General features: G+C 48.4%; 14 protein-coding genes and 1 non-coding gene across 29 annotated transcripts; 7 read left to right on the top strand and 8 right to left on the bottom strand.

The window, feature by feature from the left end:
* Positions 1 to 20,578: 20,578 nt before the first annotated feature.
* On the top strand, positions 20,579 to 41,722 carry GRIPAP1 (GRIP1 associated protein 1). Of its 4 annotated transcripts, none has more exons than XM_061178553.1 (26): positions 20,579 to 20,645; positions 22,705 to 22,771; positions 22,913 to 22,974; positions 23,960 to 23,986; positions 24,881 to 24,988; positions 27,568 to 27,718; positions 28,550 to 28,734; positions 28,930 to 28,977; positions 29,682 to 29,713; positions 29,817 to 29,864; positions 30,004 to 30,103; positions 31,402 to 31,479; positions 31,691 to 31,783; positions 32,524 to 32,658; positions 33,064 to 33,159; positions 33,390 to 33,602; positions 33,734 to 33,847; positions 34,643 to 34,720; positions 34,804 to 34,899; positions 35,032 to 35,088; positions 35,195 to 35,294; positions 37,489 to 37,619; positions 38,752 to 38,874; positions 39,032 to 39,125; positions 39,960 to 40,114; positions 41,182 to 41,722. In XM_061178553.1, exons 1-26 carry the CDS (start codon positions 20,604 to 20,606, stop codon positions 41,272 to 41,274), a joined length of 2,526 nt encoding a protein of 841 aa, XP_061034536.1. In that variant the 5' UTR covers positions 20,579 to 20,603; the 3' UTR covers positions 41,275 to 41,722. The 4 variants fall into 4 exon arrangements, with proteins under 4 accessions (XP_061034536.1, XP_061034535.1, XP_061034537.1 ...); XM_061178552.1 differs by having other exon boundaries at positions 35,168 to 35,294; XM_061178554.1 differs by lacking the exon at positions 31,402 to 31,479 and having other exon boundaries at positions 35,168 to 35,294.
* Positions 41,723 to 45,058: 3,336 nt separating this feature from the next.
* On the top strand, positions 45,059 to 50,264 carry KCND1 (potassium voltage-gated channel subfamily D member 1). The gene is made up of 6 exons (XM_061178592.1): positions 45,059 to 46,179; positions 47,895 to 48,057; positions 48,160 to 48,243; positions 48,332 to 48,430; positions 48,702 to 48,952; positions 50,036 to 50,264. Exons 1-6 carry the CDS (start codon positions 45,059 to 45,061, stop codon positions 50,262 to 50,264), a joined length of 1,947 nt encoding a protein of 648 aa, XP_061034575.1.
* A 3,742-nt stretch (positions 50,265 to 54,006) lies between these two features.
* Positions 54,007 to 80,842, top strand: OTUD5 (OTU deubiquitinase 5). Of its 3 annotated transcripts, none has more exons than XM_061177950.1 (9): positions 54,007 to 55,361; positions 65,555 to 65,645; positions 73,639 to 73,703; positions 73,791 to 73,947; positions 74,044 to 74,192; positions 77,789 to 77,992; positions 79,476 to 79,677; positions 79,766 to 79,879; positions 80,191 to 80,842. In XM_061177950.1, exons 1-9 carry the CDS (start codon positions 54,762 to 54,764, stop codon positions 80,313 to 80,315), a joined length of 1,707 nt encoding a protein of 568 aa, XP_061033933.1. In that variant the 5' UTR covers positions 54,007 to 54,761; the 3' UTR covers positions 80,316 to 80,842. The 3 variants fall into 3 exon arrangements, with proteins under 3 accessions (XP_061033933.1, XP_061033932.1, XP_061033931.1); XM_061177949.1 differs by having other exon boundaries at positions 65,552 to 65,645; positions 80,194 to 80,842; XM_061177948.1 differs by having other exon boundaries at positions 65,552 to 65,645.
* A 3,426-nt stretch (positions 80,843 to 84,268) lies between these two features.
* PIM2 (Pim-2 proto-oncogene, serine/threonine kinase) lies at positions 84,269 to 89,318 on the top strand. The gene is made up of 6 exons (XM_061178346.1): positions 84,269 to 84,520; positions 84,656 to 84,765; positions 85,475 to 85,525; positions 87,425 to 87,797; positions 88,235 to 88,411; positions 88,509 to 89,318. Exons 1-6 carry the CDS (start codon positions 84,460 to 84,462, stop codon positions 88,670 to 88,672), a joined length of 936 nt encoding a protein of 311 aa, XP_061034329.1. The 5' UTR covers positions 84,269 to 84,459; the 3' UTR covers positions 88,673 to 89,318.
* Positions 89,319 to 90,715: 1,397 nt separating this feature from the next.
* Positions 90,716 to 98,839, top strand: SLC35A2 (solute carrier family 35 member A2). Of its 3 annotated transcripts, XM_061177851.1 has the most exons (6): positions 90,723 to 91,110; positions 92,622 to 92,804; positions 95,374 to 95,525; positions 96,448 to 96,670; positions 97,007 to 97,184; positions 98,552 to 98,672. In XM_061177851.1, the coding sequence occupies exons 1-6, from the start codon at positions 91,020 to 91,022 to the stop codon at positions 98,577 to 98,579; spliced, it is 855 nt and encodes a 284-aa protein (XP_061033834.1). In that variant the 5' UTR covers positions 90,723 to 91,019; the 3' UTR covers positions 98,580 to 98,672. The 3 variants fall into 3 exon arrangements, with proteins under 3 accessions (XP_061033836.1, XP_061033833.1, XP_061033834.1); XM_061177853.1 differs by lacking the exon at positions 96,448 to 96,670 and having other exon boundaries at positions 90,716 to 91,110; positions 97,038 to 97,184; positions 98,552 to 98,839; XM_061177850.1 differs by having other exon boundaries at positions 90,720 to 91,110; positions 96,448 to 97,184.
* A 71-nt stretch (positions 98,840 to 98,910) lies between these two features.
* PQBP1 (polyglutamine binding protein 1) lies at positions 98,911 to 102,609 on the bottom strand. The gene is made up of 7 exons (XM_061178683.1): positions 102,458 to 102,609; positions 101,963 to 102,047; positions 100,320 to 100,431; positions 100,014 to 100,126; positions 99,548 to 99,832; positions 99,292 to 99,355; positions 98,911 to 99,125 (listed from the first exon to the last, which is right to left on the bottom strand). The coding sequence occupies exons 2-7, from the start codon at positions 102,027 to 102,029 to the stop codon at positions 98,969 to 98,971; spliced, it is 798 nt and encodes a 265-aa protein (XP_061034666.1). The 5' UTR covers positions 102,030 to 102,047; positions 102,458 to 102,609; the 3' UTR covers positions 98,911 to 98,968.
* A 133-nt stretch (positions 102,610 to 102,742) lies between these two features.
* TIMM17B (translocase of inner mitochondrial membrane 17B) lies at positions 102,743 to 106,536 on the top strand. The gene is made up of 6 exons (XM_061178685.1): positions 102,743 to 102,817; positions 103,610 to 103,709; positions 104,764 to 104,827; positions 105,748 to 105,876; positions 105,963 to 106,073; positions 106,164 to 106,536. Exons 1-6 carry the CDS (start codon positions 102,792 to 102,794, stop codon positions 106,250 to 106,252), a joined length of 519 nt encoding a protein of 172 aa, XP_061034668.1. The 5' UTR covers positions 102,743 to 102,791; the 3' UTR covers positions 106,253 to 106,536.
* An 18,271-nt stretch (positions 106,537 to 124,807) lies between these two features.
* Positions 124,808 to 129,696, top strand: PCSK1N (proprotein convertase subtilisin/kexin type 1 inhibitor). The gene is made up of 3 exons (XM_061178865.1): positions 124,808 to 124,983; positions 128,492 to 128,964; positions 129,358 to 129,696. Exons 1-3 carry the CDS (start codon positions 124,870 to 124,872, stop codon positions 129,548 to 129,550), a joined length of 780 nt encoding a protein of 259 aa, XP_061034848.1. The 5' UTR covers positions 124,808 to 124,869; the 3' UTR covers positions 129,551 to 129,696.
* Positions 129,697 to 130,663: 967 nt separating this feature from the next.
* On the bottom strand, positions 130,664 to 134,870 carry ERAS (ES cell expressed Ras). Its single transcript, XM_061178557.1, has 2 exons — positions 134,289 to 134,870; positions 130,664 to 131,659 (listed from the first exon to the last, which is right to left on the bottom strand). The coding sequence occupies exon 2, from the start codon at positions 131,613 to 131,615 to the stop codon at positions 130,914 to 130,916; it is 702 nt and encodes a 233-aa protein (XP_061034540.1). The 5' UTR covers positions 131,616 to 131,659; positions 134,289 to 134,870; the 3' UTR covers positions 130,664 to 130,913.
* Positions 134,871 to 135,266: 396 nt separating this feature from the next.
* Positions 135,267 to 153,707, bottom strand: HDAC6 (histone deacetylase 6). Of its 7 annotated transcripts, none has more exons than XM_061179528.1 (29): positions 153,628 to 153,707; positions 152,413 to 152,553; positions 152,196 to 152,324; positions 151,972 to 152,060; positions 149,944 to 150,028; positions 149,815 to 149,855; positions 148,987 to 149,083; positions 148,742 to 148,839; positions 147,650 to 147,754; positions 147,457 to 147,525; positions 143,724 to 143,850; positions 143,562 to 143,627; positions 143,410 to 143,469; positions 143,242 to 143,331; positions 142,835 to 142,941; positions 142,678 to 142,745; positions 142,261 to 142,432; positions 142,021 to 142,149; positions 141,682 to 141,850; positions 141,239 to 141,372; positions 140,637 to 140,705; positions 140,335 to 140,527; positions 138,688 to 138,837; positions 137,188 to 137,362; positions 136,611 to 137,077; positions 136,422 to 136,526; positions 136,142 to 136,288; positions 135,916 to 136,044; positions 135,267 to 135,693 (listed from the first exon to the last, which is right to left on the bottom strand). In XM_061179528.1, exons 2-29 carry the CDS (start codon positions 152,521 to 152,523, stop codon positions 135,625 to 135,627), a joined length of 3,450 nt encoding a protein of 1,149 aa, XP_061035511.1. In that variant the 5' UTR covers positions 152,524 to 152,553; positions 153,628 to 153,707; the 3' UTR covers positions 135,267 to 135,624. The 7 variants fall into 7 exon arrangements, with proteins under 7 accessions (XP_061035511.1, XP_061035509.1, XP_061035514.1 ...); XM_061179526.1 differs by having other exon boundaries at positions 153,427 to 153,698; XM_061179531.1 differs by having other exon boundaries at positions 152,196 to 152,321; positions 153,427 to 153,698.
* A 6,965-nt stretch (positions 153,708 to 160,672) lies between these two features.
* GATA1 (GATA binding protein 1) lies at positions 160,673 to 163,507 on the bottom strand. Its single transcript, XM_061178967.1, has 5 exons — positions 163,288 to 163,507; positions 162,404 to 162,781; positions 162,148 to 162,293; positions 161,490 to 161,615; positions 160,673 to 161,044 (listed from the first exon to the last, which is right to left on the bottom strand). The coding sequence occupies exons 1-5, from the start codon at positions 163,505 to 163,507 to the stop codon at positions 160,673 to 160,675; spliced, it is 1,242 nt and encodes a 413-aa protein (XP_061034950.1).
* A 9,790-nt stretch (positions 163,508 to 173,297) lies between these two features.
* On the bottom strand, positions 173,298 to 182,702 carry GLOD5 (glyoxalase domain containing 5). The gene is given in 6 exon segments (XM_061178835.1): positions 173,298 to 173,575; positions 174,867 to 174,897; positions 174,899 to 175,017; positions 178,337 to 178,391; positions 178,393 to 178,472; positions 182,640 to 182,702. Coding segments are annotated over 6 exon segments (477 nt in total). The 3' UTR covers positions 173,298 to 173,446.
* Positions 182,703 to 226,425: 43,723 nt separating this feature from the next.
* On the bottom strand, positions 226,426 to 237,098 carry SUV39H1 (SUV39H1 histone lysine methyltransferase). 2 transcript variants are annotated; one of them, XM_061178322.1, is made up of 6 exons: positions 237,072 to 237,098; positions 234,804 to 234,949; positions 232,852 to 233,514; positions 227,591 to 227,737; positions 227,378 to 227,507; positions 226,426 to 226,643 (listed from the first exon to the last, which is right to left on the bottom strand). In XM_061178322.1, exons 1-6 carry the CDS (start codon positions 237,088 to 237,090, stop codon positions 226,510 to 226,512), a joined length of 1,239 nt encoding a protein of 412 aa, XP_061034305.1. In that variant the 5' UTR covers positions 237,091 to 237,098; the 3' UTR covers positions 226,426 to 226,509. The 2 variants fall into 2 exon arrangements, with proteins under 2 accessions (XP_061034305.1, XP_061034306.1); XM_061178323.1 differs by lacking the exon at positions 226,426 to 226,643 and having other exon boundaries at positions 227,402 to 227,507; positions 232,865 to 233,514.
* A 5,171-nt stretch (positions 237,099 to 242,269) lies between these two features.
* On the bottom strand, positions 242,270 to 249,026 carry WAS (WASP actin nucleation promoting factor). Its single transcript, XM_061178690.1, has 12 exons — positions 248,865 to 249,026; positions 248,353 to 248,493; positions 247,295 to 247,381; positions 247,091 to 247,193; positions 246,937 to 246,978; positions 246,790 to 246,843; positions 245,955 to 246,129; positions 244,902 to 244,944; positions 244,546 to 244,699; positions 243,930 to 244,336; positions 243,574 to 243,688; positions 242,270 to 242,530 (listed from the first exon to the last, which is right to left on the bottom strand). Exons 1-12 carry the CDS (start codon positions 248,994 to 248,996, stop codon positions 242,475 to 242,477), a joined length of 1,509 nt encoding a protein of 502 aa, XP_061034673.1. The 5' UTR covers positions 248,997 to 249,026; the 3' UTR covers positions 242,270 to 242,474.
* Positions 249,027 to 272,468: 23,442 nt separating this feature from the next.
* On the bottom strand, positions 272,469 to 272,575 carry LOC133082852 (U6 spliceosomal RNA). Its single transcript, XR_009699068.1, has one exon. It is a non-coding gene; the product is annotated as a U6 spliceosomal RNA (small nuclear RNA).
* Positions 272,576 to 278,970: the final 6,395 nt, after the last annotated feature.

Here is a 278,970-nt window from a genome sequence, read left to right as displayed (position 1 = left end):
ATCCATTTTGAGTTTATTTTTGTGTATGGTGTTAGGGAGTGTTCTAATTTCATTCTTTTACATGTAGCTGTCCAGTTTTCCCAACACCACTTATTGAAGAGACTGTCTTTTCTCCACTGTATATCTTTGCCTCCTTTGTCATAGATTAGTTGACCATAGGTGCGTGGGTTTATCTCTGGGCTTTCTATCTTGTTCCATTGATCTATGTTTCTGTTTTTGTGCCAGTACCATATTGTCTTGATTACTGTAGCTTTGTAGTATAGTCTGAAGTCAGGGAGTCTGATTCCTCCAGCTCCGTTTTTTTCCCTCAAGACTGCTTTGGCTATTCGGGGTCTTTTGTGTCTCCATACAAATTTTAAGATGATTTGTTCTAGTTCTGTAAAAAATGCCATTGGTAATTTGATAGGGATTGCATTGAATCTGTAGATTGCTTTGGGTAGTATAGTCATTTTCACAATATTGATTCTTCCAATCCAAGAACATGGTATATCTCTCCATCTGTTGGTATCATCTTTAATTTCTTTCATCAGTGTCTTATAGTTTTCTGCATACAGGTCTTTTGTCTCCCTAGGTAGGTTTATTCCTAGGTATTTTATTCTTTTTGTTGCAATGGTAAATGGGAGTGTTTCCACAATTTCTCTTTCAGATTTTTCATCATTAGTGTATAGGAATGCAAGAGATTTCTGTGCATTAATTTTGTATCCTGAAACTTTACCAAATTCATTAATTAGCTCTAGTAGTTTTCTGGTGGCAGTTTTAGGATTCTCTATGTATAGTATCATGTCATCTGCAAACAGTGACAGTTTTACTTCTTCTTTTCCAATTTGTATTCCTTTTATTTCTTTTTCTTCTCTGATTGCCATGGCTAGGACTTCCAAAACTATGTTGAATAATACTGGTGAGAGTGGACATCCTTGTCTCGTTCCTGATCTTAGAGGAAATGCTTTCAGTTTTTCACTATTGAGAATGATGTTTGCTGTGGGTTTGTCGTATATGGCCTTTATTATGTTGAGGTAGGTTCCCTCTATGCCCACTTTCTGGAGAGTTTTTATCATAAATGGGTGTTGAATTTTGTCAAAAGCTTTTTCTGCATCTATTGAGATGATCATATGGTTTTTATTCTTCAATTTGTTAATATGGTGTATCACATTGATTGATTTGCGTATATTGATGAATCCTTGCATCCCTGGGATAAATCCCACTTGATCGTGGTGTATGATCCTTTTAATGTGTTGTTGGATTCTGTTTGCTAGTATTTTGTTGAGGATTTTTGCATCTATATTCATCAGTGATATTGGTCTGTAATTTTCTTTTTTTGTAGTATCTTTGTCTGGTTTTGGTATCAGGGTAATGGTGGCCTCATAGAATGAGTTTGGGAGTGTTCCTTCCTCTGCAATTTTTTGGAAGAGTTTGAGAAGGATGGGTTTTAGCTCTTCTCTAAATGTTTGATAGAATTCACCTGTGAAGCCGTCTGGTCCTGGACTTTTGTTTGTTGGAAGATTTTTAATCACAGTTTCAATTTCATTACTTGTGATTGGTCTGTTCATATTTTCTATTTCTTCCTGGTTCAGTCTTGGAAGGTTATACCTTTCTAAGAATTTGTCCATTTCTTCCAGGTTGTACATTTTATTGGCATAGAGTTGCTTGTAGTAGTCTCTTAGGATGCTTTGTATTTCTGCGGTGTCTGTTGTAACTTCTCCTTTTTCATTTCTGATTTTATTGATTTGAGTCCTCTCCCTCTTTTTCTTGATGAGTCTGGCTAATGGCTTATCAATTTTGTTTATCTTCTCGAAGAACCAGCTTTTAGTTTTATTGATCTTTGCTATTGTTTCCTTCATTTCTTTTTCATTTATTTCTGCTCTGATCTTTATGATTTCTTTCCTTCTGCTAACTTTGGGTTTTGTTTGTTCTTCTTTCTCTAGTTGCTTTAGGTGTAAGGTTAGATTGTTTACTTGAGATTTTTCTTGTTTCTTTAGGTAGGCTTGTATAGCTATAAACTTCCCTCTTAGAACTGATTTTGCTGCATCCCATAGGTTTTGGGTCGTCGTGTTTTCATTGTCATTTGTCTCTAGGTATTTTTTGATTTCCTCTTTGATTTCTTCAGTGATCTCTTGGTTATTTAGTAACGTATTGTTTAGCCTCCATGTGTTTGTGTTTTTTACATTTTTTCCCTGTAATTGATTTCTAATCCTATAGCGTTGTGGTCAGAAAAGATGCTTGATATGTTTTCAATTTTCTTAAATTTACTGAGGCTTGATTTGTGACCCAAGATGTGATCTATCCTGGAGAATGTTCCGTGCGCACTTGAGAAGAAAGTGTAATCTGCTGTTTTTAGATGGAATGTCCTATAAATATCAATTAAATCTATCTGGTCTATTGTGTCATTTAAAGCTTCTGTTTCCTTATTTATTTTCATTTTGGATGATCTGTCCACTGGTGTAAGTGAGGTGTTAAAGTCCCCCACTATTATTGTGTTACTGTCGATTTCCTCTTTTGTAGCTGTTAACAGTTGCCTTATGTAATGAGGTGCTCCTATGTTGGGTGCATATATATTTATAATTGTTATATCTTCTTCTTGGATTGATCCCTTGATCATTATGTAGTGTCCTTCCTTGTCTCTTGTAACATTCTTTATTTTAAAGTCTATTTTATCTGATATGAGTATAGCTACTCCAGCTTTCTTCTGATTTCCATTTGCATGGAATATCTTTTTCCATCCCCTCACTTTCAGTCTGTATGTGTCCCTAGGTCTGAAGTGGGTCTCTTGTAGACAGCATATATATGGGTCTTGTTTTTGTATCCATTCAGCAAGCCTGTGTCTTTTGGTTGGAGCCTTTAATCCATTCACGTTTAAGGTAATTATCGATATGTATGTTCCTATGACCATTTTCTTAATTGTTTTGGGTTTGTTTTTGTAGGTCCTTTTCTTCTCTTGTGTTTCCCACTTAGAGAAGTTCCTTTAGCATTTGTTGTAGAGCTGGTTTGGTGGTGCTGAATTCTCTTAGCTTTTGCTTGTCTGTAAAACTTTTGATTTCTCCATCAAATCTAAATGAGATCCTTGCCGGGTAGAGTAATCTTGGTTGTAGGTTCTTCCCTTTCATCACTTGAAGTATATCATGCCACTCCCTTCTGGCTTGTAGAGTTTCTGCTGAGAAATCAGCTGTTAACCTTATGGGAGTTCCCTTGTATGTTATTTGTCGTTTTTCCCTTGCTGCTTTCGATAATTTTTCTTTGTCTTTAATTTTTGCTAATTTGATTACTGTGTGTCTCGGCATGTTTCTCCTTGGGTTTATCCTGTATGGGACTCTCTGTGCTTCCTGGACTTGGGTGGCTATTTCCTTTCCCATGTTAGGGAAGTTTTCGACTATAATCTCTTCAAATATTTTCTCTGGTCCTTTCTCTTTCTCTTCTCCTTCTGGGACCCCTATAATGTGAATGTTGTTGCGTTTAATGTTGTCCCAGAAGTCTGTTAGGCTGTCTTCATTTCTTTTCATTCTTTTTTCTTTAGTCTGTTCCGCAGCAGTGAATTCCGCCATTCTGTCTTCCAGGTCACTTATCCGTTCTTCTGCCTCAGTTATTCTGCTATTGATTCCTTCTAGTGTAGTTTTCATTTCAGTTATTGTACTGTTCATCTCCGTTTGTTTGTTCTTTAATTCTTCTAGGTCTTTGTTAATAATTTCTTGCATCTTCTCGATCTTTGCCTCCATTCTTATTCCGAGGTCCTGGATCATCTTCACTATCATTATTCTGAATTCTTTTTCTGGAAGGTTGCCTATCTCCACTTCATTTAGTTGTTTTTCTGGGGTTTTTTCTTGTTCCTTCGTCTGGTATATAGCCCTCTTCCTTTTCATCTTGTCTATCTTTCTGTGAATGTGGTTTTTGTTCCACAGGCTGCAGGATTGTAGTTTTTCTTGCTTCTGCTGTCTGCCCTCTGGTGGTTGAGGCTATCTAAGAGGCTTGATGGGAGGCTCTGCCTAAACGCTAAATGTTAAAATTAGTGGGCAGAAGAGATAAACCCACGCACATATGGTCACCTTATTTTTGATAAAGGAGGCAAGAATATACAATGTAGAAAAGACAGCCTCTTCAATAATTAGTGCTGGGAAAACTGGACAGCTACATGTGAAAGAATGAAATTGGAACACTCCCTAACACCATACACAAAAATAAACTCAAAATGGATTAAAGACCTAAGTGTAAGGCCAGACACTATAAACGTCTTAGAGGAAAACATAGGCAGAACACTCTATGACATAAATCACAGCAAGATCCTTTTTGACCTGCCTCCTAGAGAAATGGGAATAAAAACAAAAATAAACAAATGGGACCTAATGACACTTAAAAGCTTTTGCACAGCAAAGGAAACCATAAACAGGACAAAAAGACAACCCTCAGAATGGGAGAAAATATTTGCAAATGAAGCAACTGACAAAGGATTCATCTCCAAAATTTACAAGCAGCTCACGCAGCTCAATATCCAAAAAACAAACAACCCAATCCAAAAATGGGCAGAAGACCTAAATAGATATTTCTCCAAAGATGATATACAGATGGCCAACAAACACATGAAAGGATGCACAACATCACTAATCATTAGAGGAATGCAAATCAAAACTACAATGAGGTATCACCTCACAGCAGTCAGAATGGCCATCATCAAAAAATCTACAAACAATAAATGCTGGAGAGGGTGTGGAGAAAAGGGAACCCTCTTGCACTGTTGGTGGGAATGTAAATTGATACAGCCACTATAGGGAACAGTATGGTGGTTCCTTAAAAAACTAAAAATAGAACTACCATATGACCCACCAATCCCACTACTGGGCATATACCCTGAGAAAACCATAATTCAAAAAGAGTCATGTACCACAATGTTCATTGCAGCTCTATTTACAATAGCCAGGACATGGAAGCAACCTAAGTGCCCATCATCAGATGAATGGATAAAGAGGATGTGGCACATTTATACAATGGAATATTACTCAGCCATAAAAAGAAACGAAACTGAGTTATTTGTAGTGAGGTGGATGGACCTAGAGTCTGTCATACAGAGTGAAGTAAGTCAGAAAGAGAAAAACAAATACCGTCTGCTAACACATATATATGGAATCTAAAAAAAAAAAAAAGGTCATGAAGAACCTAGGGGCAGGATGGGCATAAAGACGCAGACCTACTAGAGAGTGGACTTGAGGACACGGGGTGGGGGAAGGGTAAGCTGGGACAAAGTGAGAGAGTGGCATGGACATATATACACTACCAAATGTAAAACCGATAGCTAGTGGGAAGCAGCCGCATAGCACAGGGAGATCAGCTCAGTGCTTTGTGACCACCTAGAGGGGTGGGATAGGGAGGGTGGGAGGGAGACCAAGAGGGAGGAGATATGGCGATATATGTATATGTATAGCTGATTCACTTTGCTATAAAGCAGAAACTAACACACCATTGTAAAGCAATTATACTCCAATAAAAATGTTAAAATAAAAATAAAAATAAAAGTTAGTGGGCAAAACTTTAAGGTGAGCACGCAGTAAGCCTAGACTGTACCTTCTTTCTGCCTGGGTCAGTTTCAGGAGCCCCTTGGAGGGAAGTGGAGCCTAGGAAGAGAATAGCAATATAGCTGAGCCGGGTGGGAGAGATCAGATTTCGGGACTTCGGTCTAGCAGGCATGGTATTGGAGAAAAAAGAGCTTTGTAGAGGCAGACTTCCAGAAGTCACTGAAGACATTGCTTTAGGTCTTTGTTCAAATACTAGGCTGTGCAGGCTTAGAATGAGACACTGCGAGGCCAAGCAGATATCAGTCCTGGGCTTATGTGAACTGAATCGATGCTTGCACAATTCTGGGAGACACGGATTTTGACCAGCCTGAGTGCAGAATCTTCACCCAATACCCCACTGAGAAACAGACGCCCCAGAAAGACCATGCCTTAAGAGTAGGCTACTTCAGCCCTAGAGTAAGGGTTACTGTAGATCTTCTCCAAAATATCCTAAAAACATGCTTCAAATGGATCAAGCTGAATTGTAACATTTAACATGTATGTAGCTATAGCATACATAACCATAACACAAAGGACAGGATTTGGGAAATGAAACTATACTTTAGCAAGGTTTTACCATCTCATATGAGATGGTAAAATATTAACTTTGAGTCGACTGGGATAAATTAAGGATGCATTTTGTAATCACCAGGGCAACTGCTAAAGAAAATAATGAAAACAGTTACAGATGAAAAGCCAATAGAAGAATAACAATTGAATATTAAAATATATTTGGTTAACTCAAAAGAAAATGGGAAAGGAGGAACAGAGGATCAGAAACCAGAAGGAACAAATAGAAAACATATTATAACCAGATAGAGCCTAATCTGACCATATCAATAATTCCATAATATGTAAATGGACTAAAAGCTCCCATTAAAGGCAAGGATTTTTTAAATTAATTAATTAATTTATTTTTGGCTGTGCTGTACAGCTTGTGGGATCTTAGTTCCCCAACCGAGGATTGAACCCGTGCCCTCAGCAGTGAAAGCACAGAGTCCTAACCACTGGACTGCCAGGGAATTCCCTAAAGGCAAGGATTTTAAGGCCAGAAAAATAAAAAACAGGACTTAACCAGAGCTAGGATTAGGGGCAGGCAAGTGAGGCACTTGTCTTGAGTGCAAAATGTGAAGGGGGGCTTCCGTGGTGGCACAGTGCTTAAGAATCCGCCTGCCAATGCAGGGGACATGGGTTCAAGCCCTGGTCCAGGGAGATCCCACACGCTGCAGAGCAACTAAGCCCTTGCACCACAACTACTGAAGCCCACGTGCCTACAGCCCATGCTCTGCAGCAAGAGGAGCCACCACAGTGAGAAGCCTGTGCACTGCAACAAAGACGCAAAACAGCCAAAAATGAAATAAATGAAATAAATAAAATAAATAAATTTATTTAAAAAAAGAAAAGAAATAAAATGTATGGCAACAATAGCACAAATATTGGGAAGGGAGAAATGGAAATACACTGTTATAAGTTTCGTATACTATACATGAAATAGTACACTATCATTGGACAGCATATTGTAAGAAAAAGTTAAAGATGAATAAATAAGTTAAAAATAAGTTAAACCCTAAAACCATTACTAAAATAAGACAAAGAGTTATAACTAATAAATCAACATAGGAGCTAAAATGGTATTATAGAAAACACTCAATAAATCCATGAGAAGGCCAAAAAAGAGGAAACAAAGAACAGATAGGACAAATAGAAAGCAAATAGTAAGATGGTAGATTTAAACCCAACTATGTCAATAATCTAATAACAGAGATTCAAAATAAATGAAGCAGAAACTGATAGGATTGCAAGGAGAAGTGGACAAATCCATGAATAAAGTCAGAGATTTCAGCACTCCTCTCTCAATAAATGATAGAACAATCAGACAGAAAATCAAGTAAGCAGAAAATCAGTAACGATGTAGGAGACTGAATCAGAACCAATTTGACCTGACTGATATTTATAGAAGATTCCATCAGCAAATGCAGAATACACATTCTTTTCAGGTGTACATAGAATATTTACCAAGATAGACCATATTCTGAGCCATAAAACAAGTTTTAAGAAATAAATTTAAAAGGATTCAAGTCATACTGTGTTCTCTGACCACAATGGATTTTATTTTATTTTATTTTATTTTATTATTATTTTTTATTATTTTTATTTTTTGGCTGCGTTGGGTCTTTGTTGCTGCACGTGGGCTTTTCTCTAGTTGCGGCGAGTGGGGGCTACTCTTCATTGCAGTGCACAGGCTCCTCATTGGGTGGCTTCTCTTGTTGCAGAGCACGGTCTCTAGGCGCGCAGGCTTCAGTAGTTGTGGCGCACGGGCTTAGTTGCTCCGCGGCATGTGGGATCTTCCTGGACCAGGGATCAAACCCGTGTCCCCTGCATTGGCAGGCAGATTCTTAACCACTGCACCACGAGGGAAGCCCACACAATGGATTTTAATTAGAAACTAATAAGAAAAGTAGACCTACAAAGTCCCCAAATATTTGGAAACTAAATAATACATTTCTAAATAACCCATGCGTCAAAGAGGAAATCAAAAGGGAAATTATAAAGAGAATTTTAAGAAGAAATTATAAAATGAACTGAAAAAAATGAAAACATATCAGAATTTATGTGATGCAGCTAAAGCAATACTTAGAGGAAAATTTATAGTACCAAAATGCTTATATTAAACAAGAAAGGTCTAAAATCAAATACCCCAACTTCCACCTTAAGGAAAAAGAAAAATAAGAGAAAAATAAGCAAAAGAAACAAAATAATAAGGATGAGAGTGGAAATCAATGACATAGAAGACAGAAAAACAATAAAGAAAACTAATGAAACCAATATTACTGAGAAGATCAGTAAAATTCATAAACTTCTAGCCAGATTGATCAGGATAGAAAGAGAGAAGATACAAATGATCAGTATCAGGAGTGAGAAAGGTGACATCATCACAGGTTCTACATATATTAAAAGGATAATAGGGAATACTTGTACACCAACATTCATAGCAGCATTATTCACAATAGCTGAAAAGTGGAAACAACCCAAGTGTCCATCAACAGATGAATGAATAAATAAAATGTGGTATATACATATAATGGATTATTATTCAGCCATAAAAACGAATGAAATTCTGACACATGCTGCAACATGGGTGAACCTTGGGGACACTCTGCTAAGCAAAATAAGCCAGACATAAAAGAACAAATATTGTATGATTCCATTTTCATGAAGTATCTAGAATAGGCAAATTCCCAGAGACAGAAAGTAGAATAGAGGTTACTAGGGGTTGGGGGTTGGGGGAGAATGGGGAGTTCATGCTTAATAGGTACAGAGTTTCTGTTTGGGATGATGAAAAACTTCTGGAAATACACAGTGGTGATGGTTACATAACATTGTGAATGTATTCGGTGCTACTGAATTGTACACTTAAAAACGGTTAAAATGGTAAATTCTGTTATGCATATTTTACCACAATTTAAAAAAGAGAATAATAGAATATTATGAGCATATTTATGACAATAATTCTGGCAACAAATTTCATGAAAGACACAAAATACCAATGCCTACTCAGGAAGAAACAGAAAACTTGAATAACCTTGTATCTATTAAAGAAATTGAATCTGTAATAAAACATCTTCCCACAAGGAAAAGTCCAGGCCCAGATGGCTTCCTTGGGGAATTCTACCAAATACTTGAGGAAGAAATAATATCAGTTCTACACAAACTCTCCCAGAAGATTTAAGAGGAGGGGATACTTCCCAACTCATTCTATGATACTGGCATTACACTGATACTAAATCAAAGAACATTGTATAAGAAAACCATATGGAACTATTCTTCACAAATAGAGATGCAAAAGCTTTAAACATTTTAGTAGATCTAATCCAACTGTATATACAAAAGATAATACATCGAAACAAAGTTGAATTTACCCCATGCAAGAAAAAACATGTGATTATCTCAAAGGTGCAGAAAAAACATTTGACAAAATCCACCATCCATTCCTGGCTTAAAAAAAAAAAGAAAAGAAAGAAACAACAAAAAAAGAAACTCTCAGAAAACTAGAAGTAAAAGGTAATATCTCCTCAACATGATGAAGAGCATTTATGAAAAAACTTACAGTAACATCAAACTTAATGGTGAAAGACTGAATGCCTTTCCCCCTAAGATCAGGAAAAAAGCAAGGATGTCTACTCTCAGCCCTTCAGTTCAACATTGTACTGGAGGTTCTATCCAGTGCAACAAGGCAAGAAAGAAATAAAAGGCATGAAGATTGGCAAGAAAGAAATGAAGCTGTCTTTATTCGGAGATGACATGATCATCTGTGTAGAAAATCGTATGAAATCTACAAAAAAGCTACTAGAGCTAATAAGTGACTTTAGCAAGATTGCAGGATACAAGATCAATATACTACATTTAATTGTATTTCTAGATACTAGTATTTCTAGATACTAGCAATGACCCATAGAAAATTGAAATTTTAAAATACCATTCATAATAGTGTCAAAAATATGAAAGTACATGCACAAGACTTGTACGCACAGTACAGGTCTCAGCAGTACAAAACTTTGCTGAGAGAAATTAAAGATCTAAATAAATGGAGAGATACACATGTTCCCGGATCAAAAGACTCAATATTATTAAGACATCAATTCTCCCAAGATTGATATATAGATTCAATACAATCCCAGCAAGGTTTTTTTCCTTTTTTCTCCCTTCCTTTCTTCCTTCCTTCCTTCCTTCCTTTCTTTCTCTCTCTCCCTCTCTTCCTTTCTTTCTTTCTTTCTTTTTTTCTTTTTCTTTCTTTCTTTCTTTCTTTCCTTCCTTCTTTCTTTCTTTCTTTCTTTCCTTCTTTCTTTTCTCTCTCTCTCTTTTCCTTCCTTCCTTCTTTCCTTCCTCCCTCCATCCCTTCTTTCCTTCCTTCCTTCCTTTCTTTCTTTCTAGACTTGACAAGTAGATTCTAAAATTCATATGGAAATGCAAAGGACCAAAACAACTTTGAAAACCAAGAACAAATTTGGAGGACTTGCACTTCCTGACTTCAAGACTTACTGTAAAGCTATAATAATTAGGATATTGTGGCATTGGTATCACGACAACCAAATGGGGGGGAGGAATTGGATGAAGGTGGTCAAAAGGCACAAGCTTTCAGTTATAAGATAAATAAGTACTAAGATAAATAAGTACTAGGGATGTAACATACAACATGATGACCATAGTTAACACAGCTGTATGATATACTTGAAAATTGTTAAGAGAGTAGATTCCTTTTTTTTTTAATTTAATTTATTTATTTATTTATTTTTGGCTGCATTGTGTCTTCATTGCTGCGCAGGGGCTTTCTCTAGTTGCGGCGAGCAGGGGCTACTCTTCGTTGCGGTGTGCGGGCTTCTCATTGCGGTGGCTTCTCTTGTTGTGGAGCACGGGCTCTAGGCACGTGGGCTTCAGTAGTTGTGGCACGTGGGCTCAGTAGTTGTGGCTCGCAGGCTCTAGAGGTCAGGTTCAGCAGTTGTGGTGCCTGGGCTTAGTTGCTCTGCGGCGTGTGGGATCTCCCTGGACCAGGGCTCGAACCCGTGTCCCCTGCATTGGTAGGCGGATTCTTAACCACTGCGCCACCAGGGAAGTCCCGAAGAGAGTAGATTCTAAGTGTTCTCATCACAGGGAAAAAAATCATTTCTTTTGTATCTATATGAGATGTGGGTGTTAACTAAACTCATTGTGGTAATCATTCCATGATGTATGTAAGTCAAATCATTAAGCTGTATACCTTAAAATTATACAGTGCTGTATGTCAATTATATCTCAATAAAACTGGGGGCGGGGGAGACAACCAAATATGTCAATGAAGGAGAATAGAAACTCCAGAAATAGACCCACACATATATGGTCAATTGATTTTTGAAAAAGGTGCAAAGGCAATGCAGAATGGAGAATCTTTTCAACAAATGATGTTGGAACAACTGGATATCCAAATGCCAAAAAGAAAAAATAGAACAGGAATTGCTCCATGGGGGAGGAGATTTACTGGGAAGGGGTAGGAGGGGACGTTCTGGGGGTGATGTATATTTTGATAAATGTATGGGCTACTTGAGTATATTTATCATTTATCAGGATGCTGTGAATTTTGATTTGTGAATTTTACTGTATGTGAATTTTATCTTTAAAATGCCTGTAAACAAATATTGAACTCTAGTAAGTAGATTTGCTTTTGCAGAGGTACGGGTTAACAATTCTGGAATTCTGAAACAATTAAGGGATTCTGAAAATCCCTTTTGTGTAGTCTATGCCTGAAAAAAACAATATATTAGGAATAATGGGAGACAGGCTACTTACTAAAGGAGTTGCGAATATAAGAAGTTACAAATATGGATGGAGGAAGACAAGAATGTACCCTGAAGTGTTGAACTTGAAGTGGAGGTATCAAGATGATCTCATGGTTTTAGATAAAACAGTCAAAGAGAGCTGTGTGTGTGTGTGTGTGTGTGTGTGTGTGTGTGTGTGTGTGTGTATTCTCCATGTCTGTTCACTGAGAGGTCCTGGAAGTAGATGTACCTCTAGCAATGAGCAATGGGCCCAGTTGGGGTACATATTTGATTTCATTTTCCATTTTTTACTTTTTATTTTGAAATAATTTCAGATTTATAGAAAAGTTACAAAACAATCCCTATATCCCCTTCATTCAGATGTTCCTATGTTAACATTTTGCCACCTTTCCTTTATCAGTCTCTGTCTCTTTCTTTTTCTTTCTCTATCTCCCTTTCTCTCTCTCTCTCCCTCTCTCTCTGTTCTTCCCTCCCTCTCAGTGTGTGCATGTGTGTGCGTGTGTGTGCGTGCGCATATTTGTGTCAGGGGTCCCCAACACCATCCCCAGCTTTGGTGATTCCATAGTTGGACTCACAGATTTCAGCATATAATTGAACTCATAGCTAAGATTTATTACAGTGAAAGGATAAATACATGATAGGATCAACAAGAAAAAGAAGAAACAGGTGGAATCCAGAGAAATCCTTGCACAGGCTTCCTTATGCTCTCTACCTCCCGTGAGCAAAGGGAAAAGCACTTGGGGCAAAGTCCAGAAGAAACCAGGCACAAGCTTCCAAGAGTCTTCTCCCAGTGGAGTCACATAGGACATATGTAATTCCTCCAGTATAGAGTTGGTATATCACGCGTGATGTGTTGCCTACCAGGGAAGTCATTAGAGACTCAGCGCCCGAGGTTTTCACTGGGGGCTGGTCACTAGTCACCCTCTACTTAGCATGTGCCCAAACTCCAGACTTCCTGAGGGAATGCAGGTGCTCAGCATAAATCACATTGTCTGTACAAACAGTTTGGCACAGTGAACCATTCTTATTATTTAGAAAAGGTTTTATATCACTGTAGGAAATTGTTTACCAGCTAAGTTTCCAGATGCCAGTCAAGGGCCAACATTGCAATCAGGTCTTTCTAAGAATAGGCAGTCTCAGGCCTACTATGCTAACTCCTTCCTGTACAAAGACGTATAAGAGAAAGACATTCCCTCATCTTATCACAGCATGATTATCAAAATCAGGAAATTAATACTGATACAGTCCTATTATCTATTTTACAGACATTATTCAAAGTTTTCCAATTGTCTCACTGACATCCTTTATAGTAAGATAGAAACCTTTATCCTGGTATAGGATTCAATCCAGGATCACATGTTGCATTTAGTTGTCGTGTTCCTTTAGTCTCCTTAAACCTGGATCACTTCCTCAGTTTTTCTTAGTCTTTGTAGGACCTTGATGTTTTTGAAGAATACAAACCTGTTATTTTGTAGAATGTCCCTCAGTTGGGATTTGTCTCATATTTCTCATGATTAGATTCGGGTTATGAATTTGGGGCAGAAATACCACAGAACTGATGGTGTGTCTTTCATGGTGCGTCACATCAGGAGTCACAAAACACCAGTTTGTCCCCATATTGGTGATGTTAATATTGTCCAATTGGTTAAGGTGGTGTCCACCAAGTTTCTCCACTGTAAAGTTACACTTTTTCTCATTATAATTAAGAAGTAATTTGGGGGGAGATCCTTTGATACTATGTAAACATAGTGTTCCTCATCACACTTTTTCCCACTAGTTTTAGCACCCATGCTGACACTTGTCTGAAGCAATTATTACAGTGGTGGTTGCCAAATAGTGATTTTTCTAATTCCATCATTTCTTCTACATTTATTAGTTGGTGTTCCTCTGTAAGGAAGAGTTTCCCCTGTGCTCCATGTATTTCTTTAGATCAGTTTGGAGTCATGGATTCTTTTTAAATTCAAATTCATTCAATGGATGGTAAAACAAGATGCTCCAGGCTCATCTTGTACTTTCCCTGCCCTAGCCCTGGAACCAGCCATTTCAACAAGGAGCCCTGGTTGCTCTTAGTGGAATGTGGTAGTGAGACAGGAAGGAAGGGGGCAGGGCACAACCTTTAAAAGAATGACATAGCCACTGAGGATAGGACATAAACTGGTTAGAACCGGTTAAGCCCAAGATGGTGGAAGATTCGACTTCCAGTAGACCTTGAGCCTCATTATATGCTCATTGTAATACATCAGCGTACACTAACTGACACACCCACCAGCGCCATAACAGTTCCAAGGCCAACCATAAAAGGCCAAAAAGTGGGCGGTGGCCCAATTCCTGGAAACCCCCACCCCCTTCTCCAAAATAGCTGGAATAATCCTCCCACTTGTTAGCCTATGAAATTACCCAGCCCATAAAAACTAACCACCCCAGAGGCTTCCCTGGTGGCGCAGTGGTTAAGAATCTGCCTGCCAATGCTGGGGACTCGGGTTCGACCCCTGCTCTGGGAAGATCCCACATGCCACAGAGTAACTAAGCCCGTGTGCCACAACTACTGAGCCCACGAGCCACAACTACTGAGCCCACGAGCCACAACTACTGAAGCCCGTGCGCCTAGAGCCCGTGCTCTGCAACAAGAGAAGCCACCGCAATGAGAAGCCCGCGCACTGCAACAAAGAGTAATCCCCTCTCGCCGCAACCAGAGAAAGCCTGTGCGCAGCAACGAAGACCCAACGCAGCCAAAAATAAATAAATTTATAAAAATATATATATTAAAAAAAAAAAAAACTAACCACCACATATTTCTGGGCTGCTCTCACTTTCCGAGACTACCCCATGCCCTGGGGCCACTCTTGCCTACTGAGACAGATCGCATTCTGTCTATGGAGTGTGTATCTCTCTAAATAAACCTGCTTTCACTTTACTACTGCTCACTCTTGAATTCTTTCCTGTGCAAATCCAAGCACCCTCACTTGGAGGCCCGTCCCAGGGACTCACCTGAGACCTGGGACATGACCATCCTCTTGTGTCCCATTCTCCTGCCACATCAGCTAGACAAGAGAAACCAATTAAAGGCACATGAAATGGAAAAGAAGAAATAAAGATATTTCTATTTTCAGGTGATATGATTTTGTACCTGGCAAACCTTAGAGAATCAATGATAAAACTAACTCTCATGATAAAAGTATTCAGGGGACTTCCTGGTGGTCCAGTGGGTAAGACTCCACGCTCCCAATGCAGGGGGCCTGGGGTTCGATCCCTGGTCAGGGAACTAGATCCCGCATGCATGCCGCAACTAAGAGTGTGCATGCCAAAACTAAAAGCCCACATGCCGCAACTAAGACCCGGCACAGCCAAAATAAATAAATAAATATTTTTTAAAAATTAAAAAAAAAGTATTCAGCAAAGTGGAATGATATAAAATTAACATACACGAATCAATGGCCTTCATATATACAAATAATAACCAGTTAGAGAAAACCCCATTTATAATAGCAGCAAAGAAGGTAATATACCTTAAGAAGGAACCTAACAAGAAATGTGAAAAAAAAATCTATGTGAGGAAAACTTTAAAATTTGTCAAAACCCATAGATCTTTACAGCACACACACACAAAAATGCATCTTAATGTATGAAAAAATTTAAAAATCAACCAGGAGGTCAGGGAATCCCAGTATGGAATGGAGGCTGTGAGAATATAATCTAACTTTATTATAAACGTATGACATAATGTCGCTGAAGAGCATGGGGAGAAGATATGCTGATCTAAGTAACCTTGGAAAATGGTATTTTGACTGGAAACTCCAAGGCTAAAGACAAAGGGAACCATAGAAAAGCACTTAACTCAACTTTGGTAAAGTTGTTTCCCACAGGAGTACAGGTTAACAATTCTGATATTGCTATACATATACACTGGGATCAAACAATTAAGTAAATGGGTGGTGGATGGCTGGAGCTGGGTTTCTCACTGTTGGAATGGAAGGCTACAGGTGAGCAAGAAGGAAAGGCTAGAATGAACTATGTGGTACTGGAATATCAGTATGAATTTGTGTTTATCTTAAAATATATAGATGGGGGCTGCCCTAGTGGCACAGTGGTTGAGAATCTGCCTGCCAATGCAAGGGACACGGGTCCGAGCCCTGGCCCAGGAAGATCCCACATGCTGCGGAGCAGCTAAGCCTGTGTGCCACAACTACTGAGCCTGCGCTCTAGAGCCTGTAGGCCACAACTACTGAGCCCACGTGCCACAACTACTGAAGCCTGCGTGCCTAGAGCCTGTGCTCCGCGACAAGAGAAGCCACGACAATGAGAAGCCCACGCACCGCAACAAAGAGTAGTCCCTGCTCGCAGCAACTAGAGAGAGCCCGTGCGCAGCAATGAAGACCCAACCCAGCCAAAAATAAAAACAAACAAATAAATAAATAAATTATTTTTAAAAATATATAGAGAGATATGAATAGATACAGAAATACTTATAGATATGTGTGTATACATGGGTTAGCATGCATACATCTATTTTCTAGCTCCTAAGATCATAAACATGGTCAAAAGACAACTGAAAAACTGGGACAATATATATGCAACATATATTGCAATATAGTGTTAATATCTCCAATATACAAAGAACTCTTGAAAATTAAGGGGGAAAAGGTCCAAAAAGCCACTAGAAAAAATAGGCAAAAGATGTGGGCGATTCACAGATTAAAAAAGGATATTAAAATGGCCTTAAATTATATGAAAAGAGTAATTTCACTCATAATTAGAGAAAAACAAATTAAAACTACACCAAGAGAATGGATAAACAAATTGTGGTATATCCACAGTATGGAATTCTACTTATCAATAAAAAGGAAAAAATACTGGTACACACAACTTGGATGAATCTCAGAAGCATTATGCTGAGTGAAAGATGCCAGACACAAAAGAGTATATATTGTCTAATTCCATTTGTATGAAACCCTACAAAAACACATATAATCTACAGTGACAGAAAGCCAATCAGTGGTTGCCTAAGATGGAGTGGAGGGTTGGGATGGGTCACTAAGGAACCTTTTGGGGGTAATGGAAATTTTCCATATATTGATTGTGGTGGTGGTTACAACTTTGTATGTGTTTGTCAAAACTCATTGAATTGTACCCTCAAAATAGGTAGAGGGGTATACAGATAGACAATATATCTCAGTAAAGTTCATACGTTGAAAAAGGAAAAAAAAAAAAAAAGAGCCCTGGCTGAAACCATTTTCCCACAGCAGGCAGATCATTTAGTCTGATGAAAATGAGAGGGGAAAAAAAACTACAATGAGATACCATTTCTTTGTTCTGAGATTGGAGAAAATTTAAAAATACAACAACACAGGCTATTGGCTAGTCTGTGGGGAAACAGGCACTCAAACACGTCGATAGTGGGAATGAACTTGGAACAGCCCTTTTGGGAGGGAATTTGGGAGTATCAACTAAATCCAGATATTCACTTTTTGATGCAGCAATCCCAGTTCTATGAATTTACCCTGACGATACACCTCAGATAATAAAAAAAATACATATATGTACAAGGTTATTCTTTTTGGCATTGTTTATAATTGCAAAATATTGGAAACCACCTACATGGGCAAACATAGAAGAGTTGTTAAATTTTGATACATCTACAAAATGGGGTACTATGTACCTGAGACCGAGAGAGAGAGAAAGAAGATACTATCAAATGAAAAATGCAAAGTGTAAAAGAATAGTTATAGGATGCTACCCTTAATGTAGGATAAATAAGATAATATACATGTATGTGTCAGGGCAGAAAAAATTTTCCTTCTACCCTTCTAGGTTCTTTGCTGGTTTAATAATTAAATTGACATAAGACAGATTAACAGGAGAAAAACTAATCTCGTATGTACAGGATACCCATAAAAATATGCGACCCAAAGGTAGTTAGGCAATTGAAGCTTATATGCCATCCTGAGCTAAGGAATGGAATAGGGGCTTCAAAGGGGTTTCAAATTGGAGGAGGGCAATTCGCAGGATGATAAGAAGAGCAGATGTTTGGTAGTCAATGTTTGCCCTGCCATGTGGGTAAGTCTTTCAGATAAAAAGTTATCTCTGATATAGCTCTCTTTCTGGGCCAAACCCCTATCTAAATTCTTCTAAGCAGTTAAAAGAGAGGTAAAAGTTTTTCTTGAGTGTGCTGGGTCTTGATTGTTTTCAGCTTAAAATAAGCCACACGCCAAAGTGGAACATTTTGTAGACATTTCTCCAAAGAAGACATACAGATGGCCAACAGGTACATGAAAAGATGCTCAATATAGCTAATCATTAGAGAAATGCAAATCAAAGTGGCACGTTTTGGGGTGGCATTTCTGCTCCCCTTCATATGTGTTCATCTGTGTGAAAAGAAACAGAAAAGATAAACCAGAAATTAAATAGATTAGTTACCTCAACAAGGGAGTGGAGGGGAGGGCAAAATGGAATTCAAACGAAAACAAAGGAACCTAACAATATTTCAAATGAATCGTGCAGCCTCATGGGGGGGGGCGGTGGGAAGAGGGAGAACTAACCCAAGTAATATTTTTAAATTAATTAATTAATTAATTTATTTATTTTTGGCTGCGTTGGGTCTTCGTTGCTGCGCACGGGCTTTCTCTTGTTGCGGCGAGCAGGGGCTACTCTTCGTTGCGGTGCGCGGGCTTCTCATTGCAGTGGCTTCTCTTATTGCGGAGCACGGGCTCTAGGCACGCGGGCTTTAGTAGCTGTGGCACTCAAACTCAGTAGTTGTGGCTCTCGGGGTCTAGAGCTCAGGCTCAGTAGTTGTGGCTCTCAGGGTCTAGAGCTCAGGCTCAGTAGTTGCTTAGTTGCTCCGTGGCATGTGGGATCTTCCCAGAGCAGGGGTCGAACCCATGTCCCCTGCATTGGCAGGCAGATTCTTAACCACTGGGACACCAGGGAAGTTCCCCAAGTAATTTCTGAACACAGTATTTTGACTACCATCAGATTAAAAACAAAAAGGAACTGCATCAAATATTGAAGCTACAATAGGCTTGTTAAACACAGTATTCTGACTACAGACTACCAGGAACCTGAAGACAAAAGAAGCTGTAAAAAAGTATTGACCTGTAGTTGGTAGATTTGTTTTTCACAGTCTTATGGGTTAGCAATTCTGGAGTTAATGTGTATTATATGATTACACAAATAAGTAAATTTACTGTGGATATTGGGAACTAGGTTTCTTTCTGTTGGAGAAGGGATTTACAAACATGAAAAGTGAGGAAACTAGAATGAATCTTGTGTTGTTGTGTTGAAATGGAAGGTATTAGTAGTGTACTTTTGTTTTTAAAGTATATATACCTATAGCAAAATATATAAATATAGATGTGTGTTTACACGGATTAGACTATATACATGTATTTTCTAGCTCTGTACACTGAGAGGGCCTAGAAACAATTACACCCTAGTAGAAATGAATACTTTCTCAACTGGGGCTGAAAAGGAACAATGTTGAGTCTGGAGCATCTTGTAATGCCAGAAAGGAAGTGCGTTAAAAAAAATGATGGGGGCATGTCAAAGGGACACAAAAGTCAACTTGAAGGAGCTCCCACTGGCCAAATCTGGGACAATTTGAGCGTCAAAGGAAATAATGATAGTGATTGATTGTAATTTATTGAATAAAATAAGAACACGAGTCTGTACAGACATAAACACATAAATGGGGAAGAAGACAAAGCTCTTCCTTACAGTAGAAGAGTAACTAACAAGTATCAAAGGAATGTTGGTGTTAGAAAATAATCGATGGATGCTGAAGCCAATGGTTCAAAATTTTTATATTTAGAGACAGAGAGAGAGAATGATAAAGCAAAGGTGGCAAAATGTGAACAATTGATGAATCTGGCAAAAGGGTACAGGGAATTTCCTTGTACCGTTCTTGTTTTTCTGTACGTTGAAAATGGCATCAAAATTAAGTTTCTCCCCCCTCCCCCCCCAAAAATAAAGAAAATAGAGCGTATCCTAGTACAGATATGTTGCTGCTAAACATGCTTTCTAGTTTTTTTCTTTCCCACATAAAAACTACTGTTTGGGTGGCAAGGTTTGCAGAGGTGGCCAGTAAGCACAAGAGAGGCTTATAATGCATTTTAATACTTATTTGAATGTTCCCGGTGTTTCGTCATCCTATTTTTGTTTTTTAAATGCAGCTTTCCCGTTTGAGTCACTGCCATTCTTTCCTCACAGGTATTTTACATTTATTGGTGGCTAGGCCCTTTACCTAACAACAGCATCATGTTAAGAAAATCAGCGTCAAATCTTTAAAAACAAAACAAAACAAAAAAACGCCAAAGGCTTCACCAGAAGCGGAATTCCCTTCTGGGGTCACCCGGAGGAGGGCGGGAACAAGACGTGCGCAAAGCTTCCGCTTTCTTTTCTACGGTAAAGCCAACCATTCTCCTTAAAGGAGTACCACGGAAGCGTGATTTTCGGTCGGCAAACGCATCCCTAGCGACGAGTCCACCCATGACACAGGGATGCCATAGTGTCGCATCACAATGAGTAGTCTATGAGAGCTCAAAAGCCAGAACAAATGACCTTGATTCTGGTAAAAATATTACATTGCAATTCACCTAACCTGTCAGTTTCCTTCTCTTCTCTCGTTTTCCAAAATGCTGAACTTCCGGAGTAGACTCCTCCCCTTCTATTCCTGCCCAGTGGTTTGGTCCGACCTTAATACTACTGACAGGAGGGACAAACTGCGTCTGCGCAGAAAGCTCTTTGGGGGGTGGGGGGGAGGAACATGGCGCAAGCTCTGTCTGAGGAGGAGTTTCAGCGGATGCAGGTGCCGCTCGCCGGGGAAAAGACCACCGGGCTAGGCGACGGGGGGGCGGGGAAGAGAAAGATCGTGCCACCGGCTTTGAGCAGGGGTTGGTTGGGATGGACCTTGAGCCTAAGGGGTTGGTCTGGAGAAGGGAAACTGAGGCTCCGAGTGGTGAGACTACTGGATTCCGAGATACTGTTGGGTTCTGAGGGGATGGATTCTGTCAGCCTTGTGGGCGGAAGAGAGAGTCCTAGCGTGGGCGATACCTTACTCACACCTGGAGGGGACGAGACCTTTGGGCCCGTGTGGGGGACACCTTGGGTGGGCGACGGTAATGCTGGGCTTTGAGAGGAGGAGATCCTGAGAGGGCGAAACCATTTTGCCTGGAGAGGAAGGAAGCGGGCGTTGGGCTGTTTGCTTCATGGTGGGGGGAGCCCTGGAGAGGGCAATACCATTACCGGTGGGAGGTGGACGTTTTTGTGGGAGATACCACTATGTCAGGGGACTGGGGAAAGACCCCACATGTCATTGTTCCTGGGAGGTGGAGCTCCTGTGCGAGGGGTGGTAGCGGATCCCAAGAGAGGGCAGTACCATTGGATGATTACGGGTGATCCCATTAGACGTGGGGTGAAGAAGGCCCTGAATGGGTAATACGATTAATCCTTGTTGGAGAGAGGACCTGAGGAGGTGAAAGAGTGATACCTTGGACCGCGTGGAGGGGAAATCACCGGTCTATGGAGAGGTACCCTGACTGAGTACTGTGACCACTTGATTCTTTTTGGGGGGACTCTGAGATGGATGAAAGGCCAGAGTGAGCCCTTGTTGAGAGAATTCCTTACTGGGGAAGACCATTGGATTTTGTGTGGAGACTCTGAAAGGGGGAAACCCAGCGTAGGGTCCTGTGGGAGGACAGGAGGAACTCCGAGTGAGGGCAGGTAATCCATTCATCCTTGAATGAAGGAAACCAGTTGTTGCTATGTGAGGGACCCTGAGGGTGGAAGAGTGAGATAATTGGACCAAAAAAGGGGAAGGCCCCTGTAACTTGTGCAAAGTATTCCATGTGAGTAAGAGTAATCCAACTGGCCCACCCAAGGCCTTGTGGGGGAAAAAGCCTGAAGGGTATAGCGTCATCCCATTGGATTATGACTGGGGAGATCTTGAGGGGTATAGGGGATCCTTGAATGAGGAAGATTGATTCTGTTGGTCATGAGTGAAGGGAAAACCATTGGGCTCTGATGGATAGGGACTCTAAGTGAGTGCCAGGGGTGTTCCAACTGGATCAGGACTGGGGGAGACAGATCACTGGGTCTGGGAGAGGACAGGGGCAGGAAAGATTCTATAGAGGCCAAGCCCTCTCACCTTTAGCAGACCACCCAGGGATGGAGGCTGGTGCCATGGGAGAGAGGGAAAGGTCCTGGTGGGGTAAGGGATGGTGGTCTGGGAAGAATTGGCCTCAGCACCCTACAGGGCTGGTAGGTAGGGATATGCTGTTTGGAATGGCCCATACTTCACTTTCCCTCAATTCTTGAAAGGGGTCTGGACATATTTTGAGAGCTTTGGGGGTGGGGACCCTGGGCAGCCCCCTTTTACTCAGTGAAATTGGTCATAATACCAGGCCCTCTTCCCTTGGGAAAGAGGGAGGAAGGCAATCCCCTGCCCCCTACTCTGGCCAAGAGGATAGACAACACCTCTGACAGGAGACAGAAGAGTGTTTAGCGTGTGACGAGCCCAGTCCAGATGAAGAGGCAGACTTTATCCTTTGGGCATGGAACACACATGAGCAAGAGACTGACTGGGTCAGCACTCTGTCATGGCCTGGGGGCATAGTTGGATTGGAAGGGGAGAGATGGAGGCAGCAGGGAGACAGGTGAGGCTGGCTGTGTTTATATAAGTAGAACTGGAGAAGGTGGGACAGGCTGAGCGGCTGGACTCATTTGGGATGCAGCAGGCACGGGTCTTAGGAGTGACTAAAGAGGCGCATGGAGGGCAGCAGGGTCTGTAGGGCTCAGAGGATTGGTTCTCTCATGAGGGTAGGGGGCACATTCCTGCCAAGTCATTTCCTTCCCTGCTTCCCCCTAAGGCTCAGCTCCTAGAACTCCGGACAAACAACTACCAGCTTTCAGATGAACTACGCAAGAATGGTGTTGGTGAGCCAAGAGGGTCTCATTAGATGGGGGTGGCTTTGGAGGACAGAGGCCAAGGGGAAAAAATCTCAGAGGCCTGGCAGGAGGACCTTTCAGCTCCTTACCACTGACTGAGGCTGAGACTCCCTGCTTTCCCCACACCAGAACTTACCAGTCTTCGACAGAAGGTCGCCTACCTGGATAAGGAGTTCAACAAAGCTCAGAAGGTAGCTCCTTCCACCTACTCACCCACCCATGTGTTCCCTGTAGTCATCTGACTCATTCATCTGTCCAGTGAGCACCTACAGTGAACCAGACCTAATGTTACATGCTGTCACTAGTCATTCAAAAATTTCTCATGGAAGTCTCCTTTGTTTGGTAATTTTATCTAGGTCTGCTTAATTTATTAATTAATTTTCATTTACTCTTAATTCATTTTTAATTTCAATTACTCATTCTCATTCACTGATTTCTAACTAAATAATCAAATCTCTCAGTAAATCTGCCTTGAATCTGCCTCCTGTCCTCCACTCATACTCCTGCCTTGTGCTCCTACTCCCCACCCCTGTCCTGGTCCTGTTGGTAAAGTGAGACTAAACCTACCTCTCAAATCCTTTGAAGATGAGATGGCATATAACCTATCATGGCCCCTCAAGGCATTCAAGGCCCTCCTTTGTCTCTCTCTTCACTGCTCTGTCCCCATGCATAGTACAATGTTATACGCAGTATGTTCTCCATATATATTTGTTAGATGAAGGAATACAGAATGCAGAAAGTCTGGCAGTCAGAAAGCTAGGCTTCCCTTTGGTAGGGTGCTGATTTCCCAACCTGGCAATGCCCTCAGCTGCCCAGCAGGGGAACAGCAGTTTCCACAGTGCATGGGAGGGATCCACATAGATGTGTTTGGACAGATGGAACAGTGAAGCCATAATTTCTGAGCCTGGAGATCCAGCCTATGAAGGGTTAAATACTAAGACCCGTGAAAAGCCTCAAGAGCTTAGAGGAGAGGATGTAAGCAGGGTGCTCCTCACTCACCCACTCACTCACTCCATCATTCCTGTGGGCTACAAATTGTCGTGGTTAAAGACACCCCCATCCCTCACCCCCTGTTATCATTGTCCCCCCTTGACACTTGCCACAATATCTCCATACCCTAGTGAGGGAGTCCATCTCTGGTCACCTTATCTCTCTTCTCACCTCCCTCACCTTTAGGCACTGAGCAAGAGCAAGAAAGCTCAGGTAAGGGGACCCCTGGCGGGTAAATGTGTCTGGGAGACTGTCTTAGAGGGGATATTTCTGTATGCTGGGATCTCCTGGTACTGGCCTTTTTTTCTCTGTGTGTGCGCTTGCATCTGTGACTACCTCCCTGCCATGTGTTTTTGTGTCTATCTTTGTTCTCCTGTTTTGTCTCTCACTCTGCACCTCTCTCTGTATGTCTTTCCTTCTCCCTTTCTTTCTCTGTGTCCTCCTCTCTGAGTCTCTCTCTGTCTCTGTCTTTCTGTTCCTCTCGGATTCTTGTTTCTCTCCCCACCCTTCTCTTTTTCTTTCCCCCACCTGTTCCTATCTCTGCCATTGTTTCTCTCTTTTCTTCTTTCCCTTTCTTTCTCTCTCTTGACTCCTTGTTTCTCTCTTCCCTGTTCCTCTCTCCCCGTTCCTCTCTCTCCTGTTCCTTTTTCTCTTCCTGATTCATTTCTTTCCCTGACCCCCTCTCTCTGTTCTCCCTCTGTTGATCTCTCTGTTCCTATCTCTCTGTCGTCCTGCCTTTTCTTTTTTTCTCTCTCCCCCATCCTATCCTTCTCTCCTTCCCTATCTAACCCCCTTTCCCCATCTTTCTCTGCTTCCTTTCTTCCCTATTTCTATATACCCCTCTCTTTCCTCCCACTGTCTCCCCTCATCCCTTTCTCCTTCCGCATCTTCCCTTCTCTCTACCCCATGTCTCTCTCTCCCTCCTTATCTCCTCTTTTATCCCTCCTATGTCTGTCTTTCCCCCTGTATCTCCTGATTTCACCCATCTCATTCTCTGTACCCTATGTTCTCCCCCCAATGTCATTTTCTCCCTCTCTCTGTTTCTTTGCCCTACTGCCCCATCCTTTCTACCCCTGTTGGAGACCTGGCCCACATCTGCCACTGCAGGAAGTCGAGGGGCTGCTGAGTGAAAATGAGATGCTGCAGGCAAAGCTGCACAGCCAGGAGGAGGACTTCCGTTTGCAGAACAGCACGCTTATGGCCGAGTTCAGCAAGGTGCTGGTGCCCTGGATAGTTGAGGGGGGTCCAAGGGGTAGGGGCCACCTGGGCTGAAGCCGGAGGGCAGCTGAGGGTGGTTGGACAGAGGCTGGCCCTGGGTCACTGTCCATGGTGCTGAAACAGGGCCTCGATCTCTGTTGGGGGGCAGTGATTTGACAGATGGGACCACCCACTGTCCTGGGATTAGAAGGCTGCAAGCCATGAGGTCAGCTGACCAAGTCACTCCTTTCCTTTGAGCGTCAAGTCTCCTTGTGTGTATTTTGGGGCTGATGCTATGGAGCCCCAGGTTGTTGGGAGGTCTTAGGTAAAATTCTTATGCTTAGTATGGGATGGAAAGATGTTCGAGCTGCTTCCCTTTTCTAAGTTTTTCATGTGTTTTAAGGGAAAAAGTCTCACAGCAACAAAAAAGGTATTTCCAAGGCTCTACCTGAGAATGTAGGGCTCAAAACCTTAAAAAAGAAAACAAACCAAAAACACAACCTTTGTGTAGGTGCAATACCAGAGGCAATTTAGTAAGTAGTAGTTAAGAGCCAGAGGCCTAGATTAAACTCTTGGCTCTGCCATTTACTAACTGTAACCTCGAGCAAGTCACTTAAGCTTCCTGTTTCTTGGTTCCCAAATATTTAAAATGGAAAAGATGATAATGACAGTACCTGCCTGGCAGGGCTTTTGTGAGGATTGAATGGGTTAATGTCTATAAACCACTTAGAACAGAGCCTTGCACACAGTATCAGCTATGTAGGTGTTAGCTACTGATAGTATCCTTTTATTAATTCATTTTCCCTCTAAAATATTTCTTGACTATTTAAAAGTTTTATATCCATCCTATGACCTTGCCCTGCCTCAGCCCTTACCACCTCTATTCCCACAGTCTCCTCGCTGGTCTCCTCACTTCTAGCTTCTTTTACCAGACCAAGCCATAACGGTTGTCCTGACCCGCAGGTCTTACCACATTGCTTCTTTAGACAACACCTCCCAGTGGGTCCTCGTCCCCAAAATTTCAGAACCCCTGGTGCTCACATAACAGCTGACCTCATTGCCTCACTTCTCACTGCTTCCTGCCTCTGGCCTCAGTGGTATCATGGTTCTTGCCGGGCGAGGCAGGGGCAGTTATTCCTCTATAAACCCAGCTCGTGTTTCTCAGCACCTGCCCTGGGCTAGGCACTGAGCCAAGTATAGAACCTCCTTCGCACTACCCCTCCTCCTGGAAGCTAGAGATGCTCACAGGGAGACCTGAGTTCCAGGCCCGCCTCCACCACTTATTTGCCAAGATATTTCAGCTCAATTGTTCCTTCAACAAATAGTTATTGAGCCCCCACTCTGTGCTCTGTGTTCTGGAAATAGTCGTGAGCAGTACAAAATAGTCCTCCCTCTTGGGTAGCTTATATTCTGGGGGTGGGATGGGGAAAAAGATGATAACATAGTAAACAAATAATAATAATAGCACTGATAGCTGACAGTTACATAGTGTTTACTGTGTGCCAGGTCCTGTTTGATGTGCTTTACGTTATTCACTCATTTAATTCTCACAGCAAACCAATGAGATATCATTACTATCCCTATTCGACAGATGGGGAAAACTGAGCCCCCTAGAGATGAAGTAATTTGTGCCAAGGTGAAATGGCAGAGTAGAAATTCACATCCAAGCAGTCTGGCTTCCGAATCTGTGCTTGTGACCTATGTTACAAAATAAAATTTAATTGTGAATCACAATTTATGATCCAAACATTTTCAGAGATTTAAGAAACTAAGAACATATTAGGTAAATTTAATTGCGATTCATGCTAGGTAAGAAAGAAGCAAACAGAATGCTGTGCTAGAGAGTACTGGAATTTCTGTGTTGGGGGATACTACTTGAAAGGTAACATTTGAGCAGAGCGCTGAAGGATGCAAAAAAGTCAGTCATGTGAAGAACTGGATGAAAGGAATGGTGTTCTGGGTAGAAAATATCCCAGGCAATAAAATAAAAATTCTCTGTGGGCCTCAGTCTTCTCATCTGAAAATGGGGACAAAGGATCTTGTCAGGTCTGCTGTGTGAACTGTGTTTTCTCCAGGAGTTGAGCAGGGGGCTGGCTTAGTTTTATTTGTGTTGTACTCCTCTCCACGGGCTCTCCAAGGGCTAAGGAGAGGGAGCCATGGGCAGCGCTAACCCTGGAAATGCTCTGAAAGCTGTCTGTGGTGCCTCGGCTCCCAGACGCAGACCCCTCCACAGAAGAAGGCTGGCAGTGGGGCTATCCATGATGCTGACATCTTGGACCAGCAACTTCCAGAGGAGCCTGAGGTCTTGGATTGCGACTGTGAGGTTGAAAGCGGGCAAGCGGAAAATTGTTCTCAGTATTCTCCATTTTCCATGTCTCTGTCACTTAACAGGTGTTTGAGTTTGAGGTTGTTTAACATCTGTGCCTCAGTGTCCTTATCTGTGAAGTGGGGATAATGAGTAATGAGAGCCTCTACATCACAGGGGCGTTATGGGAATTAAATGAATTGTAAAGTACATGGGCCAAATGCTATGTATATTTCAGCAAATGTTGTTCTGATTCTTTGCTTTTCTGCTACCTCACTTGTCCCCTGCTCAGCTCTGTAGCCAGATGGAACAGCTGGAGCGGGAGAACCAGCAACTGAAGGATGGGGCTGCCAGGGCAGGGGCTGCCCAAGCTGGGAGCCTTGTGGATGGGGAGCTGCTGAGGCTGCAGGCAGAGAACACAGCCTTGCAGAAGAACGTGGCAGGTGCATGGAGACCCTCCTGGGGATGTGGGGACCTTGGGGCTTGAGTAAGGTGTTGTCTTCCCTGGGGGAAGAAAAAGGCTTCAGAATCAGGCTTGGCCCTGCCGTGAACCAGTGTATGATTTTGGACAAGCCATTTCACCTCTCTGAGCCAAAGCTTCGTCATCTACGAAGTGCATGTAGTGATGTCCACCACCTGGAAAATTGTAGTAGAGATAAGAGGTGATATATTTCTGAGTTTAGTTCAGCACCTGGTACCTAGCAAATGTTACTGATAAGCAGATTGAACATCAGAAAGGAGGTGTTTGCTAAATGGAGAAAGTGAATGAAGGAGTGTTAGGAAGATTCTGAGCCCAAGTTGTCAGTGGGGTCTGGGATGAAAGCTGAAAGAAAGCTTGATGAAGTGTGGGAGTGAGTGTCCTGATGTGTGGACTTGTGGAGAGCAGCTGGGCTTGTGGGGTGGTGGGTGGTAGTTTGGTGATCAGGAAGGAGACTTCGTAGAATGTGGCTGGGGATTAGAGGTTATAGGAGGATTCAGTTGTAAATGGAGGATGGTGGGCATCACCTTGGAGGGCTGTGGGTGGGGCTTGGGGATGGGGGTGGGGCTTGGGAAATTATCTTGGGCTGATTTGATGGTAGACAGGATTTCCGTGGTTGGTGGGGCTAAAAGATTTGTGAGAGGTGGGGGTGAACCTTTGTTTTGTAGGCTTATGGCCACTGAGGCAGGGTTTCTGCTACCTAAGGGGTTGGAGGCCAGTTCTCCTTCTATCTGAGGTGTGTCAGGGGTCTTCTGAGACTACCTCATCCATCATATGTCTCTGTTCTACCCACCAGCCCTGCAGGAGCGCTACGGGAAAGAGGCTGGGAGGTCCCCAGCTGCCAATGAGGATCAAGGGGATCCCCTGGGGGGCCCAGCTTCCCCTGTCCTGGCCCCCATGCCATTGGCAGAAGTGGAGCTGAAATGGGAGATGGAGAAGGAGGAAAAGAGACTGCTCTGGGAGCAACTGCAAGGCTTGGAGGTGAATCTGGGTCTGTTGGGGCTGGGGTGCCAGGAGGCAGGCAGGTGCCCTAGCTCTGCCTGTGGTCCCACGGAGATATCTGTGACATCACCATCTTGTGGGCTGATGGATTAGGAAGGCAGGAGGGCAGGGAAAGGCACAGGCCTTACCTCCCCCCTTGCTGATAACAACTCCCTCCCTCATCCTTCCCAGCAGACCTTGAAGCAGGCTGAAACATCCAGGCTGCAGGAAGAACTTGCTAAGGTGGGGCTGCCGAGCTTTCCCTGGACTTTGCCCCACCCACTCCCCACCTGCCATGCTTCCCCTGGTAGGGTAGAGGGGCAGAGTATCTCCTCAAAGCCTCAGTTTTGTCATCTGTGAAATGGAGAGACTCACATTTATGTCTCAGATTTGCTTTCAATATGAAATGGGCTAATGTGGTCCTTCTATGTCTTGTGCATGGCAGGCCCCATCCCATCCTTCTGGGTCCTCCGATCTCTGCTTTTTCATTCATCTATCCTTCCATCCATCCGTCCATCCATCCAAGTGTTTATAGACCGCTGGCTCTTACCTTAGGAACTTGAGACCCAGTGGTGAGGCAGCCGATCATGATCCTGTTTTCCAGGCCTCCCAGCCTAGCTATTCTATGACATGGCCATCGGTCGATAGGTCGGAGGCATATATGTTGGGCTTTGGAGCCTGAGGAGCTGGGTAGAGGTCATGCTTTTGCTGCCGGCCAGCTGCGCAACCAAATTATTTAACCCTTCTGAGACTCAGTTTCCCATTTGTAAAGCCAGTGGTGCTCACTTCTCAGGACTGTTTTGAGGATTCCACGAGGTAACAAAAGTAAATTCCAGTTTCTATAAAGGACTTAGTAGGAAGTGTCTGTAAACATGAAGTTAATTTTTGTCTTTATTAATATTATTCTCATTCTTATCACTTGTCTGTACCCTCCTCCCCCACCCCAGCTCGCCGAGAAACTGAAAAAGAAACAAGAAAGGTAAATTTCTTTCTTCCAGAGCTGGGGGGAAGGGGTTTGGGGGGACTAGGGAGGGGATTGACTTGTGGAACGGACCCATATATGTCTGTCTTCCTGTGCCCAGTTTTTGCCGTCTGCAGACAGAAAAGGAGACGCTATTCAATGACAGCCGGTAACTACCAGGGTTGGGGATATTGGTGGACAATGGGGCAGTGCCCAGCAGGATTAACCAAAGATCACAGGGGCAGAGCTGGGAGACTGGGCCTCAGTCTGTCGTCAATGTGCCCCTCCCTCCCACCAATCACCCCCAGGAACAAGATTGAGGAGTTACAACAGCGGAAGGAAGCTGATCTCAAAGCCCAGTTGGCTCGAACTCAGAAGCTGCAGCAGGAACTTGAGGCTGCCAATCAGGTGAGGGGTTGGGTTCTGAGATCACTGGGATAGGGACAGGGCTGGGAGTCCGGGGAGCTGTAAGGTCTACGGAGGCTAGTTGGGGAGCCTGATATTTCCTGTGTTGGAAATATAGGGACTGGATGGGTCCTGGGCCCCCTAGGAGCTAGGAAAATGGGAACTAGGGAACCCCGAGAGCCCTAGGAGTTGGGCTGCATGGATCAAAGATCTCAGCAGGGCTGAGGACTAGGGGCCTATGTGCCACAAGTTTGGATGCATCTGAAACTCCAGGGGATTAGAGACAGGAATCTGGAGAAATCTGTGGTCACTGGATTGGGACCAGGAGTTTGGAGTGAGTCTGAACTCCCTGGAGGTTGGGTAACTTTGAGACCTATGGGGGCTGGGTGGATATAAGACTTTCAAGGGTAAGACAGTTGGGCCTGGAGGCTGAGTGCATTTGAGACCCTCAGAGCTTGGGGGCTGGTTTGGGTCTTAAGACACCTAGGAAGTTGGATCATGTGAGTTGGTGGTCCCTGGGGGCTGTGAATAAAGAACTGGTGAGTCTGAGACATCCAGCGACCGGAGCAAAAGTCTAGGTAGGTCTGAGGCTCCTAAGGGTTGGCGGCTGGGTGACTTTAAAGCCTCCAGCCTTCCCCTTAGAGTGAGTGAGTCTCAGGTCCCTTGGATTGGGGGATATGATGGCTTGTGGGTCTAACTAAAGCCCCTAGGAGCTGGGGACAGAAGTCTGGGTAAAGCTGGGTGTGAAGATCCCCAGAGACTGGGGACAGGAGCGGCAGGTGAGGTATCAGTCTGAGACCTCACCAGGGGCTGGAAACTACACAGTTGTATCAGTTTGAAACCTATAGGATCTGGGGTGGTGAGTTTGGGTGGGTCTGAGACTCTTGGGAACTAGAGACATGGGGGTTGCATGTGTCTAAAACCCCTGGGGGTTGGGGTCAGGAATCTGGGTGAAGCTGTAGTCCCTGGGGGTTGAGTGTGTCTGAGAATCCTGGGGCCTCTGAGCTGGAATCTGGGTGAGTGTGAGACCATCTTATGGATGGGGGCTGAGTGAATTTGAAATCCCCAGGAGCCTAGGTGGTTTCTGAGGTGCTTAGAACTGGGATACAGGGGTGTGTGAGGCCCCTGGGGATAATGACCAAGAGTCTGGGTGAGCCTGAGATCTCTGATGGCTGGGTAGTCCAAGACCCTCAAGTACTGGCAGCATGCTGCCAGGTGGTCAAAGAGGGAGTCTGTGTGGTCATATGCACCCCAGGGGAGGCTGAGGTCTGGAATGGGCTCCCCTGACGTGGTCCCCACAGAGCTTGGCAGAGCTGAGAGATCAGCGGCAGGGGGAGCTCCTGGAGCATGCGGCAGCTCTGCGAGCCCTACAAGATCAGGTACATTGTACTGAGCGGGCTCAGGGAGGTGGGGGTGAGGGTGGGGGCAGCCTCAGTGGGTATTATACAGGCAGGCAAGACCCCAGGGTCCTGCTTCCCCTGGTCGTCGTTCTCGTGGGTGTGTGTATGTGTGTCCTTTCTTTCTTGGCTGCGGGTAGGTCCTGTCCTCCTGTTCTGGACCCACTCTCACTCGTTGTGGGGGTGGGGCCAGGTGTCCATCCAGAGTGCGGACGCGCAGGAACAAGTGGAAGGACTTTTGGCTGAGAACAATGCCTTGAGGACTAGCCTGGCTGCCCTGGAGCAGGTACAGGACACGTGGGAGCCTACGCCGATCCCTCCCCAGCTCCCCGTCTCCCTGTCTCCCTCTGCTTTTGATCCACATTGGGGCAACGTTGTCTGGACCTCATGCTGTTCTCCTGCCTCTGTTTCTGTTTCATTCTCAGCTTCTCCTTTCTGTTGGCTTCCACCCCTCTTCTCTCTGGTCATCCATCCCTGCTTTTTTTGCATTCTAGTTTCTCTCCAGTAAAGTGCAAGAAGTGTACTAATCTTAAGCGTACACTCAGTGAATTATCCCTGTCTGTATATTTATCTGTCTCCATGTAGCCACCACCCAGATGAAGATATAGAGCATTTTCAGCACCCCAGAAGGTCCCTTTTACCCCTTCTCAATCAATACTTCCCTAGAAGTAACCACTCCTCTGACCTTTAGCAACATAGATTAGTTTTGCTTGCTCTTCAACTTCATGTAAATGGAATCAGACACCCAATCTATGTCTGGCTTCTTTCCTGAAGCGTTATATCTGTGAGGTTTATCCATATGTAGCACTGATCTGTTCTACTTTCTCTGTGTACTATTTCATTGTATGAATATACCACACTTACCAATCCCCTGTTGATCTCTTTCTCTCACTGCTTTTCTCTTTGAAATACTCTCTCTCTACTCCTGGCTCTCCTTTCACCTCTCTCCCTGTCTCCCTGGAACACCCCGTGACTGGCCCCTGGGGCCCCTTTCACTCCACTTTCCATCACCACCACTCTCTCCAGATCCAAACAGCAAAGACCCAAGAACTGAATATGCTCCGGGAACAGACTGCTGGGCTGACAGCTGAGTTGCAGCAGCGGCAGACTGAGTATGAGGACCTCATGGGACAGAAAGATGACCTCAACTCCCAGCTCCAGGTGACACCTCTGGCTTTGACCTCTCTCCTCCTAGTTCCCTAGTCCTGGCTCAGTGGAGTTTCCCATGAGGTGCTGTGGGAAGACCATGGAGTCAGGTGGGCCTGGGTTCCAGTCTGACTCCTGAACTTATTAGCACCTGTGTGTCCTAGACCAAGTCATTTCACTTGAGACTGAGCCTCTTCAGTTAGTTAGGATAGCCATTCTGATTCCACAGTAAAAACCGGAATAATAGCGGGAGAATGAATGCTGGGGAGCAGCTAGCAGCCTCTGTCATGTTTCTCATCTAGAAACAGAACATCACCCACTTTACCAGGGTTAAGGGAGATGTTCCACCAGAAATGTCCTGGGTGAGCAGCACCTCCTGGGGGCTCTTTATCAAACTCACCCTTTTTGTCCCCACATTAGGAGTCATTGCGAGCCAATAGTCGGCTGCTGGAACAACTTCAGGAACTCGGGCAGGAGAAGGAGCAATTGACCCAGGAACTACAGGAGGCTCGTAAGGTGGGCAACACCACAGGGGGAGGCCCAGTCTGCAGGGGGACAGGTGATGTGGGCAAGCCCACGGGAATGGGAGGGGACAGAAAGTGACCAGTTCCATGAGGATGGGTGAGTGACTTAGCCGTTCAATCGGGATGGGGAGGAGGTGGACTTTGGCTTGTTCCTTGGGCCGTGTTTGGCGTTGGGGGAGGAGGTTGACTGACATCCTCCTGCCCCCCTCTCCTGGGTGCCAGAGTGCTGAGAAGCGGAAGGCCATGCTGGATGAGCTAGCCATGGAGACGCTGCAGGAGAAGTCCCAGCACAAGGAGGAGCTGGGAGCAGTCCGACTACGGCACGAGAAGGAGGTGCTGGGGGTGCGCGCCCGCTATGAGCGTGAGCTCCGTGAGCTACATGAAGACAAGAAGCGGCAGGAGGAGGAGCTGCGTGGGCAGATCCGCGAGGAGAAGGTGGGTGGGCAGATGATGATGCCTTTCTGCCTCTAAAACCTGGGGAGCGTAGCATTGCTGATGGGCCAGGGGATGGCGTGGGTGAGGCGCCCGCTCCTCCACCTGGCCCTTGCTGGTCTGCCCTCTTGCAGGCCCGAACGCGGGAGCTGGAGACTCTCCAGCAGACGGTGGAAGAACTTCAAGCTCAGGTACACTCCATGGATGGGGCCAAGGGCTGGTTTGAACGGCGCTTGAAGGAGGCTGAGGTGAGTTGGTGCAGAGGCTGGTTGGGGGGTACGCATGTCAAAGCAGGGGACTGGAAGTGGTCAGGCCCTGGAACTTTCTGAGGCTCTGGACTTGGGCATCCCTGCAGCGCCCCCTGGCTCAACAGCAGCCCTCTGGAGGGGATCAGGCCATGGCCATCAATCAGTAGGGCAGAATGTCAGATGTGCAAATTTGAAAAGGCACCTCTTCCTTCTGAAATTGTACTTCTGTCGGAAAATTATTATAATATAATAATTCTAATTTTGATGCAACCAGAACTTTTACTACCATTTTCTGGAAAACTCATGGTAATACACAAGAGGCAGTGTCACGTAGCAGTGAAGAGCACACATGCTGGAGCCAGTTGTTTGCCTGGGTTTGAATCCTGTCTGGGCTGCTTTCTCGCCCAGACAGGGCAAGTAAATAACTTGCCTTGGGCAAGTTATTTACTTCTCTGTGGCCCATTTTCGACATCCGTTAAAAAAGGGATAACAATAATACCGGCTGTCTAGGTGTTATGGGAGGGTTATATAAAGTGAGTTAATATATATAAAATCCCTACAACATTCCTGGTGTGCAGTAAGTGCTACGTTATGTTTTATTAAATAAAGTAAGATGTAAATGCAGATGTTGGTCTTCGATGTGAATGGCGCAGCCCTCGACGTGACACTCTGTTTCTTCTCTGCATACGCAGGGGCCCTGCTGCAATCCCTCACACCACTCACTGGGTGTGATGTCCTCTGGGGGGTGTGACGTCCTCTGGGGGGCTGTGGCCAGACCTGGGACTTGTCTTGTAGGAATCTCTGCAGCAGCAGCAGCAGGAACAAGAGGAAGCCCTCAAGCAGTGTCGGGAGCAGCACGCCGGCGAGCTGAAGGTGCCCATTGCATGATGGCATTCCTCTCTGGTGGGAGGACTGAGGTTTCCCAAGCTGGGCCTGAGCTGCCCTCTGCTTTGCAGAGCAAGGAAGAGGAGCTGCAGGGTGTGCGGGATCAGCTCCAACAGGCCCAGGAGGAGCGGGACTGCCACCTGAAGACCATCAGCAGCCTGAAGCAGGTCACCCACTGGTCCCTCCTGGTCCCTCGACACACCCCGGGCCTCAGCATGCAGTAATGGGGCAGGGAGGGAGCACACTGCATGCAGCCAGCCATTCTGGCACCCACCAGCTGTGCTTTCTCTATCCCACAGGAGGTGAAGGACACGGTGGATGGGCAGCGAATCCTGGAGAAGAAGGGCAGTGCTGCGGTACGATGGGGAAAGGTGTCCAAGCATGGCCCACTCCTGCCCTGTGGCCACCCCCACCTATGGACCCACCGGGCCTCAGCCCCTGTCTTTCCCCCGTTCCCCACAGCTCAAGGACCTCAAACGGCAGCTGCACCTGGAGCGGAAACGGGCGGATAAACTGCAGGAGCGGTTGCAGGACATCCTCACCAATAGCAAGAGCCGCTCAGGTAAGGGGCCCGGACGGCAGGGGAGGCTGAGGTGTGGGGAGGCAGAGCTTGGGTCTGAAGGCTGGGGCTGCTTCCTGTACTTCACTCTGCAGGGCTCTCCTGCGTCTTCACTTTGTCTTTTACCCTTTCTCTGCATCTGTCCCACCTCTCTTTCTTTCTTTCTTTCTTTTTTTTAAAAATATATTTATTTATTTATTTATTTTTGGCTGCGTTGGGTCTTCGTTGCTACGCGTGGGCTTTCTCTAGTTGTGGCGAGCGGCGGCTACTCTTTGTTGCGGTCCATGGGCTTCTCATTGCAGTGGCTTCTTTTGTTGCGGAGCATGGGCTCTAGGCACGCGGGCTTCAGTAGTTGTGGCACGTGGGCTCAGTAGTTGTGGCTCACGGGCTTAGTTGCCCCGCGGCATGTGGAATCTTCCCGGACCAGGGCTCGAACCCGTGTCCCCTGCATTGGCAGGCGGATTCTTTTTTTTTTACTTTTGGGTTTATTTATTTATTTATTTATTTATGGCTGTGTTGGGTCTTCGTTTCTGTGCGAGGGCTTTCTCTAGTTGCGGCAGGTGGGGGCCACTCTTCATCGCGGTGCGCGGGCCTCTCATTATCGCGGCCTCTCTTGCTGCGGAGCACGGGCTCCAGACGCGCAGGCTCAGTAATTGTGGCTCACGGGCCTAGTTGCTGTGCGGCATGTGGGATCTTCCCAGACCAGGGCTCGAACCCATGTCCCCTGCATTGGCAGGCAGATTCTCAAGCACTGTGCCACCAGGGAAGCCCGGCAGGCGGATTCTTAACCACTGCGCCACCAGGGAAGTCCCTCCTTCCTCTGTCTCTCTCTGCATTATCTCTCTGTGTGTCTCTCCTTTTTGCTGTGTCTCTTCTCTGTTTCTGTCTCTCCCTGCCTCCTCATGTCATCTCTGTATCTGCCTTTCTCGCCTGGCTTTCTCTTTCTATTTCTCTCCTTTTCTCCTCCTGCCTTTTTCTTCTCTCTGTTCCTTTATCTCTGTCTCTCTTCTCTCTCTCTCTCGTCTGTGTCTCTGTTTGTCTCCCCACTATCCCTCATACACTCCCACACCTCACCCAGAGTCTCTAAGTCTCTTGTATCCATCCTCTCATTCTATAAATATGGACTGAGCCCTCACGCTCACATCCAGGGTCCCTGGTAGGAGGCCCCCCCAAGTCTCAGTCCCTTAGGAGCTCCCTGTTGAGCTGGGGAGACAGACTTACAATCAGGCAGCAACACTACCGTGTGATCATTATGCAGCTAAAATCCATGTTATTTTTGCCACTTAAGGCAGAAGACACAACAGAAAAATTTGAGTTGCCTTGGACTTTTTTTAGAAAGAAATGGCCTATAAATATGTTTAAATAAATAAGATGCAGTGATGGCTCTGGTGGATCTCCCATATCACAAGCGAGAGAAAACGTGCTCCCTGTCCCTCCACAGCCATCCTGCTCTTTCTGGAGATCCTTGGCTTGTGGTGTCAGCCCCCCTCCCTGACACCCAGAAGCAGCTGCAAGAACAGAGACACAAGCTTAGTGGCTGTGTTTCAAGTGACATGGCAAAAACGGGTGTATCTCTCACCAAATCAGTGTCTCGCTGAGGCACTCAGTCTCCTGAAGTTACCTCTCTTTATAAGGGAGGACTTTTATTTCTGTTCTGTTACAGATTGGTGTACAGATCAACAAACAGATTCAAATTGTGTGCCGTACATTCTATCCGTCCATTAGGTGAAATTCAGATTTAGGTGCATGGCTACGAGTCTGCCGCCATCTTTTCTCTCTGTCTCTGCTCTGACTAGTGTCCTTAGCCAGGGTCTCTGTTTGCCTCTATCATCAGCTCTGGCTTGCTTTCTCTCTGGGGTCTTCTCTCTGCACATAGGGGTGCCCCTCTGCGCTCTCCAGCTGTCTTTACCCTGAGTCTGAGTGCATTCGCCACTTTATGCCCATGTGTGTCCACATCATCATCTTTCTCCCCATCTTCACCTTTGTTTCACTTCTGGTGTGTGTTTGCCTAGAGAGGCAGCTCCTTTTTCTATTTCTGCCTTTCCCTACCCTACTGTCTGCTTCCACTGTTACCCATGCCTGAGTGTCTCTTTGCCTCTCTCCACCTCTGTCAAATCTGTTTCTGCCTCTTCTTGCCAGTCGGTGCCCCGGGACCCTGGGGGATTGGGGCTCAGATTTCTCTTCCCTCTCTGCCCAGGGCTCGAGGAGCTGGTTCTATCAGAGATGAATTCACCAAGCCGGACCCAGACTGGGGACAGCAGTAGCATCTCCTCCTTCAGCTACCGCGAGATCTTGCGGGAGAAGGAGAGCTCGACCGTTCCAGCCAGGGTAAGGGGCAGGGAAGAGCCCACAGCCCCAGCTTCTACCCAAATTCTGTGCCCTCCTTTTTCCCTCCCCTGCAGCCATCTCCTACTCTGGGCCCAGCACACACATTTTCTTGTCAACTTTTCCTCAAGCTCACCAACTTGGATTCAGATTGCTAAATGGGAGATGGACAAATTATTCTCTCTGACCCTCTGTTTCATCATCTGTGGGCTAATTCCACCTTTCCTGGTGCTATAAAATATGTGGCTCATAGTAGGTGCATTATCCATGTGGGAGATCCTTTTTTCCAACTCATAATTATCACTTATTATTATTGTTGTCTGTGTCAGCTTCCTTGCCAGACACTTTTATTTGGAAATAACCTTCTTATCATTCTGTAAGTAGTATGTATACATTGTAGAAAAGTTTAAAAAACACAAGCAAAGATTTTTTTTAAAAATCCAAAGAAATCACATCTTCACCGTCCAGAGATCACCACTATAAATCCTTAGTTCATACCCTTCTAGACCTCTCTCTCTCTTTTTTTTAAACCTAAATAAGATTATAAGTAACCTATTGATCTCTACCCTCCCAATTTGGTAAATTTTCATCTTTTTGAATACTTTGACCTTAGTCAGATTTCTCTAGTTGGTCCCAAAATGTGCTTTATTGCTGGTTTTATGAAAACCAGCATTCAATTTCAGAGCACATTTGCTGCATCTGGTTGCTTTATGTCCCTTAAGTCTCTTGAATATAGTGTGATCCCTTTTTTTCATGACATCAACCTGTAGAAGAGACCAGCCCAGTTGACCTGAAGAAAGTGTCCCACCTTTGGGATTTTCCTGCTGGCTTCCTAGTGGTGTCATTCAGCTCGTTTCTCTCTCCCCTAGTTTTCCTGTCAATTGGAAGTGAGAGCTCATTTGTTATAGGCTCTCCCTTCATGGTCTCAATAAGGCTATGGTGTGGTGGTTCCTGTCTCCCCCTTTAAAAGGCAAAGGGGGATCCAGAGTCTCTGAGGGTGCCGAGACTTGTCTGCAGTTTGTCTGCAGCCCCAGTTGCAAAGCCCACCCCGGCTTGGTTCTCCTTCTCAGCCCCTGATCCTATCTGGGGTGTCGGCACTGAGCCTGGGCTGGCCTCTCTCCCTTCTTCCCCGCAGTCCTTATCCAGCAGCCCTCAGGCCCAGCCCCCGCGGCCAGCAGAGCTGTCAGATGAGGAAGTGGCTGAGCTCTTTCAGCGCCTGGCAGAGACGCAGCAGGAGAAATGGATGCTGGAGGAGAAGGTGCTGTCTGCCTGCTCGTCCCCTCTTGGCCTGCCCTTGGAGAGGAGGCCGGGGTGGCAGGAGTGGGGGGTGGGGGTGGGGCGATATCTGGCCAGGCCCCTCCTCATGGGTGAACATGCGCAGTTGAGGGCCTGAGGTGGGCTGGGCCACCCTGCAGGTGAAGCACCTGGAGGTGAGCAGCGCGTCCATGGCAGAGGATCTCTGCCGGAAGAGCGCCATCATCGAGACCTATGTCATGGACAGCCGGATTGGTCAGTGCCCCCTCCCCAGCCCTCACCCCTCGTCCAGCCCCTCACCTACCCCCTCCTTCCCCACTGTCCAGAGCTGCGGCTTCTCTCCTCTCCTTACGGAACTCACCAAAGTTACTGCCGAGACCACAGGTGCCAGAGGGAAGAGCCAGGCAGGCCAGGATCTGTGTGTCTTCCTCTGTATTTCATCTCTTGTCTCGGCTCCTCCCTCCTGTCTGAGTCTCTGTCGTCTCTCCACTCTCATTTCTCTAGTGTCTCTCTGTCATTCCCATTGTCCTTTCTCCTCCCTGTGTCTCTTCCTTTGCTTTCTCTCCCTTCTCTTCTTTCTGCCCCATCCCCCCTTCATCTTGTCTCACTGTTCCTACTGCCTGTCTAAATGGTTCCACCTCTGGAAATTTTCATTCTCTGGATGCATATCCCTTTTAGGGTCCTTCTCTCCACTCTTCCTCCCCTCTCCTCCTTTCTCCTCTTCCTTCCTCCATCCCCCATTTTTATTTCTTTTGTTCCCTTCTTTCAAATCTTCTCCTCTCCCTGTTTTTTCCTTATTAATCAGAATAATACCAGTTGACGCATGCTGAGAGCTGACTGTGTGCTCTGTGCTTTGCATACAGTCATATGTGTTTTTCCAGCTCCATGAGTTAGTTCCTAACCCCATTTCTCAGGGCCGCACAGCTAGTAAGTGAAGTCAGGTCTCACATGGCAAAGCCTCTGCTCCCTCCATTAGATGGCTTCTCCCCCCATTTTTCTCCCCCACTCTCTGTTTCCCTTTTTCCTGCTCTGTCTCTGTCTCTCCTTCGGCTCGACCAAGGGGGTGATTCTCAGCCTGGGCCCTTGCAGATGTGTCTGTGGCAGCAGGCCACACAGACCGTAGCGGGCTGGGCAGCGTCCTGAGAGACCTAGTGAAGCCAGGCGACGAGAACCTTCGGGAGATGAACAAGAAGTTACAGAACATGCTGGAGGAACAGCTCACCAAGAATATGCACTTGCACAAGGCAAGTGTGGCCTACCAGCCTACCCCTTTGTCTCTCCAGCCACATAGCCCCTGGGTCATCTGTCAGTCCCCTCTCCACACACCCCATTCACCAAGCACTCCTTCCCCCTCATCTGCCCATCCTCCAAGCACTCCTTCCCCCTCATCTGCCCATCCTCCAGTCAACCTACTCATTATCAGTTTAGTCTTTCACTCTTCCCTCTGTCCTTGCACCCACCCACTCATCCATTCATACACACATTCAGCCACTCTCCCATCAACCCACCTACTATTTGCCCATCTGCCCTGCTACCCGTCTAATCATCTGCCCATGCCTTTGCACCCATCTCCTTTTTTTTTTTTTAATATTTGGCTGCGCCGGGTCTTTGTGGCACGTGGGATCTTTAGTTGCAGCATGCAGGATCTAGTTCCCTGACCAGGGATCGAACCCGGGCCCCATGCATTGGGAGCGTGGAGTCTTAACCACTGGACCACCAGGGAAGTCCCCTGCACCCATTTCCTGATGTATCACTCTCTCTTACCTACTCATCAGTCACCCCTTGTCTTACCTTTTACCCACCTGCCCAACGACCTGCTTGCCTACCTGTTGTCCTCCATCTGTCCTCTGAACAGTTCATTTTTCCACCTATTTGCCTACCATGGATCTCCCATGCATCCACCCACGTGTCCACTCACCCATCCTGCCACCCAAGTATTTCCCCATCTCTGGGGGAAGTCAGAAAGGATGCAAGTCCGGCCCCTGCCTCTGAGAAGCAAGCTCACCATTTAGAGACAAGAAGGTGGCAGGGGTAGGGGTCATGTCCTCCAGCCTCACCACACAGAGCAGATGATCCACTCCCATGTCCATATCCCTAGCTCCAGGCACTCCTCACCCCCTCACACACACCACACACACCTTTTCCGAGCCCAGCCCACTGCTGGGAGCTCTGGGAGCTGCTCCAGATCCCTTCCTGTCTCAGGCTAGACATAGCTGGGCATTGATCGGATGAGAAGGATGACACCCAGGCTTGCCGAGGGTGCCATCGCCTGCCACCTTCGCTGACTCCTGATGGCTCATTTGTTTCTTAGGACATGGAAGTTCTGTCCCAGGAAATTGTGCGGCTCAGCAAGGAGTGCGTGGGGTCCCCCGACCCAGACCTAGAACCGGGAGAAGCCAGCTAAAGACCTGCAGGCTGCACCCACTCCCTCCCTTCCCCACCCCCCATTCCCTTGGGCTGTGGTGGGAAAATGGGGGCCAGCGCCAAAATCAGATAGGTTGGGAGACTGGACATTAAAGGGGTTGGAGGCCTGATGGCTGGTGTTAGTGACCCTGTCTTAGGGCCGAGGCCCCTGGGGAGTGGGGAATCCTGAGGGGAGGGGCAGGGATTCTCCTCCTTCTTAGCCCTGGCTCCCAGGGGCCTTTGCCTTCATCTCTGCATGAGCTCTCCCTCCCAGAGACCAACTCTTTTTTTATTTTATTTTATTTTTTAATTTATGTCTGGAAGCCTGGCTACTCTGCATTTGGGATTGGGGATGCTGGGTGGGGCATGGTCCATGTTCAGCATTCTAGCAACATGTGTGTGTGTGTGTAAAAGCTGTGCAGCCAAAATACCATCTGGCCAGACTGGCCCACCCACTGACTGTCTGCTCTGATTCTTTCCAACCATGAGGGATGCGCTGGGGGTGGGGAGGTTATACCATTGGAACGGGGAGGGTGGTCTCTGGCTGCAACGTTACTCTCGTCCCCCACCCTCACCCAGCCTGTCTCCAGTTACTGTTGACCAACCTCTCAAACTGAATGGAGCAGAAATATCTGCAGATATGTATGTGGGTGGATGTGTATGGGGTGTGGGTATGGATGAGTAGATAGATGGGAGGATGGATAAGTGGTTGGATGGACTGATGGATAAATAAGTAGAAGGTTGCATGGATTGATGATGGATAGGTTGGGAAATAAATGGATGGATAGGTGATTGGATGAATAAATGGACAAATGGATTGCTAGGTGGATAGGTAGAGGATGGATAGGTGGGGGTATAAATGGACAGATGGATGGCTAGGGGAATGTGTGGATGGATGAGTGGGCAGATAGATGGATGAGCTAATGGGAAGAGTAAAGAGTAGGTGAATAAATGATAGAACAATGGATAGATGGACAGATAGTTGGGTGGTGGGGGATCCATATGGGTAGGGGTAGATGGGGTGAATATACAAATGGATGAGTGAATAGGTAGGTGGATTAATGACTAAATGGACAGATGGGTGGGTAGAGGGAAGGACAGAGTAATTGGCTGTGTGAGGGGGAGAATGGATGGATAAGTGGGTGGTGGGTGGGAGGAGGGATGGACAAATGGACAAATCAGGAGTGTGATGAGCAAATGGGGGATTACATGGATGGATAAATCCATTGAAAGGCAAAAATTGGCCCTGCATTACTGCTCCCCCATTTCCACACACCTTTAACTGCTAAAGGTAAGGCATCCTCTGTGTGCCATGCCCCTTTCACATCACTCCATTTACTGCTCCCAACGACACTATCAAGCTGGGCTAACTCTGCATCCGACAAAGAAAAAAACAATGCAAGTCACTTGCTCAAGGACATAAGTCAGTGGCACAGCTGGGGCTTGAACCCACCCGTGCCTGAGGCACTTGGTACCCAGTGCTCTTGCTACCCAGGAGCAGAGCCCTCTAGCGGAGGAGGCATGATTTGAGGCTCCTGGATGTGGACAGATGACGGAGACTGCACCTCAGAGTGGGGCCTGCCTGGGGGAGAACCTGCTGTGGAGGTGGGACCTGGCTTGTCCCCATCTGTACTCCCCTTACCCACCCCCGCCCCCTGACGTTTCACATCCGCAAACAGGACAGTGCTCCAGTCCCACGGCAGCAATCTTGGTTAGAGCAGAACTCTAACCCCTCTAGCACCACTGGGGAGCAGCTTTGGGGGCCTGGCCTCTAGAGAAACACCCCCCACCAGTTTCCCCCCACCCCCCCTTCTCCAGCCTAGGGGGCAGGGAGGGGACACAGCGCTGCATCATTCTCCGTGGCACTCCCCGCTCTGGGGCCATTAACAGACGCCTCCCCATCGATCGGATCTGCTAAGTGCTGCTGATTCAGACGGGTGGGGGTGGGGGCCCCTGGGGGCAGAGGGGGTAGGATCTGGGCAGGAAGAGGGGGGAGTCCAGGAAGGAGGTGGGGAGAATTGGCAAAGCTCCCTGCCACCCCCATTTTCCAGATGACGCGACTGAGGCCCAACCAGCTTTGTAGGAGGCGGAGTCTCCCCAGGGTCCCTCTCAGGCAGTCCTAGGGGAGGGGGCTCTGGGAGCCACGAGGCCCCTCCCTGCCTCTCTCTCCATCTCCCAGCAAGCTCAGAGGGGCGGGGAGAGAGAGCCAGAGGAGGTGGAGAACTTGGGCAGCTCTGCAGAGTGGGGCAGGAGCTCCGGTGTTTGGTACCCCCAGCCCCACCGCTGTTGCCGCTGCTGCAGCGGGGACACAGGTGAGGACGGCCCTATGGGGAGGGGGAGGGGGCCACCAACAGTGCTGTCCTTGTCCTTCCCTGGTCCAGCCCCCAGGCCCTAGCCCATCCTGGGACAGTCCCCACGCGTCCTACTGGACCTTGTCCTTCCAGAGCCTCCTTCCAGGGACCCAGCCCCCTCCTCCTGCCTGTGCTGCCTACTCCTCTCCCAGGCCTGGCTGTGGCTGCTTCTCCTCTTCCTCCTCTCGTCCTGCTGCCGCTGCTGCTTCTGCCGCTGCCCAGCACATACCACCAGCCCCTCGGGGTGTGGTTTCCCCAGACCAGCCCCCAACGGTGGGACGCACGCAGCCTGATCCCGGCCTTCCTGGGCTCCTGTAAGGCCCAGGAGCCCCCCTCCCTGCAGACACACCCTTTCAACACCCCACCCTGCTCTCCAACCCATTTTGAGGGGGACCCCATCTTCCTCTTATCTTAGTCTTTTTTGATTCTCTGGGTGCTCTGGGGCTGTGCCCAACTTCCTTCCAGTTGAGTCCCAGCCCTGAGGGGTTCTCCAGGTCCCTTCCCTACCCCCTGAACTCTTGAGAGGGTGGACCAGGCTTTCTCAGCCCCCCTGGATACCCTTCTCTACCAGACACCTCTCAGCCTCTGAAAAATAACCTGGCCCCATATCTAACCCTTTAGATACCCCACCCCCTTCTCCAGCCCCGCTAGGGGGCCCCACCTCTCCTTCTTTCCCCAGAACTCCTGTAGAGTGTGGACACCCCACCCCCAGGCTATTCTTGGCAGCTCTAGGCACTCCCAAGACACCTCTCAGCCTCTTTACAAACTCCTGGCTCTGTAGCCACCCCTTAGATGCACCAACCCCTTTCCTAGATCCACGAAGGGGCTCCAACCCCCTTATCTTCTCCCCAGAAGTCTTGAGAGTTTGGACAACCCTCCTCACCTCTCTCAGTTCCTTCAGAATCCCCCTCCAGACACTCTCAGCCTCTTGCAAACACCTCTGGTTCCATTTCTACCCCTCCGGATGCCCCGATCCCCTCTCCAACCCCACTAAGCGGTTCCAGTCCCTTCTTCCTTCCCTCAGAACTCTTGAGAGTGTGGACAACTCCCCAGTGTTTCTTGCTTCATCCTAGACAGCCCCAGATACCTCTCAGGCAGTGCTGACCCCTCTAGAATCATCTCAGTCTCTCTAAACACTCCCTCAGATCCTTTTTGGCACCTCTAGACGCCCCTCTTCTGCTCCTCTCCATGTCCCCTAGCCCCTTCTCACTCCCTCAAGACATCGCCCTGGTCCCTCTAAGACCCTCTACATGTCCCCCAAGCCCTTGCCCATCTCTCTAGTTCCTCCTCCCGGTTCCTCTTGGCCTCTCTAGACACCCCCAGTTTCCTTGTGCGAGTGGCCCAGGGCCTCTCCAAGCCTCCACCATCCTGGAGACAGCCACATTCTCCTAAAGGCCACCCCCCCAAGTCTCCGTGGGCCTGGGGCGTGGCAGGATGGCAGCAGGCGTGGCCACATGGCTGCCTTTTGCACGGGCGGCCGCGGTGGGCTGGCTGCCCCTGGCCCAGCAGCCCCTGCCCCCCGCGCCGGGGGTGAAGGCATCTCGAGGGGATGAGGTTCTGGTGGTGAACGTGAGCGGACGGCGCTTTGAGACCTGGAAGAACACGCTGGACCGCTACCCAGACACTCTGCTGGGCAGTTCTGAAAAGGAATTCTTCTATGACGCCGACTCAGGCGAGTACTTCTTTGATCGCGACCCAGACATGTTCCGGCACGTGCTCAACTTCTACCGCACGGGCCGACTGCACTGCCCACGGCAGGAGTGCATCCAGGCCTTTGACGAAGAGCTGGCCTTCTATGGCCTGGTGCCTGAGCTTGTGGGCGACTGCTGCCTTGAAGAGTACCGGGACCGCAAGAAGGAGAACGCCGAGCGCCTGGCAGAGGACGAGGAGGCCGAGCAGGCCGGGGACGGCCCATCCCTGCCGGCTGGCAGCTCCCTGCGGCAGCGGCTCTGGCGGGCCTTCGAGAACCCACACACGAGCACCGCGGCCCTCGTTTTCTACTACGTTACCGGCTTTTTCATCGCCGTGTCGGTCATCGCCAACGTGGTTGAGACCATTCCGTGCCGCGGCCCTGCACGGCGGCCCCCGAGGGAGCAGCCCTGCGGCGAGCGCTTCCCGGTGGCCTTTTTCTGCATGGACACGGCCTGTGTACTCATATTCACAGGTGAATACCTTCTGCGGCTGTTCGCGGCCCCTAGCCGTTGCCGCTTCCTGCGGAGTGTAATGAGCCTCATCGACGTGGTGGCCATCCTGCCCTACTACATCGGGCTCCTTGTGCCCAAGAACGAGGATGTCTCGGGCGCCTTTGTCACCCTGCGGGTGTTCCGGGTATTCCGTATCTTCAAGTTCTCCAGGCACTCACAGGGCTTGCGGATTCTGGGCTACACACTCAAGAGCTGTGCCTCTGAGCTGGGCTTTCTCCTCTTTTCCCTTACCATGGCCATCATCATCTTCGCCACTGTTATGTTTTATGCCGAGAAGGGCACAAACAAGACCAACTTTACTAGCATCCCCGCGGCCTTCTGGTATACCATTGTCACCATGACCACACTTGGGTGAGTGCAGACCCTGTGTGGGGAGCTGCCCGATCAGTCAATTACACTCACCTTTTCTGTAAAATTAAAAAGGTTAGATAAATGATCTCTCTCTCTCTATTTGAACTTCAATTTGGTCATCTGTAAAAAGTGAGGGAGTTGGATTAATCTCCAAATCCCTCCCAGCTCTGACAATGCCTTAATTTTCAGGTCAGGAGACTTGGGTTCAACGATGGTCTTAGCTGCACTCTTTCTGTTGACCTTGTTTTCTCTGGGCTAGTTTTCCCCTCTGCAAAATGAGAAATGATGATCCCTTCAACATCCAGAGGGGATTCAGTGACATCATGGTTATGAAAGTTATCTGAATGTTTCTGGTGCAGGATAAATAGATATTCGCTTTCTATCACCCCTTTTTCCATCTTGAGGACCCATGTCTCCCAACCCTTTAGATTCATCTGCTGTGTGGGGCACTACCTCTGTGGCTCGGTGATTCCTTGATGTTTCCCCAGAACAAGATATTTTCAGCATCATTTTTTTTTTTTTTTACTGCCAGTCCTTGAGAGGAAATGGGATAAACGCATCAAATGAAATCACCAAACTCATGTTGTTCTTAAAGACATTGTCTAGGGCAGATACTGTGGTCCTTTTCTAAATTCCTATCACTGGGATTAGGTATGCAGTTGCTGCTCAGTATCTGTTGAACGGATACATTGGGATTACTCAGTACCTCAGTAGTAGAACAGAAAAATTGATTTGAGGTTTCTAAGAAGTAGAAATTAACTCTGGTTGGAGTTTCAGGATTGTATTGACAAATACTGAGCACTGAGAACAGGTTGGAACTGGGTATTTTGATGTCTTTTTATCCTATTCAGTCCTCACAACAACCCTGGGAGGATGTCTCATAGTTGAGGACACAGTCAGAGATGACACATCACAGAGCCAGAAATGGCCAAGTTGGAGAGACTTTCAAATGAGTCAAAGTAAAGAAATAAGGAAGAGGCATCCTGGGGGAGGGGGTTGGGGGCAAAGGCCTAGAGGCTGAAGACTGCAGAGGCTGCGTTTCTGTGGAGGGGATCTGATTGGTCCTGTGGTTAGAACACGAGTATGCTGTGTGATTTTGAGCAAATCAGTTATGGAACCTTGCTGAGCTTCACTCCCCCCACCCCCAACCAAACAAGTTGGTAAGATTGGCTCTGCTCCATCTCCATGGGAGGAGGGGTGGTATGGAGAAAGGGAGGGAGGAGTTTCAAGGCTCCCCCTCTATTTTTTAATATGAGGACAGTTTCAAGGCTTCCCCTGGGGGAATAAGACGGGGTGCTACCTAGAGAAGGTAAGACAGACACAAGCAAAACCAACAGAGCACTGCTCCCAGGACTCAGAGCCCCTTAGCTGGCTTGTGGTGGTGGGACTCTCTCTCCGGGAGGCTATATTTACTGCCTGTGACTTCCTCCTTCCCCCCTATGCTTGGTATTAATAGATTTCCAGCTGACTCAGATGCCCGGTGCACGGCTTGGATGGGGGCAGCAGACAGTAGGGGCTGAGGGCCCATTTCTCATTTGACCCCCACTGGTGGCCAGAGAGGTCATTCCCCAATTTTTGCAGAGCAAGAAACTGAGACCAGAGAGTTTGAGTGCCTGGCCAGGGTCGCAGAGTGAGTCAAGTTGGATGGGATGCAGTGGGGGACTGAGGGGTGGGTGGGTATTTTTCTTGACCTTGGCTTACCTCCCCGGCCCCAGCTACGGAGACATGGTGCCCAGCACCATTGCTGGCAAGATTTTCGGATCCATCTGCTCACTCAGTGGCGTCTTGGTCATTGCTCTGCCTGTGCCAGTCATTGTGTCCAACTTTAGCCGCATCTACCACCAGAACCAGCGTGCTGACAAGCGCCGAGCACAGCAGGTAACTGCACCTTCCATCTGAGTACCTCCTATTCCCCACACCCCAAGCCGGTCTACTCTTATGTTTGCCCACCTGACCTTCTATCTCCTCCTCTCTCTGTAGAAGGTGCGCTTGGCAAGGATCCGGTTGGCAAAGAGTGGTACCACCAACGCCTTCCTGCAGTACAAGCAGAACGGGGGTCTTGAGGTGGATAGGGGCCTGGATTGGGGTGGGAGGTGAGCAGTGATGGGAGGAGGAAGGTGCTGACCTCATCCTTCTGCTCTGTCCGCTCCAGGACAGCAGCAGTGGGGAAGAACAGGCGCTGTGTGTCAGGAACCGTTCTGCCTTTGAGCAGCAACATCACCACTTGCTGCATTGTCTAGAGAAGACAACGGTGAGGCCTAATGAGAGGTGATGTGGCAGAATGAAGGGGATCCCTTTGCCACCAAGCCAGCTCCCTCCTGGGATGGGAGGCTCACTACTAATTGTGGAAATCACACAGGGCTTCCTGGAAGAGGCCCCAGTAGAGCTGAGCCTTGAAGGGTGGGCAAGGGAAGGGAAGAGAGAGCGACTTACAGAAAGGAAGGAATGGCCTAAGCAAAGGCCTGGGGGTGAGGTCAGCTTCCTTGTGGTGCCCTGTGACCATGCCTCCCTTCTGCCCACAGTGCCATGAGTTCACGGATGAGCTAACCTTCAGTGAGGCCCTGGGCGCTGTCTCGCTGGGTGGCCGCACCAGCCGCAGCACCTCCGTGTCCTCCCAGCCAGTGGGGCCTGGCAGCCTGCTATCCTCTTGCTGCCCCCGCAGAGCCAAGCGCCGTGCCATCCGCCTTGCCAACTCCACTGCCTCGGTCAGCCGTGGCAGCATGCAGGAGCTGGACACGCTGGCAGGGCTGCGGAGGAGCCCTGCCCCTCAGAGGTAAGCACGCTGACCTGCTGTGCAACCCCTCTCCCGGGGAAGCTCAGAGCTTGGACCAAGGGGTCTGAGATTTCATGACTCCAGGCCTCCGAGCAAGTCAAGCTCAAACCCAAACTCCTCCATGCTGGAAGCTTGGGCTTATCTTGTCTGGAACTCCTCATTTTTCATTTGTACTTTCAATAAACATTTATTGAGCATCTACTGTATGCTAGGCACAATTTGGGGCATTTTGGAATTCACTTTAGTTTAGGAGTTTAGTTCAATTTTGGCAGTGAATAGAACAGACGGAAATCCTGAGCTTATGGAACTTCTATTCTAGTGAGATGAGACAGTTAAAAAACAAATACACAGATGATGCAGTGTGTTAAGTGCCAAGGAGAAAAATAAATCAGGGATGGGGGATAGAGAGTGTAGAACAGGGTGTGATGCAGTTTTAACAGTGTGGTCAGGGAAGGTCTTGCTGAGGTGACATCTGAGCTGAGATGTGACGGAGGAGAGGGAATGAGCCATGTGGATACCTAGAGGGAGAGCTTTCCAGGCAGAGCAAACAGCCTGTGCAAAGGCCCTGAGGCAGGAATGGGTCTGCATGTTAGAGACACAGCCAGGAAGCTTCTGTGAGTAGAGTGGAGTGAGTGAGAGGGAGAGTGGTAGGAGGTAAAATCAGAAAGGAACAGGGACCAGATTGTGTAGATCTTACAGTAGACTGTTGTGAGGACTCTGGCACTGCGAGGAGTAACCACAATAGATAACACTTTTATGTGTGTGCTCATTATGTTGCAGACACTACTCTGAGCACTTTGTATCATTTATTATCTTATTTAATCTCCACAACATCTCTGTGAGGTAGAAAACATTGTTATTCCCATGCTACAGATGAGAGAAGAGAGGTTTAGCGTGGTTGAGGTGGGATCAGGACTATTTGACTCCAGAGCCCTCACTCTGCACCACCATAATTGAGGGTGCAGGGGAAGCATTTAGCACAGTGCCAGGGACCCAGTAGGCACTCAATAAATGTCATGATTGCCGTGGCAAGTATTAAGATGACTTTTTAAGAACCTTCCATCTTCCCACCCTTATCCACAGCCGCTCAAGCCTCAATGCCAAGCCCCATGACAGCCTTGACTTGAACTGCGACAGCCGGGACTTCGTGGCTGCCATCATCAGTATCCCCACCCCTCCTGCCAACACCCCAGATGAGAGCCAACCTTCCTCCCCTGGCGGTGGTGGCAGTGGGGCCAGCAGCACTCTCAGGAACTCCAGCCTGGGTACCCCTTGCCTCCTTCCCGAGACTGTCAAGATCTCTTCCCTATGAGGGACGGGCCTGCCCATCCAGAGCGCTCTCCCAATTCTTGGAGGCTCCCTTCCAAAGCCATATTTTGGGGACCCAGAGAAGGGCAGCCTGGGGACCCCTTCTGCCCCCCACTGAGAACTATGCAATGGAGTTCCATGGAATGGCCCACCTGGTGGGGAAATAGCCAGGGAAAGGGAAACTTCCCCTACCCCAGACAGTTTTCCTTGTGGGAGCTGAAGCACTGGACTTCCTCAGGCCCCCAGCCTCCTTGCCCCAGCACACTGGGACTGGCCCCTCTACCCAAGCGGGCCTCCTGCATGCTCCTCCCCTCAGGAGTTCTGGCCCAAGAAGAAGAGGTGAAACTTCCTCTTCTCTCTGGCTGAGCTGTGGACGTTTGGGGGTTCAGAGAAGAGAACCCTCACTTCTGATCTGGCCTCTAGAAGAAGTCCCCACCCTCCACCGGGCCCAACAACTCTCAAATTCCGAAGCTTGGAATGCAACCACAGGCTTCATGGGCTGTGGCCTCAGCAGTGACCTTGGTTCAGGGGTCAGGCTGCCTTTCCCAACATACACAGATAGCACAAACACCACCCCCCTTCCCTGGCTGCTGGAAACGGGTCCCCGCAACCCCGTCCTCCACTGGGCCCCCAGCAAACTCTAGCAATAGCAGCTGCTGCCGTGACATTATGCAAAGCCTCTGCCCAGTTTGCTGCAGTATTTACATCTGCCCTAATCATAGGGGCCACCTCTAACTACTCCTCCTTCTCTCTTCTCTGTCTTGCTTCCTTCCTGGGTTGGGCTGGAGTCTGGACTGGCTGAGATAAAAGCCTGGCAGCTGGCAAGAGCTGGGCTGTGTTTGGAGATCATGGGCTGATTCCATGTTCTTGGGCAGGAGTCCAGAAGTGGCAGGGGCTGAGGCCTGGGTTGTTCCTGAGCTCTGGGAGTTGTAGGAGGCAGGAGGAACTTCTTGATCTCCTCCTCCTCCCCGACAATGCCTGTTCACATATCCCTCTCTCTTCTCCCTCTTCGGTCACCTTCCGGAACTCTCTGTCTGCTCTCAGGCTGAAATCTGGTATCATCTCAGGTTCCCTGTCCCCAGCACTGTCCCTGTGGAGCTGGTGGCTGACAAAGATGTAGTTTCCATCAGTCAATAAAACCTGAGAGGAGAGATGAGGATGAGCACCTCCTGGCTCTGTGGGTTTGGGGCTGGGTTGGGCTGGAGGGGTTGAAAATACTCCAATTTCAATTCCTTTTAACTAGTAGAAGGGCTGTTATGGGGAAAGGTATGGGAGGTCGATGGTTGCTGGTGTGTTGTGGAAGATGGGGATCTAGGAGAAATGAAAGAGGGTGCTCGAAGAGGTGAATCTGCAGCCAGTGAGGTAGGCTAGGAGGTCCTGAGACGTGCCCCATGGACATAATCTGCTCTAGCCCCCTCACTCACAGATGGGGAAACTGAGACCCAAAGCAGCACACGCTTGGTTAGAGGAGACTTGAACCCAGGCTTCCTGACAGCAAACAGCTCTGAACTGAACGCTGATGAAAACCATCTCTCAGTTTGGCGAATTCCCCTTCCTTGTGGATGTCCCCTACCTGTATTCTCTCTTCTGGACTACTGGATATACTAGACTAGTGTAACTGAGCTCTGTGGAGCACAGAGAAGACAGACCTTGGATTCAGGTTGACCTGGATTCCAGTCCCTGGGTAAGAGAATCACTTATCTTCTCTTGCCTCAGTTTGCTAATCTGTGAAATAATCATTCATTCATTCACCAAATATTTATTAACTGCATATCATGTGCCATCCCTAGGGGTACAAAAATGGGCAAAGTAGACATCATCTCTGATCTACAGAGGTGAGCATGGAAGGCAATTAAGCAATTACAATATAGTGTAGTAGAACCAAGATTAGTGGATTACAGAAGCATATAGATGGCAAGAGAACCTAACCTGGCCGAACAATGAGTCAAAGTTAGCCAGGCAAAAGACAAAAGAGTGAAAATGTTTTAGGCAGAGGGAACAGCATGTGCAATGACCTGGAGGTTAGAGCGCCAGCTCAGGGCCTTGGGAAACTGAAGTGGTTCCGCACAGCTGATGAGGAGAGTGTGAGACTGTGATGAGGGTGAGGATGTAGAGGTAGGCCAAATCACAAAAGGCCTTTGAAGCTATGATACAGATGTGGGCTTCATCCTAAGGATGATGGATGGGGACCTCTGAAGGCTTATAAACAGGAAAGTCATCACGAGTTTTGCGTTTCAGAAGGATTATTCTGGCTGTGGGGAGTGGGTTATAGAGAACCAGTCCTGGAGGGAGGAAGAACAGTGAGGAGGCTTTTGCAGTTGCCGAGTTGGCAGGTGACAGTGGCTTAGACGGGATCGTGGCAGTAAGAGTTGGAAAGTCAAGAGATTTCAGAGATAGGATTGGCAAGATTTAGGATTGACAGGTACGTAGGAGTTGAGGAAGAGGGAGCAGTCAGGGTTGACTCCCAGGTTTCTGCCTTGGGCAAAGGCTGGAGGGGGTGCCATTCATTCACTGTCAAAGGGAACATCAAAGCTGTTGAGCACACAGTGACAGGCACATAGTAAGTACTTGGTGAAGGTTAACTACAATTATTATCATAAGTTCAGTTTTAGGTGTGTAGTGCTGGACAAATATTGAGTAGGGAGTGGGATACACGTATCAAGTAAGACGGTCCTGAGAAGATTCAATGTGATAATGTGCACAGGCATTTGGCACAGTGTCCTAAACACAATAAGCCCAGTAAACGTGAGTCTTCTCCTCCCATTAAGTCTCATGAGCAGAAAACACCACCATAGTCTGTTTATTACTAACACCCTACAGGGAAGAACTTCAACTAGGGTTGGCATCTGAAGGGAGAAGGTTAGGTGGCACTCAGAAGAGCTTTCTGATGGCCTGTATATGGCTTGGCTCCTAAGACTGGCAGGGAGCCCTCACCTCTCACAACAACTTCTTGGTTCATGAGCTCATCTCAACTCCATAACTACTCCCTGAGGTAGTCTGGGCAGGCATTATCATTCCCGTTTTACACATGGGTAACCTCAAATTTGAGACACAATGACCTCCTCAAGGTCATACAGTTGGTAATGGTCCACCGTGCCTGGGACTGAGGTCTTCCTGACTCCAAAGCCTGGGATTCTTTCCACTGCACTGCAGTGCAGACTAATTTACTGAGCACTTACTAGATGCCAGGCACAGCACCAGACCCTTTGCAAGCATTAACCGCTGATCCTTAAATTGGGATTATCATTGCCATTTTACAGAGAAGTAGAAATTGAGGATGGGGTGGCTGTTAAATGACTTGCCAGAGATCACTCAGGAGGGGCACAGCTAGGATTAGCTTATAGCTCTCCATCCGTTCAGTAGCAGAAATTTTACCAACCTTATTGCGAGACGCTGGTTGCTGACAGAGCTGGTTTATAAACTTTGCTCGATTCAGGTAAACACAGTTGGGGGGAGTTGTTGAGGGGAGGAAAGGCTGTGCCGCGCCTGCGCGCTAGCCACAGGGGCGGGGAGGTCAACGCGAGGGCAACGGTGCGCCGGTGCCAGAGTGGGCGTGTCTGCTTCCCAAACACCCACTGTCCCAATGGTGCACGTCTGTCCCAAGGTTGGCCCGTTCGACTTGAGTGGTGGCACGTCTTAACCAATCACCGCAGAACTCGGCCTGTTGCCAGGGTGAAGCCGTGCCCGCCTCTCTACTGGATGCGGATTTCTGGTGGGTGGAAACGGAAGTGACGCTTCAGGGGCTAGCTAAGCTCTGGGAGTGTTGATATTTTCCAGTCAGTCCGGCTGACTGGGGCCAAGTTGGAAGCCCGGAAGGGAGGCGATTTAAAAACTGTCGTGCGCGGGGCAGGCCACGCTGTCCTGTTGCAGTGCCCCCGCCTGCGAGTCAGAGCCTCGGGGAGACAACAGTACAACGGGACCGAGAGGAAAGGCAAGGAACAAGGGTGCCGACTTTGACTGAAATCTGAGACAGAGGGCAGGGGAGGGCGATCGTTCGCTTCTGATTGGCTCGTGGGCATCATCGAGGACCCACGCAACCGCTTCGATTGGTTGGTGCCCTCAATTGTTGTGGCGGCGGCGAAGATTTTGCCCACGTACTTCCGAGCGAGAGGCGGGGCTGTGCCCCGGCGCGCCTGCGCAACGCCCCGGGCCCCACCCGGTAGTTCAAGAACCTGCGAGGGGGCGGGGCGAAGAGGTGCTTGTTTTGGTTCTGTTTCCTTTGAAGCCGAAGGCCGGAACGAGCGTAGCAATAAACTTGCTGGACTTGGAGAGAAGGCTACGACAAGCTCGCCGCGGTGCCTTCATCTTGGACTTCACATCCGGGTTCACCGGCCGCGTGACCCGCGCGCCGCCGACGGTTCGAGAACCGGTGCCTCGATCTCTTTATCCGGGTCCCGGCGATCCCGTCGTGCTTCGCGCACCACTGTAGCCCCCCCTTATCCGGGTCCTCTCCCGGCGTGCCCCGCGCCGAGTTTGGTGGGGGGTACTCGGCGGTGCCGCCATGACTATTCTCCCCAAAAAGAAACCGCCGCCTCCCGACGCCGACCCCACCAACGAGCCGCCGCCGCCCGGGCCGCTGCCCCCGGCGCCTCGCCGCGGCGGGGGTGTAGGCGTGGGCGGCGGCGGCACGGGTGTGGGCGGCGGCGATCGCGACCGTGACTCGGGCGTCGTTGGCGCCCGTCCTCGAGCCTCGCCACCGCCTCAGGGCCCGCTCCCGGGGCCACCGGGTGCCCTCCATCGCTGGGCGCTGGCCGTGCCGCCTGGCGCCGTGGCAGGCCCCCGGCCACAGCAGGCCTCTCCTCCTCCTTGCGGGGGCCCCGGCGGTCCCGGCGGCGGTCCCGGTGACGCGTTGGGTGCCACGGCAACGGGCGTGGGCGTGGGCGCGGCGGGCGTGGTGGTGGGCGTGGGCAGTGCCGTGGGCGTGGGCGGCTGCTGCTCTGGGCCGGGTCACAGCAAGCGGCGGCGTCAAGCCCCTGGGGTTGGCGCGGTTGGCGGGGCAAGTCCTGAGCGTGAGGAAGTCGGCGCAGGTTACAACAGTGAGGATGAGTATGAAGCGGCTGCAGCGCGCATCGAGGCCATGGACCCCGCCACCGTCGAGCAGGTATGGGGGGGGGGGGTGACGGGTGACTGGGTGTGGTGGACGGGATGCCCAGACTGGGTAGGGACCCAAGGAAGGCTATTTGAGATCGCTCCAAGGGGCCTTTGTCTTCTCTCTGAGCCTGGCACTCTTTGGTAGTGGGGGTGTGAGAGATCCTCTTTCCCCCGCCAAGGACTTGGGGTTAGAGGCCCCAGATAAGATGGAGGACTTAAAAGCGGGGTCTGTGGTGTCTTCTAGCGCCCGTAGTTGTCATTCTGGGCCCAGGGACCTCATCGTGTAGGGCCAATAGGTAGGGACTCCCCAGGAGAGACAGGCAAGATGGAATGCCTCCTGAGAGGGGAGTCTCATGACTCTCCAAAGGACCTTGGTCTGTGTTCAGTGACTTGAGATTTCTTTTTCTCTGGGATAAGAGTCTAAGACTTCTTCTCCAGGGAATACAAGTAAGGTGGAGATCTCAGAGATATGAGTGTCCCCAAGATACCAAAACCATTTCAGGGGTCTGAGACACTCTATATAGGACAACCCACTTCTCTTTCTCAGGGGGATACAGCACAGGACCATGCAGCAGTGGGGTCTGAGACTCCCTCTTCTAGAAGCCAAGGGCCTGACACACACACATACATACCCCCCTAAGATCCCCTTCCCTATGGGAACAAGGGTCAAAACCAACGCCCTGGGACCAGAAAATCTCCTAGGGTACATGAGATTCATCCCCTTCTAAGTGACAAGGGTCTGTGCTTTTTCTAAGAGGTCTGAGACCTCTTTGGAGGCAAGAGTCTGAATTTCTCTCTAGGAGCTTAAGCTTTTTTTAAGGTCTAGACACCCCCGCCCCCCAGCACCAGGCCTGAACCTTTCTTCAAGAAAATGGGACTCACTGTTTCGGATACTGGAACCTAGGCTGCCCCCTGCTTATGGACTGGGGCTTTCAGAGACTGGGTCTGAAGCCTCTTCAGGAAACTGATACCCCTCCACAGAGGTCTTTAGGGGACTTTTCTCCTCAGGGAGTGGTCTGAGTATTCTCTTTGGCCATCTGAGACTCACTGTGCCAAGGACTCTTGAGCTTTCCCTCAAGGACAAGAGATGCATACATACCCCAGTGACCAGTGTGTCTCTAGAGGTGAGGTCCAAGCTTCCCCCTCAAGCAACTTAAGGTACTCCTCAGGAACAGGAGGTCTCCCCTGCAGATTTGAGCCCTGAGACCCTTCCATTGGGGCATGGGTAGAGTCCCTGGGGAATAGGGTTCCACATCTCCCCTCATGAGTTTGAACTTTCTCTCAGCATACGTGTACCCCAGTCTTAGAGGCCTTTTGGGGGCATAAGATTTCATGCCTTGGGGACTTGAGCCTAAGCCCCCCTTCCGCTTTGAACTAAGTCCTGCGGGCTGCTCATTACTCTTGGGGACATGGGTAAGGTGGGATTCTGGGGGAAAGCGTCTGAGCCTCCTCGCAGGGGCCTGAGCTTCCCCTCTGGGACAAGAGATCCTTCACCTTAGGGAGGGGCTTGAGCTCCCCCCTTGGGTATGAGGCTCCTCCTCCCCTCCCTTCCCCCCCAACCAGGCAATCCTTTCTCACCAGGGAGAGGGATGGGAAGTCCTCCCCAATGTGGTCTGAGGCCTCCCCCATCGGACAGAAGGACCTGGATGCTTTTCACAGTCATGAGAACTTCCTACCTGAGCCTGCTCAGGCTAGGAAGTTCTCCTTACTTTCTGTGAGAAAGTTGTCAGGTACTGGGGATGTGAGGACTGAGGCCTGCCCTCAAGAACTAGGAGATGTGTTGAGTCTCTCCCTGACCCAGCTATGCTTCTAATTTCCTGGATCAGGGAAATATTCTGAGCTTCCTGAATTGGTTTCAATAAGCTTTTTTCTTCCCAGAGACAGGGAAGGGGTTTGGGACATCCCCACTGCAGGAAATTCTCCACCCACATTCCTCTCCCTCTTGGTTCAGGTAAATCTTTGTGTACTTCACGGGGGCCAGGGCCTGGTTTTGAGCCCCCGTCCTTGTTCCCTTTCCATACATTACTACTTCTCCAGGCAGGATAAATCATCTGCCAGGGTGAGGACCAGGAGTTGTTTCTTCTCCCTGGTTGCAGTAAAGTGTGCCTTTCCTTCTCCACAGAAATGAGGAATCCCAGGAACAGAGAGAAAGTCATGTGCTGCCATCGTGACTAGAAAGACACCTCCTTACATCCCCTTTGCATCTCCTGGGCTAGGAGTCCCTCCCTTGTAATTGTTCCCATAAGAACATGGAAGTAAAGCTCTGTGGTTGCATGATACCTTCCCTTCCCAATGACGGAGGAGAGGCTTCCTGTCCTCCCACTTCTTGGGACAAAGGGAGGAAGAAGATGCTTCTTTTTGCTTTACCTGGTTGAACTTGGGGATGAAAAGAGGGGAGATTCTTCCTGCTGCCCTAGGCTTGGTCCTGAACCGTCACTGGGGGCATTTGTAACCCAGAGGCCAGTTAGATCCTTGGGAAAGAGGGGAGTTGTTGAGAGGGAGCCCAGATGGTGAATCTGGTCCTTGTGACTACTCAGACTTCTTGTCTGTCCTGATGCTGTTACTGTATCTACTGCTTTTAGGAGCCCTTTTGACACCCTGGGGGTCCCAGTGCTAGAAAGGTGGTGTCGTCAGGGGTTTCCTTTCCCAGGTATGGCTGCCTTGCCGAGAGTCTCCCCTATGAAAAGAATGGCTTGAGAGCGTCCTGAGCTTGAGGACCCCACAGGGCATTTTGTGAAGGGGGCCCGTGTGCTGAAGTGGTGGGAGAAGGTGGACCTGGCACTGAAGCCAGGATGCCTGGGTTCCCACCCTGGCTCTGATGGGGCTTTTCTGGATGAACCAGAATAGTTCTGCCTGTGCTCTCTGGGCCACAGTTTTCTCTTTGGTCAGGTAAGGAGCTGGTTAGGTATTGTTTAGCTTTGGGATTTTAGGGAGCTCACACCAAAGCCCTTTGGGCCTGGAGGTGACAGGGAAGGGTAGGTGTCTTTCGAGGCATAACTGGGTTCCTCTCCTCTCTCCCCTGCCCCTGTGTTCCCTCTCAACCATCCAAGCTTGGTGGTCAGGACAAGTGGCCTGGTCAGTGTGAGGTTCAGGGTTGGCAGACAGTGATTTTTGTGGCCAGCTCTGCTGTGGTGAATAAACTCGGGGGTTGCTTGTTGGGAGACCTCTTGGATGGTTTGGAGGTAGGGTTGTGTGTAGAAAAAGTTTAGGCTTTGGAGCTGGCAGGCCTGAGTTCAAATCCCAGGATCTCCTGCTTAGCTGCCAAAAGTCCACCCATGCCCAAGGTTATTGAGTGTCTGAATACCTGACCTGGCCCACCTTGGACCTTGGCTGATTCTTCTCTTGAAGTTTCCCCAGGATCATCTGGGTTCTTCCTAGGAGCCTTTGCAACAACTGATCTTTGTTGGCAAAGACCCTTCATTTGGCTTCTAGGAACCTGCTGATTCCTCTGGTGAGGAGGCAGAGTGGTATAGCAGGAAGTGGTCTCTGCCTGGGTGGTCTGGGTTTGAGTCCTGTATCTTCTGGCAGTTCCTTTTTCTGGGCCTCAGTTTCTCCATCCATAAAATGGGTAGTGGTGAGGAGGGAGATTGTACTCATTGCTCTGAAGCTAGTTGTAATCTCTTTAATTCTCTGCTCCCTACTCCCCCCATCCATTGTGAAAGTTTTGAGTGGGGCCCCTTAGCTTTTGGGAGTATGCTATGAAGTTTCAAGCAGTTACCAGCTTCCCTCTCCCCAGCCAGTGCTGTAGGCCTTTGTGTGTGTGTTTTTTGTTTTCTTTTGTTGTTGTTTTTACTTTTTGGCTTCACCGCTCGGGATATGGGATCTTAGTTCCCTGACCAGGGGTTGAACCTGCACCCCCTGCAGTGTAAGCATGGAGTCTTAACCGCTGGACCGCCAGGGAAGTCCCTGTGTGTGTTTTTTTTTATTTAATTTTATTTATTTATTTATTTATTTTTGGCTGCGTTGGGTCTTTGTTGCTGCGTGCGGGCTTTCTCTAGTTGCAGTGAGCGGGGGTACTCTTCGTTGCGGTGCACGGGCTTCTCATTGCAGTGGCTTCTCTTGTTGCGGAGCACGGGCTCTAGGCGTGCAGGCTTCAGTAGTTGTGGCACGCAGGCTCAGTAGTTGTGGCTTGCGGGCTCTAGAGCGCAGGCTCAGTAGTTGTGGTGCACGGGCTTAGTTGCTCTGCGGCATGTGGGATCTTTCCGGACCAGGGCTCGAACCCGTGTCCCCTGCATTGTCAGGCGGATTCTTAACCACTGCGCCACCAGGGAAGCCCCCTGTGTGTGTGTTTTTAACAGCTTTCTTGAGATATAATTCACACATCATGCAGTTCACCAGTTCAAAGTGTACAATTCAGTGACTTTTAGTGTATTCACAGAGTTGTACATCCATCACCACAATCAGTCAATTTTAGAACATTTTTTTCACCTCAGAAAGAAACCCTGCATCATCATCATCCCCCATCCCCTCATCCCCTCTCGGCCTCTGACAACCACTAATCTACTTTTTTTTTTTTTTAAGGAATTCCTTTATTTTTTATTTTATTTATTTATTTATTTATTTATTTATTTTTGGCTGTGTTGGGTCTTCGTTTCTGTGCAAGGGCTTTCTCTAGTTGTGGCAAGCGGGGGCCACCCTTCATCGCAGTGCGCGGGCCTCTCACTATCGCGGCCTCTCTTGTTGCGGAGCACAAGCTCCAGATGCGCAGGCTCAGTAGTTGTGGCTCACGGGCCTAGTTGCTCCGTGGCATGTGAGCTCTTCCCAGACCAGGGCTCGAACCCATGTCCCCTGCATTGGCAGGCAGATTCTCAACCACTGCACCACCAGGGAAGCCCTAATCTACTTTTTGTCTTGATTGATTTGTCTTTTCTGGATATTTCATATAAATGGAATCATACAACATGCAGTCCTTTGTGACTTCGTTCTTTCACTTAGCATAATGTTTTCAAGGTTCATCCATGTTGTAGCATGCATCAGGACTTTTCTTTTTGTTGCAGAATAATAGAATCTTCATTTTTTATTGTTTCTTTTTGTTGCAGAATAATAGAATCTTCGTTTTTTAATCCCCCCCGCCCCCCACCCCAGTGGCCTGGCAGTAGGTTTGGAGCCTTTTGCTCTTTTCCGATTCCTCTGCCCTGGAGAGCTTGTGTTAGTCCTTAGCAGTGTGTCTGTCTGTTTCTCATTGGATGGGTTGCCTATGTTTAGCCCGTGGAGCAGAGCCAGTGTTCCTGGGTATTTTGGGGGAGAGAGGGGTGGTCTTGGCACCAGGCTTGCTGGGACAGAGCTGTGTAGCCCAGAATACTAAAAACCTCTTGGCCGTGGGTTCTGGGAAGACATCTGTCCATGAGCTGCCACTGCTGCTGCCATCTCCCCCTGCCTCCTCCCCGTTTCAGTGGCAACTCATTCATCAATAGACAGAGTCAGCAGCTTCCCAGGCTGGGAGGGGGGATTCCCGGCCCCTGCAGCCTTAATTCTAACCCTTTCCCTGGAGGGATGCAAACAGGGTGGATCCTGTGGGATGTGAGCATTGCCACGTTGCCTCACAGCTCACACAAGGGAGTGCTACAAGGAGGTTGTATTTGTTTCCTGTGGTTGCTGTGACAAATTACCACAAACTGGGTGGTTTAAAACAACAGAAATTTATTCTCTCACAGCTCTGGAGGCCAGAAGTCCGAAATCAGTTTCACTGGGCCCAAATCAAGGTGTTGGCAGGGCCACACTCACTCCACAGGCTCTATGGGAGAATCCAGTCCTCTTCCAGCTTCTGGTGGCTGCTCCCATTCCTTGGTTTTTGACCACATCACTCTGACCTCTGCCTGCTTCTCCTCTGTGTATGGGTGGTCTCCTCTTCTGTCTGTATTAGGTCTTCCTCTGCTGTTCTAAGGACACTCGTGATTGCATTTAGGTCCTACCCTGATACTCCAAGATAATCTCCCCATCGCAAGATTCTTAACCACATTTGCAAAGATCCTCTTCCTGTAACATTTACAGGTTCCAGGGATTAGGGCCTGATGTCTTTGGGTGGTCATTATTCAGCCTACTACAGGGGTGTTCTTGTTTCCCTTCCAGGGCAAGGAAGGGAACTCATTAAGTGCTCTCATACTGGGCGAAGTCCTATAATATTTGAGTCTTCCCAGTATCCCTATTATTGGGAGGCTTGTTATCCCATTTCGCAGATTGGACAACTGTGGCTCAGAGCAGTTCATCACATGGCTAATTAGTGGAGTTGGATTGAAACCTAAGTCAGTTGGGTCCCACAGCCTGCTTCAACTTCTGTTGTGCCTTTGGACCAGTAGGTTGCAGTCTTGCACCTTGGATCCCCTGATGTCAGAGAGCTTTGCCCAGCCCCTTTGTGGAGGCTCAGAGATGTGGAGGGAGTCACCCACAGGTTCAGCAGTGGGCTTGGAAGATTCAGGGTCTGGACTTTTTGTATTTTTATTTTATTTTATTTATTTATTTTTTATTTAATTTTTTGACTGTGCTGCATGGCATGTGGGATCTTAGTTCCCCAACCAGGGATCGAACCCTGCAGTGGAAGCACAGAATCTTAATCACTGGACCGCCAGGGAAGTCCCAGGGTCTGGATTTGACTTTCTTAGGCCTGGACATTGATGTAGCTTATGGCTGGGCCAGCTCCCACCTTTCACTCCCGCCATCCCCTCCTTCCTGGGCCATTTTCCTAAACGACTCTCAAGTTGGCGCCTTCCTTGGAGGCTCCTGTCCAGCTGGGGAGAGGAAAAGACTGTGCTCTGAGCTCTTGGGACTCTAAGCGCTTTTTGGAGCCCAGGACCATGACCTCCCTGTTTTCTCCCCGCAGAGGGAGAGAGAGAAGGGGTTTCAGCCAGAGCCTGCTTTAAAGGCTGCTGGTGCCAAAGGCAGTGGGTGGCTAGTGGTCTGGCCTCCAGATCCAGGCCCAGATGCCAGTCTGGCTGCCCCAGTACCGAAGCCTTGCTTGTGCAAGGGGAATGCTCAGGCGTTCTTAATTTTTAAGGACAAATCAGGATTTTCCCAAATGGGCTGCCAGGTACATCTCCATGCTGTGACTCATGAGGCTTCTCTTGTTGCCTTTACACTAGGCTTTGCTGGTGCCCAAACCCCAGTTCCTTTCTGCCTTTTTAAAATGAAGATAATGCTTCCTGCCACCTGAGCTGTGGTAAGGACAGTTAAATGAGGTCACCTTTTGCATCTGGCACCTGGCATGGGCAGGCATTCGGCTAATATGAACTCATCTTTTTTCTTGGCCCTGCCCTGCTTACTTGCCTAGTCCTATCCAGGACTTTAGCTCTGCTGAACTCATTGCTGGGCCTCTGGCATCCCTGGAGTGACAGAAGTGATCTCTTATCCAATTAACAAGCGTTTCTGGAGGTCTTGGTGTTTTACTCCTTTACTCAGGTGGCACCTCCTCTCAAGTGCCAGCCTTAATGACTGGCCAGGTCCCTTCTTCTGTTTCACAGCACCCCTGTGTTCACCTCTTTCAAAGCCCTTGCTCACACTTCAGTGTGGACATTGCCTGTTTCCCCACCCCTCTAGCAGTTTATGAATTTATCGAGGTTGAGGCCAAATTTGATTCATTTTTCTGTCCTCATTGCCAGCCCAGGGTCTGACTTAGTAGCTGCCTGGTAAACCTTTGTTGGATGAATAAGTAGGAGCCACTCTCATCCTCTTTGATCCCCTGTCCCCTCTCAATCTCTTTTCCCCCCATACTTGAGGGCAGGAGGTTGCTGTGTGCCCTGCTTTTTTAGAACTACTTCTTCTGTCCAGTCTGGGGTTGTAGTCATAGTTGCAGCTTCCCTGCTGAAGACCCCTGGCTAGGGCAGGCGCCATGGTGCTGGGAGATGGCTGACCCTGCAGGTCAGGGATAGGGGAACTGGCTGGAGTAGGCCAGTCCAGTGTGACAGCCTCAGGGCAGGAGGGACACCTGGACTGCTGGAATGTTGTACACAAACAAGAGTTTGTGCTGTGGAAGCCCATTAAGAGCTTCCAGGTGCCTTTGTCATCTCTGGAAAGCCAGCCACACCTTCCTGGTGTGCGGGCCCTGATGGTGGGGCTACTGGCTGTTCCCTTGTCACCCTCTCTTCATCCCCTGCTGTGTAGCCACTCACCTGGGACTTTCTGAGGGCCTCTCAGTTGTACGTCATCTCTGTCTGTGCTAGTCTTGCCCCTTCTTCTGTTACTGATGACCACCTCACCAGTGCATGGTATGTTGTTTAGAAAGCCTTTTCAGGTCCTGAAGCTCCTCTGAACCTCTTGACAGCTGTCGGGCAGATCACATATCCCCCGTTTGATAGGCTGAGGCTTGGAGAGTTCAGGTAGCTTACCTGAACTCATGCAACAAGTGAGTGACAGAGCTGGGGTTGGAACCCAGAGCTTTTTAGCCTCTAAACCTTGTGCTTCCTACTTTGCCAGGAATTTCTCTCACCTGAGCTGGGTAAAAATGGCCTGCAGAGAGGTGACCTCCTCTGTCTGATTGGCATTAGCCCAGATCCTGTAAATCCCTAGGCTGGGTCGTGTCCCCAAGGAGCAGCCTTGGGATTTCTGGTCCCTAGGCCTGATGCGGGCTCAGGCTGGCTTCTTCTGGTGGCCAGCAGATGGCGCGAGGAGGCTGGGAAAGATCTCCTGCTTCTGGTTTGTTTTGTTTTGTTTTGAGATGGAAAACATGTTTTAAGTGACACTTGGACATTATTTTTTAATAGATTTATTTTTTAGAGCAGTTTTAGGTTCACAGCAAAATTGAGCAGGGGGTACAGGGAGTTCCCATACACCCCTTGCCCCCCCACACATTCAGAGCCTCCCCCATAATCAGTGTCCCCCACCAAAGTGGTACATTTGTTACAATCATTGGACCTACATGGACACATCATAATCACCCAAAGTCCACCCAAAGTTTACATTAGGGTTTGCTCTTAGTGTTGTACATTCTATGGGTTTGGATAAATGTATAATGATGTAACCACCGTTACAGTATGTAGCATAGTTTCACTGCCCTAAACATCCTATATGTTCCGCCTGTTCATCTCTCCTTTATTTATTTATTTATTTATTTATTCATTCTTTCATTCATTCATTCATTCATATTTGGCCACGCCAGGCGGCATGCGGGATCTTAGTTCCCTGACCAGGGATTGAACCCGTGCCCCCTGCAGTGGAAGCGTGGAATCTCAACTGCTGGATCACCAGGGAAGTCCCTCTCCATTATTTTTTTTAAAAACATCTGAAAATACACACTTGCACAGATTCACTTAACCCCACACCTTTAGGGCCAACTGTACTTTGGAATTCAGAAAAATTTCAGAACTTAGGAAAGTCACCTGGTATGTGTACTGTGTATTATGTAACACCTCCCGTGGGGTCTATAGCCGCACCTCATAGTCAAACACCTGAATGTTTCTGCATAGAAATGTTTGAATATTCGCCTCTAAGTGGAATAAATGGGTTCTTGTCAACTCAGGTCGGATTGTGATGCTAAATAAGTTAGATAAAGACTTGGTTTTAAAAGCTTTTAGAAGTTTGGAATTTTGGGTAAGGTATTGTATACCTCTTATAAAGGAAGTGGTGAAGTAAAATCACCTGTAATACCAACATTTAGGGATAATATTTTGTTGTGTAAAGTCTTTCCAACTTTGTGTGCATGTGTGTATACATATGCATATATATATGTTAAATGTGTTCTATCACAAGTGAGATCATACTTTGCATATGTTTTGCCTTATACAGTATATCTTGGAATTCCCTAGCTGTATGTGGAGCTCAGGAACTGGACTCCCGCCAGTCACTCCCTCCTAAACATCTCCCCTACCCTAAGTGACTAGAGGGTCCCCAGGTGAAACTCCTTGAGGTAGAGCCAGGTTCTCCCCCCAGGCACTTGCTGGGTCTGGGCCTCTGGCTGCCTAGGGGAAGGCCCAGCACTGGATTCCCAGCATGGTCAGCAGTGGTCAGAATACAGATGGGGCTTCTGCTCTCAGGACAGCTGAGACCCCTCTGGGAGCAAGTCTTCTGCTCACACAGTGACTGATTCCCTAAAAGAAAGGGTCTCCTCCTGCTTCACATGCACATGCACAGAGTTGTCAAGCAGGGCAGAGAACTGGACCCTGCCCATTGTCCTCTCAGCCAATCATCTGGGCCCCTTGAGAGCTCAGGGGCAGGGCCCTGGGGCGAGGGTACAGGCCTTTCCTGTTGCTGACCCCCACCTCTTCCCTCCAGCAGGAGCACTGGTTTGAAAAGGCCCTGCGAGACAAGAAGGGCTTCATCATCAAGCAGATGAAGGAGGACGGCGCCTGTCTCTTCCGGGCTGTAGGTGAGTCTCTGCCTCAGCCTTCAAGGGCCTAGGGCTGCCCCTGAGCTGTGTCCCAGTTGTCAGGAGTAACCCGTGTGACAGGGTTGGGGGCAGAGTTAGCTGGTCTTTTAGGGACTCCAGGCCCCAGCCTCAAGTTAGTATCTGGCCTCTAGCCCTCAGTCATGGGGCAGTATGGTGGTATGAGAGTAATAACAGCAATAATAGTGATAAAGAAAATAACATTACTTAGGGACAGATTGCTCTGTCAGACACTACAGGAAGCCCTTTTAATTCTCCTCCAAGCTAGGTAAGTGTAGAACTATTGCTTCCAGTTGTTAGATGAGAAAAGTATCTCAGAAATAGGGAATGACTTACCTAGGGTCAGAGAGTACATAGAACAGTCAGGAGTCGGAGTCTGGTGTAGGTTAGTCTGAGGCCTCTTAACTGCAGCACACAGCTGTCACCCTGGAATCATAGAACTTTTTTTAAACTTACACGAAAGAAGAATAGTGAACCCTCATGTACCCATCATTCATCTTCAAAATAATCGTTAACATATTGCCAGCCTTGTTTCATCACTACCCCACCCACTCTTTTTTACTCTTCTGAAACGAGTATTTTTAAAGCAAAACCCCATCATGGATCATCTCATTCGTAAATATTTCTGTATGTTTCTCTGACAGATAAGGGCCCTCTCTTTCTCTTTCAGCATAACAAAAATGCCATTATCATACATAACAAAATAATTCCTTAATACCATCTACTATCCAGTCTGAGCTAGATCTTTGACGCTTCTCTGGCTCTGAATCTCTGACTCAACGAGCAATTGTGAGGTCCTGTGCTGGTGTCCAAGGGAAGCTGGGAGTGTGATCTGATCCTCCCTTTGGAGCTCTGATATCTCCCAAGGAAAAGTGCCCTCCAATAGGAGCTTTGAGCTGGGAGTCAGAAGCCCTTTCTTCTAGTTCTCCCCCTGACTCATAACTTCCATTTTCCCATCTGTGAATGGTGTTGATTCTGAAGGGCTCATTGAATCCCTTCTGGGTCTGCTATTCTCTCAGTCTGTGCAGACCCTTCATGTCTGTTGGTGGGCTGGACTGACTCAGGCTCCACTTCTGGCTCTACCACTGATTCGTGGTGTGCCCCTGGGCAAGCACCTCTTTTTCCCCTGAGCCTGTTTTCTGTATCTCAGGTACCTGTGTACCATGAGGCTAAAAGATGTCGTGTTATAATGGTTAAATGAGATTGCTTTAGTAAATCCCTTTAGTGCCTGACTTGGTAGACTCTCAAGGAACAATAGCATTGATAAAGCTTGAATGCTATTATTAGTGGTGCCTCAGAGCCACAAATGTTTGAGTAGGTGAAAGAAAGTTAGGTGGGGTGAGTGGTTGCCTCCCTATTCTACCAAGCAGAAGAGGTTCAGGCAATGGAATCTGCTGGGCTGGGAAAACTCCAACCTTCCTATCCCTGTGGCTCAATTCCATGTTCTCCCTGGGATGTCTCCTAGAGAAAGAGCTAGGTTTGGGGGCATCTTGACCAAAGGAAGGCAAAGAAAGAAGAGGTGGGGGCCCATTAGGTGTTAGGCCTGTGCCGAGACCTTAGGTTGAATGTGGGGTAAGCAAGGCTGCTGGTGGAGTGAGGGTCAGAGAATGCAGCTGGGCATCTGGGTCTTGGGTGGTCTTTGAGGCAGACCTTGGGCCTGGTGAGGACCTGGCTTGGCAGTAACCCATGTCAAGAACAAAATTTAAGTGTGTGTCCATCTAGCTGTTCTCCCCAAACACCTTCTGACCCTTCCCCCTCATTGGGGCCTTCCAGTAAGGGACCTAAGCTTACAGGAAGAGCTGACCATGACAGGTTGAAGGCCTTTCCCTATCAGCACTATGGCTACACATTTCCTCTGACTGGGCTGCCCTTGGGTTTTCTTCGTAAAACCTCAGAAGCCCCACGGCCTCTCCCTGAGAAGTACATGACCCCCGGGCCTCTAGGCCTCACCTGGAGGTTTCCCTGGGGCAGAGTGCACAGGACATGTGCCTGGGAAGGGGACTTTATCTTCAAGCTTTCTGCTGCTGCCCCTCTGCTTCCAGCCTAGCTTGGGACAGGGACAGGTGGTAGTTACCCTAGGCTCTGGTGAGAAGGGCTACAGGCCGCCACGTATTGAATAGTAGAAGGACCACGTAACTGAGGGCTGGAGTTGGAGGGGGGACCAAAATAGAGACCACTCTGTCGTTCCTTGACCCCGACTGATTGCTAGGCATTCCTCAGGGTGCTTCAGGTTCACCTGCAAAATTGCGATCATTATCCCATGAGACAGGTGAGAAGATTGAGGCTCAGGAAAGGGAAGTGACATGCTCAGGGTCATTAGTGGCAGAACTGCATGGGAACCGAGAGGTGTCCAAAGGACACATTCTTTCTATGACCTTAGGGAAGCCCTGGCTTCTTAGCTTAGCTGTCAACTGGCTGGGTGACCTTGGCTTTTTTCCTTGACCTCTCTGGGTCTTACTTCTTCCAACTAGGATCCTGTGGTCCTCTACTCTTAGGAATCCTGAGGCAGGTGGGTTTCTACCGTCTGTTTTACCTCTGAGGTCTGGGTGTCCCCAGTGTGAACCAATATCCACTGCTTGTGCCCAGTTCTCTTTTCCACCACCACCTGTTGGGAACTCGTGAGCGTTGGCACAGGCTTGGGTGGAGTGGAATTGGCAGCCTGGGTCCCAGAGGTATCCTGTGGTCCACCCTGCCCCTGCTGTGCTCAGATAACCTCCTCCTGGAAGCGTGAGTCTGCATCTCTCTTCCCTCCCTCTCTCTGTATGGCTTTGACTCAGCAAAAACCTCTGGCCCTGGCCCTGGTATTGGCCTTGGCCTCGGCCTCGGCCTCTGTGGGCAGAGTGGCAGCCACATGTGCGTGTGTCTGCGTGGGCCATGGGGATATAGCTGGGACTGTGCATGTTACAGTGATGGGGCCCAGAAACATTAGCGAGGCCCACTGCTCTGGACCTTTTGGTCTTGGAACATGGACTATCAGCATTGGAGGAATGGATCTTAGATCAATTTTGACTCTTCTATAAAAGGGAAATAGGCCTTAAGAGATAGTCAGGGCCTTATTTTCTAGGTCACACAGCCAGTATCAGAACATTGGTGTTTGAGGTTGAACCAGGCCAGGAGGAGAAGAATCCCATGGGCCACCATGTACACCAGCTTCTGTTGACCTCTCTCTGCCCTGCCTCCTTCAGTGTTCCCATCTTTGCAATGGGCATTTTATTTATCTATCTATCTATCTATTTATTTATGGCTGCGTCGGGTCTTAGTTGCAGCGCACGGGATCTTTCGTTGCGGTGCACGGGCTCTCTAGTTGTGGCATGCAGGCTGCCCTGCGGCATTTGGGATCCTAGTTCCCCTACCAGGGATCGAACCCACATCCCTTGCATTGTAAGGCGGATTCTTAACCACTGGACCACCAGGGAAGTCCCGCAATGGGCATTCTTGAGTAGAGGAGCAGCCATCTCAGAGACCAGGCTATTGAGAGGGCTGAGTTCTGCTGTCTCCCCCGCTGAGGGTGTGCCAGTTGAGGTAGCTGGGGCCACAGGCCAGGTATGCACCACAGCTGCTTGACAGGCAGATGAGGCCTTTTTTTGGGTTCATCTCCTCAGTGGGGCCAGGGTTCCCACTGGGCCAGGAGAGAAGCAGGGAATAAAGCAGGTCCTGTCTCCCCCTACTGCTTTGTACACACATTTGTGTGGTTTGTTTTTAGATTTCCCTGCACACACCAAGCTTCCTTTTCTGTCCTCAGTGGAGCTCGCTGTGGCTCTTCCAGCAGGCAGGTAGGCAGGCAGGCAGGCAGCAGCCTGGTAGGGAGGTAATCCCCAGGTGCCTCTAAAACAAATTGTAGGGCCTTGTACTTAAACTCTTTATTTATTTTTAAAAGAATTTTTATTACTATTTTTTTTGGCTGCACCATGCAGTATGTGGGATCTTAGTTCCCCGACCAGGGATTGAACCCATGACCCCTGCAGTGGCAGCATGGAGTCTTACCACTGGACCTGCAAGGAAGTTCCCCTTAAGCTCTTTAGAGAGTCCAGGCTCTCCTGTCTTGCTCTTCTACATAATTCCTCAACAAATAGTGACTACATTTTGGGGGACCTTCCCCCAGGCAGCAGGGGAGGGAGGTTGAGACAAGTCTGTTAGAGCCATTGGCTATTCCCCCCTCCCATCAGGCCCCCTGGCAAAGGCTAGGAAGGAGGTGTGGAGGGGTCCTCAGTTTGTACAGCCTCGTATCTTGTCCAGCCTTCAGTCTTTCCTGGTTGGTGGCAAGGGCATCTACTTGTTGGATGCGATAGTTCTCTGCAGTTGTGAGGGTTGTTGTGTGGGTATTTGGCCTCAGGGAACATCTTTGGCGGGATCTGCTGGCTGTGTGCATGCACATATGCATTTCTATGCTGGTGTCTCTGTATGCTCAGAGAAAGGACAGAAGTAGGGTGTGGGGAGGGAAAGTTCATGCTGACCTCTGTGGCCCTAGTGAGGGGTACAGCCCCTGATATCTGTAATCTCTGCCCACTTTCAGGCCTTTCCTGCGTTCCAGCTGATTTCTGCTTGTGCTGGTGGGGAAACTGAGGCAGTCAGGATCAGGCCTGGCCTAGGGAGTCAGGTGGCTAAGGTGATAGCTGGATTGGGAGTGGTGGTAATGTCACCTGGGGCATCAGTGCTTGAAGTTACCAGTTACTCCTTGAAAGCCTGGCCTCTCCTTCAACCTCCCAAATGTGTGACCTTGGGCCAACTATGCCACATTTCTGTACCTCAGTATCTGTCCTGTGTAAAGTAGGGTTTTTTGGGGTAAGAATGGAATGAGTTAGAATGTGAAAAGGCCTTGGTGGAACCAATTGTAGTATTGTACTGAGGATTTCTGAGCCCTATTTGGGTTGGGGACAGAGGTGAGGTAGTGGGGACCCCCTTCCAGCTGGACTCTGGGAGGGGAGAGCAGGTGCAGATTGCCCACAAGTGCAGTGTCAGCAAGAGGAGGAGTTTCGGTTTCTATCAAAACAAGTGCTGTGAATTCCCCTACCTCTGCAGGACCATTGGGCCCTTTCCCTCCACCTTGGACCCCACAGGGAAATCCAACTCAGCCCCTGGTTCCATGTGCCACCTTCTCAGGAGGAGGGCTTTCTGCAGGACAGAGGTAGGGCTGGCAAAATCAGACAAGCATCTCCTGAGTGAGGATTTCTGTGTTCTTAGCCCTGCACTGGGTGTTTTTCCTGCCTTATGTCATTCAAAAGATCCTTCTACTCTCCCTCATTGGCAAGGTACTGTTGCTCTGTTTCCTTGGTTCAGAGATGCACATTTTCTTCCACGTTGATGATCCCCAAACTAGGGTACGTCTTATAACCAGTGAGGTGGGTTCCCCCCTCCCAAAAGCTGTGATTAAATACACGTACCGTAGAGAAGGTGATATTTTACATTTTATAGATAAGTAGAGAAGGTCATACTTTGCCCATACGTAAGGAACCCATTTTGTGAGGCCTATTTGGTTGCTAAAGATTTGAACTACAGGCACAGAATGTAGGCTTGTGGACCTCTGGATTCAGCAAAGGTAGAGAACCAGTTCTGCCTTCATGAGAAGGGACAACCTAGACTTCGAGTTTGGGGCTTTCCTCTGGCTGATGAAGTGCAACAGAAATGAGGAAGGGCTTAATAAGTGGTTCCGATGACATTCTAGCTGACTTGTGGGTGGCTAGCTATCTGAAGGAGTCATCGTCCTCCTTATGACAAACGGAGCCCTGTCTCTTGAACACCTAGTATGCTTTAGGTGTTCGCAGACCATCCCCTGTAGTCTTAACAACGCCCCATGAGAGGAAGAGGAGTTACTCTCCCCCACTTTATGGATAAGGACATTGCAGCCCAGAGTGGTTAAAGGCCTTTTCCAGTGCCACATAGCTAGGAGGCAGAAGAGCCTTTCTGTCAGGCAAAGGAGTCAGTGACAGGGCAATGGGGGGACCCTCATGGGAAGGTTCTCCCCCAACTCCCTTCCGTGTCCACAGTCTCCCCTCTTTCCCCCAACGTCTTGCATCTGGCATCTAGGTCGGGTAGATCTACCTCCCAGGCCTGGAAATGCCTGTTGACCCTTCCCTAGGAACATCTCAGCCACCTCCCTGAGCCTGACAGACCAACCCCTATTTTTTAACCCCTTCACTCCTATCTCAGTTCCTGTTTACTGCAGCTGCTGACAGCACTGCCTCTTTGGCACCCCAAGTTTATTCTACAGAAATAGCTCCACGGGCAGCTCCGGCAGCCACAGCGGGTTCTGTGGTCCTGGCTTCTAAGAAAGGCAGCGGCAGGGGGCCCCCAGCTTGTGCACAGGGCATGTGACTTGCTGGAAGTGCCGCTGGGGGGTGGGGCGGGGGAGAGTGTGGCCGCAGAACCCACATCCTTGTTTACATCGGTGAAGGGGCTACCCCTTCCCGCCTTCACAGCCCCCACTCCCCATCCCTCAGGTCTCTGCACCTCCAGGAGGACGTGAGACAGGCATGGGTCCCGTTTTCTATCTCAGAGTGGCCTTTTTCTCCTTATCTCACATAACCCTCCAGGGAAGGAAGGGGAGGGCAGCGAAGGCGTTCTTCTGGCGATTCTTCACAGAGGTAGACTGGCTGTCATGGAAGAACTCTGCAGTGTTCCCTGCGGGACCTGCCTCTGCCCCTGCCCCAGTGCCCCAGGGAGATCCCGTCAGAGCAACGGTCCTCCGGGGAGACAAAGGGAAATTCCCTCTTCGTCCTAGCCAGTGGACATAAGGCGTGCCTCATCTTCAAGCCCACTTTAATTTCTCAGGGAGAAGGCTCCCCGGCTCCCCCAGCCTTCCCATCCACTCAGCAAACTGTTGCCAATTTCTTGCACTGCATCAGGCTCTGAGCTGGGGGTGGACTTGGATGTGAACTGCCCTCTGCCCTCAGTGGGAACCCAGTGTGATCAGGCAGATGAAGTCTGTACGCACCTTTGATAAATCTGGTGATAGAGGTGCTCTGGAGGGTGGGGAACTGTTTTAAGAATACATTGCTGTTTGACAAGTAGGCAGACAAGGAGGATGGAAATGATGTCTTGAAAAGGGAATGGCATGTGTGAACATCCTTAAGTGAGGCAGAGGGAGCCTAGTTCTTATTGTGACCAAAACCCTATAATGCCTGGACCATTTGGGCCACAGGCTGCCTTTTCTGAATTAAGCTTAAGTTAGGTGCATATGTGTCTTATCTCTCTTATAGACTACATGCTTCTTGCGGATAGGGGCAGGATTTTACTCACCTCTATCACCTTCACAGTACTGCACGTTCAGGCCCCACTACAGGAAAGGGGGCTCTGAGTGACTGCTCTGTCCCAAACCCAGTGCTCGTCACTTCACACCTATTATCTCATTAATCCCACTAGAGGCCTGCCAGGAAGTCATCCAGCTCCATCCCATTTTACACGTGAGGCATATGAAGGTCAGAACACTTGGGTCATTTGCCTCTGGTCATTTTGCTCACTAGTACCTAGCAGAATTGGGCTTAGAGCCCAGTTGTTTTTCTTTTCCTTTCCTTTCCTTTTTTTTTTTTTTAACCTTATAAAGGCCATACTGACTCCTGAGAGTCAGGAAACTGAATTCTAGAATTGAATCTGTCACAGACTTGACTTCTATGTGACCTTGGTCAAGCCACAAACTCCCCGAGCCTCCGTTTCCTCATGTGAAAAGTGAAGGGGGTGTATGTGGAATTGATGGTGCTTAAGGCCACTTAGGGATTTAAAATGTTTGTTGACAAAGTCATCTGCCCAAGAGGCCTGTGGTTGTGTCCCTCTTACCTGTACTCTTGTTCTTAAAGACTGTCCCTGCCTGCCTCTTTTTTCATGACCCTATTCCAGCCCACAAGGCCAAGAACTCTCCATGCCTTAGGGTAGGAAAGGGCATTTCCCTGGCCCCCAGCCCTCCACCCGCAAGGATGTTCTGTGACTCAGAACTCTTCTTTGGTGGCAGCTCTGACCCCAGCCTCTTCTTCTGTCCCCACAGCTGACCAGGTGTATGGAGACCAGGACATGCATGAGGTTGTGCGAAAGCACTGCATGGACTATCTGGTGAGACCTTGCAGAGACCTTGGGGCGGGGGCAGAGTGGGAGGATCTCTTCTCCACATAGAGCTTGCTCCTCTGATCTATTCTGCAGATGAAGAATGCCGACTACTTCTCTAACTATGTCACAGAGGACTTTACCACCTACATCAACCGGAAGCGGAAAAACAACTGCCATGGCAACCACATTGAGATGCAGGCCATGGCAGAGATGTACAACCGGCCCGTGGAGGTGTACCAATACAGCACAGGTACTTCTGTGGTGTTGGTGAGCGACTGATCACGCCTGGTCCGAGCCTGCCCCACCCAGCCCATTGTGGATGCTCCCTCCTTCTCTTTCTCTGCAGAACCCATCAACACATTCCATGGGATCCATCAAAATGAGGATGAACCCATCCGTGTCAGCTACCATCGGAATATCCACTACAATTCGGTGGTGAATCCTAACAAGGCCACCATTGGCGTGGGGCTGGGCCTGCCATCATTCAAACCGGGGGTAAGCAGGTCCCCGTGCCCAGAATGGATGCTGGCTATAGAGACCAGGAATCTCTGTTGGAGTTTCAGTTTTGCCCCTAGCCCACAAAAATATCCTGTCCCCTCTCTGAGTCGCCCGTAAGGTCTCACCTCTACCCAAGGTGATCTCTCAGGGCTCATTCTGTGGTCTTGGTTTGCCTGTCTGAGCTGGCTCACCCATCTTTTGTGCCTGTTAAGGGTTGGCATTTTGGGATATGGAGTCACACTTGGGAACTGTGAGCCAGGGCTTGGTCTGGGTGTCTTGGCACCCACATGGATCCTCCTCCGAACCTCAGCAGGTACAGACAGCTATGGTCACAGAGACTTGGAGTGTAGGCCTGGGCCCACCACTTACTGGCTTGGGACCTAAGGCAGATTGTACAAGTAATTTGACTGGCAGCTTGGCCGATACAGAAAGTGCCTAACACTGGGCCTGGTGCCTAGTAGGTGCTCAGAAGGTGGCAGTACATTTTCTCAGCACACACTGACAGATTCTGATTCTCTGTCTCATAAACAGTTGTCTGCTGGGGATTTTGGTATCTTCTATTCAGGTTTCACTTCCTACAAACAAAAAGTGCTCCTGCCTCATTTTAGGAAACACACCCTAACACCAGCACACCCTCTAATGTAAAGGTTTTTTGGTTTTGTTTTTTAAATTTTTAATCTCAGAACAGTTTTAGATTTATGTAATTATTGTGATTATAGAATTCCCATATACTCCCTATGATTAACGTATTAGCATAGTGTATTTGTCACACTTAATGAACCAATATTGATATATTAACTAAAGACCATATTTCTGTGACAGTTTCTCTGAATTTCCTTGTTTTTGATCTGTTTACAGACTCTATAGTTTTGCCTTTTCTAGAATGTCATATAATTGGAATCATACAGTATGTAGTTTTTTCAATGGCTTCTTTCAAGTAACACTGTACACTTAAGATTCATCTGTGACTTTCTGTGGTTTGATCACGTGTATCTTTTCTTTTTCCTTTTGTTAAAAATGTGAGTGCCCTAAGTTTTTTTTTTAGTAGACTTGTTTAGAATAGTTTTAGATTTACAGAAAAATTGAGAAGATAGTACAGAGTTCCCATATACCCTCCTCCCCCTTGCACACATTTTTGCTATTATTCACATATCAGATGACTGTGATACATTTGTTACAATATATGAACCAATATTCACACATCATTATTAACTAAAGTCGTAATATCTCCTTAGGCTCCCTTGTCTGTGATGGTTTCTCACACTTTCATGTTTTTGGTGACCTTGACAGTTTTGAGGAGTACTGGTCAGCTATATTGTAGGATGTTTCTCTTTTGGAATTTGTCTGATGTTTTTCTCATGATTAGACTGGGGCTGTGGGTTTCAGGGAGGAGGATCACAGTGGTAAAGTGCCGTTCTCATCACATCATATCAACAGTGTATACTGTGAACGTGATTTATAACTGTTGATGTCGACCTTGATCATCTGGCAGAAGTAATGTTTATCAAGTTTTCTCCACTGTGAAAATTACTCTTCCCCCACACCACCCCCTTTTCCATGCTGTACTGTTTGGAAGGAAGTCATTTACAGCCCACACTTAAGAAGTGGGGTTAGGGAATTCCCTGGCAGTCCATTGGTTAGGACTCTGTGCTTTAACTGCCGAGGGCCCGGCTTCAATCCCTGGTTGGGGAACTAAGATCCCACAAGCCGCACAGCACAGCCCCCAAAAAAAAAAAAGGGGGGGTTATACTCCATCCCCTTGAGAGCAGAGTATCTACATAAATTATTTGGAATTCTTCTGCAAGGGAGATTTGTCTCTTATCCTCCATTGTTAATTTATTCAATCATTTATATCATTGTGGACTGATGGGTATATCTTTAATACTTTTACACTTTGAGTTATAATCCAATACTATTTTTATTTTGATGCTCAAATTGTTCCAGTTTTGGCTATTGGGAGCTCTTTTTGTTGGTTCCTGCGTCTCTGACATAACCCCATCATTGTGGTGGTGTGTTTTGGGAGCGGGGGGTGTTTCTTGGTTTGTTCGTTTTTGTCTTATTTATTTATTTATTTAAAATTAATTAATTTATTTTTGGCTGTGTTGGGTCTTCGTTGCTGCGTGTGGGCTTTCTCTAGTTGCGGCGAGCGGGAGCTCCTCTTCGTTGCGGTGCACGGGCTTCTCATTGCAGTGGCTTCTCTTGTGGAGCACGGGCTCTAGGTACACGGGCTTCAGTAGTTGTGGCACGCGAGCTCAGTAGTTGTGGCTCGCAGGCTCAGTAGTTGTGGCACACGGGCTTAGTTGCTCAGCGGCGTGTGGGATCTTCCCAGACCAGGGCTTGAACCCGTGTCCCCTGCATTGGCAGGCGATTCTTAACCACTGCGCCACCGGGGAAGTCCCTGTTTTATTTTGTTTTGAATACTTACTTTCTGGCACTACAAGGTGCTCCAGGCTCACCTTGTATATTTCCTGCCCCATTCCTAGAACCAGCCATTTCTCCAAGGGGTCCTAGTTCCTTTTATTGGAGAATGTTATTAGAAACCAGCATCTGGGTGCTGAGTTTGCTCCTTGCTATTGGGGTATCCTTGTTTCTAGGCCCTTTCAGCTGACAAAGCAAGGAAGTATATGTGTATATACTAACCTGTGTGTATACACATATCTAGAAATATTTCTACATGTAACCAACTGTATCTACATGAAGCTATAGTTCTTACTGATATCTTTAACTGATGGGTACCTTGTTATTTTTAATTTGCAGTTCCTAATGACAAATGGTGTTGAGCATCTTTTCACGTGCTTATTTGCCATCTGTATATCTTCTTTGAAGTTGTGTGTTTAGATTTTTTTGCCCATTTTTTAATTGGCTTATTCTAACAGAGTTTTACATTCTTTTTGGACTGTTATCCATGGGTAAAAAATTACATTTTACATCATTACTTAGTGCACGCACACATTGGTGTGTGGTGTGTATATGTGCATTAAAAGAAGTTTCACTGAACGATACTTCACATTTATTCCCTGGGATATGCACTGATACTTTTCATTATTCCGTTTTTAAAGATCTGTTATGTCTCACAGCCTGACAAAGAACACTCTCACACAGTGTTCCACAACTCACAGCACCCCACACCATGCTGACGCTGTTCTCTTGTCCAGTTAAATGCCCCAGTACTCCCTCTACCCTGTGTACACAGAGCTCGCTTCTTGGGTGATCTTTTCTCCTTGTCCCATCTGGGCATAGGTGAGGAGGGCCTCAACAACGGAGTCGTCACTGGGTAAGGCTTCTTTAAATTCTAGCCCTGGCTGGAGAGCACCCGACTGCCCCAGACTTAGTACTTCAGTTGAGGTGTCTTAGGGTTGGGAGCAGAGCTTCTGAGTATAGGAGTTTGGAATGACGTGTCCCACAACCCAAGCCTGCCTTCCCCCAGTCCCTGATGAATAGGCAGCCTGCCCAGGGGGTTGCTTAGTAAGAGTACCTGCCTTTGTGCCTCCTGTCTTCTGGGCCTGTGGGCCCACCTCCCTGAGCCAGTTCCGGCTCTTGGCCAGAGTTCAGAGTGTCAGCCCACATCACTGTTCCTCCCCCACTCCTTGCAGTTTGCAGAGCAGTCCCTGATGAAGAATGCCATAAAAACATCGGAGGAGTCGTGGATTGAACAGCAGATGCTGGAAGACAAGAAGCGGGCCACAGACTGGGAGGCCACAAATGAGGCCATTGAGGAGCAGGTGGCTCGGGAGTCCTACCTGCAGTGGCTGAGGGATCAGGAGAAACAGGCTCGCCAAGTCCGTGGCCCCAGCCAGGTGGGTCCTGGGGTCTGTCACTAGCCTGGCTAAGAACCTGTTAATTCCCACATTCTGCCCACAAACAGGCAGAAAAAAACTAAGCAATTTTGGCATCTGGGAGAGAAGGAAGCTCCCAGCCCCGTCTGTACCTCATCTTGGCCTTAGTCTTGGCATTGTGCCTTAGAACTCTCAACGCCTGTGCAGAACTAGCTCTTTTAAGGAGTGAGGGAGGGCAGCCACTGGTGGTGACATGCAGGGTTCATGGATAGTTTCAGAGGGACAGGCTTTTGCTGAATGTTCTTGTGTGGGAGGCTCTGTGCTGAGGATGTAAAATCAGGTCTGGCCCGCTCCACCCTCAGTGATTCTGTCTGTTAAGGGAAACACATGCGTCAGTGGGACCCTTGACCCTGGCTGGGAGACCAGTGAAGGTGAGGGCTCTGGTCAGTCTCCACACAGAAAGGTTGAATTTTTAGGGCAGGGAGTGGGGCATGACAGTGGAGCCAGGCATTTGAGGAATCACAAGGAGTTTAGAGTGATTAATAGGCATTGGCAAGAGCTGAGTAATTCGTTGAACAAATATTCATTGCAGGTCTATGCCAGGCACTGTTCTCAGTGTATAGGGGTACATTGGTGAGCCGGGCAGTCCCAGATCCCTGTCCTTGTGGTACTTACATTTATGCAGAGTGGAACAAAATAAACATAATGAATAAATTAATTGAGAGGTGGTATGGATGAAAGATGTAGAGCAGGATAAAGGGGATGAGTAGGACTGAGTGGGGCTGGGAGTTCACAGTATTAAATAGCATGGTCAGGGTTGGCCTCAGAGCAGGTGAGATTTGAGCAAAAGCTTGCAGAGGTGAGGGGATTAAGTGCCTATGCCAGGGAAGGCAGAGGGCCAGCTAGAGCAAAGGCCCTGAAGTAAGTGCACACCTGGTGTGATTCAGAAGCAGCCTGGAGGCCATTGTGGCAGAACAGAATGTAGTAGTAGATGGAGTCGGAAGGCGGTGGGGCCAGATCGGAAGGGGCTTGTGGGCTGTGGTGAGAACTTTGGCTTTTTTTCTGAATGAGGCAGAAGCCATGAGAGGGTTGTGAGCAGAGAAAGAGTGGGATCTGACTTAGGATTTAACAGGATCCTCCTGACTGCTGAGTGTAGAACGGAGTCTAGGGGGCAAGGGTGACCAACAAGGAGAAGGCTACTATAGCAGTTCTGGTGACTGACGACAGTGCTGGCAAGGGAGGGGGTGAGAAAGGGATAGATTCTGGATCTATTTTGAAGGTGGAGGTAACAGGTTTCCTGTCAGATTGGCTATAAGGGTGTGAGAGGGGCTTTAAAAGAGCTTACCTTCATCCTGTGGTCCACTGTGTGACCAGGAATGGTGGTGGCCTATGTAGAAGCTATATCATAGCCAGGATCCTGGGAGGGAGCGAGCCCTTTGGGGATGGGGCAGAGGAGGGTTGCGACTGGTATTGGTCCTTACCTCCTCCTCCTTCCTCACTGCAGCCCCGGAAAGCCAGCGCCACGTGCAGCTCTGCCACAGCAGCAGCCTCCAGTGGTCTGGAGGAGTGGACCAGCCGGTCCCCAAGGCAGCGGAGTTCAGCCTCGTCACCCGAGCACCCTGAGCTGCATGCCGAGCTGGGCATCAAGCCCCCTTCCCCAGGCACTGTCTTAGCTCTTGCCAAACCTCCTTCACCCTGTGCACCAGGTCAGTGACTTGCTGATAGGGAGCATGCAGGGGTCAGGAGGTCCTGCCTAGGTCCTGAGCCCTGCCTCTGACTGTCCATCTGCCCCAGGTACAAGCAGCCAGTTCTCGACAGGGGCCGACCGGGCTACTTCTCCCCTCGTGTCCCTCTACCCTGCTCTGGAGTGCCGGGCCCTCATTCAGCAGATGTCCCCCTCTGCCTTTGGTAAGCCTCCTCTGTCTAGGGTCCAGGGGCCAGCTGGGAGTTGGGGAGAGATGGAAGAACCAGCTAGTCCTGCAAAGGGGGCTTCTTGGGCCTCTGGCCATCTCCCCAGGAAAAGAGAATTTTTCAGGTCCAAGAGTCTGTCCCAGAGGCAGATCTGAGTGGGGTTTTGTAGGCCCAGAGGAGTCTTCTCCTTAGAGAAAAGAATGATGGGGGCCTGAATGGGATCTCTCCAGAGCCAGGGATCAGCAAAGGGCAAGGAGAAGGCAGGCTTTAAAGTGCTCTGTCATCCTTTTTCCCTTCCTCTTGCCCAGCAGGCCTGAACGACTGGGATGATGATGAGATCCTAGCGTCGGTGCTGGCAGTGTCCCAACAGGAATACCTAGACAGTATGAAGAAAAACAAAGTGCACAGAGACCCACCCCCAGACAAGAGTTGATGGAGACCCAGAGACTGGAGACCATCTCCCAACCCCCACACTCCTGCCCTCTGGTGCCACCCCACCTTCTTTGGCTTTCTTCCCTCTTGCCTTCTTCCTTCTTCCCTCTCTCCCCTCCTTTCACTCCTCCCTACTTCCCTCTGGCTAGCCCACCCCTGCGCGCCCTCTCATCGCTGCCACCACCATCATCACCTGTCTCTTCGCCAGCTGACGTGCCCTGTTGCCCCCTGCACAGCACCATCCCTGCATTCCACAGGGGACTCGGGCAAGGGTGCTGAAGGTAGGCGAGAGGCACACAGAGACAAACCAACTGGCAGCCAGGCAGCCCCTGAGGAGAGACATTCAGACAGAGGAAAGTCTCCCTGTCCCCGATTCCTTCCAAGATCAGAAACTTGTCACCCCACCACAAATGATGCCGGGGAGGTGGGAGGAAGAAGTGGGAAAATCCCCTTCCCAGTACCCCAAGAATGTCTGAGCCTTCAATGTTGAACTTTTTCTTTATTAAAATGTACTTTTATCTTATAAAATCAACCAATCAAAAAGTGATGTAGACAACAGCACTGGCTCTATGAAAGTGGCATCTCTCTGGTTTCGGGGCAGGCAGGCCACGGGGCACGAAGATGTGATTGATGTCCCTGGCCTCCAGCTCTGTGGAGGTGGGCAGGGTCTAGTGTGAGCCAGGGTGGGGTGGGAGGGCGAGGGGGGGGGCAGGTGTCAAGTGGGCTTTGGACAATGAGACTCTGACCTTGCTGCATTCCTTATGCTTCCACCACCACCACCAGTCTTTTTGGAATCTTGGGGTGGGGGGCACCTTTGAGGATCATGGCCGCCGCCCAGGATTTGAGTGTGGGGGGTGGGAGCAGCCTTGGCAGATGGGGCACCCATGCCCTGCAGGTGTCAGCAAGATCCGCCATCTGTAATGTCCTTGGCACAATAAAACCAAATGTCAGTTTCCCCTGAGCGCCTCTGTTCTGTGTGGGACAGGGGGTGGGTGAGCCTCTCATCAGAGGCGGTGATGGCCCAGACCTTGGCTTGACCTCTAAGGCCCGTATGCTCTCCATTGGGGTCTTTCTGGGGGCCCAGAGTTTGTTCATATTTGATTCACTGGTTACTAAACCAGCTTTTGGACCTGTTACCACCAAGAAAGCTCTGTCTTTGCCCATCGCCCTTGCCTCAGTATTGGCACAGGATGTAGCCTGCCCACTCTATTTCCTGGGGTGTGATGGGAGCAGAGAACTGTGAGCTTAAAGGCAGGGACTGAACTTCCAACTTCTCTGCCTGCCTCTCGCCCCAATATGTTTGCTCTTTCCTTGTGATTGTTTGATTAGGAAATGCTTTGGTCAGCCACAACGGTTGCTTCATAGCAACATGAGTTTAGTGGAAGTGACCAGAGGGGACCCCACCACACTTGGTTTTAGAAACCGAGGAATAGCTAAACCTTTTTTTGTTCATATTCCCCAGTTCTCTTGACACTTCTGTCCTTGCCCTTCCTAGACTAGGTAAAGCCAAGGCAGAGAAGGATGGCTGGCCCTCAGGTTTTGTCAGTTGTCTTTGATGTCCCTCAATAATGGGGCCCTTGTGGAAGGATGTGTGTCCAGTTCTGCAGGTGAGGGTGTGGCTGTCTGCAGGGTGTCTCTGTGGAATCCACTGGTTAAGCACATGTGTTGGAGAGTTGGTTTGAAACCTCGGCTTTTTCTAACTATGTGGCCTTGGTCAAATCACAGGCTCTCTGAGTTTCAAGTGTCCCATGTGTAGGACAGGGGTGATTAATGTCTACTACCTCGTGCTCTCTCTGGTTGTGAGCATTGAGAGAGTGTATATGGTCAACATAATGTATGACGGCGCAGTGCCTGCCGCATTCTGAGAGCTCAAATGTTAGCAGGTATTATTTATTATCCTAATGTTGAAGTTTCTGCACCATTTGGCCCCTGCCTACTTCATCTTGCTGCTCTGTCCGGTTTTCCTTGGCCTCTGCCTGGAATTTGCCCTTCCTCTGTCCCAAGCCTCCAACCTTGTCTTTCAAGATGGGTAGAGGGTCTCCTGAGAAGTCCTGTGTGACCCCGTCCACATTCTCACCTCTATCTACAAATATGTCTTTACTCCTTTCCCAGTAACTGTACTATCAACTTCCTGGGCAAGGGCTATGATGCCTGACTTATCTGTGTATCTCTTAATATCTGCACCCCCTCTAGGGCCTTGCAGGCTTACAGTAGACCCCTAATAAATGTTGGATGAATAAGGGAGAGTACATGTGTGTATTTGCTTTTTGGGTGTTTGTGTGTGTGTGTGAGACTGTGGTGAGTCCAAGTCTCTATGTGCATCTCACAGTGTCTTTCTCTAGTTGTGTGTGTGACAAGGGCTTGTTTCCAGGTGTGTCAGATGGTGACTGAGTGTGGGACTCTTATCTCTGACAGTTTGTGTCTGTTTCTGAGACAAGTGCATGTCTGTGTGGGTCTGTCTGTGACAGTGCATCTGTGGTTTCTTTCTGATAGGGTGGATGTCCGTTTGTATTCCTGTGACAGATTCTGGGTAGCTATTTCTGGACAGTTTCAGTGACAACACTACATGTCTGCTGGTGTGTGTGTGTGTGTCTGTGACTGGGTCAATCCATGTCTGTTTTTGTGACACTGCCTATCTGTGGCTCTATCACATAAGTGTATGTCTGCCTTTGGAGCAGTGCATGTGTGTCTTGAGCATCTGTGTGTCTTCCTGTGACAGACTCTGGGTCTCATTTCTGGGACAGTACAAGTCTTTCTGTGACACTGCATGTCTGATGGTGCCAGTATCTTTGTGACAAGTTCTGGCGGTATGTCTGACAGGACATTTCTGTGTCCTTGTCACATGGCAGTGTAGGTCTATGTGAATCTATCTGGAGTGCCTTTCTGTAACAGTGCATCTCTGGTGTCATTCTGGGACATAATTTTCTGGCAGCATGCCTGCCTGACAGTAGATTTCAGCCTGTGTGTGACAGTACAGATGTACATGTGTGTCTAGGACAAGTTCATGTGAATGTGTCTGGCCGTATGTGTTTGTGTATTTCTCACATGGTGCTTCTGTGTGTGTGTCTTTGGAGTGCATGTCTGTCTGCTTGCAGCATGAGGCCTATTTTTCCCAAATTTGTGACTGAGGGTATTTTACCACCTCCCCGAGCCCTCGTAGCCCCTGTCTCTCTCATCCAGAAGCACACCCCAAGCCACCACCACTCTGGCTTGCTCCCACCCCCAAGAACCCCTCCCCCGCCGCCATTCCAGATTCTAGACCTGCTGACTGGGTTCATGGCTGGGTCTGGCCAGGTCTGTCTACGTTAAGGGTTCCACAAACACCCCACAGGCCGTGGCCTCCGGGCGTGGGAACTGTGCCTTGGACCAGCGCTTCCCTGAGGTGGTTGTCAGGGAGGTTAGCCCTCCCTGACGGCTGAACAGGTTCCTCCAGGATCCCCGGCTTCAGTTTTCGGGCGGGAGGCGGGCGCCTAGAGGGCTCTGGTCCTGGTTTGAGGAGCACCCTTCCGGAGACAGGGTCCTGGATAACCACAGGCCAGGATTCTTAGAACCCTTAGAAGGCCTGGCGTTATCTCCGCGCTAATCTCGAGGCAGCGGCGGCCAACCAACTTCCTAGGAAAGGAGGCGGTGCAGTTTTTTTTTAAGTTTATATATACACATACAGACACATATATAAAAACAACTCCGCGCAACAACCAAAACAAACGCGCTTGCTGCAAAAGGGATTCCCAAAACCAGTTTCCTCTTCGCACGCGCCCCCTCATTTGCATGCAGACCCCGCCCCCGCGGAAGATCCGGGCATGTATTTGCATAAGGGGGTGCTTGAAACGTTGAGGGTGGCATGCAAATAAGAGCTGGCTCCGATTGGCTGGGGTACAGCAGGTGCTGCGTCCGGATTGATCAAAGCCAAGTGGGCGGGGCCGTCGCCCGGGGCGACTCTCTCGGGAGGCTCGTGCCCTGTCTCAGTAGCGTCGGGGCTGGCGCGCGCGGCTAATCTTAACGTTGCGCTGTTTGCCGGCTCTTCTGGGCCACCAGTTTCCTTACCTTCCACCCTGGCGCCCCCCAGTCCTGGTTCCCCGGCCTCGCTGCCCCGGGCGTCCACGCCTTGCGGGCTCAGCGGGCTCAATCTGCGCAGCTCCTCCTCCATGTTGACTAAGCCTCTGCAGGGGCTCCCGGTGGCCCCCATGACCCCCACGCCGCCGCCAGGTGAGAGAGGCTCCCCTACCGCGCTACCAGGCCGGGCGGGCTGAAGTGGTTGAGGGCGGCGCGGGGGGAGGGGGAGAGGGTCGCGGCCGGCCTCAGCACGCCGCCACCCTGACTTCCTCGCCTCCGCCTGCGTAGGAGGCAAGGATCGGGAAGCGTTCGAGGCCGAGTACCGACTCGGCCCCCTCCTGGGTAAGGGGGGTTTTGGCACCGTCTTCGCAGGACATCGCGTCACAGACCGACTCCAGGTATCCACCACGAGGGTCTTGGGAGGGCCAGGTGTGTGTGTGGCGGAGGCGGGAGCCCTGGGGCTGGGATGCTAATTGACCAGGGAATGAGCCTACAGTGTGCGAGTGGTAGGGTCATGAGGGCCGGGATCCGGGTTGCTGAGGGTGTCTGAGTGCGCGCGCGCGCGCCTGTGTGTGTGTGTGTGTGTGTGGCGGTCCAGGTGGGTATGTGGGGGAAGGGGGGGTTTCAGGGCAAGGATTCTGGAAGTCCAGGGAGTGAGACTGGGGAGTGGGGGGTCGTGAGGACTCTAGACCTTGCGATCCAGGAGAGGTGGTATATATGTGGGAAGATGGGGACCTAGAGTTGAGATTTTTGGGATTTTGGAGGCAGGTGTCCAGGGTGGAGCCGTGAGGACCAGGACCCCCCCTACAGGGTTGGGGTGTCCTGGGGCTGGATGGGAAGATCGAGGGCTTGGGGTGTTAGGAAATTCAGAACTCGTCACGTGGAGTGAGGGGTCCTGAAGCCTTGAGAAGGAAGAGCCCAGGGCCAAAGATGGTGGGAGAGGTGTACTTGGTTTTGGAGACTTGGAGGGCAGGGGAGAAGCTCCAGCTCATTTGGGGTTGTGGTGTGGAGTGGTTGGTTGGGACCAGAAAGACTAGGGTGAGGGTCCAGACCGGGAGAGGTCTGAGGGTCATCTGCTGGTCCCCTCACCTCAGCCCGCTTCTTCAGGTGGCCATCAAAGTGATCCCCCGGAATCGCGTGCTGGGCTGGTCCCCCTGGGTGAGTATCCTTGAAGTCCTTTTTGACCTGGCGACGCCATCTCTGACGATGGATTTCGCCTTTCTATGGTTTGTATGACTCCTTGGGCCCTGTAACGGTGAGAAGAACACTCCTACCAGCCCATGTTTACTCCCCTGTGGTGATACCCACACCTCCATACAGTTCTGACTCACCCCAGTTCCCCTAGAGCCCTGGATTCTCCCCTCCCACCCTCCTTTCTCGCCTCCAAACATTGCCTCAGGGTCTGCCCGCAGGGCATGCTGGTGAGGAAAGAGGGGCAGAGGTCATTGGTTGCCATGGTGACGGTGGCTGCTTCTCTTCTGCCGTTAGAGCGCTAACGGACAACAGGGCGGGTCTGGGCAAGTTGTAGGGGCGGGAGCGCCCCCTGGCGGGCTCTGGGGAAACTGCGCCTGAGCAGGCTGTGGGACCCAGAGGGAGAAGGTGCGCCTGCGCAGTAGCGGAATTTTCATCACCGTGAGAAAACCTGTCTGCGGCTGTGCAAGTCAGTGCACTGGCCGGCAGAGGGCCCCAGCTCAGGCAGGAAGGCTGCTTCTGGCAATCCGTGTGCCCGCGCAGGGCTTCGAGAGTGGGGCGGGTTTTCTGACCAGTAACACGTGTGCCTTTTATTGAGCACCGACTGTATGCCTCAGACTTTGCTTCATCATAAAAGCTTACTGTGTTCCAAGTTCCACTAAGTACTTTCATTCAACACGGTTCTAGATGCTTGGTTACAGTGACAAAATATCACATAATGAAATGACACTATTGAGTTCTCACTTTGTGCCAGTTCCTTTGCAGTTAATCACTTTTAGCTATTTAACAACTGTATATTAGCACCTAGAACGTGCCAGGTACAATTCTAGGCACTTGGCAAAATATTACATTTATTGAGAGCTCTTTTTGTGCTAGTCCTTTTCTACTAATTGCTTTCACCTATTTAACAACTATGTATTGAGCTCTGCTCTGTTACCAAGCATTGTTCTAGTGTTTGAGCTATGGCAGTGAACAAAGCAGACAAACCATCACACAATAATAGTATTTATTGAGTGCTAACTGTGTCAGATTCTATGCTATAAAGTGCTTTTATCTATTTAACAAACATTTATCAAGCAACACTGTGTGTAAGGTACTATTCTAGTCTCTTTACAGATGTCAGTGGACAAAACATAAATTACTACATAATAGTGTTTATCAGTTGCTTCTGCTGAAGGCCTTTTGTTAAGAACCACCTTCATTTATTCCTCAAACATTTCCTGAGGGAATTCCCTGGTGGTCCAGTGGTTGAGATTCGGCACTTTCATTGCTGTGGCCCAGGTTCAGTCCCTGGTTGGGGAAATAGGATCCTGCAAGCGGCACAGCCAAAAAACAAAAAACAAAAAAAATGAACTGAGCTCCTATTACATGCCAGATGTGCAAAGGCTTTGGCTTTTTTAAAATTAATTTTTATTGGAATATAGTTGATTCACAATGTTGTGTGTTAGTTTCTGCTGTACAGCAAAGTGAATCAGTTACAAATATACATATATACACTTTTACTTTTTTTAGATTCTTTCCCAATATAGGTCATTACAGAGTATTGGGTAGAGTTCCATGTGCTATACAATAGGTCCTTATTAGTTATCTATTTTATATACAGTAGTGTTAACATGTCAATCCCAATTTCCCAATTTATCCCTCCCCACCCCATAGCCTTAAGCTTGAATCACCTTCCCAATGGCTATGTGAGTTTAAGCCCTTAAGATGAGAGAACTGAGGCCCAGGGAAGGAAGTGGGTTGCTCAAGGCCACACAGTCAGGAGGCTGAGGAGCTATGATTTAAGTTCAGGCGAGAAGTCAGCCTCAAAGCTGCTAGCCTGACATCTGTATTCTCTTTTCTCTCCCTGCTTCCCCCCCACCCCAGTCAGACTCAGTCACATGCCCACTGGAAGTGGCACTGCTATGGAAGGTGGGTGCAGGTGGTGGACACCCTGGTGTGATCCGCCTGCTTGACTGGTTCGAGACACCAGAGGGCTTCATGCTGGTCCTTGAGCGGCCTCTGCCTGCCCAGGATCTCTTTGACTACATCACAGAGCAGGGCCCGTTGGGTGAAGGCCGAAGCCGCTGTCTCTTTGCCCAGGTAGTGGCAGCTGTTCGGCACTGCCATGCCCGTGGAGTTGTCCATCGTGACATCAAGGATGAGAACATCCTGATGGACCTCCGCCGGGGCTGTGCCAAACTCATTGATTTTGGTTCTGGCGCCCTGCTTCATGATGAACCCTACACTGACTTTGATGGTAAGGCTTCCCTAAATCTCTGTGGGGGGAGTTTTCACCTTTTATCTTTTTGGCCTCTTGACATTTGACCTCCAGTGCTGGGGTATCCTGTAACCCTTGATCTATAGTACACCTTTATAAGGTTCTTGAATTTTCATATTAGGGGCTTTCAAGCCTTGCCCTCTAATAAGTCCATCTTCTGACAGTGCCCTGATCTTGTTCTGGGCTCTTATTCTGATGAGGGGATCCTGCTATTATCCTGAGTCTTCTTTTTCTGGTAAGGAGGTCCTACTGTACCTTTTAAGTGCTTTTATTCCATTGAGCTTCTATTCTGGTGAGGGGACCCTGCTCATACAGTGAGTTCTCTTAATTCTAGTGAAGCAACCATACTTCCTGGGGAGGGTGGGATGGGAGAAGGGCATTATCAGAGAATGGTCTAACCTGTGGCTTGTGTGCAGGGACAAGGGTGTACAGCCCCCCGGAGTGGATCTCTCGTCACCAGTACCACGCACTCCCAGCCACTGTCTGGTCACTGGGTATCCTCCTCTATGACATGGTATGTGGGGACATTCCCTTTGAGAGAGACCAGGAGATTCTGGAGGCTGAGCTCCACTTCCCTGCCCACGTCTCCCCAGGTGAGGCCCCACCCGCCCTAGCCCACCAAACTTCATCCCTCCCAGGGACTGGTGCCCCCAACTCACTGCTAATCTCCTGTGTGCTTCTGATCTGCAGACTGTTGTGCCCTAATCCGCCGGTGCCTGGCCCCCAAACCCTCTGCCCGACCCACACTGGAGGAGATCCTGCTGGACCCCTGGATGCAGACACCAGCCGAGGATGCATCCCTCAACACTCCCAAAGGGAGTTCCACCCCTTTGGCCTGGTCCCTACTGCCCTAGTCCTGGCCAGGGCCCCCATTAGTTAGAATAGCCATCCCATGGCCACACCACAGGGATAGATGGACATCTGTTGATCTGGTTTTACAGGTCATTAAAAATCCAGTGTTACTAGGGTCAGAGATTGGGGATCAGGGGTCAGAAGACATAAGCCAAGTTTACCTAGTCCCCATCCCAATCCTGCTAAGGAGCCTTCCTCCCAGAACGTACGCTCTCTTATTCTGGAGGGGGTCCTTCTTTGCTTCTTGTTTTGCTAAGGGTGTTTATTTGGTTGAAATTACTTACATTCTGAGCCTGCAGGGCTCTTATTCTGATGAGCAGTAACCCCTACACTGGCACCTCCTGCTACCACCACACAAACTTAGTTTAAATGCTCTGACTTGGGCAAGGGTGCTTTCCTTCCAAATACCCCAGCGGCTCTTATTTTAGCAAAGGGACCCTTTCCCCTAGCCTAGGGTCCCATATTCAGTCAAGCTGCTTGCCTACCTCAGCCCAGGGTTGTTTATTCTGGGGGAGGTAAGCCCTATTGTTGTCCCAGGGCTTTTGTGTGTGTGTATGAGGGGACCCTACTCTGTTATCCCAAGTGCTCTTATTCTGGTGAGGAGAAACCCCACTTTCATGATTTGGGAGGGGATGGGAGATGGACACTACTAGAGTCCACTAGGATGGGGTGGATGGTTTTTGGGGGGATGGGGTGGGGGAAATAAGTCTTGTTGTTTGTTCTCCTAGAGCCCTACCCTCCACCTTTTTTGGATTCTTGCTGCCTCCTTCTGAGCCAGGGTTGTCCAGTTGCTGAAATGTAAATACTTATGTATTGGGGAAGGAGAGCTCCAACTGTATCTTCCTCTTCCTTCTCCCCCGCCTGGATTATTTAAAAAGCCATGTGTGGAAACCCACTATTTAATAAACGTAATAGAATCAGAAGCGACTGGCCATTTGTAGATGTGGTGAGGCATTCGTGGAGCATCTACTGAATGCTGAGCCAAGAGGGAGATGGATTGGACCTCTCTGCCCACGGGAAGCCTCAGTCTTGTGGTGCCATCCTGAAGATCTTTTATGGGTTCATTTAAGGTGAAAGAAAAACTTGATTTTCCCCTCAGCTCTTATGTAGCACCCTGTATGTGCAGAAGGGCTGCTTTGGAGATACCGTAGACATTGAAGATGTCTGGGACACACTCCCAAATCAAAGATGGCCAGCTCAGAGGCAGAAAAAACTCCTTTCCCCCAACCCCAGGGGAGGAAATACCTTCCCCATGGGAGAAGAAAAGCCCTTTCTGGGGCTTGGTGAGGGCAGGGTGGGGGTTGAGCGCTGACAGGAATCTTCCTAGCCCTTCCTTGTTTTCTAATAACGTCCAAGGTGGAGTCACCTGTTTTGCCCCTACCTTTTCACCTCTTCCTTGTCTTCTTACCTGTTCATCCGCTCACTTCAACTTCCTCAACTCTTGACTTACCTGCCCTGCCCTATTCTGTCATAGTTTCACTTGTCCCGACCTCAGCTGTACCTTCTCTTGCCCTGCTTTCAACAGCTAACCTAGGGAATTTCCTGGCGGTCCAGTGGTTAGGACTAGGCGCTTTCACTGCGGTGGCCCGGGTTCAATCCCTGGTCGGGGAACTAAGATCATGCAAGCCAGGCAGCGTGGCAAAAAACAAAAACAAAAAACTAACCTGTAAACCTCTCACCTGCTGGCTTACCTACCCCCTTCTCACTTTTCCATTCTTAATGGTGACTCACTTGTCCTCCCTTCTCAGTCTTAACTCTCCTGTGCCATTTCACTAGTATATCCTCAACTGCCCTGCCTTTGTCTGCTCGCTTACCTGCCTGACCCTCACCTGCCCTGCTCCCTCAAAGTCTCACTTCCCTCCCAGATGCCCGCTGTCTCTCCAGGGGGCGGGGGTTGGCCTCGCCGACAGAAGGGAAAAGAACTTCAGTCCAACCCGGAAGGACCCAGGAGTTTTGATGCAGAAAGGGCGGTGCCATCAGAAGGTGGCAATAAAGAGCCGAGATAGGAGACGGACAGCGGAACCAAAGAGACGAGGAGACAGAATGGGCGGGCGATATGGAAAGCGAGATCAAAGAAGACGAGGGCGGGTTTAGTAACGGGAGTGGGCTAAAGAGGCTCTGTGAAGACGGCGGGAGACTGAGCCGGCTGCGTGCCCTGTCTCCGGATCCCGACGGAATTTGGAAATCCTGAGGCCGCTCTTAAAGTAGCGTTCAGGAGCGAACGAGGAGAGCCACTGCTCTGGGCAGCTTCTCGCTCGCCCCATCCCCACCCCGGGGTCCCGGAAGCGGAAGTAACGGACACGGAAGTGGCCTACTGTTGCCGAGGGGACGGGCCAGGCAGATGCCAACATGGCAGCGGTGGGGTCCGGCGGTTCACCCGCGGCGGCCGGGCCAGGGGCGGTCTCCGCAGGGGCGTTGGAGCCTGGGACCGCGACTGCGGGTGAGACAGGCTGTGGCTGAGCAGTCGGCGGCAGGCCGGGGGGCGGGATCGCTGGGGGGTCAGAAAGGTTCCTCACTGAGGCGAGAGGGAGCATCCCGTACGGACCAACCTATGTGTGGGCAGTGGGGGGTGGGAGGAGGACGTGTGTTTTGGGGGCGGGGAAGAGACCATTCTGAGGGTGATGGGGAGGTTCCTTCTGCAAATAGGGAGTAGAGACCATTCTGAGTTGGAGGCGGGTATTTCCTTTTGGGGAGGCTAAGACCACTAAGACCATTCTGAGTGTGCGTGGGGGTCCGTCCTTATACAAGGGAGAGACCATTCTGAGAGCGGGAGAGTTCTTCCTTATAGAAGGGAGGGGCTGTTCTGAGGGTAGTGGTTTCTTCCTTGTAAAGGGACAGGGGTATTGTGAGTTAGGGTGGGGCGGGTTCTTCCTTATGTGACTTAGAATATTTTGAGGATAGGGATGTCCATTATATGGGGAGAAGACCATTCTGGGGGTCCCTTCCTGATGGAGATAGTTCATTGTATGTTGCAGTGGGAGGGGCCTTCCTTATATGGCGGAGAAAGGACGTTCTGAGGGCGCCAGGCCATTCCTTATAACGGGGAGAGTTCATTGTGAGTGTGAGCAGGACAAGGGAAAATTCCTTAGCTGGAGGTGGGGGTATGCGGTGGTGGGAGGATGATTGGTGTATAGGGAAATATTTCCTTATATCGTTAAGGGACCCAGACCATTCTTAGTGGAGTAACCATTTATTACATGGGGTTCAATCCTTTGGACAGTGAGGGAATCATTTCTTATATTTGTTAGACCATTCTGGGGTTAGGGAGGAATCAGTCATCTTAGGCGGGAGGGGTTGGAGAGACCATTCTGAGTGTAAGGGAATGGAATAATTTAGATGAGAGAAAGTTCCTTAGGGGATGGACATGCCTTATACAGTGGTCTCATTCCTTGTATTAGGGTATCATTTTTCACATGAGACAATCCTTCACTAAATAGAACCATCATTTCATATAAATCTTTGGTTGTTCATCCATAAAATGGGAACACTGATAGTTTCTTCAGAGATCAGAGCCATGTAGGGGTCTGTTGAGGTGATCCATATAAATCCCTTATCCCAGTGATAGGCACGCAGTAAGCACTCAATAAATGTCGAGGATGCAGTTGGTATTCTGCCCAGGGCAGGGTTGCTTCTCAGGGGAGGGAGAGAGAGGGCTGAGGTGGGTGTCCAGGACCTGCCCCACCCATTTCCTGACACCTCAGCAAGGATTCCAGGTATGGGCTGGACAGGGAGAGGCCCACTTCTCCCTTTCTGGCTCTTCCTGCCTGTGGCTGAGGCAGTGGAAGCTGGCAGGGATCAGACTCACGTTGGGTCAGGATAGGCAGGCAGAAGGAGGAAGTAGTGGTGGCTAGGAGGATCCTGGTCGAGAAAGGAGAGGGGAGGGTGGTAGTGTGGTTATGCCACAGCAGCTTTTGACCCCTTCTTCCCCCTTACTCCTTCCATTCCCCACAGCTCACCGGCGCCTCAAATACATATCCCTAGCTGTGCTGGTGGTCCAGAATGCCTCCCTCATCCTCAGCATCCGCTATGCCCGCACATTGCCTGGGGACCGCTTCTTTGCCACCACTGCTGTGGTCATGGCTGAAGTGCTCAAAGGTCTCACTTGCCTGCTGCTGCTCTTCGCACAGAAGAGGGGTATGAGCCAGGGAGGGGGGCTGCAGGGAGGGGGGCTGCATTGGAGTCGGTGGGTGGCAGTGTGTGTATGTGTGTGTGTGTGTGTCTGTGTGTCTGTGTGTCTGTGTGTCTGTGTATGTACCCGCACCCACGTGGAGGGTTTGGTTGGGGGAGTATCTCTGTGTCTATGAAAATGCCTGGGGACTGTGTAAGTGCGGCTTGGCCGCCTTGTACCTCCAGCTATGAGTAGCTGCATCCACATGTTTATACCCCTAACTCCCCAGGAGCTGGCCAGTAAACACTGAAGGAGTGAGACAGTCTGTGCCCATAAGGTAGCAGGTGACCCTTACATGATGATTTATTGATTTCTCTCTAACTTTTCATTATGGAGAATTTCAAACACAAAATCAGATAAAATAATAAAATGGTAAAATATCCATGTCCCATCACCGAGATTCAACAATGATCAACTCATGGCCACTCTGCCATTAAACAGCATCAGTGATTATCCACTCACTACCAATCTATGTGTCTGTTTACCTACTCCTGCACCTTGTTATATTGAAGTATGTCCCACATGAAGTATGATTTTGAAGTAAATTCCCTCTTATTATCTTGAGTAAATATTTCGGTACATTTAAAATAATGACTTCAATCAGTCATGACTGCTGGAAATCATACATCAAAAAATTAACAATAATTTTTTAAGTTAATAAAATAATCAAATATCCAGTCAGTGTTCAAATTCGTAATGATTTCTCAAATGTCATAAAAGTTTTAAAAATTTTGTTTGAATCAGGTTTATATAAAGTCAGTGCTTTGTAATTGGTTGGTGTCTTCTAGGTCGGCTAGCCTCTAGGTTCCCCTCCAACTGTTTTTTTTTTCTCTCTGCAGTTAATTTCTCGAAGACATAAGGTTGTTTGTCTTGTAGACTTTGGGTAGCCTGGATTTTGCTGAGTGCCTCCCAGTGGTCTCATTTAACATGTTCTTCTATCCTCTATATTTCCTATAAGTTGAATTTATTTACTAATTTAAACACCTCCCCCAAAGGCCTTCTTCTTTAAAATGTTGCCCAGTCATTTCTCTATAAAGGCCTCGCATGCGGCTCTGCCCTAGGTATTTACACTGAAGAAAACATTCTCACCCACTCATTAGCTCCAGGGCCCTGGGAGGCAGCAGTTTAGGAACTCATCTGCTCTGTTCTAGATTGATTCTGAGACGGTTCGAGTGAACACTGTGTGGCAGGCCGTGTTCTGGCTGTGGAGGTGGACATGTTAGCGATGCAGATGTGCATCTTGCCCTCAGGGGGCTGATATTTTAGATGGGGAGAGACAAACAGCTACAGGTTAATCACAGCTTTCATCTCTTATCTACAATTTCAGCAACACCCCTGTTTTATTTTTTTAGTTTTCTCATTTGGTGTGAATGTGTCCACGAGTCACTGCAGAAGTATGAATGTGCTTGATTACGGTGTGCAGCCCCATATACGTGATGTGTGTTATGTGAAATATATAGCATATATGCCGTGTTACCTTTCTAACACCTGGACATTTTTGAACACCCAAACCCCTGGGCCCAGGGAATTTGGGTAAAGGGTTAGAGATTGATAATTACTCCTGGGATTAATGCCATGAAGGGCAAGGGCAGGGTTTTGTGAATGAGCATCAGCAGGAGTTCCTGCAGTAACCTTGTGCAGTGGTTGTGGGCTTTTCCCTGAGGAGGGACACTCAGATGAGTCTTAAAAGATGAACTGCAAAAAAGTGGGGTGAGATTTGCAAAGGTCTTATTATATACGAAAGTATTCTCATTTATTGATTGGAGCAGGTCCCAACCAGACTTTCTGCTTTAGAGTCAAGCCTGCATTCTTCCATGTGACAGGGGCAAATGCTTGGTGTGTGTGGGGCTGACAGAAGGAGGCGGCCAAGTGGAAGATGGCCCCTGCCCTCAGGCAGCTCTCAGGCTAGGAGGGAACTAGGAAAAGTCTAAAAGTTGAGTCTAAGGGACTTCCCTGGCAGTCCAGTAGTTAAGACTTCGCCTTCCAATGCAGGGGGTGTGGGTTCGTTCGATCCCTGGTCAGGGAGCTAAGATCCCACGTGCCTCGCGGCCAAAAAACCAAAACGTAAAACAGAAGCAATATTGTAACAAATTCAATAAAGACTTTAAAAATGGTCCACATCAAAAAAATCTTTAAAAAAAATAAAATAAAAAAATAAAAGCTGAGTCTAAAACTTTCCCTCTGCTTGGTAAACAGCCTTCCACCCACACTCCTAGAGTTTCTACTTCACAAGCTCCTAGTTAGTGCTGATTATTTCATTGCACAAACTGTACTGAGTGCTTGCCCTGGGACTTTGTGCCAGAGAGGTGGGCTCTAAGATGAGTGAAATGTGGTCTGTGATTCTCAGACTGAGTATCCGAAAGGCTTGCTGGAGACATGGTTGTACTGTAGAGAAACCGAGAGCGCAGACCTCATTCTAGCCCTCAGGGAGTTGAAGTGTGGTGGGGAGACACAGGACCAGGCCCAGTCCTGTCCTTTAGAGGATCCCCATCTTTGGAAGTCAGTGCTAAACAGGGCTCTCCTCCCTCCACCTAGGTAACGTGAAGCACCTGGTTCTTTTCCTCCACGAGGCTGTCCTGGTGCAGTATGTGGACACACTAAAGCTCGCAGTGCCCTCTCTCATCTACACCTTGCAGAATAACCTCCAGTATGTTGCCATCTCCAACCTGCCAGCTGCCACTTTCCAGGTGAGCCCCAAGCCCAGGAACTGGCTGGGGTGGGGGATATAGGATGTTGGGGAGGGAGGGCTGCAGAGAGCAGGGGCTGTGTTTCCTCCAGAATGTCCTTGGATCTTCCTCAACCTCGGTTTCCTCATCTGTGAGAACTGGGAATGGAAATGGTAATAGTAGCTACTCACTGAGATGATTAAAAGAAGTAATATCTGGGAAGAGCCCTTGGTTGGTGATGGATAAGCTTTAGGCTATTTACAAGCAACCTTTAAGATGGTTAAAGAGCCTGGATTCTGGGGCCAGGCTGCCTGGGTTCAAATCCCAGCTCTGCTACTTTCCAGCTGTGTGATATTGGGCAAGTCACGTAACCTCTCCATCTCATCTTTAAATTGGACATTACAATAACACACTTCATATGTGAGGATTAAATGAATTCATGTGAAGTGCTTAGACCCACACCTGGCACACAGTAAGCTCTATGTAAATGTTTACTGACATCATTTCATGGCTGATTCATTTGTATCAACACATCCTTATCAAGACCTCCCTCATCAGGATGTTTACCATTCATTCATTACCTGCTGTGTGAGGTGCTTCACATACATCAGTTGTATTTACAGATGGTATGTCAGGGCTCAGACAGGGCAAGTGCTTTGTCCCTCATCACACAGCTAGGACATGGGGTTGGGATGTGGACTTGGGTGTGGCCCAGGACATCCTTGCACAGCCATCCTCCTGTGTACTTTCTGGGAGGCACCTCAGAGCTATTTAGCCGCATCTCAGTCAGTGGCCAGTGGCTGGATATTTTTGCTGTTTTTATGGTTATCTACCCCACCCTGTCCCTCCATTGTGCCTGGGGGCCCACAGTGGGTGCTGTCCCCCACATGTGCATGTTGGGGGTCGGGAGCAGCCCTCAGTGTCTTCCACATACCACTCGCAGGTGACGTACCAGCTGAAGATCCTGACCACGGCACTGTTCTCCGTGCTTATGCTGAACCGCAGCCTTTCCCGGCTGCAGTGGGCCTCCCTGCTGCTCCTCTTCACCGGAGTCGCCATTGTCCAGGCACAGCAAGCCGGCGGTGGGGGCCCGCGGCCACTGGATCAGAACCCTGGGGCGGGCCTAGCAGCTGTCGTGGCGTCCTGTCTGTCCTCGGGCTTTGCAGGTGTCTACTTCGAGAAGATCCTCAAAGGCAGCTCAGGCTCCGTGTGGCTGCGCAACCTGCAGCTGGGCCTCTTTGGCACAGCCCTGGGCCTGGTGGGGCTCTGGTGGGCCGAGGGCACTGCTGTAGCCCACCGTGGCTTCTTTTTCGGGTACACGCCTGCTGTCTGGGGCGTGGTGCTCAACCAGGCCTTCGGCGGGCTACTGGTGGCTGTTGTCGTCAAGTATGCCGACAATATCCTCAAGGGCTTTGCCACCTCCTTGTCCATTGTGCTGTCCACTGTTGCCTCCATCCGCCTCTTTGGCTTCCACGTGGACCCTTTGTTTGCCCTTGGCGCAGGGCTGGTCATCGGTGCCGTCTACCTCTACAGCCTGCCCCGAGGTGCAGCCAAAGCCATAGCTTCCGCCTCTGCCTCCACCTCTGGGCCCTGCACTCGCCAGCAGCCTCCGGGGCAGCCGCCGCCATCGCAGCTGTCTTCCCACAGTGGAGACGTCAGCACGGAGCCCTTTCTGCCAAAGTCAGTGCTGGTGAAGTGAGGGCTGGCGGTGGCGGTGGGGGGAGACAGGGAGGGACACTGGTTGGAGGGTGTTGGGCATCTGCAGGACCCAAGTTGCCACCGGGGCCTGGCTCCCCTGGGGTTGGGTCTTTTCTTCCAAGTTGTCGAGACTTCCGGAAGCTTGTGGGACTAGGGCAGGGCATCACGTGAACCCTTCCTTGTAGCCAGGGGTTTTTAGAGCTGCCTCCTCTGTCTCAGTCTAACCCCTTCGGGGACCGGGTTGGAGGTGTTATCATTCAAGGCTTTTTTTGTCTGCCCCCCTCAGCCAGAGGCGTCCTGTCTCTCATGCCTGGGAGAGTCCCTCCCAGCAATCCCTCCACCTTTGTAGGGACAAATTGGACAAAAATCCTACAGCTCTTTAGTAATGACTGATGCCTACGGGTGGGTTTCCGACTCTGATAGCTTGAGGCCTTCTCTCCTCCCTGACAACCACACTGGATCATATTAGTAGCTCTTTTTGTGGCCTTGGGGCAGCTTCCCTAACACAGGGACTTGAAAATGGGCCTCTTGTGAGCACCCAGGGAGAGAGGAAGGGGGGCGACAGCTGAGATTTTTGCATCAGCCCATTCAGGGGAAGGGTGCAGTAGGGGCCATTTGTTTGTGATTTGGGGGTTTGTGGTGTAATCAGATGAATGATCCAGGGTGTGGGAAAAATGGAGAAGGGAGGTCCTTGAAGTGGCCTAATCTCATGGAATCTAAGACACCGTCAGTTGCTGGATGCAGGGTTATTTTCTAAGATATCCTGAGAGGAAAAATAAAGCTGCCAGCCACACTCGTGATACCCAACTGGCTGTACGAGGCACCCTTACTTCATGGGGAGGGGTGTCTTTAAATTGCTGAAATGTGGAACCTGCCCCCTGCACTCCCCAAAGCTTATTGACCCCTTAACTGTCTCCCAGGGTGTATATGGGTGTGTGTGTGTGTGTGTGTGTGTGTGTGTGTGTGTGTGTGTGTGTGTGTGTGTGTGTGTGTGTGCGTGTGTGTGTGCGCGCGCGCGCGCGCGCGCGCGCGATGCCTGGGCTATCTTTGCTATATGTACATAGGGCCGTTGGATCTTTATTTTTGATTAATTTGTTCTGATTTTTTGGTTTGTTTTTTAAGGAACTGTAATGAACAAATGTCAGGATACCCAATGCCAAATAAAGATATTGTATTTATTTAGTCCACGTGTAGCTTTCTGACCCAGGGGACCCGCTCTCTCCACGTGGGCTCTGTTACTAACCCTGGGGACTACCAGCCTCACTAGTCATCCTCGCTTGCTCAGGACGTCCACCTGCCAGCCCACCCCAGCTTTCTGTGTTTTTCTTTCCTCCCCGTTCCCACCACAGGTTGCTCACCAAGGTGAAGGGTTCCTAGCCGCTGGGATTGAAGACGCTGGCCTGGCCTCGCTCTCCCTTCTTGCCCTGGTCCAGCCAGGACCAAACGCTCTGATCAGTATTGGGGGGGGTAGACACCGAACCCCCTGTCCCCACACCCCCTCTCCCACGCAGGGCTGACATGACTAAACTCTGGCCCAGACAGGACCCAACCACCTCAGCCTCCAGCCCCTGCCACCCCCATGTCCCTGCTACCCCTACAGTATTATTTCTTAGGTGAGTTTTTGTAAATAAAACGTGTTTTGCATCTTGCTGGCTTGGGTTGGGAAGTCTCAAAAGTGTGAGAAAAGGAAGCACTCAGGTCTCATGGGCATGATCCACCGAAAAGCTTTTATTAAAAACCCCAGAGCGGGTGGGGGTGGGGAAGGTTCAGTCCTGCTGCTTGGTTCGGGAGGCCTCGGCATTGGCCCGGAGCACAGCCCCCGGGGATGGGTAAGGGCGCTGCTGGAAGAGGGGCCCGGCTGCTGTCGTGTCTGCACCCGTCTTGGCCTCATTCCGCTTGGGGAGTCCTGTTGACCACGTGCCCCTGGGGGTGACAAGGGGTGGGGGCAGGAATGTATAATATGTGTACTGTGGCAGGCACCTCCCACACACAACTGACAAAGGGGGAAAGGAGACAGGAAGAAAGGAACGGTCAGCGGTGCAGTGAGTCAAGAGGAAAAAGGAAGGGCTCTTGAGGGGTGGTCAATTACCGGGGTGCATCTGAGTACGAGCTGGGGTCCATGGGGTCTAATTCTTCATCCTTCCGGCTTGCCACTGCGGAAGTAGGTGGCAGAGTGGGGTCTTCGACGGGGGCACAAGGAGTCCCGGATCACCGAGCTCTCCCATCCCCGGAAGAAATGGAGCCTGAGGCTGCCAGGCCCCAGGCTCAGGCACTCGCGTGAAGCCAAGCGAGGGCTTCCTTACACTGTGCACCCCTGGTGCCCCCCTTGCCTTACCCCAGCTTACCCTTCTTGCTCTTGGGATAGGGAGCCAGCTCCTCCCGGCGATGGTGGCGCCGTTCTTTGCCCTCTTCCCGGTCCACCTTGTCATACCCGCGGTCCCGGTCCCGATCCCTGTCCCGCTCTCGCTCTCTGTCCACCTTGTCATAACCACGCTCCCGGTCTCTGTCAGACTTCTCGTGGCTCCGTTCTGACTTCTCATGGCTGCGTTCTGACTTCTCGTGACCTCGGTCCGATTTCTCGTGGCCCCGGTCTGATTTCTCATGGCTCCGGTCCAACTTCTCCTCAGTATCTGGGGACACGAAAGCCTTGTGACCTTCCTGCTCCCACCTCAGGACCCAGCAGCCTCTGCCTTCAACAGCCTCCTTTGCCTGGGGCTGGGCCTGCCTGGTCTTACCTGCCCCAGTCTTTTACCTGACCCCTCTCGGAGAACTGCTAGAACACTCGAGGCACCCTTGTATCTGCCAACTCACCTGCATTACTGCTCCTGAGCTTCTTGGCAGATTTGGAAACAACGGAGTTGGGATCATGTGGGGACAGCCAGGACACGAGGTCTGTGTCCGCATTCCAGTAGTAAGGGAGCCCGCTGCAGGGCAGTGGGAGGGAGGGAGGGAAGGAATGTCAGCACGGATATCCTCTCCTTGTAGCCTCAACTCTTGTCTCCCCAATCTCTGCCTGTACCTGCCCCATGCCAGGACCCTACAGGGAGGGCCCCCAGATCTCTTCCCTTGTGGCCCCCATTTACCCCCAGCCCGCCCCCCCCGCGTCCCCAGACTCACCAGGAAGGGTCAAACACCTTGTACCAGCTTGGTGGCAGGCCCTCCAACCGGGTCGCCTCATAGTCCACAGGATCATCATCATAGTCCTCGGCAATGATCTCTTCCTCCGGTTCTGGCAGGACAAGGAGGGAAGGAGGACAGCAGTAAGGACCATAGGGATCCCCATCCTGCAGTCAGGGCCTGGGGAGACACACTCACATTCACGTGGACCACGTGTGTGTGCCAGGTCTCAAGTGCCCTAAAAAATATTGCTCACATTCCAAATCCAAGTATCTGAGTATCAGGATTTACCAAAACATTTACCCAAATCTGTTCTGTTTCTGGGTTCAGATATGACATACTGCTACCTGAACTTATCTGGTTTCAGACTTTAGACAGGGATTCATTAAAAAACATGTATCCATATTTATTCAGTTCCTGAGTTCAGATAGTATGTGACACCATACTATCCAAATTTATTTGGATAAAATTAGTTTCAACAAGGGGTTTATCTAAAAATATGTCCAAATCTGTTCAGCTCCCAAGCTTGGCAAATATGAGGTTTCTGACTCCGGTATACTGAGTAGCAAGTTTGGATAGCAAGGGATTTATCCAAACGCTTCTCTGAATCTATTCAGTTCCTGAGGCCTACAACTGTTGTCAGTTACTATCAACAGAATAAAAAAGGTGTATGAGTACCTGGACCTCCGTAGGTCTATCACAGATTTCACCTATGGATATAGCTAACAATGAAATGTATATGTCAGCAACAGCAGAGTGCCTGTCACACAATAGGCCCAAAATAGATGTCAGCTATAATCATCAGTATTGTTAGTAAGATATATACAATCAGCACAGGGCCTGGTACCAACAGCCTTAAAGTAAATATCATATCAATGATCATTATCAGTATTATTAACCAAAGATCTATGCTTGGCACACAACAGGCTTGTAATAGTTGTCACTTATCAATAAAGTGAAAATAAGATGAGTTTTCCAGTACCTGGAACACCTTAGCCCAAACTAGATGCCAGCTTTTACTATTACTTACAATAAGGTAGAAATACTAGCAACAGCAGCACTATCATTTAGGCCTAAATGATAGATCCTATCATTATTTTATATACTGTTCATCATAATGTGTATGACAGACACTTAAGAAGACCCAAAATACATGTCAGCTATTGATACGGTGAACAATAAGGTATATATCACCAGCACAGTGCCTGGCTCCACAGTAGGTCTAAAATAATGTTATCTACTAGTATGGTAAAGAACAAAGTATTAGCATCCTGCCACTGTGCTTGGCCCACAGGAGGCTGCAGTAGATTTCAGCTTCTGTCAACTGTTACTATCCTTACTATTAGATACTTTGTAACCACCTCCAGGGACTGATGGATGGATTAAACTTGGGATATAGAAGACCCAAAAATACACGTCAGCTGTCAGTATTATTAAGGATGAAATGTCTATTTCCTGTCCCCACCCGCCTCCTCATACGGTAGGAATGGGTGTCAGGAATACGCATTGTTAACAGTGAAATGCCTGCCACCCCACTGCTTGGTGCGAAGTAGGTCCATGCTAGGTATCAAGTGGCAGTATCAACAACAAAGTGCCTGTCAAGCCTGGCACATGGTAGGCCTATCTGCTCTTAGCTCTCTCACCGGGCTCCAGATGTTTGAGAATGCCTCTCTTGGCCAAGCGGGTCTGCAGCGCAACGGGCAGCGGCATAGCGGATAGCAGACAGACCTAGGGAAGAACAGACAGACCAAAAAACAGCTCAGATGAGGACTGAATCTGGATCTTGTAACCAAGCGCCTCCCCCCAGCAAGTACTCATCTGGACCCCCACCTACCCACCTACACTAGGAGCTGGGCGACAGACCCTACGCTAAAAGGTGGAAGGGATAAATGGCAATATCACCAAAACTCTCACCAACCCTCCTCTCCCGGGCCGGGTGCTCCAGGACCGGCTTCCTCTCCCAGGCCCAGGCTCCGCCCATTGCCAAAGGGTCCAAACGCGGCTGCCCCTCGCCCCAGAAATGGGCTCACCCAACTTCCCCCAAAGACTACCGGGTGGAAGGAACCAAAGCGCTGGGATGGGGGAGCAGAGTGCAACACCTCCTCCAGCTCCAAAAAATGCGCCCACCCCGACATTACCAATACAGTCACGCGGGTAGTGGAAAGCTGATAGACTGGCCGTCTCTCTCTCGTCGCTTCTATGATTGCCAGGACTACACGATTCTCTTCTCCCAAAGCCCAGAACGAAGTCCTCTCTCTCCGAGCCTGGAGGAAACTGGGCTACGCTCAGGCTGCGGCGAACAGATGACACAAACCTGGCTGGCCAATGAGAGTGCGCCTTGGTCTGACTTCTGGCGAAACGACCCAATCGTTGCCCTGAAATAGGCAGAAAGCTCGGGCGCCTGTGTGCGTTAACGGTGGGGGCGTGGCCCGGCCGGGGTTTAGCCAGACTGCGCGGCCGGACGCCGGCGCCATGGAGGAGTACGCTCGGGAGCCTTGGTACGGCGAGGGGCGCAGGCCTCGGGACTGTTGCTAGGGCGCCACGGCCAACGGTGGGAGGCGGGCGGGGGAGGCACCGGCCAGACAGCGCCACGTCCCAGACTCGGGAGACTCTTAGACGTTTGTTGTCTCCTTCTGCTCCCCTCCACTTGCTTCCTCCTACTCGGGCTCCGTTAAGAGGGGCCACAACTGTGTGCCTAAAGGAGAAGATGCGGTGCAAGGACGAACCACTCCACGTTTCCCTTGCCTTCGTACCTCCCAGTCTCTCTTTGTTAACGAAAAGACACGCTGGTCGAATCCATTCCAGCCGAGGGGGTGGTGCGGTGTTGAGCGGTGCTGGATCATCCCCACGGTCTGCGCTTGGTTTTTCCCAGTTGTGCGGGTTAAAAAAAAAAAAAAAAAAAAAAAGAGGGCGTGGCTTGGTTGGACGTGCTCATTGTGGGAAAAGGGGGTGCGAGCCCGTTCTGCTTTAGTAACAGTGCTAGCTTAACACTTCTGTAGCGCTTATTTAAACTTGCCAACTCTTTGCTTGTTATCAATTCATTTAATCATTGATAGTAGTAAAGCGGTTGATTCCTTGGTTGGCTGCGAAGGGGGGGGGCGGACAGGGCAAAGACTAATATTTTCCCCCCTTCGCACTATTTCTTGCTTAAATGAGGGGGAAAATAATCTATTATCTGAAATTCTGCTTCCCATTTGGGTGACTTAAGTTTCTCCCAGTTGGAAAGAGTCCTTGTGACATGGCAAGAGGGAGGGCTGACATTAACCCCATCCTCCCCTTCCCGCTTGCAGCCCATGGCGAATTGTGGATGATTGCGGTGGTGCCTTCACTATGGGTGTTATCGGCGGTGGAGTCTTCCAGGCCATTAAGGGCTTCCGCAATGCCCCTGTCGTGAGTCCTGGCCTTCCCTGGGTGGTGCGGGGGTCCTGCCCTGTCCACGTGGGATACTGTTCTGAAAACTGCTTGGAGCTGCCAGTCACATGCACTTATTCATTCTGGTGCCTGCTCACCTACTATATGCCAGGCCTGGCTCCAGGATCTGGAAGTTTGGAGGAACTGCAAACATGACCTCTGCCCCTCACCCCCCCACCCAACTGGAGCTCCTCTGTGGAAATGCTGTGATGTCAAAAGGGTCATCACCAAAACCTAAATGTGTGTGTGCAAAGCCAGTCAGATTTTACCTAGAGGCAGATTCTGGGTTGGAAGCCTGGATAGAGGGAAGTGACAGGAGTTTAATTGGCAGGAGGAGGACAGCCTTAAAGCTGAGAAAATACTTTTAATTTAACGTAATCGATTCCCTCTCTCTCTCTCTCTCTCTCTATCTCTGAGAACCCCCCTCCCCTTCCTGGGAGACCTCATCAAATGTCATGACTTTAAATGCCATGCATTTGTCAAGGTCTCTGCAATTTCTCTGTCTAGCCCTGTCCCTCCCCTCATCTCCTGGAGCTCTCTTTCCTGGATCTTTGTCCAGGTTTCTCCCTCTCATCCTCAAGGTCTCAGCATAAATGCCCCCCTCCTTAAAGAGGTCTTTCCTGACCCTTCAGCCACTGTTATAGCTCTTTATCCTATTTCCTCTAGGGTTCTTATTGCTGTCTGAAGCTATCTTATCTGTACCCTTATTTAGGATCTGTCTCCCCCACTATAATGTGAGCTCTGAGAGGGTAGGGGCCAGGTCTACCTTGTTTACTGCTGTATCCCTGCATACAGCATGGTGCCTGGCACATAGATGCTAAGTAACGAATGAATGAATGATTTCTCATCCCAGCTCTGAGAGCACCTGTATTGGGGTGCTCCCCAGCCCCCTAGTTCTTGACCACTTCCCCACATCTCTACCTCTGATACCCCTACAGCTTCCCTGCCCCCATCCCTCTCTTAAAAGCTAGAAACCTTGTCTGCCAGTGGCCTCAACCGGGCTCTGATTCCCTTCCTCCCCACTTTCCTCCAGGGAATTCGGCACCGAATGAGAGGCAGTGTCAACGCTGTGAGGATCCGAGCCCCTCAGATTGGAGGTGAGAGGTTTGGGGAGACAGATGTGATAACAGAGTTGAGGTGGTTGCTCCTTTGAGTCTAGACTGCAAGTTGGGGGTCCAGATTCTAGTCCCAGCTCTGCCTGGGACTTCCTGGGGGAGTGACGTTTCCCAACAATTTCATATGGGTGAGTTCTGGAGTTTAAATCCAGGCCCTGGCTCTTCCCTGATGTGTGACCTTGGGCTAGTGGCTTAACCTCTCTGAACCTCATCTGCAACATGGGGATGACAAAACAGTAAGTTTTGTAATTTATGTAACTTAGGTAGTACTTACTAAGTGCTGGTTGCTCTGTTAAGCGCTTTGGTAGTATTAACTAATATAAATTTTCAGAAGTCAAGTAACATGCAGTGCGTAGATCAGGTCCTGGCACACAGTAAGACTTGAGTAAACATTTTAACTATTGTATTGTTAACTGGCTTTGCTAATCCCTTTCCTTCTCCCTGAAACCAAGGTCAGAATTCCAATTCTGTGTGGTAGTTACGAAGATCAAAGTTGCTCTGTTAAAAGCCATATAGAAGGGAGTTCCCTGGTGGCCTGGTGGTTAGGATTCCGGGCTTTCATTGCCGTCACCCGGGTTCAATCCCTGGTCAGAGAACTGAGAGGAATGAGTGCATGGCGGGGCCAAGAAAAAAGCCATATAGAAGCAGATAAATCTGCCCGTAAACACTTGTCAGCCCCCTATGAAGGTGAAGGGAGTGCCGATGGCAATTACAGACAGATTGAAGGAGCTACCACAGAGACAGATGGGGGCTATCCCCTAGGAGTTTGCCATCTGCCCTTGCCTCTGGGTTTTTCTCCCTGTTCTTTGCCAGAGTGTTCAGGCCTTGGGAGTCCCTGGACCCTGAGCCGTATATTCTGGGGATTCCCCACAAACACTAATTAGGCCGTGGTCCCCCAACAGGTAGCTTCGCAGTGTGGGGGGGCCTGTTCTCCACCATCGACTGCGGTCTGGTGCGGCTGCGGGGCAAGGAAGATCCCTGGAACTCCATCACCAGCGGAGCATTGACCGGGGCTGTGCTGGCTGCCCGCAGTGAGTGCCCCATCCCCAGGCCCCAGCCCTTTCCACCCTGTTCTGCCTGCTCTCACCTCTCTCCCCGTGCCTCCTCATTCCTCCAGGTGGCCCATTGGCCATGGTGGGCTCGGCAATGATGGGAGGCATTCTGTTGGCCCTCATCGAGGGTGTTGGCATCCTCCTCACTCGCTACACCGCCCAGCAGTTCCGCAATGGTGAGTTCCTGGTGAAGCTGGCCAGGGAGAGGTGGGAAATGCTCTGCCTTGCCTCCTCCGCTCATCTTTATCCAATTCTCCCCGCTCCAGCACCCCCATTCCTGGAGGACCCCAGCCAGCTGCCCCCTAAGGAGGGTACCCCGGCCCCAGGCTACCCCAGCTATCAGCAGTACCACTGAGGAAGTGACCGCCTGTCATTGCCACCGTGGGAGCTCCTCCTCGGTTCCCCCCGCGATGATCTACCTCGAAGGGAGGGCTGGCTCCCAGTTGGCCCTGGGACCCTCCAGAGAGGGCCTCTACTCTGTTCGCTTATCCCAGGTTGGGGGTGGGGCACCCCAGCTGCCCTGATGGATGGGTCCCTTCTCTCTCAGGCACCCCAGCCCCCACTCATATGTAACAAGCTCTCACCCCAATCCCTTTGCATGGCACCCTGATCAGTATTTAAAGCCAGTGTTGAAATGCCTATGTATGTACTCCTTGAGCCACCCATTGGAGCTGCTCACTAGGACAAGGGGTAGAGCCCTCTTCAGGGACTTGGGAGCCCTAGGATTTGGAGTCCCACAGAGAGTGGGCTCTAGTAAAGGTTTGTGGGATGAATGTGTAGGAGGGGGAATGAATCAAGATGTGAATAGTACATGAATAAGGGGGCCAAGTGTTGACTCACAAGCAGACAGAAGAGGAACAGGCTTGGCAAAGAAATGAGTGAGCACAGGATTGCTGGGGTGGAGGGGGTGGTTCCGCATGTGGCACCTCTGACCCCTCTCCCCCATGTCCCCATTGCAAAGACTGGGAAATCTGACTTCACAGTGAACTCTGTGTTTCTGGATACCAGTCACCCCATTTGTGAAGATAATTCCCCCTCCATGTGGCCTCACCAGGGACCTGGGATGGAAGTAGGGGTCGGGGAGACCCAGCTTCCTTGAAGAAGGTACCCTTAATCTTCTCTTCTGCACTACAGAGAGATTTCTGCTCTGCGATGCTCAGTGTTGTCAGTATTTAAGGGTACCGGATGAGTTTTCGTTTTGGGGGTGGAGTGGGGGTTATGGGAAAGAGATGTTCTCGGATGGACATCGGCTCCAAACACTGTCTCTTGCATGCAAACACTTACATGTGTGGGGCAGACGCCTCCACTGGGGTGCAGATGGCCTCATGGGAGACACACCAACTGTCCCTTTTATGCAAGCCATTGCAAAGAGGTGGAAATGCCCTCTCTCTTATACAAACTCGCTCCCTGGGGGTGCAAATGCTGAGTTCTCCAGCCTCCCAAGGCCCCAACGAGGTCCTAGTGGTCCTCGGAGGTAGTAGAACTGCAACACTGCTTGATGGACTCAGTGCCAGGCGCGGGTAGCAGGCCCCGCGCACACAGCTCTCTCAGTGCCCCAGCAGGGCCCTGGCCTCGAACTTGCCAACTCCATGGCCACGCCAGCAGCAGCAACACACCTGCCTGGGTAGGACCGGGATGCCAGTCAGACCCTGGGTATCCCAGGCTGCAACCCTTGTATTTCCAGGCCACTTCCTTTGGTCCCGCCCATTCGGTACACCTAGGCCGCGCCCTTCCTCACCTCCAGGCCCCATCCCCGCTGTGTTTCCAGATCCCACCCTGCTCCTGTCAAACACAGGCCCGCTAGCTATTCTGAGCCTTTTCCTTCCTTGAGCCCTCAGGTTCCGCCCGCCTCAGGCTGCTGTGATGTCCACAGACCCTTATGTCTCCAGGCCCCGCCCCCAGGTCCACCCCCTCCCTATCTTTCAGCCCTGCCCTCTAAGCCTCCTGCAGGCCCTGTCTTTATATATCGACTTGGACTCTTCCGAGGCCCTGTCCCTACTGTGTCTCCCTGGCCCCTTCCAAATGGGTTCCGCCCCGACAGGCCCCTTAGATCTGCAGGTTTCCTGCCCTCAGCAGCCTCTACACCCTACCTCTTCCCGCCTTCAGACCCCGCCCTGTCCTGCTCCTTAAGGTCCCGCCCCTTGGGGAACCTCAAACGCCCGGGCGCCCCGCCCTCCTCCCGCCTTTGGGAGCTCGCTCATGGTCTCCGGGTCTGGAAGGCTGTTGGAGCCGTGGGGCCGTGGAACGGTTCATGGTGAAGTTCAGGGCCTTGTGCTCTGGCTCCTGGGGCTGCTGGCTGGGCCGGGCGGGACCAGTACTGGGTTTAGTAGCGGAGGACTGGGCTTCGGCTGAGAGTTGTAGAGCGGCATCGAGTGGTGGTGGGGCTTCGTGGGAGCCTAGCTGCCGCGGCGTCACCCGGCTCCTAGGTGGGGCTGGGGCGTCCGGTGTCGTGCAGGTCTCCGGAGTTGGGGGGAGTTGGGGCCAGGGCGAGTCCTCAGGCCCCGCCCCCTGACCTGACCGCGGGTCTGCTGCTCTTCCCAAAAGAAGGGAGTGCGGGGTCAGACCCTGGATGGTTTCTACCGGGGGTGGGGGGGATTGCAGAGACCCAGAAAAGGCAGGAGACGGAGAAGGCAAGAGTGAGACAAACAGATGGTGAGAGAAATAGGAATAGAGGGACATAGAGACACTAATGGACACGTAGAAAGACAGAGATAGAGGCTGAGAGACATACAAGAAATAAAGGAAAAGAGACAGAGACGAGGAGAAAGGGCAGAGACAGTAAGAGGAGCAAGAAGAAGCTGTTTGAGGGTCAGTAATGCAGGTGGGAAGACCCTCAGCGTCAAGCCAAGGCGGGAGAGAAGGCGAGGTGGCGGTGTGGAGTTCTGAGCTGGTTTGAGGGGCTGAACCGACAAGGGTTGTCAGGCCAGGCCTCCTCAGGCTGCCTGCCCACTTACCCTCTAGCTCAGGGGCCTCAGAGAGGCAGAGACATGCCCAAACTGCGTTCTCTCTCTCTCTCTCTCTTTTCCAACTTAATTCCATCTGTTTCTAATAAGGATTTCAGTGGCTTTCCCTCAGTTTCTTCCTTCCTGTCTCCCTCCCCGCCTGAGCCCCAACTCTGCCTCTGTGTCTTGATCTGTCTCTCAGCTCTTCTTCCTCATTTCTCTGCTTTGATTTCTCTGGTTGGTGGCTCTCACCCTCCCTGAGTCCTGGGGTTTGCCATCCACCTGTCTGCATGCGGTGGGGAAGGGAAGATATTTGGTGGATGAGGAGGGGTAGAGAGGTGGACAGAATCAGAGAAGAGCAACAGGTTCCAGCCCTGACAGTGGAGTGGGGAAATCCCTTTGTCCACTTCCTCAGGCAGAGCCCCTGAGAGGCTGGGGAGAGAGACAAGGGGAAATCAAAGACAGACAGACAGACAGAAAAGATAGGGAGAGAGACAGATAGCCAGTTTACAGAGACATCAAAGGAGAAATGGAGATGCAGAGAAAGAGATACCAAGAGAAAAAACAGTACACATAAAAAAAAAGACAGGGAAAAGGGGGAATGAAAGTGAGGAGATAGAGACAGATATTGGGAGAGACAGAGATAGCAAAGAAAAAAAGAGAGAAACTGAGGGGCAGAGAAAGAAAAAGAGAAGTGGGAGAGAGAGAGAAAGTAAGACAGAAGAGTTGGGTGCATACCTTACTCTGAGTCTGGGAGTTGCCGGTCTGAGTGTTCTCATTTCCTCTGTTCTCTTAGTGGCAGTTGGAGAACGGGACCTGGCTGGGCAGGACAGCCTTGATAGCTCCACCCCTACCATCCCAGGTCCTCCAGGGGGGTGGGAGGGCTGCCTTCCCCAGGGATACACCTTTAGAGATCTACGCTCTGATGTTGGGACCTGGCAACCATCTCAAGGAGCTCATTTAGGGCCAACCTCTGGAACTGACCGATCGGGGCCATCTCCAGGGGATCTGCAGTGTCATCAGATTACCTGCAAGCCTGTAGAAGAGGAAGGATATGCCAGTGATCACTTTGGAGGTGACAGAGGAACCTTCCTTTCCTTACGCTCATTATACATATGAGGAAACTGAAAGCACAAAAAGGTAAAGCAGCTTGCCCATGGTTATACTGCCTGAAAGTGGCAAAGCTGGGATTTATAGTCTTATTTACGGTGTATAGAGTTTCAGAGGTCACTTGCAACATAATTTCTGGGACAACACATTATCCATCCTAATTATGGGTGTTACTTGAAGGTTTTCATGGATGGTGTGAACTATTTTTTTTAATAAATTTATTTATTTTTATTTATTTATTTTTGGCTGTGTTGGGTCTTTGTTGCTGTGTGCAGGCTTTCTCTATTTGCGGCGAGCGGGGTCTACTTTTTGTTGCAGTGCATGGGCTTCTCATTGCGGTGGCTTCTCTTGTTGCGGAGCACGGGCTCTAGGTGCACAGGCTTCAGGAGTTGTGGCTCGCAGGCTCTGGAGTGCAGGCTCAGTAGTTGTGGCGCACGGGCTTAGTTGCTCCTCGACATGTGAGATCTTCCCGGACCAGGGCTCGAACCCGTGTCCCCTGCATTGGAAGGCGAATTCTTAACCATTGCACCACCAAGGAAGTCCTCTAGAGTGGGTTTCTTGAGTGGAGTTAAACAGTAGCAGCAAAACAGGCTAGAGTGTGTCTGAAGAGAACAAACTGCCCCAACTGTTAGCTCCCATTCCTGATGGGCTGGGTCTTGCTGATAGGGTTGTAATGACTTCAGCAGAAGCATTACAATCTGAGGCCAACAGCCAATTTTTACAAGATCAAGGTTTGGGATTATTTTTTTAAGGGAAATGTGAGAGGACCTATAGAAAGAAAGCTACCTTCTGAGGTATTTAAAAGAAGAGCTATTACATTTTTGCCAGTTTCAGGTAGGCGTGTGAGTCTGCATGAGAGAGAGAGATCCAGCAATCAAATTCATAGTAGCTGTAGTCTGAGAAAACACACAAGATAGTTTCGTTTTTTCCGTAAGTGACAGAGGGAATCCATAGCAGGTCAAAAGTAACAGGGTGAGAGATATTTTACTTGGTTACTAGAAGGTGTCAAGGTACAGTAATAGTCAAGATTAATAGTGAAGTAAAAAGAAAAAAAAGTTGCTGAAGAATCAGAAAATTAATCTTGTTCTGTCACCTTGAGCAGAAGCCGTCCAAGTCTGCAGTCATCAGCTTCTGGAGAATTCCTAAGAATCCTCAGTTTGAAGCCTATTAATAAGGTCTTTTCCACTGAGGCTCAAGGGCAGTTTTCCCATTGATCATGCAGACTTTTTTGGAAATGCAGCTTGAACCTATTATGGAGACTTCTGGAGGCATCACACGAGTCTCTAGTAGTATGAAGTCACATTGGCCTGTAAGAGGGTAGACTCTAGGATTTGAGGTTCAATTACAAAACACTTAGGGTAGTCTGTTATTAACTCAGAAGTAGCTAACTATAGGTGGTCCCCAGAGGGGTTAGAGCTTATTGCCATCAAGGCTAATGGCAATACTTTAGTCCCTGGAAGTTTGAGGGTTAGGGTTAGAAGTTTGTTGATTTTACTTTCCAAATTCCATTAGGTCTCTCTACTTTTTCTGAAGATTATAGGTGATAATGGCTGTAGAGTTTCTGAGGAAGTTAAAACTTTACAGAGTTTTTAAATAACAGAGTTCTTTAAATAAGTGCAATGCCTGTCCCTGCTACTGGAGAAGTAAGTTGAGTCGGGAATACGAAGGCAAGCAGTTTCCCTACCTCTACGGTGATAACTCTCTGGCCAGTAGGAAAAACTCAGTTCACCTGGAAAATAAACCACAGCCAGAACTTGCTCATAGCCCTTTGGAGGTGTTCAAAAGGGCCTCGAGCTATTGGTTTCTATCCACACCCTACCTTTTCAGTCTTTGTCATGATTGTTATGAGGTGTGACATGCAAGGGAACCATCTCAACAAGACCCTTAAAGTTACCCCATCAATGTTGGTTCAGTGTCAAGGCCAATTTATCACTGCTATTGCGGCTATTATCATGAAGCATTTTTGTTAACCTCCACTCTTCTTATGGTGATCTCAAGTGTCAATTGGAGAAAAAACACACAACATAAGAACTGTGAGTTGAGTTTTATTCAGTGTTTCCGAGAGAACTGGGAACTGCTTCAAAGAGGTAGGGGAGGAACTAGTAAATGTATAACTTTTTTGGCTGGGAAATACATGTAGTCAAGCATGCATCTTGGTAAAAGATTACTGCTAATCACACACACACACACACACACACACACACCATATCTCAGTTAAGGATTTTACTGCTTATCTATATATGGGAAGATGCAAGAATCTGGGGTCATTGAAATTCTTCTTTAGATATGCATCTTAACTATCTAGGGGCCCATATATCCAAAACATAGAATGTTTTCCCCTGAATTCCTTTCAGGGTATACTTGTAGGTGAGTGATTGCAACGGCTAATGACTTGATCCCTGTAGAATTGGAATGGTAGGCAACATTCTTTGTTTACACAAGTAATGGAAAGCTATATAGAAATTCCTTCATTTGTTGTCCATTTTGATAAGGGTTTTGTAGTGGCTTCAGATGAATATGAGATTATCACTGTAAAAGGCTAGTTACATTTCCCTATGAAAGGAGAAGGGAAGAATTTTGGCTGCAGGAAAATGCGATTTGACATAAACATACTCAAAAGAGAGTTATTACAGCTGATTTAAACAATAATTCAGGCCCTTGACAGTTTTATCAAGGCATAGCACTTCTTAATCCCCAAATACAGAAATGAAGAGGAGGGTGTCTCCTATGTTAAACAAAATGATCTCTCTCCTTGAGACAGATAAAACAAGCAAGCTCGGGACTCCTCTGGTGGTCCAGCGGTTAAGACTCCGCGCTCCCAATACAGGGGGCCGGGGTTCCATCCCTGGTCAGGGAACTAGATCCCACATGCCGCAACTAAAGATCCTGCAGGCCTCAACAAAGATCCTGAGTACCGCAACTAAGACCTGGTGCAGCCAAATAAATAAATAAATATTAAAAAAAAAAATAAAACAAGCAAGCTCTTCATGTGGTTTTTCTGCCCTTTTTGTTCTAAGGAATCTCTCAAATGGACAATCTTGTTCATGGCAAAAGTTTCTCAAAGTGGTTATTTCAATTCCAAAATTTCCCTGGTGAAAATTGCCACTTAGAGAGATAATGTGTTGACATTACAGTGAGAAAACATGAAGGAAGCAAGTGCTTGGCCTGCAAGGGGCACAGTTGTAGACTGAGAAGTTCTCCCGAGAACTGCAGTGTTCCAGAAGGGTGGTGCTTGTGTGACTTGGTGTCTCCAGATTTTGGCCAAAGGCCAATCATCACTGATATTAGGCCAGGAATAAAAACCCTCCTGATTCTGGGCAGATGAAACTAAACAAAGCGATTCTCAGGGACACAAAGACAAGACTGAGGAAAGTTCACGTAAGGTTTTTTTTTCCAATTTTTTTTTTTTTTTTTAGTGGTGAAGTATACATAACGTTAAATTTACCTCAACCATTTTTAAGTGCACAGTTCGGTGGTATTAAATACATTCATAATGTTGTTCAACTATCACCACCATCTATCTTCCTAACTCTTTCCATCTTGTGAAACTGAAATTCTGTACTCCTTAAACAATAACTCCCCATTCTCTCCTCCCCCCAGCTCCTGGCACCCACCATTCTACTTTCTGTCTCTATGAATTTGACTACCTCGTGTAAGTGGAATCATACAGTATTTGTCTTTTTGTGACTGGCTTATTGCACTTTGCATAACAACCACAAGGTTCATCCATGTTGTAGCATGTGTCAGAATTTCCTTCCTTTTTAAAGCTGAATAATATTCTATCTTATGTATATACCACATTTTGCTTATCTATTCATCCACCATTGGATGCTTGGGTTGCTTCCACGTTTTAGCTATTGTGAATAATGCTGCTATGAACAGAGGTATACAAATAGCTCTTCAAGACCCTGCTTCCACATGATGTGATCCAAAGCAGGTTTGTCCAAAGGACGCTGGTCTGAGAAGACTTTTTGTCTTCTTCAGCCCCCAGGGCCAGCTGGAGAATAGAGTATCACAGATATGCTCATTCTCTCCCTATAGACTTTCCCACTTGTTGCAAAATAACACTCATGTATGTAACTAAATATAGCACTCATACTATACAAGTGGACAGACTATAGGAGCAGTGGTAGAAAGGTAGGAAACAACTTTACCAAATAACAAAGCATATCTGATCAGATAACCAAAGTCCCGGGGAACCTTTTTCCTAGGAAAACAAAGAAATCCAAGGCAGAAAGGTCTATATTCAATTCACTGTGTACTTACTCCCAGACACTGGCAAGGAGGTGTAACTCAATTAGCTGAAGGCACGAGGGGTTACAGATGTGTGCACTACTGCGTTTAAAAAAAAAAAGTTATTGGATTTGAGATCGTGTTAGGTGGTTTTATAGTTTTCAGTGTATGAATCTTGCACTTATTTTTCAGTGTTTTTATTCTTTTTTTAAAAATTTTATTTATTTATTTTTGGCTGTGTTGGGTCTTTGTTGCTGCGCGCAGGCTTTCTCTAGTTGCGGCAAGAGGGGGCTACTTTTCATTGCAGTGCACGGGCTTCTCATTGCGGTGGCTTCTCTCGTTGTGGAGCACAGGCTCTAGAGCACAGGCTCAGTAGTTGTGGCGCACGGGCTTAGTTGCTCCGTGGCATGTGGGATCTTCCCGGACCAGGGATCAAACCCGTGTCCCCTGCATTGGCAGGCAGATTCTCAACCACCACGCCACCAGGGAAGACCATTTTTATTCTTTTTGATGCTATTGTATTGTTGTTGTGTTTTGGCTGCACCACGTGGCATGTGGGATCTTAGTTCCCCGACCACGGATGGAACCCATGCCCCCTGCAGTGGAAGCGCGGAGCCTTAACCACTGGACCACCAGGGAAGTCCTGGAATTGTTTTCTTTTTTTTTAATTAATTAATTTATTTATTTATTATTATTTTTTTTTTTTGGCTGTGTTGGGTCTTCGTTTCTGTGCGAGGGCTTTCTCTAGTTGTGGCGAGCGGGGGCCACTCTTCATCACGGTGCGCGGGCCCTTCAGTATCGCGGCCTCTATTGTTGCGGAGCACAGGCTCCAGACGCGCAGGCTCAGTAGTTGTGGCTCACGGGCCCAGTTGCTCCGCGGCATGTGGGATCTTCCCAGACCAGGGCTCGAACCCATGTCCCCTGCATTAGCAGGCAGACTCTCAACCACTGCGCCACCAGGGAAGCCCTGGAATTGTTTTCTTAATTTCATTTTTGGGTTGTTCATTGCCAGTGTATGGAAATACAATTGAATTTTGTAATATTGACCTTGTATCCTGAAACCTTGCTGGTCTCATTTATTAGGTCTAATGGTTTTCTTGTGGATTCTTTAAGATTATCCATGTACAAGATCATGTCATTTGCAAACAGAAATGATTTCACTTCCGCCTTTCCAATATGAATGCCTTTTATCTCCCTTTCTTGCCTAATTGCCCTGGCTAGCACCTTCAGCACAATGTTAAATAGAAGTGGTAGAGCGAACATCTTTGTCTTAATCCTGATCCTTGGGGGAAAAGCTTTCAGTCTTTCACCATTAAGTACGACGTTAGGTTCTTTGGAGCATTCTCTGCTGGGTCTTGGGGTGTGTGGATGGATTGGCTGTCTGATGGGATTGGTAACCCCTTTTCCATCCAGGATGAGTGGCTCCAACCACCTTCAGGAAAGGGGTTCTAGTTATCTTTCCTTTTCTTCTTTCTTTTTTTAAGAAACTATTTAATTTTTAAAATATTTTTGGTTGATTTTTGCACAATGAAGTTTCAGCTTCTCAACCTTTTCCCCTGCCCAGGGCTGCGGACCCAGACTGGCCTGGCAAGGATGTGTGCTCCGCAACAAAAGAAGCCACTGCAATAAGAAGCCTGTGCACCACAACAAAGAGTAGCCCCCGCTCGCCACAACTAGAGAAAGCCCACGCCCAGCAATGAAAACCCAACGCAGCCAAAATAAATAAATAAATAAATTTATTAAAAAAAAATTTTTTTTTACTTGTAGTAAAATATACATAACATAAATCTACTCCTTTGTTTTTAAAGGATATCTTTTCTGGATGTAGAATTCGTGGTTGACAGTCATTCCAGGGATTGGACCCGGGGCCTTGGCAGTGAAAGCACAGAGTCCTAACCACTGGATCACCAGGGAATTCCCTCTTTAAGCACTTTGAATATGTCACCTCCCTGCCTCCTGGTCTCTGTGGTTTCTGTTGAGAAGTCAGATGTTAATCTTCTTGTGATACCCTTGTACATGATGAGTCATTTTTCTCATGTTGCTTTCAAGATGTTCTCTGTCCTTAGCTTTCAACAATCTGACTACTATGCGTATAGATATGGATCTCCTTTAGTTTATCCTACTTGGTTTTTGTTGAGCTCTTAGATGTATAGATTCCTGTTTTTCACCAAATTGGGAAGTTTCTTGTCATTGTTTCTGATTTTTTTCTTTCAATTCATGCTTTTGCAATTCTTTCAGAGATGGTTTGTACATAATAATCGAAATTGTAGATATCCTAAAAGATCTTTATTTTGCCCTCATACTTGAATACTAGGTTGACTGAGTAAAGAGTTTTAGCTTAAAAATTGCCTCTCATAGCTTTTAAGATATTGCACCATTGTGTTAGAGTACTGTGCTGACCGAGAAAGCTCTGATACTCCTGTAATATTTTATGTGGTCTATTTCACATCTTTTGAAGCTTCTTCTTTGCCTTTGGAGTTCTAAATTTCCCCAGGATCAATCAATCAATTAATTAATCAAATACAACATGCATACTTTATGTTGGACATAGTGACAGGGAGATGCAGCCATGAACATTACAGATGGCATCCCCGCTATTTATTTATTTATTTATTTATTTATTTATTTGTGGCTGAGCTGCATGGCTTTTGGGATCTTACTTCCCTAACCAGGGGTTGAACCCGGGCCACAGCAGTGAGAGTGCTGAGTCCTAACCACTGGACCGCCAAGGAATTCCCCCTGCTCTTATTTACAGAACTTTCATTCTAATGGGGGAAGGAGGTAGACAACCCACAAATACATGAATACAGGTTGCAATAAATGCAATAAAGGGAATGAACAGGGTGTAATGTTAGAGAGTAATGTCTGGAGGACAAGGCTGATATTTATACAAGGTGCTCAAGGGAGCAGCTGATTCTAAATAAGTATAGCATTTGCAAATGCACTGAGGAAAAGAGGATGCATGTTGAATTTTCAACATCAATATTTCATAGCCCTTAACTTCCCTTTTCCATTGTCTATCTCTTGGTCTTTTTGGATCCTCATACTTGAAAGACTTTTTCAAAATTATTTTTCGAATTACTAATTCTGTTTTCAGTTATGGCCATTCTATTTATTCAGCCCTGTGTCTGCTGATTGCTCTTTTCATAGCAGCCTCTTTTTTTCTTTTTAAAGACTATACTTTTGGGAATTCCCTGGTGGTCCAGTGGTTGGGACTTGGCTCTTTCACTGCCAGGGCCCAGGTTCAAACCCTGGTCGGGAAATTAAAATCCCGCAAGCCCTGTGGTGCAGCAAAGAAAAAAAAAGACTATACTTTTTAATTTTTTTAATATTTATTTATTTATTTGGCTGTGCCAGGTCTTAGTTGTGGCATGGATCTTGGTTGCTGTGTGCGGGATCTTCCTTGCAGCATGCAGACTCTTAGTTGCGGCGTGTGGGATCTAGTTCCCTGACCAGAGATTGAACCTAGGCCCCCTACATTGGGAGCGCAGAGTCTTAGCCACTGGACCACCAGGGAAGTCCCAAGACTATACTTTTTTTTTTGGCTGCGTTGGGTCTTCATTGCTGCGTGCGGGCTTTTCTGTAGTTGCGGCGAGCAGGGGCTACTCTTTGTTACGGTGCGCGGGCTTCTCATTGCAGTGGCTTCTCTTGTTGTGGAGCACGGGCTCTAGGCGCGCGGGCTTCTGTAGTTGTGGCACGCAGGCTCAGTAGTTGTGGCTCGTGGACTGTAGAGCGCAGGCTCAGCTGTGGTGCAAGGGCTTAGTTGCTCCGCAGGATATGGGATCTTCCTGGACCAGGGCTCGAACCCGTGTCCCCTGCATTGGCAGGAGGATTCTTAACCACTGTGCCACCAGGGAAGTCCAAGACTATACTTTTTTAGAGCAGCTTTAGGTTCGCAGAAAAATTGAGAGAAAGATACAAAGATTTTCCAATGCCCCTTGCCCCCACACATGGCCCATTCTTATTTTGCGAGTGTAGTATCATCAGTATTTAAGAAGTTTCCATACTCCTTTGATTACTTTTGTTTCCTCTCATTTTTTTCCTGTTCCATTTGTTCTTAGTCCTTACGTTTTGTCTTATTGGTTATTCTTAAATTAGTTAACTCAATGCTTTATACATACTTATTGAACTCTTACTATATTCCAGGTGTGGGGATGCAATGGTGAAGAGATTGAAGACCTGTCCCCGTGAAACTTACACTGTAGTTGGGGAGACAGTATATAAAGCATTATAGAGGTAATATGATGAAGGGAAGTGTTAAGTGGTACAGTGTAAAATAAAGCAGACTCTAGAGACAGAAAACTTGAGGTAGAAATATCAAGGAAGGCCTCTCTGAAGGGGCGATATCTAAACAGACCAGGATGAAATGAGGGAACAAGGCACATGCAAAGAGAACAGCAAATAGCAAAGAGCCTGAAGTTGTGAGCACACTCAGCATGTATGAAGAGCAGAAAGGAGACCAGTGCAGGTGCAGAGAGAGTGAGGGGGACAGTGGTAGGATGGGAGGTCAGAGAGGTAACAAGGACTAGATCTCACAGAGCCTTGTGGACCATAGGCTTTATGTGGGACCATGGACTTTTGCTTTTATTCTAATGGGAGCCAGGAGGGAATTTTGAGTACATACGAGAAATTACTTGAGTTAGAGTAGGATACCTCTGGCTGCTATGAGGAAAAGAAACTGTAAGCAGGCAAGGAAAGAAGCAGGGAGACTAGTGAGGGAGCTACTGCAAGGGTCCAAATGACTGATGACAGTGCTGGCAGTGGAGGGGATGAGAAGGGGTTGGATTATGGATCTATTTTGAAGGTGGAGCCAAAAGGACTTCCTCAGAGACTAGATGTGGGGGTGAGAAAAAGAGAGGCATCAAGGATGCTTTATGGTTTTTAAAAGAATGAAATAATGCCATTTGCAGCGACATGGATGCACCTAGAGATTATCATACTAAGTGAAGTAAGTCAAAGACAAACATCATATGATATCACTTATATGTGGAATCTAATTAAAAAATGATACAAATGAACGTTTTACAAAACAGGAACCGACTCACAGATCTCAAAATCAAATTTATGGTTACCAAAGGGGAAACATGGGGGGAAGTGATAAATTAGGAGATTGGGATTAACATATACACATTACTATATATAAAATATATATATACTGATTAACTTTGCTGTACACTTGAAACTAACACAACACTGTAAATCAACTATACTCCAATAAAAGTGTTAAAAAAAAAGGATGCTTTATGGTTTTTGACCTGAGAAGCTGGGTGAATGATGGACCATTTACAGAGATGAGGGAGACTGAGAGAGGAATAGAGTTTTGTTTGTTTTGTTTTTGTCTTTGTCGTGGAAGGGCAGGCCTTGGAGGCAGTAACTCAGTAGTTCGATTTTGGGGAAGTTAGCAGTGAGATGCCTATGAAACACCAAAGTGGAAATGTTGAGGAGGCAGTTGGATTTTGAATCTGGAGAGGCCCAGGCTAGAGATGTGAATTTGGGAGTTACAGTGAATACAGGCTATTTAAAGGAATTAGAGGGACTTCCCTGGTGGTGCAGTGGGTAAGACTCCATGCTTCCAATGCAGGGGCCCTGGGTTTGATCCCTGGTCAGGGAACTACATCCTGCATGCATGCTGCAACTAAGACCCGGCACAGCCTAAATAAATAAATACTTTTTTTTAAATAAAAGAATTAGAATGACAGAGCTCTGGAGGAGCTCATACTGGCAATTAAGTGCTCCAGCCTGAAGCCACACAGTCTGCTTCCACTCAGGATGGACTTCTGCAAAAGTCCATCCTTGCCCCTTGTATTTGGATTGTGGTTCCCTTAGCTCTTTTTTCCACATGGCTTGACTCCATCTGCAGTCTCCTAGAGAATATTCGGTCCCCTGATGGCTCCCTTGAAAAGCACCACTGGCAACGTGGATGGACCTGGAGATTATTATACAAGTGAAGTAAGTCAGACAGAGAAAGACAAATATCATATGATATTGCTTATATGTGGAATCTATAAAAAATGATACAAATGAACTTATTTACAAAACAGAAATAGACTCACAGACTTAGAAAACAAACTTATGGTTACCAAAGGGGAAAAGTTGAGGGAGGGGAGGGATAAATTGGGAGTTTGGGGTTGACATATACACACTACTATATTTTAAATAGGTAACCGAGAAGAACCTACTGTATAGCACAGGGAACTCTGCTCAATATTCTGTAATAACCTAAATGGGAAAAGAATTGGAAAAAGAATATATATATATATATATATATACATATAAGTGAATCACTTTGCTGTACACCTGAAACTAACACAGCATTGTAAATCAACTATAGTTCAATATAAAATAAAAATTAAAGAAAGAATGAATGAAACAGAGAAAGAAGGAAAGAAAGAAAGGCACCACTGAAGATTTTCTTTTCAGGGTATTTTTGGGGTTGCTTTGGGGGAATTTGGGGAAGGAAGGGAGGTATCAACAGATGTGTGTGCTCATTAGACCAATTTGCTACACTCTCCCAGAAGGCTTCAAAATACATCAAATCAGAACATGTCCCTGCTGTGCTTCAGGCTCACTGGCCTTACTTTGTGTGCCATGAATGTGCCATGCTGCTTCTCACCTTAGATCCTTTTCTTGTGCAGTTCCCTCTGCCTGAAATGCTTTTCCCTTATACCCAACTTCCTGGGTAACTCCTTCTGGACCTTTAGTTCTCAGCATAGATACCCTTTCTCAGGGGGAATTTTCCCGGCCCTGCTTCACTATGGGTGGTAGACCCTCTTACCGCTGGGTACTTGACAACTCTGGTGTAGAGGCTAAATTTGGTTGAGTACTGCCAGACAACTGTCCAGAATGGCTGCTCAAGCCCAGACTCTCACCAACAGTACATGAAGGTTCTTGTATCCCCACATGACTGCCAGCACTTCGTGTGATTCGGTTTTCTAATTTTTGCAAATATGATGGGTGTAAAGTAATATTTCACTGTTTTTTCTAAAATTTGCACTTCTCTAACCATTAGTAAAATTGAGCATGTCTTCATATGCCTGATAACCCCATGGGTTTCCTCTTTTGTGGTCTGTCTGTTCCTATCCTTTGTCCATTTTTCTTTGGGGTTCCTGTCTTTTTCTTGCTGATTTCCCAAAGCACCTTTATATTCCGGATGTTTAACCTCTGGTGATTTCAGCCATAGCAAGTAGATATTTGCTGTTATGTCTGTTAACTTTGTGTATAGGGTCTTTCATTAAAGAGAAATTGTAAATTTTGGTGTTTTTTTTTTTTTTGGCCGTGCCATGTGGCTTGTGGGATCTTAGTTCACCGACCAGGGATTGAACTCATGCCCCCTGCAGTGGAAGCAGGGAGTCCTAACCACTGGACCACCAGGAAATCCCCCAGAAATTGTAAATTTTGATGTGTTTACTGTCATTAACATTCTTCCTTGTGGTTTGTGCTTTTGAAGTTTTGTTCAGGAAGTCCCTCCCCATATCAAGGTCACATAGGCTATTTTTTTCTACTAATTTATAGTGTTTCCTTTTACATGAAGGTCTTTAACCCGTCTGGAGTTACTGTTTGTATAGGGTGTGAGGTAGGGCTCCAGCTTATTTTCTTCCAGTTTTCCAAGCACCATCTACCTTTCTGGCCTTACAACACATCCTAATACCTGGTAAGTAAAGTCTACCTTCTTTACTTCTCTTTTTCAGAATTAATTTAGCTCTCCACAGACCTTTATTCTTTTATATAGATATTTATTTATTGAGATATAATTCACATACCATAAAGTTCATCATTTTAAAGTGTACAATTCAATATATTCTCTCAGAGCATTAATGTCTTCATCTGTAAAGAGAACAATTCCATCTCAAGAAATTGTTGTTGGGACTAAATGGTATTTTAAAGGTACTTTTGAATAAAAGGACATTGTTAATTGTTAGATAAAGATATCTTTACCTGAAATGAAGATAAGTCATATATTGCCCTAAAAAAATAATAAAAGTGTACAATTCAATGGTTTTTAGTATATTCAGCCATCACCACTATCTAACACCAAAACATTTTCATCACCTCAAAAAGACACCCTGTACTTATTTGCAGTAACTGCCCCCCACACCCACTGCCATTCCGTTCTCTTCTCCCCTCAACCCCTGTCAACCACTAATTAACTTTCTATCTGCATGGATTTGTCTATTCTGGGCATTTCACATAAATGGAATCATGCAATATGTGGCTTTTTGTGTCTGGCTTTTTTCACTTAGCATATTTTCAAGTTTCATCCATATTGTAGCATGTATCAGTACTTCATTTCTTTTTATGGACAAGTAATATTCCATTGTATGGATGTACCTCATTTTGTCTAGCCATTCATCAGTTAGTAGACATTTGAGTTGTTTCTATTTGGGGGCTATTATGAAAAATGCTGCTTTGAACATTCATGTATAAGCTTTGTGTGGACTCTTTATATACATTTTGAAATGTTTTATTGATGTTCTTTAAAATATTCAGCTGGGATTTAAATTAAGATTATATTGAAATTATATATTAATTTGGATATAATTGAAATATTTATAATATGAAATAGTCTCATCCAAGAGCATGAAATGTGTCTTCATCTATTCAGATCATCTTTTATAACTATTAGTGAAGTTTAACATTTTCTCTATAGAAGTCTTTTTTTTTTTTTTTTTTTTTTTTGGCCACACTGTGCAGCATGTGGGATCTTAGTTCCCCAACCAGGGATCGAACCTGTGCCCCCTGCATTGGAAGCATGGAGTCTTAACCACTGGACCGCCAGGGAAGTCCCTCTATAGAAGTCTTATTATCCCATTTATACTAGTTTTCTATTGCTGTGTAACAATATTACCATAAGCTTCTTAACTTGAAAAAACATTAACTCACAGTTTCTGTGGGTCAGGAGTCAGGGTGTGGCTTAACTTGGTTCTCTGCTTAGGGTCTCACAAGATTGAAATGAAGGTGTTTACCAGGGCTGCAATCTCATCTGATACTTGACTGGGGAAGGATCTGTTTCCAAGCTCACTCAGGTTGTTGGCAGAATTCAGTTCCTTGAAGTCATAGGACTGAAGGCTTCAATTTCTTGCTGGCAGTCAGCTGGAGGCCACCCTAGGCTCTTAAAGGCCACTCTCTATTTCTTGCCATGTGAGGTTCCCCAAAGTGGCCACTTGTTTCATCAAAGCCAGCAAGCGAGTGGGAGTTGCCTCACAAGTTGATCATTTCAACCTCATTTTTAACATAATTATCTACATGTAATCATGTACATCTGGTCACCTTTGGACACACACACACACACACACACACACAAAGGGAGGGGATTACCCAAGGATGTGAACATCAGAAGGCAAGGATCATGGGAGTCATCTTAATTGCATGTCCATTACATCATCCCTGGGTATATACTCTTCAGGTCCAAAGGGGATGTGTATAAAGATTTTCACTGTAAAGTTGTGTGTAATACTGGGGAGATAGAGGCAGTTAGAATAAATGGATTAGATATATTCACAACATAAATGGATCTTTCTTTTCCTCACTTTTGATTTATGTCATGTTACCATACTTTGTTTTAATTCCAACCAAAATGAAAATATCTTTATTTTTTATCTGATTATAATAGTAATACCTATTCATTGAATCTTTTTTTTCCAGACAACTGAGAAGAGTGTAAAGGAGAACGTGACAAACCATCAGTTATCTCTCCCTGCCCCCAGTGACATGCCCTTCCATACCACTGACATGCCCTTCCTAACATTTTTCCCCCTATGGATACACAAATTTTACCAAAGTTTTGTTTCCTTTGATGAAGGAATGCAAAGAAATCCTTTGAATCCGTTTGATGCTTGAAATCCTTTTGGAACGATATATGAGTAAAATCTATCAATGTATCTATCTATATATCTATGGTAAAACAAGTAGATACAGACAACAAAATAAAGACAGAGACGGGAGGAGTGTTGTGGAGATGAAGGGAGAAAGAATCAGAGGCAGGGAGAGACAGATGGGAGGGGAAGACAGAGAGAGCTATGGACACATAGGGTCAGAAAGAGAAACACAAAGCCATGGAGAGATGAAGATACTGGCAAACAGACAAGGAGAGGATAGAAAGGAACTTTTATTGAGCTCCTGCTGAATGTCATTCTTATTAAACCTTCAAAGCCACTCTGGGAAGCAGTTACCAGTAACCCCTTTATGCAGGTAAGGGGCTGCACATTAGAATGGTGAACTGACCTATATGTATGGTCACATCACCTGGAATGAACCCATCACCCTGTAAAGGCCCTGGTCCATAGGGCATCCGTAACTGTTTATCCAATGAACAAAGTCATATATCTCCTCCCCAAGGAGGGAGAGGCGGACACCAGACCCTCATTCCCCTCCACTGCGTCAATTTTTCCTGCCTGTCTGCTGAGGCGACAGCAAGGTCTGTTGCCCTGGCAACTGCCCTCCGACCGCCATGGCAACCGCCATCGCAGTCTCCAGCTCGCCACCTTGCCCCTTGGGCATCTCCATGGCAACGGGCGGGATGGAGGGGCTGCGGGGGCTCCTAGGCTGCGCCTGCGTAGAGTGGCGGGAGGGGGTGGGCAGGGTTCCCCGGCGTGCGCAGCCGCAGAGCACCGCATCCGTGTCCGCTAGCCCAGGCGCTGCGCACTTGCCAGCCAGTCCGCCTGTCCGGAGCCCGGCTCGCTGGGGCAGCATGGCGGGGTCGCCGCTGCTCCGCGGGCCGCGGGCCGGGGGCGTCGGCCTTTTGGTGCTGCTGCTTTTGGGCTTACTCGAGCCGCCCCCCGCGCTCTGCGCAAGGCCGGTAAAGGTGCGACCCGGGTCGGGCGCGGGGTTGGGGTGGGGTGGAGGATGCTACCGGCGAGGGTCGGTGCCCAGCCTCTGGCTCCTCATTCTCGCTGGTCCTGCTCCCGGGACGTGCGGAGAGATCGGCCAGGGTGGCCCGGGGTCCAGCCGCCAGTCTGCACCCAGGCCATGCCGGGGTTGGTCTCTTGGGTGTGCGGGTGGCAGTGTCCGGACTAGTCGGGCCGCCGCACTCTGCCGGTCCGCCCGGGCTCGCCCCGCCCGCCGCCTGTGGCGCTGTCCATGGGACTAGCGCGCTTTAAGGCAGGGGGTGCGGGCATCGGTTTGTGTGCGCATGATGTGATGATAGGGACGTGAGGGTGTGCTCTCCCTGTGTGTGTCTTTTCATGTAAGCGCTTCCGAGCGTCCATACAAAGGTGCCAGTGTGGGTCCGGGTGTGCAGTGTGTGATGCTTCTGCGTTTGACTTTCCTCAGTGACACTGTGTGCTTGTGAATTCTATGGTAATGGCGTGACTTATGGGCGTGTCTTTCTGTGTGTCTGTGTGATCTTGTTTTTGTTTGGGAGAGAGTGGTCTTTGCATCCCTGAGTGCACATCCCATTTTGGTTCTGTCGAACTGAGTGACTAGGATTTTGTATGTGTGTTCACGAGGCTGTTCCTCCCTGCTGCTTTGTGGAGCTGTGTCATTGTGGGGAGAGGAGCCATGATGTCTCTTTCTGTGCTGCGTTATGTCTTTAAGGGTGGTGCTTGTTCTTGCATCTGGATGGCTTGGCGATTGTAACCGCATGAGCATCGGTGTGCATGAACATGTGCGGTTCCTTGCGTGTGGATGTGGCAGTGTTGAATTGCATATGTGACATCTCAAGGCCTGTCAGTCCAAATGAGTGTGTGTGAGGCCATGATTGATGTGTGTGATTCCCCGGGGTGTCTGAGGGGTGGTGGGCATCAAGGGCACTTGGAGCACATCCTCTTCATGAAGAGTTCAAGGCTGTCTGTGTCAAGGATGGTTTTTTCTTAATTAAATATTTTTTATATATGACATAATACATTTAAACATATGTATATACAATGTAAGAAATAATGATAACCCTCTTGTGTACCCATTACTCAGCTTAAGAAATCGAGCATGACCAATCGTTGGAAGCCCCTGGGTGCCTCTCCCTAAGGCAGCCCCTCTCCTCCATAATTAGCCTGTATTTTCTGTTAATTGATCCCTTACTTTTGTTTGCAGCTTATCACATATGTATGTATCGCTAAACAATATCTTGTCTAGTTTTTCCTCACAGAAATGGAATCATACTGGGTGTGTGGCTCCTGGTAGTCACTAGGGGTCACTAGGAAGTCATCAGGGTGTCTGGTAGTCGCAGGCAGTCTGCAGTGGAATTCTGTAACTTGCTTTTTTTTTCTTTTTTTCTCTACACTGGTTGTGAGATTCATCGCATTGAAGTATGTGGCTATAATTCATTTATTTTTATTGCTGCATAATATTTTATCCCATGAGTATATCATGGTTTATAGATACATTCTCAATACGTCAGCAACAACATTTGGGTTGTTTCCAGCTTTTCTTTCTTATTTTTCCTCCCTTCACTTTTATGTTATTACAAACAGTGCTGCTGTAGTTCTTCATGCACTTGTGTCCAGCAGTATATGTGCAAAAGCTACTCTGGGGTGTAACACCCCAGGAGTGGGGCATAGGATATGTGCATCTTTTAAGACATTGCCAAATTGTTCCTCAAAGTTATCTTAACAATTGAGTTCCCAGCAGCAATGTATAAGAGCTTCCATTTTTTCTACATCCGTGTCAACATTTGACATTATCAGACTTTAATTTTGGCAATCTTTTGGACGTATTCTGCATAGTGTATCTCACTGGTGTTTTAATTTGCATTTTTCCTGATTACTAATGAGGTTCACTATTTTTCATTTGTTTAGTAACTGTTTTTTTTAAAATTAATTAATTTATTTATTTTTGGCTGTGTTGGGTCTTCGTTTCTGTGCGAGGGCTTTCTCTTGTTGCGGCGAGCGGGGGCCGCTCTTCATCGCGGTGCGCGGGACTCTCACTATCGCGGCGTCTCTTGTTGCGGAGCACAGGCTCCAGACGCGCAGGCTCAGTAGTTGTGGCTCACGGGCCCAGTTGTTCCGCGGCATGTGGGATCTTCCCAGACCAGGGCTTGAACCCGTGTCCCCTGCATTGGCAGGCAGATTCTCAACCACTGCGCCACCAGGGAAGCCCTAGTAACTGTTTTTGGTTCCACTTTTGTGAAATACTTGATCATCAATTTTGCTTATTTTTATATTAGTTTGCTTTTCTCCTACTGCTTTTTAGGCATTCTGTTTATTGGACATTAATCCTTTATTGACTGTTTGTGCTACAAGCATCTTCTCCCACTCTGGTTTTACTTTTCGTTCTTTTTAGGGTGTCGGGATAAAAAGAAATTCTTAATTTGAATGTAGTTAAATCTATTTGTCTTTTCCTTTCCATTGTTCCCAAATTTGGATCACTTGTTGTTCCTGCATAATTTATTGAAGGAGTTGGTCCTGTCCCCACTGCTCTGCAGTGTCCTCTCTGTCGTAGCAAGTGTCAATGTGTGTGGATCTGTTTCCAAGCTCTGTTCAATCCTCTTCCTTCCGCTGCAATCGAATCTGTGGTTTAACTTGCCCATTTAATTTTTGATTTCATTAAGAGTATTTTTCTAGATGTTCTAGATGTTTCTTTTTCAAATCTTCATGGTCATTTTAATGGTCAGTTCCTCTCTCATACTTTTGATAGTCTTTTATTTCTTTAAACTTATTGAAATTGTTTCAAAACTGCCTGAACTGAAAATTAGTCATTGGGTAATTTATTTTACAGATAGACTTGCACACATGCCAAATGATATATGAACACGGTTATTCATCCCAACATTATTTATGAGACTAGCAAAAGATTGGAAGCACCCTAAATGTTCATCAACTGGGCTGGTTAAGTAAACTATTATACATCCATACAAAAGAGAATCAATACAGAAGAAAGGAAGGAAGAGAGAGAGAAAGGATGCTCTTAAGGTACTGATCTAGATATAGATTCCAAAAAGCAAGGTGCAGAACAGTCTGCTACCTTTTGGGTAAAACAAGTGGACAATAGGAATCTATAAAATGCAAATACAGGTTCCTGTTGTCCACAACATTAATATAGAAAAATCCATAGCTGTCATATCTACCATCGCTACTCCTATAAAACAAACAAACAAACAAAAAAACCCTGGTCTTCAGCAGCCCTGGGGCAAGTTCTGAGTCACTAGGAAATCGTTAGGTGTGGTGAATCTAGGGGTCTTTGGTGGTCCTAAGAGTGTCCAGAGATATTTGGGGGTCTCCATTGACCTTAGGGGTGTCTACTCATATTTGAGGGGCCACGGCGCCTTTGTTGGCATGTTGGCATCTAGGGATATTTGAGATCCACGGAGTCCCCCGGGTTGGGGGTCCCTGGCCCGACGGACGGTGACGACCTCTCGCTCCCCACCTGTCTTCCCGCAGGAGCCCCGCAGCCTGGGCGCAGCCTCCCCGCCCAAGGCTGAGGCCAGCGCTCCCCGCCGCTTCCGGCGGGCAGCGACTCGAGGAGAAGCGGCGGGGGCTGTGCAGGAGCTGGCGCGGGCGCTGGCGCACCTGCTGGAGGCCGAACGGCAGGAGCGGGCGCGGGCCGAGGCGCAGGAGGCTGAGGATCAGCAAGCGCGCGTCCTGGCGCAGCTGCTGCGCGTCTGGGGCGCACCCCGCACCAACGACCCGGCGCTGGGCCTGGAGGACGACCCCGACGCGCCAGCCGCGCAGCTCGCCCGAGCCCTTCTCCGCGCCCGCCTGGACCCCGCCGCCCTCGCAGCCCAGCTTGTTCCCGCCCCTGCCCCCGCCGCGGCACTCAGACCCCGGCCCCCAGTCTACGACGACGGCCCCACGGGCCCAGATGCCGAGGACGCCGGCGACGAGACGCCGGACCTGGATCCGGAGCTGCTGAGGTCCCCCCCACAAGGGGTGGTCGGGGCGGGGGCGGGGGCGGGCGCCTACATCCCGGGAGGAGGAGGGTGAGGAGCGGCGGGGGCCTGCTTCACGGGGTGGAGGTGCGAACACCTAGGTCTTGGAACCCTGGGAGGGAGTTTTCTAGTCTTGGACCTAGGGTGTGGAGGCAGAGATGCCTGGCCGGCTTCCTTCGTCCGAATGGGAGGCGGGGAAACTATGGTTTCAGGGATGGGAGGCGGAGACATCTGTCTCCCGGAAGCAGTGGGATGCCTGGGTGGGAGGAGGCTGCCAGGTCCCCAGGCGGTCAGGGGTAGCGGCGCTGTCCAGGTCCTAGGGCCGGGGCGTTGACGCACGGACACGTCCTCACTGCATTCCGCTCTGCTCACCTGCAGGTATTTGTTGGGGCGGATCCTCGCGGGAAGCGCAGACCCCGAAGCTGTGGCTGCCCCGCGTCGCCTCCGCCGAGCCGCTGACCAGGACCTGGGCCCTGAGGTCCCCCCTGAGGGCGTGCTGGGGGCCCTGCTGCGCGTAAAGCGTCTGGAGACCCCCGCACCCCAGGCCCCAGCGCGCCGCCTCCTGCCCTGAGCACCGCCTGGATCCTGCGCGTACTCCGGCGGCCCAGAACCACCCCGCCCCTGACACCCCGACAGCTCCCGACAGCCACAGTCGCTGCCCTGGAACCCCAAGATCCCCACCCCTGACCCCACAATAAATATGATCTGAAGCAGCTATGTGCTTGTTTGAGTGGCAGTGCCTAGGGGGCCGGTGGACTGGGTGGGGACGGCTGCCCTCAGACGAGGGAAAAGGGGCCCCTGCCCTCCATCCTGCACTTTTGAGACAACCCCTGCCTCAGTCTCTGCCTCTCCTCACTGGGGAGATACCCATATGGACAATGGCAGTGCCCACCCAGATTCTGTGCCGTTTCTAGGCCTCGCTTGGGAATGGGGAGCCCAGAAGGCTTTGAAGCCACTTTCAGCGGCATCTTCTGGGGGTCCATCCTCCTGAGGACCAAGTGGTGGTCAAGGGGTGGCTGTTTGTGAGGCATGTGAGTAGAGCTTGGGCAGTGCTGGCACGACCACTTGCACACATGAGCGCCTGCCTCCTGATATGGGGAGGGGCTACCAGCAGGAAGAGAAACGGAGTGGGCTGCCGGCCAGGGGTCAGCCCTCCCAACACCATCACCTCCTGGCATGGAACTCTCTGGGCCTTGAGAAAGTGTATTAGTCAAGGTAGGAGGATAGGATGTATTTTGTTAGTTTGATATGTAATGTTTAGTTATACAGTATAGAAGCCACTCTATCTGTACTCTTAGCCCAGCCCTGAAGGTATTGGGAGTTGGTGTGGTAACTGGTTTGTGGTCATGGCCTGTGCACTGGCTGGCTATTCCCTCTGCCCCTAGTTATCCACAAGTTTTTGCCCAAATGTCACCTACTCAGTAAGGCTTTCCTTGACCCCCCTGTCACTCTATTCCTTTGCCTGCCTTTAATACATAGCCTTATGTTATATCTACAAGGGCAGGGATTTTTAGTGTCTTGCTTGCCTCTATATCTTTTGTAACCAAAGCAGGGCCTGGTACACAGGGGTCTCCCCCACATTTCTTGAATGAAATAATTCTCACAATTCAAGTAACATTCTCCCCAGTCTCATTCCCACCCACATAACACTTGGCATGGAGGCAGCTTTGAAACCTAAGAACACTTTAATTTTGCACAAAATCTCTCAACTTGACATGACATATAACCAACGCTACGGCCCCACATTGCCAAAAAGCCCATCACCAAAAGAAAACCTCCCCAGGAGAAGGGTCCATCTATCCCCAGTACACCGACAGTGTCCCACACAGCTAGTTGCTGAGGTCGGGGAGGGGGGAGGGGGGGGCGGGCGGGTCTCAAGTGAAGGAACCACCACCCTGGTCTGGGGGAGGGTCCACTTTTCTAGACCAAGAACTTCAGGCCACGGAGCAGCCACAGCGGCACATGGCCTTCTGGTGCCGGCCTTTATCCCCACCTGGCCCTGCCATGGCCTCCTTTGCCATGGCCTCCCGGACTCTTTGGATCTCATGGATGAGCAGGGAAAAGGCCTCCTCCACACCTTGGCGTGTCTTGGCTGAGGTCTCCACAAAAGGGGCCCCCCAGCTCTTTGCGAGGGCTGCAGCAGCAGCACGAGCATCTCCGGTGGTGGTCACAAGGTCACACTTGTTACCCACAAGGACGAGGGGCTGGGTGTGGTGCGGGCCCCAGGTGGCCCGCATCTGCTGCAGCTGGGCTAGAGACGAGGGGTCATCGAGGGCGAAGACACCCAGCACACCATCCCCGATCGCCACACACTGGTCACGCAGGGCCCGATGAGTGGCCTGCCCTGCCGTGTCCAGCACATTCAGAATGCAGCCTCCGTGATCCAGGGCCATCTCCTTCCAGTAGGAATCCTGGATGGTGGGGTCGTGGTCTTCCACGAAGCGCTGGTGGTTCAGCTGGATGGTCAGCGCGCTCTTTCCCACGCCACTCGCGCCCACTACCACGGCCTTGTACTCAGGCAGCTGCTTGCCAACACCCCTGGAGGGTGCCCGAGCCCTGTGGCTCTGCTCCTGGGAGCTAGGGCTCCAGGTGCCCAGGCCCAGATCAATCATGCTAGGCTTTGTTGGCAGCGCCATGGCCCCAAGTGGGCAGCTCAGGGAAGAGATGTGGACAGCAGGCCCTGCAGGTGGAAAGAGAAGAAAGACAATGGGGGTGGGGGGGGTTGGGAGGTTAGGTGAGACAATTTAGGGGCAAGGGGACAGCCGGGTGTCATCGAATCAACATTTATTGAGTGCCTAGTGTGTGCTAATCACCTAATATACTATATACATTATTTATGTTGTTTATTCTCTCTCACTCCCTTTTACAACATAAACGCTGTGAGATTTTTAAAACAGCTTAATTAATTTATATACCGTAAAGTTAACCTAGCTAAAGTGTACAATTCAATGTTTTTTAGTACATTCACGGAGTTGTGTGACCATCGCCATAGTCTAATTTTAGAACATTTCCAGTCGCCCGGAAGAGACACCCCCTGCCCATTAGCTGTCCCTCCCCATTCCGGAGGGAGGGCAGGGATTTCGTTCGTCGGTTTTGGTTTCGGATTGTGTCACCATTGGACCCCAGCCTGGCACACTGCTAGTCATAGTTTGTGCCGAGCAACATTCCTGCCCCCAGGAGTTTACGTTTTAAAAGATGGAGACAATAAACCAAATAGGTAAGCAAATGATGAGGTCTGTTAGCCATTGTCATTGGAATTTAGCCTTTATTACTTATTCAACATACAGCTGTTGAGAACCTACTGTGGGGCAAGGACAAAGAGGTGGGGAAAAAACAGATTAAGAAACCCCCGACCCTCATGAACGTGACATTCTAGTCAGGAAGACAGACAACAACAAAGATAAATCAGTAAAATATGTTTCAGCAATAGGTGGTGATAAGCAGGCAGAAGGTGCTTGGTTAATGTTAGGTGTTTCTATTATAATTTAATTTTCATTCATTAATTCGAGGACCTTCCTGCGCGCCAGGCATTGTGATGGGTGCGGGGATGGGGGTGGGGTGGGGGGCGGGGATATGGCTGAGAACAAAATAAAGTCCCTGCCCTTGGGAGGGTTAGATTCTGAAAGCGAGAAAGAGACAATAAACAAGATAAGCAAGTAAATTACCATGTAGTTAGAAGAGGATGGGCACACAGCAGGTACTCAATTAGCGTTCACTATTAATACTAAGTCACCATTAACCCATTCAATACACATCCTGGTCTTGGTTCGGTGTGTGGCCTCAGGAAATGCATCATAATAGCTGCGGCCCCGAGTGTCCCAGGAAGCCCTGGGACAGTGGCAGCTGGGGGGCAGGTGGTGGGTTTGAGGGATCCACAGGGGGTGGGGGTGGGGGTGGGGGTGGGGGTTCTGTGGAGTTTGGGATCCGGGGGTCAGGGTTGGGGGGCTAGGTCCCAGGTGGGGATCCAGCTGTGGGGCCCTCAGCCCAGAGAGGATCCCTGAAAAGAGTTGTGGAATGTGCTCGCCCAGGAAGAAGGGGGCCATGATGAGGAGATGTAAGCAGAGGACAGAGCTGAGGGGAGGGGGGCAGCGAGGAGGCCAGGGCAGTAGTGCGGGCCAGCAGTGGGGGATCTGGACGAGCCGGGCGGGATTCAGAGATGTTCCGAAGGCAGGCCTGACAGGATTTGCTGAGGGACTGGGAAGAAGGGGAGGGAGTCCAGGCGACTGGAGAGGTGGGTGCCATCACCCGAGGCAGGGCCAGGTGAGGGGGCCCTCGCTCTGGGCGGGGGGGTTGCTGGGGCTGACACTGAGAGCACCGGACACTGGCAGCGGAGCGCCGGCCGACCTCCCGACACCTGGCGGGGCGCTAGGCAGACACTGCCACTGCCGCTTCGTCAACAAGGAACCGTGAGGCTCGGGGAAGTGAGCCGCGGTGACTGGCCCGAGGTCACACAGCCCATCGCAGGGCGACACTGGAGTACGGAAGTACCGCAGTGCCAAGTGCCAGTGGGGCACTGTCGGGGGGCCCTCCCCCATGCCCGTACCCATTCCTTTGTGTCACCTCCCTGACCTGAGGGGAGCGGGGGGCGCCCACCCCAAGCGCAGTCCTACCCCCTTCCGGGCTGGCCCGGGCCCCGTACACGTGTCCCCTAAGCCCGGGCGGCTGGCCAGCATGGGGCTGGGAGGGGGGACCCCCCCAGTTTCACCCCGAAGCCGTGACCCCGTGCTCGGCCTGGACCTCCCCGCTCAGCTCCCGGCTCCCCGCTCGGCGCCCACACCCTCACCCAGGCCCGTCCTCACAAAGGCGGCCCGGGGTTGCTGGCCCCTGAGGATGGGAGGAGACAGGGGAGGATCCCCGACACCCGACCTCGGCCATACCCCCACAGCCCTAAGTGGAAGGACCTCCCAGGTCGGTGCCGTGGGGCCTGGGCGGCCCGGCTCACCTCACCTGTGTCCCGGGAAGGCCGGTGGGGTGGCTCACCTCACCTGTGTCCCGGGAAGGCCGGTGGCGCAGGGACCCGAACCCTCCGCTGCTCTGACAGGACTGACAGGGGAGGAGACGCTGGTCCCAACGGGGGGTATGGGGCGGGGGTATGGGGCGAGGGGGGGATGGGGATGGGGAGGGAGTGCGCATGCGCAGCCAGCCGCCCTCGGGCCCCTCCGCTGGCTCACCCCTGTCCCCCGCCCTCGGGGTGAGTGCTGGGTCACTGCCCGCCAGGCGAGTGTGCGCAAAGGAGGTCTTCTTGGGGTACGCTGTGAGCGCTGACCCCTGCTGTGTGCCCCGTGCATCCCGCTGCACCTCTTCCTTACCTTATCCCCATCTGGGACGTGATTTCGTGTTTTTACTGCGTGGGGGGGGTGTGTCAGATTTTTGACCTGAATGTCCAGACTTTGCCAAATGTTTTGTGAGGGCCTGAGGCCCTGGAGCTTGTGCTGCCTCAAGTGGGCTTTTTGGTAGCATGGGAGAGAGTTGCGTCCGGTCCTGGAGGGAGAGAGTTGCAGAGGAGGGGTTATTTTGTAAAGGCAGAAAGAACCTGATTTGAGGTGGATGTGTTCCAAGCTACAACATTTCTTAGACTCTCTTGCAGCTATGGCAGTCATGTGACACAATTCTGACCAATGAAATGTAAGCAGGGGTTGTGGGACGGGGGCAACCACAATGCTCCTTCAAAGAGGATGACTGAGCTGACCCTTCCCCTTCCCCTTTCCTATTCTCCTCTTCTTGATTGGGTGGGGCTCTGGTGGCCATCTTGGGGTCACAGGGTGGCCATGAAGAAAAGTCCAGGAAACTTCAGCCCAGACTCCTTTGAGTTGCCGAAGCAATTCTCATTATATGGGAGAAATAAAACCCTAAAATTATCCCACAATTCCCCACCCTTGGTCAGTGGTAGACACTCCTTCCCCCAGGAAGCTACCCATGACCACCAAATCCAAGTATGTTAAACCTGGACCCCCCCCCACCCCCCAATCAAGACAAAGACAGATGGGGAGACTGAGGCCTAATGAAGACACTTCATGATAGTTTTTTTGCCTTCCCAGCCCAGGGTGTAGCTGGGACTGGCTGTGAGGCTCCTATTTCTAAGGCAGGAGCTCATTTTCTCACAGATTCCCACCATTTAATCTCTTATGGAGCCAGTCAAGCTGCTTGCTCTATTTCCAGTTAGTTTTTGGATGAGCAGGGGGTTGACCTGATAAAGACCCACACCCTCATTCCTTCATTACTCATCAGCCCTGTTGGCCAGGAGGGTGGGCTTCTTTACCCACTCAAGATTAAAAGCTTTCTCCAAGTTTTGTAATAGCTTGTACTTTATTACATATGCAACCCCGCCATACCTGCCAGTTGATCCCCCTTCCCTCCAAAGTATCATCTTTATATCAGCCCCCTCTTGGGGTCACTGAGCTGCTCCCCTTGACTTCTGGGGCAGAGTAGATGGAGTCCCTTGAGCAGGCAGTGGGAGATCTATAATTGATCATCACAGTCCTCTTACAAATATATACACTTAAATCAGCACCCTGGGGGAGTTGTAAAGGGTCTTCAGGATGGGATGGAGTGAGGCTACCCCTCATCAAAGGTATAGCTTGGAATGAACTAAGGTTGGTCTATCTTGGGTCTCAGAAGGTGAAGAAGAGGCGCACACTCTGGGATTTAGTGTGAGTGGGGCATGTTCTCCCCAAACTTGTTCTGGTGGGCGATGTTCTTCACAGCTAGGAGAGCCTGAGGAGGAGGCAAGAGAGGGGAGGTAAGAGTGAGCACCCCTCTACCTCAGCCAGGAGGCTGCCCCCACTCCAGCCCTCAACCGCCCTGTCTCTTGGCCTATCCCGCATGCAGAAGGGTCTCCATTCGCCCCTTATGCAATCACAAAAGGTGTGTGTGTGGGGGGGCGGGGGGGGAGTGTGAGTGAGTGTGCACACATTAGAGGGTCTGCCCAGGGCCCACCTCGTGGTGAACGTAGGCTTGACAGTGGTAACACCAGGTAGACAGGTCGGCGTAGCTGAGTACCAGCGGGTGTCCCGAGCCTTCATGGTGTTGGAGCATATGGGCGTTGATGTAACGACTGCAGCAGACCTGAGGTTGGGGAGCGAGCATTGGGTGGGGAATCAGCACCCACCTGTGGTTTGCTCCTGGGCCAACCTCCACCCTATCCCTTTCCTCGGCTGCATACCTGGTAGCAAGACAGACACACCCAGTTCTCCTGGAGTGCTCCACAGTCCTGACAAGGTTGGGTCACATCCAGGCCTGCTTCAGGTACGGGGCATACTGCCACCAAATGGGGACACCAGGGCAGTGGTGTTACAGCATAAAACATGGCCTGGGGGTGGGTGAAACTGAGTAAGGTAGGGACTCCACCTCCCCATTATATGTTCCTATAGCGCATGCTCCTACGTGGAGGCACAAACGGGCATGAGAAGGAAGCCACTGTTCTAGCCTCTCCCAGAGCTCACTTGGTCAGTGTCAGCATGGTCTCCAGTGACCTGCATCAGTACTGACTCATTCATGTCCTGACCTCCAGCTGCCTCTCCTAGTAGCTCCTCCTCTTCTGGGGGTTCCTATACACACAGAGATAAGAGATGTATCCGGGAGGCCTGATTCTTGTCCCTTCTTCCCCCCTACCTGGGTGTGGTGGGCCTTACCTGTGCCTTGTCTAGTTCCAAGGTCCTGAGATTTCCAGTCAGCTTACTGGGGGATATCTGGGTTGTGGCTCCTTGCATAGGTGACGCTGGAGGAGTCTGACTGTCAGCACATGAGGCTGGAGGGCTTTGGATCAGCTCAGCTCCCCCCACAGCCTCCTCCGAGGTGGTCTGGTCCAGCGTGGCATCCCCTGTGGCTGCCTCTGAGGTGGCCTGGTTCAGCCCAGCAGCTCCTCCCATGGCTGTCTCTGATGACTGGTCCTGAGTGAACTCCATCACAGCTGTCTCTGACGTAGTCTGGCCTGGAGTGGACTCTTTCACAGATGTTGCTGAGGTGGCCTTCCCCGTGCCTGCCTCCAGAATGTTCCCTTCTGGCATGGTCATCCCCTTGGTTGACCCAGGATTGGCTGGCTGGGGTGCCTTCTTGGTGATCAACTTAGAACTGAAGGGTCCCTCTTTATCTTTGACCTCTGGAACCATGGAAGGGAGATCCTTGAGTGTGGGTGCTATCCCTTCTCCCGCCTCTAAACCCTGCCCTCCCCTGAGCCCCCACTGCCCGCAGTTCCCCTTACCCACTCACTTGTGACCCGCAAGCTGCACCAGTATCTGCGATGGACTTGGATGGTCTCGGTGATCGAGGCCAGGGCCCCTGACAGTGGGGGCCGCAGCAGGGTCAGCAGGGGTGGCGGGTCCCCAAGGAGGGAGTGGGTACAGGCGGCCATGGACTCCGAGATGGATGTCAGGTTATAACCACCCTTTGTTAAGGAAAAGAGGAGGGAAAGGTATGATGGGGGGGTCCTCAGGGAATTTGGGAGACGAGATGTCCTGCCTCCCAATCTCCCCTTGGGGTCCTGCAAGTCTGGAGGGTAGGTACTGGGGACAAGTAAGTAGAACCCACATCTGTCAGATGGACAGCACCCACTGTGTGAGGTGGTCGTTGAGGGGGATAAGATTGTGACGTAAAGTGCAAGATAATAATTACCACAAGAATGACAGTACTGATGGCAACATTAGTAAGCGCTGACATTCATTAAGTGCTTGCTGTGTGCTAGACCCTATTCTAAGCACTGAATCCTCACAACCACATGTGCTGAATCGGTGCAGAAACCTGCCTTCACAGTATGGGAACCCCTGGCCCCACCCACACAGAAGGCCCTGCCCTGCCCTGGTACAGGAACAACTGGTCTTTCTCTCTACGTGAATCTCTATCCTGACCTGGTATGGGAACCCCCTTTTCTCACACTCTATAGGAACCCCAGTCTCTGCTCTTTTTCCAGATAAAGAAACCGCGGCTCAGAGTGGTTAGATGACTTGTCTGAGGTCTTAACAGCTGGTAAGAGGCAGCACTGAGGTTGGAACCTGGGCTACCTGAGGAGAGAGTCCACCACCCTGCTCTGCCACAGGCAGGCCTGGGCACACGGTGGGACATCTTACCAGCCAGTTAATCTCTCTGTGACTTACTGTCCTCATCTGTGAAGGAGTACAAATAACAGCACAGAAAGTTGCTGAGTGGGTTAAACTAATGTACGAACAATGCATAACCATAAGAAGCCACAGCTCTGGTACAGGGCTTACCATGTGCCAGGCACCCCTCCACGATTAGCCAGCTACATCTTACAGACAAGGAAACTGAGGCACAGGGGGCGGGGGCACTGAGTACTTTATAAAAGGTCAGTGAATTTCCTTTGTCTCAGGATTTTGTTGGAGGTAGTTCAAGTAGAGGTAAAAAGCAAGGACTCTGGAGCCAGGCTGCCTGGGTTCAAGGCCTGGCTCTGCCATTATTAAATGTGTGACCTCCGGCTAGTCACCACAGCTCTCTGTACCTCAGTTTCCCTGATCTTGAGAGAGGAAAATGATGAGGTCAGTAGACCTTACCTCACAAGGCTGCTTTGTTAAGTAAATGCATTAATAATGCACGTAAAGTGCCAAGAAGAGTGTCTTGCACATAGTGAGTGCTCAATTAAAGTTGCTAATGCTGGTGTTATTACTAATGCTCAGTGTGTGTCCACAACCCCGGGTGGGGACACCCAAGTCTTCCCGACCACCCTCCCACCGCAGGAAGAGGGACCGAGACAGCTACCTCTAGGATAAGGATAATGCGGCCATTGGCCAGGCCCATCAGCAGGTGGGTGAGGTGGGCATAGCCCTCAGGCGACACCTGGCAGCTGCCCAGTGGGTCCCCCCGGGCAGCATCGAAGCCAGCTGAGACCAGCACCAGTTCCGGGTTAAACTGAGGCAGGCAGAGAAGAGACACGTGAGCATGAGGGTGGGGGTGTGGGGAGGCAGCAGTTCAGGGAGACCCAGAGACACAGACAATGACAAATGAAGACATGGCAATGCAAGTCAGAGAGATGGAGACATGGGACCTGGAGCCCAGATGACACAAGACCAGAGCCCTGAAAATAGGGAGGGGAGGACATGGAGACACAAGAGAGATTCAGAGATGTGGACACATCAGACACAGATTTAGAGACCCGAGATACAGAGATATGGAGATGTGAGAAACAGACGGACAGGGTCATGAAGCAGAGTTGTGAGGTGTGGAGACTCATGTCAAGAGACGGTGACATGAGACGGAGAGATATGTCCTCACATACACACCCAAGGGTGAGACCAAGAGGCACACACTCCCCTCCCTGGGTCAAACATGGGACACATGGGCACAACACAGGGTTTTATACACACGGTGCCAAAGAGAGGTGCACACGTTTCCATCACAGAAGATGACAACACAAGTGCCACACACAGAAGATGGTCACATACAGTCACATATACCCACACACAATCAGACAGTCTCACACAGACCAGACTATACATGGTACTAGTCACGCACGCACACACAGTTTCTCAGAGGGAACAGTAATCCACAGCTACCCCTGCACAAACACAATCATACACATGCCACCACCACAGTCACAATAGTCACATGTGCTGCTGCACCCACAGGAGGTGGTCGCTTGCACATGGTCACACATACTATTTCATAGAGTTACACACACACAGAGATAGTCACAGCCAACTGTGCACAGACACACATACACATCTGAACACGCATGTCTGCACAGAGGTCACAGAGATGGCGCTCACGTTCATCCACCCTCAGAGTTAGTCATGTACACATGATTTGCCACACATACACACAATTTACACACGGAGGAAGCAGTTACCTACAGCCACTCACACAGAGTCAGGGAAATGTATATAGGCCATAGGAGAGAGAGATGACTGTCACACACAGCCTTCCACATGCAGAAAGTCACACACTGGCTGTCACAGAGAGAGCAATGTGCAGTGACTCACAATATCACACCCATCACACAGAGCAGCGGTAGTGACAAATAGCTCCCTGCGCAGAGTTTCACACGTGCTCGAACCCCTCCCCACCTAGCACGTGCAGTTCCACAGAGATGGCAGTCACATGGGGCCACCATCACACACAGATAGGCACTAGTGATGGTGTACACACAGGACAGGTACACAGCCAGGCACACCCCCAGGCAAGACCATCCCCGCACACTCCCAAGTCCTCACAGTTACACACAGAAGGCAGTCACATACAGCCACTGCACAAACATACCCAAAGGCCATCACAGAGTCACATCCCCTCCCCCAAAGCCATCACAGCAGCCACCCGCAGGTCCTCTCACAGGATCAGTCACTGAGATGTCGGACACATGCACGCCTGCTGCCACCCACACAGTCCTGTCTTGTGTGTCCTAAATCGTACCTCATAGGCAATGGGAAGCACCAGACGATGCCAGGCAACCAGGTAGTCGGCGTCACCCAAGCGGGGCCCATTCCAGGCCACATTGACGGTGAAGCCCGTGCCTGCAGCCTGACCTATCTGGCTGCTGGCACCCTCGTCCCCCATAGGAAAGAAGGTGCCATGATCATAGCGGTGCAGAGAAATGTACAGCACGCTGCAGGAACACGGTGGGAAGGAGGGATGTGCCTGGTTAGCGAGGCACCCATGAGGCATGGCCCGCCCACCTCCCTGACCACACCCCACCCCCTGCCCCAGCCCCTCACCTGGGGTCCTCCTCAAATATGTGCTGAGTTCCATTACCATGATGGACGTCCCAGTCCACGATCAGGATCCTGAGGAGGGAGGGGACAGCTTCTCAGTTACCCCGGGACACTTGCCCCCTGGGGGAGGGCAGGGACTAGACCCCTGGAGTCTGTATGCAGGGGCATTTATTGCGGATGGGAGGACCCTGGGTCCCTGGGGAAAGCACTGGGTGGCAGGCTCGTGGGTCCTATCAGAGTCCTAAGGGCTTCACTGTGGGCCCGAGCAAGTGCTCAGGGCCAGATCCCGGGCCTTGTGTGGGTAAGTGCCAGGGGCTAGATCGTGGGTCTTTTGAAGGAAGCACCAGAGGCCGGACCCTGGGTTCTGTTGGGATAGTCATCAGGGGCCAGAAATTCTGGGGAAGGGGACCCTGGATTCTGTTTTATAAGCACCTGGGTGCCGCAATCTGGGGATCCTATCTGGGTAAGCACTGAGAGGCTAGATCCTTGGTCCTTTTCTGGAAGTGCTGGGCAATTGGACCCTTGGGTGGTTCGGGGTAACTATGGGGGCTGCACTATGGGGCCTGCTGCGTAAGCACCAGGCGGTGGGGGCAGGGAGGCCTCACCGCAGCGCACGCCCACTGACGGCCTGGGCATGGCGAGCAGCCACAGCCACAGAGTTGAAAAAGCAGAAACCGCAAGCGGCATCCCGCTCTGCATGGTGGCCGGGGGGACGCACCACAGCAATGCCATTCAAAACCTGGCGGAGGGGCAGGGAACAAAGATTAGACCACCCACCCTCCCCGCTTTCCCTTCCCTTTCCTCTCCTCTTCCATCTCTCCTGTCCCTCTACTATTCCACCAGCTGCTAGGGGCCCCCAACCCTGTAGCCCCCATCCCGCTGGGTGCACTTCCCCAGGAGCCAGGCCTCTGGTGAGCTAGAATCTCCTCCCATTGCATGCCCCCTTTCCTCAGGCCTGGCCCACCTCTCAGAGCCGCCTCTTTCCCCACCCCCACCCCCAGGACTTCCTCTCCTGGAGCCCAAGGTCCCCTCCCCAAAGTGCAGGCACCTCTCCCGCCAGCACAGCCTCCACCAGGCGGCAGGCGGCGCCAGCAGCCAGCTGTGCACAGGTGAAGGTGCTGGGGCAGATGTAGATGGAGTCATAGTTGGCGCCCTCGCGGTGCAGCTCCCGGATTTTCATCTTCTCCGTGGCCCGCAGACGATCCACATGCTCAGCACTGGAGGCACAGAGGGGGCACTCAAGGGGACAGCCAGGGAACTCTGACCCTCCACGTCCTCTCCTGTGTCTCGCAGCAGCTCCACGTAACAGAGGCAAGCCCAGGCTCCAGCCCCCAGGGTGGCTTGCGTGCTCTGAGGCCCCATCCCACCCCGGCCACAGGGGTCTGACCTGTGGCAGGCGAGCAGCTCAGCGTCCGTGGCTGGACGTGCGGGCAGGGCGAGACAGCGCCCGGCAAGACCCAGCTCTTCCAGGTGGTGCATGATACGCTGGATGCGCTGAGGCGTCTCGGGGTGGTGGCTAGGAGTGGGGGAATCGGAGGCAGGGCTTAGTGTGCTTGAAGTGGGGGGGGGGTCCCTCCCGGGGGGTCCCTCCCCTCCTCCCACTTAGCCCGTCTCTCTGACTGCATACTTGTCCCACAAGTTGTAGTGATCCATCATCTGTTGGTCATAGACCAGCCCTGTGCGAGCCTGCAGCACCGGCCACGTCAGGATTGGGAGCTCAGGGGGCTGCCACGGTCCCTCCTCCTCCTTCTCCTCCACATTGTCCCCCTCCACAGTGTCCTCCTCCTCCAGGGTCTCAGCTGCATGGGGAGGCCACATTCACCCTAGTCCTACTCCCCCACCCTGGATCCCCTTAATACTCTGGCACTCAGTTTACCCAAACCTAAAAAGGGGTGGGAGGCCTGAAACCAGGGCCCAGTGAGAGAGAGGGCCTGACCCTCCCCCACCAAGGTGGCGAGGAAAGTCAGAGTGGGGTCTGGAAGAGTCTCCTCCCACAGCTCATTCCCTGCCCAACCCCCCACCCAGCGCACTTCCTGCCAACTACCTGATCTCACAAAGACCTCCCAGAAGGGCTCAAGGGCTTCCAGAGCACAGGAGATCGATGCCTGGGCACTGGAGGGCAAGGGAGGGGAAAATGTGACCAACTGGCCCCTGAGTGGGCAATGAGGGGCCTACTTCTCCCCTCCTCCACCTGGGCTCACCTCGGGCAAGGGGCGCCAGGGAACTCCAGCACGGGGCAAGGGTCTCCCAGAAGGGTGTGGAGAGAGGCGCTGACGCCCTCAGCCAGGGAGCGGAGGTTGTAGCCACCCTGGGAGAAAGAGTTCACATGAGGGAGGGCAGGGAAGAACCAGATGTTACCAGAGAAGAGTAGGGTGTTGTCAAGCAACAGGGCATTTGAAGGCTGACTTCATTTCATGTGCTGGACAGTATCATGGGGTGATTACTACTATTATAATGCCCATTTTACATAAGGAAAGCAGAGGCACAGGGAAGCTGAGTGACTTAGGAGAGGTTGTCCAGCTAGTAAGTGGAAATGCTGGGACAGGACTGAAAGTTGTTCTTACGTCTTCCAGGATCCATGGGCTGAGAGACGAAGTGAGTCACTCACCTCCAGTGAGAGGATCAGCTTGCCTCCTGCCAGACCCATGAGCAGGTGGGTTAGCTGGGCGAACCCTGCCGGAGTGGCGGCCATCTCGCCCTGGAGGGACGTGGAGGGTCAGCCCTGCTCCGTGTGGCCCCCTTCTGCCCTCCTGCCATCCCAGTGCGCCTGCCTTACCTTGGGGTCCCCTTGGAGGGCATCAAATCCAGCAGCTACCAGGACCAGCTGGGGCTGGAACTGAAGCGGGTAGGAACTACATGAGGCCACCTGCCCTCACGGCCCTTCCCTCAACATCGCCTCTGCCCCAACACACCCCAGACCCACAGGACCTCAAGGGAAACTGGCAGCAGGACGTGCAGGAAAGCGGCGATGTAGTCGGCATCTCGCATCCCCACCTGCAGACAGGGAGGCATGATGGGGACGTCCTGCCATCTGCCCTGAAGGGCAGGGGTGGGCCTCATTTTGGGGGCAAAGGGTGGGCAGATACTGACCTGGTTCCAAGGCACATTGATGGTGTATCCCTGGCCTTGGCCAAAACCTGTGGTGGACCAGTTGGAGGCTGTAAGGTGGGGCCAGAACCGACCCTGCTCGTAGCGGTGGATGGAGAAATAGAGGACGCTAGAGACAGAGAAAAAAAAGAGGTGGGGGTTGAGGAGTCGGTCCCCCCAGAAACCCCCAACCCACAGCTACCACAGTTGACTCAACCATTCACTCATTCTCTCATTAATTTCCCCATGAATTCTTTAATTCATACATTCTTCCATTCAGTTGCCAGCTTATTCATCCTCTCATCCATTAATTCTTCCATTTATTTATCCATTACCTCACTCACTCATTCATTTGCTCTCTTACTGAAATTGCTCCCTCAGCAAACACTGCTGCCCCTCTCAGTGCCCACCCAGTTCTAGCTCTGAGACCCTGAGAGCTATCAAGTCTATCCCACCCCCTAGGGCTCCTGACCCCGTGGGGGACTCTAGATCATGCCTGCCCACCCACCAGCCCCTGTGACCAAGATAGTGACAGCAGGACAAACCCTGTGACACTGGAGGCCCACAGAGGCATGAGGCTCTTAGTTGGCCTTAGTTGGCGGGAGCCAGCTAAGGCTGAAAAGAACGCCAGGCGAGGCTAGGGAGCTTAGTATTTTCCCTGAAGGAAGTGGGGAGACTCAGGGCCTAGGGGTTAGGAGGGGTGGGACTTGGTTCTGTATGTGGAGCTGGAGTGGGGATGCTGGCTGGGGCTCCATGAGGCCAGTGAGGGGGCAATTCCTTGTCTCCAATACCTTACAGGCTACCTCTACTATTTCTTCTATTTTCTAGGTGAGAAACTGAGCACTCAGAGCAGTGAGGGGGGCTGACACAGAACAGATACTGAAAAGACACAATGGTATATGTTCTGATAGTAAGCCAAGTAGGAGGGCTTGATTCTGACTGAGGCGATCAAAATGAATATCTCTCATCCATCCTTCCATCCATCTGTTCATCCACCCCCTGCCTTGTTCCAGAAAGGACTTAAGGCAGCACTTTTTTCCTTTTTTAGGGAAATGCAAGAAACAGTGGTAAGCAATAAATCTAGACAAACTTAACAGTCACATTTTAATAAATGTTGATAATATAGTTGTGAAATTAAATGCAATTGGTATACAAGGATTTTTGGAATTGGGGGGATAAAGACCATGTGAAAGCTCTGGTCTTGAGTAGATGGGGGATGACTGTTTTACTTTTGACTCTAACAGATAAACATACAGTAGAACATAAATATTATCATCGGGAAAGATAGGAATAAAGAAAAGATTTGAAGAAAGTCCACCCCACAAGAGAGCCACCAAAGTCAACAAACAGAAGAACTAACACCCAAGGAAATTAAGTTTATAAAGCAAATAGAAGGAGATTTTAAAATAAGTTCAACTGACTTCCAGTAAAAGAATGGTGGCCTGATAGCACAGGTTTACCTCCTCATTCTCCTACAATCCTAGTCAAAAGATAGTAAAGGAATTTTAAACAAGTATCAACCCAGGAACACAGAGAGTGGGAGAAAGGATGTCAGACAATTAGAGACTTCAACAAATCTCTGGAAAGTAGTCTGAGGCTCCAGGGGCCCCAGCAGGCCCTCTCCCATGCTGAACAGGTTGGGAAGTCACCCAAGACAATCTGAGGTTTCCCTTCTGGAGAAGTCAAGCACAGATCCAGGTCAATGCTCAGAAAATCAATTCTGAATAGCCAATTCACTGAATAACCAACTCACTAAATTTACTTGTTCCTTTTAACTACTAAGCTTTAGTTTACTAAATGAATTCTTGTTAATTTTCTTAGGCATAATAACAAGAATTCCTTAATATCATTAATCATTCTTTTTGTTTTAAAAGTGCATTGGAGGCAATAGCTGTGTTATTTTGTGGATATATGACGATATGCATAGATATGAAGAATTGTGAATATATTCAATGCATTCTTCTTTATGAATAAGAATGTATAAATGAAAAAAAAATCTATCCATGACCTTCAGTCTCCCAGCTCCCCATCTCTCAATCTCTTAACTCCATCAGGAGGGTCCTGGCTGGAGACAAATTGGATAGCCCGTAAAATACTATTATGAAGACAAGGAAAACAACTAAACTAAAGTTTAGTAGAGCATAAACACAGAGAGGAAGAAAGTGCTCTTGAAGCTTAAAAGAAGGAATGCAAGGTAAAGTTGAGGAAATCTCCCAGGACACTGAGCAAAAGGAAAAAAGAGACAGAAGACATGAGATAAAAAATAAGAGACACAGAGGATCAACCCACGAAGTCTAACATCTGACTAACAGAGAGACCAGAGAGGACACAGTAGAAGAAATCATCAACAATCTAATAGAAGAAAACTTCTGAGGATTTAAGAAAGGCATGAGTCTTCAGATGTAAAATATCTACCACTGGTAAGCAGAATGAGGGGCAGGGTGAAAATTCAGAACGCCAGGGATAATGAGAAGAACCTAAAACCTTCCAGAGAGGAAAATATATTGGAAAGGAATGAAAATCAGACTGACATCTAGACATCTGTCAGCAACACTGAATGGTGGAAAATAATAAAGCAATGTCTGGAGAACAACCAACCTAGACTAGATAATGGGCCACAGGAGCTCAGGAACCATGGGAAAAAGTGGAATTTATGCAGTCAATTCAATAAAAGGCTGGATAAAACAACAACTATTTAGTAGTGTCCCCTACTGACAAGGATGGGCTCAATCACTTTCTGCAGGAAGGGTAAGGTGGTTCTCTTTCTGGAGGGAAGTCTGGCACTAGATTCTAGACTTTCAAGCACAGTGACCCTCTGACGAACTGGAAATTCATCCTACAGATATACTCAGAGGAGTATAAAATTATATATTTACCAGACTATTCACTGTAGAATTATCTGTATAGCAAAGACTGGGAAGACCTATAAACATCCTGGGGTTAAATGACCAAAGGTATAGCCATACAATGGAACACTGTACAGCTCTTACAAAGAACGAGATGCTTTTCAGAGGCACTAACATGGAGGTGTCCACACCATGCTGTTAAATGCAAAAAGCAAGTTGTTGAAGAAAATGTAGTGGTAGTATGTTAATAATAATAATGATAATGATGAATATTCATACATCTACAGGAAAAATTCTGTAACTATCAACAGTTACTTTTGAGGTGATAGGAATTACAGGAGACTCACTGCTTTAGACATTTCGATATTTAATTTTTTTGTTTGTTTTTTGGCCATGCCATGTGGCTTACGGGATCGCAGTTCCCTGACCAGGGATTGAACCCCGGCAGAGACAGTTAAAGCCCGGAATCCTAACCACTAGGACACCAGGGAATTAACTCCCTTTAGTTTTTTAAAGAAATAAAATTTGCAGTATTGTCATAATCAGAAAACATAAAGTAGTAATTTGAGGTTCACTCCAGCTCCAGGATAAATTGGTGAACGAGATCTCCAAACATTTGTGGGCTCAAATCTCGTCTCTTCAACTTCTTCTATGACCTCTTAACCTGTAAGCCTCAGTTCCCTGATCTGTAAAATGGGGAACCCAACAGTCCCTGCCTCAGAATGAAATTAAGAGACAGCAGACATGCAGAGGGCAGTACCGAACCTGTTGCCAGGGCAGGCCCAACAAATGTGAATGCTTCCCCTTCCCTCCTGGGCCCCTTCTGGCTGGGCCTGTAAAGATGGCGGGTGGCTGGGAGTCTAGCATCTAGGGTGGTACTCTGGGCATACCTGGGGTCTTGGTCAAAGGTGAACTGTGTTCCTTGACCATGGTGCACATCCCAATCCACGATAAGGACCCTGTGAGTGGGAGAGAGGGGGGCACTATGTAAGAAGATCAAGGAGCATCTGGGGGAAGTGCCTAGACCAAGATACCCAACCCTGCGCCACCCTCATTACACCCGCCCTGCTGCTTGCTGCTGACCTCTGAATGTCATGCTTCTGTTGAGCATAGCGGGCAGCCACAGCCACGTGGTTGAACATGCAATACCCGTCCATAAGACTGTGCTGGGCGTGGTGTCCAGGAGGCCTGGGAAGGGCAGGGAAGGCCACAGATTGATGGTGGTGAGGGGTCCTCCTCTTCAGAGATGGACACTTCCCTGCTCTCTAATCCTGGACCACCAACTCCCCCAGTGCTGATGCCTGCACATCTGCCAGGAGCTGAGTAATTGGGTCCCTCAGACCCTCACCCCCAGTCTACTCTTCTCTCTCTGAAGGAAATTTGATAATGCTCATTAAAATTATCAATGCATACACCCTCATACCAAGTCCTTCTGCTCCTGGGGACTTAGGCCACAACCTATATAACAAAAAGGGTGAAATAACATGTTTATAAATGGATATTTGCTGCAGCATTTTTTGGAAACAGCAAATGATTGGAGAGAACCAAAATGCCCAATGGTAGCAGGCAGGTTAACTTACTGTGCATTTGTATAATGGCGTTCTACATGGGTCTAGGCTATACACTGTTAAGAGAAAAGCTTTCCAAGATATATAAGTGAAAAATGCATGATACAGGGAGTGTGTCGAGTGCTACCATAATTTGTGGCTAAAAAAGGGGAGGTAGGAGAAAAGCTACGTCTTCTGCATTTCATCACTTCTGGGATGCCAATGATGAGAAGATGTACTGTGATTTTACATGCCAATAACAAAGCAGAAAATGCTGCCAAAGGAATTCTGAGTCACCATTGTTTATAAGATGCATCCGGATTTCAAGATGTTTCAAATATGAAAAAAATATACATCTTAGAATCAACAAAATATGGTATTTATTCCATGAATGGCACAGACTATTTCTGGGAGGACACAAGAGTCGTTGGTGACAGCGACTGCCTCCAGGAGAGGAAGCAGGTGTCTGGAGACGGGGGTGGGGAGGACTTTTACTTGTACCTGACCTCCAACCTTTTTTAACATTTGATTCTTGAACCATGTGAATATACTTCCCATACCATTACCTTTTACATTTGAGAAAGGAATTTTTTGTAATGTAAAAAAGCCTTATGCTAGCGGGTCCTACCTGATTATCGCCATGCCATTCCGGATCTCAGCCCCCAGGACTGCATCCACCAGCCTGAGGACGGAGCCTGAGGCCAGGCAGGCACAGGTGTATGAATTCTGGAGAGACAGTGGGGAGCCAGAGAGGGAGTGAGGGAGATAGCAGCCCTGTCCACTCAGCTGCCCCCCCTCCAAGGTGGGGTGGATGTGGGGATGGGGGACCCCGGGATTGCCACCACCCTCTGCCCTCACAGTTCTCATCCATACCGGATGCAGATAAACTGAGTCATAGGTATCTGCTAGGACACGGAGTTCCCCCTCATTCATGTACTGGGTCGTCTCCATCAGATCAATGTATTCTAGACTGGGTACATAGATGGGGGATGGGATTCAGGGGCCCGCCTCCCTCCCTGGCCCTGAACCAGGGCCCTATGCCCTTCCCAGCTGAGTCCTCCATGCACCAAACCCCTGGACAAGTCAGGCTTCCTCAATTGTCAATCTGGGGAATAGCTGGGATGTAGGATACCTTTCCTGCTTCTTCCCCAGCCTGCCTCATTTCCAGTAACAACCCTTGCCCTCTGCTCTGGCCACATCAAATCCTACCTCCAGGTCTTTGGCCAGACAGTTCCAGCTGTCTGCATCTCCCTTTCCTCAGCCTTCTGCTTCATGGGACTCATTCTTTTTCTCCTCTTAAAGCTCAGCTCAGATACCCCCTCTGCCACACTAATTTTCCTTGAGCCATACCACATCAGGCCTCTTACTCTGGGCTCCTTCAGCCCCCTGGGGGAACCCCTTGATCACTCTGTCCACATATCCATCATCTGTTTACACATCAGATTATAATAACAAAAAGAGCTCATCAGGGACTGATGATATGTCAGGCACCATTCTAAGCACCCGACACATATCAAGCCCTCCTGAGGAGCTCATGTTTACTAGCCCCCAAGTTACAGGCGATGACACTGAGATTCAGAGAGGCTCAGTGACTTGCCCAAGACCACGGAGCCCATGACATTCCTTCCCAAAGGATCTGGCCTGCCCTGGTTGGCCCAGGGCAGCCTCCTCCCCATTCCTACCAGGCTCACAAGCCTTCACCTGTGAACCAACATCAGCTCCTCCTTTTCGGCGAATCGGGCCTGGGGAGACATGAGGAATAAAGGGCTAAGGCTCTGGCTGTCCCACCAGCTGCTGCCCTCTGCCCAGGATGTCGGCTGGGGGACTCACCTGAAAGGACACACAGCGATCCAGGAGGCCCTCCTGGATCAGCTGCTCCTTGATGGCATGGAGCCGCTCAGGGCCTTCAGGGAAGCTGGGTTGACAGAGATACAAATACAGATATAGATACAGATATATATGACACTGGTGAGCACCACATCTGCTTCTGCACATCTTCCCCATCTGCCCTTCCACAGCTGCTGACGCATGAAAATTTGGAGTCATCCCTGGCGCCTGCTGGTCTCCGTTCTCATGATATATGCAGAGCCTGGCCCTCTCCTATCACCCCCACTGCTGCTACCATTACCTCTCGCCTGGGCTATTGCACTCAGCTGGCCTCCCAGCTTCTGCCCTTGCTCCCCCAACAGTCCTTTCTCTGCACAGCAGCCCAGACACTGGTTAAAACTCCAATCAGGTCATGTCCCTCCTCTACTCAAAAACTTCTCCTGGCTCCCAGCTCACTCAGGGTAAAAGCCAAAGTCCTCCCCATGCCCCAGAAGGCCCTTCACGACCTGCCCCATTCCCTCTTTGACCCCTATCTCCTACTGCTCTCCCCCTCACTCACTCTGCTTCTCCTACACTAGGCTCCTCCCTGTTCCTCAATCAAACCAAGTACGTTTCCGCTAGCTCTTCTTCCTGCCCAGGACAATCTTCTCCCAGATGTCTCCATAGCTCACTCCCTCACCTCCTTCAGATCCCTGCTCAGATAGTAAGGCCTTCCTTGATCATCGTATTTAAAACTGAAGAGTCCCCTCCACTGCACTTTCTGCTACTCTCCCTCCCGCTTCAGTGTTTCTCCACAGCACTTCTCTTTCTAATACACTTTATCACTCGCTTTTTGCTTGTTTACTATCTGTCTCCCTCCTCTAAAATGTAATCTCCACGAAGGCAGGAGTTTTGTTTGTTTTGTGTACTGCCTGTCCCTAGCGCCTCAGGAGACGGTAGATATGTATTCAATAATGAAGTCTTTTGCCATCCTGAGTCTTCCACTGGGATAGGGGAGATAGATACTAAACTAGTAAACACATAAGTATAATAATGGACAAACAATGGCATGGGCTAGGAATATCTTGACGCTCAGGTGTGGGAGAAGGGGAGTGGCTAGGCAAAGCCCTCTCCGAGGGTCTCCTTGAGATGTGAATGTTAACTAGGAGACGAGAAGGTGGAAATGAGTCTCTGGAAAAGGGATTGGCCAGGGTAAAGGCCTGAGATGAGAGAGTGCCTGGTATGTTGGAAGAACAGCAAGGGGATCATTGTGTGTGAAGTGAAGCGAAGCAAATGAGGGGGAGGATTGGCTGACGAGGTCACCATGGTGATATGGAGCCAGATCACATGGAACCTTAGAGGCCAGGATGAAGAATTTGAACTTTACCTTCAGGGCAACACCCTGCCCTTGAAGGACTTTAAGAGAGAGAACATCATCTCGTACATATTTTTTTAGGCTGTTGTGTGAAGAACAGGCAGCAGGGGTGAGGGTGGAAACAGGGAGGCCTCTGCAAGTCTAGGTGAGTGATGATGGTGGTGGCAGTGGAGGCGGTGAGGAGAGATCAGATACTGAATACATTTCGAACATAGAGCCAAAAGAATTTGCTGATGGATTGTAATGTGTGACTGAATGGGAAATGTAATTCTTCCATTTCAGCACAAACATCCCTTCTTCAAGGAATCCTTCTGGGAACCCTGGATGCTAGTCTAGGGTTCTCTATTAAACACTCTTGAAAGCTCTGGTCTTAGGTCCTCCTTCATTAAACACCTCACACTGCTGATGGCGGTTTAGTGACCTGCTCTCCTACTCACCTGTCAGCTCCCTGTCTGTCTTGTCTGACACATTTGTATCACCATCTCCGGCACACAGAAGGCACTCAATAAATGTTTGTTGGCTAAATGAAAACAACCCATTCAAGCCTGAGCCCCACCTCCCTAAATCATCTGCTTCCAGTCTCTAGGCTAGAGTATAAGACAGGATTCGTTCTTCTAATGGGCTCTAAGTGTATGTCTTTGTATGGCTTGGGTATGGCCTGGAGGAGCCAGCCTCACCTGTCATCCCAGAGGCAGTGGAATTCATTTAGCTGCTCATCGAACACCAAGCCAGTGCCAGACGGTGTCCTGGCCTCCCGGTTCAGATCCTGCAAGGAAAAAAAATGGGAGAGACTGATGCATTGAGGGCCTGAGTCAGAGGGAACATCCCACACTGTCCAGGATGGAGAAGCTCAGGGTTTTGATTGTCACAGGAGGTTAAATTGCGGCCAGGCCCCTCTCACCAGCCCTTGCAGCCCCACGACTAGGTCTTGCTCGGCTGCTTGACTAAGCTTCTTCATTCTGCCTTTCTTCTTTACCTCCGCTAGATTGGGGCTGGAGCGGAGTACGGCACCCTTTTTAACACCTCGCTTCTGCCAAACAGAGAGAAGGGTCAGAGTCCAACGCACGCACGGCCCGCTGCTCCCCCTCCCCCTCATCAGGGCAGGTCTGGGGCCTCACCGAGGTCTGGGGCCTCACCGAGGTGACGCTGGAGTCGTGGGGGGGGGAATGGGGATTGTGCCTACTCCTTCGCTGTCTGGTTGTGGTGGAATCTTGGCCGGTGGAGGTCATGGCTGGGGAGACTTCACCCCTGACGCGTTTCTGGGGGATGGGGTGGAGGTGACTCCGAAGGGGCCCAACGCCATGAAAACCCTACATCCCAGCCCTTCCCAGGCCCCGCCCCCTACGCTAGTCTCTATCCCTTTTGCTATCTATTCCCCACCACCTTCTAAACTCTGCCTCTCAAGGCTCTCTCCCTCCAGCAGGGTGTCCATTCTACCTGGTCCCGCCCATTCCACTAGGCTCCACCCCTTTGACACTATTCTTTCTCCTTTCAAAGTCTTGCCCTTTCACAGAGCAACTAACCTCCTGGCTCAGTCCGTTCTAGAGCCTGCCCTTTCCAGCTAATCACCGCCCCTTCCGCCCTATCAAGCCCCATTCCCAGACCCTTTCATTCCTCAAAGCCTCGCCCAGACCCCACCCCTTCGCAAACCTGCCCATTCCAGCCAATCTCCCGGGATAATCACCCACTCTTTCACTCAGCCAGACCCAGCCAGAGCCCCGACTCCACCCTTAACGATCCACTTAACTCCACCCCTTATTGGCCCGACCGGCACCTTCCACTTGGCTAGATCCCGCCCCTAACGTTTCAACAAGCCCAGCTCCTCAGGGGACTGCCCCTTTCCTTCCACCAGGCCCCACCCCCTACCCAGGCCCAATCCCTAACGCTTCACCAAGCCCCTTCAGCCAGTTCCGAGCCACCTCCCGCTAGCCCCTCCCCCTTCTCGCCCCCGCTGTCGACGCGGGCGCAGCCCCTTTCTCAAACTCCGCCCCTGGCTTACGCCTCAAAATTCCCTGAGCCCCCTCTTTTCCGTTGGGCCGGGGCTCTCTACAGCCCGCCCCAATCCCTCCCACATTGGGGATCTTGCCGCAAGGCCGCGCCCCTCGTGCGGGCCACACCTCCCGCGAACTCACAAACTGCGGGTCTGCGCGAGAGCTGGCGACACGGGCCGTGCTGCATCCTTATGAAGCGCGCGCCAGCGGCTGGACGATGCACTCGGGGTCAAACTCGCCCCTCCCCCAACCACCGCCGCTGTCGTCCTGGCGGCCTTGGCCGCCGTCCCTCCGTCCCTGTCCAGGTACCTTAGGAGCCCTCCGGACCGGCGCCAACTATACCGTGCGATTAACTCAAGAGTGCAAGCAAGCAAGCAAGGCCGTTAGGAAGGGGCGTCTTCTCTCCTCCCAGTGGCTTCCCGCGCGGCGCGCCGTGATGACGTAGTGAGGGCGGGCTGGTGGGCCTGGAGCACGGTGGAAACTGGACAAGGCTGGTGGCGGCCAAAATGGGAGTGGTGATGTTAATAAATGTGAGGATTTTCTGAGTTCATATTCACTAAGGTGGTACACAGGAAGCACTCACCAAATGTTGGCTATTAATATTCTGCCGCGAAAATGAACGGTGGAGCGGAAAGAGTCTTAGTAGAGGCAAATAACTGTGATGATAGCAAGTATTATGTGACAGGCATTGTCGCAGGCCACAATTCTATGAGGTAGTTCCTTAAGGCTGCTTTGAAGATAAGGAAACTGAGGTCATGCGACTTAGCCATGTGACCTTGAGCAAGTTATTGAGCATCTCTGGGCTTCAGTTTCGTCATCTGGAAAATTGTGGTAATTATAGTGCCGGAGCCAGAATGGACCTCAGGAGGGGAGTTTTTCTTTGGGTGGCGGCTCTCCCTGTCGGCCCCCTCCACTGGGTCACCTCTGCTCCCAAGCTGTAATAGAAAGTGTGTGCCTAGGGGGTAGGGGGAGTTGCCACTGTGCACCACCCCCCACCTCCCCCCACACCGTGTCTAAATGCCTAAATGTCAGCCCCGTAGGAGGCCGGTTTGTCCTCCTAATCTCCCTCTCTCATTCTTCACCATTTCCTACCGGGCTGTAGGCTGGGGCGGGAGAGATAAGCGGTCTGGGGTTCAGCATCGCTGACTAACTGACAGATTGACAGCCCCGCCGCCCAGTAGCCGGGCCCTCTTACCCTCTTGCAAACCCCAGTTCCAGCCTTCTCTTCCCTTCCACTCTTTTTCTACCTGAACGTGTCTTTTTGTCCCAGTGGAAGAGGGTCACAGCCCTAAGACTTTTAAACCTCCAGATACACCAAAGAAAACATATATACAATGATACACACTGAGGAACATTCTGAGGTTGTGATGCCTGCAAAGTAAAAGAGTAGGAAGTCTTGTAAAGGCCAAGGCCTATTTTTTCTGTATAGTCAGAAGAGAGGTTCCTGTAGAGCTGAGGTTGACAAACTTTTTCTATAAAGGGCCAGATAATAAATATTTTAGGCTTTGCAAGCCACGTACTGCTGCTGTGACATTTTCTTTCTCCCTCCCCTCCCCTCCCCTCCTCCCTCCCTTTCTTTCTTTGTTTTCCTTTCTTTCTTTTCCTTCTTCTCTTCCTCCCCTTCCCTCCCCTCCTCCCTCCCTTTCTTTCTTTGTTTTCCTTTCTTTCTTTTCCTTCTTCTCTCCCTCCCTTTCCCTCCCCTCCCTTTCCTTCCCCTTTATCTCCTTTATTTTCTTTCTTTCCCTTAAAAAATGTAAAAACAGGCTGCAGTCTAGCTTTGGCCTGAAGGCCATAGTTTGCTGATCCCTGCTGTAGGGTGTCAGTCTTTGGTTTCCTTTATCTGGCTGGGATTCTTTTACAGGTTGAGTGCAGAGGTTACATGTTTCCTGAGGAGAGGTATTCCTTTTGTGTGAGGTGTGAGGACAGGGATTCATGGACAGGGTCAGGTCATTTCTGGTGTTCTTGTACTGGGTCAAGCAAATGTTCCTGGACAGAGTGAGGATAGGGATTCCTATAGTTTCTATAGTGTTGTTCCTCTACTGAACTAAGCAGGGGTTTCTATACAGGGCAGACCAGTTGTTTCTAGGGAGCTCCAGACTAGGGGTTCCCATACAAATTCAGGATGGAGCTCCTTAGACTGCATCATGACAGGTTCCTATGAAGAGATTAGGCAGCCTAATTCAGGGTCAGCACAGGTGTTTCTGTACAGGTTCAGAGCTGTGTTCATATAGATATTAGGATTAGGTGTTCATGTCCAGATTCAGTCAAGAGATTGTTATTAATTGGGCTAAATTATGTTAGCTGCTGTAAAACCCAGAATCTCGGGCTTCACAAATACGTTTCTTTTTTTTTTTTTTATAAATTTATTTATTTTATTTTTGGCTGCGTTGGGTCTTCATTGCTGCGCACAGGCTTTCTCTAGTTGTGTCAAGCAGGGGCTACTCTTCGTTGTGGTGCGCGGGCTTCTCATTGCAGTGATTTCTCTTGTTGTGGAGCACGGGCTCTAGGCGCGCGGGCTTCAGTAGTTGTGGCACTCAGGCTCAGTAGTTGTGGCTCACAGGCTCTAGAGTGCAGGCTCAGTAGTTGTGGCACATGGGCTTAGTTGCTCCGCGGCATGTGGGATCTTCCCGGACCAAGGCTCGAACCCATGTCCCCTGCACTGGCAGGCGGATTCTTAACCACTGCGCCACCAGGGAAGCCCCAATACATGTTTCTTACTCATACAAAATCCACTGTGAATATTTATTACTGGTCATTCATGGACCCAGGCAACTTCCATTTTGCAGTTCTGCTCTCCTCTGAGCCCTTGGAGTTCTCACTATTCATCTGGTAGATGGGGAAAGAGAAAGTCGGGGATTGTGTGAGAGACTTTTATGGGCCAGGCCTGGAAGTGTGATATGTCACGCCCACACTCCATGGGTCAGAGCTCTGTCACATGTCCACATCTAACTGTAAGGGAAGTTGGAAAAGTGTGTGAGCTTAGGAAGAAAAGGGACAGGTTTGAAGAGCCTATAGCAGTGCCTGCTACAGGATTCTATAGACTTCACAGAGCTATGCTGTCCAATGTGGTAGCCACTAGCCACGTGGGGCTGCTGAGCTCTTGAAATGTGACTAGTCCAACTTGAGGTGTGCTGTAAGTGTAGAATACACACTGGATTTCCAAAAAAATTAGTATAAAAAATTAAATATGTCAATAACTTTTATATTGATTGCATATTGAAATGAAATACCATTGATCCTTGAACAACACGGGTTTGAATTGAGTGGGTCCACTTATATGCAGCTTTTTTTCAATAAATACTACAGTACTACATGACCTGAGGTTGGTTGAATCCACAGATGTGAAACTGCAGATATGGAGGAACTGAGGATATGGAGGGATGACTATAAAGTTATACACGGATTTTTCTACTGCCTAGGGGTGTCAGCACCCATAACCACCCTCTCGTTGTTAAAGGGTCAACTGTATTTAACTATATTGGGTAAAGTAAAATATATCATTAAAATTAACTTCACCTGTTTTTTGTGGGGTTTTTTTGCTTTTTAATGCAGCTACATGAAAATTTTAAATTACACATGTGACTCAAATTGTATTTCTTTAGGACAGCACTGCTATAGAGAATTCTCTTTAAAGTATCAGCACAGGGGTTCTTGTGTAGGTGTAGGGGTTTCTCTATAGGGTCAAGTTAGTGTCTCTTGTCTGGGGTCAGGAGAATGATTCTATTATCTGGTAAGGCAGGTTTGTAGAAAAATATGAAGGTTGGAGACATTGTAGAGTGAGAGGGAAGAATGTGAAGGCATTTTTTTCTCGTGCAGATTAAGATTAGCTGTTCCTTTAGAGGCCAGAAGGGTGGTTTTCTGTAGAGGGTCAGGCCAGAGGATCACAACATACTCAGGCCAGGTATTTCTGCATGGGATCAGAGCTAGGTTCCCAGAGATGCAGATCAGGTGATCCTATTAGGGGTTAGGCCTGGGGTTCTTGTACAGGCTCGGGACAGGTGATCATGGTGATTCAGATTCTGGATTGTTTAACAAGTTCAGAGCAGAGGTTTCTATGCAGTACAGGTGTTTTTATGCTGGTTCATTTCTTGGATGTCTCTCAAGTCAGAGGTTCCTGCTGAGGGTGAGAGTGGGGTTTTCTGTACCAGCTCAGGACACAAGTTCCTGATGGGACTCAGAGGGTGGTCCCACGCAGGGTCAGGACAGAGGTCCTGTGCAGAGGTAGGACACTGTCACCTTCAGAGATTCAGGTTAGCGTTTCTACTGTTGGCTTAGGACGGTAGCTCCTATGCAGGGCGAGTGTGGGGCTTCTGGGACAAGCCCAGGGCAGGGGCTGTCATAGAGAGTCACAGGGCTTCCTGTGCAGGGTCAGGAGAGTATTTCCAGAGGGGAAGGTTAGGAGTTCCTGTAAAGGATCAGGTCAGAGTTTCCTATAAATGAGTCAAGTTAAGTATTTCTGTTAAGAGTCAGGAAAAGGTTTTCTGCAGAGAGTCTGGTCAGAAGTTCCAGTACAGTTGTATTCAAGGCTTCCTGTAGAGGGTCAGGGCCATGGAGCTAACACAGGATGAGGATGAGAAGCCCTGTACAGTGTCTGGGAAGGGAGTCCTGTGCCAGGTGAGGCCATAGGTGCCTGTATCGGATGAGATATGGGCTTAAAGTAGAGGGTCAGGACAGGCGTCCCTGACACAGGGTCAGGAAAGGGTTTTCTGTGTAAGTTCAAGACTGAGGTTCATGTTGAGAGTTAGACCATGGGTTCCTGCGTACTCTACGGGGTGGGTCACGAGATCAGGATTGTTGTGCAGAGTGACGTCGGGAGTCGTTGTCAACCGTGGAGGCAAGGGCTTCTACACTCAGTCTAGATTTTCTATACTCACTAGATTTTCTTGTGAGCGAAGTATTTTAAAAATGCTACCTGGAGGGCACGGCTCCAGTACAGTGTGAGGACAGAGGTGTCCTGTCCAAGGTCAAGACAGGATTCCTATAAAGAGATTGAGGCTTGGGGAAAGGGTCAAGACAGGCATTTCTGTTAGGGGTGGTACAGGGACTTCCTTACAGTGTGAGCTCAGAGATTCCTAACCAGAGTAAGGCAGAGGTTCCTGTGCCATATGGGAGGACTGGGGTTACTCCTGTGCAAGGTGAGGGCTGGTGTTCCTGTCCGGACTCAGGATGGGTTTCCTGTTGATAATTAGAGAAAGGGTTCCCTTAGAGTTCCAGAACCAGATTCCTGTACCAGGCTAGGGCAGCCATTCTTATAGGGAATGAGGACTGGGGTTCCTGAACAAGGCGGGGCCAGGCACATTTCCACACAGGTTCTGAGAGGGGTTTCTTTTTTTTTAATATTTATTTATGTATTTATTTTATTTGGTTGAGCCGGGTCTTAGTTGCGGCAGGTGGGCTCCTTAGTTGCGGCATGCAGGCTCTTTAGTTGTGGCATGCGAACTCTTAGTTGCAGCATGCATGTGGGATCTAGTTTCCTGACCAGAGATGGAACCCGCCCGGGCCCCCTGCACTGATAGCGTGAAGTCTTAGCCACTGGACCACCAGGGAAGTGCCGTGAGAGGGGTTTCTGTTCAAGATGAAGACAGGGGCTCCTCCAGGGTAAGAGGGCTGGGGTTCCGTGGGGCAGCCAGGCAGGAGGCTTTTACAGGGCCAGGGCACGCTCCTGTAAGGAGCGTGGACTACTGTGATTCTTGAGTGGGCTAGTGTGGTGACTTGCTGAAAGGGTGCTGTTCTGTTGAGGACAGCTGCTCACCCATACTGTGTTCAGGATGTGCGGGCCCACAGTCCCCACCTCTGGGGCTTCAGGGGGGAGAAGCTGTAAAGAGAAGCAGCCCAGTTAAGTGTGAGCAAGGCTCACTTTGGTGGGGGAGGGTCGCCCATCTAAAATCCACTCCTTAAACTCAGCGTGGTCAGGGCAAGTTCTGAGCCTCAGTTTTTCATTAGTAAAAGGAGCATGAGTGTACTTTCCTCAGTCTTTTTTTTTTTTTTGCAGGTATTCATGAACTAAAGCAACTGAAGCCTCTCAGCCATTGCCGACTCACAGTGAGCACTCAATTAAAGGCGCTGCTTGCTGTTAGGAGCCGTTGGGAAGCCTGAGCCACGGAGCCTGGCTAATCCTGTGCCATCAGCTGTGTGGCCTCAGGCGAGCCACTTAACCTGTCTGGCTTAGGATGTCACCTGACTGGGTGACTGTTTCTGTGTAAGGGTTTGTTAAATGGAAGTACAGATTCCACCCTGGGGGGATCAGTTCACCCAGGTGAGTAGGTGCGTTGGGGAGGGAGATGGTACTGTGGGGAGCTCCCTGACCTCCAGGGTCTAAATATCACCCCCAGAGGCTATTTTGTCCTCCTAATCTACCCCTCTCGTTCTCTACCATTTCCCACAGGGCTGCAGGCTGAGCTGGGCTGAAAGAGATAAGAGATGAGTGACAGGAAGGCCCATGGACAACCTCATGGTCCCGTACTGGCCTTCTGACCTTCTTGACAGCTACCATTCCTGCCCCACCCCTTCCTCCCTTTCCTGTCCTCAGCATGTCTAATGTCCCTTGGAAGAGGGTCCCTAGCTTACACCGACTGAAACTATACATGTTGACACTTCCATAAATAAGTGTACACAGGGCTGCTCCCATTGTCAGCCACTTAGAGACACTGACATGGCCCACGCCACACAATATGCTCACACACAGACTTGCACAGAAATACTGTCATCACCAGACCCACAGAGACATCCTGACACGCAGACCCTCACGGTCACACTGTTATGCCTCACACACTGTCACACAGTAGTTCTTGTTCAACGTTCCAAAATGTGTATGGATCCACTTCTGTGCCCAGTGCATATGCTGTCATGCTGTCTCAAAGGTCACCCCGAGTGGTGCACAACCCCACGTGTTTCCTCAGCACACGCTGTCGCGGGCACACCTCCACGTCCGCTCACACAGTCTCCCGTGCCCGGCCTCTTGCAGGCATCTGGAGTCACGCACATCGTCTCATACAGCCTCATCCCCACTGCCCGCTGCACACCGGCTCTCACCATGACGTGTGGCTGCACGTGCTGTCTCATACAACCTGGACGCTGTCACACGCGGTGTCACATATTCTGTTACAGTCGTGAAGCGTCGCGTGCCATCTCACATGGTCACACACGGCAGCCACACACTGTCATCAAAGAATCACGGACACTGATACACAACCCCCCACCACTGTTCTTTATTTAGTCCCACACAGACTCACACATTCAATTTCAGGACTCTGGTGGTTTTATTTTACAAAAGCTTTGAATGTCCACGCCAAGGCTTGTCTGGGGCCCAGAGGGTTGGGTTGGACAGACATCTGGCTACAAGAGGGGAGGGACACCAACCCCTGCCCTGAGGCCATGCTCTGTACCCTCATGAGCTGAGTGGGGCCACCACAGTGGTGGTGGTGGTGGGAGGCATGGGACCTGTGGGGAAGGAGCCTGTGGGTGAGCCCAACAGGGGCCCTGGGAAAGGCATGAGGTGGCTAACAGGCCCTGACAGCACCACGGGGCCCAGGCCTTGGTAGAGGTGGGCAGTACCAGGCGGGCCCAATGTCAAGCCTGAGGCCACCTCCCCACAATTCCCACTACTGCTGCCCCCAGCCACCACCATGAAGCTGCCAGCTGGCCCTTCAGCTGCTCCTGTACCTCCTAGACTCGATCCCCGTTTCTTTTTTCCTTTTCCAGATGCCTTGCGGTTTCGAGTCTGGATACCATCCTTCCGCATGGTCAGTGGTCGGTTCACCTGCCAAGAGGGAGGCCATGGGTGTTTCCCAACTCCACATCTTGCCTCTATGTCTCCTCCAGGGATGCTCTCTCCACCCCACTTCTTAAGAATAGGGAATTGGTTCAAGGACTAGGGAGTGCGCCCCTGGTGTGGCACAGGTATCGTCCTCAAGAATCCCGAGGTTGTGAGGCCCTGAGCTTGGGAAAGCCTTTCAGGCTAATGGGAGCTGCCCCTGGTCTAGGACGAGGGGGTGTAAGTTAGCTGATGGCCAAGGGAGGAGGAGGGAGGAGGGAGCAGGAGGAAGAAAGGCGATGAAGGAGTGGAGGAGGGAGGGGTGGGGAAGGTGGAGGGGGATGGAGGAAGAGGGAGGAGAATAACAAACGGAGAAGGGAAGGGAGAAGGGAGGAGCAGAAGGAAGGGAAGCGGGAGGAGAGGAGGGAGGAGAGGAGGGGCCCCGGGGCACCTGGTGTAGCTTGTAGTAGAGGCCGCAGGCATTGCACACAGGGTCACCACTGGCATTTCTCCGCCACAGTGTGGTGGTGGTTGTCTGGCAGTTGGTGCACTGGGTACCTGCCCGTTTGCTGACAATCTGGGGGAGAGAGAATGTGAGGATGAGCACACTGGTGGGTGGAGGACTGAAAGAGGTGAGGGTCAGGTTAAGGCAGGGTTTCCGACAGGGCGAGGGCTGGGGGTTCTGTGTGGGTGAGGACAGGACTTCCTGGCCGGCATAGGGGTTTTGGGTATTATATGGGGGAATACACCAGTAGTACCCAACTTTGGCCATCCACTGGAATCACTTGGGGGTTAGAAACGGTCCTGATGCCCAGGCGGCATCCCAGACCAATTAAACCAGCACATGTGGGGAGGGCCCCAGGCCCTAGTGGTTTCGAAGTGCCCCAAGGTGATCCCAGTATGAAGCCGAGGATGAAAACTGCGGTGCAGGGAGAGGGTGGGGTTCCTGCTTGCAGACTGTGAGGATAGGTTGAGGATAGGCGGCCCTGTACAAAGCTGGCTTCCTGTGTGGATGGGGAAGGGGTGGGGGATGTGGGTTCTTGTAGAGCGTGCGGACTGGGATCCCTGCACAGGGTGAGCACAGCGGTGGAGGCAGGCCTGGGTCTTACCAGGCGCTTCTTGGGCCGGATGAGGGGCCTGTTCTGCCCATTCATCTTGTGATAGAGGCCACAGGCGTTGCACAGGTAGTGGCCCGTCCTGTCCCGCCGCCACAGCGGGGTGGCCGTTGCTCCGCAGTTCACACACTCTCTGGCCTCTGGTGGGGTAGACGGAGGGGAAGAGGGAGCCAGGCTCAGTCCAGCTTCGCCCTGGACACCCCCGCCGCCCGCCAGCCTCCACCTCCCAGTCCCTTTTTGAGAACCTCACCACAGGGGGTTAGGGGCAGAGTTCCACGAAGCTTGGGGGAGGAATAGGCTGCTGGATTGAGGGGGCTCCCAGTGGGAGAAAAGAAGGTACTGGAAAAGTCAGGGCCCCCATAGGCACTGCTGGGGACTGGAATTGATGAAGGCAGTGCAGGCCCCAGTGTCAAGAGGTCTGGACTCAGCCGCTCTGTCTTTAAGGTCTCCAGGAAGCTGCCGCTGCCTTTCCCATCCAGATCTTCTGGGGCCTGGGGAGGGGAGTCCTCGCGGGTGGGGCACGCAGTCGAGGCAGGGTAGAGCCCGGTCTTGCCATAGGCCCAGCCAGCATATGGTGAGTTCCCTGGGATGCCTTCCATACAGTTGAGCAGTGGGTACACCTGAAAGACTATTGGGGGGTATGGAAAAGGAGGAGGAAAGAAGAGGAGCAATCAGTCTAAAGTCATCTTGCTTTCAGGGTCTAATGATGCCCAAGAGCCCCAACATGGTGGCCAAGTTTCCAGCCTTTCTACAGGTGACCAGAATAGCTACTGGCCATTGGGTGACTCCTGGGTCCTGAGCCCCACTGGTCACTCTGGCAACTGAAATAACCTCCAGCCATTTCCAGGTGGGCTTTGAGGATGACTTGTTGGGATTTGGAGCCCATAGATCAGTTGGCAACTCGGGCCACCACCTACTTCCAATATTGCTTCCCAGTATGGCTATCCCAAGATGGCAGGCTGGGGAGCATTGGCATTCCCAGGTCTGGACTTAACTAGGGGTCAGCACAGCCACGTGAAGGCTTCTGGCCATTTTCAGGATGACTTCTTAGTAGGATTCTGCCTTAGCTAAGGGTCTCCATGGCAACCCCAATAACACGGAACCATTGCCAAGGCAGCTACCCACAGAAGTTACCTGGGGAGTGTCTGTAGGCCTCAGCATCCCTGTAGTAGGCCAGTGCAGCAGCTGCAGCCGTGGCGGTGCTGGGGGCGCTGGAGGAGGCTGCTGTATCCAAGCCCTCAGGCCCAGAGGGGAAGAAGACCCCTGATTCTGGTGGTGAGGACACCAAGGCAGGGTCCAAAAACTGGGACAGGGGCTCGGAGGTCCCCAGGGCCCCGAGGCCAGGGAACTCCATGGGGCCTCTGGGGTTTGACCTGTGAGCACAGGAGGGGTCTTCAGACACAGAAGCCCTCCTCTCCCCTCTCCACCCCTTCTTCCCTCCTTTCTCCCTCTTCCCACTCCATCCCCTCAATCCTCTTATCCCCCCTTTCCATCTCCCTAGTACCCTCCTCTTGCCTCCTCTCCCCCTCCTCTTCCTCTCTCCCCTCCCTCATCTCTCCCTTATCTTCCACTCCATCCTCTCACTCCCCATCCTGCTCCTTTCCCCTTCTTCCTCATTTATCTTTCCTCTCCTCCTCTCCCTCTTCCGCACCCTCCTCTTCCTCCTCTTCCCTTTCTTCTCCTCGCCCTCCTCCCTCCCCCGTCTCTTCCTCCTCCCTCCTCTCAGCTGCCCTTCTTTCTCCTCCTCTTCCCCTTCTTCCTTCTCTTTCTACTCCTGCCTCCCTCCCTCTTCTCTCTTCTTCCCCTCTTCCTCTCCCCCTCCTCCTCTTCTCCCTGGTCCCCTTCTCTCCCTCCATCTCTTCCTCCTCCTCCTCCCCTTTGCTCAGCCACCTCCCCCTTCCCCTTTCTATATCGGCTCCACTCCTCTCTCCTTCTCCTCCCTTTCCCTCCCCTCCCGTCTTTTGTCTTCATCCTTCTCCTCTCCCTCCCCTTCTGCTCATCTCTTTCTCCCTCTCCTCATTTTCTCCTCTCCTCCTCCTCCTCCTCCTCCTCCTCCTCCACTTCCTCTTCTCCCTCTGCCCCCACACTTTCTCCCCCTCCGCCTCTAAAAGAATCGAGGTGGGGTGGGCTGGGGTGTGGAACCAGAGTCCCTTGAACTCCTTGGTCACCCCCCTGGACCTTGGGGTTCACCCTCCTGTGCTCCCCAACTTCATCCCTATCTGTTGCATCTTGCCTTCTGCCTTTCTCAGAAACCCCATGGTTTCCGGCTTGACTCTCCCCTCCCCCACCTCCGTTGGGTCTGCAGACGGAGGGCCCCTCAGTTCCTCCCTGCTCCATGGGGGGGGTCAGTACCCCCACTGCTTATCTCTGCCATCCCCGCCCAACTTTTGAAATCACCCCAAGGCCACTGGCTTCCTCTGAGGAGGGGGACAGGTGGGAGGTGTTCCCTCTACCCATACCCTGTCCCCTGGGGAGGTCTGCCATAGTTCTGCTTTCAAGTTCCTTCAGTCCCCACCATCCTCAGGCCTCAGTTTCCCTATCTGCCGGTTAGGAGGTGGTGACAGGGCTCGAGCTAGGACTTAGGAGAAGGCAGCTTGGTCTCTCTGCCCCTTTGCCTCTGTCCTTCCCTGTGTGTATCTCTGTCTCCCTGTGTCTCTTTTTCCCTGACCCTGTTTCTTCTCAAGTCTGGCTCTCTGTATTTCCCTCCCATTTTTCTATGCTCCCATGATACATCTTGCTCTCTCTTTCTGTGCTTTTATAAATGTCTAATGTTTTTCCCCCTCCCTTTCTCTGTCCTCCCATGTCTCTGTCTGATTGTCTCTCTCCTTTATCTCTCTTTTTATCTCTTTGTTTCTCTCTCTCTTTCTTTGCTCTCTGAATCTTTTTCTGTTTCTCTTTTTCCCTCTCCATTCATCTCTCTGAATGTCTGTACATCTCTCCCACTCTGTTTCTTTCTGCTTGTTTGTCTCTTCCTTAGTTTCTGTCTCTGGGTCCTCTGGCCTTATTTCCATGTCTGTCTGACTATTCCCGTACCCATGAACACACCCTCCTGCACACAGCCCCAGATGAAGAGCCAAGAAACCTACCCCTGCCCCTGACTTGCCCAGTGAATCTGAAGGCCTTGGTCTCCCTGCCTGTAGGGTGGAGTGACGAATATAGAGAAGACCATCTTCCCCCGCTTATGTGACCCATTGTATAGACAGGCTAAGAGTTGGGCCCGGGGTTAGGGGTCATGCTGGGCTAGAGATGGGCCTGTCAGTGTGCCCACCACCAACCTCCTCTAGGGCCCAGGGCACCTGCTGTCTCTCCCTAGGGAGAGTGTCTTGCCTCCTCATCTCCTCATCCATCTCTTGCCTCTCTGTCTCGCCATGATTCTATCTGTATCTCTCTCTGAGTTCCTGTCTCGCTCTCCTTTTCTGTTCCTGGGTCTCCCCCTCTTTCTTGTCTCTCTGTCTCTCTTACTCTTTCTTTGAGTCTCTGTTTTTCTTCTTTCTCTTCATGTCTCTGTCTTTTGCTTCTTTTCTCTCTCTCTCCATCTCTCTTTGTTTTTTCCTCCCTTCTCTCTGTCTCTGTTTGTCTCTTGCTCTTTTTGTCTCTATCACCACTCTTCCTTTATCCCCTCATTCTCACCTCACCACCACCCCCAATCTCCCTCCAGCCCCACTGCCCCCCGTCCCTGCACCTTGTACCTTGGCAGGTCCAGGACTGCCCACCCCTCCCATGGCAGGGGCCCAGCCCCCCCCCACCCCCAGTTATCACTCTCCGGACAGAGATAAAGTTTATCTCGAGGCTGGGGGATATGAAAGCTCCTTATCAGCTGCCCCACTAGAGTAAGTGCTGCCCCAACGGGCAGCAGGCAGCAGGCCGGCACCCTCAACTCTCCCTCTGCCCAGCCCCTCACCCCAGGTAACGTCCCTATCCCAGCCCTCAAGGGAGGGTCCCTCGGGACTGAAGGGAGCAGAGCTGGGATATGGGGGCAGATGACTCTTGGGAGAGTTTGAGGTGGAGTTTGAGGATTAGGTACGGGGTTGAGGAGTCAGAGGTTTGGAGAACAGCTATGGAGTTTGGGGTAAGCAGATATGGGTTTGAGGAGCAGAGAAAGGTCTGTTTGAAAGGTCCTATTTTGGGATCAGAAATAAGTTGGGAAAGCAGAGACAGGGTTGGGGATCAGAGGCAAAGTTTGAGAGAGAGAAAGTTGAGAAGTTGGAGATGTAGTTTAGGGGTCGGGGTGGATTCCAAGAGTCATGGAAAAGTCTGAGGGTCCAGGGGTTTTGCTGGAGCGGAGGTGGAGTTTGGACAGGCAGGCAGAAATGTGTCTGATGATTAGAGATGGCTTATGGAAGCACAGGAGGAGTTTGAGAACAGAGATAGAATTGGAGTACAGAAAGATTTGGGGCCAGAGAGGACACCTGGGGAGACACAAAAATATTTGGGGGCTAAGATGGGGTTTAGGGAAGGCAGACATGAGGATTCATGTGACAGAACAGATTTTGGGGGGGTAGACTTGGTGTTTGGAGTGACAAAGGGTTGGGGCAGAGATGGTTTTAGGGCATCAGAGAGAAGTCACAGGGAACAAATATGGGGTTTGAGAGGTGGAGATGGGGGTAAGAGCATAGAGCTAGGGTTTGGCAGGCCAGAGACAGGTTTGGGGGGTCAGAGAGAGGATTGGGGGCAGAGACAAGGATGTTGTGGAGTAGACAAGGGCTTGGGGAGCAGAAATATGTATGGGGGGGACAAGAGTGAGCCTTTGTGGAGAATTCAGAGACAGAGACAAGTTTGGGCGAGTGAAAGTCAGATTTGGGGCAGAGGTAGGATTTGGCAGGATGAAAGCATGTTTCAGGGGGCAGAGGTGGGGTATGGTGGGCAGAGTTAAGGGATCGGGGGAGCATAGATATCTTGGAAGGAGTGGATGGGAGTCAGGGCAGAGAGAGGTGGGGTTTGGGGAGTAGATTTGGGGTAGAGATGAGGGTTGGAAAGACAGAGGTGGTCTGGAGGAGCTGTTAGGGGATTCAGGGGTGGTAGACACTTTGGGGACCAGTGGTGGGTTGGGGAGCCTAGAGCAAGCTGGGGGAATAGCCTTGAAGTAAGGGGCAGCAGGCCCGGGCTTTGCCTTGCTGGGGGCTCTTGAAGGGCTGAGACTGACCTGGGCTGGTTGGTGCGGAGGGTTCAGCTGCTTTGGGGATGTGGCGAGCTCAGTGTGATCCCAGGGGGTGTCCTGGCTGGCCTTGGCCTTTGAGGCTCCCTTCCTCCTTCCCTCCCTCCCTCCCCTCTCCCTCCTCCCTCCTCCCCAGGGAGTGGCTGGTGCCCCAGTGGGTGGGGCGGGCCAGGGGAGGGGGCGGGCCCCCCTCCTGTGGGGCACCTCTTGGGCAGTGGGGGCCTTCCTCCACCCCACCTGCCCACCCCATGGATTCTTGGACCCTGTTTGACTTGGGCTTCTGTGGATTTCAGTGTCCAGCCAAACAAAATGGGCTGAAGCCAAGATAAAATGAAAATAGCAGATGTGGTTTCATGACCCCTCTGGGCTTTTCAGTGAGTGTTTGTAAAGCCCCTACTGTGTGCTTAGCCAGGTGTGGGCTGGGCCCTTATGTATGTGTCTTCCTGGCCAAAGGGAGAGGAGGTATGTGACTGTACCCATTTTGCAGGTGACAAGAATGAGGCTCAAAGAGGTTTGGTGGGAATTTGAATCAAGATGTCCGTGGGACATCTTCAGGACCCAGGCCCACCCTGGGGACCAGGCCAGGACTGGAGGGAGGCAGAGGCACATTCACTCAGCGCCCCACTTGGGGCTTACGCCAGCTCCGGCCTGCCCTGGGGCAGCAGATAAGTCTTATCAGATGGAGGCCAGTGTGGCTGTTGGCTCCGCGGTGGTAACAGGCTGTCTTGGGATGGGGGGCGGGGCTCGGTGGGGGACACCCAGGGACAGCGGCCTCAACTCCTTGCCCTCAACTTCTTGCCCGCCATGCGGCTTTGGAGGCGGGAAACAGGTGGGACTTGGGGCTGGTTCCTCTGTGGGCCCTTGAGTAGGATAGGGTGGGGGAAGGGAAGGAGGATTGAAGGGATAAAGAAGGGAGAGAGGCAGAGAGACAGAGAGATGGGAATGGGGAGACGCAGATAAACAGAGAGAAAGAGACCTAGAGCTGGGAGGAGACAGAGGGCACAGAAAGGAATGAGAGACAGAGAGGGGTGAGAGATGCACAGAGAGAGCCGGAGACAGTTAAGGACAGATAGAAAGAGGGGCAAAGAGAGTGGGAGACAGGTAGAGATGGACAGAAGGGGAAAGATAAAGCCTGAAAGTGACAGAGGCCAAGGATACAGGTGGAGAAACTGAGAAGGGAGAAAAAGATGATGTAGACAGGGGGACAGAGACAGAGATTCAGAAACAGAGAGTCTGAGAGGAAGTCCATGAGACCCCAGGTAGCAGCCTGGGGTATGCCCTGGGCAGGTGGTGCCAGGGTGGGGTGGGAGGGGGTGTGGATTGATGTGGACCCATGTGACCTGTGGCTCTGCCCTCAACTTGCTGAGAGGGACCTCCAGAGAGTCACTGGGCCCCTGCGCCTCAGTCCCCACCTTCTTGCCCTGTCCTACCTCCCCCAAATAGTAACAACGGTGACAAGGACCAGTGTCTCATTGCTGACACAGACCTGTGCCTGGCCTGTTCTGGGCACTTTCCCCATGTAAAATCATTGAACACACATGTATGCAGTAGGTGTCCAACTTGGGTCCCTGTAGGACAGTGGGTAAGACTAACCAGTCAATGGCCCTGGGACTCCATGGGACAGGGAGCTCCCCTGACCACCCATTCTGTAGATGAGGAGACTGAGACCCACCAAGGGCAGAGGGCAAGGATGGAGCCCTGGGTCAGTAGGGTCTGCTCACTCACTGGCCCACCCCAGAGGGAGTTTACCATCCTCATCTCACCTCTCTGGGCCTCAGTGTCCTCATATGCAAAATGGGAGATTTGAGGAGGAAAGAGAGCAAGGCCATTTATTGAGCTCCTGCTCTGTGCCCCACTCTGTGCCAAGCCCTCGTCAGTAAGAACAAGGACAAAGACTCCTCTGACTCAAGGGGACGATGGTTTCAGGACATCCTCTCCGGAGCCAGCCCACCCTCATTTATAGGCTGCCCTTATCACCGACTGGCGTGTGGCCTTGGGTGAGTTACCATCCTCTCTGGACCTCAGTTCCTCATCTGAAGAGATGGGGTAATAATAGCGGCTACTCCATAGGGTGATTAGGGTGACTAAGTGAGATTTAATCCATTAAGTGATTTTAACTCATTTGATTCTGAAATCTCAATAAATATTAAGTATTCTTATTTATTCATTGAGTACCTACTGTATACGAAGGATAGTATTTGGCCCTTTTTTTATCAGCACTACTACTAATTCTAGTACTAATGCTAATAATATGCTGACACCAATACCAGTACTAATTCTAATTACTAATGTTCTAATATTGATATGAGCACTAATGCTAATTTTAATAGTGACAGTAATAATAATACTAACTGTAATCTAACATGAGTACTTTATGAATATTAATACTAATTCTAGAACTAATTATTATTCATTTTAATTCTATCAACAACTCTAATGGTAATAATAATAATAACTCTGATACTGATACTTTTCCTAGCATTAATATAATAACAACAGCAGCATTATTTTGCCCTGCCACCCCAGGCACTGTGCTAAATGCTCTCCATGCATAATTTTATCCTATTCTCACCAGGTCCTTGTGGTATAAGTGCATATAATTGCCCCCATCTTCTAGACTGGGAGTAGGTGCAGAGAAATGATGTCCGTCTAAGGCCCTGGGTTCTTGTCTCAGCTCTGACTGATTTGCTGCATGATTCCTGGGGAGGCCACCCTCTGAGCCTTAGTTTCTTTGCCTGGAAAATGGGTATAATCATAGAATCCACCTCAAATGTTGTTGAAAGGCCACTCAACACAGGGCCTGCCTGCACGCCATAAATGGTGAGCTCTGTAGTGGTAACTCTCCTCGTTGTTACTATTACTAGAAATAGCGGTTGCAATGTTGGGATGAGGTAGGGAAAGCTGCCCCCCCTTGGGAAGGGCAGGCTGGAGGCATGTCTCAGACAAGGGTTTGGCTGCTGGACCTACAGTCCATTTCTTCATAACTGGAGTAGAGAAAGGGCTCAGGAAGGGAAGTAAAGGGTGGGGAGTGGGGGCCTCAGGGCTCTGCCTCCATCAAGGGCCAAAACCCTGTGGCTCTGAGGCCAGGCCTCACCCCATTCCCTCCCCCATCCCTGTGGAGGGGGCATAGGCCCAGAAGCCTGTGGCGGCAGTTCAGCCAGCAGGGAGGCAGCTGGGAGTGGGCAGATAAGGGAATCGGCAGGGCCAGGCCAGGCTTTGGGGGACACCGACGAGGGCGGGGGCAGGGGTGGGGGTGGGTGTTTGGGCCAAGCATCCTTTCCATCAGGCCTCCATTTGAGACTCAGCCCCAACGGCCTTTCTTCCTCTCTCTTCCCGGAAGCCTTCCCTGACTGGTTCCCTCCCTCCTGGCATCTTCTGGGGCTCCAGAGCTTGGTCCAAGCCCATGGCATTTGGACTATTCTTGTCTAAATCCTACTTGGTCATGGTGTATAATCCTTTTATATGTTACTGAATTCTATTTACTAATATTTTGTTGAAGATTTTGGCATCTATATTCAAAAGAGATATTGGTCTATAGTTGTCTTTTCTAATTATGTCTTTGGTTTTGGTATGAAGTAATGATGGCCTCATAAGTTCATTCCCTTTTATTGCCAAGTAATAGTCCATGGAATCGATATACTATAGTTTGGTTAACCATTCATCTGCTGATGGACATCTGGATTGTTTTCAGTCTTTTTCTTATTACAGCAAACCTGTAACTTACAAACTCATATGCCTCTCTCTGTGCACACACACGTGGAAGAGTTTTTTCCTGGGGCAGGGGATACCAGTCTATCCATCCATCCACCTACCCAACCATCTATCCATCCACCCATCCACCTACCCATTCATTTATCCACCCATTTGCTGCCCTTCCTTCCTTCTTTCCTCCCTTCCATTCTTTTTTTTTTTTTTTTAATAAATTTATATATTTATTTATTTATTTTTGGCTGTGTTGGGTCTTCGTTTCTGTGCAAGGGCTTTCTCTAGTTGCGTCGAGCAGGGGCCACTCTTCATCGCGGTGCGCGGGCCTCTCACTATCGCGGCCTCTCTTGTTGCGGAGCACAGGCTCCAGACGCGCAGGCTCAGTAGTTGTGGCTCACGGGCCCAGTTGCTCCGCGGCATGTGGGATCTTCCCAGACCAGGGCTCGAACCCGTGTCCCCCGCATTGGCAGGCGGACTCCCAACCACTGCACCACCAGGGAAGCCCCTCCCTTCCATTCTTTCCTTCCTTCCTTCCTTCCATAAATCATCTATCTCTAGGCATATAACATCTGGGTCCAAGGCAAGCTGTTTTGTAAAAATAGGCAAGAAACCTGCTACAGCTTTTGGCAAAGCCTTTCGTGTGCTGAAACTCACATCCTTAACCATCCTCTATTCCCAACATTTTGGGGGCTCCCTGGGAGTTTATTCATAGGGCATGGCTGAACTACCACCTGGAGACTGTTTAGAGACCAGAGCCCACAGGACTAGGGGCTCCCTCACCTCCAGGAGATCCTCATATGTACTCCTTCATCCATCTCTTATTTGCTCGGGGACCGTACTCTCCCCTTTCCTCTTTTCCTACCTCATTTGCTGGTTCCTCCTCTTGTTTCCGAACTCTAAATGTCCCTGGGCCTCTTCTCTAGTTGACATTTTCTCTCTTGGTGAACTCATCCAGTCTCCGTCTTCAGAGTATCTCCAGAATCTAACCATTTTTTTTTTATCACCTCCCCTGCCAGCACCAGCATCACTCACCTGGACCACTGCAGTGGCCTCCTCCTCAGGGTCCCCCGGCTTCCACCCTCAACCCTGCAGTCTATTTTCCTCGCAGCAGCCAGAGGAAGCCTGTTAAATCCTAAGTCAGATCATGGCCCTCCTCTGCTCAAGACCCTCCTGCGGCTCCCCTGTCATTCGAGGTAAAAGCCAGAGTCCTCTGCATGGCCTGTGAGGCCTCACACGATCTGTGCCTCCACCTCTCCCACCTCACCTCCTGCGGTTCCCCCTCACTCACTCTGCTCCACTGCACGGCCTCCTCCTCCTCGCTGTTCCTCACACACGCCAGGCCCCTTCATGCCTCAGGGCCTTTGTACTGGCTGTACTCTCTGCCTGGTAGGCTCTTCCTCCAGCTATTGGCGCCGCTCCCTCCCTCATCTCTTCAGGTCTGTGCTCAAATGTCTCCTTAGTGAGGTTTCCCCTGATCATTCCATTACACATTGGAAACTGCCCCAGTGATTTTTATCTGTGTCACCACTTTTCCATATTTTCTTTTTCTCCAAAGCACTTATCCTCTAACACACTTGATATTTTCCTTACTTAATATTATTTCTTTTCTGTCTCTCCCACTAGAATGGCAGCTCCACGAACATAGATGTGCTTATCTCTTCTGTTCAACACTGTGTCTCCAATGCCTGGAACAGGGCCAAGCACGCAGTAGGTGCTCAATGTATGTTTATTGGTTGACTGACTGAGTGAATGGTGGGGGAAGGGGACAGAAACAGAGGAAATTTGTTCTTGTCCCATCTGTCTACTCTGTCAGGAGCTGAGCCTCAGTTGAGATGAGTCAGAACGTACCAGATCCAAAGGTAGAAAGTGCCACGTTCCCCGGGGATGAGACCAGGTGTAAGGCGCTCCAGGACGAGGTAGTATCATCTGGGCTGTGAAGGCCCCATGGTAATCACAGAGATCTTGGGGTTCAGTCAAGCCAGTGTGGTGGAGGAAACAGCAGGCAGCACTTGGAAGGAGTGAGGTGAATCAAAAAGGATGAAAAAGGATGGGCTCACTGACAAGGAGAAATCTGTCAGGGGCCTTGAATCCAAAGGCGATGACCCTAAATTTGGTCCTCAGCGATGTCGTACCCTGGTCACTGACCCCCAAACAGCTCAGAGACCTCAAGTCCTAGACAAACACCCATACATAAAGCTGAAACAGTAATTAATGAAGAGCTCGTATTAATTGAAAGTTATTAATTTATTGGGGCAGCTTGGATGGAGGACACTCAGACATGTTGGTCCCCAAACTGCCTCAGATCCTCCAGCAGGATGTGTGAAGTGCCTAAGTCCTCAGTCCTTAGAGGTTTCTGGCCCTGGGCGAGGGTTTGCAGGAAGGAAGGGAGAGGGCGACATAGCAGGGGACAAGATGGCAGAGAGCTAGCCTCCATCACAAGGAGATGTAGTTGGACACCTCAATCAGGTTTCTGTCAGGGTCTTGGAAGTAGGTGGACATACTTTTGCCCCCTTTTGCCCCCATTCTGGGGACTGGGCCCTCCTCAATGGGGACATCACAAGCCTGAAATGGGAGGAGAGAACAAAAGTCATTCGTCACAGTCCATGTGTGGGACCAAATTTCATTCTTTACAGTGGCCTAGAAGACCCCTGTATCTTTCTCACTTCATCTCCTACCATTCTCCCCTCCCTCACCCTGCTCCAGCTACTTACTAGCTGTATGACCTCAAGCAGAGTACCTAACTGCTCTGTACCTCAGTTTCCTCATCTGTCAAATGGGGATGATAATGTACCTAGTGTTATCTAGTAAGTGGCAGAGTCAGAATTCAAACCCAGGCAAGTCTGGGCCAAAGTCCGTACCCTTAATCCCGATGCTTTACCCACTTTCCTTCCAAACCAGACTTTTTCACTGATATTTTCCAAAGGAGTCCAGGTCAATTTGCATGAAGTGTATTTAATACCTCAATCTGTGTTCCCCAAAAGGAGAACCAATGACCCCTTCAAATGAAATCATTTTAAGTATTACAAGGACGCTAAATTAAATAACAGTGAGTCAGAAATTATTCCCTCTTCAATCCTCTTTCAATCCTCTGATTATACAAAGAAGAAAGTCTCTGGTGGATGCGAAGTCCTTAACCACTTGCCAAATCTAAATTTGTCAGGCCCAGAGAGTGGGGGCAATGGAAGTGGCTATAATCTAATGACATTGTGATGCTTTTATAGCTGTTTGTTTTTACAGTTACCTCCCCTTTATGCCAAGATATAATGGGTTTTCATTTACTTGGTTGAACATTTTCTTTTTACATAAATGTATTTATATAAATAGAGTTTAGGTATAATTTTTTTCACAAGGGTGACGTAAAGTTTTCTTTTAAAATACATTTGTGGGCTTCCCTGGTGTCGCAGTGGTTGAGAATCCGCCTGCCAATGCAGGGGACATGGGTTCGATCCCTGGTCTGGGAAGATCCCACTAAGCCTGTGCGCCACAACTACTGAGCCTGTGCTCTAGAGTCCGCGAGCCACAACTACTGAGCCCGCATGCTGCAACTACTGAAGCCCGCATGCCTAGAGCCCGTGCTCCGCAACAAGAGAAGCCACCGCAATGAGAAGCCCGCGCGCTGCAACGAAGACCCAACACAGCCAAAACTAAATAAATAAAATAAGTTTATTAAAAAAAATAATAAAATACATTTGTTTACAGGGAAAAATGATGTCAATAAAAATAGTGAATAAACAATTGTGCATAGATCTTATCTGGATGTGATGAAACCTGTTATGTCTGAAGTTTGAATCATGCTTCTGTTTTCACTGCATCTGCAGCAGCTTTCTCAAAAGAGGATGGAAGTCTGACTCACCGCGAGGTGCTGGACCATTTCCTCCAAAGGCTGTGATCAAGCATGTATCCAGGGAGCCAGGAACTGGGTGAGCGGCTTTGGGTTCAAATTCCTTTCCCGCCTCATGGAGGTTAAATTTCTGGTCTCCAAAACACAATGCTTTCCGGTCTCCCTATTTGGGGAGAGAAAACAACCTGGAACTAAACCTCCAAGATGAGTGTGAGGCAAAGCCCCCTACCTACCCCAACAAGGTTAAAAAATAAAAAGTAGAACAAGGTTTTTGATGAAAAACAGCAGCCCATTGTCCCACGCTTGTCTCATTCCCTAGAGGCAACTGCTTTCAACGTGTGTATGTGTTTCTTCTGGAAATTATTTCCATACCTCCAAATAATATGTTTATACTACCCATGGCAGAGACTGCAATCTGTCTACTTAATATACATTTCTCCCCTTTTCTTTTAAACACAACCCAAGTTTCAGTGGGGTTTATTGTACACCCAGCTTTAAAAACCTGCATTTCCCAGCATTCCTTGCTGGGTGACCATGTAAGACCAGACAATGAGATGTCAGTAGAGGCTGTGAGCAGTGCTTCTGGGAACCTCCCCACCCCACTAAGCTGATGCTTTTTGCCCACTCACTTCCTCCTTCCAGCCACTGCCTGAGCCCTGCCTGCCTACCTCTGGACTGATTGTTGAATGAGAGAAAAAGAAAACTCTATTTTATTTAACCCACTGGTAGTTAAATTTTCTCCCACATGCCTCCAAACAATCCCTAACTGATGTGCCACTATGTCTTGATTTGGCAACTTCAGACATTTCCTATCCTTTTCCCGCTAAGATAAATGAGAATTTAGCTCATCCACATTACTACCCCTCCCAACAGAATTCTGTCATTGGTTTTAGCTCCTCTTTTGGTTCCTTTACAATTTTAAAATAACCCACTTTCGTCTTTATGTTTTGATGGACGAACATAGTATCTCATTGGCCCGACTATCCTCTTCATCCTGCCTCCCTCTCCTGAGCCTCTCAACTTCTGCCATTTTTTAAAAAATCATTTTTATGTTCCTTTCATCTCACCATGATGGATACTACATCCATTCTATCAGAAAGTGACTTTATTTCACTTGAATGATAGTTCAGCTGAGTATAGAATTTGAGGTTGTAGGTTATTTTCCTGCAGCCTTTTATTTTTTATTTTAAAAATTTTTTAATTTTTTACTTTTTAAATAAACGTATTTATTTTATTTATTTATTTTGGGTCTTCATTGCTGTGCTGGGGCTTTCTCTAGTTGTGGTGAGTGGGGGCTACTCTTCTATGCGGTGCGCAGGCTCTAGGCACACACAGTAGTTGCAGCACGCAGGCTTCAGTAGTTGCAGCACTCGGGCTCAGTAGTTGTGGCTCGCGGGCTCTAGAGCGCAGGCTCAGTAGTTGTGGTGCACGGGCTTAGTTGCTCCGCGGCACGTGGGATCTTCCCGGACCAGGGATCGAACCCATGTTGCCTGCATTGGTAGGCGGATTCTTAACCACTGCGCCACTAGGGAAGTCCCTATTTTTTTATTTTTTAAAAAAATATTTATTTATTTGGCTGTGCCAGGTCTTAGCTGCAGCGTGCAGGATCTTTTTTTTCAGTTGTGGCATGCAGTCTCTTAGTTGCGGCATGCATGTGGGATCTAGTTCCCTGACCAGGGATCAAACCCGGGCCCTCTGCATTGGGAGCGCGGAGTCTTAACTGCTGGACCACCAGGGAAGTCCCCTCACAGCCTTTTAAATATGTGGCTTCGTTGTCTTCCTGAATCTGGTATTGCTGATAAGAAGTCTGATGTTAATCTGTTTTTCATTCTTTTGATAAATGATGCATCCACCCTCCACTACTGCAGCTCTTAGGACTTTTCTTGATCCTAGATGTACTGAAATTTCACTCAAGTGTGTCCAAATAATGGGGGTTGAGGCTTCATATGCCTCACTATCATTGTTGGGCCACGCAAGACCCTTCTCTAGTTTTATTTGTATGTTTAATCTTTTTATCTCCATTCTTCATTCCTGTCCCCACCCTGGGCAATGATTTTAATGTGTTTGATGTTCATCCTTTGGTTTTTCATAAGTTATTGTAAAAGGTGTATTTTTTTTATGTGTGTATGTTATAAATGGTACCATGCTATAGACCTGATTTGGCTTCTTCATTTTTCATTCAGCATGATCTTTTTAAGAGCTGTCCATCTTGCTATGTATATATCCAGTCTGATATTGCATAATTCTATTTTTATGCATAGCATTCCGTGTTAGTTTTACATTTTTTACCCTGTTTGCCATTCCATGGGCCCTTTCAATTTAAGACACATTCAGTGTCTGTGCATCTCCCACTTTTGAAGTTGTTCCAAATTCTCAAGGATTGTAGTCAGTCTCTGGAAACCTCCTTTTTACCTTGAAGCTCTTTTTCTTGAGACCTTCCCTTCTCCTGATCCAAACTGGACTGATTGTTTTCTAGGTAGTTTTCTGGATCTTCCTCTTGGGATCCACGGTGTCCTGACTTTGATGTCTTTCTTATTCCTGGATTAATCACTCATTTTGATATAGCATATTCTCAAGTAATTTTCAAAGCAAGTAGGCAAAGTTTCTGCGTCTTTTTGTGTCTAAGAATGTTTCCTTCTACACTCACCTTGATTAATAGTTTGGTCACAGAATTCTAGGTTGAAATGTTTTCCCTCAGAATCTTGAAGTTGTTCTTCAGTTGTGTTCTGGTCTCTGACTCTTGGGAAATCTGAAATCTGCCTATTTCCTTTTCCTTTGTAGTTGAACTACTTTTCTTTTTAACCTCTCTGAAAGCTTCTAGGAGATTTGTTTTTATTTTGATGTTCTGTAATTTCATAGGAACATATCTAGGTGTCAGTGTGCCGGATACTCAGTTAACCCTTTCCATATAAAGACTGGAAAGTTCTCTTGCATTATTCTATGGTAATTTCTTCCCTTCCTTTTTCTCCATTCTCTCTCTGGAAGTCCTACTATTCAGAGTTTGGAATCTCCTCCATTGATCCTTTAAATTTTTCTCACAGATCTTTGTGTGTGTGTGTGTGTGTGTGTGTGTGTGTGTGTGTGTGTGTTTTGGAGTTTTAAGTTACTTTTTTTAAAAAATAAATTTATTTATTTATTTATTTATTTATGGCTGTGTTGGGTCTTCGTTTCTGTGCGAGGGCTTCCTCTAGTTGTGGCAAGCGGGGGCCACTCTTCATCGCGGTGCACAGGCCTCTCACTATCGCGGCCTCTCTTGTTGCGGAGCACAGGCTCCAGACGCGCAGGCTCAGTAGTTGTGGCTCACGGGCCTAGTTGCTCCGCGGCATGTGGGATCTTCCCGGACCAGGGCTCGAACCCGTGTCCCCTGCATTGGCAGGCGGATTCTCAACCACTGCGCCACCAGGGAAGCCCTAAGTTACTTTTTAAAATAGTATAATCAAGTTTTACCCCACCTGCAATTTGGCATTTGGGGAAGTGATTGCCTTGAAAGTCATCACCTCCATGCCCAGGATCTGAGAATAAAACATAGAGGTGTCTGATGCTCTTTACTATCATCACAATGTGGTCAAGTTTATGGATAAGACACAGGGAAGGGGCCTGACTGTTGTCCCTCCATGACTAAAAAAAGAAAAAAAAAGAGAAGAGACCACACTACCACTGGTCACGCCCGTGTTTCCTGTGTTTCCTTCTCCCCACCTCCTCTCACCTCCTCGGTGACTATACTTCCTTCTACCCCCATTTCAAGGGGAAAGTCCTGGGAGGAATCTTCAGTACTTATTGCTCATGTGTGGATTCACAAGTGTCCATGTGTCTGCCACGACCACTCTCCACTGTTTTCTTGTTCTTTTCCTCCTTCCAGAGGGATAGAGGTGAAGATAGGGAAGTGGAGACCAAAACCAAACTCTCCCTTGTTTTCCCTGAGCTGGAATTGATTTCTTTTGTAAGAAATGATAAGACACAGAGGAGGCCCAACCCCATGAGTACAAGCCCTTTATTGGCCAATTTAACCCAGTCCCCTCCTTTCTCACTCTACAGTTAAGATAACAGAGGACAGGACAAGAAGGGAGCATCTCAGATGCAATAAATGTTTCTGGGCATGTGTGCCTACAGATCAACCTTGACACCCAGTGGGAGGGCACACCGCCCCACCCCTCATTCCTGCCTTCAGCACACCTCCCACCAGATCTTTCTCTTGATTCGAGTTCTTTAGTAATTTGTATATTTACATTTCATCTGCTACAGGATTATAAGATGCCTGTGCACCATAAATTGCAGAGTATAGTGGTTAAAATAAAAGATTCTGGAGCCAGACTGACATTTTACTCTCTGTGCCTTGGTTTCCCCTTCTGGAAAGTGGGCATGATTTTATATGTGTTTTATAGGACTGTTGTGAACAATTTAAAAAAAAGAGTTGGGGCGAATTCCCTGGTGGTCCAGTGGTTAGGATTCAGCGCTTTCACTTCCAGGGACCCAGGTTCGATCCCTGGTCGGGGAACTAAGATCCCACAGGCTGGTGGGGGGTGTGTGTGAGGGGGGTGACCAAAAAAAGGGGGGGCTTAGGACAATGCCTGACATAGCAAGTGCTGTAAGGGTTAACAATGATGATGATGATGATGATGTCGTGGTCATCTTGTTAAAATTCCAGACTCTCTACCACGACCCCCAATCTCTATGGCCTCATCCATTGCTCTTGAACTCCAAGCCACATTGTCCTTTTGCCTGTTCCTCATAAGGGCCATCCTTGTACCTTTAGCCCTCAGGCCCTTTTTTTTAAATTAATTTTTATTGGAGTATAGTTGCTTTACAATGTTGTATTAGTTTCTGCTGTACAGCAAAGTCAGTCAGCTATATGTACACATATATCCCTTCTTTTTTGGATTTCCTTCCCATTTAGGTCACCACAGAGCACCGAATAGAGTTCCCTGTGCTATACAGTAGGTTCTCATTAGTTATCTATTTTATACATAGTAGTGTATATATGTCAATCCCAATCTCCCAGTTCATTCCACCCTCCCTTTCCCCCTTGGTATCCATACGTTTGTTCTCTACATCTGTGTCTCTCTTTCTGCTTTGCAAGTAAGTTCAGCTGTACCATTTTTCTAGATTCCACATATAAACGATATTATATGATATTTGTTTTTCTCTTTGTGACTTACTTCACTCTGTATGACAGTCTCTAGGTCCATCCATGTCTCTGCAAATGGCACAATTTCGTTCCATTTTATGGCTGAGTAATATTCCATTGTATACATGTACCACACTTCTTTATCCATTCATCTGTTGATGGACATTTAGGTTGCTTCCATGTCCTGGCTATTGTAAATAGTGCTGCAATGAACATTGGGGTGCATGTGTCTTTTTGAATTATGGTTTTCTCCAGGAATATGTCCAAGAGTGGGATTGCTAGGTCATGTGGTAGCTCTATTTTTAGTTTTTTAAGGAACCTCCATACTGTTCTCCATAGTAGCTGTACCAATTTACATTCCCACCAACAGTGTAGGAGGGTTCCCTTTTCTCCATATCCTCTCCATCATTTATTGTTTGTGGATTTTTTGATGATGGCCATTCTGACCAGTGTGAGCCTCAAACCTTTTGCACATGCTAATATCTGTCTCCCTGATTAGAATATCAGCTTCGTAAGAGTAGAGATTTCTGTTTTGTTCCCCACTGAATCCCAAACAACTAGCAGATGTTCAATAATATTTGTTCAGTTAATGAATATCTACTACAATAATTAGGCCCAGTGCCTGGCACAAATCTGACTTCTATTCTGTTCTGTTCTATTCCATTCCACCATGCTATACCATTCCACCCTATGCTATTTTATCCTGTTCTATTCTACTGTGTTCAATTCCATTTCAAACCATTACATTTTAAACAATTGATTTCACTTGAGCCCCAGCTTTAAAAAAGTACTGTGCTTTTCTATTTTCATGAGTGAAGGAGGCATTAGCAAAATTCCTGAGTTCTGCTGTCCTCATGGATATAGAGGATCCATATGAACACAGAAGCAGTAGAATGAGAAAATGACTGACGTTTGGGCTTCATTGAAAATAAAGTCATATGTTTAAAAAGTCTTATTAACCTTTTAATGTCTGTAGGATTCGTAATAGCACTCCTTTTTCAGTCCTGATATTGGTATTCTATATTTTTTCTCTTAATTTATTAAGAGGAAAAAACAGAAATTACTAATAGGTTATTAATCTGTTCAAAGAACCAATTTTTGACTTTATTGATTTTCTCTGTTGTATGTTTGTTTTCCAATTTACCAGTTTCTGCTCTTATCTTTATAATTTCCTTCCTTCCAGTTTCTCAGGTTCAATTTGCTGTTACTTTACCAGATTCCTGATATGAAATCTTAGGTACTTGATTTTCAACTTTTCTGATCTATAGGCATTTAGAGCTACAGATTTCCCCTAAGCACTGCTTTAGCCACATCCCCCAACTTTGATCAGTTTTTGGAAATCAGCTCAACCTACTCCTCCCATTATTCAATGCCCTGCTAGCTCACATTCACTCCCCGGATTCTGCTTTGCAGATGCAGAGCTCCATCCTTGCAAATTCAAGGATAAGCAAAGCTGGCTCTCTTAAGGAACTGGAAGAAGGCCCATGTGGCTTAGAATCCAAGAGTGAGACAGGAGGAGGAGGGGAAGGCAGGGCCAGATCATGCAGGGTTTTCAAGGTGAGGTTCGGGAGGCTGGTTTTGAAAAAGATGACTGAAGAAAAATGCACAACCTAAAAGTTGCGAGTTATGCTTTATCTCAGGACCTTACTGAGGACTGAGGACTGTAGCCTAGAAGACAGCCTCGCAGATAGCTCTCAGGAACTGCCCCAAAGAGGTAAGGGAGGAGCCTGGATATATAAGAGTTTTTGCTGAAAAAAACCCCCAAAACAACCATGTAGTCAAACATCAAAAGATTACTGCTAATCACAAAAAGCAGACATTCCAAGTTAATGATTTTAGTGCTTTATGTATGAGAAGATGCAAGAGTCTGGGCTCATTGAAATCATTTCTCAGATATGCATGTTAACTATCTAGGGCCAGTATCCAGTTTTTCTCTGTCCTAAATTCCCCCAGGGCGCACCGCTGGGGGTACAGTGGCTGATGGCTTGAGGGCAGGCAACATTCATTGTTTACTGGAATGGCAGGCAGCATTCCCTTTCCACAAGCAAGACATAGTAATCACTTAAGCTTAAGGTGTGCCAAACCTTGTTCTAAGCACTACACAAAATATAATCCATTTTATTCCTCACAACAACCGTATATGTATATATGTGTATTATATATGTAAATATATATAAACTAGAGTATCCAAAATATGATTCTCTCCCTCCTGCCTCCTCCACAGGGAAGGCTTCTATCTTTCAACAAAGTCCTCTTCAAGGTCTCCTTCAGGGTGCCAGGGACCCCTGGAATTCTTCTAGCAAACCTCAAGGTCTGCGCTGTTTCCTGGCCCCTCCCCGCCTCACCCCACCCCATCCAGATGGCCCTGGCTGAACTGGCTCCCCGGAACCGCCCCGAGGGAGCCGGGAGCCGAGTGCAGCAGCAACCCACTCCTGGCGGACGTGCTGACGGCAGACTGTGTGTTAGAGCAGGGGCTTTCCGTGTCCCTCTGCTGCCCTCTGCTTGTCTTTGAAAGAGGAAGGAAGAGAGGACGGGAAAATGGATGAAAGCACACCGGGATAGCCCGCGTGAAAGGGAAGCAGGTTACCAGGCCCGGCTGGGAACGCCCAGCCTCGGTGCCAATACCCGTGCCCCAGACCCCCATGGGCCACCCTGTTCACCTGCTTCTCCGAAATCCTGCTCCACATCCTGGCTGGCAGCCTGGAGGGCAGATGGCGCAGCATGGTAGGCTTCCTTGCCCCCGGCCTCCGGACAACCCTCTGGCTCAGTGCCTGGAGATCAAGGGGCAGGAATGGGAGGGCCACGGACTGGGGACTGCTGGTGGTGACCGAGGTAGATGGGGCAAGTATAAGGACTCTGACATAAAACTCAGGGCCTCGAAAGTAAAAGCTTAAGGTGTGTCTTAGCCAGCTCAGGCCACCATAATATAGCACTATAGACAGGGTGGCCAAAACAACAGAAATTTATTTTCTTACCATTCTGGAGGCCAGAAGTCCAAGATCAGAGTGCCAGCATGGTTGGGTTCTGGTGACATCTCTCTTCCTGGCTTGCAGATGGCCACCTTCTTGCCATGTCCTCACATGGCAGAGAAAAAGAGCAAACTTTCTGGTGTCTTCTTATAAGGGCACTAATGCCATCACCAGGACTTCACCCTCATGACGTCATCTAACCCTAATTACCTCCCAAAGGCCCCTAGTACCGTCACATTGGGGGTTAGGGCTTCAAGGCATGGATTTGGGGGCGGGGGACGCAAACATTCAGTCCATAATAAGGGATTACTTTGTAATAACATAGAAAAACCACCCATCCCAAAGTTTTGGGGGGGACCTTTATGCTAGGGTGTGAGGCCTCTGATCTATTTAGAGTGTGTCTCCAGAATGTGAGATCTTTGATCTGTTTGGGAGTCTGTGTCCAGGGTATGAAGTTAGGAACAGTCCAAGTTAGAGTATAACCACTCTAACTTATAATGGGTCTGTTTCCAAGCCAAGATCGCAAAGCTATTAAGTGTTCTCTGTCCCAGGGTGCAATGTTTCTGAATCCTTTTGGGGTGTGAGCCCTGGAGTCCTCCCCGTCCCCACCCCTCTCTCAACCCCACCCTCACCCTTCACTGCTGAGAGAGAACATTCATCAGCCCCATTGCTGTTCGCCTTACCTTGAGCTGAGCACCCTCTCTTTTGAGGATGACCTGTCCAGCCCCTGGGGCATGTGAGTTTCAGATTCTTGTACCTAGACACACCCCAGATACCCACTCAGACAGACACACAAATGCTCTGTGCTATGCATATTGTTTTTTGCATAAGATTTTCCTTTATGAAGAGTTACACAAATAATACGTGAATATAGGTTTGTATAAAAGGTTCCAACAACACATGAAGTATATGGACTACACAGGTGATCCCCATTCCACTCTCCAAAAATGACCACTGCTGTCAGTTTCTGGTGTTTCCTTCCAAACACAGGCCCGCACACATGCACACACACACAGACACACACACGAGCGTGCAGTGTCACCATAACCATCTCCCACCCACTACTTTTCCTTGTCAACAGCATGTCCTGTGGAAGGCACCCCCACCCCAGAGGCACACACAGGTCCCACTCATTCTGCATCACACCGGGCGGGGGCTCTGTGGTACATCGTAAACCCCCACCATTCATTTCACTCTGCAACAGTCATTGGCTAGAAACGGACATTTACAAGGTTCTCCCAGTTGTTTGCTCCTACCAGCCTTGCCCACACAGTTCTGTGCATGTGTGTACATTTTCGAGTTAGAAGTGGGGTTGCTGGGTCAAAGGGTTCATTTGTTCAATAGACACCTAATGAGCGAGGTCTGTGTACCAAGCACTGTTCTAGGTGCTGGGGAGACATCAGAGAACAAGACAGACAAATGTCCCTGCCCATGTGGAGCTGACATTCTAGTTGGGGAGGAGGGTGTCCAATTTTAGATGTTTCACAAGGTCCTGGAAGGTTTCACTCTCATCAGTGGTGCCTTTACTGGCTTCTTCTCCACTGCTTTCTGTGGGGCAGGGTCTGCAGCAGGAGGCTGGCTGCTTTGGCCTTTGCTCTCTACAAGACCTGCAGGGGCTGAGGCTGGGACTGTCTATTTGGGGATGTGGGTGTGCACGCGTGCGTGTGGCTGGGGAGGGGGATATGGAAACCGAATGGTCCCCTGGAGAGCATGAGGGGAAATAAGGATAGAAGAGACCACTTTATGGTGTTGGAGGGAGCTAGGGACAGAGGGATCCCCTGAATCAGGCCTGAGCAGCAACCCCCCAGGTCACACCCACAGAGGGTGTGCAGGAATGGCAGCGCTGAGGAATCTAGTACCGTCTCAGAACATACCATTGGGTGGTTGCTGTGTGGACAATCCTAGGGCCACACAGACTGGTCTGTGGACACCCTTGGGGTCACAGAGACAGGGGTGTGGATAATCCTGGAGTCACACAGTGTGAGGTGTGAACACTCCTGGGGCCACATAGACAGGAGTGTGACGTCCACATGAGGCAGAATACACAGTGGACAATGGGGGTCGGGCTTTCCAGAAGTCACACACATTGGGGCGTGGACACTCCTGGAGTCACACACACTGGACACGGCACACTCTTGGGATCACACAGAGTGGAGTGTAGACGCTTCTGGGGTCAGATTGGTTAGTGTTGTCAACACGGTTACAATCAAACAAACTAGGGTGTGGATGATGCTGGGGTCAAACAGATCTGTATGTGGACACTTCTGGGCTCACACACACTAGGGGGTAGATACTCCTGAGTCACCCAGAGTGGTTAGTGGATATTCGTAGGGTCACACATACTGGGGTGTGGACACCCCAGGGCTCAGTTAGCCTGGGGCATGGACACAGATTGTAGAGTAGAACCTCTTGGGTCACTCAGACTGGGATGTGTTTTTCTGGGATCAGACAGCCTGAGGTGTGGGCAGCAGTGAGGTCACATAGAGTGGGTGTGGACAGATGTGGGGCCACAAAGATGGGGGTTTGGACACTCCTGGAGTCACTCAGGCTGGAGTGTAGACAGATGTGAGGTCACTCAGAGGCGTGAACACTCCAAGGGTCACACGTGCTGGAGAGTAAACATTCCCAGGGTCACACAGAGGGAGTTTGGGACACTCTGGAAGTTAAACACACCGGGAAGTGGACACTCCTGAAATCACACATGTTGTGGACTGGACACTCCTTGTGTTGCACAGACTGGGGTATGAATATCCATGGTGTTCCACAGAGGACGGGACACTCCTGGGGTCATAGTGACTGACGTGGGGACAGTCCTACACTCATGTAGGCTGTGTTGTAGACACCACTATAATCTCAGTGAAAGGGATGTGGACATTCTTGTGGACAAAGAAATGATGAGTCGGCACCCTTGGGGCTAGAGACTGAGGTGTGGACACTGCTGCGGTCACACAGAGTAGTTGATGGACACTCCTCGGTATAGACTGGGGAGCAGACACTGCTGAGGTGACAGGCTGTGGTGTGGGTGGCTCTGGGGTCACACACATGGGTGTTTGGACTCTCATGGGGGTCACACATATTGGGGAATGGACATTCGTGGAGTTACACACATTGGGGAGTCAACACTCCTGGGGTCACTCATATGGGGGTTTGAACACTCATGATCACTGGGACTGGGGTGTGGATACTGCTAGTGTGACACAGCTTGGGGGGGTGGGCACTCCTGGGGTCACACATAATGATATTTGGACACAACCGTGGTCACACAGATTGGCGTTTGGATACCCCTGGGGTCACACACTGGGGTGGGGACACCTCTGGCCTCACACACAGTACTGTGCACACTCATGGTGTCACAGAATAGGGAGAGGACTCTCCTGGGGTCCAGACTGGGGAGAGAATGATGCTGAAGGTGTGCATTCGGGGACCACTGATGAAGAAGGGAAAGTTCAAATACCACCTGTTCAAGTAGTTAAACAAGGAGCCCATTAGATTGAGGCGGCTCTGATGCCTTGCAGCCAACATGAGCCAGAGTCAATGCACTTGTATCCGAGAAATCGAAATTTAAGAAAAACCAATCACAAACAGCCAACTGGGTTTTCCCAAATAAACACCCTCTTCAGCTCTAGCCAATCAAATAATCTCGCTTTGCTTCTACATCTGCCCTATAAAAGCCTTGCCTGGAGCTCCTGTTGTGGAGCACTCCTAACCACTTCCAAGCACTGCCCAATTCCAATGTTTGCTCAAATAAACTCCTGAAAATTTAAATGTGCCTCAGTTTATCCTTTAACACACGTAAGCCACACGCATGACAGGCTCTACAATGTGTGCTTCACTTTTAATCACCACGTAAGACCCACAGACTGCCTCTTTTTGTCCACATTGGGGATGCCCGAGGAAGGGAAACATCTATAATCTATTGCTTGGAAGGTCTGTAGTGCCTGTGACCTGGGCTTCTCACTTATCTTCAGAGTTTATCTTACTGTTTCTTTCTTTTTTTTTTTTAATTTCATTGTATAGTCTTACACCTCCACTGAGATTAGGAGAGCAAGGACACTGAAATCTACTGTATTTAGGATTTTTGAATGTACACATATACTTTTTTTGGGGGGGGGCTGTGTTGGGTCTTTGTTGCTGCGCGCAGGCTTTCTCTAGTTGCAGCGAGCTGGGGCTACTCTTCGTTGCGGTGCATGGGCTTCTCATTGCGGTGGCTTCTCTTGTTGCGGAGCACGGGCTGTAGAGCACGTGGGCTCAGTAGTTGTGGCTCGTGGGCTCTAGAGTGCAGGCTCAGTAGTTGTGGCACATGGGCTTAGTTGCTCCGCAGCATGTGGGATCTTCCCAGACCAGGGCTCGAACCCATGTCCCCTGCATTAGCAGGCAGATTCTTAACCACTGTGCCACTAGGGAAGTCCCCTATCTTACTGTTTCTTTATCTGTGGAATGGAGATCACTTATTTCCCACCTCCTTTGCCAAGACATTTTGAGGGTGAAGTGAAGTTCTCAAGTTGAAACTGCTTTGTAGGGACTTCCCTGGCGGTCCAGTGGTTAAGACTTCGCCTTCCAATGCAGGGGGTTGCGGGTTCAATCCCTGGTCAGGGAACTAAGATCCCACATGCCTCATGGCCCAAAACATAAAACAGAAGCAACATTGTAACAAATTCAATAAAGACTTTAAGAATGGTCCACATTAAAAAAAAAAAACAAAACTGCTTTGTAAAATAAAGCACCAGGCCTAAGACTTTTCCTAAAATGCAAAGCAGTGAACTGGCTGGCCCAGTGGCATGGGGCAAGGAGCTGGGAGAGTGGACACCAAGTTTGTAATCATGGATCTGACTGTGTGACCTTGAACAAGTCACTTGCTTGCACCAGCCTGAGATTCCTGGGGGTAATACCCATCTGACAGGGTATCACAGTGACAGTTGGCTGTCCCCAAAAGTCATACTTCATCTTCCCTAATGTTGAGCTGTTGCAAAGCAGCTGCCCAGCCAGAAATTACATTTCCCACCCCCACTTGCACCAGGATGGGGTCATATGACCAGTCCTGCTGAATGGAACTTGAGCTAAAATGACGTGTGTCCTTAACAAACAGTGGTGTTTTCTCCATTTGCATTTGTCCATCTTTTGGAGGTCTAGAGCCCCAGCAGAGAGTGAAGCCACAGTGTACAAGGACCCCGGGGTTCTCAGCCACCACATGGAAGTCCACCTATCAACCAGGAACACTCACAGTAGTCTGTGATGTTTATTATTGTGTGAAACCATTGACATTGTGGTGTTGGTTTGTTACTGCAAGAGAATTAATTCCTGAACACATACACAGTGTTGTGTGGATCGAATCCTCTGTGGAAATGGGCTCTGCAAGCTGAGGAGCCCATGGACAGGGGAGGCTTCTTCTGGGAGGGCCTACTGGCTTCTAGGAGCTGCTTGTCCTTCCTTTACAGCAGGCAGAGCTCTGGCCAGCGTGAGGGGCTGGGAGGGCATTTGCACCTCCAAGCTGGACACTGGCTCCACTGCCAGGGGTGGGGGGACCCTGGACATGGGACCCTGTTCTTCAGATACCCAGAGGTGAATGAAGTGTTGGTGCTCCGAAGCTTGGTTTGGCTTTAATAATGGGCTTCGGGGTACATCTAGAGTTGGTAGAATTCAGCCACAACTTTCTATAGATGGATTAAAGACAGCTTTGATTTCACTAAATGTCTCCAACAGTGGATTTCTTCTCCTTAGAATGAAGGCACTTTCTGTTGTTGTAACCGAGACCTACCGTGCTCCTTCCCCCCAGTGCTGGCCCCAGTGCTTCTTCCGGGACAAAGCCCCCGGGGCTAGTGGGGCAGCAGCCAGGGTTTCCCAAACCATGCCACCTTCAGGGCCATTTGGTGTTCCTATGACACAGGCCCACACAGTGTGCTGGGACAGTGCTTGTTTAAAGAGTGTTATTTCTACCCCAAAGAAAATTCCTGCCTGAATTCCCCGGCCGTCCAGTGGTTAGGGCTCTGCACTTTCACTGCCAAGGGCACGGGTTCAGTCCCTGGTTGGGGAACTAAGATCCTGCAAGCAGTGTGGCACGGCCAAAAAAAAAAAAAAAAGAAAAAGAAAAAAAAATGCCTGCCTTTCCACCAGATCCAGACATTTAAACCACATAGGCTCTCTAGCTCAGTTTCCTTGTCCATAAAAAGGACATGCTAGAACCTAGCCTGGCCATCTCAAAGGGTAGTTAAGAGATTATGTGAAAAGGGTCTTTCTCAGTAAAGTACTCTTCTCCCTGCAAGTAACAGAAAGCCCTATTAGAGTGCCTTCAAGTGAGAGGGGTTTATTTCCTCCCATTACCAGAAAATTTGAGGTGGGCAGTCCCAGGCTCAATGATATTGTAAGCAGGGTCAAATTTTTCCTTCCCTCTTTCATCTTGACTGTCTTTAAGCATGCTGACTTTTGTCTTCATGCTTATTGCCTTGTGGTCCCAAGATGGCTGCTGCACTTCCAGCCCTTGACATCTGTATCCAATGCAGGAAAAAGGGATCAGGACAAAGGCTTTCTCTTAATGATGCATTGTCTTTTTATTTGAGATGGACAACCCTCCCTATAGATTATCCTTCATATCTCATTGGCCAAAACAGCATCAAATGTCCCCCTCCCCCAATTTATAACTCTCCAAAGGAGGCAAAATAACTATGACTGATTTAGATCAATCATAATCTATTCACTTGGTCTGGGGGAGGAACTTATCCTCTTTAAGGACAGGGGATCCCCATCTACCATCTGAAAAGAGTGGGAACGAGGTAGTAGAGAGGGAGGGAATGGGGTAAGGACAGTAGGGGAGGCAGTGGGAAGCATCTACCATAGAACCACAGAGTGGGAGGCAAGGTGAGTCGAGTTCTAGCCCTAGTTCTGCATTGGAGTTGCTGTGTGGCTTGTTTTGTCCCTTGCCCTCTCTGGGCCTTGGTTTCTCTTCTGTACCAGAGGGAGTTGAGGTCAAAAGTTTCAAAGGACACACCATGTGTTGGTGGCCCTGTAGACTTGACCTGGACATGGGGGCTGGGCTGTGGAATTCACTACATGACAGCGAAGGTCCATTGACTCCTTCAGTGGGGACGGTCCAGAGGCTACTTGGCTCGTGTCTCCTTCCACCTGGCAGGGGCAAGGATCTCTCGTCCTTCTGGGATCAAGGTCATTTTGGTTGTCCTTGAAGAGGTCATTCTGAGTGTGTACAAGGGACTCCTGGGGAAGAGCAGGGGCTCACATCTGGGTCCAGTTTTCAGCTTCCAGCTTCAGTTCTGTTACTGATGTCACACTAAGTGACCTTGAAAGGTCCCTGGCCCTCTCTGTCCCTCAGTTTCCCCATTTGTTCAGTGAGGAGTTTAGACAGGATGGCCTCTGCTGGACTTTACAGCCCTAAAGTCTGCTGGACTTTACTGCTGAGGCTAAGTGGGTTCAAGAAAGACAGAAGAGAAAGATGAGGTCTGCATTCCTGGGACCTTGGGAGGCCCTTGGAGGCAGGGATGGGGGAGTTAGGAACTGCCAGTGATTGCAGCTGAAGCTTTGAAGCTGATGCCCACTCAGTGTCCCTACTCCTGCCTCAGAGTCCTTGGGGGAAGGGCAGATTCTCTGGTGGCCCTTCCAGCCTCCCTCTGTCCACTGTTTCACTGCCACCTGCGAGCAGGGCTCAGTCAAAGCTGTTCTTCTGATCTTGAGGCTTTGTCCCCACAGCTTCCCTCTCAGTAAAACCGGAACTTTTGTGGATGGCCTGCCCCCTCCCTCCCTTCCTTCCTTCCTTTCTTCCCTTTTCATTATTTATTGGGGGCACTGGTGCCGGGTGCTGGGGATACAACAGGGCACTTGGCAGACCCGCTTCTGTTCTCCTGGAGCTCAGAATCTGCTGGATGAGTCTGCAGCTAAGCATTAATGTTCCTCATCAGGAGTGTTCTAAAGGGGGGCAAACAACAGAGCCAAAGAGGGTATACTGGTGTCCTAGGGCTGTTGTAACAAGGTACCACAAACATGGTGGCTTAAACATAAAAATGTATTCACTCATAGCTCTGGAGGCCAGAAGTCCTAAGGCAAGGTATGGGCAGGGCTGCACTCCCTCCAGAGGCTCTAGGGGAGAATCTATTTGTCGCTTCTTTTAGCTTTCGGTGGCTGCTGGCATTCCTTGGCTTGTGGCCCCATCACTCCAATCTCTGCCTCCATGGTCACACTGCCGCCTCCTCTGTGTGTGCATCTTCTCCTCTTCTGTCTATGTCAAATCTCCCTCAGCCTCCCTCTTATAAGGACACTTGTGGTTACATTTAGAGCCCACCAGATAATCAAGATAATCTCCCTGTGTCCAGATCCTTCACTTAATCACATCTGCAAAGTCTTTTTTTTTTTTTTTATGTATAAGTGAACATTCACAGGTTCCAGGGATTAGGAGGTGGATAACTTTGTAGGGCTATTAGTTAACCTTCCACAGTTGGGGATGCCAGGAAGGAGTCCTTGGGTAGGTGACATATCAGTCGAAATCTGAAGGATAAGGAGTTAACGGAGCAGAAGACCGGGAGACAGAATGTGCCAGTGGCACGTGTAAAGCTCTTGGAGATGAGAATGAACAATTTTAACGTGGGAAGACCAAGGAGTTGAGGGTAGCAGACTGTACCGTAGAGCAATAGGCAGGTTGCAGAGGCTCAGATTAGCCCAGCCAGGCAGAAGCAAGATAAGGAAATAGGCAGCCTGACAATATCCCAGTGCAGCTCCACAGTCGTGTGTAACGGACAGGCTGAGGGCTGGCTTGTGCCTGAGAGACGCAGCCCCTCACCAGACCGGGAAACTTGGGCCGCCAGCCCCCACTCACTCACTCAGGAAGGCAGGTCTCTGGACCGGGGTGCCCCACCAGCACAGGTCGGTGTGGACTGACAGTGGTTAAGAGCCTGGCTTCTAGCGTTGGATGGCCTGGGCTGGGATCGCAGCTCTGCCACCTCCTGGCAGGATGACCTCGGGCAATTTAGCCACTCTGGAGCCCCCTCCTCCCTTTCCTGCACTCGAGGTAGTAGGTACTTTGCAAATGTTAGTAATTATGGACGCCAAGAAGTCCTGTCAGCCTTGGGATATTTCAGGGGAGAGAGGTAAGAGGAATCTGGGGCCTCTAGGTCAGCATTAAGTGAGCCCAAAGCCCACTTGCTCTTTTGTGAGCTGATCTAGTCTCTTATTGGTCAAGCTGGTTCAAGTTGGTTTCTGTTACTTGCAGACAAAAACATCTTATCTGATAAAGGTTTTTCATAATCTTTTTAAAAAATTAATTTATTTTATTATTTATTTTTGGCTGCATTGGGTCTTCGTTGTTGCGCGCGGGCTTTCTCTAGTTGCGGCGAGTGGGGGCTACTCTTCTATCTTCCCATTGCGGTGGGGTGGTTTCTCTTGTTGCGGAGCATGGGCTCTAGGTGCGCGGACTCAGTAGTTGTGGTGCACGGGCTTAGTTGCTCCGTGGCATGTTGGATCTTCCCAGACCAGGGATCGAACCCATGACCCCTGCCTTGGCAGGCGGATTCTTAACCAATGTGCCACCAGGGAAGTCACTTTTTTAAAAAAATATTTATTTATTTGGCTGCATTCGGTTTTAGTTGTGGCGCGCGGGCTCAGTAGTTGCGGCGCGTGGGCTTAGTTGCCCCGCCGCGTGTGGGGTCGGGGATCTCCCCGACCAGGGATCGAACCCGTGTCCCCTGCATTGGAAGGTGGATTCTTAACCACTGGACCACGAGGAAAGTCCCTAGGTCTTCTTAAGTTCCTTAAAATAATGATTTATTTCTTTTACTAGACAATCCCCTTGTTTGGGTTCAAACCACAAGTTTTGTCTCGCCTTTTGTGGACAGTAGTTCTGATATCAGTTCCATTTTCAAAGCTTTGCTATCCTGTTTGGGTCTGCTCATGCATGTACAGCTCAGGAGTAAGCTTGAGACTTGTGTCAGTTTATGCACAGAATTAGGGGATTCCTTTCTCTAGCTCTCTCTTCTATGGAATTGCCCTCCGCATTCTCCAGTTTTCAGGGGCCTGTTTTCCTGGTCCTCTGGCCAGAATGATGTCATTTCTCTTGGAGATTTAGCTGCCTACACTACTGCCATATGGTTCTGGACTGGGGCTACCACTGGGGGAAAGCCAGGAGAGAAAAAAGAAAAAAAAGTCCCCAGAGATTCCCACCCCCGCTCCTCCCCACACTCTTCAGATTATAGTTGGGTATTGTGGTTCTGGGTATCATGGTTCTAGGTGGAAGATCCTTATACTGTGTGAAGATCATTTTCCAGAATATGTGATCTCTCAGCTCTTTTGGAGTTTCTATCTGAATTAGGATTTATTTCAACTATTTGGGCACCTGTGGCAAAGAATTTGAGAACTCTGAACTATGTGTGTGTGTCTGTCCAGTGGGTGAGGTCTCTGAGAAACTTTGGTTTCTGTGTCCCATGACATGAGTTCCCTAAGTTGTTTGGGGTATATTTCCAGGTGTTAAGTCTCTTTTCCATTTGGGGGTATCAGTCCCAGGGTGTGATGTTATTAAAGTACTGTTTCTAGTGACTGAAGTCTCTAAGCCATTTATGAGCCAGAATCCCAAGGAATGACAGCTCTAAGGTGTTTGTAATTTGTATACTTGGGTGTGAGGTCTTTGAGCTATTTTGGTGTCCAGATCTTAGAATGTAAATTCTCAGAACTCCTTTGGCATCTGTCTTGCATAGTGTGAGTTTCCTGAACCATTTGGGGTATGCTTTTAGGCATGATGTTTCTGTTCCTTTTGGAAAATCTTAATTCCAAGGCTGATGCTCTGTGCCTTATGGTATGTTGTATCTGAACTCTTTTGGAATGTGTGTCCAGAATATGAGATATCTGAAATTTTATGCATTTTTTCTTACGAGTTTGAGGTCTTTGAACTACAGTATGTGTAGGACTTTGTCCAATAGCGTGAGGCCACTGAGTCATTGGGGTGGGGGACTCTGTCCCAAGATATGAGCTCTCTGAGCTGTTTGAATTACTGCGTCCCTGGGTGTGTTCCACAGTGTGCTGTCTTGGAAGTGGTTCCATATCTGTGTCCCAACACATGAGGTCTCTGAGTTTCTCTGGGTTGTGTGTTAATGGTATGATGATTGTGAATTATTTTTTAGTCAGGGTCCAAGAAATGAGGTCTTTTAGCTGTTTGGGGATCTGAACTGTCTGAAGGGTATGAGTTGTCTGAGTTCCTTTGGGTCTGTGTACCATGCCATGAAATCCCTGTGTCAATTGGGGTATGCTCCAAAGTGTGAGGTCTCTCACATTTTTGGTGGTTTCTGTGTAAGGGTGTGATGCCTCTGACTAATAAGTGGTCTGTTAGAATTTGATCAGGTTTGTGTCTCAAGTTGGAGCTTTCTTTGCCAATTGGTTTCCATGAAGTTTGTGAGCTATTTAGGAGCCTGTTCGAAATCTGTTACCAAGGTAGGAGGTTTCTGAATAGGTTTGTTTGTTTGTTTGTTTGTTTGTTGTGGGTTTTTTTGTGGTCTGTGTCCAAGGTGTGAGATGTCTGAACACTTTGGGTGACTGGTGACTATGTCTAGGCCACAAGGACTCTCTAGGGGGCATGTACCCCATAGTGTGAAATCTCTGGGAAATTTTGGATCCTGGTCCCAACACATGAGGTCTGTGAACTCATGGGCATCTGTGTTCGTGGCTGAGGTCTCTGAATTGTTTTGTGGCCTGTGTCCAAGGGTGTGAGTTCTCTGAGCTGTTTGGGGTCTGGGTCCCAGGATGTGAACTTTCTAATATTTGGGGATCTATGTCCAGGCTATGAAGTCTCTGTGTTTTTGGGGGTTCTGTGTCACATGATGGGAATTCTGAGCCATTTGGGATGTTTCCAGGCGTGAAGAGTCTGTTCCTATTGACAGTCACTGTCAAGGGTGTGATGCCTCTGACCTCTGTTCTGTTTCCAAGGGATGGGGTCTATTTAGCCATCTGTGTGCCTGTGTGGGATCACTGTCTGTTCATGGATTGGGGTTCCAGAGCGTGAGATCTCTGAGCTGTTTGGGGTTTTGTGTCATGTCCTCTGAGCTGTTTTGGTTAGCTGAATCTCAAGGAGATGAGATCGCCGAGGTACTTTCCATCTATGCCCCAGAGTGAATTGTTTGAGCCCTTGGGGGGTTGTGTATCCTAGGGTAAGAGTTGTCAAACCTTTCTGGGGTATGTGTTCAGGTCTGAAGGTCTCTGAGGTACTAGTATTCTGTGTGACAAGATGTGAGATCTCTGTTCTGGATTTTCTGTGAACTCGCGAGGTCTGTGAGGTTGGGTGGGAGTAGGGGGTGGAGAGAGTGGTCCAGGTCCAAAGCTTAAGGCCTCAGAATTGTTTTCTGCTATGTCCAGAGTGTGAGATCTCTGAGCTCCTTGGGACACTGTGTCTCAGGGTGTGAGTTCCCTGCAGTGTTTCTGAGTCATTGTCCCAGCCTATGAAATCTCTGAGCTTCTTGGGAATCAGCGTACAAGGACTTGGAATTGTTTTATGTCCTGTGTCCAAGTGTGTGAGGTCTTTGTGGTCTGGGAGTCTAGTACCACAGAGTGAGATTGCTGAGGTGTTTGTATTTCTTTTTGTCTCAGTGTAAGTTTTATGAGCTGTTGGGATGTATTTTTCCCCATGCATGTGAGGATTTGGGCTTTGGGGGGATGTGGGTTCAGAGTTTAAGGTTTCTGAACTTTGTGGAAGTCTCTGTCAAGGATATGAGACCTCATAATTCTTATGGATCTAAATCCCATCATGTGAAATCTTTGAGCCATTTGGCAGATGTTTCCATGTGTGAGGTCTTTGATGTTTGTGTGGGCCTCAATTACAAGAATGAGGTCTTGTATTTATTTCTGGTATATTTCCAGAGCCTGGGGTTTCTGAGGTATTTTTGTTGAGTGTGTCATGCCATGGTGTGATGCCTTTAAGGTGTTTCAGGGTCTGTGTCCTGACGTGTGAGGTCTCTGAGCTGTTTGGGGTCTGTGTCCAAGGTGTGATCCCCAGAGCTGTTTCAACCTTTGTGTTCTAGGGTGTGAGGTGTCCAAGGTCTTTGGATTCTGAGCTCGTTTGGGATGTGAAATTTCTTTTCCTTTCAGAGATGTCAGTCTCGGGGCGTGGTTTCTCTGTCCTATTAGGGATTACTTCCTTTTTTAAAAAAAATAATTTATTTTATTAAAGTATAGTTTATTCACAGTGTTGATTTCTGCTGTACAGCAAAGTGATTCAGTTTTATATATATATATATTCTTTTTCATATTCTTTTCAATTATGGTTTATCACAGGATATTGAATATAGTTCCCTGTGCTGTACAGTAGGACCTTGTTGTTTATCCATTCTCTATATAATAGTTTGCATCTGCTAATCCCAAACTCCCAATCCATCCCTCCCCCACCCCCACCTTGGCAACCACAAGTCTGTTCTCTGTGTCTGTGAGTATGTTTCTGTTTCGTAGATAAGTTTTAGATTCCACATATAAGTGATATCATATGGTATTTGTCTTTCTCTTTCTGACTTACTTCACTTAGTATGATAATCTCTAGGTCCATCTATGTTGCTGCAAATGGCATTATTTCATTCTTTTTTATGGCTGAGTAATATTCCATTGTATATATATACCACATCTTTTTTTTTGGCATCTTTATTGAAGTATAATTGCTTTACAATGGTGTGTTAGTTTCTGCTTTATAACAAAGTGAATCAGCTATACATATACATATATCCTCATATCTCCTCCCTCTTGCGTCTCCCTCCACATCTTCTTTATCCATTCACGTGTCAGTGGACATTTAGGTTGTTTCTATGTCTTGGCTATTGTAAATAGTGCTGCTATGAACACAGGGTGCGTGTATCTTTTCGAATTAGAGTTTTATCCAGATATATGCCCAGGAATGGGATTGCTGGATCATATGGCAACTCTACTTTTAGTTTTTGGAGGAACCTCCATACTGTTTTCCATGGTGGCTGCACCAATTTACATTCCCACCAACAGTGTAGGAGGGTAGGGATTACTTTCTTGATTGTGATGTCCCTGCCCTATTTGGGGTCAGTTTCCAAAATTATTTATGGGGATGTGTCACGCGAGGTAGGGCATCTCTATTCTCTCGGCGGGTCTCTTTCCCAGAGTGTGTGAGCTCGGAAATGTTTTAGAGGCCTGTGTCTAGTGTATAAAGTCTATCAGGTTCTGGGCACCTGTGTCTGGAGATCTGTGAGTGGTTTGGGATTCTCGGTCTTCGTGTGCAAGTTGTCCAAGCTCATGTGCATCCTGAGTTCCATGATGTCGCGTTTTTGAGTAATTTGGGTTTTGTTTCCAGGCATGAGGTTTCTGATCTTTTTGGTGGTCTCGGTTGCAGAGAGTGATATGTCTCATCTATTAGGGTCTGTGTCCAGGCAGTGAGGTCACTGAGTTGTATCAATGTCCCTTTTCTCAGGTGTGAGGTGCCTGTGTTTTTTGAATGTCTGAGTTCTTAAGTATAAAGTCTCATAGGCTATTTGGGGTTTGTTTCTAGGGTCTGAAATCTTTGATCTATTTATTTATCTAACTTGTGTGCCAAGTTGTAAGGTCTCTGAAATGTTTCCAGGTCTGCGTCCAAGGTATGAGGTCTTTACGTTGTTGTGAACTTTGTGTCTCAGGGTTTTGGGGTATCTGAGATGTTTAGGGGCCTTTGTTAGAGGGTATTAAGTCTCTGCACTGTTTTGGAAACTTTCTTCCAGGGTGTGGGGTCTCTGAGTGTTTGGATGTCTGTGTTCCTGAGTATAAAGTCTCATTAGCTGTTTAGAGATCTGTTTCCAGAGTCTCAGGTCGCTGTACTATTTTTGGTTCTGTGTCTTGTCCCAGGGTGTGAGGTTCCTGAGTTGCTTAGGAACTTATGTGCAGGATGTCACCTTTCTGAGATGTTTGGGGTCAATATCACAGGGAGTGGGATCACTGAAGTGATTATGATTTGGGGCACAAAGTTTGTGTCACAGCTCTCTGAGCTGTTTGGGTGTGAGGTCTCAGAACACTTTGCAGGGCCGGTGCTCATCTTACGTCTTTGAGCATTTTTTTCCCACTTGCTTTCCCACTTGCTCGCCCATTAACATTATGTCCTTTAGACAGTCCTTCCTGCAGGTACATGTGTGGCACCCTCATTCTGTTTGTGTCCAGGCCTCTGCATTGTTTTGTGGTGTATGTCAAGAGCGTGAGGTCTTTGTCCAGATTTTTAAAAAATTTATTTATTTATTATTTATTTATTATTTATTTATTTTTGGCTGTGTTGGGTTTTTACTGCTGCACGTGGGCTTTCTCTAGTTGCAGCGAGTGGGGCTACTCTTCGTTACGGTGCGCAGGCTTCTTATTGCGGTGGCTTCTATTGTTGTGGAGCACGGGCTCTAGGCACGCGGGCTTCAGTAGTTGTGGCACGTGGGCTCAGTAGTTGTGGCTCGGGGGCTTAGTTGCTCCGCGGCATGTGGGATCTTCCCAGACCAGGGATCGAACCCGTGTCCCCTGCATTGGCAGACGGATTCTTAAACCACTGCGCCACCAGGGAAGTCCTGTCCAGATTTTTAATGTAAATCTCAGGTGGCGAGGTGTCTGAGTTGTTTTGGGGTCTGTGTCCGTGGTATGAGGTATGTGAACTATTTGGGGTTCGTGTCCCAGTGTGGAGGGTCCCTGAGGTGTTTTGGTGTCCCAGGGAGTGAAGTCTCTGAGATGTTTGTAGGAGTCTGTGACTGGAGGATAAGATCTATGAACTAACTGGTTATCTATGCCTCATCGTGTGAGTTCTCCAAGCTCTTTTGTGCTCTGTGTCCAATGATGTGACATCCCTGAGCGATTTGGGGTATGTTTCCAGTGTTGGGGTCTTATTCTGTCTCACAGCCAGCCCGTACTCCATGTTATAAGATGAATCACCCTTCCCCGCCAGTTGTGTGCTCCTCCCATTCTTGTGCACACAGACCTGTGCATGTGTATTTCCTTAGAACACATATTTAGAAGTGGAACTGCCGGGTCAAAGGAGTCACTTATTCAACAACCCCCCTTTGAGCACCTACTGTGTACAGGGCACAGTTTTAGGTGCTGCGGAGACACAGGGGAACTAGAAATCCATATACACCCTGCAGGTACTGCCATTCTAGTGGGAAGGGGGTGTCATTTTTTTATTTTGATAGATACTGGCACACAAATCCACACTTCCATCAGTGGCATCAGGGGAACGAATGCCTTTTCACGGGCCACTGCTCTGCAGCAAGGGGTCGGATCCCTTGGCATGGCTCTCAACAAGTTCATCAGATTATGGGGCTGGAACGGTCTATCGAGGGATATGTAAGAGGGAGATGGGGATGGAACATGGGCCGGGGGAGGAAGATATGAAAGAGAGAGACAGTCTAGTTGTTTTGGCGTGAACCGAAGTTTGAATGACCCTTAGGACATTGACATGAAACAGACCTTCTTAGATCGCACACACGAAGAGCGTGAGGGTTGGGAACGAAGAGTTAAGCATGAGATTTTGCAGCTCCGGGATACACTATTGCGCGATGCGAAGATGGAACAGTCTGCTCTGGGAGGTACCACGGGGGTGGGGGGTCGTGTATTTTGGAAGAAACCACTGTATGTTTGGGGACACGAAAGATCCCACGCGTGGATCGGCCCCTACCCCAGACGGAGAGAATGGCGATGCCCTGACTGGCCTTGGCCCCGGGGGCTGGGGTGGGGGGAACTCCACCCTCGGCATAGAGCCCCCACCTATCTGGAAGCCGCCGTCTGGTCCCGCCTGGGTTGGCTCTACCGATTCTAATCAACAGCGGGGGTGTAGAGTGGGTGGAAGGGCGCGGAGCGGTGATTGGCTCCTGGATGAGTAGGGCGGGATCAAATCCTGCTCTGAGGGTCTGACTGGCCGCCGCTAGATTGCTTACCCAAGCTCTTCCAGGGTACCGAGGTTTTCCGGAATCACGTATAGGCTGCGAGCTGGGTCCTCGGGCTCCGGGCTGCCATTGGCTGCTGGTTCGGCGCAGGCGCTGTGGTTCCCGGGTTGGAGTTCGGGGTTGCTGAGGCAGGGCTTTGGCTACTGGAGACTATAGGTTCGAATCCTATCTAGGAACTTCAGTTTGCGCACCTGTAAAAGAAGCTGGCATTATTGGCTGGCACAGAATGTGTCGGGTAATCTTTTCTATTCTCTTCTACCTGTTCTTTCTCTTTTTAAAACAATGCTTATTACGTCCCATTATATTGATTAGAGGATCCATTCACCATTCACAACAGCACTGAGAAAAATTCTTCTCCAGGGTTCCTGACATCGTTGTATCAGGCTGCCTCCGTAGGTCTGAGTCCTGCAGCGAAGGTTCAAGGCGACCTCATGATCCTCCTTCAAGCCATCCCCTCCTCCCCGCGGAGAGGATGACTTGGAGGTTTCCTGCCCCCTCTGGACCAGGCCTGACGGGGGGTGTGTGGTGGTGGTGTGTGTGTAGGAGTAGGGTGAGGGGTTGGGCCATAAATGACTAGAGAGCAATGCGTGATTTCATGCTCTAGGATAGAGGGGTGTGTGGCAATTAAAGGAGAATTTTGAAGGGAAGCAAGTCTTAAGTCAAAGGAGTAAACTTTTTAATGATGGGATTTTAAGCATCAGGCAGGGGAGGTGTTTGGCTGAGTGTGAGTAGGAGGAGAGTGGTTCTCAAGTCAGTCAGCTCATAAGGTGGTTATTATATGCTGTGTGCAGTTTGAAGGACTGTGTCCAGAATGTGAAATCTCATTTTTTGGAATCTCAGTTCAGGGCATGACATCTATGAGCAGACTGTGAAATTTCTCTCAGCTGTTTTGGGGGTCTGCGTCACAGGGGTTTAGGTCTTCCAGACGTTTGTGGATCTCTGTGCTAGGGTGTGAAGTCTCTAAGCTCTTTGAGGGTCTTTGTCCTTGGGTATGCCGGGGTTTTTTTTTCCCCTTAAAGTTGAATTTCATTTTTGTTTTTTGGCATTTCTCTGACTACTAAAAGGGCTTAATATTGTTTTCTGAACTTGTGGAACGATGTATTTAAGTTTTATAAATTCCCATTTATGTTCTTTGATCTTTTTTCCTTTAAAAATTTATTTTAAAATCATTTTAGACTTAGAGAAAAATTGCAAAAATAGTGCAGAGTTCTTGTATACCCTTTGCCCAGCTTCCCCTAATGTAAAGAACTCACATAACCATAATACAATTTTAAAAGCAGGAAATTAATGATACTATTGTTCATGAGGTGTTGTTCACCTATTTGGTGTGTGTCCAAGGTGTGAAATATCTGAGCTCTTGAGACCCAGAGCTCTCTTGGGGTCTGTGTCCCATGCTATGATATCTCCGAGCATTTGGTGTCTGTTTCTAGATGCTAGGTTTTTCATCTTCTTGGTGGTTTCTGCCCCAGAGAATGTTGTCTTTGACTTGTTAGGGGTCTCTTGAGGGCATGTCTTCTCTGAGCTGTTTAGGCTTCTGTATTCAGGGTGTGAGGTCTTTGAGCACTTTGGGGGTCTATGTCCAAAGCTGTGTGTACTCTCAGTTACTTTTTATTGGTCTTTATCAGAGATTCTGAGGTTAGTAAGTACTTTTGGGTTCTGTATCTAAGGCAGGGTTCCTCAACCTCCGCACTATTGACAGTTTTTGGTTTTGTTTTGGATATTGCTGAAATTTATTATGTAAGTGAAAACTCAGACCATGAATGTTTGGATTATGGTATTCTAGATGAATTTTCCCCAAATCAAGAATAAGTGGATATGTATAGCACAGGGAACTCTTCTCAGTATTCTGTAATAACCTATATGGGAAAAGAATCTGAAAAAGAATGGATATATGTATATGTATAACTGAATCACTTTGCTGTACACCTGAAACTAACACAACATTGTAAATCAACTGTACTCCAATATAAAATAAAAAATTAAATTAAAAAACTAAATAAAATGTGTGAAAGAATAAGAAAAACCCTCTGTGTTTTAAGCCAGTGTGGGTAGATTTCCGTTATTCATAGCAGAATTAAAACAACCGTTAAACTTAAAAAAAAAAAGACGAATACACTGAAAAAAAAGAATAAGTGGATAAATAATACATTTTAAAATTGAAGTATAATTGACCTACAACACTATGTTAGTTCCAGGTGTACAGCATAACGATTTGATATTTCTATACATTACAAAATGATCACCACGCACTACTGACATTTTGGATTGGAAAATTCTTCACGGAGGGCATTGTAGGATGTTGTATTCATTTGCTAGGGCTGCTGTAAAAAATAGTACCGCAAACTAGGTATCTCAAACAACAGAAATTTATTTTCTCACAGTTCTGAAGGCTGGAAGTCTGAGATCAAGGTGTCAGTCACGTTGGTTCCTTCTGAGGGCTGAGAATCTGTTCCATGCCTTTCTCCTAGCTTCTGGTGGTTTGCTGGCAGTCTGATGTTCCTTGGCTTTTGCTGCATCACCCTGATCTCTGCCTTAATCTTCACATGGCGTTCTCCCTGTGTGTGTCTCTGTGCCCAAATTTCCCTTTTTATAAAGACACCAGTCATACTGCATTAGGGGCTCACCCCACTCCGGTATGACCTCGTCTTACATCTGCAATGACCCTATTTCCAAATAAGGTCACATTCTGAGGTCCTAGGGATTAGGACTTCGACATGTGAATTTTGAGGGGACACAATTCAACCCATAACAGATGTTTAGCGTGAGAAAGAAAGGAAAGGAGGGAGAGAGGGAGGGAGCAGCCCCCAACATTCAGAAGCTATCCTGGCACTCACAGCTAGGCTATGTTATTCTCTTATTAGACATAAACAATCTCACAGAATACTAACCTCAGACAAGGTTATTCTGAGACCATGCTAAAATGAGACAAAGCAAAGCCACTTTATAATGTTATCTAAGCACAGAGAAAAACAAGTTCGCTGTGCCACCCACAAGATACCAAATATTCCCCTCTTTTGGTTAAAATGAGTGACTGCTACTCCTCTATCAATTTCAGCTTTATCCTTACTCTAGTCTGCCCTCCCCATAGATTTAAAGGTTTACTGAGATACCCAATCAAAATTTCCCTCACTTTCTGACAGCCTCCAATCTAGAGTGAGCCCCCACTTCCTTAGACCCTCCCCCAAACCACTCAACTGAAGCCCAGATTCTGTGATCCGTTCTTTCGAACACCCTCTTACCAAGATGTCCCATGTTTCCCCACGTTCTTCTTCACTGCGATGAGTAATAAGCCCAACTTGTTTAACTACAGGTATGTTCCTGGGGGTGGGGGTCTTTGGCTAAAGAGCACTGACAAGCATCACCCCTGATCTCCACTCACTAGACGCCAATAGCACCTCTGCCCTCCCAGCCTTGACAACCAAAACTGTCCCTAGATATTGCTACATATTCCCTGGGGGCTAGGGTGTGACGTGTTTGAGCAGTTAGGGGTCTTTTTCTGAGGTTTGTGTTCTCTGAGACATGTTTGGATCTGTGTCTCAGAATGGGAAGTCTCTGGTCTGTCTCCGGGTCTCTGCCCCAATGTTTGAAAGCTCTGAGCTTTCTAGGGTGCTGTGTCAGGAATGAGTGACCTCATCATGTACCAAAATCCAGACATGAGGTGTTTGTGGCACCCCCACCATCCCTGGCCATTTCAGAAAGGCAGTGAGAGGTGGGGGTCACGTGATTGGTTGTGAACTCCTTCACATGGATTCATAGCAAGCCCAGCTTCCTCGTCTGGATCATGAAGTATAGGTGGTCGGATTCCTTCAGAACCTGTCTTGCCCTTTGTTCTGGAGGTCACAGGGTCTCCTTTGACACGCTTTGTGGAGATCGTATTATAGGGAGGTATTTGTTGTGTCTCCTGACACCAGCTCCAGAGTGGAGACCCCTGTCTCTCAGGATGGACATTGCTCATATGGATGTTGGGGTCCATCTCCCCTCAGGCCTTGTTCACACCTAGTACTACCAGTTCACACCCAGTACACATGGGTTTTGGAGCCTGGTAGACCCTATTTCAGAGTCTGGAACCCCCAAGTCCTGGTTGGACGGTAGGAGAGTCTAATTTTTTGGATCATCTTTCTAAACCTTAATTTGCTGAGGTTTTACAAGACTTCTCTGAGTCAATAGGACAATGTACAATCCACGCACCTACAATCCCCTGACTTCTGAAAGCAGAATTCAGGGGTCAGGGGAGGGATGCAATCCAGGTAAGTGCCATCTCTGGCCAGGGGCCAGTGTGGGTCTGAGATTGTCTCAGTTGGAATGTAGGAGTAACGTGCACATATCATTTACTAAAAATGTATGTTGGGTTCAAGAAAGAGTAGACACTCTCCAGAATTGTGTCTCCATCTCTAAGAAATCCACAATTTTACTTCAGCTGTTCTTTTGAGAACAGACATAATAGGCTGTATACCATGAGGCAAGGGTACACAGTGAGGAAAAAATGTTCCTTTTGTGAAAACTGTAAGTCTGGTTATAAGAGAGACAGGTTTGTGCATTTATGCAAGAGGCAGGGTCTGAGGGGGAGGGTGCAGAGGCTCAGTGAGTCAAAGAAGCCTGAAGAGAAATTTTAAAAATAGTTTGCATGAAATGAAAATGATAATAAAACTTAACAATTTGTGGATGCAGCAAAGCATTGTTTACTTAGAGGGAAGTTTAAAAGGCATTTTGGCTTCTGCCTTGCTCTTTCTTGGATCTCTTGCTCTAGTGGAAGCCAGCCACCATGTTGTGAGGACACTCAAGCAGCCCCTTGGGGAGACACCTGTACCACAGAACTGAGGCACCTCAGCCAAAAGCCAGCACTAACTCACCAGCCATGTGAGTGATCCAAAATGGAAGTGGAGCTTCTGTCCCCACTCCAGCCTTCAGATGACTGCAGCCCAAGAGACCAAAGCCAGAATGATGCAGCTAAGCTGCTCTGAGTTCCTGACTCCCCAAAACTGTGTGAGATAATTAATGTTTACCATTGTTTTAAGCTGCTAAATTTTGGGGTAATTTGTGGTGTTTCTGAGCTCTTTGAGAGTCTCTGTTCAGGGTTCCAGTTTCCTGAGTTTTTTGTAACCTGTATCCATATCTGCATGTTTTAAGCATTCAGTGTTTCACATTTTTAGGTCTCTGATCTCTTTGGGTTCTCTCTCTGTGTTTTAGATCTCTGAACTATTTGAGGATCTAGGTCCAAAATTAAGGGAGTTCTGGGCTGTTTTTCTGTTCATGTCTAGAATGTGATCATAACTATTTGGGATCCTTAATCCCAGGGTATGACGTCTCTAAAATACTTTGTACTTGGGTCCAGGATTTGAAGTCTCTGAGCCCTCTAGCAGTCTGTTCTGGATATGAGGGCATTGAGGTGTTTGGGAGTCTGTGTCTCAGGTTTCACAGCCTTGAACTCTTTGAAGGACTGTGTACAGGTTTTGTTTCTTCTTTGAGATATATGGATTTTTATGTCCTAGAAAGAGATATCACCAAGGTGACTAGAGTCTGCATCCAGGGCACTGGGTGTCAGAGCTGTTTGGGCCACTGAGTTCCTGGATATGAAGTTTCTGTGGTGTTTGAGGGTCTGTGTCCAGATATTGATATTACTGATTTTGAGGGCAGGGGGAATCTGCGTCCTAGGGCTTCAGCTCTCTAAACGATTTATGGGTGTTATAAGGTTCCTGTGCTGTTTGTGGATGTATGTCCCAAATGTGTGGGATCCCGGACATGACTGTGACTGAATGTTGCAGTATATGACGTCTCTGTTCATGGGTATATATACCAGGGTGTGAGGTATCTGAGCTCTTTGAGTGTGTGTCTCAGGTTATGATGTCTCTCTGATCTGTTTGGGTGTTTGTTTCCCAGGATGAGAGATTTCTGATTTGGTTGTGGGTGTATATTCCAGGATGTGAGTTCTCTGATCTATTTGGGTGTATATGTCCAGGGAGTGAGGTTTTTGCTCTGTTGTGGGTATATGTCCAATGGTATAAGGTTTCTGATCTGCTTGTGGGTATATATCTCAGGGTATGAGGTCTCTGATCTGTTTGTCATTGTATGTCACAGGATGTGAGATCTCTCTTCTTGGGTGTATGTCAAATGTATAAAGTCTCTGATCTGTTTTTGGGGTTTATGCCCTTGGATGTTAGAGCTCTGATCTCTTTGTGGGTGTATGTGCCTGTGTGTGAGCTCTCTGATCTCTTTGTGGTATATGTCCCAAGATATGAGGTCTCTGAGCTCTTTGTGGATATATTTCCCTGGTTGTTATATTTCTGAGCTTTTTTGGTTGTGGTTTTCTGGGGGTATAAGTACTCTGATCTGTTTGTTAAGTGTGTGTTGCAGGATGTGAGGACTATTCTATCTGAGGGTGTATGTCCCAGAGTGTGAGGTCTCTGCTGTGTTTGTGGGTGTGGGTGTGAGGTCTCTAAAATGTTTGTGGGTATAGTTCCCCATATGTAAGTTCCTTGAACTCTTTGTGGGTGTATGTCCCACAATGTGAAATCTGTCATCTATTTCTGGGTATGTGTCCCAGAATGAGGTCTCAGATCTCTCTGTCCCTGTATATGTCTCAGTATGTGACGTCTCTCTTCATGGGTATATGTCAAGGATATGAGCTCTCTGATACTTTTGTGTTCATATGTCCCAGGGAATGAGGTCTCTGACCTGTGTTTTTTTGGGGGGGTTTGCATAATGTGAGTTCTCAAGTATGTTTGTGGCTGTATGACCTATGATGTAGGTGTCTGACCTCTTTGGGCATGTGTATCCCATGGTGAAAAGTCTCTGAGCTCTTTGTTGGTATATATCCCAAGGTGTGAGGTCTCTGGTCTGTTGGGTGGTATATTTCCTAGAATGTAAGGTCTCTGATCTGTTTTGTTGCTGTACACTAGTATGTAAGTCTGTCTTCCTTGGTGTATGTCAAGGTCTGTTGGTGGGTGTATTTCCCAGAGCATGAGGACTCTGATCTGTTTCTGGGTGTATGTCCCACAGTAAGAAGTCCCTGATCTGTTTGTCCATATAAGTCTCTGTATGTAAGGTCTCTGGTCTTTTCATAGCCGTATCAAGAGTTTGAAGTCTTTCATCTCTTATGGTTATAATTCCCAGGTGTGATGTCTGTGTTGTGTTTGTGGCTTTATGTCTTGGAACTTTAGGTATCTGGGTTATTTCTGCAATATCCCAGGATGTGAGGTCTCCAATCTCTTTGTGTGTGTAGGTCTCAGTTGTGAGGTCCTGGTCTATTTGTGGGTATATTCACCAGAATGGGAGAGCTCTGATATGTTTGTGGGTGTCTGTCCCAGAGTGAGAGGTCACTGATTTGTTTGTGCATATTGGTCCCGGGATCTGAGATCTGTGATCTTCTTGTCACTATAATTACCAGTATGTGAGGTATCGTTCATGGGTGTATGTCAAAAATGTAAGTCCTCTGATATGTTTGTGGGTTGAATGAACCTGGTTGTAAGGTTTCTTTTTGTTTGTGGGTTATGTCTCAGTGTGTGAGCCTTATGAGGTCTTTTTGGGTATAGGTCCCATGGTGTGAGGTCTCTGACCGGTTTGGGGGATTATTTACTGGTTTATGACCTTTTGAGGGTTATGACCTTTTTTGTCATTGTATGTTCCAGGATGTGAGGTCTGTGACTGTTTGTCATTGTATGTTCCTATATGTGAGGTCTCTTACATGGGTGTGTGTAAAAAAATGTCGTCTTTGACCTATTTGTGGTTGTGAGTCCTTGGGTGTAAGGTTTCTGATTTATGGATTTAATTCCTAGAGTTGACATTGCCAACTTGTTCGCAAGTATATGTCCCATGATGTGATGTCTCTTATCTTTTCAGGGGTGTATATCCCTTGATGTGAGGTTCTCATCTATTCCTCAATGTATTTCCCCAATGAGAGAGGTAAGGTCTCTCACCTGTGTAAGGGTGTATGTCCTGTGATGTGAGGCCCCTAATTTATTTGTAGGTGTATTCCCAGGATATGAGCTCTCTCCTCTCTTTTGAGTGATATATTCCAATTTGAGAGGACTCTGCTTCGTTTCTGAATGTTTTTCCCAGTATGTGGGGTCTCTAATCTGTTTTTGGTGGATACTGCAGGATTTGAGTTCTCTGGTATATTATGTATGTATGTCTCAGGTTGTGAGGTTCCTAATCTCTTTGTGGGTGTACATCACAGAATGGGGGTCTCTGATCTGTTTGTGTGTGTTTGTCAAGGGTGTAAGGCCTGATCTGATTGTGCATTTATGTCCCAGGATGTAAGAACCCCAGCTGTTTGTAGGCATTTGTCCCAGGATGTGAAGTCTCTGATCTGTTTGTGTATGTTTGTCCAGGGGTGAGATTTCTAATCTGTTTTAGGGTACATATCCCAGGATGTAAGGTCTCAGATCTCATTGTGGGCCTAATTCCCAGGATTTAAGGTCTCTGATCATTTGTGTGTTTCTCTACTTTTTAATGGGTGTACATCCCATGCTGTGAGTTCTCTGATCTGCTAGGAGGATTATTTCCCAAGATTTGAGATTTCTGATTTGTTTTTGGGTACATACCATAGAATATGAAGTCTTAGATCTCTTAGGGTGTGTACGTCCAGAGAGTGTAAGGTTTGTGACCTCTCTGTGGTTGTGTTTCATGGTATGAAGTCCCTTCTCTGTTCATTCCTATGTTTCAGTATGTGATGTCTGCTCACGAATTTTGTCGGGGATGTAGGTGTTCTGATCTGTTTGTTTTATATTCCAGGACTTGAAGTCTCTCATCTGCTTGGTGGTAAATGTCCCAGAGTGAGGTGTCTGAACTCTTTGTGTGTGTATGTCCCAGGGAGGGAGGGTCGTGACGGGTTTGTGGGTATATATTGTGAGGTTTCTGATCTGTTTAGAAGTGAATTCCAGCAAGTGATATATCTGAACTCTTTATGAGTGTATGTACCAGGCTTTGAGGACTCTCACACGTTTGTCAGTATATGTGCTGGTGTGAGAACGCTAATCTATTTCTGGGTGTACTACCCCGCACGTGAGGTCTCTGAACTGTTTGTAGGCTTATGTTGCAGGATTTGAGGTCTGTGATTTTTTTTTTTTTTAAATTTTTGGCTGTGTTGGGTCTTCGTTGCTGCACATGGGCTTTCTCTAGTTGCGGCGAGCAGGGACTACTCTTCGTTGTGGTGTGTGGGCTTCTCATTGCGGTGGCTTCTCTTGTTGCAGAGCACCGGCTCTAGCGCATGGGCTTCATTAGTTGCAGCACGTGGGCTCAGTAGTTGCAGCGCATGGGCTCTAGAGCGCAGGCTCAGTAGTTGCGGTGCACGGGCTTAGTTGTTCCACGGCACGTGGGATCTTCCCGGACCAGGGCTCGAACCCGTGTCCCCTGCATTGGCAGGCGGATTCTTAACCACTGCGCCACCAGGGAAGTCCCTGTAATTTCTTTATGGCTATATTTTCCAGGTTTTTAGGTCCCTGATCTGTTTGTGGGTGTATATTTCAGGTGTGAGCTCCCTGATTAGTTTGTGGATGTGTGTATCCCAGGATATGCGTCTATGCACGTATGTCTCTGTTCAGCTGAAGACTGGCCCTCAGCGATATCCATGTCTCAATCCCTGGAGCCTGTGACTATGTTAACTTTCTGGCAGAAGGAACTTTGCAGATGCAGTTACGTTAATCACCTTAATGCTGGGAGTTTATCCTGGATTATCCAGGTGGGCCCAGTGTAATCACTAAGGTCCTTATGTGTGGGAGGCAGGATGGTGAGAGTCAGAAATAACACTGTGACAATGCAAGCTGTCAAAGAAGGTGATGTCATGATGGAAGCAGAGTCAGAGAAGGAGATATGACACCTGAAGCAGAGAGCAAAGAGATCAGAGAGACATTTGAAGATGAAACACTGCTGGCTTTGAAGATAGAGGAAGGGGCCATGAGCCAAAGACTGCAGACAGCCTCTAAAACTGGAAAATGCAAGGAAGTGCATTCTCTCTTGGAGCCTCCTGGAGGAAGGTAGCTCTGCCAACAACTTGATTTTATCTCTGTAAGACTCAATTTTGGGTCTCTGACCTATAGAAATGTAAGATAATAAATTAGTGTTGTTTTACGACACTAAGATTGTAGTAATTTGTTACAGCAGTGATAGGAAATGAGTATAGTGTCCCGGGTTGTGATGTCTCTATCTGGTTGTAAGTGCACATCCCAGGATGATAACTCCATCATCTGTGAATGTGCGTCTGATGGTGTGAGGGTGTGTGTCCCCAAATTTGTGGTCTCTGAGCTGTTTGTTGGTTTATGTCTCCGAATGTGAGGTCTCCAATCTGTATGTGTCCTAGGATGTGAGGTCTCTGAGCTGATTCAGGGTGTATGTCCGGTATATGAGGTCTTTTTTTGGCCTTGTGGCTTGTGGGATCTTAGTTCCCCAGACCAGGGATTGAACCCAGGTCCATGGCAGTGAAAGCACTGAGACCTAACCACTGGACTGCTGGGGAACTCCCATAGTATATGAGGTCTTTAAGATGTCTGTGGTTTGCATTCCAGGTTATTAGGTCTCTGGTGTGTTTTGGAGGTATTTCTGATGATAGTGAACTTTCTGCTTTCCTTGGTGGTCTACCAGAATATGAGGTCTCTAATCTGTTTAGTTATGAATATCCAGGTTGTGAGGTTTCAAAGAGCTCACTGTGAGTGTACGTCCCTTGGCCCGAATCCTCTGATCTCTTGTGAGTACCTGTCCTTGTCTATGAGCTCTCTGATCTCTTTGCAGGTATATGTCACAAGATATTCGTTCTGTGATCTATTTCTGGCTCTTTTTCATAGCATGTCTGGTCTCTGACGTGCTTGTGTGAGTGTACATTGCAGGATTTGAGATCTCTGATCTAGTTGTGGGTGTCTGGTTGTATACGGTCTCTGATGTGTTCTGGAGTATATCCCGTGACGTCCCCTGTTCTGTTGGTATATTTCTCAGAGTGTGAGATCTCTCATCTTTTTGAAGGCATAGATTGCAGGGTTTGAGGTCTGTGGTCTCTTTGTGGTTACATGTCCAGGTTGTGAGGTCTCTAATCTGTTTGTTGAGGTGTATCCCAGGATGTGAACTGTCTGATCTTTGTGTGTGTGTCAGGAGGGGGCGGTGTGGTATATGTCTAATGGTGTGAAGATTCAGATCTGTTTTCTGGTAAATGAACCAGATTAGAAGGACTCTGATGTGTTTGAGGATGTTTTCCCAGGATGTGAGTTCTCTGATCTGTTTCTGAATACAGGTCCTAGGACGTGAGGTCTCAGAGCCCTTTGTGGATGTACATCCCAGGCGTGAGTTCCCTGAGCTGTTGGAGGTTGTATATCCCAGGGTGTTAGATCTCTGATGCTTTTGGTGTTATTTGCAAGCGTATGAGATTTCTGATTTATATGCTCAAACATATAACAGGATGAGAGGTTTATTATGTGTTAAAGTGTGTATAACCAAGGTATGAGGTTTCCAAGCTCTTTTTTTTTTTTTTAAAGGAAAAGTTTTTATTTATTTATTTATTTATGGCTGTGTTGGGTCTTCGTCTCTGTGCGAGGGCCTTCTCTAGTTGCGGCAAGTGGGGGCCACTCTTCATCGCAGTGCGCGGGCCTCTCACTATCGCAGCCTCTCTTGTTGCGGAGCACAGGCTCCAGACGCGCAGGCTCAGCAATTGTGGCTCACGGGCCTAGTTGCTCCGCGGCATGTGGGATCTTCCCAGATGAGGGCTCGAACCCGTGTCCCCTGCATTGGCAGGCAGATTCTCAACCACTGCGCCACCAGGGAAGCCCCCAAGCTCTTTTTGGATGTATGTCTCAGGGTTGAGGTCTCTGATCTGTTTGCAGGTATGTGCCCTAGGATTTGAGCTCTCTCATCTCCTTATTGGTATATGCCCCAAGATGTCAAGTATCTTTAATTACTTATATGAGCTCATTACTTTATATGAGCTCTCTAACGTGTTGTAGGTTCTTATTGCTGGGTTTGAGGTCTCTGAGCCATTTTTGGTTGTATTTCTCAGATGAGGTCTTTGATCCATTTGTGTGTGTATCACAGTATGTGAAGTTTCTTTTTCTGGTCTCTTTTACCTGTTAGTCAAGGGTGTGAGGTCTGTCTGTTTGTGGGTGTGTGTCCCAATTTGTGATGTCCCAGACCTGTTTGTGGGCATATGTCCCACAATGTACATCTCTCTGCTCTCTTTAGATATATGTCTGAGGGTAGAAGGTCTCTGATTACTTTCTAGATGTGTGACTCCAGATGAGGGATGTGAGCTATTTCTGGTATATGCCCCAGGATTTTAGCTTTTCGAGCTTTTTGGAGGTGTGTGTTTTGTGATGTGAGGTCTCTAATTGTGTGTGTATGTCTCTGCTCTGCTGACTTAAGGCCTCCTAAAGATGTCGTAATCCTTGTCTCATGTTCTCATCCTTGGAAACTGTGAAGATGTGACCTTACATGTTAAAAGGTACTTTGCAGATGTGATTAAGCTAAGTATATTGAGATGGGGAGATTTTCTTAGATTTTCTAGGTGGGTCCAATGTAATCCAATGAAATGAGGGGGACAGGATCGTTATTGTCAGGAACGCAAAGTAATGACACAGGCCAGGTCAGATACAGTGATCTCATGATGGAGATGTTTGTGGGTATGTGTCCCAGCTTGTGAAGTCCTTGAGCTGTTGATGGGAGTATATTCTAGGATGTGACATTTCTAATTGTTTGTGCATATATGTCTGTAGTTGGGCAAATAATAGGTCCCAGCAAAGGGCATGTGACCAGGGAGCCCTAATCGGGGAGGAGATATGACGATGGGAGCAGAGTCAGAGATCAGTGAGATTTGAAGATGAAGTGATTATGGCTTTGCAGGTGTAGGAAGGAGCTAGGGACCGAGAATGCAGGCAGCTCTGGAAACTGGAAAAGGCAAGGAAATGGATTCTCCCTAGAGTCTCCAGAAGGAAGACAGCTGTGTTTGCACCTGACTTTAGGACTATAAGACCCATTTTTGGGTTTCTGACCTACACAAATGTAATAAGTAAATTTGTGTTTTTTCATGATACTAAGATTGTGGTGATTTGTTAGAACAGCAATAAGAAACGAATACGGTGTCCCGGGTTGCAGTGTCTCTATCTGGCTGTCCGAGGATGTGAACTCCACAGTGTTTGTGAGTGTGTGTCTGATGGTGGGGGTCTCTGATCTGTGTGTGGGTGTGTGAACCAGGGCGAGAGGTCTCTGTCCTGTTTGAGAGTGTATGTCCCCCTAAAATTGTGGGCTCTGAGGTTTTTGTGGGTGTACGTCCCAGGACATGTGGGCTCTGGTCTGTTTGTGAGTGCATGTCCCAGGATATGAGGTCTCTGCACTGACTTTTTTTTAACTTTTTCTTTTATATTGGAGTATAGTTGATAAACAGTGTTGTGTTAGTTTCAGATATACAGCAAAGTGATTCAGTTATACATATATATGTACCTATTCTTTTCCAAATTCTTTTCCCATTTAGGTTGTTCCATAATATTGAGCAGAGTTCCCTGTGCTATACAGTAGGTCTTTGTTGGTTATCCATTTTAAATATAGCAGTGTGTACATGTCAGTCCCACACTCACTAACTATCCCACCTCCCCACCCTTCCCCCCTGGTAACCATAAGTTTGTTCTCTAAGTCTGTCTGCACTGATTTTGTGTGTACGTATATGAGGTCTCTGAGATGTCTTTGAGTTATGTCTAGGTTGGTAGGTCTTGGATGTTTCACAGGTATTTCTGAAATAGGAGATTTCTGATTCATTTGGTGATGTATGTATATACATATATAGATACACATATATACATGTACATATATATAAATACATATGTATATGCGTATATACATACCAGGATGAGTGGTCTGTGATCTGTTTCGGTGTGTATATCCAGGTGTGAGGTTTGAAGCTCATTACGGCTGTATTTCACATGGCTTGAGGTCTCTGATCTTTCTGTGGGTCTGTGTCCCAAGACACGAACCCTCGGAACTCTTTGTGGGTGTTCTGTGAAAATGTCAGGTATACAGTCAGCCTCGAGGTGTTTTTCCTAGAATGTGAGGTCTCTTCTTTGATTGTGGGTGTGTGTTGCAGGACTTGAGATCTCTGATCTGTTTGTGGGTGTATGTCTCGGGATGCAAGGTCTCTCTTCTGTGTGTGGGTGCATTTCTCAGATGAGGTCTCTGTTCTGTTTTCGCCTTTCTATCTCAGTATTTGTTTCTGATCTCTTTGTGTGTGTTTGTCAAGGATGTGAGATGTCTTCTATTTGTGGTTATATGTACCAGTTTGTGAGGTCCCTACCCTGTTTGTGGGTAGGTGACACAGAACGTGTGCCTCACTCCTTTTTTGTATGTATGGCCAAGGTTGGGAGGTGTCTGACCTCCTTGGAATTGTATGGCACGGAATGTGAGGTCTTTGAGCTACTTATGCGCATACATCTCAGGATGGGGTGTTTTTAATTGCTTGTGGAAGTATATCTGGGGTTGGTGGAATAAACGTCCCTGAAAGCTGTCCATGTCCTAATCTCTGGAACAAGTTAAAAAGTCCTTTGTAGATGTGATTAAGTAATCATCTTGAGATGGAGGAGATTATCCTGAATTTTCCAGGTGAGCACAGTGCCATCACAAGGGTGCTTATAGGAGAGAGACAGAGCGGTCAGTCAGAGAAGCAGATGTGATGACAGAAATAGAGATCAGAGAGAGAGATTTGAAGATGAAACGCTGCTGGCTTTAAAGTTGGAGGAAGGGGCCACGAGCTAAGAGACGCAGGCAGCTTCAGGTACTGGAAAAGGCAAGGAAACAGATTCTCCCCGAGAGCCTCCAGGAGCAATGAAGCTCTGCCCACAACTTGAGTTTAGCCCGTTGAAACCCATTTTTTGGCTTCTGACCTGTGGAAACGTAAGGTAATGAATTGGTGTTGTTTTATGACACTAAGATTGTGACTTGTTACAACAGCGATAGGAAATGAACAGTGTTCCGGGTTGTGATGTCTCTATCTGGTTGTCGGTGCACATGCCAGGATGTGAACTCCATGATCTGTTTGTGAGTGTGTGTCTGATGGTGGGAGGTCTCTGATCTGTGTGTGGGTGTATGAACCATGTGGAGAGGTCTTTGAATGTTTGAGGGTGTGTGTCCCAGAACTTGTGGTCTTGTAGCTGTTTGTGGGGATATGTCTCAGAATGTGAGGTCTCCACACATTTTTTGTGTGTGCGTGTCCTAGGATGTGAGGTGTCTGAGCTGATTTGGGGAGCACATTCCAGTATGTGAGGTCTCTGATCTGTTTCTGGTGTTTTCCTACCCTGAAAGATCTCTGACTTGATTGTGATTGTGGGTTGCAGGACTTGAGGTCTCTGATCCATGTGTGGGTCTCAGGTACCTATGACCTCAACATTGTGGAATATATCCCAGGATGTGAACTTTCTGATCTGTTTGTTATATATGACCCAGGGCTTGAGGTTTCTGATCTATTTGTGGGTATGCGTTGCAGAGTTTGAAGTCTGTGGTCTTTTTGTGACTTCATGTGCAGGTTGTGAGGTCTCTAATCTGTGTGTGGATGCATATCCCAGGATTTCAGCTCCCTGATCTGTTTGATGGTGTATATCACATGGTGTGAGGCCTCTGAACTGTTTGTTTGAGGTCTCTGATCTGTTTGTGCCTGCATGTCCGGCTGGTGAGGTCTGTAATCCCTTTATTGGTCTATTCCCAGGATGTGAATGCTCTGATCTGTTTGTGGGTAGCATCTGATGGTGTGAAATGTCTGATGTGTTCACTGGCCAGTGAACCAGAGTGTGAAGTCTCCAACCTGTAGGAGGGTGTTCTCCCAGGATCTGAGTTCTCTAGTCCATTCGCTTTTGGCTTGTCCTAGGAAGTGTCCGGTCTCTGAACTCTTTATGAATGTTCATCCCAAGGATGTGAGTTCTCTGAGCTCTTGGGGTGTGCATGTTCCAGGTTGTCAGATCTCTGAAATTTGGGGAGGATACTTCCAAGCTTATGAGATTTCTGGTTTGTTTGCTGATATATGTGTGTCTGTGTCTATATATCTATATCTATGTCTATATCTATATACTTATCTGATCTGAAGGTGTGTATGTCCAGGCTGTGAGGTTACTGAGCTCTCGGTGGGTCATTTCCCTTGTTTTGAAACCTCTGACCTGTTTGGGAGGATGTTGCAAAATACAAGCTCTCTGACCTTTTAATGGGCATATGTTGTAAGATCTCAGGTCTATGATTGGTTTCTGGTTCTTTTTTTCCTAGCATATGAGGTCTCTGACTTGATGGTGGGTATATATTGCAGGATTTGAGATCTCTGATTTGTTTGTGGGTATCTATCTCAGGTTGTGAGGTCTCTGATCTGTTTGTGAGTGTTTATCACAGTATGTGAGTGCCTGATCTCTTTGTGTGGGTTTATCCAAGGTGTGAGGTCTGTTCGGTTTGCTGCTGTTTGTGGGTTTATGTCTAAGAGTGTGTTTCTCTCTGCAATTTGTGTGTGTATGTCCCAGATGGTGAGTTTAATTCCAAGTGATTGAGGACTCTGAGCATTTTTGGGGTATGTGTTCCAAAATGTGTGTCTCTCTGTTCTTTTTGGAGGAATATGACAGGGTGGGAGGTGTCTCATCTATTTGGAAGTGTATGACTCAGAGCGTGAGGTCTGTGAGCTGTATGTGCATGTATGTCTTTGGTGTCTGAATAACAGCCCCCCGCCAAGAGGTCCACTTCCTAATCCCTGGAAACTATGATTATGTTAATTTACACGGAAAAGGGGACTTTGCAGGTATGATTAAGTTAAGCATCCTGAGATGAGGAGGTTATCCCAGATTACCTGGGTAGGCCCAGTGTAATCACAAGTGTCCTTATATGAGGGAAGCATGAAGGCAAGAGTCAGAGAACACAATGTAGTGACAGAAGTGGAGTCAGAAAAGGTGACGTGATGACATAAGCAGAGATCAAAGAGAGATGGAGATAGACATAGATGAATACAAAGAGAGAGACGTTTGAAGATGAAACACTGCTGACTTTGAAGACGGAGGAAGGGGCCATGAGCTCGGGAATGCAGGCGGCCTGTAGGAAGTGGATTCTCCCTTAGGAACTCCAGAAGGAGGCCAGCTCTGCTGACACCTTGACTTTTACCTTGTAAGACTCCTTGCCAGTCTTCTGATCTGCAGAAATGTAAGATAACATATTTGTGTTGTTTTATGACAATAAGGTTGTGGTGATTTTTTACAGCACCAAGTCCTGAGGAGATAAAAGGCCTGCACCTTCAAGAAATGGAATAGGGAATTCCCTGGTGGTCCAGTGGTTAGGACTCCGCGCTTTCACTGTCGAGGGCCCGGGTTCAATCCCTGGTCGGGGAACTAAGATCCCACAAGCCTCATAGTGCAGCCAAAAAAAAATTAAAAAAAAAAAGAAATGGAATAAATGTGGCCTTCTTTTCAGAAAGAAGAAAGGAAGGAAGGGAAGGAAGGGAGGGGAGAGAGAGAGAGAGAAAGAGGGAAAGAAAGAAAGAGGGAAGGGAGGAAAGGAGGGAGGAAAGGAGGGAGGAAGGAAGGAGACGAACACAATGTCCCAGGTTGTGATGTCTCTACCTGGTTGTCAGTGCACATTCCAGGATGTGAACTCCACCATCTGTTGGTTTGTGTCTGCTGGTTGGGAGGTCTCTGATTTGTGTGTGGGTGTTTGAACCAGGGTGTGAGGTCTCTGATCTCTTTGATGTTGTGTGTCCCAGAACTTGTGGGCCCAGCTGTTTTGGGACATATGTCCTAGGAGAGAAGGTCTCTGATCTGAGTTTGTGTACAGGTCCCAGGATGTGAGTTCTCTGAACTGTTGAGGTGTGCATGCTCAGGGTGTAGGGATTCTGAGCTCTTTGTGGGTACATTTCGCTTTGCTTGAAACCCCAGATCTGTTTCTAGGTCTATGTCCCATGATATGAGGCTTCCTGATCTGTTTGTTTGTCTCAGTCTCATGGTGTGAGGCCTCTGGTATGTTTGCTGGTGAGTGAAGCCAGGTGTATATGCCATGGTGGAATTCCCTCATCTGTTTGTGGGTACTTGTCTCTTGTCTGATAGTGTGAAGTATCTGATCTTTTTGTTTTTTTTGGCTGTGCTGGGTCTTCATTGCTGTGCACGGCCTTTCGCTCGTTGTGGCGAGCAGGGGCTACTCTTTGTTGTGGTGCGTGGGCTTCTCATTGCGGTGGTTTCTCTTGTTGCGGAGCACGGGCTCTAGGTGCGCGGGCTTCAGTAGTTGTGGCTTGCGGGCTCTAGAGCGCACGCTCAGTAGTTGTGATGAACGGGCTTAGTTGCTCTGCGGCATGTGGGATCTTCCTGGAGCAGGGCTCGAACCTGTGTCCCCTGCACTGGCAGGCGGATTCTTAACCACTGCGCCACCAGGGAAGTCCCTGAAGTGTCTGATCTTTTCACTGGGGAATGAACAAGGATATGAGGTCTCTGATGTGTCTGAGGGTGTTTTCCCAGGAGGTGAGTTCTCTGATCTGTTTCTCAATGCATGTCACAGGATGTGAGGTCTCTGATGTTTTGTGAATGTACATCCCAGAGTGTGAGGTCTCTGAGCTGTTTGTGGGTATTTATTCCAGGTTGTAAGATGTCTGATGTCTTATGGGGAAATTTTAAGCATTTTTTACTTGTTTGTTGGCATATATGCTGTGAAGTGAAATTCTTACCTATTAAAGTCTATGTATATCAGTATTGATATAGATATAGATAGATAGATCGATAGAGGTAGAGATAGATATATTCCAGGATGTGAGATTTCTAAGCTCGTTCTGGGTGCGTATTTCAGGATGTGGGCCTCTGATCTGTTTGTGGGTGCATGTCCCATGTTGACAGCTCTCCGATGTGCTTCTGGGTTTATTTCCGTGCACTTGTTTCTGGGAAGATCTCTGTTTGTGGGTGTGTATCCCAGGATCTGAGTTCTCCGATCTCCTTGAGTCTGTGTGCCCCAAGATTTCCGGTGTCTGTATTTATCTGGGTGCATTTACCAGCATGTGAGGTCTGTAACCTGTTTGTCAGTTCATGTTGCAGGATTGGAGGTCTCTGGTGTGGTTTGGGTTGTATTTCTCAGATCGGGTCTTTGATCTGTTTGTGCGTGTATGTCACATGTGAGTGTATCATCTCCTTGGGTGTGTTTGTAAAAGGGTATATGAGGTCTGTTCTATTTGGGGTTATATGTCCCAGTTTGTGAGGTCCCTGATCTGTTTGTGTGTATATGTCAGAGAATGTGGGCTTTTTTTCTGCTCTTTGTGTGTGTATGTCCCAGAGTCAGAGGTCTAGTCTATTTGGGGGTCCTAGAATGTGGATCCTTGATCTCTTTGTGGGTGTATATCCCAGCATGTCGGGTCCCTCTTCTCTTCGGGGGTGTGTGTCCCAGAGAGTGCATTCTCTTATGCCTTTGTGAGTTTAATTCTCAGAGTGTGAGGACTCTAAGCATTATTTGGTGAACGTTCCAGAATGTGCGGCTCTCTCCTCTTTTGCATGTATGTCCCTGGGCGGAAGGTCTCTGATTTCTTTGGAGGTGAGTGGCTCCAGATGTGAATTTTTTGAGCACTTCATGGATGTATGTCCCAGGATGTGAGGTTTCTTTTTGTTTGTGCATGTATATTCTGTTTGCTCAAATAATGGATCATCAAATATGTCCTCACCCCATTCCTGGAACTTGTTAATGTGTTGTCTTACCTGGAAAAGGGGACTTGGCAGATATGTATTAGTAAGCATCCTGAGATTGGGGCAGTTATCCTGGATTACTTAGGAGGGTCCAGTATAGTCACAGTATAATCTTTATATGAGAGAGGCAGAACCTTCAGGATCAGAGAAGACCAAGTGACTGTGTATGTCGAGACAGGGAGGGCTATGTGGTGACATAAGTAAAGTCACAAAAGGTGATGTGATGGCAGATGGCAGAGAGAGAGATTTGAAGTTACAATGCTTGGATCCTCTGACCTGTTTGTGGGCTATGCCACAAGATGTCCCGTCTGCCATCTGGTGTATTTTCTGGGTGTATTTTTCAGCTCATGGAGTATCTAACTTGATTGTGGATGGATGTTGCAGGCTTTGAAGTCTTTGTTTGTTTTGTATCCAGGCTGTGAGGTCTGTAATCTTTTTGTCAATGTACATCCCAGGACTTGAGCCCTCTGATCTATTTGTGGGTCTATTCCCCTATATATGAGGACTGATTTCCACGTGCGATTTGTAGGTTTTGATGTGTCTGATCTGTTGGTGAATGTCCAAGGATGTGAAGTCTCTGAGGTGTTTGTGGGTGTATTTCCCAATATGTGATTTTTGGGGGGAGCTGTTTGTGGATGAGTATTCCAGAATGTGTCTCTCTCCACTTTGCGTGTTTATTTTGCTGATGCGAGGTCTCTGATCTGTTTGCCGTTGTCTTCCCAGAACCTCAGGTCACTGATATGCTTCTGGGTGTCTGTCTGAGGATGTGTTATCTGTATTCTCTTTGTGTGTAGTCACCGGATGTGAGGTCTCTGATTTGTTGTATGTTCCAGGATGCAAGGTTTGTAAATGGTTTGTGGGTGTTTTGCAGGATTTCATGTCTGTGATCTATTTGAGGGTGTGTGTCCTAGGATGCGAGGTTTCTGATCTGTTTCTTTCTTTCTTTCTTTGTTTTATTTTTATTTTTATTTTTTTGGCCACGCTACGCAGCTTGCAGGATCTTAGTTCCCCAACCGGGGATCGAACCTGGGCCCCGGCAGTGAAAGTGCCGAGTCCTAACCACTGGACCGCCAGGGGATTCCCTCTGATCTGTTTCTGTGTGTATTTCCCAGCGTGTGAGGTCTGTGAACATTTTGTCGCTATATGTCCCAGTATGTGATAGCCCTGATATCTTCATGTGTATTGTCAAGCTTTTGAGGTCTCTGATTTGTTTCTTGCTGTTTGTTCCAGGATGTGAAATCCCAAACTGTTTGTTGGTATGTGTCCCAGGTTGTGTGACCTCTGATCTGCTTGTGGGCGAATGTCCCAGTGTTTGAGGTCTCTAATCTCTTTGTGGGTGAGTATTCCAGAATGTGTGTCTCTCTCCACTTTGCGTGTACATTTTGCTGTTTCCCAGGATTTTAAAGTATATTTCCTGGAATGTGCCTCTCTCTGGTCTTTTTTGATGTATGTCCCAGGGTGGGCAGTATCTGATCCCTTTGTGGGTGTACATTCCGTGGTGTATGCTCTCTGTCTGATGTTTTGTGTCTTAGGGTCTGAGGTCTCTGTTGTGATTGTGGGCATATGTCCCAAGACATAAGTTCTCTGACCTCTTTTAGGGTCTATGTCCCAGGATGAGAGGTCTTTCATCTAGTTCTGTGTGTATTTCCAGCTTGCAAGGTCTATTACCTGTCTATGGGTGTATGTCCAAGGGTGTGAAGTTTCTGATCTATGTGGGGGTCCCTGTCCCCGGCTGTCACATTTGTTTGTGGGTGTACTTCAAGATGTGAGATACCTGATCCCTAGTGGTGGTGTGTCTCAGGATGTGAGGGTCTGTTTTTGTATGTCCGTCAACAGTGTGTGGTGTCTCACCTGTTTGGGACTCTGTGTCCCAGGTCACACGGTTTTGACCTGTCTTTCTTTGTCCCAGCATGTGAGGTCTCAGAGGTGTTTTGGGTTTGTGTCCCAGGATTTGAGTCTCTGGTCTCTTTGTGGGTGTGAGTCCCCGGTACGTCCATTCTTTGGTGTATTTCCCAGGATATGAATGCTCTGATCTGTTTGTTGTCATGTATCCCGGCATGCGACGTGTCTGTATTTTTATGTACAAATGTTGCAGGGATTGAGGTCTGTGATCTGTTTGTGGTTATATGTCCCTGGATGCTGTTTCTCTGAAACGTTTGTGAGTGTATATCTCAGCCTGTGTGGTTTTTGATCTTTTTGTGAGTATGTCACAGGATGTGAGGTCTGTTCTTTCGGGGCATGATTTCCTAGAATTTGAATTCTCTGAGCTGTTTGTGTGTGTGTGTGTGTCCCAGGGCGCGAGTTTCCTGATCTGTTTGGGTGTGTATGTCTCACGATTTGAGGTCTCTTGAGTTATTCAGTGTTCTGCATCCAGCATATTTTCTTTGAATTATACTTTAGGGTCTATATCCTAAGTCTCAGAAGGATTTCTGAATCCTGGATTTGGGGGTTCTGAGCTTCTTCTGGTCTACATTCCAGGGGTGAGTTCACTGAGCTGTTTGGGTGACTGTCCTAGAGTCTGTGGTCCCTGAGCTCTTTTGGTTGGAGAGTTCCTTGACCTGTTTGGGACATATTTTCAGGTGTGAAGTCTTCTTTTCAGGAGGCCTCAGTCCCAGGGTGTGAGCTATCCGACTCATTAGAGGTTTGTTCCAGGGTCAAGTTCTCTGAGCTTTTAATGGGGGCATGGGGTGGGTGGGTGCCGGTTAGTGAGTTTTCTGAGCTATTTGGAGGTCTTTATTCGGTGTGTGAAATCTCTCAACTCTGTGGTGGTCTCTGTGCAGAGGATGATGTCTCTGAACTCCTTAGAAGTCTCTCTTTTCAGGGGTGAGGTGGCTGAACTGTTTGGGTGTCACCCCTCTGATCCGTTTTGAGCCCATGTCCCAGGGAGTGAGCTCTCTCTGATGTTGGGGGTTTTCTTTGGGTGTGATTTTTCGGGGCAGTTTCAGGATCTGCTTCCAGAGTTTGAGGTCTTTCTGCTGAGGTCTTTCTACTGTTTCAGACCTCTGTGTCCCAGAGTGTGAGATCTCTGATCTCTGTATCCCTTGATATTGAGGTCCCTAACCGTTGGGGTATGTTTCCAAGGGTGAGGTAGCTCCTGTTGGGGGAGTCTCTGTCCCAGGATGTGAGGCCTCTGACTTACTAGGGGGTCTGTTTCCAGGGTTTGAGGTCTCTGAGCAGTTTGGGGTTCTGTCACCAGTTTATGATGTCTCTTGGGTGTTTGGGGGTCCGTGTCCAGGTGGTTATGTTTCTGAGCTGTGTAGGGGTCTGTCTCCTAGGTGTAAGGTTTGTTAACTCTGAGCATTTTGGTGTTGTATGTCTGACATGTGAGGTCTCTGGCCTGTTTGTGGGTCTACTTTGCAGGTTGTGAGGTTAATGAACTCTTTGGGGGTTTCTGTCCCAGAATGTGAGGTGCTTGTGTGTGGGCACACGTAGCCAGGATATGCTGTGTCTGAGCCGTTTTTGTGCCTCCATGATGCAAGGTCCCCAAGCTGTTGTGGGTCTGTGTCCCAGTTATGAGGTCTCTCTGCCATTTGTGGCAGACTTTGCCCAGGTTTGTGAGGTTTCTGGGCTGTTTGGTGATCTGTGTCCATAAAGGTCAGGTATCTGAAATCTTTCTGGCTACGAGTACAAAGTGCAAGTTCCCTGAGTGGTTTTGAGGTCTGAGTCCAAGGTGTGCTATTTCTCAGTCATTTGGAGGTCTGTGTTTATTGCTGGGGATGTGAGCCTAGGATGTGAGGTTTCTAAGCTGTTTGGGGTCTGTGTCCAGGACGTGTGACCTCAGAGTTATCTGGGGTCTGTATCACAGGACCTGAAGTCTAGAAGCTGTGTAAAGGATCCATGTCCAGATTTTCAGATCTCTGAGCTCTTCTGTGAACTAGAATGTGAGGCCTTTGAGCTGTTTGGGGATCTGCCTCAGTGTTTGAAGGCTCTGAGCTATTTGGGGGAAATCTGTGTTCAGTACGTGACATCTCTGAACAGGAATCTGTCGAGAGTGCGAGGTTGCTGAGCTGGTTTAGGTCCCGTGTCCCAGCAGATGTGATTTTGGTGCTGTCTAGCATCATGTTTGTGTTGTGAGGTCTCTGAGCTGTCTGGTGGTCTGAGAAGAGGGTTTGAGGTCTCTGAACCGTTTCTCCGTCTTTACCCAAGTCTGTAAGTTCTCCAAGAAGTTGGTGGGTCTTTATCCCCAGCTGTGAAGTCTCTGAGCTTTGTGGGGGCCTGTAGTCAGATTTTCAGGTCTCTGAACTCTTTGGGTATGTGGGTTGCAAAGTGTGAGGTCTCTGAAATGCTTGGTAGTCTTTCCTAGGATGCCCTGACTCTGAACTGTTTAGGGGTCTGTGTCAGAAGGTGTGAGGTCCCTGAGCCATGTATAGATCTGTTTCCCAGGGTCGGAATTCTCTGAACTGCGTCTGTTTCTGGGCTCTGAGATCTCTAAGCTCTTTGGGGTCTGTGTCCGAGACTTGAGTCTGAGTTGTTTGCGGCACTGTGTTCTAGGGAGCAAGGCCTCTGGGGTGTTTAGTGCTCTGTGTTCCAGGGTGTCTTAGCAACTTGGGGGTCCATGTCTAAGGTATGAGGTTTTGGAATAACTTAGGGATCTGTGTTCAGAGTATGAAGTCTCTCGGGTGTTTGGGTAGTCCATGTCCGGGGTGTCACATCTCAGCTGTTTTGGGGGGGGTTATCTGAGGCTGTGAGGCCTCTGGGCAGTTTGGGACTCGATGATCAGGGTGTGAAGGCTCCAAATAGCTTGGGGAGCAGTATTCCAGATTGTGAGGTATTTGAGATGTTTGTGCATCTCTATCCCACGAATCCGATGCAGTGCATGAGGCAGCATCTGAGGTCTCAGAGTTCTTTGGAAGTCTGTGTCCCCTGGCTTCAGTGCAGCCTCAGTGATGTGGGGTTTATGTCCAGGTATGAGATCGCTGGGCTGTAGGGAGATGTATGTCCCAGGGTGTGAGGTCCCTGAGGTTTGGGGTCAATATCCAGGGTATAAGGTCTATGAGCTGTTTGGAGGCCCATGCCCTAGGTGCCCTGAGGTCTCTGAGCTGTTGAGGATTCTGTCACCTGTGTGTGAGGTCTTTGAAATATTTGGGTATCTATGTCACAGCATGTGCGGTCTCTGAGCAAAACCAAAGGGCACTGGCTCACGTTCAGGTTGAGGGATGATAAAAACAAGGACATATATTTGAAACACCGTCTCGTTGTTATCTGCTTTATACACTGGCACATATAGGTGCTCAATAAATATTTGCAGAAAAACCTTCCCCCAGCACACACAAACTTTTCTCTTTGAATGTAATAGGCAGGCTTTGGGCTCAAAACTTTGAAGAGCAGGGAGGATCCAGCTAGAATTGTGTCATATTTCTGTATCGCCACTGTATTTATTTCTCTGGGTTTTGTTTATGGCCAGTGATCATGGTTTGTCCATTTAAACAGCAATGGATTTAGTTTGCTTTTTCAGTGCATTATAAAATTTAAGTATAAAGCAAGCTTATTTTAGGTTAGGATGTTATGTAGACGACGATGCAAGTGGTGCACTGTGGGGAGTGTTAGTCAAATAGCTGAGGTTGGAGGACCGCGTTCCTGGGCGCCCCCCGGCTCCCAGCCTCTCATGTCCCCAACCCCCACCTACACAAGGTCTTCAATCCCCACACCTTGGTTTGTTCGGTCAATAATTTGTTTTATTGATGCCCATCCCAGGCTGGGTAGGGCTGAGGGATATACAAGACGAGAATCAGATTCAGTCCATGCCTGAAGGTCAGTCTGGGGTGGGGAGCACGGACACACAGATGGACATACAAACGGACACACAGATGTGGCATCTGGTGGCAGGGCACAGTCTCACGTAGGGACACTCTACACATAGGTAGTCAGGGAAGGCTTCTTAGAGAAGACCTCACAGGGGAAGCAAGGGGCGAGGCAGCCATCAGAGCCTTCGCCTTTTGTACATTTGTGGGCAGGTAACTTTTGAGACCGTTGGACCCAAGGTGAGCACAAAGGGCCAGGGCTGGGAGGCGGCAGAGGCTCCCCTCGCCTCACCACACCCTTGTGGGTAAGCCATCCCCACCCCCATTCTTGGCCTGTGCTTTGCCTTCGGCCACATGGGCCCGTTCCTGGGATCCACCTCCATAGTTTCCAAGGCTTCCCTGAGACAATCCACGTGGACCAGGTGCTCTGCCCAGTGCCTGGCACCTCATCAGCACCCCATCAATGCACATTTTGTCCTAAGTGCTATCTACAGCCTAGCCAGGTCTCAGTTCCAGCTCTGGGTAGTCCCAGCAGTCGTTGCACCCCAGGTTAGAGCTCCCAGCACCCTTTGAGCTCCTGAGAGCCCTGGGCACCTTCTATGTACTCCCAAAGGCAGAGCTCAGTCCCAGCCCACCTTAAGGGCTGGGAAAGTCTGGACTGCCTTTCACTGGCCAGCGGGCCATGGGCATCCACTGTCCTTCCAGTGGCATGTGGGTGTCTACGTCTCAGACGCATAGCCCTGAAAGAGAGACCCTACGGCTCTTAGGCCGACACTAGGAGCATGCAAGCATGAGCAGGAACCAGCTTCAGACCCCAGCCTTGGAGACCCCCTTTCTTTCACTAGCACGTTTCTGTGGTAGGGGAGACGAGTGGGCTGGGAACCCTGGGCTCTGGTATCAGCCTGTCCTGGGACTGCTTCCCCACACCCTTGGGGCAGTGGGGAGAGGGCCTGCAGCAGACCCTTCAAGCTCCAGGCAGAAGCAGGTGCAAAAACAAACGTCTTTCTATTCTGGGTCTGCACTGGGGCTCAGCCCTTGGACCTCCTTGCTAGGCAATGAATCCCAACTGCAGAAAGTCCTGGTGCTGAAAAATCATTTCCGAAGGTGGGCAGGGGTAAGTGCAACCCACGGATGGGGCTGGGACAGGGAGAGGGGACTCCTGGAGTCTGTCCTCCCCATGGCCCCGCAGCCCCGAGCATGGGGCAGGTGGGGGCAGGCGGAGGCAGGCAGGAGGCCCTGGCAGTCGTTCCTCGACAGGAGGGCAGCAGTGGGTGGGTGGGGTAGGCATATTTAGGCCCCCATGGTCAGTCTGGCCTCAGACTTCAAAGGGCTAGAAGAGGTATTTGCGGCAGGATTCAGTCCCACACTTGCATTCAATACGGACCCGCTTCTTGGGGGAGCCGGGGAGCCCGGCCAGGCCAAAGTTGGAGTCCATGCGGGTGCTCTCCATGTCCACGGGGTCCACTGTGGAGTCATAGCCGGGGGTGGGGGGGTACTTGTTAGATAGAAGGCCTAGATGAAGTTGTCCCACTGCCCTTTTTACCACGGGACCCAGGGATCTTAGGGGCTGGGAGCCGGTCTGAGATCTGGGTCAGGAATGGGTCACGGGTTGGTGGTTTCAGGCAAGGGCCAGGGCTTAGCACTAGAGGGGTGTTCAGGTATTAGGAAGATGGCCAGGGATTGGGAGTTCTTCGGGGGGTCAGGGAGTTGTCAGGGGCAACCAAGAGGGTTGTGTCAGGCAGGGGTCAGGAATGGAGGGTCACCTGGGCATCCAGAGGGGCATCTGAACTCTCCTGCCAAAGATCCCCCCTCGAGTGTCTCAGAGGTGGCTAGTTGGTCAAGAAGGGGACTGGTTGGAGGCCACAAGGGTGTCCAGAGGCTTAGAATGAGGAAGGCCAAAGGGGGTTAGGAGCGGGGAGGGTTGGGGGACTGGGGAAATTCAGACAAGATTGGAGTCAGGAGGAGTGTCATAACTCTTGAGCCAAACATCCTCCCCCAGGAGCCCTGGGAGAAGGTGGTATGAGGGTCTCAGAATTGGGGTCCAGTGGCTGGGAATGAAGGGACCCCCAAAGGGTAGGCAGGGGTCCAGGAGTCCAGATATGAGACTGGGAGTAAGAGCATCTTAAAGCTCCTTGGGGAGGGGTCCTTGTGCCCCACGTCATCGTGTGTCCCTGCCCGCGGTCCCCTGCCACCCCCACCTTGCATGTTGTAATCGAAGGTAAGCTCCTCGCCTGCCCGGATGGTTCTTGTGGCAAAGAAAGCGATGCGGGGCAGCCGCTCATCAAGGTTGTCTATGAAGACGTTGTACACCTGGAGGTTGGGGTCACACTGGGCAAAAAAGAACAGTGGGAGGGTGAGGAGGGGCCCCAGCCTGCTCCTCCCGACCCCTCGCCCGTCTGCGGGGTACCCACACTGTGGTTGACAAAATGGGAGATGTTGCCGTAATAGGCGGCGTCCACGGTGTACACATCCTCCACGTAGTCCAGGTCGAAGAGGTAGGTGGCGCCCTGGCGGTCGTAGATCTGGCCCCGCCGCTCTGCCTCCTCTGAGGTAATGATCTGAGGAGAAGGCCACGGGGGAGGGGAGGTTGGCCAAGAAGGTTCAGGAAAGCCAGCACAGCTCCCGACCCCCTAGCGTGGCCCCCCTGGAGGAGAACAAGGGAGCAAGGAGGCACCCGCACCCTGCGGCTGGCTCAGCGGGGCTGGGCGGCGTGGACACATGCGAGGCAGTGACACACAGGGTGTGTCAGCCCTTCTCAGGCCTCTGGAGGGCACAGGGAGTCTCAACGGGAGGCGGAGGGTGGCCACAAGGTCCAGGAGTGACAGACAGAGGTCCCCATAGTGAGAGACCCATAGTAGGACATAGTGAGGGGACCCAGATCAAGGGCGAGGAAGAAAAAGACCCAGTGCTCAACAGAGAGGGGTGGGGAGAGTGGGGGTGAGAGAGGCTGACTGATCCAGGGCGAGAGAGCCTGAGGCACTGCAGGACCCAGCACTAGAGAACCGAGCCAGTGCAGGGCAGTGCAGACAGCAAAAGGAACACGGAGGGTAAGCTGAAGAGAGGGGCCTGGGAAAAGGGAGACTGAATGAATGAGAAAGGGACTCAGAAGAGAGAGCTAGAGGCAGAGAGTTAGAAACACAGACAGAATCTTAATGCAAAAGATCCAGGTCCAGAAAAAAGGCCCAAGACCCCAAGGAGTCTGAGATCACAAAAAAGAGACCAAGGCCAAAAACTCAGAGACGGAAGAGGAAAGAAAGGGGACCAGAGCACAGAGCAGAACACCTCGCTCAGCCCTGACACCGCGCACTGCCAACCACTGGTATTTAAGACAGCAGTAGGCATCTCCTCCTCCCCAGATGGGTTCCCATCTGTCCTAGTAACTGGACCATTATCCTAGCCCAGCCTGTCCTTGCCTCCCAAGTGCTGGTGACGGATTCCTCACCCCAGCCCCTGCCACACCCCATCCCTCCTCTCCATCCCTCATGTCCCCTCTTCTGGGCCCATGCCTCTGGGAGAGGTCCCACGGTAGCCAAGATTGCCCCCTCCTCAGCCTGGGTGCCCCTAGAACAGGGCCGGCCTCGTTCTCCACTCCCGGGTTTCTGCCCGGCCCTCAGACACAAGTGCCAGCACAGTACACAGCAGACACGCAGCAGATGCCCGTTATTTGTATCCTGCTTTCTAGCTTGGAGACCTGACCTCTGTCCAGCAGTGGTCCTATAGGCAACTCAGGCACTCTCTTCTCGCCACACCCCTTATTCCTTCCTTCTCCCTTCATCAGAGACCCACTGCCCACCACCACCCTCCTGCCACACTGGGCGTAAGCCCGAGACCCACCCGGGCCTCCTTCCTTGCTCATCCTCACGCCAGCCAGTGACCTTGCTCTTCCTACTTCCGGTCTTGACCAGCCTCCGTTTTCTCTAGCCTCCTCCCTGCCTCCTCCACCATCACCTCCAGCCTCTGCTCCGTGCTGAATGCCGATCAACAACCCCCTTAGAAGACCAAGGCCTATCCCTCAGGCCACACTGCTCACTGCCCCATACTCCAGCTCCGTTCCTTGAGGAACCTGGCTCCCCCATACCCCCAATTTTTGTTTGTTTGTTCACTCATTCATTCAGTGGATTTTCATGAGGCCTACCCTGTGCCTGGTCCCAGTACTCAGGGGTTACAGTTGGGTGGGGGAGACACAGGAACCAGGCTTGGTCCTGGCCCTCAGGGGTCAATTTGGTGGGGAAGTCACAGGGACCAGGCCCAGTCTGGCCCTCGTGGGTCACAATCTGGTAACATAGATGGACTCAGACACCCACAGTGCTTAGAGTTTGAGGGGCAGTGGAAAAGAGATACACCATCTAAAGCAAACTGCAGATCACACAAGGGCTTTGACCAGATTGAAAAGTGGGGACTCTCCTGAGGGACAAAACAGGAGCCACAGAAGCATTTTGAGGAAGAGTACGTCAAGGTCAGTCTCCCTCCACCTCCCAGAGAACACATACTCTTCCTTGTGACATCAGCTCCAAAAGATGTCACTTCTCTGTGCAGCCTTCCTGAAGCTCCCAATCCCCACCCACCGCTGCCTTCAGAAGCCTGGGATCAAAGGACAGCCTCTCCTGGGCTCATGAGCCTACTGGGTGGTGTCTGGGCCAGCTTTTCCCTTTGGGCCCCTCCCCAACCAGAGGGAATGCCCACCTCCTCCCCAGTCTCCATCTTCCTGCCTGTTCTGCCCCTACCTGCTCCCCCAGTCTCCCCAGGAGTGAGTCATACTGCAAACCCTGCAGGGCACAAACGGTTCCTTCTCTCTGTCTTCTTTTCAGTCCCACTCTGTAAGGGGTGGTCCACCCTGAAAACTTGAGAACAAATCAGTCCATGTCCCTGCTCCCCAGCAGTTCTCCGGAGTGACTGGGGAAGACAGATGGGCTAGACGCTGGCAGCTGGGAAAGAGTTTTGATGGGAATGGGAACCAGAAGACTCGGAGTCCAGTTGCTGCTCTGCCCCATCCCGGATATGGGATCCTGAATGTTCTCTCCCTGCCCCCGTTTCCTCAGCCAAACCCCCCTCCCAAATCCAAAAAACACTCCACCAGGTTTGGCAGCATACCAATTTTAGACATTTGGGCCTTTTTTACCCACTTTACTAGCTTGGTGACTCTGAGCACTTTACTATACCTCTCTGGGCCTCAGTTTTCTCATCTGTTGAATGGAGATGACAATGACAATCATCCCAACCTGATAGGGGCTGTTGTCAAAATCCAACAAGATCAGAGATGTGAGAGGGGTTTCTGTTTGTTTTTGTGTTAGGAGTGGTTATGAGTACTGTAGCTTGTCAAAATCTAACAGGCTCCCTGATTTTGTGCACCCTTTCCCAAGAAAGGAAAAACTGCTGCTAATTAAATGATGATATGCCATCATTTAATTAAACTAAAGCGAGACTCACTTTCATTTCAGAGTTGTTAAAATATGAAGAAAGTGCATGTTTCAGAATTGATGAAACAGGCTGTGTTCTCTGCTGGGTGAGGGTGGGGATGTTCTGACAGAACGTGGAAGGCCAGCTCACGTGGAGGGACTGTCAGTGCAGAGGTGGAGAGTGAACGGGGGTCCAGATTGGAGGAGGACAGTGTGGTGAACAGGTCGGGGATATGCCCTTAATTACATAACACCCAGTAGGACAGCACCGCAGGGTCCCCAGAAACCGCCACGTTTACAGCGTGGAGGAGTAAGGACACTAAGGAAGAATGGTGGGAAAGTATTGGGCCCAGGGGACCTTGGGGTGCCAGTGAGCTGAAGACTCTTCCTCCTCCTCGCCTGTCAGGATTCTCCTGTGCTGTTGACAGCTCCTCCAAAGACTGTCAGTGCAGTGAAGCTAGGGATACCCCCTGCTCTGGACTTCCTCTAGGACTGCTGACTCCTGTGGGTGTGGCCACCTCATCCCCTGCACTGCTAACATAGCTCTGGGGCGTGACATCTCTTCCACACTGTCACTGTCCCTCTAAGGTCTGGACATCTCCACCAGAGTGTCAGGGCGCTGAGGGTGTGGACGCTTCCTCCAGGCTGTCAGAGTCTCTTAGGTGTAGACCTGAGCTCCTTCAGACTGTCACTATCCCTCTGGAGTGAGGACACTTCATTTTCCTGAGTGTCAGGGCAGTGTGGGTGTGGACACTTCCTAGGTCAGACCGCCAGGGTCCTCTGGAGAGCCTGCTCTCTTCCTCAGGTCGCTCTGGGACGTGGACACCTCTTCCTACAGATTGTCAGGACCCCTCTTCTCTAGACTGTCAGGAACCCTCTGGGCTGTGGCCACCTCCTCCCTCCTCTAGACTGTCAGGCCCTTCAACATGTGGACGTTTTTTCCACCCGACCACCGGGCTTATCTGGGGTGTGGACATCTCCTTGTCCAGACTGTCAGGGTCCTCTGCAGTGTGGACTGCTCTGCTTCTAGACGGTCTCTGCCCCGCCCCCAGCCCCAGGGGCTATGACCCTCTCTACTTTATAGTTCCTCAGAGCAGGAGCCTCTCCTCTTCATCAGTGTTATCACTACAGTGTGCACATCCTCAGGTGTGCGTCCCTTAGGCCAATTCTGTCACTTCCCAGCCATGTCACACCCCTAAGAGACCCACAGAAATACGGAGGTGTTTGGGGTTGTCATCGTGACAAGGCACACTCATGGATTTAAATGGTCAAGGTCCAGGGATGTTAAATGTTCCCCAATGCATGAGATGGTCCTACGTAACAAAGAACTGCCCCACTCCAAATGCCCACCACGTCCCACCTTAGAAGATGACACTTGCTGTTGCAGATACTTGCTAGTTATTCACCCAAATCCCTTTTTGTTTTCCACTTGCGCATATGGCTGAATCACACTTGACAGCTGCTTTGCACTGAGGTAAGGCCAGTGACTCGGTTCCAGCCAGTAGGTGCGGGCAGACATGATGTGCACCGCGTCCGGGCCTGGCCCCTTAGAAATCTCCCCTTCTGCACCCCCCCAGCCCACTTGCCTCAGGCAATGCTGAGGATCAGAGGCGACTCTAAGGCATGGCAAAGGCACAAGAGGGAAAGAACCTAGGTGGCCACGCCATCGTGTGGAAGGATATGACCCAAATGCCCACACTGGAGGAGCAAACGGACTTATAGCGTGCAAAGCCATTAAGATGTGGGGCTTGTCTGGTCCGGCGGCTAGCCTGCTGGACACAGCCCGCCTTTCCCCAGTGTCCTGCGCGGCTAAAGGAGGAGGTAGCCAACCTCCCCAAGGCATGTCTACATCCTACTCCAGACTGTGTTCCTTTTGTGCAGATTAGTAAAAGGTGCTCCTTCCGGGTAGACACTGCTTGGTGATAAGCTGGACCCTCGTGAAATGAGAAGAGGAAGTGCCTTTTCAGGTGACGCAATCCTGTGCAGACCACACGGCCTGTTAAAAGGAACGCTGCCTGGATTTCAGTTCCCGCTTTCCTCTTTGCTAGGTACCCTTATGAAGTCAACCCAGTCTGGAGGTATTTCAACGTGCCTTTACCAGCTTGGAATACTCGCCCCTGCCAGGATGTCCCTCTCACACTCAGGTTCACCCCCTCAACACCTTTCCCACAGGGAAAGCAGGGAAGCTGCAGGCACACAGTGGGGAGAGCTGGGCGCGCACGGTGGGAACACACATGGGGAGAGCTGCGCACACCCGCCCAGCCCCGTCTCCCTACCTCTCCCACGTACTCCATGACGAAGCTGTTCTTGCGGATCTTCTCCAGCGTGCGGACACCCCAGCCACGTCCATCATCTGTGCGGAAGATGCAGAGGTCATAGCGGATGCCCTTCTGTACCACGCGGTTGGGGCAGTCATAGCCACAGCGGCAGCGGGAGTTGCACTCGTAGATGGGCAGCCCGGCTCGCAGGCGCACCTGGCCCTGGTCATTGTAGGCAAACTTGTGCAGCGACGCCCCAGGGCAACAGCCTCCAGCAGGTGCCCACAAACAGTCTTGGCACTCGCAGCCCACAGCCACCTGGTTGAGGGTGATGCCCTCACCGACACGGTACTCGTTGATGTACACGAAGGCCCGCGGGGGGCCGTCCAGGTCCACCTCGTTCTCCACGGTGATGCGTCCCAGGTGGCTGCGCTTGGCGTTGAGCTCCTGCTCCCAGCGCCGGAGCGCCCGCCTCTGCTTGGCCTTCTGCACCAGGTAGTTGGCCAGGCTTGGGTCCAGGTGCCGGGGTGGCTTTGACCGGTGGTGCCGCCGGAGCAGCTCCCTTTCCAAGTCCTTGTGAAACTGCTTGAGAATGCGCACACACTTGAGATTCTGCCGTGGCTCCCAGGTGCTCTCTGAGTCTGGGTACCCACGCCATTTTACCAGGTAATACTCCTGTTCCTGGGGGGTGGGGTGGGGAGGGATGGGGTCACTGTAAGTGACAGATGAGACCCTTGGGCCAGCCCTCGTGGGACTTCCATCCCAACGCCTGTGGACAACACCCAAACTGTTCCCCCCGTTTCCTGGAATGACTCTGTGCAGCGGTTAAAAAGCATGGGCTCTAGAGTGAGGCTCACTGGGTTCAAATCCCTCGCTCCCGCTTACTATCTGTCTAAATCCCAACTTTTAATTTAATCTCCCAAACATATTCCCTCCTGCTAGCTGTTCAGCCCAGCTCTCGAAGTCATTCTTGACTCCTTTTTCTCACACTCCCCACATCCACTCTCAGGAAATCCTGTCAGCCCCGCCTTCAAGCTACATCCAGAATCCTACACTTCAAACCTCTGTCACTGTCACCACCGTCATCACTCGCCTGGAGTGCAGCAGCAGCCTCACCTGTCCCCCTGCTTCCACCCTTGCCCCTACAGTCTGTTCTCCACACAGCAGCAAGAGGGATCTTTTCTTGCTGAGCGGCAGCTATAGGATAGAGTTTAACTACACAGATTCTACAACTAGACAAATCCTGAATCTGCTGATCCCTAGCAGTGTAAACTTAGGCAGTTATTTAACCTCGCTGGGCCTGTTTCTTCATCTGTAAATAAGAAAAAAAAAAGCTGACATTTTTCTAGCATTCATTATGTAGCAGGTACTGTTCTAAGCAACTTACATGTATTATTAACTAATCTAACCCTCACAACTCTATGTGAGGTAGATACTACTAATTATACCCATTTTATAGATGAGGAAAATTAAGTACAGAGAATTTGGGTAAGTATCCCAGGGTTACAGAGCCAGGATCTGAACCCAAGCATGCTGGCTCCAGGCTGCTCTCTTAACTATCCTGCCATTACCTCCTCTGGCAACAACAACAGTTCCCATTTTACAATGTTGTTGGCGGGATTAAATGAGTTTCTGAAAGGAAGTGCCTGGCACGCAAAGTGCTCAAAACCATTAGCTGTCATTATCTCCACTCCTGGGCTCAACATCTCAATCTTTGCAATTGGTTTGTATTCCTAGGGAGGTGGGAGGAGAGATTTATCTGGGGATTCATTCTGGCTCCTGCCCCTCTCAGAAAGCCACTTAGTTTTCCCACCTGTAAAATGGAGATGATAAGAGGGCCTACTAATCCTATTTTTTTAAGATCAGAGAAAACTGCTTTTGGAAACAGATGTGGGTAATTGGGGGTAAGGGGGCAGGAAGCCAGCTTCCTTGAGTCACCCCTGCCCCGGCCATGGTCACCCCAGACTCACGCGGATCTTTTTGTAATCACACAGGTACTCGACTTCAAAGTCATAGAGATTCCTCTTGGAGATGCCAAGGGCAGGGCAGGAGAGTTTGGCCAGGCGGCACAGGTCCTGTAGCTGATTCCAAGAAGACTTGCAACACACACTGCAGCCTAGAACAAAGGGGGCCAGAAGGAACTATTGCTGGGCATCCTGGCAAGGCCAGGGGTCAAAGAGGACCCCAAATCCTCCCTGGGACTTCCAAAGGACTACCTCAGAGTCAGTGAAATTTAATCCACAGGCCTTCCCAATGCTAAGACCCCTCTACAACAAAAACGTGCCACTCCCATCTACCCCAATGCTCACTGTCCAAGGCTTTCCCTGGAGCAGCAGACTTCCAAGTGGGATCTGCTGCATGGATTGTCCTAAAGGAATCTATTCCCAGAGCTTCCAGCTCCCTCTATACCATTCCTTAAACTGCCTGCAAACCTGCCTGAAGTTCAGGACCTAATCATCCTTCTCTCCACTTTGCAAAAGAAAGAGAACAACCCCCTCCATCTCAGTAGGGTGCATTTCCCCAAGGGGTGTGGGTAGGGATGGGATTAAAACCTCCAGGGCACCAAACAAAGGCGTAACTAGAAAGACTGGTCCATAATCCTTTATCTGAAGCTCCTGGGGCCAGATGTTTTGGAATCCAAATTTCTTTTTTGGATTTTACAAGTGCAGTTCTAGGTATATCCCATACATTCCCTAACACACCCCTACTGTGGTCAGGGGCATCAAGCCATAATCAAATACATTAATAGTTCTGTAGCAAAAGTCTGAATTTTCACAAAAATAGGAGAAAGAAAGCTGCAAGATAGTGGCACTGAACAGTCCCTCCATATAGCCTAGTTTTACCACTGAATGATACCAAATTTAAGTTTTCAGGGCTTTTTGGATTTCAGAATTATGAATAAGAGATTGTGGAGTGGTATTAGATTACAGGAAGCTTCCCCAAATGATTAGTGTAGGTGCTTTAAACCCACAAGGTATATTTTTTCACGCTGCATTTTGATTTTCTCTGTCTCATCCACATTTCTGTGAAGGGTAAAGCTGGCCCAAAGTGGTGTGCTCTGAATTCAAGAACAGACAGAACAATATAGGTTAGTGACAGCAATTATTTTAAATATACCTGGAATGTTTTGGGGGGCTACCAAAAGTTTTCAGGACACACATTTTTTTATTTAAAAAGGCTGCTTTCGGTTCAAGGCATATTCTTAACTACTGTGCTTTAGAAGCCATTTTATCAAATCATTTCACAAAACCCTTATTCCAAATATAGTCAGTCAGTCCTCATCCTGTTTCATCTTTTAAAAATGTTTAATATTTTCTACCTTCCATTACAAAAACCAAACATTTAAACTCATGATGAAATACTCTAGATGTCAACCTACAAATGTACAAGAGTTTTGCAAAATTATTACGTGTGCATTTCCCCCCCTCCACTTAGGCAGGCCTAGTGGAGACTCGGCCTGTACCCACGCCTTCCTTTCCCTGTGATGCCTCTCCCTTTCAAACCCTTAACTTGCTTTTGAAGCCCCGCTAACGTGGTCCCAACTCACATCAGCTGCTGTCTCCGCACTGACCACAGATGGACTCTCCTACCCTCAGAGCTCCCCCTCACACTTGTGGAACCCATCCTCCCCGCAGCTTCCCTCACCCAGAGGGGCCCACCTTCCCCAACACACTGAGTCACCCCTCCTTCCCCGCGCATGGGGGAGTCCAGCTCTCCCATTAGGGAAGCCCCCTTCCCCTCTTCCTGGGCGAGCCCTCTCTGCCGCAAACCCCTCCCCCACCACGCTGCGAGGAAATACCCTCCCCCAGAAGAGTGCCCCGTCCCCTAACTCTGAAAAGGAGGTCCGTCCCCTTCCCACCCCTCCCCTTCCGGCGTCTCGCGTGGACACCAAGAGGGTAACGGTCACCGGCGGCCAATTTTCCCGCGCGCGGGCGCGGCCTCCCAGACAAACCCCCGCGCGTGCGCGCGTCGTCCGGTCGCGACCTGCGGCGCGCGCGCCCCTCCCCTGTCCCCACTTAGCCCCGTGCCCGCCGCGTTCCGAGGCACGCGCCCCCTCCCCTCAGCCCCGCCCAGCCCCGCGCGCCAGGCCCGCGCGCCTCGAGCTCCAGCCTTTCGGCGCCGAGCTTCCGGCTCCCGACCCCGTGGCCTCGGACGCCGGGGCCCCGAGCCAGCGACGCCACCCCTCCAGCCCACCCGGCCCGGCCAGCAGGCCCGCATCGCTGCCGCCACTGCTTCACCTTTTAAATTTTCCGCCATCTTTCCCCACGGCTAACGACATTCGGGCCTAACCGGCCTCGCGAGAAGAGAGCTCGCGCGGGCGTGGCCGAGAACGCGCAGCCTATTGGCCGCGCCGCGCCTCGAGCAACGCCCGCGCGGACCAACCGGCTAGCCGTGACCGGACCCCTCCCCGCCACCCGTCTCGGTCCCGAAGGCGGGTGCTCGCCGGCGCTTTCCCAGAGTGCGTCTGGGCGGCGGCGGCGGCAGCTGAGGTTGCTGGAGGCCCTGCCCGTAAGCCGGTCTGTCTGTCACGCTGTCAGCCAATCACGTTGTCAGCCAGCTGCACGGGGGGATTCTCCGTCCTGTCAGACCCCCAATTACCGCCGTCAGTCCGTCACCACATTTTAACCCCAAGCAGGCCGTGACTCCCCAGGCGGATTACCTCCACATACAGCTTGCTCAGGCAGTCACCCGACTCAAATCAGACAATCACCACGACCACTGTCTCATCAGACCTCCGCCCCCCATTCACGCTGTCAGTCTGTCAATAGTAGCATCCATTCGTGCCCTCGGGCCAGCTGCGAGGCCCTCAAGGCAGACACACGGCGCTGACAACAGCTACGCTGCTCGCTGCTCGTCAGCCAGCCTGTCATTCCCTTAGACTGTCCCTTCATCGCACCTACAGTCGGTCCAGCAACCGGGCTCTCTATCTACCCTGGCTCTGGGAGTAGCTTCGAATCCCCTGGGGAGAATCATCTCACCACCGCCCAGGAAGCCACAGCAACCAGCCGGGCCCTCGGGCTGGCTGTGATCATGTCAGGACAGGCTGTCATTGTCAGCATCTAATGTAGCCCTGGCAGTCACGTTCTCCACTGTCAGTTGGTCACTCTGTAGTTCCCTCAGGTTCCTCCTCATTCACACCATGATCAGGCACTTTATTCCCTCAGAGCACGTAGTCACAGCAGCTAAAGCCTCCAGGCCACCTGTCAGTCGTCAGCAATCTGTCATTTCTCAGGCAAGGCATGCCCCCCATTGGTCGGTCAGTCAGCAGCCTCTGACCCCGGGGCCCTCTTGGGGCGGCTGTGATGCTATCCATGGACAGCCATGGGGTCAGGCAGCTATACTGATCTTTCAGTGGGTCAGCTGGTCTGTGACTCGTTCAGTCTGCCCCTCATATCAGTCAGCCAGGTAGCCATTCTCAGCATCCGACTGACCACATGGTCTGTCAAGCATGCTGTGATTTGGTCAGGATAGACAGTCAGTCACCAGATACAGTTGCCTATCAGGCGGCCACAGATCTGTCCATCAGTCAGCCTGAAATTCCCTCAGGGTAGATCTCCTTTACACATCGCCAGACAGTGTAACATCCAGACAGCCCCTCAGGCTGGGTGTGATTCCTAGCAAGTCAGCCATTTGCAACATCCCGCCACCGAGGCAGGCAGCAACAGCGTGGATCATCAGTCAGCCAGCCTGTAAGTCCCTCAGGAGGCTGCCCATCTTTTGCACCATCAGGTCACCAGCCCCAGCCTGTCCCAGGCGGGCTGTAAGTCAGTTCGATTTTCAGTAGCTCACAGTGTCAGGAAACTGCACTGTCATCTCCTCAAATTGCCCCCTCCCTGTCAGTCCATGAGTTATATAGTCAACCAAACGGTTATACAGTTAACCAAACGGTTATACAGTTAACCACACGGTTATACAGTTAACCACACGGTTATTCTGTGCCTGCCAGGCCAGCTGTGCGCCGGTTGGAGAAATGGCTGGTCAGGCTGAGGTTCCATTAGTCCCTGCTTCATGAGTGGAACAGTTAACAGTGAAGTCCCACCATAGATTCCCTTTCCCTCCCTTATTCCTTCTAGAACAGAGTCCGATGCTGGTCCTCACATGCCCCCAGTCTCCCCAGGCAGGCAGGACCCTCCCAATCCCAGGAGTCCAGGAGGCTTGTCCAACCCACCAAAGTGGTTTAAGGCATGACCTCTTTCTGCCTGAATCTGGGGGAAAATGTAGAGGTTTATGGGTGTTGGGAAGCATCCCTTGGTCTTCCCCAAACAGTACAGTGTAGTGGGTAAAGGCTTGGATTCTAGAGCCCAAGTACCTGGGTTCAATCCCAGCTCCACCATTTACTAAAGTGTGTGATCTTAGGCAGTTTCTGCATCTGTAAAACCTCGGATGAATGACCTTGGGTGGGCATCTCCTGCTCATCTAGAAAATGAATCTTTCTGGGGCTTCCCTGGTGGCGCAGTGGTTAAGAATCTGCATGCCGATGCAGAGGACACAGGTTCAAGCCCTGGTCCGGGAAGATCCCACATGCCGCGGAGCAACTAAGCCCGTGCTCCACAACTACTGAGCCTGCACTCTGGAGCCCACGAGCCACAACTACTGAGCCCACGTGCCACAACTACTGAAGCCCGCGTGCCTAGAGCCTGTGCTCCACAACAAGAGAAGCCACTGCAATGAGAAGCCTGTGCACCGCAACGAAGAGTAGCCCCTGCTCGCCACAACTAGAGAAAGCCCGCGCACAGCAACGAAGACCCAACCCAGCCAAAAATAAAATAAATACGATAAACAAATTTATTTAAAAAAAAGAAAATGAATCTTTCTGGACTAGCACCTTTTCAAGAGACCTCAAAGTAAGAGGCTACCCTGTTATTACTGTGTCCTACTCCCAGCCACTCGTCTGTTCATTCAGAATTAATTTAGTGCCTAACTGTGTATACTGCATCTCCCAGTGTGAGGCCAATACAAGGTTTTATCCATTCCAAGCTGCACAAGTTTGACCTGCTTTTAATGTAAACCTCATATGGACTGTACCACACATACAGAAAAGCACATAGACCATGGGTGACCCATGTCATGAGTTTCACAAGCGAACATACATGTGGAGCCAGAATGCAGGTTAAGGAACAACATCCCCAGCCAGGGCTCCAGAAGCATTTAATTTTTTAACATCTCTGAAATCAGGCTGTGTCTCACAAGCACTGATGGGTCATAATTTAATTGGCAGTACTTTTTCGTCTTTCTTAGAGATACATAGAATAATGACGCATTTTGTAATCAATGGTGACTCAGGATCAGGGACACCCAGTAATAACAATAGTAACAACAGCAGTAGCAGCATCTGATGCTTATAGATGCCTACAAGGAGCCAGGAACTTTGCAGACACCATCTACTTTAATTTTTATCTTCATTTTAATCTTCATTTTAAAGACTGAGGAAACTGAGGCCCAGGGAGGTCAAGCAACTCGCCCACAGTCAACTCTTTTACCACAGGTCTGTGCTTGCTCTAGCCTGTGCTCCTGGGGATTCAGAGGTTGTGTGATGTAAGGTCTTTTCCAGGACAAAGCCTGCCCAAGGGGTTACAGAACTCTGGGTTTGGCGCGGGGGAGGTGGGGGAGAAGTGATATGATAGGCCCTTCCTAGACTCAGTGCTCGCCACGGGAACCGACCAGGGTTGGGTGGGGAGTGGAGTAGGGGATGAAGACTAACGAAAGAATTAAAGGGAACCTGAGACTCCCCCCTTCTCCAGCTTCCACGGCTGCGGGAGAATTCTTAAGGGACAAAGCCAGCTCCCACTCCCCACACCTCCGCCCTCCCCTAACCCCTCAAGCTGCCCTTGGATGGTTCAGAAATTCTTCCATTGGTTTTGCAGATGGAAGAAGTCTGCCCTCTTTGAATTTCCCCTCACCTTTATCTTCCTCCCCCCTTTCTTCTTCCTCTAAAGGTAGGAAACCTGAGATCCTGAATCCACCAGGTTTCAGAAATGGGAAGGAGTAGGCACCTCTATTCTAGGCTTTGATGTACAAGAGTTTCTAATTACTCCTTTGGAAACAGCTTTAAACACCACGGACAGTTTTGACTTGTGCCTTTTTTTTTTTTTCCTGGAGAGAAAGTTCTAGAGGAGGAGGGTGACCCAGTGGGATCCCAGTTGGAAAAGGTTACATATTGTTGCCCCCATTGTATAGATGAGGAAACTGAGGCTCAGAGGTGAGGCATCTTGCCCGGGTTCTAGAGCAGATCTATCTGATTATTAAGTCTTTGCTTCTTCCATTGCCATTGGCCAGGACTTGGTTTGCACTGGGAACTGGGCAGAACCAAATTTTATAATTAAGAGGGAGATCCTGCCCATCAGGATCCTAGTGTGTGAGTTGTGTGCATGGAGAGTGGGGAAGTCTGACCATCGAGTACTCTCTTGATCTAATATTGTGTTGATTGAACTTTTTTTTAAAAAAATAAGTAAGTGAATGAACAAATAACTCTCTCACTCATTCACCACACTCAGCCTCACACCAAGCTTTTTCCCACCTCAGGGCCTTTGCACTGGCTGTTCCCTCTGCCTGGAATGCCCTTCTCCCCAAATATTCACATGGTTGATTCCTCTCTCTTTAGATCCAGAATAACAGTCACCTCCTCCAAGTGGCTTTCCCTGAACATTCCATCTTAATGTCACTTCCCCTCAGCACATCATAGCACTTATCATGATCTATAACCATCTTTTTTTAAAATTAATTAATTAATTAAATTTATTTTTTGGCTGTGTTGGGTCTTTGTTGCTGCACGCAGGCTTTCTCTAGTTGTGGCGAGTGGGGGCTACTCTTCGTTGCAGTGCGCAGACTTCTCATTGTGGTGGCTTCTCTTGTTGAGGAGCACGGGCTCTAGGTGCGCGGGCTTCAGTAGTTGTGGCATGTGGGCTCAGTAGTTGTGGCTCGTGGGCTCTAGAGTGCAGGCCCAGTAGTTGTGGTGCATAGGCTTAGTTGCTCCGCGGCATGTGTGATCTTCCCGGACCAGGGCTCGAACCCGTGTCCCCTGCATTGGCAGGCAGATTCTTAACCACTGTGCCACCAGGGAAGTCCTATAACTATCTTTTGTTTCGATTTAATTCCTTGTTTCTTGTGTGTCTTCTGCCCTAGAATGTTGACCTCACAAGACCAAGAATTTTTGTTGTTTTTTTCCCACTGCTTTATCCCTAGCCCCTAAAGTAGTGCCTGGCAATAAATATCTGTGGAAAGAAAGAAGGGCAGAAGGAAACAAAGAAGTACAGGCTAAATGACCGAGGGAACAAATGAATGAATGAATGTATACCTATAAGGTTAAATAAATGAAATGGGAATAAAAGGGACTTTGGGGAAAAAGGACCCCAAATTCCCACATTTGGAATATAAAGGAACTAAGATTTAAAGAAACAAAAAGACAGTTATTTTATTTTTGTTTAAAAATCCTTGAGTGAGTGAGGAGAACTGAGAAATTGTGTATAAAAAGGTCCCCTGCTATTGCTAGGGTGAGTGTCGGGGGGGGGGCAGTCAGAGATAACAGCATTGAAGGGGTGGGTGGGGAAGAAACGGGACTTAGGGGCCTGGAAGCTGAGAGTGGAGGGTAGCGAGCAGGGCTGCCAGGGGAGTGAGCACAGAACAGTGGGGGTGGTGGTGACTCAGTCGTCCCATTCATCATCCTCATCGTCATCGCCGGCCTGGTCCTCCCCTTCGTCTAGAGGGAGAGAGAAAGAGTGGAACTCAGGATGGGCAGGAGGGTTCAAAAACCCTGGGGAGGGGGGTTACTAGGGCCTGGGAGGTTGGGATTCAGGGCCCTGGGGGACTGAGATCTCGTGCTTGGAAATTAGATCTGGGGCCTGTGTGTTGGATGAAGAAGGGGCCCCCTCAGAGGAGGGAGATTTAGGGGCAAGGTAGGGGCTATAGCTGGGGTCTGGGTTCTAGTTGGAGTCGAGGTTAATATTATTGTCAAAAATGTGTGGTTAGTTGGGATATTATTGTCACACAAAGGGTTAATTTTAACAGACTTATCACTTAATGGGGTGGATTTAAATATTAGCAACGGTGGAGGAAATTACAATATTATTGTTTCATAATGGGTTAAGGTTAACATTGTTGACACGGAATGGGGTTAATGATGATGTCATGGTCAAAGATGAGGTTCGTTATGATATTGTCATGTAATGGATTCATGTTTATCTTGTGAACAGACTCTGGGGTTGATGTTAGTATTATTGTCAAAGTTGGAGTTAATTATATTATTGTCACATAATAGGTTGAGGTTAATATTATCCTCATATAATTGTCATATAATGACAATATTGTTGACACATTAAGGGATTAATGTCAACGTTATTGTAAAAGATTGGGTTAGTTATAATATTATCACATAATGTGTTAAGGTTAATCTGTTGACACATGGAGTTAGAGTCAATATGATGGTCAAAGATGGGGTTCTTTATAATATTATCATCACATAGTGGGCTAATGTTAATACTATTGAACATATGGGATTAATGTTAATATTATTGTCAAAGATAGAGTTAATCATATTACTGTTACATAATGACAGTTAACATTGTAGAAAAAGAGACTGATTAAAGATTCATGTTTATGCTCTCATCAACAGATGGGGCTAATGTTACTATTGATGGTGGCTGTTAGGGGTGTTTTTAGGCTGACACTAGCTGGGAACCAGGGTCGGGGTCCCGGCAGGATGGGCTCCGAATGGCAGGCTCGCAGGGGAGGGGGGGCTCTCACCCGAGGAGTGGATGGCTCTGCTTCTCTTCTGCATCACGTGCATCAGGGCCCCCACCAGCCCCTCGGAGCTCTGAGGTGGCGGTTGCAGCGCTGAGCTCTCTGGGGCCCCAGGGGTCTGCAGCAAGCAGGGTCCAGCACACAGGGCTCAGGGCCTGTGAGAGGAGCGCTTCTCCCCGCCCCTCATCATCCTTTCTCCTCCCACACACTCCAGCCTCCCCACCAACCTCCCAACCCTATCACTCAACCCCCAAATCCTGGGACCCCCATCAGTCTCGGCCCTGGCCCCCTAATATCCTGACTTGTGCAGCACACCCCAGAGTCCCAGTCCCCCAATCCTCCATCACGCCGGCCCTCACCTTGTTCAGCTGAATTCCCTGCCGGATTTGATCCAAAAGCGCCCCCCGACCCCCACCAGGGGCCAGGCCCCCCACAAGCCCCAGAGAAGGAGGGGGTGGGGGAGCGATTGGTCCGTCCCCAGAGCTGGGTGGTGGCGGTGGTGGCGGTGGTGGCGGAGGCAGGGGTGGCCCCCCAGCTCCAGGGGGGGGAGGGGGCGGTGGTACAGAGCGTCCAGTGGCTGGAGGGGGTGGTGGCGGAGGGCCCCCTCGGCCCGGGGGTGGGGGCCCCCGGGGAGTTGGCGGGGGAGGAGCACCTCCCGAAGGTACAGGGGGTAGTGGGCCAGAGCGACCCTTGTTACTCCCCACAGCTGGGGGCCGGGGGGGCTGGTTCCCTCCTCGGGATGGCGGTGGGGGCGGTGGAAGCGGCTCTGAGGGGGAAAGATAACACAGAGCTATTATTATAGTCTTCTTCAGAGCCTCAGTTTTGCTCATTTGTAAAATGGGTACCCTAACCGACCAACTCCCAATTCAAGCGGTATAGGGGTTTCCATGAGGACTGAGTGCCTGCAATGTATCTCTTAGAGATCAGCTACCAGGGTTGGAGAAGAAGGGGGTGTCCAGAAAGAGGGGGGCTCACCCTGGCGCCTCATCTCCTTCCGCACAGCCTCCAGCCCGCCCTGGTTCTCAATGAAGTCATAGATAAATTTGGAGGTCTCCGCATCAGTGAGCTGGGCCTCACTGATTCCCGCCCTGGAGAACAGGCTCCGCAGATCTGGGTCCAGGTTGTTCACCTGCCCAGGAGGTAAAAGGCCAGGGCAGGGGTAGGGGAATAAGGTGGGGAGGGAAGGGGCACAGATTATCATGGGGTCCACCCCAGAGAGGGATCTAAGAGGGGTGTGGGAAGGGTGGGGTCTGGGGGTAGGTCTGGAGCAGCGGACTATGGAAAGGTAGGTGGGAGTTGAGTGGGGTCCAGGGGACTTTGGAGTTACTCACGTCAAATCCATTCTGGGGGTCCCACCCCACGTGGCTGACATGTCTGGAGGAGGTGAGGAGACCCCAGTGAAGCCCCACGGCCCTTCCTTCCCTCTCTTCCTAGTGAAACCCTCTTGCCCTCTCCTGCCCAGAGGGACTCTGAGGGGCCAGAATTAATGAATGAGTCTTAAGTGAATGAATGAGTGAGAGCAGTAGTTATGGAACTAGAAGGGGTCCATAGTTTGTGGTACCCATCTGTCCGCCCAGCCCTCTTTCCACCATCCATCCACCCATCTATTTGCCCACGTAGCCATTCACATTCACCTGTCGGACCATTGATCTATATACATTTGTCTCCCCACTCATCTGTCCACACACGTCTATTTACCCATTTGTCCACCAATCTGTCCTAACCCACACTTGTCCATCCACCCATCCATCTACCCATGTGCCCATCTTTCCATCCATTCACTCACTTGACTACCCATTCAACCACACACTTCTGTCCATTTACCCATTGAACTGTCCATTCATCTGCATATCTGGCCACCTATCCATCCCCATCCACCTTGTCTGTGAACAAATCAGCCTATATACCCATCAGACCACATACTCATCCACTCACCCATCCATCTACCTACCCACTTCCCATTTACCCATCTATTCATTCTCCAACCCACCCATTCATTCCTTCATCCAACTATCCATCTACCCACCCATCCACTCACCCACCAGGCCACCCAGGGTGGGACTAGGGTGGGACTAGATTGAGGTGAGTGAGGTGCCTAGGGAGCAAAATTTCAGGAGGCACTCACTCTCTGAGCCATGAATTGTAGTTGCATGACCCGGAGAGTGACTGCATCTGTAAAAGTTTGCAACCTTGGTGCCTTTGGTGCCTCTCCCTAGTCCCGGCTTTGAACCCACCCACCTACCCATCCACTCATCTACCTACTCACCCACCCACCCATCCATCCATTTTCCCATCCTTCCATCCACTCAACTCTCCTCCTATCCACCTGCTCATCTGCTCCCCCACCCCCAGGATCCGTGAGCCCACTGGGGAGAGGTTCTCACTTGAATCCACTGGGTGCCCCAATATCAGCCTTGCTGATCTTTTTCTTCCCTGAACGTTTCTTATCACTTGGACCAGGCCCAGGTGCAGGGAGCCCACGGTATCGTGAATTCGTGATGTCTGGGTTCTGGATGTCCACTGTCACCAGCCCCAGGGACAGTGAGCCAGCTGCTGGGCCTGTGGGGAAAAATGGGTGACTGGGCCACTGACAAACTTACCTACCAACCAGAGCATAGGAGCAAGAGACAGGAAGATGGTTGAGGGAATCTGTGTGTTTGATGGTCATGGAAGGAGTGGGTGAGGGGTCCAGATAGGGTTTATGGACAAGTGGGTGGGTGGGTGCCACAAACCATCCATACATTCACTGATTCATTTATTTATTTATTTACTCATGCTTATCACTTAAGTACTGACTCATTTATTCACTGGCTCATCGACTAATTTGTTAAATTATTCGTTCACTCATTCAATAGTTGCTTTCTTCACTGATTGAAATGTTATATCACTTATTCACTTATTCACTGCCGAATTCATTCAATCACTCATTCATTAACTAATTTACTCAATCATCCATCCATCTATTCATCCATTTATCCACATACCCACTCACCTATACATCTCTACACCCACTTATACATCTATCTATATTTTCATCCTTCCGTCAATTCATGCCCCTGTTCAACCATCTTTCCACCACCAATCCATCCACCCACACATTCACTCACTTATCGCTGCACCCACCCACCTACTCATCCATCCACCCACTCCCCACCTGTGTATCCATTCACCCCCCCACCCACCTGCCCACGTAGAGACACAGGAAAGAACAGCACTCACCCCCTTGGTCTCCACCTGGGTGTGGGGGCAGGGGTGGGAGCCCTCCTCTTCTCTCTGGGAAGACGGAATGGGTAGAGAGCTATCGCAACCCTGCCACAGGTTCCTGGGCTAGCCCCTTCTTACTCCTCCTTGCACTAGAGGACTCACCTTCATTGGCTGGCACTGGTGGAGGGGGGAGCTGGCGCCTGTCTGTGGAGAGACAGGTGGACTGGGAACCAGAACCATGAGAGGGGCTTTTCCAGCTCCCCACTCTTGCACTCACTTCTGCTCAACCTCTTTTCCTCCCCCAAGGCCTCCTCACCTCCACCTTGCCTCTGATTTCGTTTTTGTATCTTCTCCTGCACCAGGGTCCGGAAGGCCTGGGCCTCACCCTCGTCTGCAAAGTTCAGCCCCGCTTGGCAGTCCTGCACGTGCGTCGGGGGTCAGTGGCCTTCCAGGCCCCTCACACCTTTCCCATCTCCTCCCTGAACCCCAACTGAGGCCCAGGGGTTAGGTGGTCACTTACATCTCCAGCGAAGGTGTGGAAAAAGGGGGTGGGAGTGGAGTAGACCAGCTGTGAGTACAGCTCCTGTTCCCAAAGCAGCCGGCCAGCCTGGAGAAGTGGGGAACACACTGGCACTGAGGCGTGCCCTGGGTGGCAGGCCTCTGTTTTCTGGACAGGGAACATGGTATACAAACTTGGGGTCCCGGGATCTGATTTGGAGATTTCCAGCTCTGCATCGGAGAGTTGGGGGTCTAGGTGTCAGATGGGGAGGGTTGGGGTACAGTATGGGAATCAGACACTTCAGTGAGAGATTTGGATTTGGGGTCCAGGGCCCTAGATGTGGAACTTGGGGGCTTGAATTTGAGGATTTTGGACTCTAGTCCTAGGAAACTGAGCCCATTCGTAGAATCATCCCAAATCCCCCCTTTTATGGGGGACTTCATTTGGGCAGGTAGGGCTCCAGTATTAGGAGTTGGGGTTGAGATTTGAGGTTCAGACATATAGACTTGGGAGGTTATTTTGGAGGGGGGTTCAGCCAACGTCTGTGCAATTTGAGGTTTGTAGAGCAGAGTTACGGCTTAGGGGTTTGGTCAATATTTTATGGCCTTGGGATCTTGATGTGGTCCTACTGGATCTACCTTTATGGTTTAGAAGGATAAATTTGGGGTTTATGCTTAGAGAGTTTAGGTTGAGGATTTGTGGAACAGATTTATGACTTAGGAGCTAGGCAAAATTCTGGAGTTCAGGAGTTTTGATGGGCGATTTCTGAGACCCAAAATGTTGAGTTTCGAACAGATTGGAGGTTCAGGTAAAAATACAGTAGTCATCTTTTTGGAGTTTGTGGAACAGATTAGACTTAGGAGGTATACTAATATTGGGGTTATAGATCTTGACATGAAGACTCTGGGGCCAGTCATCGCAGACTTAGAAAGACAAACCAGAGGTTGACATTTGGATGAAGTCTTTGGTTCTGGGGCTCAGGGGTTCATTGATCTGCCTGAGGGCTCAGGGCTATGGACACAGCTCTGGGTTTGTGGGTTGAAAACTGGGTTGTCTGTCCAGTGGGAGGCGGGGGTCACCTGAAGGCCGTAAAGGCGGATGAAGTAAGACTTCTGGGGGTTATCCTTCACGAAGCACACAGCCCCACAATGTTCCTTGGTCCAGTGCTCGGCTCCACGGGGCAGCGCCAGGTACAGCTGAACAACCGCGGTGGCCAGCGTCTGGGAGGGGAGAGCAAGACTCAGTGGAATCTGGTCAGGGGCAGCCAGAGGGTCTGGGAACCAGACCTGGTCCTTCCTTGCCCATGGCTGTCATGGCTCTGAAGGAAGAGCCGCAGCCAGAGGGAAACTGAATGGACATCGAGATCTTCCTGGGATTGGTGAATGGGGGGTAAGTGGATTCTAGGAGAGATGATGGAGAGGAAGAGGACGAGGGGAAGAAAGAGAAAGAGAGGAGGATGGGGAAGATGAGGAGAGAGGAAAGGGGGGAAAGGATGAGAGGGGGAGGATGGGGAAGATGAAGAGGCGGAAGAGGAGGAGGAGAGGAAGAAGAGGAAAGGGAGACAGGGAGGGCCAGGAGATCCCCAGCTCACCCAGCATTTCCGTCCGAGCATCTCAAAGAGTCGCTGGTTCTCATGGTCCTGGAGGAGGGTGGAGGGTATGTTCTGCTGACCCCCTGGTCCTCCACGGCCCCCAGGCCTGCCTCCCGAAGGGCCCCCACTCATGGTGCCTCCTGCCCTTGTCCTCTCCGGCTAGGCTCTGAGTGCAGGGTAAGAAGAGGAACTTTCGCAGTGAGCAGGGGAACAGGAAGTGCAAAAAACCACAAGGGAAACAAGTCCTCCAGGGGCCCCTCGGTGGGCCTGGCCTCCTCCTCCTCCCCTAGACTGGGGCCCTCCTCCATTTGACTGGTTAGACCCATGTTTTGGACCAGTTCATGTCTTCCTCCTTTTTTCTTACTCTCTGGGGCCCATCTCCCTCTAACTAGCTCGGGCCCTCCTCCCCCTGGTTGGCTGGCAGCAAGAGCTAGGCCACTGCAGCATTTCTGCAGTGTGGCGGGGAGCAGTCATGGGCTGGGCGGCCTCCTTCCTCCCCAAAGCATCTAGTTAGTCTGGGCCCGAGGTCCAAGGCCCCTAGCGCTGAAGGGTTGCTGCGCTAAAGCTTTTCCTTTAATTACACAGCGAGCGCCTGGGATCCCACCCCTCTCCTGAGACCCCAACAACTTGCTCGCACCCAGCTCAACTTCCCCATCCTTACCCCTGCCTCCCTGCAGCTCCCAAATTACTTGCTGCTTATCATCCCCTTTTTGTAAGAAACGGATTTTATAGCATATATAAATGCCTAAACAACATTTTGTTTAGTTGCTGTTGCCTTTGAACTTTTGAAAGTATGTAATATTTGGAGACTTGTCTTTCCCCCCCACTCAACATTCTATTTTTATCTAACAAACATTCATTAGCACTGAACGTGTGTGCCAGGCACTGTTCTGAAATATTGACTCATTGAAATATTGACTCATTGAAATCCTCATATCAGCTCGGGGACACACACGATTTTTACCGTGTCCATTTGATGGAGGGAAACTGAGGCACAGAGTGGTTAAATGATTTCCCCAGTAGCTCCTAGCTAGCAAGTGGTAGAGCCCAGATTGCATGCCAAGCGGGTTGGGTACAGAGTGTGCACTTTTCATCAGGATGCTCCACGCCTGCTCTGTTACTAAGATTCGTATTTGCCTGTTACTGCTATATAGTATTCTATTGTGTTACTGTACAATTTGTTCATATTCTCCTGTTAACAGACATCTGAGCTGTTTCTGGCTTTTGTGGTTGGCAGCAAGGCTACTGTGTTCCCTCCTGTACGCATCTCCTGGTCCACGTAGGCATGCACACTCTCAGGAGGGGAATTGGGGCGTTGTAGGGTTTGCATAGCTCTAACTTTGACAGACTGTTTCCCCAAGTGAATGCCAGCTCGGTCCCCACTCCTCCCTGGGCCTGTTGCCTGTTTGGAGACGCGAAGTTCTCAGGTACACATACAGCAGCTTGGGGGAGCTGAGCACGTCTGGGGTGTGCCTGGCATTCCCAGGTACCTGAAGGGAAACAGCACATCTCAAGGCAGGACCCACAGTCCTACCTGGAAACCTGTATGGCTCCCACACCTGCAGGTGCCAAGCTTCTCTCTTAAGCCTAGGCTCAAGGCCCCTTCTGGTGTGGCAATTCCAACCTCCCTCCCTCCTTTCTCTGCTCACAACCCAGCGAATGGTGCTCCCAACTTACCGGGTGATTTCATACCTCCCGGCCTGGAGCCCCTTCCAGCCTGTTCATTAGGGCAAGGTCCTGCTTTTTCCTTAGGAAGCCACTGCATTCATTCATGTTGACACTGTTCATTGAGCTCTCACTGTGTGCCAGGCATCTCTCCAGTAGCTGGCACAAACTAGACACTCAATAAATGTTTCTTGAAGGAATGAATGAGGGATTAATGTCTAATTTGATTTAGTGTTTTCTGATCTTTTTCTAAGTGCCTCACACTTATGTACTCATTTCATGGGCACAGACGACCCCCTGAGGTAAGCACTCCAGCTATCTACATTTTACTGATAGGGAAGCTGAGGCCCAGAGAAGCTTAGCTAACTTGCCCGAGGTCACACAGCTTGTGAGTGGTGGAGCTGAGGCCAATTATGTGAGAAATGGTTCCTAAACTGTTAAATGCCACATGGGGCCCGAGATAAAATTCTTCTGCTCCTTCTCTGTCTTTTGTTCCCCTTCTTTCTCCGCTCCTAGATCTGTCCCCTTTAAGTCTACATCAGGGGGCTTTAAACCTCTGCTACATTTGCTGGTTATTTTGTAAATTAACATTTAAAAGTTGTATATTTCCTGTTCTTACTTCTAAGGAGCAGACAGGTTTAAAACTTATATTTTTCTCCAAATGAAAAACCTAAAGTAGATTTTTATTATTTTAGTCCCTAATAGAATGAGTTTCCCCACCCTGGTAAACAGTGATTTATTCATCATTTTACAATCATTTTTCATCTTATTCAGATTATTGAATTGCTCTGGTGACCTGCACTAATAATTTGGAGCTGGTTTATTTTACTTTTATTTGTTCCCATCAACTCTTGCTTTTCTGTACTGGATGATAGTATTTGGTGAGGTGATGACCTCAAAAGTAATTTGCTCTCCTGGGCCTTCAAACAGATTAAAAAAGAACAGAAACCCTAATCTAGCTTTTCCGGTTGTTCTCAGCAGGAGAGTGGATTGAATACTTACAAGTCAGCCCACCACAGAGGGGAGCAGAAGTTTTAACGTACTTCTTAGTAATCCAGTGAATACCCAGGAACCCCCAAGAACCAGGATATGCCTAATAACTTACACCCACCTGATGCTCCCCATCACCTCTCTCTGCCAACCCCCAGGAATCACCAGACAGAGAGTCATTTCCTGTTTATATCTTGTGCTTATTTTGCTTTATTTTGAGGGGACATTGCTTACAAGATTCTGACTGCCATGCCTTAAGTCCTGAGTAGGTAATAAGACATTGTCGGTTATAAGACATGGGAGCGTCTTCTACACCCCAGTCACTGCCACGCGACTGAACCCACGGAGGAGATATAGGAATGGGCAGGGTCCTGCTGAAATCGCGCACAACTGAGATTGGGACTTGAACCCACAGGCTGGGACTCGAACCCAGCCAAAACCCAGATTGGGACTTGAACCCACTGTTTTTTAATTGAGATCACACACCTGGTCTCAGAACTTAATGAAGCTCAGGTTCTTGATGTCTCCTTACAGAAAGAATTCAGTGAGAGACAAAGTGATAGGTAAGAAGTGGATTTATTTAGAGAGAAACACGTTCCATAGACAGAATGCGGTCCGTCTCAAAAGGCAGGAATGGCCTTAGGAGAAGCACTCCACAGACAGAGTGTGGGCCATCTCAGAAGGCGAGAGGCTCCGAAATACAGCGTGGTTAGTTTTTATGGGCTGGGTAATTTCATAGGCTAATGAGTGGGAGGATTATTCCAACTGTTTGGGGGAAGGGGCGGGGATTTCCAGGAATTGGGCCACCACCCTTTTTTAAACATCTTTATTGGAGTATAATTGCTTTACAATGGTGTGTTAGTTTCTGCTTTATAACAAAGTGAATCAGTTATACATATACATATGTTCCCATATCTCTTCCCTCTTGCATCTCCCTCCCTCCCACCCTCCCTATCCCACCCCTCTAGGTGGTCACAAAGCACCGAGCTGATCTCCCTGTGCTATGCGGCTGCTTCCCACTAGCTATCTATTTTACATTTGGTAGTGTATATATGTCCATGCCACTCTCTCACCCTGTCACATCTTACCCCTCCCCCTCCCCATATCCTCAAGTCCATTCTCTAGTAGGTCTGTGTCTTTATTCCCGTCTTGCCACTAGGATCTTCATGACCTTTTTTTTTTTTCCTTAGATTCCATATATATGTGTTAGCATACTGTATTTGTTTTTCTCTTTCTGACTTACTTCACTCTGTATGACAGACTCTAACTCCATCCACCTCACTACAAATACCTCCATTTCATTTCTTTTTATGGCTGAGTAATATTCCATTGTATATATGTGCCACATCTTCTTTATTCATTCATCCGATGATGGACACCTAGGTTGCTTCCATGTCCTGGCTATTGTAAATAGAGCTGCAATGAACATTTTGGTACATGACTCTTTTTGAATTATGGTTTTCTCAGGGTATATGCCCAGTAGTGGGATTGCTGGGTCGTATGGTAGTTCTATTTTTAGTTTTTTAAGGAACCTCCATACTGTTCTCCATAGTGGCTGTATCAATTTACATTCCCACCAACAGTGCAAGAGTGTTCCCTTTTCTCCACACCCTCTCCAGCATTTATTGTTTCTAGATTTTTTGATGATGGCCATTCTGACTGGTGTGAGATGATATCTCATTGTAGTTTTGATTTGCATTTCTCTAATGATTAATGATGTTGAGCATTCTTTCATGTGTCTGTTGGCAATGTGTATATCTTCTTTGGAGAAATGTCTATTTAGGTCTTCTGCCCATTTTTGGATTGGGTTGTTTGTTTTTTTGTTATTGAGCTGCATGAGCTGCTTGTAAATCTTGGAGATTAATCCTTTGTCAGTTGCTTCATTTGCAAATATTTTCTCCCATTCTGAGGGTTGTCTTTTGGTCTTGTTTATGGTTTCCTTTGCTGTGCAAAAGCTTTGAAGTTTCATTAGGTCCCATTTGTTTATTTGTGTTTTTATTTCCATTTCTCTAGGAGCTGGGTCAAAAAGGATCTTGCTGTGATTTGTGTCATAGAGTGTTCTGCCTATGTTTTCCTCTAAGAGTTTGATAGTGTCTGGCCTTACACTTAGGTCTTTAATCCATTTTGAGTTTATTTTTGTGTATGGTGTCAGGGAGTGTTCTAATTTCATACTTTTACATGTACCTGTCCAGTTTTCCCAGCACCACTTATTGAAGAGGCTGTCTTTTCTCCACTGTATATGCTTGCCTCCTTTATCAAAGATAAGGTGACCATATGTGCGTGGGTTTATCTCTGGGCTTTCTATCCTGTTCCGTTGATCTATGTTTCTGTTTTTGTGCCAGTACCAAACTGTCTTGATTACTGTAGCTTTGTAATATAGTCTGAAGTCAGGGAGCCTGATTCCTCCAGCTCCATTTTTCGTTCTCAAGATTGCTTTGGCTATTCGGGGTCTTTTGTGTTTCCATACAAATTGTGAAATTTTTTGTTCTAGTTCTGTGAAAAATGCCAGTGGTAGTTTGATAGGGATTGCATTGAATCTGTAGATTGCTTTCCACCACCCATTTTTGACCTCTTATGGTCGGCTTTGGAACTGTCATGGCGCTGATGGGTGTGTCATTTAGTGTATGCTAACGTATTACAATGAGCGTATAATGAGGCTCAAGGTCTACTGGAAGTTGAATCTTCCACCATCTTGGACCTAGTCGGTTCTAGTCAGTTTTTGTCATGTCCTATGGCTATGCCATTCTTTTAAAAGTTGTGTCCTGCCCCTTTCCCTCCTGTTTCACTACCACTGTCCTCAAAGGCCAAACTGAGGCCAAGGTGGCAAAATTTCCTTTGCCATGCCATCCTTCTCCTCCCCTTTCCTTCCTGCCCCTCGTGGTCCTCCCTACCCCTGACTGAGGGGTGCTTCCTGGGGACAGGCCTAAGGAAACAGCAGTTCCCAACCCTTGGACGCAATGCTCCCTTTTCATAAGAAACATTTCACGAGGCCTCTTTTTACCATCCAGGAATGACAATCATGGATGTTACGAGTCTTGGTGGTGTGGAGCTGTCCCCCAGCATCTCAGGCCCCTGCCAAAGCACCCCCATCATTGTGATAACCAAAGTCTGCCTACCAGGAATTCCCCAGACACACTCCCAGGGCAGGCAGGAACCGGACCCTCGTCTGTCTTGTTCATTGCCATATCCCCACCACCTAGCATAAGACCCTGCATGCAAAAGCTCAATCAATATTTGTTGAATAATCATTGTACGGTCTAGATATCTATGCTGTGATTTACTGCCCTCTTCCCACTGGGCTCCCCTGTCCTCTCTTCACCTCCCTGCATGGGGAAAGAGGGAAGAAAAACAGCTCAGAGTGTGCAGGGGCCAGCCCCTCCCACAAAGATGTCTACACTGTTCACTGATGCTACGGGCAAATGGGTGCTTTAGGGGCCCTCAGAAGAGGGGCTGATTTCTAGTCCTGGTCAGGATGGAGTGAGGACAGGGTGTGCACAGAAAAGCAGAGACGACTGTAGAGATAAGAACTGCTCAGTGGATAGAACCAGTTTCTGGAGCCCTACAGCCTGGCTCTGGCTCTGGCACTTACCAGCTGTTTAAAGTCTGGTAACCCCTCAGTGCCTCAGTTCTCTCACCCATAAAGTGGAGATAATAATAGTAGTGACTATTGGGAAGATTAAATGAGATAATTCATGTGATGAGGGCAGAGCTTAACGTTATAATTTTGCATTGTTGTTTGTTTTCATGGAATAGCTGAGTAACTTGGATGAATTAACTATCCTTCCCTCAGCCTAGCATTCTCCCCACTCCTGCACCAATCCTCTCCTCACCCTCCTCCATCAGACGTTCAGGTCCCACCACCACTGGTGGATGGTCAGAGACCGAACACGGCCACCTTTCCACTGCCCTTTCTCTACTTCTCCTTGCTGCAAAGTCCATCTCAGAGATCCATTGTGTGGGCCCAGCTAGACTCTTCCAGGGCCCGTGACATGTTCTTGGAGACCCCCCTGCCAACCTCGGAGGTCCAACCCACCACATGTTTCCTGCCCTACTCCTCCCACCTGCACGGGAAAACACTGTGCCAGCCAGCTCTCTCCTTCCCTTCTAGGTTTGTGCTGCTAACCTCGGACCAGCCGGGGAGCTAAAGGTCCCCTCCTGGTCCCTACACTGCCCACAACCTCAAAGTCACCACCAGCTTTCCCTAAATGGGTACTCCCTACCCCCTACCCCGATCTGTGACCCCAAGTGTCTACTTCCCAGTCTGTGACAACAGAAGGATACACACCCGAGTGTGTGTGACTCTAAGAGTTTCAACTTTCCGGTCAGTGGGTGCCAAGGGCCGCCCACTCCCTTGACTGTGTAAGCCCAAGCGTGTTAACGCAGCAGTCTGGAATGGACCACTGCGGGCGTGGGGAGGAACGCAAAATGGAGCTGTCGCCCAGGATCATACCACTGCGGAGGGGGTGGACATCGTGCAACATACCATTTTGTTTGTGGGGGAGGGATACGACGGCTGCCTCATTCCCTAATGGAGAGGGGAGTGTCGCAATCCTGCTTGTCCCAAGATCCCCATCCTGTCCTCCTGATTCCCACCCGCTTCGGGCGAGCCTCACTCTCTGGTCTCGCCCTCAGCCTTCTCACATCTGCCATCTTAACCACTTTCACCACCCCCTCGATTCCTTAATTTCGAAGCAGCTCGCGACGCACCGGAGCCGGCAATTGGCTCACAGGCGGGGAGAGCAGGGGACCGCCGTGGCCTCTGATTGGTCGATGACCGAGTTCTCGTCCTCGTTGCTCTTTTAAGCTACGCGAGTTCGGAGAATAACATAGTCCCGCCTCCGGTCCCATGCTCCGGGCTCCCATTGGTCATGGGTTCGAGGCATGCGCAGTAGATGCCAGACCAATGTGCCGGGCCACTTAAGCCGGGCTTTGGGGATTTCGGGTGGTGGGTTTGAATACAGCCTCAGAGGTTCAGATTGTTCAAGTGTAGGAGGGGCAGAAGGTGGAGTTTACTGCTGGGGTTTACTAAGATCACACATCAGGGCGTGGCGCCTGGTGCCCTGGGCATTACAATCGTAAACTCTGTAACTCACCCACTAGGGTTTTCATGCCTGTGCCCAGTGGTTCTTCGTTCATTTACTCTATAGTTTACTCAAAATAAAAAGCGTTCTTTGAGTTAGGGTTTTAGGAAAACTCTCAAAAGTTACTTTTTTTTTTAATTAAAAATTTTTATTTTTTTAAATTTTTTAATAGATTTATTTTATTTATTTATATTTGGCTGCATTGGGTCTTTGTTGCCGCGTGCAGGCTTTCTCTAGTTGCAGTGAGCTACTCTTCGTTGCAGTGCATGGGCTTCTCATTGCGGTGGCTTCTCTTATTGTGGAGCATGGTCTCTAGGTGCACCGGCTCAGTAGTTGTGGCTCACGGGCTTAGTTGCTCTGTCGTATGTGGGATCTTCCCGGACCAGGGCTCAAACCCGTATCCCCTGCATTGGCAGGCGGATTCTTAACCACTGTGCCACCAGGGAAGCCCCTCAGAAGTTACTTTAATAAAATTAAATCCTGCTGCAGTAGGACGGGCATGGTGGGGTGTCTGGCTCTCCCAAGACCGTAAATCGCAGAGTGAACATCTTGTGGTCTTCAAATACGATGTACTAAAATTATTAATTTTACTGACAAAACAGGTACAAAGCTTACAGCAGTTAAAAACCCTAACTGGCGAGGCCTTTGACAAAACGTGTTTAAGAGAATAAACACTTTACCCAGTATTCAATGTGCAAAGTGATGGTTTTGGAGCATTAGGCCTGCTCAGATGGGACAGGATTGCTATGATTGACATGTGTTATTTAATATACATCATAGGCGATATAGCCAGTTACCGATTTTAAAGTCTGCAACTTTTACATTATATATGTAAATTAAAATATAAATATAGATTACATGCATTATAAAAAAATATAAATATGAATAAATACATGATTCATAGGGATAGAGATATAGATGATATAGATGGAGCAGTGGGGCCCCTGTTCACTGCCCTGAGTCGGTCACATGCTGAAAGGGAGGGGACTGTTTTTTGGTTTTCTTTTTAATTTATTTATTTTTTGCCGTGCTGCAGCACTTGTGGGATCTTAGTGCCCGACCAGGGATTGAACCCGGGCCATCAGCAGTGAAAGTGTGGAGTCCTAACCATTGGGCCGCTGGGGAATTCCCTGGAGGGGACTGCTGATAATTTAACACAGTGCCCCCAATTTTAGGAAGGCTGATCCCTGAGTCCCCTGCTTTCACCAGATAGGACAAATTTCCCCTAATTCGCTTGGAAACTCCAAGTCTATGCCCAGCACTGCCTCCACTGCTGAAAACACAAGCTGGCCTTTGTATCAGCTCTGATCCTAGGAAGATTGTTATTTTAAGTGTGTATATGGGCACTTGGGGCGCTGGGTAGAACAAATAAAAGGGTTGGTTAAAGTGTGGGTCCTTGGTCATTACTGAATGTTTCTTTCTGATGGTGGCTGGATTTGTAACATACATACTTCAATTTAGTATCTCCACTCAGGGGCCATAGACAGAGAGGGGTGAATTGTTTTTGTTTGGGATCTTGCCCTAATGGTTATAGTATGGTATAACCCAACATGCAATAAGCTATATAGTCTCTATTACAGAAATATACCCCGAAGTGATACAATGAAAGAAGACAGAGGGGAACAGAAGAAGATCTTTAGCTTATGAATAAAAGGATGAGCCTATTTGAATAAAATAAAATGCTTTTTTAAAAAAAACCTCCAAAAATATATCTTGCACTGTATGTCTGGAGCCCTTTAAATTATACAGATTTCATCATCATCAACTTGTTTATACCTTGATTACAGGCAACTTGAAGAGAAAAAGAGTTTTGGTTATTTTTAATCTGCTAAGTTTGGCAATTATGGGAGAACCCACTGTGTGTGTCTATAATCTTATAATCACTAGAGCTTTCAGAAAATTGGGTGATAAAGATGTACATATGCATAGTGTTAGCATAGCTTGTGTGAGTGCTGCAAGTTGGACAGGAAGCTTTAAAAACTTCTTTGAGGGACTTCCCTGGTGGTGCAGTGGTAAAGAATCTGCCTTACAATGCAGAGGACGCGGGTTCCATCCCTGGTCAGGGAACTAAGATCCCACATGCCGCGGGGCAACTAAGCCCGCACGCCACAACTACTGAGCTCGAGCGCCTGGACGACAGCCCGCGTGCTGCAAACTACAGAGCCCACGTGCCCTGGAGCCTGAACGCCACAACTAGAGAAGAGAAAATCCTCGCGCCACAACTAGAGAAGAGAAAATCCTCGCGCCACAACTAGAAAGAAGCCCGCACACCACCATGAAGAGCCCGCATGCCACAACTAAGACCCGATGCAGCCAAAAATAAATCTTAAAAAAAAAAAAAAAAAGTAAAAACTTCTTTGTTGCCAACAATGGTCTTTTGAAATCAAAGTAAACTCTTTTTTTTTTTTTTTTTTTTTGGCCGCTGTGCACGTCATTCGGGATCTTAGTTCCCTGACCAGGGATCGAACCTGTACCCCCCTGCAGTGGAAGCGCAGAGTCTTAACTACTGGACCGCCAGGGAAGTTCCCACAAAATCTTCTAAAAAATTTTATTTATTTATTTATTTATTTTTGGCTGTGTTGGGTCTTCATTGCTGCTTGCGGGCTTCAGTAGTTGTGACTTGCGGGCTCTAGAGCGCAGGCTCAGTAGTTGTGGCGCTCGGGCTTAGTTGCTCCGCAGCATGTGGGATCTTCCCGGACCAGGGCTCGAATCCGCATCCCCGGCATTGACAGGCGGATTCCTAACCACTGCGCCACCAGGGAAGCCCCCCACAAAATCTTTTAAAGAAATGAAACTTTTTGATTTTTTTTGATTTATAACTGAAAGGTATTTTGTCAATGTTTAAGAGTATTTAGGCAGCTGGGGGTGGGGGGAAGCTACACAATGGAATGGGGCAGCAAGATGCAGGCCCAGGACATTCTGGGGAGTAGGGATTAAAAAAAGAGAAATATATTCATCCTTTCAAAGCTTTTTTTCCCTGATAATTAATAACAGTCTTATCAAAGACAGATGAACTCCTTATGTAAAATAATTATAGCAGTGCCGGGTATTCAGCAATGAGTGAGGCCAGTTACCAAACAGAATCTCTCCTCCCTCCCCAAAGCTCTGAATACCTGCTGTGATATCCCTGAAGGTCCTAGTGGTTTGGATTTCACAAAGGGTAAAAGTAGATGCCAGGCTACAGTGCAGTTAGTGGCTAGACAGCTTCTGAGCCTCATCCCAAAGATTTATTCTCCCAAAAGATAAAAGATTTTGTACTGAAATCAAAACAAGTGGAGTAAAATATCTTGTAATTGGTTTATAACTAAATGCATTGGGTAGATTGTTTGCAAAGATGATGTTATGGACCCAATTGTGTCCCTCCAAAATTCATATATTGAAGTCCTAACCCCTAGTGTGACTGTATCTGGAGATGGGGCTTTTTTTTTTTTAAAGATTTATTGATTGATTGATTGATTGCTATGTTGGGTCTTCGTTTCTGTGCTAGGGCTTTCTCTAGCTGCGGCAAGTGGGGGCCACTCTTCATTGCGGTGCGCGGGCCTCTCACTATCGTGGCCTCTCTTGTTGCAGAGCATAGGCTCCAGACGCACAGGCTCAGTAGTTGTGGCTCACGGGCCTAGTTGCTCCACGGCATGTGGGATCTTCCCAGACCAGGGCTCGAACCCATGTCCCCTGCATTAGCAAGCAGATTCTCAACCACTGCACCACCAGGGAAGCCCGAGATGGGGCTTTTAAGGAGGTAATTAAGGTTAAATGAGGTCATAAGGATGGACCCTAATCCAATAGAACTGGTGTTTTTATAAGAAGAGGAAGAGACACCAGAGATGCATGCCCACAGAGTAAAGTCCGCATGAGGACACAGTGAGGAGGCAGCCATCTTTAAACCAAGGAGAGAGGCCTCAGGAACCAAACCTACCAACATCTTAATCTTGGACTTCCAACCTCAGCTGAAAAAATACATTTCTGTTGTTTAAGCCAAATAGTCCGTGGTACTCCATTAGGATAGCCCGAGCAGATTAATACAGATGGCCACAAACATTCTTCCCCTGTCTGTAGCCAAGTCCCCTGGCAAGGTGACTTTGCAGCTCCCCATCCAGAGGTGGAGTCTATTTCCTCACCCCTTGAACCTGGGCTGGCCTTGTGACTTGCTTTGGCCAACAGAATGCAACAGAACTCCCATTATGTGAAATCTAGAGCCTAGGCCTCAAGAGACCTTGCAGCTTCTGCCTGGGCCCTAGTACAGTGCTGCCCTGAGCCCTCCATGCAAGGAAGCTGGTCTGGAGGATGAGAGGTAGTGTGAAAGAGAACCAAAGCACCCCCGCTGACAGTGGCACCAACTGCCAGACATGTGAGCAAGGCCATTGGAACTTCCAGCCCAGACGATCCTTCAGTTGACTGTAGCCACATGATTGAGCAGAGAGAAATCCAAGAGTGGAACCACCAGCTGATCCCAGCTCAAATTGCCTACCTACAGGATTGTGAGCAAATACACTGTTGTAATTCAAAGTCACTAAGTTTTGCAGTCCTTTGCTTTGCAACAGTAACTAAGCTGACACAGCATTCTTCTCTCCCTGCCTAGGGCTGAGTGAACCTGAACATATTCCTAAAGGGCAAACGTTTTTTGGACAGCCAAAGGACCAATTCTTTTTTTTAAAAAATATCTTTATTGGAGTATAATTGCTTTACAATGTTGTGTTAATTTCTGCTGTACAACAAAGTGAATCAGCTGTATGTATGCATGTATCCCCATATGCCCTCCCTCTTGAGCCTCGCTCCCACCCTCCCTATCCCACCCCTCTAAGTGGTCACAAAGCACCGAGCTTATCTCCCTGTGCTATGCGGCTGCTTCCCACTAGCCACCCCTTTTACATTTGGCAGTGTATATATGTCAATGCTACTCTCTCACTTCGTCCCAGCTTCCCCTTCACCCACTGTGTCCTCAAGTCCGTTCTCTATGTCTACGCGAAGGACCAATTCTTGTCCGTAGGCCAGAGAACTACCACACGGAGGCAGAGAAGACACTCCAGCCCCATGGCTGGGAGCCCCATTATGACACTCAACACTTGTCCACTTCAATTCTCTTTCCCCAGATTCAGAGTCCGTGGCCTTTGCTGGCTTTGAAATTGTGGTAATAACTACTGGAAATTCAAAAAAGAAAAAGTTTTTTTTTAAGCAATTATGAGCCTTCAACCAAAGAAGTGTCACTGCAAGGTTTATATATATATTTAAGTCACTTTTTATTTTATTTTATTTATTTTTAAATTTTTTGGCTGCATTGGGCCTTCGTTGCTACGCACGGGCTTTCTTGAGCGGGGGCTACTCTTCGTTGCGGTGCGCGGGCTTCTCATTGCGGTGGCTTCTCTTGTTGCGGATCAGGGGCTCTAGGGCGCAGGCTCAGTAGTTGTGGTGCACGGGCTTAGTTGCTCTGCGGCATGTGGAATCATCCCGAACCGGGGATCGAACCCATGTCCTCTGCATTGGCAGGTGGATTCTTAACCACTGTGCCACCAGGGAAGTCCCCTCTATTTCATATTTTGATTAAGCTTTGAATAGGTTTGTTTTTGATCAACATAAAGGCTTACATGCTAACAATACTGCCTTGAGATATTAGCTCTCAACTTCCAGCCTTTAGTTTCCTCAAAGTTATTCCCTGTGGTCAAGTGACGTTTTTCATTCAGGAAAGTGGTATCACAGCAATCCTTCTAAACCTTCATTGAAATAGGAAACTGAAACACATCCCCACTTGGCAGAGGGAAAGCTGAACCACAAGGCTGAGAAACCTCCAGAAACTCAGCTAATGAGCTGAAAAGGCTTCTGACAACTATGTGACCTTTATATGGCCCTTCTTCAGACAAACACGTGTGTATATACTTTATATGAACACTCACACAGACAAATGCATGCGTGCTTGTGTGGATCGTTAAAACCGTAGATTGGTCAGGGGCCTCAAGGGGAAAAGCCTAATTATGTGGACTGATCAAAGTAATTTGGTAGGCAACACCCCACCCTCGGGAGCCAGTTATTCTTTTAAAATAATTCAGTGAGGTTATCACACAAGAGTTTGGGATTCGATCTTAGGCAGGAGAGGAACACCTGTAAAATTTATAGAATGTATTAGATCTGCCTAATCAAAATTCATTTACTCAACAAACATTTTTATTGAGGCATAATTGACATATAACATTATATTATTTTCAGGTGTACAACATAATGATTGGTTATTTGCATACATTGCGAAATGATCACCACAATAAGTCTAGTTACCATCTGTCACCATATAAAATTACAAAATGTTTTTTCTTGTGATGAGAACTTTTAAGATTTAAGATTTTACTTCTAGCAACTTTCAAATATGCAATACAATATTATTGATTTTAGTCACCATTCTGTACATTATATCCCCATGACTTATTTATTTTATAACTGGAAGTTTATACCGCTTGACCTCCTTCATCCACCTTCCCAACCCCCAGTCCCTCTGGCAACCACCAATCTGTTCTCTGTATCTGTGAGTTTAGTTTGGTTTGATTCGGTTGTTCGTTTTGTTTTTCAGATTCCACATATAAGGGAAATCATACAATATTTGTCTTTCTCTGTCTGACTTCTTTCACTTAGCATAATATCCTTAAGGTCCATCCATGTTGTTGCAAATGGCAAAATTTCATTCCTTTTTATGGCTGAGTAATATGCCATTGTGTATATATACCACATCTTCTTTATCCGTTCATCCATAGATGGACACCTAGATTGTTTCCATGTCTTGGCTATTGCAAATAATGCTGCAGTGAACATAGGGGTGCATATATCTTTTCAAATCAGTGTTTTCGTTTTTTTTGGATAAATACCCAAAAGTGGAATTGCTGGATCACATGGTAGTTCTATTTTTAATTTTTGAGAAACCTCCATACTATTTTCCATAGTGGCTGCACCAATTTACATTCCCACCAACAGTGCACAAGGGTTCCCTTTTCTCCATATCCTCACCAACACGTGTTCTTTCTTCTCGTTTTTTTTTTTTTCTTTAATTTTTTCTTTATTTATTTTTGGCTGACCATGCAGCATGCGGGATCTTAGTTCCCTGACCAGGGGTTGAACCCCCGCCCCCTGCAGTGGAAGCACAGAGTCTTAACCACTGGACCGCCAGGGAAGTCCCTCTCTTGTCTTTTTGATGATAGCCATTCTGACAGATGTGAGTGAGGTGGTATCTCATTGTGGTTTTGTTTTGCATTTCCCTGATGATTAGTGATGTTGAGCATCTTTTCATGTACCTGTTGGCCATCTGTATGTCTTCTTTAGAAAAATGTCTATTGGGCTTCCCTGGTGGCACAGTGGTTAAGAATCCGCCGGCCAATGCAGGGGACACGGGTTTGAACCCTGGTCTGAGAAGATCCCACATGCCGCGGAGCAGCTAAGCCCGTGCACCACAACTGAGCCTGTTCTCTGGAGGCTGCGAGCCACAACTACTGGGCCCGCACACCACAACTACTGAGGCCTGCATGCCTGGAGCCCATGCTCCACAACAAGAGAAGCCACCGCAATGAGAAGCCCGTGCACTACAGTGAGGAGTAGCCTCCGCTCGCCACAACTAGAGAAAGCCTGCGCACAGCAACAAAGACCCAATGCAGCCAAAAATAAATAAAAATAAAATCAATTAAAAAAAAAAAGAAAAATGTCTATTCAGATCCTCTGCCCATTTTTTAATTGGATTGTTTGGAATTTTGCTATGGAGTTGTATGAATTCTTTATATATTTGGATATTAACCCTTTATTGGATATATAATTTGCAAATATTTTCTCCCATTCCATAGGTTGATTTTTCATTTTGTTGATAGTTTCCTTTACTGTGCAGAAGCTTTTTAGTTTGATGTAGTCCCACTTGTTTATTTTTGCTTTTGGAGTCAGATCCAAAAAATCATCTCCAAGACTGATATCAAGGACTTACTATCTTTGTTTTCTTCTAGGAGTTTTATGGTTTCAGGTCTTACATTCAAGTCTTCAATCCATTTGAGTTAATTTTTGTGTGTGGTGTTAGATATTGGTCTAGTTTCCCAACACAATTTATTGAAGAGACTGTCTTTTCCCCATTGTATATCCTTGGCTCCTTTGTCATGAATTAATTGACCATATATGCATGGGTTTATTTCTGGGCTCTCTATTCTGTTCCATTGGTCTATGTGTCTGTTTTTATACCACAATCAAGTTAGTTAACACACTCATCACCTCACAGAGTTACTCTGTTTGTGTGTGTGTGTGTGTGTGTTGTGAGAACACTTAAAATCTACTCTCTTAGCAAATTTCAAGTGTACAATACAGTATTGTTACTATAGTCACCACACTGTACATTAGATCTCTAGAACTTATTCATCTCATAACTGGAAGTTTGTACCCTTTGATCAACATCTTCCCATTTTTCCCAATGCCCCCTCCCCCTCCCCGCCAGCCCCTAGCAACCACTATCTCATTCTAAAGACATCATTACAGCATTGTGTCTTTTAAAATCCAGTTAACTATGTTTCCCAAACTCGGCTAACTCAGCAAAAATGAGGGATTTCTCAGTCTCAATAACTTGATTCTATTTTGGACACAGAACTGAGCATTTCCCTGCTTGAGTAAATCTGATCTGCTCACTTCCACACAGGGAAATTTAGGACCCTAAACACCAAATCTGCCCTTATATTAGAACATGAAGCTGCTGCCAATGATGGGAGGTGATAACTAAACCAACCAGAGCACCATCAGCTGCCCTTTCCCCGGCCTCAGGGTAGAGATTTCTTGAGTGTGTCCCTGCAGCCATGAATTGGAACTTTCAGGATCAATTTCCTTTCTGGCCTAATACATCATTTGCAAAACAAATTATTTGGCGTCTGATGGCCTGCAACTGTCGTAACCACCTACTGGTTTGGTCTGTTGTCATTGATAGCTGAACTCTTGACGCCTTCTTGGTTCACCCTTAGTTGACTCGAGTTTGCAGAGCTAAAGTGAATTGGATCTCAAACTGAATCCTTGCCCCCAGACAACAGCTCTGTCCCTGCTTTAATACAGGGGATTGACCTGATGAATTACTCAGGCATCTCTACTCCCTGAGACGTCTCTTGAATATCTACTGTTCAAGGTGTTCTGCCAGATGCTTTACATACATTCTCTCCTTTAACCCTCACAACCAGTCCACAAGGTAGCTACTTTTGTCTGTATTTTACTAGTGAGGAAACTGAAATTCAGAGAATTTAGGTGACCAGTTTGTTCAAGGCCACACAACCAGCACAAATAAAGCTGAGCGGTGTCTTCTAAAATTCGGTCCCCAGTTCCCCTATCCCCTCCCCTCATTCATCTAAACTCCTAGTCATCCTTCGGATTTTAGCTGAGGCATCTCTTTCCACAGGACTCCTTCCCTGACACCCCAAGCTCAGGTTCTGTGCCTCTCCTGTGGGCTCCCGTGGCCCCTGGACTTACCCCCATCATCCCTCTTCTGTAATCCGTAAGTGGCCAAGAGACTTGTGGCTTGATTTTACAGTTTCAAGCGTGTAGGAGATGTTCAAGAAATAGCTGTGGGATGAGTGAATAAATGAATGCGTGAACGGTGCACTCCCCAGGTTTCCACAAAACCTCATAGTCTCCCATAACCCACAATAAGCCCAGTGCTGAGCCCTCTGGGGTGGGGGACAGGGTACAGAAATGAATGAGTCCTGCCCTTGTGGTTTCACTGCTAGTTGAGGAGACAATCCAGAAAACAATGATTGGTAATGCAGTGTCCTCCGAGCTAGAGGAGAGGGTGGGGTGGATGGAGGGCAGCTGAGGCAGGAAGATCAACTGATGTCATTGGCGAGGACGCAAATAAAGTTTGGTTCATCCAAATTAGTTTCTCGATCCAAATATGAGAACAATCACATGAATATAAATTATGAACCGGGGAATCAAGCCTGATACCTTCATAGTCAGATGCGGATGGATAGGCTAAATGCACTCTTACCTGTGAGTGATGTATTATCTACAAGTAGGTATTATTACAAGTGATATATTATTTGTCAGTAATTCCGGGGCATTTTGCATGCCACTTGTCCCCTTCTCCCTGCTCTCACCTTCTCAAGCCCGAGTCTTCCATAGAACCTGCCCTCCTTGGTCACAGTCACGCGTTGCCTTCCCTCTGGACTTCACCCAGTCCTTGCTCAGCCACGCCGGCTCTGCTGGTTCCATTTTGGGGCAGCACGGGGCTGGGCTGAGCTGTGCTCTGAGGCTGATGGCAGTCCGAGGACAAGAATAGTGCGTGCCTCATATTCCTGTGTTCCCTCCACAGTGCCTGGATTAGGGCAGGCCAAAAGATGGAGAAAGGTATATTATATGTGTGTGATAGAGAATTTATTGCTTCCTTAAAAATGTTTAGAGCAATCTGTCTATCAGACTGTGATTCAGAGTTTCCTGGTCTAATAGTTTGTGATTTCATTCCTGCAAGCATCAGAGGTTTGCCTCTGCTTGAAGCACACACTAACTTCAGCCCAAAGCCAAATAGCTCTCCTCTCATCATTCACTGGGCAGCCTGAGGGCAGCTGGATGAGCCGGAGGGAGTGGAATTTATTCTTTTTTAAAAAATATTTATTTATTTATTTATTTGGCTGGATTGGGTCTTAGTTGCAGTGCACGGGCTCAGTAGTTGCGGCATGGGCTTAGTTGCCCCTCGGCAGGTGGGATCTTAGTTCCCCGACCAGGGATTGAACCTGCACCCCCTGCATTGGAAGTGCGAAGTCTTAACCACTGGACCTCCAGGGAAGTCCCTGGAATTTATTCTGTATGTTCCTTTTGTCATCCTGAAAGGAAAAGGAATATCGCTTTTTTGTTTTACTTTTCCTTCTGTAATGTATCTTTTTTTTCTTTGCAGATAAGAATAGATAATATTGTGCCTTTAATTAAGGAAAATAAAAGCAATTTGAGCACATTGCTTCAACAATGCAACTCGAGCACCAAATTACAAGAGAAAGGGAGAAAATCCCCTTTTCATCTGTTGTTATAAAATTCTTAGGATTTATAGATATTATGTACCTACTGTCCATAGTTGTTCTAAAATGCCCAGGTTAGTGTATATAGGCTGGTGACAATTATAGGCAAGAAATGTGAAAGGCATACATATTAAATGTAAAAAAATATAAATAATAAATGTAAGAAGGTGCTGTACAGCAGAAACTAACACAACATTGTAAGTCAACTATATTCCAGTAAAAAAATTTTTTTAATGTAAAAAGGGAATTCCCTGGCGGTCCAGTGGTTAGGACTCCGTGCTTTCACTGCCAAGGGCCTGGGTTCAATCCCTGGTCTGGGAACTAAGATCCTGCAAGCCACACGGTGTGACCAATAAATAAATAAATAAATAAAATTAAATCAATTAACCTTAAAAATATATACAGTGCTTCAGGTTTCATGGGAGCCATTTTATTTGCAGAAGGTAAAAGTCTAGTAGGAACACAAGAGAGAGGATAGCTGAGAGAAAGATCGCTGAGGAGGTAGGAGGCAATGGGGGTCAGAGCCCAGGGGAAGGGTTGCCTGGAATAGGAGAAGCCATCTCTACCCCTCGGATCTAAGGCAAAGAGGTGGGAGTGCAGCAGACAAAAAAAAAAGATGACCATGTGGTAATCATTTCACAATATATACATATATCAAATCATTATGTTGCACACCTAAAACTAATACAGAGGTATATGTCAATTATATCTCAATTAAAAAATAATAAACATTTTTTTAAAAAAGGAAACGAACAACCTGATCAAAAAATGGACCAAGGTCTTCCCTGGTGGCACAGTGGCTACAAATCCACCTGCCAATGTAGGGGACATGGGTTCTATCCCTGGTCTGAGAAGATCCCACATGCCGTGGAGCAACCAAGCCCCTGCACCACAACTACTGAGCCTGCGCTCTAGAGCCCGTGAGCCACAACTACTGAAGCCCGAACGCCTAGAGCCCGTGCTCTGCAACAAACAAGAGAAGCCACCACAAAGAGAAGTCCGCGCACTGCAACGAAGAGTAGCCCCTGCTTGCCGCAACTAGGGAAAGCCTGCGCACAACAATGAAGACCCAAGGCAGCCAAAAATAAATAAATAAATAAATAAATAAATTTATTTTAAAAAAAATGGGCCAAAGACCTGAACAGACACCTCACCCCAGAAAATATACAGATGGCAAATAAGCATATGAAAAGATGCTCCACACCATATATCATCAGGGAAATGCAAATTAAAACGACAATAAGATACCACTACAGACCTATTAGAATGGCCAAGATCCAGAACACTGACAACACCAAATGCTGGTGAGGATGTGGAGCAACAGGAACTCTCATTCATTGCTAGTGGAAATGCAAAATGGTACAGCCACTTTGAAAGACAGTTGGGCAGTTTCTTAAAAAAGTAAACATACTTTTACCATACGATCCAGCAATTGCGCTCCTTGGTATTTACCCAAAGGAGCTAAAAACTTATGTCCACACAAAAACCTGCACGTGGATGTTTACAGCAGCTTTATTCATAATTGCCAAAACTTGGAAGCAACCAAAACGTCCTTCAGTGGGTGAATAAGTAAACTGTGATACATCCAGACAATGGAACATTATCCAGTGGTAAAAGGAAAAGAGCTATCAAGCCATGAAAAGACACGGAGGAACCTTAAACACACATTACTACGTGAAAGAATTCAATCTGAAAAGGCTCCATACTGTTTGATTCCAACTATATGACATTCTGGAAAAGGCAAAACTATGGAGACAGTAAGAAGGTCAGTGGTTGCCAGGGGTTAGGACAGAGGGAGGGATGAATAGGTAAGAACACAGAGGATTTTTAGGGCAGTGAAGATACTCTGTATGATACTGTAATGGTGGATACAAGTCATTAAACATTTGTCCAAACCCATAGAATGTGTAACACCAAGAGTGAACCCTAATTAGGAGATTGGGATTACCAGATACACACTACTATATATAAAATAGATAACTAATAAGGACCTACAGTATAGCTGAGGGAACTCTACTCAGTATTCTGTAATAACCTATATGGGAAAAGAATGTAAAAAAGAGGGGATATATGTATATGTATAACTGATTCACTTTGCTGTAAACCCGAAACTAACACAACACTGTAAATCAACTATACGCCAATAAAATTTTTTTTAAAAAAAGAGTGAACCCTAATGTAAACTATGGACTTTGGGTGATAATGGCATGTCAGTGTAGCTTCATCAATTGTAACAAACGCACCACTCTGGTGGGGGATGTTGATAGTTGGGGAGGCTGTGTGTGGCGGGGCAGGAGGTACGTGGGAACTTTCTGCTCAATTTTGCTGTGAACCTACAACTGCTCTAAAAAACAAAGTATGTATATTTTTTAAAACGATTAATTCCCGGCGCTTCCCTGGTTGTGCAGTGGTTAAGAATCTGCCTGCCAATGCAGGGGACATGGGTTCGAGCCCTGGTCGGGGAAGATCCCACATGCCGCAGAGCAACTAAGCACGTGCGCCACAACTACTGAGCCTGCGCTCTAGAGCCCGTGCTCCACAACAAGAGAAACTACCTCAATGAGAAGCCTGCGCACTGCAACGAAGAGTAGCCCCTGCTCGCCACAACTAGAGAGAGCCCGCGCCCAGCAACGAAGACCCAACGCAGCCAAAAATAAATAAATTAAAAAAAATTTAAATAAAATAAAATAAAAGTTTAAAATAATTTATTTAAAAAATTTAAAAATTTAAAAAAAGGAGAAAGGACATAATCGCAGAATATAGCCACATCATCCTCTGGGGCTCCAGAGACCCAGAGAAGGAAGCCAGAATGGGGGTGAAGATGGCAATGACTGAGCAGGAAGGAGAGAAGAAAGGTAAGGAGAATTCCATTTTTCCAGATCATGTAGGATGGGACATCTGCTGGAAGAAAAAAGGAAATAAGCTTGGGGTTAGTGGTAAAACTTTGGAAGATCTTTTGAGGGAAATGGGAATTTCTTCCCAGAGGCAAACAAAATGTCTGTTTGATGGTATTAAGGCCCAATAGCACCTGTGATCCCTTCTTGGTTAAGAAATTGCTGCAGCTGCACCTCACTAGTTATTTGTGATGATTTGGGGGGAAACAGGGAGATGATAGCACAGAAATTATGGTCTATTTGTGGAAGACTGGAAAAGTCTGATTGCAAGCCAAGAAAATGAAATCTTTTGTGTCAAAGAACGCTAGAAAAGCTTCTCACAATTCTAATAGCAGGTCCTTGAGGAAGTCAGCAGTCTTTGGTCAAGAGAACAGTGGTGGCAGCAGCATCTCCTTAGCCCTGGTTCCTCATCTGGCTTATCTTCCAGGCACACACTGTGGTTGGTTGTTGCTGTGACTGCTGGGGCAAGATAAAGCCTGTTCATCTCTCCTGGGTCTGGGCACATGTTTTATAGCTTCATCAAGGTATAATACACATATCATAAAATTCACCCATTGTAAGTGTACAATTCAATGATTTTTAAAAAAAATTATTTTTGGCTGCGTTGGGTCTTCGTTGCTGTGCACGGGCTTTCTCTAGTTGCGGTGAGTGGGGGCTACTCTTCCTTGCCGTGCACAGGCTTCTCATTGCGGTGGCTTCTCTTGTTGCGGAGCATTGGCTCTAGGTGCATGGGCTTCAGTAGTTGTGGCGCGTAGGCTCAGTAGTTGTGGTGCACGGGCTTAGTTGCTCCGCGGCATGTGGGATCTTCCTGGACCAGGGATCGAACCTGTGTCCCCTGCGATGGCAGGCGGATTCTTAACCGCTGCGTCACCAGGGAAGCCCAATTCAATGATTTTCAATAAATTGATAGAATCATACAACCATCATCACAATCCAGTTTCAGAATTTTTTCATCACTTCCAAAATTTCCCTCAAGCTCACTTTTAGTCACTCCCCACTCCCGACCTCCCCAGCCCCAGGCAACCACTGGCCTTTCTGTCCCTGTGGATTTACCTTTTCTGGACTTTTCACATAAATGGAATCATACAACATGTAGGTCTTTCTATCTGGCTCCTTTCACTCAGTATAATGTCTCTGAGGTTCATCCATGTCGTAGAATGTATCAGTATTTTGTTCCTTTTTATTGCTGATAGTAATCCATTGTTTGGATATACTACATTTTATTTATCCATTCACCAGTAATGGACATATGGATAGTTTCTAGATTTTGGTTATTATATGAATAATGCTGCTATAAATATTCACATACAAGTCTTTGTGTGGACATGCTTTTATTCTCTTGAGTAGATTCCTAGGAGCAAAATTGCTGGGTTGTATAGTTAGCTTATGAATAAATTTTCAAGAAACCTGTCAAACTCCTTTCCAAATGAATGTACCATTTTAAATTCCCACCAACAATGTATGAGGGTTCCAGTTTCTCCACATCCTTGTCAACACTTGGTATTATTTGTCTTTTTGGCAATAGCCATTCTAAATGGTGTGTAGTGGCATCTTATTGTGGTTTTAATTTGCATTTCCTTAATGACTAATGATGCTGAGCATCTATTTCTCATGTGGTTATTAGCCATTCCTATATCTTCTTTGGTGAAATGTCTACTCAAATTTTTGCCAATTTTTAAATTGGGTTGTTTGTCTTCTTACTGAGTTTGAAGAGTTCTTTGTATTTTCCAGATATAAATCCTTTATCAGATATGTGTCTTGAAAATATTTTCTTTCAGTCTATGGTTTGTCTTTTTTTTTGAGAAAAATATGTTTTTATTTTACAATATTCATTGAAAAAAATACTGGAAGAATATATATAAAGCCTTCAACAGTGGTTATTCTGGGGTGATAGAAATTTTAGGTAGTAAACTTTACTCTTCATGCTACAAATTTCTGTAATTTAAAACATTTTTTCATTTTAATGGGTATTACTTTTTATTTTTTAAAAATATGGAATGCTTCATAAATTTGTGTGCCATCTTTGTGCAGGGGCCATGCTAATCTTCTCTATATTGTTCCAATTTTAGTATATGTGCTGCTCAAGCAAGCACTGTCTTTGCATTTTCTTAGGTATGTCTTTTGAAGTGTAAACATTTTAAATTTTAATGATGTCCGGTTTACCAACTTTTTTCTTTTATGGGTTTTTTGGTGTCTTTTTGAAGACCTCTTTGCCTAATCTCAATGTTGCAAAGATTTTCTCCTATGCTTTCTTCTAAACATTTTATAGTTTTACATATAGGTTTATGATCCATTTTGAGTTAATTTTTATGTGTGGTGTGAGATAACAGTCTTTTCCCCATTGAATTATCTTAGTACCTTTGTCAAAATCAATTGACCATAAATGTAGGGGTTATTTCTAGACTTTCAATTCTATTACATTGATCTATATGCCTATCTTTATGCAAATACCACACTGTCTTGATTATTGTAAGTTTATAGTGAGTTTTGAAATTGGGTAGTAGAAGTCCTTCAGCTTTGTTCTTTTTCAAAATTGTTTTGGCTATTCCAGGTCCTTTGCACTTCCATATAAATTTTAGGTTTAGCTTGTCAATTTCTACAACAAAGCCTCCTAGGATTTTCTTAGAGAGTTCATTGAATCTATAGATCAATTTTGGGAAAATTGCCACCTTAACAATATTGAGTGTTTCCCATGAACATGAATTGTTTCTCCATTTATTTAGACCTTCTTTAATTTCTCTCAGCAATGTTTTAAGTTTTTAGAGCACAAATCTTGAGTTTCTTTTGTTAAATTTATTCCTAAGTATTTTATTCTTTTGGATACAATTGTCAATGCAGTTGTCTTCTTTTTTAAAAAATTTCTTATAGAGGGACTTCCCTGGTGGTCCAGTGGTAAGACTCCATGCTCCCAATGCAGGGGCCCGGGTTCGATCCCTGGTCAGGGAACTAGATCCCACATGCTGCAACTAAAGAGCCCACATGCCACAACTAAAAATCCCGCATGCCACAACGAAGATCCTGTGTGCCGCAACTAACACCCGACGCAGCCAAATAAATAAATAAATATTTTTAAAAATCTTATAGAAATATAGTTGATTTACAATGTTGTGTTAGTTTCAGGTGTACAGTAAAGTGATTCAGTTACATATATGTATACATTAATATACTCTTTTTTACATTCTCTTGCATTATAGGTTATTACAAGATATTGAGTATAGTTCCCTGTGCTATACAGTAAGTCCTTGTTGGTAATGCAGTTGTTTTAATTTTACTTTTGGATTGTTCATTGCTAGTATGTAGAACTGCAATTGATTTTGTATGTTGATCTTGTATCCTGAAACCTTGCTAAACTCATTTATTAGCTCTAGTAGTTATTTTTATTTTTTAAAATATTTATTTATTTATTTATTTATTTATTTGGCTGTGCCAGGTCTTAGTTGTGGCATGCGGGATCTTCGTTGTGGCATGTGGGATCTAGTTCCCTGACCAGGGATCGAACCTGGGCCCCTGTATTGGGAGCACAGTGTCTTAGCCACTGGACCACCAGGGAAGTCCCTCTAGTAGTTATTTATAAAAGGATTTCTTAGGATAGGATTTTCTACATATAGGATCATATCGTTTATGAATGAAGATAGTTTTACTTCTTCCTTTCCAATGTGCATGTCTTTATTCCCCCCTCCTTTTTTTTTTTTTTTTTGTTGTTGTTGTTTGTACTGGCTAGAATCTCCACTACAGTGTTAAATGGAAATGGCAAGAGCAGACATCTTCACCTTGCTCCTGACACTAATGAAACAAACTTTTCCTTCATTTCAAATAAGAAGCTCTATGCAAACATATTTCTGATGATGCTTGAACAATAACAAGGGCTTAGTTAAAAGTATCTTTTTCCATCTTTATGTTGGTATTATATAAATCACTTTAAGAATTGCGTATTGGGACTTCCCTGGTGGTGCAGTGGTTAAGAATCCGCCTGCCAATGCAGGAGACATGGGTTTGATCCCTGGTCCGGGAAGACCCCACATGCTGCGGAACAACTAAGCCTGTGCACCACAACTACTGAGCCTGCGCTCTAGAGCCCACGAGCCACAACTACTGAGCCTGCACCCTAGAGCCCATGCTCCACAACAAGAACAGTCACCGCAAGTGAGAAGCCCATGCAACGCAATGAAGAGTAGCCCCCGCTCGCCACAACTGCCCGCGTGCAGCAACGAAGACCCAACGCAGCCAAAAATAAATAAATAAATAAGTATTTTTTTTAAAAAAGAATTGCGTATTAGTTGGCTTTTGCTGCATACGACAAAGCCAAAAAACTTAGGACTTAAAACAATAAACATTAAATTAATTCTCATGATTCTGTGGGTCGCCTGGGTGGTTCTTCTGGTGTAGGTAGGCCAGCTCAGTTGGTGCTGGAGGGTACAAGACGGCCTCGCTCACATATCTGGCAGTTGGCAGGCTGGAAGGTATACGACAGGCCTCTGCTGCCCTGGCTCACGTCCCTAACCCTAACCCTAACCCTAACCCCTAACCCTAACCCTAACCCTAACCCTAACCCCTAACCCTAACCCTAACCCTAACCCTAACCTTAGGCTTAGGGTTCCCAAGAGCAGCATATGTAAGCATACCTCAAGCCTCTGCTTTCATCACATTTGCTACTGTCCTATGGGCCAGAGCAAGTCCTAAGGCAGCTTAGATTCAAGGGGTGAAGAAATAAACTCCACTTCTTGATGGGAGGAGCTGTGAAGTTACATTGCACAAGGACATGGAAACAGGGAAGAGTGGAGAATTAGGGCCATTTCCACAATCTACCACAAATAGGTTTGATTTCTAACCATTAAATACTTAGAGGCCTCTGGGTGTCACTTACATTAATTATGAATTTTATGTTTGTCAACAAAGTGTGCAGAAATAAAGCCTATAATTTAACTAAACCATCCTTGATTATGCTTTGCACAAATTAATTTTTCTTCAAATTATCTGATTTTTTTTTTTTTTGGCATGTGGGATCTTAGTTCCCCGACCAGGGATCGAACCCACACACCCTGCATTGGAAGTGTGGATTCTTAACCACTGGACCGCCAGGGAAGTCCCTATCTGATCTTGAGTATGATGCTGAATTGGAGCATAAAGAAGAGACTGCTAGGTGCTCTCTCACTTCCCTCTAAGTTCTCATTCAGATCAGAGGAAAACATGGACCATTCAGGAACTTCTTGGGAAAACAAAGACCTTCACTTCAGAGGCAAACCATTAGGCTGGCTGGGGCTTCCAGATGGGGCTGAAGCTTCCAGTAACTTCACACCAAGGCTCACATGGGTGGTGGCCTGGACTCTCATAGGACATTTGGCATTCAGTTCCACTGCTAACAGGAAATACTCCTACTTTGCAAGGCCCAATGAAGTTAAAGAAATTACCCTTGTGGCTCAACTGGGTATTATATAAATCATTTTAAGAATTGTGTATTGGGACTTCCCTGGTGGTCCAGTGGCTAAGACTCCGTACTCCCAATGCAGGGGGCCCAGGTTCGATCCCTGGTCAGGGAACTAGATCCCACATGCTGCAACTAAGAGTTCACATGCTGCAACTGAGTCCGCATGCCACAACTAAAGATCCTGCATGCTGCAACTGAAAAGATCTTACATGCTGCAATGAAGATCTCGCACGTGGCAATGAAGATCCCGTGAGCTGCAACTAAGACCCAGCGCAGCCAAAAAAAAAAAAAAAAAGAACATAAAGGACAAAGAAAACCACATGATCATCTCAATAGATGCAGAAAAGGCATTTGACAAAATCCAACACCCTTTCATGATAAAAAGTCAACAAACTGGAATGGCAGTGAACTTCCTAAACCTGATAAGGGCATTCACAAAAAAAAATCTACAACTAACATCATACTGGTGAAAGACTGATTGCTTTCACCCTAAGATTGGGAAGAAGGCAAGGATGTTCACTCTTACCACTTCTACTGGACATAGTACTGGCAGTCTTCACGAGTGCAATTAGGCAAGAAAAAGGGAAAGGGCATACAGATTGAAAAGGAAGAAATTAATCTGTCCTTATTCACAGACAACAAGATTTTCTATGCAGATATAGAGAACAAACTAATGGTTACCAGTGAGGAGAGGGAATGGGGGAAGGGCAATAAAGGGCTAGGGGATTAAGAGGTACAAATTATTATGTATAAAATAAGCTACAAGGATTGTAGCTTATTTGCACAACACAGGGAATATAGCCAATACTTTATAATAACTATAATTGGAGTGTAAACTTTAAAAATTGTAATCACTATATTGTACACCTGTAACTTGTATAATATTGTACATCAACTATACTTCAATAACATTTTTTTTAATTAAAAAAAAAAGATTGCCTATGTAGAAAATCTCAAGGAATCTACAAAAACAAAACAAAACAAAAAACACCTGGAACTCATAATTAAGCGAAGCATGGTCAGAGTATACGAGGTCAACAAACAAACATCAATCACGCTTCTATAAACTAGAAATGTACAATTGGAAACTCCCCCACAATGTACAACAGTTCCAACAAAAATGAAATAGCTATAAACCTAACAAAACACATACAGGAACTGTATGCTGTAAACTACATGCTGATGAAAGAAATCAGCAAGAGCGCAATAAATGTGTTCAGTGACTGGAAGACTCAATGCAGGAAAGATGTCAGCTCCCCCAAGCTGATCAAAGTATTTAATGCAATACCAATCAAAATCCCAGCAGGAGTTTCTGTAGATTTAGACAAAGTGATTCTAAAATTTATATGGAAGGACAAAGGAATTAGAGTAGCTAAAAGGATTTTGAAAAGGAAGAATAATGTTGGAGGAATCACCCTACTCAATTTTAAGAATTTCGGTAAAACTACAGTATTCAAGACAGTATGGTATTGGCAAAGGAACAGACACATAGATCAATGGAGCAAAAGTTCAGAAGTAGACTCACGCAAATACTGACCTTTGATTTTTGACCAAGTTGCAAAAGAAATTCAATGGAAGCACGATAGTCTTTTTAAAAAGTGGCATTGGAAAAATTAGTAATCCATGTGCAAAAAATGAATCTCAATGGAAACCTCAAACTTTAGACAAAAATTAACAAAAGCAGATCATAGAGCTATATGTCAAACATAAAACTATCAAACTTTTAAAAGAAAACTTTGGGGGACTTCCCTGGCGGTCCAGTGGTTAGGACTCTGTGCTTCCACTGCAGGGGGCGCAGGTTCCATCGATCCCTGCTCGGGGAACTAAGATCCTGCACGCTGCTCAGCGCAGCAAAAAAAAAAAAAAAAAAAAAAAAAAAAAAAGGAAAAAACTTTTTAACTAGGAATTAGGGGAAGAGTTCTTAAACATGACACCAAACACACGATCCATAACAGAAAAATGATTAAATTCGACCTCACCAAAATTAAAAACTTTTGCTCTTTGAAAGACACTGTTAAAAGAATGAAGCTACAGATTAGGAGAAAGTATTTGCACATCACATCAGACAAAGAACTTGTATCCAGAGTATGTAAAGGATTCTTAAAGCTCAACAATAAGAAAACAAGCCCAGTTTTTAAAATGGGGAGAAGATCTGAATAGATATGTCATCGAAGAAGATATAAGGTGGAATGTAAACACATAAAAAGATGTTCAACCTCATTACAATTAAGGAAATGCAGATACCCACCATGTTGAGATACACACGTTCTAATGAATGACTAAAATAAATAATATTGACCACACCAAATGCTGGCAAGAATATGGAGAAACTGGATCACTCATACATTGCTGGTGGGAAAGCAAAATGTCACAGCCACTCTGGAAATTGATCGCAGTTTCTTATAAAGTTAAATATACACTTACCTCGTGACCCAACAATTTCACTTCTGAGTATACCCTAGAAAAATTAAGACTTATATTCACACAAACACTTGTACATGAATGCTTATAGCAACTCTGAGCATAATTTCCCAAAGCTGGAAACAATCCAAATATCCATGAATATATAAATGGATAAACAAACTATGGTGCATCCATATAATGGAATATTACTTCAATGTTACTCATACACAGCACAACTTGAAGAAATCTCAACATCATTATGTTGAATGAAAGAAACCTGTCTGAAAAGATTACATACTTTATGATTACATTTATACGACATTCTTGAAAAAACAAAACTCTAGTGATGGGAAGAGATCAGTGGTTTACAGAGGGTTGGGGTGGGGGTGGGGTGTATTTAGAAAGGGATGGTTGGGGTGGTGGAAATGTTTTGTATCCTGATTGCCGTGGTGCTCACGTGAATATGTGGTAAAATTCATAGAACTGTACAATAAAAGGATAAAAGTCCATTCTGTGTTATGATAAATAAAACAAAATAAAAGACACAACCCTTGCTCTGAAGAGTACGCAGATCAGTCAGAGAGCCGGAGGTTTAGACACATCCTACACTGTATAAGACATAGGTCACTGACAGCGCTGTGAGAGCACAGAGCAAGGAAA

Source organism: Eubalaena glacialis, chromosome X, assembly GCF_028564815.1.
Source record: "Eubalaena glacialis isolate mEubGla1 chromosome X, mEubGla1.1.hap2.+ XY, whole genome shotgun sequence".
Taxonomy (NCBI): domain Eukaryota; kingdom Metazoa; phylum Chordata; class Mammalia; order Artiodactyla; family Balaenidae; genus Eubalaena; species Eubalaena glacialis.
Note: the sequence above shows the minus strand (reverse complement) of the source record. Positions and strands in the feature narration are given on the sequence as shown.

Bases quoted from the DNA above. Each gene is read 5' to 3' on its own strand.
- GRIPAP1 (XM_061178552.1), top strand. From the start codon at position 20,604: ATGGCGCAAGCTCTGTCTGAGGAGGAGTTTCAGCGGATGCAG. The intron at 28,735-28,929 runs GTGAATCTGGGT...CCTTCCCAGCAG, and splicing joins AGCAACTGCAAGGCTTGGAG to ACCTTGAAGCAGGCTGAAAC. The intron at 40,115-41,181 runs GCAAGTGTGGCC...TTTGTTTCTTAG, and splicing joins AGAATATGCACTTGCACAAG to GACATGGAAGTTCTGTCCCA.
- KCND1 (XM_061178592.1), top strand. From the start codon at position 45,059: ATGGCAGCAGGCGTGGCCACATGGCTGCCTTTTGCACGGGCGGCCGCG. The intron at 46,180-47,894 runs GTGAGTGCAGAC...CCCCGGCCCCAG, and splicing joins GTCACCATGACCACACTTGG to CTACGGAGACATGGTGCCCA. The intron at 48,244-48,331 runs GTGGATAGGGGC...TGTCCGCTCCAG, and splicing joins AGCAGAACGGGGGTCTTGAG to GACAGCAGCAGTGGGGAAGA.
- OTUD5 (XM_061177948.1), top strand. From the start codon at position 54,762: ATGACTATTCTCCCCAAAAAGAAACCGCCGCCTCCCGACGCCGACCCC. The intron at 73,704-73,790 runs GTGAGACCTTGC...TCTATTCTGCAG, and splicing joins AGCACTGCATGGACTATCTG to ATGAAGAATGCCGACTACTT. The intron at 79,880-80,190 runs GTAAGCCTCCTC...CCTCTTGCCCAG, and splicing joins GATGTCCCCCTCTGCCTTTG to CAGGCCTGAACGACTGGGAT.
- PIM2 (XM_061178346.1), top strand. From the start codon at position 84,460: ATGTTGACTAAGCCTCTGCAGGGGCTCCCGGTGGCCCCCATGACCCCC. The intron at 84,521-84,655 runs GTGAGAGAGGCT...CCGCCTGCGTAG, and splicing joins GACCCCCACGCCGCCGCCAG to GAGGCAAGGATCGGGAAGCG. The intron at 87,798-88,234 runs GTAAGGCTTCCC...GCTTGTGTGCAG, and splicing joins ACCCTACACTGACTTTGATG to GGACAAGGGTGTACAGCCCC.
- SLC35A2 (XM_061177850.1), top strand. From the start codon at position 91,020: ATGGCAGCGGTGGGGTCCGGCGGTTCACCCGCGGCGGCCGGGCCAGGG. The intron at 95,526-96,447 runs GTGAGCCCCAAG...TACCACTCGCAG, and splicing joins TGCCAGCTGCCACTTTCCAG to GTGACGTACCAGCTGAAGAT. The intron at 97,185-98,551 runs GTCAGTGCTGGT...TTCCCACCACAG, and splicing joins ACGGAGCCCTTTCTGCCAAA to GTTGCTCACCAAGGTGAAGG.
- PQBP1 (XM_061178683.1), bottom strand. From the start codon at position 102,029: ATGCCGCTGCCCGTTGCGCTGCAGACCCGCTTGGCCAAGAGAGGCATT. The intron at 100,432-101,962 runs GTGAGAGAGCTA...TTGTCCTGCCAG, and splicing joins TCTCAAACATCTGGAGCCCG to AACCGGAGGAAGAGATCATT. The intron at 99,126-99,291 runs GTAATTGACCAC...TGTCACCCCCAG, and splicing joins TCGTACTCAGATGCACCCCG to GGGCACGTGGTCAACAGGAC.
- TIMM17B (XM_061178685.1), top strand. From the start codon at position 102,792: ATGGAGGAGTACGCTCGGGAGCCTTG. The intron at 102,818-103,609 runs GTACGGCGAGGG...TCCCGCTTGCAG, and splicing joins GAGTACGCTCGGGAGCCTTG to CCCATGGCGAATTGTGGATG. The intron at 105,877-105,962 runs GTGAGTGCCCCA...TCATTCCTCCAG, and splicing joins GGCTGTGCTGGCTGCCCGCA to GTGGCCCATTGGCCATGGTG.
- PCSK1N (XM_061178865.1), top strand. From the start codon at position 124,870: ATGGCGGGGTCGCCGCTGCTCCGCGGGCCGCGGGCCGGGGGCGTCGGC. The intron at 124,984-128,491 runs GTGCGACCCGGG...GTCTTCCCGCAG, and splicing joins TCTGCGCAAGGCCGGTAAAG to GAGCCCCGCAGCCTGGGCGC. The intron at 128,965-129,357 runs GTCCCCCCCACA...GCTCACCTGCAG, and splicing joins CTGGATCCGGAGCTGCTGAG to GTATTTGTTGGGGCGGATCC.
- ERAS (XM_061178557.1), bottom strand. From the start codon at position 131,615: ATGGCGCTGCCAACAAAGCCTAGCATGATTGATCTGGGCCTGGGCACC.
- HDAC6 (XM_061179528.1), bottom strand. From the start codon at position 152,523: ATGACCTCCACCGGCCAAGATTCCACCACAACCAGACAGCGAAGGAGT. The intron at 152,325-152,412 runs GTGAGGCCCCAG...TCTGTTTGGCAG, and splicing joins CGGTGAGGCCCCAGACCTCG to AAGCGAGGTGTTAAAAAGGG. The intron at 143,332-143,409 runs GTAAGGCAGGCG...ACGTCCCTCCAG, and splicing joins CCCTCCAAGGGGACCCCAAG to GGCGAGATGGCCGCCACTCC.
- GATA1 (XM_061178967.1), bottom strand. From the start codon at position 163,507: ATGGAGTTCCCTGGCCTCGGGGCCCTGGGGACCTCCGAGCCCCTGTCC. The intron at 162,294-162,403 runs GTGAGGTTCTCA...CTACCCCACCAG, and splicing joins TCTGCCCCTAACCCCCTGTG to AGGCCAGAGAGTGTGTGAAC. The intron at 161,045-161,489 runs GTGCCCCGGGGC...CCCTCTTGGCAG, and splicing joins TCTACTACAAGCTACACCAG to GTGAACCGACCACTGACCAT.
- SUV39H1 (XM_061178322.1), bottom strand. The intron at 227,508-227,590 runs GTGGGTACCCCG...TTTTTTGCCCAG, and splicing joins CCCATTTTGTCAACCACAGT to TGTGACCCCAACCTCCAGGT. The intron at 226,644-227,377 runs GTGGGGGTGGCA...ATGACTCCACAG, and splicing joins CTTCGATTACAACATGCAAG to TGGACCCCGTGGACATGGAG.
- WAS (XM_061178690.1), bottom strand. From the start codon at position 248,996: ATGAGTGGGGGCCCTTCGGGAGGCAGGCCTGGGGGCCGTGGAGGACCA. The intron at 248,494-248,864 runs GTGAGCTGGGGA...CTCCCCTCCCAG, and splicing joins TGCTCGGACGGAAATGCTGG to ACGCTGGCCACCGCGGTTGT. The intron at 246,844-246,936 runs GTGAGTCCTCTA...CCGTCTTCCCAG, and splicing joins ACCAGTGCCAGCCAATGAAG to AGAGAAGAGGAGGGCTCCCA.